The following is a 285,218-nucleotide window of genomic DNA, read 5'->3' on the forward strand; positions in this document are numbered from 1 at the left end:
TGTTTTCTCTTTGTTTTCCACTATACAAAGTCTAATCTGGGACAGAAAAGATCCATTCTTTATAGGACATATTAGAGCACATACAGGATTGCCTGGAGCCCTTAGTTTGGGCAATGATTTAGCAGATAAAACTACACATGACATACATATTTTCTCTACACTAGAAGAAGCTACAAATTTTCATGAAAAATTCCATGTTAATGCTAATACTTTACAAAAGCGTTTTAAAATAACTAAGGAACAAGCCAGACATATAATAAAACAATGTCAAAATTGTGTGACCTTTTTACCACAAGTTAATCTTGGAGTCAATCCTAGAGGACTGATACCTAACCATATTTGGCAGATGGACGTCACACACTTGCCAGAATTTGGAAAATTAAAATATTTACATGTTACAGTTGATACCTCTTCTGGATTTTTGATGGGCTCCCTTCATGCCGGAGAAAAAACTAAAGATGTTATAGCTCATTGCTTACAAAATTTTGCCACTGTGGGTGTTCCTAAACAGTTAAAAACTGATAACGGTCCTGGCTATACCTCTACCTCTTTTAAACAATTTTGCTCATCATTTGGTATTACTCATATAACAGGAATTCCATACAATCCACAGGGACAAGGCATAGTTGAAAGAGCTCATCAAACTATTAAAACGTACTTATTAAAGCAAAAAGAGGGAATTGGAAAGGGGTATATATCCCCCAAAGATAAACTTAAAATAACGCTTTTTACTCTAAACTTTTTAAATTTGGATTCATCAGGACTTAGTGCTGCGGAAAGGCATATGTATCCAAAAAATGTGCATAAGCCTAAAGTTCTTTGGAAAAATATTCTAACAGGACAATGGAAAGGTCCTGACCCAGTGATTGTCTGGAGTCGGGGCTCTGTTTGCGTGTTTCCACAGGGAGAACAGCAGCAGATTTGGATTCCAGAAAGACTAACCAAAACGATTTCTACAGATCGAAAAGAAGATGATTTGACTCAAATCCATAACAGCTGATATCCAGAACTCCAGCTTGGCCATTCTTACATCTGCGACTGTGATTAACCAGGATGCTTTTTTCAATATCTATTTTATTATTGCATTTTTCCACATCATAAGGTTCTATTTTTATTTTTTGAGCTCATACAAACCTAGGTTAATGTTTTTTTTTGATCAGTTTTATTTTTTGACTGTGGAGTTTTTAAACATTGCAATGGAGATTTCACCTAGGTAAAGCTACAAGGCCTTTATTATTATCTTATGTGTTGTACGTTTGTTTGCACATTTGTGTTTTGTGTTGTATGTCTGTGTGTGCGTATGTCCATATTTCATATATGAGGAGCGCTCATGAGAAAATGGATCCGAATTATTTTTTTTTTTATTCACGTGATTTAAATGGCTTAATTTAAATTAGGTAAACAGCTGTTAAGGATTGTTTTTAAAGGTGTTTAACAGATCTGCTTGTTTACTAATTTAAATTAGGTAAACAGCTGTTAAGGATTGTTTTTAAAGGTGGTTAACAGATCTGCTTGTTTACTAATTTAAATCAGGTAAACAGCTGTTAAGGATTGTTTTTTAAGGAGGTTAACAGATCTGTTTGTTTACTTTCACCTTTCCTTTTCATTATATTTAATAATTCTTTTCAGGATAATGTCTTTTTAGCATCATTGCCAGAATTCCTATCTTCATCCCAATGAATATAACTCAACAAGTATGCTCAATCAAGGAGTCAACTTACTTTGGGAGGAAACGGACTTTGGGAGGAGACAGACAGATTGATAGATTCCTCCACTTTGAACTGCTTACAGAACTTGCCTAGACTATGTAACTATCGTTTGGTACAGCGAATTGTGGTAATGCTGGCATATCTTTGCTGATGGTGTCACCAGTGATCTTTGCTGATGGTGTCACCAATGATGCAATTTTTCCAAAGGAACTGTCAATTGGCTTGGTGTCGTGGCATTTCTGTATCCTCCTCCCTTCTGCTAGTGATGGTCTAAATTTGGGGGCCAATGGCTATATGCTGGACCGGTAGTCAGTGACGGGTATGATCCAGTTGCAGTGGTATCAACCTAAGACAGGAGGCTGACGCCTAAAGGTCAGTTTTCCAATGACGGGTAAGAACCATATGTTGAATTGGACAACCTAATAGGCACGGTACTTAAGCCACATTAACCTCACTCCCCCACTGGCACCAAGGCCAAATTTGGGGGCCAACAGAGGTGAGGCAAAGAACTTTACCCCCCCACTGGTGCATAGACCTATCCACAAGTATGGCTATATGCTGGACTGGTAGTCAGTGATGGGTATGATCCAGTTGCAGTGGTATCAACCTAAGACAGGAGGCTGACGCCTAAAGGTCAGTTTTCCAATGACGGGTAAGAACCATATGTTGAACTGGACAACCTACCAGGCACCGTCCTTAAGCCACATTACTTGTTGTTTAATTAATCAGAAGGGGGGAGATGCTGGGAGCCATCAGCCAAGTAGGTATGACAATTTCCTTGCCAGCTACTCCCATGCTGTCTAGTGGAAGGACTCTTGAAAGGTGACCTTGCTCAAGGACCAGGGCGGATCCGTGTTTAGGGTGTCCCCGGTTTAGCTTAATAGGAGATTAGGGTGTTTCCCCTTTAGAATAGGGCAGTTTAGCATAATAGGAGATTAGGGTGTTCCCCCTTTAGAATAGGGCGTATCCTGCTGCTGAGTTCCTCTTGAGTTCTTAGGGTCAGACAGTATATTTTGGGAGACAGAAGCCCAGGAGTAGTGGATTTGGGCAGAGTGTGAATTTGGGCAGAGAACGTGGATTCCCCCAGAACGTGTTTGTAGACGGCCGGTGTGAGTTGGGGAATAAAGAATTGCTGTTTGAATCTACAAGCTGTGTGGTGGCTCGTGATTTGTGCCCAGCCAGAGACTGCGGCACTTATGAATGGAACCTTCTAAATGAAGCCAGCACTGGTCGTGTGACAGAAGTGGCGCCCTGAAGTGAGGCTCTTGAGTTAAATTGACTAGGTTGAGTTAGGAAGCATGCTATAGAAATACAGAATTTGTGACATTTTTAGGGTCACGGAAGTACCAGGCAGTTTTTGGAGCGAAGGGATGTTAAAAAAATTTTAATAATGGGGAATTCGACTTCTATCTATAAAGACATGTATTTGACTATTTTAGAGACAATGATTATTCAGAAGGGAAAGCAAGTTAAGAAGACTCAGTTGCTACAATTCTTAAAGATTGTAAGTGAATTTTGCCCTTGGTTTTGTGACCAAGATTCACCAAATTTACATACATGGGACAAATTAGGAAGGAAATTACATAAAATTTGCCTTCCTAATGAATTACCTGGAAATTTTGAGAATGTTTAAAAGGTTTAGACTGCATTAGAGATGTCTTTTTGATTGTGGGGGGGGGCATAGTCTGTGGCCCCCTGAAGATCTATTGAAAGGTATTCAGAGAGCCATTAAGTCTATTCAAATGGAAAATTGCCTGAGGCTAAGGAAACCTCTTTTCCTCTAAGCCAGCTAAAAACAAAAAAGTTCCAGGGAAAATTCTATCCAATGAAGGTTATAAGCACCTCTCACCCAGCCAGGGAGGTAACTCAAATCACCTGCGAGGATGGCCTCCACATTTCATTCTTTCTCTCTCTCTCTCTTTTTTTTTCCTTCTGAAGGACAGTAACATGCACCCATCACCTATTTCCACAGTTATTGCTAGCCACCCTTCTGCAAGACTGGGTTGAGTGGTCTTACAGCCCAGGTGTCATAATCACCAGTCCTGTGGGTCAGGCATGTTGGGTTCTGCCCAAGCTGTTCTCACTGCCCTATCTAGGCTGACAAAGTCACTGGTGTTAGATATCTTAGTTAAGATATATCTTAAGGGACATCTGTGTTATTATAAAAACTGGAAACTCTGACATTTACAAGCCAAACAGAGGCCAAGTCCTCCCTGGCTAGGGATTGTGGCTCAGGGGTTAAGTGTCCCTGGATTTATCTATCTTGTTTCCCCCCCTTCCCAAAGTGCAGCATATAGAGATTTAAAGGTTTTTCCTTTGTCTTGTCACATCTCTAAAAATCCGTTTCATGTTGAGGACGCTGTGTTTTTCTTGGGTGGCTCTGTTATGCTTGAATTTGGGACCCCCAAAAGACCTCCAGAGACCTAGATCGATTAAGCAGCAAAGAGGTGTTTATTGCGAGCTAGCTCGGTCCTCTGCGCACACACAGATACTGGGTCAGGACCCCTTTAGCAACCCCCTTGCACTCATCAATGTACTCATAGAATGGTTTTGTGACATCGGGTAGCCCTAGAGCAGGTGCGGACAGCAATGCAGTCTTAATTTGATCGAAGGCTCTGCCCATCTCCACGGTCCACTGGAAGGACTGAGTTTCTTTCGTGCCTTTGTACAGAGGCCTGGCTAATTCAGGAAACCCAGGTATCCACAGCCTGCAAAAGCCGGCCGATCCCAGAAACTCCCTTATTTGCCTTGGAGTCCGTGGTACAGGGATTTTTAAAAACTCTCTTTCCTGGCCTGTGTTAGCCAGCATTGCCCGTCTTTTAACAGATACCCTAGGTATGTCACCTCAGACTTGCAGATTTGAGCTTTCTTGGCTGAGGCTCGGTAACCTAGGTCCCCCAGGGTCTGCAACAGGTCTCCGGTCCCTTTTAGGCACTCTTCTCTGGTCTGGGTTGCAACCAACAAATCATCTACATACTGTAAGAGAGTTAGCTCAGGGTGCTTCTCCCGGAACTCACCTAGGTCCTCATGGAGTGCTTCATCGAAGATAGTAGGAGAATTCTTGAAGCCTTGTGGGAGTCTGGTCCATGTTAGCTGTCCATTGATTCCTTTTTTCCTTGTCTGACCACTTGAAGGCAAATAGTTGTTTTGGGGGCCAGGGAAAGACTAAAGAAGGCATCTTTTAGATCTAGTACTGTATACCATTGCCTTTCAGGTAGCAGGGAGCTTAGGAGGGAATACGGGTTAGGGACACTGGGGTGAATTCCATCACCCTTTTGTTCACCTCCCTCAGGTCTTGGACCGGCCGGTAACCATTGGACTGAGGCTTCCGAACAGGCAGAAGTGGGGTATTCCAGGCTGACTGGCAAGACCTCAGGACCCCCGAATCTAACAATTGCCGAATATGGGGGGTTATTCCTGCTTGAGCTTCCACTGACATAGGGTATTGACGAACCCTAGCCGGGTCTGCTCTTGGCTTTAGTTCCACAAACACTGCTGTCCAGAGTTTGGCCAGACCCATACCTCCTGTTTCCGCCCATGCCTCTGGGTACTCCTTTAGCCAATAGTCTATATCCTGATTGCTGGGGACGGGTTGTTGGTACAGTCTATATTCATCCTCTAAGGTCACAGTCAGTACCTGAATTGGCTGCCTCTGACCATCAGAGACTGTAGTGCCTCCAGGTTGAAAGTGAATTTGAGCTCCAATTTTTGTGAGTAAGTCTCTTCCCAACAGTGGGTAAGAGCAGTCAGGGATAACTAAGAACGAGTGGGATACCCGGCCCACGCCTAGGCCCACTGTTCTTCAGGTAGTCCATGAACATTCGTTAATCCCTATAGCCCCCTGTACCCAAGAGTCTTTTTAGATAATTTTCCTTGCGGCTCCATAAATACAGAGTGTTGAGCTCCAGTGTCCACTAGGAACTCAATTGGAGTCCCCTCCACCTTAAGAGTTACCCTGGGCTCAGGGAGGGGAGCTGAACCCCGACGCCCCTAATCTTCCTCTGTGTTAGTCACCAGTGCTGGGGTGTGTCTAGGGGGATGGGGCCCCAGCCCCATTTTCTTTTACATAGGGCAATCCCTTGCCCAGTGGCCTGTCTCCTTGCAGCAGGCACACTGGTCTCTACGCAGTCGCGGGCGGATAGGTCTGCATTGCTCCTGCTCTTGGTCTCTGCCCCAGTTCCCTGAATTTGCCTCCTTTCCTTCCTTGTACTGCTGCTACCAACACCCTTGTCATTTCCTTGGTGGCTTTTATTTGCCTGTCCTCAGGAGCATCCCTATTACTATAGACTCTCTGTGCTGTTGCCAAGAGATCCTGAACACTCTTACCTTCTAAATTTTTTAGCTTTTGTAGTTTCCTTTTAATATCTGGAGCTGCCTGGTTAACAAAAGCCATTACTACTGCTGCCTGATTCTCCGGAGCCTCTGGATTCATCGGGGTGAATTGTCTAAAGGCTTCCATTAACCTTTCTAGGGAGCTAGCAGGCGACTCCTGTTTCCCTTGTAATACTGTATAAACTTTAGCCAAATTAGTTGGTTTTTCAGGCCGCAGTCCGGAGACCCACCATTAGAGTCTGGATAGACCCGGAGCCTCCCCTACCTTCTGCCGTGTTGTGGTCCCATTCAGCTATGGGCGGCCTACTCAAGGGAAAAGCAGCATTAATCAAGTCAGGATTGGCGGTAGATTGCCCATCATCTCCAGGGACCAGTTTCCTGGCCTCCATCTGGATTCTTTCCCTTTCTTCCATGGTGAAGAGGATGCAGAGCAGTTGTTAGCAATCATCCCAGGTAGGCTGGTGAGTCAACAGAACACTATCCAGGAGAGAGGTTAAACTCTTTGGTTGTCAGAGTAAGGGGGGGTTTGATTCTTCCAATTGTAGAGATCCCTAGTGGAGAAGGGCCAGTACTAAGTCTAGGGTTCCCGGCTCCGTCAGGGGGCCCTATCTCCCTCAGGGGCAAGACCACGGTGGTATCAGGAGATTGAGCATGGGACAGGGCATGTTGGGCTCGCCTCGGGTTCCCCCTGCTGGTCCTCCCAGTGCCCCATCTGCTCTTCTTGCTCATCCCCCCGCACCCCCCTCATCCGGACAGTTAGTGGGGTGCACATAGGGAGGGGGCTTGGATTCCGAGGATTCCGAGTGAAGTGGGTCGTCGCCCCCTTGGAGGACTGGATATAGGGGGGCTGACGGTCGGGTAGGTCCCGGGGTTTGTGGCCCATTTTGCCACAAAAATGTCGGCCACCTGTGCCACATATAAAAAGGGAGTTAGCCAATTAGGGGGTCCTCGAGTAAGTCCATCCACACTAAGATATAAGGAATCTGATCTGGATGTCCCTCTTTTTTCAGGCGAAAAATCACATTCTCTACTTGGAGGACTGCACTTTTGTCAAAGGTCCCCTCCTGTGGCCACCCTACACCAAAAGTGGGCCACTCGGCGGAACAAAGAGTAACTAGCTTTCTTTTCTTTATCTCTATTCCCAAATTACATTCTCTTTCCCTAACATCTGTAAAATGGTCAGTCAGTACAGTCCAAGGAGTAGCCTGAGTTGGTCCCATGTCTAGGTGAAAAGAGAAAACAGCTACAATTATTCACAAAATCAAAATTGTAACACAGACAGACAGACAGCAAATGCCTCACATTGACTGTGAGCACCCTGAGGCCATTTCAAAGAGGATTTCAGAAAGCAGAGTAGATCTTCCGCTGCCAGACTCCCCTGGTGGCTTACAGCCTGTAAGAATTCTGAGGGGGATTAGTTCCCTTGCCAGGGTGTTGGGGTGGAGGCAGACAGGACAATACAAACACAGATAACATAAAATTCGAAGCGCGGCCACAGAATTCACAGTGCGTCGTGGATTGCTACCCAGAAAGTAAAAGCAGAGGCGTATGGAAGATCCGTCAGCTACAAAATACTCAATACTTCACAAAATACTTTACTAAAAGCAATCCACTCAGAACCCAAAAAGGGGCTGGGGACGTCTCCCACAAACCCCATCGGCTGCCCTTCGGTGCGTCCACCTGGACCTTTTGCCAACCATACAACACAGAACCAGAACCTGCAGCCAACCAGAGTACAGAAACTTACAGATCCACAATGCCTTTACTTACCTGCTGGGTTTTCATCACCTCTCGATCGGGGTGTCTGGGTAGGCTTATTAGGGGGATCCTGGACAAGCCCCCATATGTTATGCTCGAATTTGGGACCCCCAAAAGACCACCAGAGACCCAGATCAATGTAAGCAGCAAAGAGGTGTTTATTGTGAGCTAGCTCGGTCTTCTCTACACACACACCAACTGGTGATGCTGAGAGGCCCCAAGCACAGAATTCGCAGTAGTTTTATACATTCTTTGGAGAAGGCAGGGATCCCCACATACATCATAGCATCTCTTAGCAAATCATCACACACCGCGGGAAAATCAAATAACAATTCTAAAACATGATTAGTGTGTCAAGTGGCGGGAAAGAATCTGGAAAGAATTATTGGTTAGTTCAAGGGGTGGATACACTTAAAATTGATTGGTTTAAACTGTGAGCATGTTGCAAGGGGGGTACATGCCAAGCTGCAGGGCTTCTAGTTTAGATATTGGTCACCACACCTAGGTGGGGGCCATCTGGAATTTCAGATATTTCGATATCTTGGCCTATCTTAGGCGATCACCATCTGCAGCTTTCCAGGGAACTGTTTCCACAGAGCTTTTCTGGGGTATTTTCCTGACTTTAGGACTGCAGTAGGTCAGGGGTTAAGTTTCAGAGCAAAATGAGGTCCCAAGTAGAATGAGGTTGCTTAGGTCTTTCAGCTCTCACACGTGTATGAAGTAGGATGTCAGTAAACTTCGGTTGTTCTCTTGTAGGACACCCTTCTCTCCTTTCTCCCGTTTCTTCCTTCTTTTCCTCCCTCTCTTCCTTTCTTTCAGCAGGAGTCTGTTCCCACTAAGGACCTATGGAGGCTGAAGAAACCCCACACAGACGACTGGCAGAGAGATCAGTCAAAGCAGGTGGGACTCAAGAGCAAAGGTTTTCACGATGCGCCTGCCATAGTTTGGGAAGGACGTTTCGGGGGTCGCAACATTTGACAAGAAACTTCTGTGCCGCAAAAGGACTCTGAGAACTGGGGGGGGGGGGGGGGCGTGACTAGGCCGGGATGCAACAGGTGGCGCCCCAGTGCCACTGTGGATGGGTCTGCTCCTGCATCCCTGTCCCTATCACTGGTCACCGAGGGCAGAGGTGGGAGTTGGCGGCCCGCCCCTTCCTGGAGTAGGTCTCTGCTGCAAGTGTCCTGAAGTGCCCCCCTTCCTGTGCGGGGGAGGCCTGGACTCCGTGATGCGCCCACCTGTGCAGTCATCACAGTGCAGGTTCCTCCCGCTGCATCACGAGTGGGCGAGCTGCGCAGTGATAAACCCCAAAGCCCTGTCCAGGCACCCTGTTTCGGTCCCCAAGTCTCGCAGGCATCTTCCCCGCGTGGGAAGCTTGGGATGGCATTTTCCCTGCAAAGCAAAGGAACACCCATCGCGAGTCCACCCGCTTCAGCGCGAGTCTCCAAGTAGGTGCGACCCGCTGCTTTGCAGAGGAGGAAGCGGTGGGGCCTCTGGGCACTTTTCAGCCTCAGCATTTGGCACTGAAGCCCTGGGCATTGCTCTTGCTTCGTCTGTGTGGAAAAGCCCTGACCGACCCCACCTTGACCTGCAGGGCGCCCCACCAGCGAGATTCTGAGGGCTGATCGCAAGCAGGTGACCACAGTGTGTCCTGGGACTTGTTCGACGCTGAGAACCGGCCCTGCGCTCCAGGACAGCTGGGATAGGAAAACAGGCTGCTTCAGGCCTCAGGCTGTGCAACTGACCAGGCCACCACCCGCCCCACCACCTGCCGCGCTGCCCTTCCTCAGACCTGGTTGTCTGGTCCAGGGAAGCTCCTCCATGAGCCATGCCAACTGGGGGAGGAGCCCTGAGAAGACATCCTTCCCAAACCAAAATTAAACCACAGCGAGTACCATGGTTTCTGGGTTGCCCATGGATCACCGGTCATTTGGTGTGGGGAGGCTATACTTTAGGACGTGAACATAGGTGAGGACAGGACCCAAATTCTGTAGAACTGTGGCCTTGAGCCAGGGTTTGGTCTAAGATCCTGATCACCTGACATCCTCACTGGTGTCCAGTGAGGTGGCTGCTCCTACACCCGCTGTGCAGATGAAACTGGCTCAGAGAAGTGGAGGCGCTCACCTCTGCTGGCAGGAGGACCCTTTCCTGGTGCCCCTTCCTGCTTCCAGCATGAAGACCTGGACCTGGGCTCTCTGCACTTGTTGGAGACTCCTACCCCTCCTTCCCCTCAGTTCCCATCACCATCTGCTCCAGACACCAAGTAATCCCATCCTACCCTTTCCACCACAGGACATCTAGGACTCCCTGGCAGTGTTGTGTGTGGAAAATTTTAACCTGGATTTTTGCCGCAGTCTGGCTGGGCACAAATCACGAGCCACTGAAGCAGGAACAAACTTTATTTCTGAACTCCACCAGCACACTCCACACACGCTCCCCGGGAACTCTCCGGAACGCCATGTGGCTCCTCCAGGAACTACCAACTGGAAATCCCCCCTCCGGCACTTCCCCAACCAATGCGAACTCTTCAGGAATCCCAGCAAGAGCTCAACTGGAACTCAACGGGAACTCCTCGAGAACTTAAAAGTCATTATCTCAATGGCTTGCTGGCGTCACCTCTCAACCACTACTTCTGGCAAAAATGCTATGTGTCATCCCGACTCGGCTGTGGTCCTCAACAGATTTTTAAATTTAAATTTTTATTTTTTTGTGACGAGGGATTGAACCCAGGAGCTCGTAACTGCTGAGTCACATCCCCAGCTCTTTTCATTTTTTACTTTGACAGGGTCTCATTCAGTTCTGAGGGCCTCACTAAGATGCTGAGGCTGATTTTGAACCTGTGATCCTCCTGCCTCAGCTTCCCTGGCCACAGGACTGTGCCACTGCACCCAGTTTAACCTGCAGTTTGAAATTGAGATAAGCAAGGATGGGAAAAGATCGCTGGTGACCCCTTAGACTGGTCAAGGAAAAACGTATGCAGAAATGAAATGAGCCAAAGCGGCAATCTATTGAAATGACTCAGATGTAGCCAGCACAGGCCCTGGCTCACTACATGTCCTTAACAGATTTTGCTCCTTGAAGTGGTGGTACATATGGTTGCAGCTAGTTAGGGACACTGGAAGTGGTGAGTGCAAGAACTTAAAGGAAGGGGCAGATGGCCAGTGGGTGGAGGCAGGAGGATCATTGAGGCCAGCCTGGGAAACCCTGTTGCAAAATAAAGTGAGGTGGGGTGGGTATGTGGGCGGGGATAGTAACTGACTGTTTTTCTGGGTGGTGCTCCCCAAGGCCTTGAGCAGCCCTGGGCACTGAGCGCTTCTGTCTTTGGCAGATGTTCCCCCTTCCTCAGAAGGAATGCAGGGAGCCTGCCACCTGTCTGGGCTTGCCCTCCACCCAGGACATGGGCTGATATTGTCGGGGTGACGTGGAAGGAGAATACTCCAGAAGAGCAGAGCTGAAGCTGCCGGAGCTCTGTGGATGGTGATCCCATCGCCATGTTCTCCTCTGCCAGCTCCTGCCTGTCCTCCAGAGGCCGAGTCATCAAATGGTTCTGGGACTCGGCTGAGGAGGACTACTGGACCTACCACAGGGATGAGTATGATGAGGACAAGAACCCCAATGTGAGCAAAGCCCTTCCCGGGCCCAAGAGGGAACTGCGGGGTGGGTACCTTCCTTGAATGCTGGGCAGCACCCAGCTGGCACCTGTAGGGTAAAATCTCGGTCCACTGCCTCCAGGAGGTCTTCTGATGGAGGTCCTAGAGGCCCATAAGCAGGAGCCTATTATAGTGTCCTCCTATTTATTTAAGGTGACACGGACTTGTGAAGGAAGAGTTCAAGAGCTGTAGAGTGTTCCTGCGTGGATAGCCTGACAACTATTCACCTTGATTTTGTTTTCTTTTTGTGGGGCTGGGGTTAGGATCAAGCTCTCCCTCCTGCCAGGCAAGTGTTCAACCCCCGAGCTGTCCCCACCCCCAACCCTTCAACTCTGGAGCTAGGACAGAGCTGGGTTCAGTGCAGGATGGTTTCATTTCTTTCAATCTCTGCTCATCTCCAAAATGGGGTAATTATACCTGCTGCAGAAGAGTGGAGACTAAATGGGATTTATGATGAGATTAGCCCAGGGCTTGCTCTGGGGTACAGGAAATAAATGTTGCTGCTATTATATTGATATTATCTGCCCAATTATTATGAGGTATTACTAACCTGTTATTACTGTTAGTAATACCTGCACAGATCAGAGAGCTGCACAAATTACCCTTTAATAATCTTTATTTCTTCAGCAGCACCCAGGTACCAGCCGCTCTTGTAGGTGCTGGCATTTTTAACAGTGAGCAAGAAGAAAGTTTTTCTCTTGTGTGCATTTATGTTCTGGGTGGGAAGACAGTGAACAGACAAAAGCATCTCTATATAATATAAGGTTATAATAGCTGTAAAGAAAAATAAAGCAGGTGAGGTGGATAGAGAATAGTGGTAATGTTGCTATTCAATAAAAGTGGTCACAGAAAGCTACTTTAATGAGGTGACATTTGGACAGAAACCCGAAAAAAAAAAAAAAAAAGGGTGAGAGGTGGTATTAGCCATGAATTGCTGTAACAAATTCCTTCAAATCTCAGAAATTCAGGTAGGAAGAGTTTCAGTTCTGGAATCCTGGTGGGTGCCTCACAGTCAGGATCTTCTGTGGAGTTACCCTGAAGCTGGGGACTGTGGTGACATCTCCTGGGGGAGGGCCAGGGAGAGGGTGGGGAGGTGCCATTTCCAAGCTTACTCACCTGGTGACTGGAGGGCCTCATTTCCCTCCACAGGGGCTTTCCCGCCAGCCCACTTCCTACCTGGCAGCTGTTTTTCCAGGGCAAATGACCAGGAGAATGAGGCCAGGTGTTCCCAAGATGGAGGCCACGGACTCTGTATTACCCAGTCTCAGAAGTGGCATCCCATCACGTTCACATGTTTTATTTTGTTCATCAGAAATGAGTCGCTAGGTCCAGCCCACATTCGAGGGTGTGAAGAGCAGGAGGTGGGGATCCCTGGGAGCCACTGTAGAGGCTGCTCACCAAACAGCAGTGAGCCATGTTGTACCTGGGGAAGAGCCCAGGGGGGAACCATGCTGGATGATTCAAGGGACAGAAAGGGACCATTGGTCTGCAATGAAGCTGTGAGGTTTGAAGGTCATGAGGTGGTGTGGTCATAGGTCCCATGGGTGTCACGGGTCACAGCAATCCTTCTCATTTTGGATCAAGTGGGCAAGGAGGTGTTGCAGGGAGATGTGATATGGCCTGATTTCTGTTTTTAAGAGATGCCTTGGACTGTGCATGAGGCTGGACGATAGGTGAGGGAGTGGGGAAGACAGGAAGTGGAGAAGCTGGCGTGGTGATGGGGTTGGGCCAGGATCTCCGCAGTGGAGCTTGGCAGCGGGTGGACTGTGCGTGTATTTGGAAGGCAGAGCTGTCAGGGTTTGCAGGTGCATTGGCTGTTTGTCCCCCAGGGGGGGATCACGGCCTTTGAGGTGTCTTCATCTCTGCTCATTCCAGGTCTATTTTTTCATCTTTCCTTCTTCCTTTACTCCCTTTTGCTTCCCTTAATGCAAAGGTCAGTAGTCAGCTGGGGGGCGGGGAGGTGCGGGGCAGGGCAGAGGGCGGCCCTGTGTCTCTGGGGACTCTAAGGGAGAGCTTGGGCTAGGCCTCCCATCATTTGTCTCCTATGAGAATAAAGGCCTTCTGGGGTGGGGATCAGGTGTATGTAAAGGAACACCTGTGGGGAACACCTGTGGGGGAGGCCCACAAAGGACAGACACAGACACACAGGGAAGGTGCAGACACAGAAGGGTGGCAGACAAAGGGGTGCCTGCCCCTCTCTGCTGTCATCTTTAATTACCCCAAAAGTTACATATTACCCACCACCAATGACTACACTTTAGCCAGTGTTCCTTTTAATCCCAAGTGCTCAGATAAGGTCCAGGCTAATGCAGACACAGAGCCTCTGTCCTCAGAGATGTCACTGTGTAAACCAGGTGGTGCATCCGCATAAAGGAGCTCAGTGGGGAATTACTGGGCATTGAGTTGAGAGGTGCTTAACCACTGAGCCACATCCCTGGCCCCTTTTGGTATTTTATTCAGAGACAGGGTCTCACTGAGTTGCTTAGGGCCTCTCTAAGTTGCTGAGGCTGGTTATGAACATGCGATCCACCTGCCTCCGATTCCCGAGGTGCTGGGATCACAGGTGTGTGCCACTGCATGTCGCCGAGGCTCATTCTCCCTGACCTCCACCTGGTTTCTGATCCTGGAGAACAGAGTTCTCTGTGTACATTCTTTCATCCTGTAAACATGTGTGGATTCTGCTAAGCTCCTGAGAGATACTGTGACGTCCTGGGTGTGCATCTTTGGGGAGTTGGCCTGCAGCAGGGAGTGGAGCGTGGACTCTGTCCCCATGGCCTGGAGCAAACAGTGAGCAGTGCTCTAGAGGGTGACAGATTAGGAGCCAGGGAACCCAGAGAAGAAAAAGCCCTTCTAGGTGGGATTGGGGGCAGGCTTCCTGGAGGAGATGGCACTTGAGCAGAACTTTAGAAAGGGGAAGAGAGAGCCTGAGGCCAAGGGGGGCAGGGCTGGAGTGAGACCAGGAGGGGTGGCGGGAGGGCAGGGTGGCAGAGCTCCCCGTTTGCTGACGCTGTGGGCGCCTTTCGCGGGCACTCCTCTGCCATGCTCACATGGCCCCGTTCCTCTCCTCTCCAGGGCGTCATTAACTTGGGCATCAGTGAGAACAAACTCTGCTTTGACCTGCTGTCCAGGCGGGTGAGTCCAGGGGAAACCTTCTTTGGAACACTTGTCCCTAAAGGACCTGCTGTGGGCTCTTGGCCTGGCCAGGGAGTCAGGGGACCCAAGTTGCCTTGGGAACCACTCTCTGGGTGATCTAGGCCCATCACTTCCCTGTGATCCTGATTCTTCATCAGTTCAGGCTTTGCCCCTTTGGTCCCTCCTGCTGTGTTGGGTCCCTCACTCCAGGGGACTCAGTGCTGAACTTTTTTTTTTTCTTTGTACCAGGGATTGAACCCGGGGTGCTTAACCATTGAGCCACATCCCCAGCCCTTTTTATATTTTATTTAGAGACAAGGTCTCCCTGAGTTGCTTAGGACCTTGATGAGTTTCTGAGACTGGCCTTGAACTCTCAATCCTGCCTCAGGCTCCCAATTAGAGGCCTGTGCCACTGTGCCCTTCAGGGGAACCCAAAGTCCTGATTCGTGACTTTGGTAATTTCCATTACCAATTTCAAGCTCCAGGTGTGCCATCCTGGCTCAGCAGGATTGGAAGAGAGATATGGTGGCCCAAGCTCATTTGTATTCCCACCATATAGAACGTGACCCCAAGAGTGGGGTGGCAGCACAGCGCAGGACAAGCGGGAAGTGACTATGTTCACGTCCTCATTCCCTTGCTTTTATAATTCTTTGCTTGGTCTATATTAAATTAATTCTCAAAAGACTGTTTCTGAGCTGGAGTTGTGGCTCTGTGGTTTGACCCTTAGCACCACATAAAAATAAATAAAAGTATTGTGTCCATCTACAACTGAAAAAAAAAATGACTGATTCCAACATAGCTTTCAGATACCTGGAAATCTGGAAAGTTCCTGGATGTCATAATCCAGTTCCTTGAGCAGGGGGTCTCCAGTTGGAGCTTGGGTTTGTAGAGGCAGCAATGCTTCCCCAGAGGACAGCTTTCCAAAGGAGAAAAATCCAAGCCCCAGGGGTTGGGGTGTAGGGAGGGTCTTCAAAGCAGGTTTTCCCTAAAGCCAGCTCTTCCTGAGACAGCTCAGCACTGAAAAAAAATAGAAGCCGAGTCACATATGCAATTTGAAATTTTCTATTAAAAAGTTAAAAGAAAGCTTGGAAACATTAATTTTAATAATTTATTTCATTTACATCATGTAACTAAGACATGACCATTTCACCATGTAATCAATATAACAGCTGTCAAGATAGTTTACATACTTCCTCATAGTAAGTTTTCAGAATCCAGTGTCTCCATTTAGTCTCACCACGTATCAAGAGTTCAGAAGCCACAGTGGGCCATGGGGACCATGTTGGACCAGCTCTGAGGGATGCCAGGAGGAGGGAAATGGCTGGACACGTGGCTGATTCCCATTCCTCTGGTCCCACACCCAAGGACCCTGCGTTATTAGTCCTTCTTTGACATTTGGCCTGTGATGCCCTAGAGGCCTAACCCAGCACCTGGTCACAGAGGCGATGGTCCAGAAAATGCCACCTTTTCCACAGCGTGATACTAAGCCAAACCTGCCAGAGAACAGTGGCCCCAGTCCTTCTAGAAGTTGGAGCCAAGACTGAGGTGACAGCACCCTGCTCCCTCTCCTGGCATTGTCTGTGCAAGCCACAACTTTTTTTTTTTTTGGTGGCAATGTTGTAGGAAGAGCACTTGACCAGAGTCCAAATTTCTGGGTTTGGGTCTCAGCTCTGCCACTGAATGGCTGTGGGACCTTGGCAGAGTCACCTCACTTTTTTGATCCTCAGTCTCCTCATCTGCAAAATGGGCATGGGACAAGCTGGTGCTCTGGGGGTTTCTCTGGGACCTGCTGCCCTGTGGAAGCAGGAGGCAGTGGATCCCTCAGCCTGTCCCTCTCCTCTTTGTCCCCAGCTGACTCAGAGTGACATGCTGCGGGTGGAGCCGCCCCTGCTGCAGTACCCTGACTGGAGGGGGCACCTGTTGTAAGTACTGCTGTGGGACAGTGGATCTCAACATGGGCAGTTTTGCTCCCCCAGGGATGTTGGGCAAGGCCTGGACACAGGTTGGAGGGTCATAACTTGGAGGTGGAGATGCTCCTGGCCTTCAGTGGGTAGAGGCCAGAGCTGCTGTCAGACCTACTGTGCACAGGACAGCTTCCCCACCAAAGAATTGTCCAGCTCCAAATATCAGGCGTGGCAGGTGGAGAGAGCCTGCTGAAGGCCAAGGGCGGAGTTCTGGAGGCCTGGTGGTCCTGGGGTTCCCTGCCTGTCCCCTCCCGGCTCAGGAGCTCCCAGTTTGGTTTCCATGAACCTGGGTCTGACCTACAGGCAGGGCCTTTGGGTGAGGAGTCTGTTCTTCTTGTCAGTAGTTGATAGAAGCCAGATCCCATGTCTCTGTGAGGTGACTCTGCCAAGGTCCCACAGCCATTCAGTGGCAGAGCTGAGACCAAACCCAGAAATTTGGACTCAGGTTGAGTGCCCTTAATACAACATTGCCACCAAAAAAAAAAAAAAAAAAAAAAGAGGGGGAGGTGTGTGTGGCTTGCACAGACAGTGCCAGGAGAGGGAGCAGGGTGCTGTCACCTCAGTCTTGATCCCATGTTGGGGAGCTGGCTGGGCTTTTCCTGGCTGTAAGAGAGGAAGTAATGGACAACACTGATGCTTAGCTCTACTACCTGAGCAGACACCAAGGACCAGAGCAGAGGGGTTCAGTGGCCAAGGACTTGATCCCAAGACTGATTCTATAGCTCATGTTCTTAAACAGTGATTAGGATGGTGAGCCCTGGAGACAGGCCGCTGGGCTTGGGCTTTTGTTCTGTACTTACCAGGAAGTGGCTTGATTTCTTCAGACCTGTTCTGCTTTGTGCTGGGGATTGAATCCAGTAACCCTTTACAATTGAGCTACTTCCCCAGTCTTTTTAATATTTTATTCTGAGATAAGGTCTCACCAAATTGCTGATGATTTCACTAAATTGTTGAAGTTGGCCTTGAATTTCAGATCCTCATGCCTCAGCCTCCTGAGTTTCTGGGATTACAGTGGCTAAACCTGTTTCTTTGTCTGTAAAATGGTAATATTAATAATTATAGTGTTGTGTTCTCAAAATGACCTCAGGGTGTAGGATAAATGTAGAACTACAGGGAAAGAAAACTCAGCACATGTGGGAGGGTACCTGGGAGTGAGGACAGGTGCAGGGCATAATGCCCATGTGGGACATGAGGGGAAAACAATGGCAGGGGCCTGAGAATTCCCCGGAGGAGCTTTGGGGTGGTCAGTGGTTTGAGGACCTTCTGGTAAGCACGGCCTATCTGTCTGTCTGATCTCTAGCCTCTGGGAGGAAGTGGCTAAGTTCCTGTCTTACTACTGCAAGAGCCCAGCACCCCTCAAAGCAGAGAATGTGAGTATCCCCCTCCTCTGCTCTTTCCTTTTGCTCTGCTCCCACTTTTGGCTGGCCAAGGGCAAGGTGGATTGAGATCAGCCTATTTTTTTAAATATTTTTTTAGTAGTAGATGGACACAATACCTTTATATTTTCTTGTTGTTTATTTATTTATTTATTTTTAGGTGGCACTGGGGATAGAACCCAGTGCCTCACGCATGCTAGGCAAGCGCTCTACCATTGAGCCCCAGCCCCAGCCCAGCCGTCAATCTTGATTTGGTTCAAAACAGAATGAGCAATGCCTGCTCCCTTCTTGACCCCTGACCCTAGATGTGTTTTTAAAATTTTTAGGTTTTGGTATTGGGGATTGAACTCAGGGTGCTACATTTTTTATGTATTATTTTTATTTCGAGAGAGAGTCTTGCGAAGTTGCTTAGGGTCTCACTGAATTGCTGAGGCTGGCCTCAACTTATGATCTTCCTGCCTCAGCCCCCCATGTTGCTGGGATTGCAGACGTGCACCACTGCACTCAGCTGGCCCTAGATATTTAGAGTTGGGGTAGAATCTCTGCCCCACATTGTGCTCTGAGCCCTCTTGGCCTCCTCACCTTCAGGCGAGACCCTCTGAGTGACCAGCTCTGGGGTCTTGCTCAGGTGATGCAGAGCAGGGTCCCCTCAAATGACTTTGGCTGTAGGGGAGGAGGGGTTTTGTCTAGACAGAGCCCCAGGATGCTGAGGGGGAACCTGACTCTCTTCTGTGCTGAACTGGGACAGAGGTTATGGGTTTTCACTCCCTCTTGGAACTCCGTCATCCTGTCCCTTTATGTCACCCCCAGGTGGTTGTTCTGAATGGCTGTGCCTCTGTCTTCTCTGCTCTGGCCACGGTGCTGTGCGAGGTGGGGGGTAAGTGAACTCAGGGTCTGCTCTGAACTGGGGTCTACACGGGCAGGACCCCCAGTTGTCTGACCTCACGGGCTGCCCCAATGTGCTTAGAATAGAATACGGGAGGCCACTGAGGTCTCACATCAATGGCTTGAGGAGACTCCCAGGGCGTGGCCATACCAGGGGAGGGTAGAGGGAGCTGGCTCTGGGCTTTCTGCCTCCTCCTGTGACACCATGGCCCAGAGCAGGAGGAACAGGAGGAGGTTACCTGGTGCCACCTCTTTCACATCGGGGGAGGGGAGTGGGGGGAGCACTTCCCAGAAGGGTCTCCACAGAGCCCTCTGAACTGACCTACAATGACTGAAACCCATTCCCAGAGCAGTCCCTGGGCAAAGGGGAGGAGAGAGCCAGGGTTGGCTTACACTAAACTTAGTTTGTCCCCGACGGCTGGGGAAGGCCTGCCATCCCCTCGTGTCTTAGCAAGGAGGGACACTGGGATGACCATTGAGTAGGCAGCCAGCCAGGCCTGCTGCACAAGCCGTGGTCTTAAGACCTGGCCTTGGTCAGGGGTGTCTGTTGCCGGGGACAGAGGCCTGTTCACCATGGCTTAACCATTACTGGTAGTGGCCGTGGGTCTGTTGACCACGTACTACATTCCAGGCCTTGGCATAGGGCTCCACATCCATAATATCTCATTTAACCTCACAGTGTTCCAGGGAGGTTGTTTCTATGGCAAACCCTTCCTACAGGTGAGGAGCCTGAGGCCCAGAGGTTAAGGAACTGTCACAGAGAAAGAGATAGTCACCAGGAAGATCCCTGGTCAGAATATAATAGGCAATTGCCAACCCCTTCTAGAATAATCAAAGAAAGGGACCTTCCCAACAAAGGTTCAGCACAGTCCCCGGCATAGTAAGTGCTCAGCAATGTTCGTCATTAATTGCAAAAGATCTTGACTTATGGGTTTTCACCTTGACCATAGTGTGAAGGCGTGTACAGTCAGTGGGAGCTGTACTTCAGATTTTGAACTGTGGTCCTTGTCCTTGCTGGCGGTATGTGCTGCTGTATTTCCTGCTACTGTAGGCAGTGGAGTGAGCCCAGCTCCCAGGCAGCTACGAGATCCTGGACCCCCCACAGCCAGCCATGTGGCTAAGATGGGAGGTTTGGCAGGTCAGGTGGATTAAATGTACTTTTGACTTAATGACATTTTGGAATTATGTGAATTATCCGAACACAACCCCCATAAGTGGAGGAGCACCTGTATTAGGAAGGGGACCAATGTCAGTGGCCTGAGCTTTAGCGTTTTAGGAATTGAGCTGGAACGTGCTCCAGATGATCCTCCAGGATGCCCAGGGGTCGGGAATGTTCCAGCCAGAGGATGACAGGTCCTGCCTGTTCCTGTCCCCAGAGGCTTTCCTGATCCCCACCCCTTACTACGGAGGCATCACACAGCATATCTATCTCTATGGCAACGTCCGACTGGCCTATGTCTATCTGGACAGTGAGGTGAGAGTTCCTGTGTCCCAGGTGGGCCTGGGCCTTCCTCTGTCCAGGGGTTTCCAGGGTCTGAATTGTGGGTGGGCACAGGAGGAAGGCCATGCCGAGGGCTCTGGAGCTGCTGTGAAAAGGGCTTGGAGCCCTCCATTGCCACATGGCTGCCTCTGCCTGGGTCCTAGAGGGTCCCCTGCTCTAGGCTCTAAGATTCCTGGGGACCACATAGAATCCAAGGACCAGCCACCAAAATAAGGGTGTGGACAGGGGACAGAGACCTTAACATGGAAGCCCTGGGATCCTACCAGAAGACCTCTGTGGGCCTCTGCTGGAAACCTGAGAGCCATAAGAGGTGTCCCTGATGTGACTTGTGGAGTGGAGGACAGGAAGAGGAAGTGGCCCCACCTGTTTTCCAGGGACTGATCTGAGGCGATGGGGGGTGAGGGACCTGAGAACTCAGGGTTGGGGGTCCCTGAATTTGGCTGGAGACATTGGTGAGTCTTCTTCCAGGTCACTGGGCAGGACACACGCCCCTTCCAGCTCACGGTGGAGAAGCTGGAGACGGCCCTGCAAGGAGCTAAATCTGAGGTCTGCAGATGGAGTCCAACCAGGGCTGGGAGTGGGTGGGTCTGGACACAGCATGGACCCCTCTTCCCGTGGCTCATCTCCTGAGAGCTGGTTGGTGGCCATGCTGGGGACACATGGTAGTGTGGTAGCACAGAACCTGGAGGTTCTGCCCATTGGAACAAGACTCCTCATGCCTCTGTGTAGAGAATCAACCCGGGAGCTTCGTGGAACATGTCCCCCTCTCCCCACTGCCTCTGACTCGGCTTCTGGGGTCAAGTATGGAGCAGGGGGACTGTGGGTCAGTGAGTCTCCTGAGAGGTGGAGGGGGTGGTCCTGTTCACTTAGAGGGGATTGAAATGCAGAGGGCCCCCTTCTCTAGGGGCTCCTTTTAATCTGCTTTTCAACCATCTGCCTACTTGGGTGATTTTACCTTGGACCTCCGAGCGGTCACGTGTTCACTGTAGGAGAGTTGAGAGTTGAAACCCGTGCCCTTGAGTTTTGCAACTCAGGCCCTCTCCTGGCTCGTGGGCACATTCCCCTCTGTGCTCTGTGTTGGTTTTCTTTTCACAGTCAGCCCAGTGCTGCAGATGTCATTCTGTGTCCTACTGTGCTTCGTGTGGGTCCTGACCATGTCCCCAGGTCACTCACGTCCCTGGGAGCCACCAGGGATGAGCCCCATCTAGTGGGTCTGCCTGGCCTTGGGGAGGAGCTGAGGTCCCTGCCTGTGGATGGTTTCAGGGTGTCAAGGTCAAGGGCCTCATCCTCATCAACCCCCAGAATCCTCTGGGGGACATCTACTCCCCGGGAGAGCTGCAGGAGTTCCTGGGATTTGCCAAGAGGTGAGTCCCCCCCAGTAGCTCCTGGGCCCATCCAGGCTCTGAGGTGGGCTCTGCTGCAGGCCCTGCGCCCTCTCACCCCACTGCGGGCTTCTCCCTGGCAGCGCGACAATGAGAGGGTAGGGCTTTTCTGGATGCCATTTGTCTCTGTTCCATGTTATTTTTAAAATTAAGCTCTTTGTTGTTGTGGTGGTGGTGCTAGGGATTGAACCCAGGGCCTTACACATGCTAGGCAAGTGCTCCACCACTGAGCTTCGTTCCAGCCCTTTTCAAAGTTTTATTTTGAGACAGGGTCTGGCCAAGTTGCCCAGGTGGACCTTGAACTTGCCTCCTCCTGTCTCAGCCTCCTGGGTGCTGGGATTACAGGGGTTGCCACATGATAGTAATGGCTTCACTCACTGCTCAGCCCAGCCCTTTGCTTACTGTTTCTTTTAATCCTCATAACGCCCCCCTAAGAAATAGACACTTCATGATCTGAGCCCTGGGAACCTCGGAGTGGACACATCAAGGGTTGGTCAGATTTGAATGTGGGTCCTTCTGCCTTGAGCCTCGTCCTTAAATGTTCCTCTCCAGGGAGGACCCCGAGGTCCAAGCTCTCCCTGACAGGGCTTCAAGCTCCTGTCCCCTTTGCTTTGTAAGTGTTGCTTCCTGGTTGAGAAAATAGGCAAAAGAAGGGAGTTCCTGGAGAAAAGGAGTCTGGACACCCTGGGTAGGCGGGTCCCTCTGGGCTGGGACACTCTGCTCCCTGGGAGCACATGTGGCTGACCTGTGGCCCAGCTCTCTCCCGCCCTCTCCTGGCGGCAGGCACTCGCTGCACGTGATCGTGGATGAAATCTACATGCTGTCAGTGTTCCAGGAGTCCCTGGAGTTCCACAGTGTCCTGAGCCTGCAAAGGTGAGGCTCCTGGGCTCAGCTGACCCGCCAGCCCCACTGGCCTCTCTGTGGCTGCACCCACAGGGTGTGACCTGGCCAGGGCAATGCTACTAACACCTAGCTGACCCAAGGGGTCCTCAGGCCCCCAAGAAGGTGGGTGGCTGGGCTGCATCTGTGGATTTGACATTGTTCTGTGGAGACCCTGAGACCTCCAACCCCGGGGCCCTAGGACTCCAGAGGGAAGATGGGAAACTGGCTCCCTGGCCGTTCCTTCTTGTCCAGTGGAACAGTATCTATGGGAGGTCTGCTCTGTGCCTGGCCCTGTGCTAGTGCTGGGGGACATCAGTGAACGACCAAGACCTTGGCCCTTCCCATGTAGAACCTTTGATAAACCCAAAACCCTAGCAGCACAACACCCAGGTAGTCATTTTGACCTCGGTGGTGGCAAGTGCTAAATGGAGAATTCTGGGGAGCTCTGGGATGACCTGCTGGGGTACCCCACTGGCTGGAGAGACTTGGGAGGTCTTTGAGGATGTGACACTTGAGCTGTATTCTAGATCAGAAGTTGGCAAATTTCTCCTCTAAGGGGCCAGATGGTACATAAAATTAAGGCTTTACAGGCCTCGTGGCCTCTCGCTCAACTCTGTCATGCACATTGTGTCAGCCAGTGAGCGTGGCTCTGTCCTGATGAAATGTTATTTAAGAAAACAGACACCAGGTAGGTTTTCCAGGCTGTTGTTTGCTAACCCTGCTCTAAAGGATGCACAGGAATTAGAGGTTCTGAGAGATGGAAACAGGGCCAGGACCCAGGACCCGATCTGTCCATCCATCTTCTCATTTGTTCGTGGAAATGGGCCTGGGCGCCCTGGTTCTGGCTGCCTCTGTTCCCACACTGTGCCCTCTGCAGGCTGCCCGACCCCCAGAGGACCCACGTACTGTGGGGCATGAGCAAGGTGAGTGTCTGGGTGGCTGCGGGGAGTCAGAGAGACGGGGGGCAGACAGGTGGGTGGAATCAGCTCGTGGAGGGTGGCCACGGCCTCGGCTGTCTCTTCTTGCAGGACTTCGGGATGTCTGGGCTCCACGTTGGCACGCTGTATACAGAAAACCAGGACGTGGCCACCGCTGTGGCTTCCCTCTGCCACTATCACGGCCTCAGTGGCCTGGTCCAGTACCAGGTGGCACAGCTGCTCCAGGACCGAGGTGACTGCCTGGATTTGGTGCCCTGAAAGGGAGAGGGGGAAAGGTTGTGGTCTGTCTGGGACCCACCAGGGATCAGTGGCTGTATTCTGCTGGCAGGGTCAGATAGCCAGGTCAGATGGCAAGGGACCCGTCATGGCCACCATTTACTGAGCCCTGCAGGTGCTCTTGCTGTGTCTCATTTGTAACTCCCTAGGACCCTAGAAGCTCAAAATCTTATATTTTCTTCATCATGAGGAAAAGAAGGACCACATACCCCACATCCACTGTAACATATAACATTGTTAAAAACACAGGCGACGTCACCGGCTGAGCAGAAGGCAGAGCAGCTGGAACTCTCATGCATTGCTGCTGGGGATTCAGATGGTTTAGCCACTTTGGAAGCCATTTGCCAATTTCTCATAAAAACACTGACCAAGCCACCCGGCAATCCCACCTCTAGATAGTGCACACACAAGCACCCAAAAACCCACATGGAAATTGAGCTGGAAACAATCCGGTTGTTCTTCCCTGAGTGAGTGGGTACAGACACCACCACATGGGCACATCTGCACCATGCAGTGCTTCTGCAATCAGATCCCTGACAGCACAGATTCGTCCTGGAGGTATTAGGCTGGTGAAGGAAGCTAGTCTCAATGGATTACATACCATAATGTTCCACTTCCTGGACATTTTGCAAAAGGCAAACTAGAGTGATGGAAGCAGATCAGGTTGTGGGGCAGAGGCCAACGTGGCTGTAAGTGGCATGAGGGTGTTTTCTGGAGTGAGGGAACCATTCCTAATCCTGCCTATGGTGGTAGGCACACGAATACATAGATGGGTGATCATCCATCAGTGCCTGGCTGAGATCTAGCCCTTGGTCTGTGTGGCTCCGAAGCCTCACTTTGTAACCAGGTACATCTTTCGTTTGCTCTGCATCCTGAGGGGCTTTGTGCTCTGGGCTTCTACTGGGCGTGTGGAGGCTGGAGCTGGAGCCCTCAGGGTTGAGGGGGGCCTTACAGGGCCCTGAATTCCTGCCCCTCCTGATCCTCCCTCCTCCTCACCCCATCAGCCAGCCTGAGGGGCTCCATGGTCTCATCAGCCGTGACCTTGTGCTCTTGAGACTAGCCTGGGAGAGAAGGCTGAGGGAAGACCTCTCTTTGGTTGCCCTTTCACTCAGACTGGATCAACCGCGTGTACCTGCCTGAAAACCTTGCCCGGCTCAAGGCTGCCCACACCTACGTCTCAGAGGAGCTCAGGGCCCTAGGGGTCCCCTTCCTGAGTCGTGGGGCAGGCTTCTTCATCTGGGTTGACCTGAGGAAGGTGAGCTGGGGTGCAGGCTGGCGGGGCTCAAGCCTCCTTCCAGCAGGTGAGAGGCCCTGGGGGTCTCCTCTGTATCCTGAGCCTCTACCCGCCCCTTTCCAGTACCTGCGCAAGGCCACCTTTGAGGAGGAGAGGCTGCTGTGGCGCCGTTTTCTGGACAATAAGGTGCTGCTGTCCTTCGGCAAGGTCTTTGAATGTAAAGAGCCCGGCTGGTTCCGCGTGGTCTTCTCAGACAGGCCCCAGCGGCTTCGCCTGGGTGAGCAGCTGCCTGTCCCCGCCGCTCGCAAGGGTTTGCTGGTCCCCACCTGTGCAGCACCAGCGCTCACAGCCCTCACTTCTCCTTCTCAGGGATGCAGAGGGTCCGGCAGGTGCTTGAGAGCAACCCCAAGTGACAGAGGAAGCCCCTCCCTGGCAGGCCCCGGAGCCCAGGGACCAGGGCAGATGAGCTGCTCAGTGTCTGGTCAGCAGCCACTGCCTCCGACCTGGACCATCTGGATCTGGGGCTGGCAAGACGGGCTGGACTTGCCCCGAGGACCTCTTTCCTGCCCGTCTGGGTGGCAGCAGGAGACTCCTTAAGCTGAGCTTCATCTTGACCATTGGTGTCCCCTATTAAACAACCTGGGACCAGCTAGACGTCTCTGTGTCTCTGTCGTGAGTCATTTGTGGAACAGGGGAGTGGAGAGGGCTCCTGGCCACCGCCCTCAGCTCCAGGAGGAGGGCAGAGCCGACAAGCCACCTGGACCTTCTTGGTGACGGCATCTGCATGCTTCTTTGTTGCCAGGAAAACAAGCCAGAGGAGCAGCGCACAGAGTATGCCAAGAAGGAAAAGGAAGTGACAGCCTGCTAGGGGGATGGGGCGAAGTCAGTCTGTTCAGATCTGAGCACATCAGGAACCTAGTAAGGTCTCAGCTGGGGACCAGTGGGCAGGACCCCAAGGTGGGAGTCAGGAGGGCCTTCTCAATGGGCATTGAAGTGGCCCCTCAGGATTGGGGACTCTCCTCCTACCTGGAAAGGAGCTGTCTTCTCCGATGTCCCCAAAGCAGAGTAGCCCAGCAATGGCTGTGGGGGAATTTTGGGACTGGAACCCAGAACCAAGGCTGCCAAGGCACTGGGCTGAGCAAGGATGGCCCCGCCTAGCTTTATGGACCAGAGGTTGCCTGCCCCACCTGCAGGTGTGCTTTAGTTGAGAGCCTAAATGTGCTTTCTGATCCTCAAGCTGTGTGCTGAGGACCTTCTCAGCTGCCCACAATCCTGCTTAGGAAAGCTGACTCAGCTGGGCACAGAGATGCTCGCCTGTCCTCCCTGCTACTCAGGAGGCTGAGGCAGGAGGATCTCTGAGCCCATGAGTTCAAGGTCAGACTAGGAAACAATGTAAGAGGCCACTTCAAAAAGACAAAGAAGAAAATGTGGACTCTGACTCTTAACTTCTTCTTTAAGACAACAGAAGTGAAACCAGTACTTCTATTCTCTAATCCATGTTATTTTTTAGTTTGTTTTCTCCCTCTGTTTGATCTGCCACTCATTCCCTCACTCATTCTTCTCCCCTGTCTTTCATGGAATACTGAAGGTGTGTAGACCCGACGCTGGGGGAATCACATGCCTCATTTCTGACTCCACTGCTGACCCCATTGTCCTCCATTTTCACAAATGGGACACTGAGTTTAAAGAGTCTGACCAATGGCTGAACTGTCCAGAGCTCCAGCCTCAGAGCCAGGTGCAGGCAGAGTTGGTTTGGTTTGCACTCTGTGCTCTTTCCAGGTACCAAACCCACTCCCAGCATCGGTTTATTTCTCTGTTCTCTCTTAGATATTTCCGGATTTTTAAATTATCTTCCTCTATTTTTTTGTAAATTATATATCCTGTTTCTTTTCCTTCTGGTTGTTAGCCTATATACTATAACACATATGTATAACTCACTAGTCTAAAATTGGTACCTTTACCCTTCTTCCAAAAACAAGAGCCTTAGAATACCAGTAATCTTTTGTAAACTATGATCCCTGGATATTTTTGTTGTCTATTTTGTTTTAGTATTTTTTTAGTTGTAGTTTGACCACAATACCTTTATTTTATGTATTTATTTTTATGTGGTGCTGAGCATCTTACCCTCACATGTGCTGGGCAGTCACTCTACTGCTGAGCCACAACACTAGCCTCTTTTGTTGTCTATTTTAATTCTGCCTTTTAACTGCAAAATCTTGCTTTACATTGGCTTGGATTTGTCACATATTCATTTCATACATCTAGGTCTTTTGTTTGGGGTCACTTTCCTTCTGTCTAGTGAGCGACACTTGAATATCCTTTGGTGGGGCTCTTAGCTTTTGCTTATCTGACATGTCTATACTTTACCTACTTTTTTTATTTTTTTACTTCATACTGGTAAAAAAAAAATCCAATAGGATAGAAATTATAAATATGTATGCTCTGCCACGCGACCAGCACACTAGCTTCATACTAGAGGTTCCAAACATAGTGGGATCAAAATAAAGACCCATAAAACTCAATTTACCTTTTTCTTGCCCAGCTCAGAGATGGCTTCTCCTGCCTCCTGCCTCCAGGCACCTGGCGGTAGTGAGGTTTCCACAAGAGACCAGCAGGAGAGAGGAAGAAGCACGCCAGAGAGTGGGCTCTTATTGGGGAACAATAAATTCAGAGGAAAATCCATCCAATGAAGGTCGAGGGGGACAGCATTCCAAGGTCAGGGTCAGTGATTGGTTTCCAGGTCAATGGTCAGTCACACCCCCACACGGACAAGCCCTTGCTCCTGGAAAGGGTGGGGAAGGCTATGAAGCAGCTGGTCTGAGCACCTCACACCCAGTCAGGGAGGTAGACCAATCACATGTGAGAACAGCTTCCCACAGTGTGCCCCAAACATGGGTGTGTGTAATTATAGAAAAAGACACTACTCCAATGGAAGCATCAGATAGACCCCAGTATAATAATTTGAGTGATTACAACACATCTCTATCACCATCAGATAGACCATGCAGACATAAACTCAGTAAAAACTCTTTAGACCTGAGAAATATTACAAATCAAATGGATTTAACAGACATCTATAGAATATTTCATCCAACAAGAACGGAATATACTTTCTTTTCAGTGATTCATGGAACATTCTGCAATATAGACCATATTCTAGTTTACAAAAAAATAGAAATATGAAAAAAAAATTTCCTTGCATCTTATCATAATGGAATGACATTAGAAATCAACAAAACAGCCAGGTGGGATGGGGCATGCCTGTAATCCCAGTGGTTAGGGCACTGAGGCAGAAGAATTGTGAGTACAAAGCCAGCCTCAGCAAAAGAGAGGACCTAAGCAACTCAATGAGACCCTGTCTCTAAATAAAATACAAAGTAGGGCTGGGGATGTGTACCAAAAAAAAAAAAAAAAAAAGAAATCAAAAAAACAAAATCCTACGAAACTATATAAACACAATGAAGATTGAACAATATGCCTTTTGAATGATGATGGGTAATAGAATAAATGAAAGGAGAAATTTAAAAATTCTTAGACTCAAATGAGAATAATTAAAGAATATATCAGAACCTTGGGGACACTATTAAGGCAATTGTAAGAGGAAAGTTCATCCTATGAGTACCTACAGGAAAAATCAGAAAGATCCCTAGTAAACGACCTAATGATGGAGCTCAAGTTCCTTGAAACAGAAGAATGAACCAATTCCAAAGCCAGTTGAAGGAATGATGTAATTAAGATCAGAGGTGAAATCAATGAACATAATAAAATATACAAAGGATCAATGAAACAAAGAATTGGAGTTTTGAAAGGTAAAGATTATTAATAAGTCCCTAGCCTAACTAAACAAAATAGAGAAGGCCCACATTTACAAAACTGTGATGTAAAAGGAGAAATCAATACATTCTCACAGAAATCCAGCATATCATTCAGGAATATTTTGAAAACTTACACTCTTATACATTATAAAAACCTCAAACAAATTGTGACATATCTGATTAATTAAATATTTCAAAACTGAGTCCAGAAGAGATGGAAAACCTAAACAGAAAAAAAAAAATGAGATAAAAGCACCAATAAAAAAATCCTTCCAGCAAAGTAAAGGGAAGCCCCGATGGATTCTCAGTGAATTCTACATACATTTAAAGAATAACATCAATACTCCTTAAATTATTCCATGAGAGAAATAAGTGGAATACTTCCAAATTCATTCTATGAAACCAATATTCACATTCACACCAAAACCTCATAATGATACATCAGGGAAAGAAAACTACAGCAAAATACCCCTCATGGACTTAAAGGAAAAAATACGAATAAAATATTAGCAAATCATGTTCAACAATACTTTACCACATAAAGAAGTTTATTTTGTTCCATAAACACAAGGATAGTTTAATAGAAACCAATCAGTGAACATAATTTATCCCATAAATAGACTGAAGGACACATATTACTTGCCTTAGTCATCTCAATAGAAGAGGAGAAGGCCTTGACAAAATTCTGCACCTGTTTATGATAAAAAAACAGGAAAAATCTAGGAAGAGAAAGAGCTTACCTCAAGATCAAAAAGGCTATTTAAGAAAAACCCAAAACCAACCTCATAATAAATGTGAAAAACTGAAAGCATTTCCCTTAAAATCTGGACAAGACAAGGATGTCCACTCCCACCAAACCTATTCAATACAAAGGTAGAAATTCTAGCCAGATCATTTTTGCAAGAGTAGTGAATTAAAGTATGAAGGCAAAATGCACACTATCTCCGTTTGCAGATGATATGATCCTGTATGTAGAAGATCCAAAAAACTCCATCAAAAGGCTGCTAGTGCTAATAAACAAATTTAGCAAAGCTGCAGGTTCCAAAATTAACCTACAAATAATGAATGGCCTTTCTATACACCAATAACTATTCTGCTGAGAAAGAAATTAGAAAAACAATTTCATTCACAATAGCCTCCAAAAATTACCTAGAAATGAATCCAACCAAGGATGTGAATGATCTCTACAATGAAAACTATAGAACATTGAAGAAAGTGATTGAAGACGACCTCAGAAATGAAGACACCGCTTGTTCATGGGTAGACAGAATGAGTATCATAATTAAAGTAGGTATACTGCCAAAAGCAATATGTAGATTCAATTAAATCCTCTTTCAAAATACCTATGATATTCTTGACAGAAATAGAAAAAACAGCTCTAAATTCATTTTAGGAAGAATAAAAGACCCAGAATAGACAAAGCAATCCAGGCCAAAAAGCAATGCTAGAGGTCTTGTGATACCTGACTCAAATTATTCTATACAGCTATAGTAATTTTTAAAAAGTGTATAGTATTGGGATAAAAACAGACACAGAGACCAGTGGTACAGAATTGAAGACACCAAGACAATTCCACACATCTACATTCATCTAATCCTTGACAAAGATACCAAAAACAGAGACTGGAGAAAAGATAGCCTTTTAAACAAATGATGCTGGGAAAACAGTTACCCATATGTAGGAGAATGGAGTTGAGCCTTGTCTCTCACCGGCACAGCAATCATCCTAAAATGGATTGAAAACCTAGTAGTTAGAACAGAAAGTATGCAACTCCTAGAAGAAAATATAAGGCTCACACTCCAGCATATAGGCGCAGAAGATGACTTTCTCTGTACATCCCTGAATCTCAAGAAATGATGCCAAGAATAAATAAATGGAATGGCATCAAATTTACAAACTTCTACACAACAAAGGAAACAATTAGGAATGTTAAAAGACAACCTATATAATGGAGTAAAATCTTTGCTAGCTATGCTTCTGACAGAGGATTAATATCTAGAATATATAAAGAGCTCAAAAAACACCCCAAAGTCAAATAACACCATTAATGATTGGGTAGACAAATTAGATAGACACTTCTGGAAAGAAGAAATACAGATGGCCAACATAAAAAGATGGAAAAATGTTCAACCTTATTAGCAGTTAGGGAAATGCACATCCTTAGAGTTCGTCAAGATTCTCCTTTTTAATACTTGACATTGAAGCAATTAGCAAATGGTTAACGCTGTTGACTCTACCTTCAAACTCTATGGGAATCACTTTCTCCTCATTAAAGAAGTCTCTAGACCAAACCACCATCATTCTTGTTCCCCTGGAATAAGTCTTCTCATCCACGCTTCTACATTGAGTTTTGGTCTCATATATTGTTCAGTTCAGGAGGCTGAGGGGGGCTTCGTGGCTGCAAATGGGCTAGGAAAAGTTGTCCAGGATGAATGCTCAGCACGCTGCCCTTGCCACTTACAGCCATCTACACCTGACTCTGAAAAAGAGCACCAACCACGAGCCTGTGCAGCCATGGGCCTCAGTGGCCGCTGAGCTGGCCGCCTGCTGCCCAGTGCTTCACCTATTTTTGAAAGATGGGTTCACGGGGTGCAGAATCCTAGATTGATAGTTACTTTATTTTCTTTTTTAAATTTATTTTTTTATTTAAAAAGAATTTTTTTTGTGGTTGTAAATGAACAGAATGCCTTTATTTTATTTGTTCATTTTTATGTGGTGCTGAGGATTGAACCCAGTGCATCACGAATATGCCAGGCAAGCGCTCTGCACTTGAGCTACAGCCCCAGCCCTTAATTTATTTTTTCTTCTAATTTATTCTATATGACAGCAGAATGCATTACAATTCATATTACACATGTAGAGCACAATTTTTCATATCTCTGGTTGTGTACAAAGTGTATTCACCCATTCGCGTCTTCATACATGTACTTAGGGTAATGATGTCCATCTCATGTCATCATCTTTTTTTACCCCCATACCCCCTCCCTTACCCTCCTACCCCTTTGCCTATGTAGAGTTTCACCAACCCTCCCATGTTCCCCCTCCCAACCCCACTATGAATCAGCTTCCTTATATCAGAGAAAACATTTGGCATTTGATTTTTGGGGGATTGGCTAACTTCCCTTAGAATTATGTTCTCCAGCTCCATCCATTTTCTTGCAAATGCTGTGATTTTATTCTCTTTTATTGCTGAATAATATTCCATTGTATATATATACCACATTTTCTTTACCCATTCATCTACTGAAGGGTATCTAGGTTGGTATCACAGTTTAGCTACTGCAAATTGTGCTGCTATAAACATTGATGTGGCTGTATCTCTGAAGTATGTTTTTAATTTCTTTGGGTATAGATGGAGGAGTAGGGTAGCTGGGTCAAATGCTGGTTCTATTCCCAGTTTTCCAAGGATTCTCTATACTGCTTTCCAGATCGGCTGCACCAATTTGCATTCACACAAGCAATGTATGAGTGTGACTTTTCCCCCATATCCTCACCAACACTTATTGTTGTTGTATTCTTGATAGCTGCCATTCTGACTGGAGTGAGATGAAATATTAGAATAGTTTTGATTTGCATTTCTCTAATTGCTAGATGTTGAGAGCCACAGCTGAAGGGGCCCCAGCAAACTTCCAGCTGCCAGCTGATGATTGGCTCACAGCGGCCCCAGCAAACTTCTAGCTGCCAGCTGATTGGCTCCTCTGTGGTGATGCTCATTGGGCTGTTTCCTTGCTATTACAAACCATGGAGCTGCTCATTGGGGGACTTTTTTTGGCTCTGCCCACTCGACCCAGCCAATGGGCCTCAAGAGCAGGAGGAGTGGGGGTGTTGAGAGGCTTGTGGCAAGCCAGTGGTGGCAGTTGGGCTCTGAGGGAATTCCTGAAGAGCTCGTGTGGTGCGGTGTGTGTGTTCTAAAAATAAAGTTAGTTTCTGCTTGATAAGTGGCTCGTGAATTGTGCCCAGCCAGACTGTGGTAGCTAGAGATGTTGAACATTTTTTTCACATATTTGTTGATTGCTTGCTTGTATATCATCTTCTGAGAGGTGTGTGTTCAGCTCATTGGCCCATTTATAGATGTTGTTATTTGGTTTTTTGGTGTTTAACATTTGGAGTTCTTTATATACCCTAGAGATCAGTGCTCTATCTAATGTGATATTGGTAAAAATTTTCTCCCAAGATATAGGCTCTCTATCACCTCACTGATTGCTTCTTTTGCTGAGAAGAAGCTTTTTAGTTTGAACCCATCCCATTTATTGATTCTTGATTTTAATTCTTGTGCTATAGGAGTCTTAATAAGGAAATTGGGGCCTAATCTGACATGATGGAGATTTGGGCCCACTTTTTCTTCCAATAGGCACAGTGTCTCTGGTTTAATTCCTATGTCCTTGAGTTGAGTTTTGTGCATGGTGAGACATAGGGGTTTAATCTCATTTTGTTGTATATGTATTTCCAGTTTTCCCAGCACCATTTGTTGAAGAGGCTATCTTTTCTCTAATGTATGTTTCTGGCACCTTTATCTATTATAAAAGAACTGTAATTATGTGGGATAGTCTCTGTGTCCTCTATTCTGTACCACTGGTCTATCAGTCTATTTTGGTGCCAATACCATGCTATTTTGTGACTATTGCTCTGTAGTATAGTTTAAGTTCTGATATAGTGATGCCACCTGCCTTACTCTTCTTGCTAAGGAGTGCTTTAGCTATTCTGGGTCTCTTATTTTTCCAGATGAATTTCATGACTGCTTTTTCTTTTTCTATGAGGAATGTCATTGGGATTTTGATTGGAACTGTATCACATCTGTATAGTGCTTTTGGTAGTATGGTCATTTTGCCAGTATTAATTCTGCCTATCCAAGAACAAGGGAGATATTTCCATCTTCTAAGGTCTTCTTTAATTTCTTTCTTTAGCATTCTGTAGTTTTCATTGTAGAGGTCTTTGACCTCTTTCATTAGGTAGATTCCCAAGTATTTTATTTTTGGGGGGTTCTATTGTAAATGGGGTAGTTCTCCTCATTCCCATTTCAGAGGAATTGTTACTGATATACATAAATTCATTTGACTTATGGGTGTTGATTTTGTATCCTGTTACTTTGCTGAATTCATTTACTAGTTCTAGAAGTTTTCTGGTGGAATTTTCTGGGTCTTCTAGGTATAGGATCATATTGTCGGCAGATAGTGCTAAATTGTGTTCTTCTTTTCCTATCCATATCGCTTCAATTTCTTTTTGTCTGTCTAGTTGCTGTGATCAGTATTTCAAGACCTATGTTAAATAGAAGTGGTGAAAGAGGGCATCCCAATCTTGTTCCAATTTTTAGAGGGAATGCTTTCAATTTTTCTCCATTTGGAATGATGTTGGCCTGGGGCCTAGCATAGATAGCTTTTATGATGTTGGGATAGGTTCCTATTATCTCTAGTTTTTCTAGTGTTTTGAATATGAAGCAGTGCTGTATTTTGTCAAATGTCTTTTCTGCATCTATTGAGATGATCATATGATTCTTATCTTTAAGTATCTTGATGTGAAGGATTATATGTATTGATTTCTGTATGTTGAACTAACCTTGCATCCATAGGATGAACCCCACTTGAACGTGGTGCACTATCTTTTCGATATGTTTTTGTATTTGATTTGCCAGAATTTTATTGAGAATTTTTGCATCTATGTTCATTCGAGATATTGTTCTGAAGTTTTCTTTCTTTGATGTGTCTTTGCCTGGTTTTGGAATCAGGGAGATATTGGCCTTATAGAATGAGTTTGGAAGTGTTTCCTCTTTTTCTAGTTCACAAAATAATTTGAAGAGTATACGTATTAGTTCTTTATAGATCTTGTAGAACTCAGCTGTGTATCCATCCTGCCCTGGGCTTTTCTTGGTTGGTAGGCTTCTGATGGCATCCTCTATTTCATCACTTGAAATTGACCTGTTTAAATTGTGTATATCATTCCAACTGATTTTGGGAAAATCATATAAGTCTAAAAATTTGTGGATGCCTTTGATATTCTCTATTTTATTGGAGTACACATTTCCAAAATAATTCTAATTTTTGTCTGTATTTCTGTAGTGTCTGTTGTGATACTTCCTTTTTCATCACGTATGTTAGTAATTTGACTTTTCTGTCTCTTTCTCTTTCTTAGCATGGCTAAGGGTCTGTCAATTTTATTTATTTTTTTCAAAGAACCAAATTTTGTTGTGTCAATTTTTTCAATTTTTTTTTCAATTTCATTGATTTCCACTCTGATTTCAATTATTTTCTGCCTTCTACTGTTTTCTACTGCTTTTCTTTTTCTAGACTTTGCAATGTAATGTTAGATCATTTATTTGTTGACTTTTTCTTCTTTTAAGGAATGAACTCCATGCAATGAACTTTCTTCTTAGAACTGCCTTCATAGTGTCTCAGAGATTTCAATATGTTATATCTGTATTCTCATTTGCCTGTAAGAATGTTTTAATCTCCTTGGTATCTTTTGGAACCCATTATTCATTCAGTAGCATATTATTTAGTCTCCAAGTATGGAGTAGTTTTTATTTTTTATTTTATCATTGATTTCTAATTTCATTCCATTGTGATCTGATAGAATGCAGGGTAGTATCTCTACTTTTTTGTTTTTGTTAAGTGTTGCTTTTTGGCATAATATATGGTCTATTTTAGAGAAGGATCTGAAAGAACGATGAAGGCTCATCTTCAGAGAAAATGCCCGTTTATTGAGGATCAGCTCTACTTATTTTTAGAGCTGGGGGTGGTTTTACAGTTGTGACAGTTTAACAGTTTAATGGTTTGACAGTTGGCATGGGGTGCTTTCTGTCTGGTGGGTAAGGATCATGTGAGCCAGGAGGGATAGTCTGATTGGTGGGTAAGGATCATGTGAGCCAGCAGGACTAGTCTGATTGGTGAGTAAGGATCATGTGAGCCAGCAGGGCTAGTCTGATTGGCTGGTAAGGATCATGTGAGCCAGCAGGGCTCACCATTGGATGGCTCTTCTTGGGGGATGGGGAAGTTAGTCTTTGTAGCCCAGGCGACTCCCAACAGGATCCATGTGCTGCTGAGAAGAAAGTGTATTCACTCACTGAAGGATGAAATATTCTATATATGTAAGTTTAGTATAAGTTATCAATTGTATTATTGAGTTCTCTATTTTCTCTGTTTAGCTTTTGTTTGGGAGATCAATCCAGTCATGAAAGAGGTGTGTTAACATCACCCAGAATTATTGTGTTGTGGTCAATATGACTCTTGAACTTGAGAAGAGTTTGTCTGATGAACATAGATGCTCCATATTGGGGGGTATATATATATATATTTTTATAATTGTTATGTCTTGTTGCTGTATGGTTCCCTTAAGCAGTAGGAAATGTCCTTCTTTATCCTTTTTGATTAACTTTAACTTAAAGTCTACTTTACTTGATATGAGGATGGAAACCCTGCTTGCTTCCGCAGTCCATGTGAGTGGTATGATTTTTCTCATCCTTTAACCTTTACTTTACTTATGTCTTTTCCTATGGGATGAGTCTCTGGGAGGCAGCATAATGTTGGGTCTTTTTTTTTTTTTTTTTTTTAATTCCAATCAGCTAGCCTATGTCTTTTGATTGGTGAGTTTAAGCCATTAACACTTAGGGATATTATTGACATGATTTTTATTCCCAGCCATTTGTGTTTATTTTTGTTTTCTAACTTGACTTGATTTCTCCTTTGATTAGATTTTCCTAAGTGTAATGCATCTCTGCTGATTTTCATTGTCATTTTGTTGTAGGGACAGACGAGGCAAGGCACCGAAGATAGCAGGAAACAGTTTTATTTGGCTGCAGCCAGGTTCAGAGGGCACAGCTTTTGCTGTAATCAATCAATGCCCTGAACCCTGAGTTCAGGTAGTTTCAGAGTTTTATACCCAGCATGTAAGGGGAGGGCTCAGAAGTTCACAGTCTGCTGAAGTCACATAAAGCAGCTTTTTTCTTTCACTGTTCTGGGCAAGTTAACCCTTCAAGGACAGCACCCCTTTCTTTCCTCCCCCTGCCAGCTGTTACCATGGAGCCCAATTGGAAACTTCTCTTATCTTAGAAATGTAGACATTTCTGTGAAGCCCCAGCTCAAGGCCAGAGGCCTTGTTTACACATTTCTACAAACTACTATACTGGATACATGTTTGTGAAAAACTAGCAAGGGGGTGTCCAGCACCTGGAATGATGATTTTTTTCCCACCAGTGGCCAAGTAAGACAGAGCAACATGACAATAGGGAGTTTATCTACATTGAACTCTTTTGCAGAGACTCTTTTGCTGACAGTCCTAAAATCAGCCATGGTGAGGTTTTCGGGAGAAGTCCAGTTAAGACTTTTCTGTGGAGAAAGGGGGTAACACTATAGTTTTTCACTTCCTCTTCATAGGCTATTTTCCAAGGATGTTCCGTAGTGCAGGTTTTCTACCTGTAAAATTTTTAACTTTTGCTTATCATAAAGGTTTTTTTCATCATCAAATCTAAAGTTTAATTTTGCTGGGTACAAGATTCTTGGTTGTCATCCATTTTCTTTCAAAGTTGGATATATGTTGTTCCAGAATCTTCTAGCTTTCAGGGTCTGGGTTGAAAGATCTGCACATAACCTAATTAGTCTCCCCCTATATGTAATCTGATTCCTTTCTCTCGTGGCTTTTAATATTCTTTATGTATTCTGTATGTTGGGCATTTTCAGTATAATGTGCCTTGGTGTGGTTCTGTTGTGCTTTTGTACATTTGGAGTCCTATAAGCCTCTTGAATTTGGTTTTCCACTTTATTCTTTATGTTTGGAAAATTTTGTGATATTGTTTCATTGAATAAGTTGTTCATTCCTTAGGTTTGGAATTCTATGCCTTCCTCTCTCCCAATAACTCTTAAATTTGGTCTTTTTATGCTATCCCATATTTCTTGAATGTTCTGCTCATGCTTTCTTACCATTTTCACTGTGTGGACTATATTCTTTTCAAGGTTATATATTTTGCCTTTATTGTCTGAGGTCCTGTCTTCCAAGTGGTCTAATCTGTTGGTGATGGTTTCAATTGAATTATTAATTTGGTTTATTGTTTCTTTCATTTTGAGGATTTCTGTTTGATTTTTCTTTAGAACCTCTATCTCCTTCTTGAAGTAATCTTTGGCTTCCTGTATTTGTTTAGGTAGCTCTTTTTCAAAGTGATCTTTTGCTGTCTGCATTTGCTTTCTAATATCATCCTTTAATTCACAGACCATTTTCATTATGTCCATCCTGAACACCGTCTCTGTCATTTCATCTGAGGTGCTGGCCATGGATTCTAATAATGTGGTATCTTGGCTTGTTTGGGGACTTTCTTCCCTTGTCCTTTCATGTTGCTCATATGTCTTCCTTTCTAGCTCTGTGGATTCAAGGCATTACCGTTTTTACCCTATAGGCTTGTAGTGCCCCTGTAGGGATCCAAAGCCTCTCCTTTGACGGGAAGGACAATGTTAACAGATCCCAATATAAACAATATGCCACCTAAAAACACATACTTGGGAATAGATGTTTAGAGTTTGATCACAATGTACAGAAATGGTGAATTCAATTATCATATACAATAAAATCAGTAGGTTTGAAAAAGGTTTACAGTTTCTGATGGTGGACAAAGAACCAGGGGTGAGGTGCAGAACCATATGCTGAGGAGGTAAGAGGTGAGGATATAGAGTTCTTATATCTTAGGAAGTGGGAAAGGGAAATCTAAGTAAGAAGGGTAGTAGCAGGCAACAGGAGAGGAAGTAATTTTAGGTTGACAAGTAACTGGGAAGACAGTAGAGTATGTGAAACAAACACCCATATATATTAAGAAAAATAAAAAGGTGAAAATAGTAAAAATTGGAGAAAAACAAAAAGAAAGAAAGAAAAAGTAATGAATGTACAACACAACTGTAATATACTACTCAGTCATCTCAGGCCTCAATATCCTAATCCATGCAAAGTACTTGGTTTCACATATGTTGGGGATGTGAGGGCAGAAGAATAGGGAGGGAGAAGAAAGAAAAAAAGAAAAAGATTCTCAAAGGAAGAAACAGGGATTGCTTTGGTTGGAGGTCAGTATCCTTCCTGATTCCCTTCTCATCTGGTAGGTGTGTTGCCTGTTGTTAGCTGGTGTCTCCGCGCTCAGGATGGTGGAGGTAACCAGGGAGGGAGGGTTGGTCCTGGGTGGAGGGCACCTGGAAGTGGGGTGTGGCACCCGCTGGTCCCCGAGGGGAGACTGCACCTCAGGGATCTCATTTTGGCCTGCTCTTATGATGTGAGCGCCTGGTCTTATCTCATTATCTCATTTCTAGTTGGCTCCCCCCAGCATCTGGCACCCTTTATTCATTCAACAAACACTGAGCGCTTACTGTGTGCCAGGCATTATGCAAGTTTAGGGTTATTAAAAGCCAGTAGAACAGGCTTTTAATAACCCTAAACTTGCGTGTGTAACACAGTTATTGATCACAGCATGTTCTCATTTAATGAAAGAACAGATGATTGATTTTAAACATGTATGTTTTGAAATACAGATAAATACAAAGAAGATCATGATGAAGAGCCCACAATTTCCCAGCCAAAATAACTAGTGTTGAACTATTATAAAAAGTAAAGCCAGTGTTCCCTGGGAAAATGGGAATGTATACCACTGGTGGTGGGTACTGCTCCCCACCCTTTCAGTTCTCCTAGGGTTGTATGTGTGCTAAATTTCCTATCATGGGGGCGAGGGTGTTGGGGGTGTGGATTTGGAGATCAGAGCCATCAGATGTGGGAAAGGAGGCTGTGGTGTGGGCTTCCCAGCTCTCCCATGCTGTCATTCCAGACTCTAGATCTGTGACAATCAGGCATTAAGTCCACACTATTCCTGAAATCACTTCTGCTTCTAGAAGCCTCCAATAGAGCTCCAGATCTCTCAATGAATAAGAGTAAGCTGTCAGTGACAACTTCCACCAGATGGCGCTAATGTGCAGCTGGGACCTAAGGATTTGGCTCCTGCAGCCAGAACCAGAACTCCCACCAGCCAGCAAACAGGCCCAGGGGTGTTGTTTTATGCATCTCTCAACAACATCGCTCTGTGTTTTGATTTGAATTTTTAGACTCTATTGACTGCCTCATGACAGGTTTTACTGCGCATTTATAAGGCTGGGTCACGTGAATATCCAGAAACAAAATGAAATCGCCTCCATTTCTGCCTCCACAGTTGCTGAAACTGCTCAGTTGGTTCTTAAATTTTTGGAAAAAAATTATTATTCCAATGTCTGTACATAAGCACCTGCTTACATATTTTATCTCTCCTGCTTTTGAATATACATATTTAACATAAAAATGATCATGCTGTTGTGTTAAAACGTATCCCGGCTACATTTCCTTACCCACATACTATCACATTATTTCATCTGATTCAAGTCCTATAGGTTATTTTAGTGATTTCCAATATTTTGCCATTGATACTATTGAGCATAGGGTATAGGATATTTGATATTTGCAGGATAGTGCCAAATTTCCCTCTAGGAAATTGTGCACACGCCACAGCACTGATCATACTCAAACATTTTCATCTTTGAAGGTTTTACTGATAGAACGTGCTGTGTAGTTCTTTGCGTGTGCATCTTCTCCAGCTGAGAACCTGGCTCACAGATCTCTGCACCTGTGGGGAAAAAGTCCCAGTGGTGCCCTGACCTGTGCTGTCCAGCAGAGGGCGCGGCCGACTTGCGACTGGAAGTGAGAAGCAGGTGAAGTTCCTTGTTCCTGAATGGGACCTTGTGCATGGGAGGCGAGCACTCTACCAACTCTCTATATCCCAGCCCCTGTGATATCACTGCAGCCTCCTTTGCAGAGTTTTAATGTGGATGCCACACTTGTATGAATAAGTCACAGCTACCTTCAGGTGTCACTGGCCAACCTGTGTATATGATGAGTGTCCATTTTCAAAGACAGGGGCACGAGTTGCCCCATGTTAGCTTAAACTCTACCTGTTTCCAAGTGCTTCTTAGGCCACTCCTCGTAGGACACCATATTTTCTGTCGATTCACTTCTATTCCATCTATAAATACCCAGTTACTCCAAGTTCTGGGTTAGAAAATTCTACGTAGATTCCTTTCTTGAATAATTATCCTTTATATCACTGTTAAGACTATCAGCATTTTCCAAACTCATCTATCACCATGCAAAACCTATGAGTATTTAGCAGCTGGGGGTAACAGGCACTGGGGCCTCTGCCTTGGCCCCTGGAACCTGTGCCCAGGAGCCACAAGCTGCCAAGTTCTATGTCCAACTCTCCTGAGGCTGCCACACTGGGGAAGCACAGCTGCATGGAGAGGACTCATCCAGGCACCCGACTGACAGTCCTGCTGAGCTCAGTGTGCAAGGCATCTCGGCCCAGGTGCCAGACATGTGAATGAGACGCTCAGTGATTCCTGTCTCCTGCGGTCAAGCCCCCCTCATGTCTCCAGTCTTCCTAGATGAGAAATCATAGAACATGAAACAGAGACAAGTCACCTCCCCCGTCCCCCCACCATATGCTGTCCTGTAACCATATTCAATCAAACATTTTTGCTATTAAGCTTTGAGGCAGTTTGTTATTCGGCAATCACATCCAAAACAGATTGTGGGTAGTGGAAGCCCCTCCCACTCCATACCTGAAAAGCTAGTGTCCTTGAGGAAAAAGCATGTCTGTTTATTCCATTTTATGCCAAATAACTGTTTAGTTTTTGAAGGATTAACACATGGCAGTGTAACACAAGGTCGCAGTTTTTATGCGGAGTGCATTTGTAGTTGGATTCTCTGCAAAATGTGATACAGTGTGTCTCCTTTTTCTATCACGAGAAGAAGGGTATTCCATGTACAGTGTTGAGATGGTTTAAAATAGTGGAAAATTTTAGACACAAATGTTCAGTAGATGAAAATCAGGTATTTGTATGCTCTGAGACAACAGAAATACAGAGTTGCAAATTATTGCACGTATCAGGCTCTGCTCTAGACACTTTACATCCTCCCATCCATTCATCGAACCAGCCTGCCAACCACTGAGAGCAGGGCAAAGGACAGGTAGCTGAGTATCAGAAACCAGGAAATAGTAGACAGCTCCTCCCCTTCAGCTGGGTGCTAAGACCTCCAGAGGACTGGAAGGACTGCGCTTTCCAACACAAGCCATCACTCCCTGGATGACTCTTCCTGCCTTTGGTTGCATCGGCCAGAGAAGAAAGGAATCCTAAAATCTACAAAGGGGCAAAACTCCCCCTGCTCAGATGGGCACTGGCTATGGGTCCCCTCCTCTCCAGGGGACTCTTTCTCTCTGTTCTGTCTCTTAAATAAAATTTACTTTTTACTCTTGCCTCAGTGATTCTCAAGTGTTTACTCTTTGAAACTGGGGGACCGAGGACATCCTAATTTTCAAGGCAGGTACCAGCTGGGGGCTCAGCCAGGATCTTCATGAAGGAAGCTCCTCTGCACCCCATATCTTCCTGGGGTACTCCTTTCATTGTGGGAGGCCATCCTCGCACGTGATTTGAGTTTCTCCCTGGGTGGGTGAGAGGCACTTAGAGATAGCTGTGTCAGAGCTTTCCCCACCCTTTCCAGGTCCCAGGGCTTGTCCACGCAGAGGCATGCCTGGCCACTGCCCCTAAGACCCAATCTTAGTCCCTGACCTTGGGATGCTGCCCCCCTTCACCTTCACTGGGTGGGATTTTCCCTGGAATTTTTTGTTCCCCAACAAAAGCCCACTCCCTGGCGTGTTCTCTCTCTCGCTAGTCTCTTCTGTAAACCTCGATACCGCATTAGGTGGCTGGAGGCAGGAGTAGGAGAAGCCGTCCTGGAGCTGGTATTAAAGGTAATTAGAGTCTTGTCTCTTTAATTTAAAACTCCCTAGCGTTTACTCATGAATCAAACCTAAATGAAGCCAGCACTGATCTGTGGCAGAAGTGGCCCTGTGAAGTGAGGCTCTTGAGTTAAATTGACTAGGTTGAGTTAGGAAGTGCGCTATAGAAATACAGAATTTGTGACATTTTTAGGGTCACGGAAATACCAGGCAGTTTTTGGAGAGAAGGGACTTTTAAAAAATTTTAATAATGGGGAATTCAACTTCTACTGATAAAGACATGTATTTGACTATTTTAGAGACAATAATTAATCAGAAGGGAAAGCAAGTTAAAAAGACTCAGTTGCTACAATTCTTAAAGGTTGTAGGTGCATTTTGCACTTGGTTTTGTGACCAAGATTCACCAAATTTACATATGGGACAAATTAGGAAGGAAATTAAATAAAATTTGCCTTCCTAATGAATTACCTGGAAACTCTGAGAATGTTCAAAAGGTTTAGACTGCATTAGAGACTGTCTTTTTGATGGGGGGGGGGGCATAGTCTGTGGCCCCCTGAAGATCTATTGAAAGGTATTCAGACAGCCATTAAGTTTATTCAAATGGAAAATTGCCTGAGGCTAAGGAAACCTCTTTTCCTCTAAGCCAGCTAAAAACAAAAAAGTTCCAAGGAAAATCCCATCCAATGAAGGTTAAGGGGGGCAACATCCCAGGGTCAGGGACTACAATTGGGTCTTCCAGGGAGTGGCCAGACAGCCTCTGCATGGACAAGCCCTAGGACCTGGAAAAGGGTGGGGAAAGCTCTGACACAGCTGTGACTAAGCACCTCTCACCCAGCCAGGGAGTAACTCAAATCACCTGCTAGGATGGCCTCCCACATTTCAGTCTCTCTCTCTCTCTCTCTCTTTTTTTTTTTTCCTGAAGGACAGTAATGTGCACCCATCACCTATTTCCACAGTTACTGCTAGCCACCCTTCTGCAAGACTGGGTTGAAAGGTCTCACAGCCCAGGTGTCCTAATCACCAGTCCTGCGTGTCAAGCATGTTGGGTTCTGCCCAAGCTGTTCTCACTGCCCTATCTAGGCTGACGAAGTCACATGGTGTTAGATATCTTAGTTAAGATATATCTTATGGGGACATCTGTGATATTATAAGAACTAGGTGTTGTGTTTACCTTCCTGGAAACTCTGACATTTACAAGCCAAACAGAGGCCAAGTCCTCCCTGGCTAGGGATTGTGGCTCAGGGGTTAAGTGTCCCTGGGTTTATCTATCTTGTTTTCCCCCTTCCCAAAGTGCAGCATATAGAGACTTAAAGGCTTTTCCTTTGTTTTGTCACATCTCTAAAAATCCGTTTCATGTTGAGGACGCTGTGTTTTTCTTGGGTGGCTCTGTTATGCTCGAATTTGGGACCCCCAAAAGACCACCAGAGACCAAGATCGATGTAAGCAGCAAAGAGGTGTTTATTGTGAGCTAGCTCGGTCTTCTCTACACACACACCAACTGGTGACGCTGAGAGGCCCCGAGCCCAGGGTTTGCAGTAGTTTTATACATTCTTTGGAGAAGGCAGGGATCCCCACATACATCACAGCATCTCTTAGCAAATCATCACACACCGTGGGAAAATCAAATAACAACTCTAAAACATGATTAGCGTGTCAAGTGGCGGGAAAGAATCTGGAAAGAATTATTGGTTAGTTCAAGGGGTTGACACACTTAAAATTGATTGGTTTAAACCATGAGCATGCCGCAAGGGGTGAATGTGCCAAGCTGCAGGGCTTCTAGTTTAGATATTGGTCACCACACCTAGGTGGGGGCCATCTGGAATTTCAGATATTTCAATATCTTGGCCTATCTTAGGCGATCACCATCTGCAGCTTTCCCGAGAACTGTTTCCACAGAGCTTTTCTGGGGTATTTTCCTAACTTAGGGACTGCAGTAGGTCAGGGGTTAAGTTTCAGAGCAAAATGAGGTCCCAAGTAGAATGAGGTTGCTTAGGTCTTTCAGCTCTCACACGTGTATGAAGTAGGATGTCAGTAAACTTCGGTTGTTCTCTTGTAGGACACCCTTCTCTCCTTTCTCCCGTTTCTTCCTTCTTTTCCTCCCTCTCTTCCTTTCTTTCAGCAGGAGTCTGTTCCCACTAAGGACCTATGGAGGCTGAAGAAACCCCACACAGACGACTGGCAGAGAGATCAGTCAAAGCAGGTGGGACTCAAGAGCAAAGGTTTTCACGATGCGCCTGCCATAGTTTGGGAAGGACGTTTCGGGGGTCGCAACATTTGCCAATAAACTTCTGTGCCGCCAAAGGACTCTGAGAACCGGGGGACTAAGCAGCGGGTGGCTCCCCAGTGCCAGTGTGGATGGGTCTGCTCCCGTGTCCCTGTCCCTGAATAGAAGTGGTGAGAGGTGGAGTTGGCGGCCCGCCCCTTCCTGGAGTAGGTCTTGGCTGCTGTGTCCTGAAGTGCCCCTCTTCCCGTGTGGGGGAGGCCTGGACTCCGTGATGCGCCCTCCTGTGCGGTCATCCCAGCGCAGGTCACACCTAGGGTTCCTCCCGCTTGCGTCACGAGTGGGCGAGCTGCGCGGTGATAAACCCCAAAGCTCTGTCCAGGCACCCTGTCTCGGTCCCCGAGTCCCGCAGCCGTCTTCCCCGCGCGGAAAGCTCGGGAGGGCGTTTTCCCCGCAAAGCAAAGGGACACCGATCGCGAGTCCGCCCCGCGCCACCGCCGGTCTCCAAGTAGGTGCGACCCGCCGCTTTGCAGAGGAGGACAAGGCGGGGCCCTGATGCAGTTTTCAGCCTCAGCGCTTGGCGCTGAAGCCCTGGGCACTGGCTTCCTCTGCCTGGAAAAGCCCCGGCCGCCCCCCGCCCTGCAGGGAGCCCCACCAGAGGGGTTCCGAGGGCTGATCCCGCGCGGGTGACCACAGTCTGTCCTGGGACTCTCTGGACGCGGAGAATCGGTTCTGCGCTCCAGGACTGCTGGGACAGGAAAACGGGAGGCCCCAGGCCCCAGGCTGTGCGGAGGATCCAGCTTCCATCCTCCACCCACAGCGATGCCCTTCCCAGACCTGGTTATCTGGTCTAGGGAAGCTCCTCCGTGAGCCGCGCCAATTGGGAGAGAAGACTTCACAAAGCAAAATTAAACCATGGAGGGCACCCTGGTTTCCAACGGATCACCCGTTGTTTGGTGTTGGGGGGCTTATGCTTTAGGACAGGACCATAGGCAAGGACTATTATATAAGGACCCATATTCTGTAGAACTGTGGCCTTGAGCCAGGGTTTGGTCTAAGATCCTGATCACCTGACATCCTCACTGGTGTCCAGTGAGGTGGCTGCTCCTACACCCGCTGTGCAGATGAAACTGGCTCAGAGAAGTGGAGGCGCTCACCTCTGCTGGCAGGAGGACCCTTTCCTGGTGCCCCTTCCTGCTTCCAGCATGAAGACCTGGACCTGGGCTCTCTGCACTTGTTGGAGACTCCTACCCCTCCTTCCCCTCAGTTCCCATCACCATCTGCTCCAGACACCAAGTAATCCCATCCTACCCTTTCCACCACAGGACATCTAGGACTCCCTGGCAGTGATGTGTGTGGAGAATTTTAACCAGGATGATGATGATGATGATGATGATGATGATGATGATTTTGTGAGGAGGGATTGAACCCAGGGGCTCGTAACCACTGAGTCACATCCCCAGCTCTTTTCATTTTTTACTTTGGGACAGGGTCTCATTAAGTTCTGAGGGCCTCACTAAGATGCTGAGGCTGATTTTGAACCTGTGATCCTCCTGCCTCAGCTTCCTGGGCCATTGGGATGACAGGACTGTGCCACTGCACCCAGTTTAACCTACAATTTTGAAATTGAGATAAGCAAGGATGGGAAAAGATCGCTGGTGACCCCTTAGGCTGGTCAAGGAAAAACGTATGCAGAAATGAAATGAGCCAAAGTGGCAATCTATTGAAATGACTCAGATGTAGCCAGCACAGGCCCTGGCTCACTACATGTCCTTAACAGATTTTGCTCCTTGAAGTGGTGGCACATATGGTTGCAGCTAGTTAGGGACACTGGAAGTGGTGAGTGCAAGAACTTAAAGGAAGGGGCAGATGGCCAGTGGGTGGAGGCAGGAGGATCATTGAGGCCAGCCTGGGAAACCCTGTTGCAAAATAAAGTGAGGTGGGGCTGGGATGAGCGGGGATGGTGACTGACTGTTTTTCTGGGTGGTGTTCCCCAAGGCCTTGAGCAGCCCTGGGCACTGAGCGCTTCTGTCTTTTGCAGATGTTCCCCCTTCCTCAGAAGGAATGCAGGGAGCCTGCCACCTGTCTGGGCTCGGCCTCCACCCAGGACATGGGCCGATACTGTCGGGGTGACGTGGAAGGAGAATGCTCCAGAAGAGCAGAGCTGAAGCTGCCGGAGCTCTGTGGAGTTGGTGATCCCATCGCCATGTTCTCCTCTGCCAGCTCCTGCCTGTCCTCCAGAGGCAGAGTCATCAAATGGTTCTGGGACTCGGCTGAGGAGGGCTACAGGACCTACCACATGGATGAGTATGATGAGGACAAGAACCCCAATGTGAGCGAAGCCCTTCCCGGGCCCAAGAGGGAACTGCGGGGTGGGTACCTTCCTTGAATGCTGGGCAGCACCCAGCTGGCACCTGTAGGGTAAAATCTCGGTCCTCTGCCTCCAGGAGGTCTTCTGACGGAGGTCCCAGAGGCCCACAAGCAGGGTTCTTTTATAGTGTCCTCCTATTTATTTAAGGGATATGGACTTGTGAAGGAAGAGTTCAAGAGCTGTAGAGTGTTCCTGCGTGGATAGCCTGACAACTATTCACCTTGATTTTGTTTTCTTTTTGTGGGGCTGGGGTTAGGATCAAGCTCTCCCTCCTGCCAGGCAAGTGTTCAACCCCTGAGCTGTCCCCACCCCCAACCCTTCAACTCTGGAGCTAGGACAGAGCTGGGTTCAGGATGGTTTTATTTCTTTCAATCTCTGCTCATCTCCAAAATGGGGTAATTATACCTGCTGCAGAAGAGTGGAAATTAAATGGGATTTATCATGGGATTAGCCCAGGGCTTGCTCTGGGGTACAGGAAATAAATGTTGCTGCTATTATATTGATATTATCTGCCCAATTATTATGAGGTATTACTAACCTGTTATTACTGTTAGTAATACCTGCACAGATCAGAGAGCTGAACAAATTACCCTTTAATAATCTTTATTTCTTCAGCAGCACCCAGGTACCAGCCGCTCTTGTAGGTGCTGGCATTTTTAACAGTGAGCAAGAACAAAGTTTTTCTCTTGTATGCATTTATGATCTGGGTGGGAAGACAATGAACAGACAAAAGCATCTCTGTATAATATAAGGTTATAATAGCAGTAGAGAAAAATGAAGCAGGTGAAATGGATAGAAATGGTGGTAATGTTGCTATTCAATAAAAGTGGTCACAGAAAGCTACTTTAATGAGGTGACATTTGGACAGAAACCTGGGGGGAAAAAAAAGGTGAGAAGTGGTATTAGCCATGAATTGCTATAACAAATTCCTTTAAATCTCAGAAATTCAGGTAGGAAGAGTTTCAGTTCTGGAATCCTGGTGGGTGCCTCACAGTCAGGATCTTCTGTGGAGTTGCCCTGAAGCTGGGGACTGTGGTGACATCTCCTGGGGGAGGGCCAGGGAGAGGGTGGGGAGGTGCCATTTCCAAGCTTACTCACCTGGTGACTGGAGGGTCTCATTTCCCTCCACAGGGGCTTTCCCACCAGCCCACTTCCTACCTGGCAGCTGCTTTTCCAGGGCAAATGACCAGGAGAATGAGGCCAGGTGTTCCCAAGATGGAGGCCACGGACTCTGTATTACCCAGTCTCAGAAGTGGCATCCCATCACGTTCACATGTTTTATTTTGTTCATCAGAAATGAGTCGCTAGGTCCAGCCCACATTCGAGGGTGTGAAGAGCAGGAGGTGGGGATCCCTGGGAGCCACTGTAGAGGCTGCTCACCAAACAGCAGTGAGCCATGTTGTACCTGGGGAAGAGCCCAGGGGGGAACCATGCTGGATGATTCAAGGGACAGAAAGGGACCATTGGTCTGCAATGAAGCTGTGAGGTTTGAAGGTCATGAGGTGGTGTGGTCATAGGTCCCATGGGTGTCACGGGTCACAGCAATCCTTCTCATTTTGGATCAAGTGGGCGAGGAGGTGTTGCAGGGAGATGCGATATGGCCTGATTTCTGTTTTTAAGAGATGCCTTGGACTGTGCATGAGGCTGGACGATAGGTGAGGGAGTGGGGAAGACAGGAAGTGGAGAAGCTGGCGTGGTGATGGGGTTGGGCCAGGATCTCCGCAGTGGAGCTTGGCAGCGGGTGGACTGTGCGTGTATTTGGAAGGCAGAGCTGTCAGGGTTTGCAGGTGCATTGGCTGTTTGTCCCCCAGGGGGGGATCACGGCCTTTGAGGTGTCTTCATCTCTGCTCATTCCAGGTCTATTTTTTCATCTTTCCTTCTTCCTTTACTCCCTTTTGCTTCCCTTAATGCAGAGGTCAGTAGTCAGCTGGGGGGCGGGGAGGTGCAGGGCAGGGCGGAGGGCGGCCCTGTGTCTCTGGGGACTCTAAGAGAGAGCTTGGGCTAGGCCTCCCATCATTTGTCTCCTATGAGAATAAAGGCCTTCTGGGGTGGGGATCAGGTGTTGTGTAAAGGAACACCTGTGGGGAACACCTGTGGGGGAGGCCCACAAAGGACAGACACAGACACACAGGGAAGGTGCAGACACAGAAGGGTGGCAGACAAAGGGGTGCCTGCCCCTCTCTGCTGTCATCTTTAATTACCCCAAAAGTTACATATTACCCACCACCAATGACTACACTTTAGCCAGTGTTCCTTTTAATCCCAAGTGCTGAGATAAGGTCCAGGCTAATGCAGACACAGAGCCTCTGTCCTCAGAGGATGTCACTGTGTAAACCAGGTGGTGCATCCGCATAAAGGAGCTCAGTGGGGAATTACTGGGCATTGAGTTGAGAGGTGCTTAACCACTGAGCCACATCCCTGGCCCCTTTTGGTATTTTATTCAGAGACAGGGTCTCACTGAGTTGCTTAGGGCCTCTCTAAGTTGCTGAGGCTGGTTATGAACATGCGATCCACCTGCCTCCGATTCCCGAGGTGCTGGGATCACAGGTGTGTGCCACTGCATGTCGCCGAGGCTCATTCTCCCTGACCTCCACCTGGTTTCTGATCCTGGAGAACAGAGTTCTCTGTGTACATTCTTTCATCCTGTAAACATGTGTGGATTCTGCTAAGCTCCTGAGATATACTGTAATGTCCTGGGTGTGCATCTGCCTTTGGGGAGTTGGCCTGCAGCAGGGAGTGGAGCGTGGACTCTGTCCCCATGGCCTGGAGCAAACAGTGAGCAGTGCTCTAGAGGGTGACAGATTAGGAGCCAGGGAACCCAGAGAAGAAAAAGCCCTTCTAGGTGGGATTGGGGGCAGGCTTCCTGGAGGAGATGGCACTTGAGCAGAACTTTAGAAACGGGAAGAGAGAGCCTGAGGCCAAGGGGGGCAGGGCTGGAGTGAGACCAGGAGGGGTGGCGGGAGGGCAGGGTGGCAGAGCTCCCAGTTTGCTGACGCTGTGGGCGCCTTTCGCGGGCACTCCTCTGCCATGCTCACATGGCCCCGTTCCTCTCCTCTCCAGGGCGTCATTAACTTGGGCATCAGTGAGAACAAACTCTGCTTTGACCTGCTGTCCAGGCGGGTGAGTCCAGGGGAAACCTTCTTTGGAACACTTGTCCCTAAAGGACCTGCTGTGGGCTCTTGGCCTGGCCAGGGAGTCAGGGGACCCAAGTTGCCTTGGGAACCACTCTCTGGGTGATCTAGGCCCATCACTTCCCTGAGATCCTGATTCTTCATCAGTTCAGGCTCTGCCCCTTTGGTCCCTCCTGCTGTGTTGGGTCCCTCACTCCAGGGGACTCAGTGCCCTGCTTTTTTTTTTTTTTTTTTTTGTACCAGGGATTGAACCCGGGGTGCTTAACCACTGAGCCACATCCCCAGCCCTTTTTATATTTTATGTAGAGGCAAGGTCTCGCTGAGTTGCTTAGGGCCTTGATGAGTTGCTGAGGCTGGCTTTGAATTCTCGAGATCCTCACGCCTCAGCCTCCCAATTACAGGCATGTGCCACCATGCCTTTCAGGGGAAACCAAAGCCCTAATTTGTGACTTTGCCAATTTCCATGATCAGTTTCAAGCTCCTGTGTGCCATCCCAGAACAGAGGGTTGGAAGAGAGACATGGTGGCCCAAGCTCATACATGTTCCCACCGTATGCACCATAGAAATCACTTTGAAAGTGGGGTGGTGGCACAGTGCGGGAAAGCAGGAAGTGACAATGTTCACATGCTCAATGCCTTACTTATAGAATACTTGACTAGGTTTTAAGTTTATATTAAATTAATTTTAAAAAATGACTGATTCCAACATATCTTGCAGCATTCTTGGAAATCTGGAAAGTTCCTGGATGTCATAATCCAGTTCCTTGAGCAGGGGGTCTCCAGTTGGAGCTTGGGTTTGTAGAGGCAGCAATGCTTCCCCAGAGGACAGCTTTCCAAAGGAGAAAAATCCAAGCCCCAGGGGTTGGGGTGTAGGGAGGGTCTTCAAAGCAGGTTTTCCCTAAAGCCAGCTCTTCCTGAGACAGCTCAGCACTGAAAAAAAATAGAAGCCGAGTCACATATGCAATTTGAAATTTTCTATTAAAAAGTTAAAAGAAAGCTTGGAAACATTAATTTTAATAATTTATTTCATTTACATCATGTAACTAAGACATGACCATTTCACCATGTAATCAATATAAGAGCTGTCAAGATAGTTTACATACTTCCTCATAGTAAGTTTTCAGAATCCAGTGTCTCCATTTAGACTCACCATGTATCAAGAGTTCAGAAGCCACAGTGGGCCATGGGGACCATGTTGGACCAGCTCTGAGGGATGCCAGGAGGAGTTAAATGGCTGGACACGTGGCTGATTCCCATTCCTCTGGTCCCACACCCAAGGACCCTGCGTTATTAGTCCTTCTTTGACATTTGGCCTGTGATGCCCTAGAGGCCTAACCCAGCACCTGGTCACAGAGGTGATGGTCCAGAAAATGCCACCTTTTCCACAGCGTGATACTAAGCCAAACCTGCCAGAGAACAGTGGCCCCAGTCCTTCTAGAAGTTGGAGCCAAGACTGAGGTGACAGCACCCTGCTCCCTCTCCTGGCACTGTCTGTGCAAGCCACAACTTTTTTTTTTTTTTTTTTTTTTTTTTGGTGGCAATGTTGTATGAAGAGCACTCGACCAGAGTCCAAATTTCTGGGTTTGGGTCTCAGCTCTGCCACTGAATGGCTGTGGTACCTTGGCAGAGTCACCTCACTTTTTTGATCCTCAGTCTCCTCATCTGCAAAATAGGCATGGGACAAGCTGCTGCTCTGGGGGTTTCTCTGGGACCTGCTGCCCTGTGGAAGCAGGAGGCAGTGGATCCCTCAGCCCGTCCCTCTCTCTTTGTCCCCAGCTGACTCAGAGTGACATGCTGCGGGTGGAGCCGCCCCTGCTGCAGTACCCTGACTGGAGGGGGCACCTGTTGTAAGTACTGCTGTGGGACAGTGGATCTCAACATGGGCGGTTTTGCTTCCCCAGGGATGTTGGGCAAGACCTGGACACAGGTTGGAGGGTCATAACTTGGAGGTGGAGATGCTCCTGGCCTTCAGTGGGTAGAGGCCAGAGCTGCTGTCAGACCTACTGTGCACAGGACAGCTTCCCCACCAAAGAATTGTCCAGCTCCAAATATCAGGCGTGGCAGGTGGAGAGAGCCTGCTGAAGGCCAAGGGCCGAGTCCTGGAGGCCTGGTGGTCCTGGGGTTCCCTGTCTGTCCCCTCCCGGCTCAGGAGCTCCCAGTTTGGTTTCCTTGAATCTGGGTCTGATGTACAGGCAGGGCCTTTGGGTGAGAAGTCTGTTCTTCTTCTCAGTAGTTAATAGAACCAGATCCCATGTCGGGGAGCTGGCTGGGCAACACTGATGCTTGGCTTTACTGCCTGAGCAGACACCAGGGACCAGAGGAGAGGGGTTCAGTGGCTGAGGACTTGATCCCAAGACTGATTCCAAAGCACATGTTCGTAAACACAGTGGTTAGGATGGTGAGCCCTGGAGACAGGCTCTAGCAAATGCCTTGATTCCTTCAGACCTGGTTTTTTTTTTTTTTTTTTTTTTTGGTGCTGGGGATTGAACCCAGGGAACCTTTACCATTGAGCTATATCCCCAGTCCTTTTTATGTTTTATTTTAGACAGGGTCTCACCAAATTGCTGAGGATCTCACTAAATTGCTGAAGCTGGCTTTGAATTTGAGATCCTCCTGCCTCAGCCTCCTGAGTTCCTGGGATTACAGTGGCTAAACCTGTTTCTTTATCTGTAATATGGAGATATTAATAGCAATAGTAATCACAGTGTAGCATTCTCAAAATAACATCTGTGTAGGATAAATATAGAACTACAGGGAAAGAAGACTCAGTGCATGTGGGAGGAGTTGGAGGGGCCTGGGAGTGGAGACATGTGCTGAGCATAATCCCTATGTGGGAAATGAGGGGAGAATAATGTCAGGGGATGAGAATTTCCCAGAGGAGCTTTGGGGTGTCCAGTGGTTTGAGGACCTTCTGGTAAGCATGGCCTATCTGTGTGTCTGATCTCTAGCCTCCGGGAGGAAGTGACTAAGTTCCTGTCTTACTACTGCAAGAGCCCAGCACCCCTCAAAGCAGAGAATGTGAGTATCCCCCTCCTCTGCTCTTTCCTGCCCTTTTTCTCTGCTCCCACTTTTGGCTGGCCAACGGCGAGGTGGGTTGGGATCAGCCTGTCAATCTTGATTTGTTTCACAGCAGAATGAGTGGGCTGGGATTGGGGCTCAGTGGTAGCACACTTGACTAGCATGTGTGAGGTACTGGGTTTGATTATCAGCACCACATATAAGTAAATAAATGAAAATAAGGTTCATCAACAGCAAAAAATATTTAAAACAAAAAAGAGAATGAGCAATGCCTGCTCTCTTCTTGACACCTGACCCTAGATGCATTTTTTTTTAATTTTTATTTTTTGGTATTGGGTACTAAACCCATGGGTGCTTTATCAAAGAGCAACATCTCCATCCTTCATTATTTATTATCTTTATTTTGAGACAGGGTCTTGCATATTGGCTTAGGGTCTCACTGAATTGCTGAGGCTGGCCTCAACTTATGATCTTCCTGCCTCAGCCCCCCATGTTGCTGGGATTGCAGACGTGCACCACTGCACTCAGCTGGCCCTAGATATTTAGAGTTGGGGTAGAATCTCTGCCCCACATTGTGCTCCGAGCCCTCTTGGCCTCCTCACCTTCAGGCGAGACCCTCTGAGTGACCAGCTCTGGGGTCTTGCTCAGGTGATGCAGAGCAGGGTCCCCTCAAATGACTTTGGCTGTAGGGGAGGAGGGGTTTTGTCTAGACAGAGCCCCAGGATGCTGAGGGGGAACCTGACTCTCTTCTGTGCTGAACTGGGACAGAGGTTATGGGTTTTCACTCCCTCTTGGAACTCCGTCATCCTGTCCCTTTATGTCACCCCCAGGTGGTTGTTCTGAATGGCTGTGCCTCTGTCTTCTCTGCTCTGGCCACGGTGCTGTGCGAGGTGGGGGGTAAGTGAACTCAGGGTCTGCTCTGAACTGGGGTCTACACGGGCAGGACCCCCAGTTGTCTGACCTCACGGGCTGCCCCAATGTGCTTAGAATAGAATACGGGAGGCCACTGAGGTCTTACATCAATGGCTTGAGGAGACTCCCAGGGCGTGGCCATACCAGGGGAGGGTAGAGGGAGCTGGCTCTGGGCTTTCTGCCTCCTCCTGTGACACCATGGCCCAGAGCAGGAGGAACAGGAGGATGTTACCTGGTGCCACCTCTTTCACATCGGGGGAGGGGAGTGGGGGGGAGCACTTCCCAGAAGGGTCTCCACAGAGCCCCTCTGAACTGACCTACAATGACTGAAACCCATTCCCAGAGCAGTCCCTGGACAAAGGGGAGGAGAGAGCCAGGGTTGGCTTACACTAAACTTAGTTTGTCCCCGACGGCTGGGGAAGGCCTGCCATCCCCTTGTGTCTTAGCAAGGAGGGACACTGGCCATTGAGTAGGCACCAGCCAGGCCTGCTGCACAAGCCGTGGTCTTCAGACCTGGCCTTGGTCAGGGGTGTCTGTTGCCGGGGACAGAGGCCTATTCACCATGGCTTAACCATTACTGGTAATGGCTGTGCGTCTATTGACCAGGTACTACATTCCAGGCCTTGGCATAAGGCTCCACAAATCCATAATATCTCATTTAACCTCACAGTGTTCCAGGGAGGTTGTTTCTATAGCAAACCCTTCCTACAGGTGAGGAGCCTGAGGCCCAGAGGTTAAGGAACTGTCACAGAGAAAGAGATAGTCACCAGGAAGATCCCTGGTCAGAATATAATAGGCAATTGCCAACCCCTTCTAGAATAATCAAAGAAAGGGACCTTCCCAACAAAAGTTCAGCACAGTCCCCGGCATAGTAAGTGCTCAGCAATGTTCGTCATTAATTGCAAAAGATCTTGACTTATGGGTTTTCACCTTGACCATAGTGTGAAGGCATGTACAGTCAGTGGGAGCTGTACTTCAGATTTTGAACTGTGGTCCTTGTCCTTGCTGGCAGTATGTGCTGCTGTATTTTCTGCTACTCTGGGCAGTGGAGTAAGCCCAGCTCCCAGGCAGCTACGAGATCCTGGACCCCCCACAGCCAGCCATGTGGCTAAGATGGGAGGTTTGGCAGGTCAGGTCGATTAAATGTACTTTTGACTTAATGACATTTTGGACTTAGGAGAATTATCCGAACAGAATCCCATCTGTATTAGGAAGGGAACCAATGTGAGTGGCCTGAGCTTTAGCGTTTTGGGAACTGAGCTGGAACGTGCTCCAGATGATCCTCCAGGATGACAGGTCCTGCCTGTTCCTGTCCCCAGAGGCTTTCCTGATCCCCACCCCTTACTATGAAGGCATCACAAGGCATGTGTATCTCTATGGAAACATCCGACTGGCCTATGTCTATCTGGACAGTGAGGTGAGAGTTCCTGCATCCTGGGTGGGCCTGGGCCTTCCCCTGGCCAGGGGTTTCCAGGGTCTGAATTGTGGGTGGGCACAGGAGGAAGGCCATGCCGAGGGCTCTGGAACTGCTGTGAAAAGGGCTTGGAGCCCTCCATTGCCACATGGCTGCCTCTGCCTGGGTCCTGGAGGGTCCCCTGCTCTAGGCTCTAAGATTCCTAGGGTCTACATAGAAGCCAAGGACCAGCCACCAAAATAAGGGTGTGGACAGGGGACAGAGACCTTAACATGGAAGCCCTGGGATCCTACCAGAAGACCTCTGTGGGCCTCTGCTGGAAACCTGAGAGCCATAAGAGGTGTCCCTGATGTGACTTGTGGAGTGGAGGACAGGAAGAGGAAGTGGCCCCACCTGTTTTCCAGGGACTGATCTGAGGCGATGGGGGGTGAGGGACCTGAAAACTCAGGGTTGGGGGGTCCCTGAATTTGGCTGGGGACGTTGGTGGGTCTTCTTCCAGGTCACTGGGCAGGACACACGCCCCTTCCAGCTCACGGTGGAGAAGCTGGAGACGGCCCTGCAAGGAGCTAAATCTGAGGTCTGCAGATGGAGTCCAACCAGGGCTGGGAGTGGGTGGGTCTGGACACAGCATGGACCCCTCTTCCCGTGGCTCATCTCCTGAGAGCTGGTTGGTGGCCATGCTGGGGACACATGGGTAGTGTGGTAGCACAGAACCTGGAGGTTCTGCCCATTGGAACAAGACTCCTCATGCCTCTGTGTAGAGAATCAACCCGGGAGCTTCGTGGAACATGTCCCCCTCTCCCCACTGCCTCTGACTCGGCTTCTGGGGTCAAGTATGGAGCAGGGGGACTGTGGGTTAGTGAGTCTCCTGAGAGGTGGAGGGGGTGGTCCTGTTCACTTAGAGGGGATTGAAATGCAGAGGGCCCCCTTCTCTTGGGGCTCCATTTAATCTGCTTTTCAACCATCTGCCTACTTGGGTGATTTTACCTTGGACCTCCGAGCGGTCACGTGTTCACTGTAGGAGAGTTGAGAGTTGAAACCCGTGCCCTTGAGTTTTGCAACACAGGCCCTCTCCTGGCTCGTGGGCACATTCCCCTCTGTGCTCTGTGTTGGTTTTCTTTTCACAGTCAGCCCAGTGCTGCAGATGTCATTCTGTGTCCTACTGTGCTTCGTGTGGGTCCTGACCATGTCCCCAGGTCACTCACGTCCCTGGGAGCCACCAGGGATGAGCCCCATCTAGTGGGTCTGCCTGGCCTTGGGGAGGAGCTGAGGTCCCTGCCTGTGGATGGTTTCAGGGTGTCAAGGTCAAGGGCCTCATCCTCATCAACCCCCAGAATCCTCTGGGGGACATCTACTCCCCGGGAGAGCTGCAGGAGTTCCTGGGATTTGCCAAGAGGTGAGTCCCCCCCAGTAGCTCCTGGGCCCATCCAGGCTCTGAGGTGGGCTCTGCCGCAGGCCCTGCGCCCTCTCCCCACCGCGGGCTTCTACCTGCCTTGGCCTTTCCCTGGCAGCGCGGGAATGAGAGGGTAGGGCTTTGCTGGATGACATTTCTCTCTGTTCCATTTTATTTTTAAAATTAAGCTTTTTGTTGTTATGGTGGTGATAGGGATTGAACCCAGGGCCTTACACATGCTAGGCAAGTGCTCCACCACTGAGCTTCATTCCAGCCCTTTTCAAAGTTTTATTTTGAGACAGGGTCTGGCCAAGTTGCCCAGGTGGACCTTGAACTTGCCTCTTCCTGTCTCAGCCTCCTGGGTGCTGGGATTACAGGGGTTGCCACATGATAGTAATGGCTTCACTCACTGCTCAGCCCAGCCCTTTGCTTACTGTTTCTTTTAACCTCAGAATGACCCCATAAGAAACAGACACTTGGGGCTGGGGTTGTGGCTCAGGGGTAGAGCCCTCGCCTCGCACATGAGAGACCCTGGGTTCGATCCTCAGCACCATATAAAAATAAATAAATAAAATAAAGATTTTTGTGTCCATGTATAACTTAAATATATTTAAAAAAAAAAAGAAATAGACACTTCATGATCTGAGCCCTGGGAGCCTTGGAGTGGACACGTCAAGGGTTGGCCCAGATTTGAATGTGGGTCCTTCTGCCTTGAGCCTCGTCCTTAAATGTTACTCTCCAGGGAGGACCCCGAGGTCCAAGCTCTCCCTGACAGTGCTTCAAGCTCCTGTCCCCTTTGCTTTGTAAGTGCTGCTTCCTGGTTGAGAAAATAGGCAAAAGAAGGGAGTTCCTGGAGAAAAGGAGTCTGGACACCCTGGGTAGGCGGGTCCCTCTGGGCTGGGACACTCTGCTCCCTGGGAGCACATGTGGCTGTAACCTGTGGCCCGGCTCTCTCCCGCCCTCTCCTGGCGGCAGGCACTCGCTGCACGTGATCGTGGATGAAATCTACATGCTGTCAGTGTTCCAGGAGTCCCTGGAGTTCCGCAGTGTCCTGAGCCTGCAAAGGTGAGGCTCCTGGGCTCAGCTGACCTGCCAGCCCCACTGGCCTCTCTGTGGCTGCGCCCACAGGGTGTGACCTGGCCAGGGCAATGCTACTAACACCTAGCTGACCCAAGGGGTCCTCAGGCCCCCAAGAAGGTGGGTGGCTGGGCTGCATCCTTGGATTTGAGATTGTTCTGTGGAGACCCTGAGACCTCCAACCCCGGGGCCCTAGGACTCCATAGGGAAGATGGGAAACTGGCTCCCTGGCCATTCCTTCTTGTCCAGTGGAGCTGCGGATTCTCCTCCCTCCCTCTCTCCCTCCCTCTCTCCTTCTTCCTTCCTCTCATTCATGGAGCAAATAAGCGCTTTGGGCTATTTAAATTAGTGGCCTTATCCATTAGATTGAGTCTGAGCACAGAATTTATAAACAAGATACCTTTGACACACTTGGACCAGATCGTCTGCGAAGTCTGTAATCTGACCCTGAGGCAGGATGACAGTTCCTGATGTTCCTACCGACTTTTTAGCCCTGCTGTGGCCTTTCTGTCACTTGTCTCTCAAAAGCACTGTGAGGACGATGGCATGTGGAGTGTGACTCCCATTCATTTTATGCATTAGGAGAGTGAGACACAGAGAAAATACAGACTTGCCCATGAGCCTTGGGTAGACATGGGAACAGTATCTATGGGAGGTCTGCTCTGTGCCTGGCCCTGTGCTAGTGCTGGGGGACATCAGTGAGCGACCAAGACCTTGGCCCTTCCCATGTAGAACCTTTGATAAACCCAAAACCCTAGCAGCACAACACCCAGGTAGTCATTTTGACCTGGTGGTGGCAAGTGCTAAATGGAGAATTCTGGGGAGCTCTGGGATGACCTGCAGGGGTACCCACTGGCTGGAGAGAGTTGGGAGGTCTTTGAGGAAGTGACACTTGAGCTGTATTCTAGATCAGAAGTTGGCAAATTTCTCCTCTAAGGGGCCAGATGGTACATAAATTTAAGGCTTTACAGGCCTCGTGGCCTCTCGCTCAACTCTGTCATGCACATTGTGTCAGCCAGTGAGCGTGGCTCTGTCCTGATGAAATGTTATTTAAGAAAACAGACACCAGGTAGGTTTTCCAGGCTGTTGTTTGCTAACCCTGCTCTAAAGGATGCACAGGAATTGGTGGTCCTGAGAGATGGAAACAGGGCCAGGACCCAGGACCAGATCCGTCCATCCATCTCCTCATTTGTTCATGGAACTGGGCCTGGGCGCCCTGGTTCTGGCTGCCTCTGTTCCCACACTGTGCCCTCTGCAGGCTGCCCGACCCCCAGAGGACCCACGTACTGTGGGGCATGAGCAAGGTGAGTGTCTGGGTGGCTGCGGGGAGTCAGAGAGACGGGGGCAGACAGGTGGGTGGAATCAGCTCGTGGAGGGTGGCCACGGCCTCGGCTGTCTCCTGTTGCAGGACTTCGGGATGTCCGGGCTCCGCTTTGGCACGCTGTATACAGAAAACCAGGAAGTGGCCACCGCTGTGGCTTCCCTCTGTCGCTATCACGGCCTCAGTGGCCTGGTCCAGTACCAGGTGGCACAGCTGCTCCAGGACCGAGGTGACTGCCTGGGTTTGGTGCCCTGAAAGAAGCGGGAGGGTTATGGTCTGTCTGGGACCTGCCCGGGATCAGGGGTGCTTCTCCTATGAGAAGGTATTAGGGGGGTGTTTAAGAGTGTCGGCTCTGGGTCTGCATTGGGTCCAGACTGCTCTGTCTCTTTCTGGCTGTGTGTCATATTATGTGATCTCCATGAGCCTCAGTTTCCTCATCTGTAGAGCAGGGATCATAATGGTGCCTGTCTTGTAGGGTGAGTGTGATACTTGGTCCAGGTGAACTTGTGGTGTGCACCTGTTTCCTAGCTACTTGGGAGGCTAAGGCAGGAGATTGCTGGAATCCTGCAGTTTGAGGCCAGGCAAATAGTGAGACTGTCTTAAGAAGAAAAAGAAAGAATGTAAAATGTGAACTCATTATTGTTAGCTCTGAGCACTTAAAGAAGAGAGTGGAAACTGCTAAGAAGAAGTTGTTAGTAGTGGAAATCCCTCTCCCTCTGTGACTGTATCCTGCTTGCATGTTCAGAAAGCCAGGTCAGATGACAAAGGGACCTGTCATGGCCACCATTTACTGAGCCCTGCAGGTGCTCTTGCTGTATCACATTTATCCCTCCCCAGGACCTTAGGAAGCTCAAATTCTTATATTTTCCTCATCATTTTGCAGATGAGGAAAACAAGGACCAGATACCCCACCTCCACTGTAACATGTAACAGAGTTAAAAATAGAGGCAACGTCTCCTGCTGACCAGGGGCAGAGCAGCTGGAATTCTCATGCATTGCTGCCCGGAATTCAGATGGTTCAGCCAGTTTGGAAAGCCCTTTCGCAGCTGCAGGTTGCTCATGACTAAAACACTCAGGGTCACTCATGAGAACTGGGCTTACTGGGCTGCGTGAAATAACCACACAGGAGACAGAAATACCTTTTTCTATTGGGGGTGCTGTGATGGCTCCTCTGATCTTAAGGGGGGAGAGAGGGGGAGAGAGAGAGAGAGAGAGAGAGAGAGAGAGAGAGAGAGAGAGAACCCTAATGTGCTGACTCCTTTTATTGAGGAGAAGTTATTCAAATGGGGCAAGGGGTCAGATTTCAGGGGCTGAGTATAGCTTCATGATGTCCACTGTCAGCAGGTTGACTGACACCTGGGTAGGCCACACCCAAGTGCAGAGTAAGAAGGGGACATACAAAGGGGGTTTCCATGGAACATTCTATCCCAAACAGGGCAAAGGGGTAATATCACAAAGGAACAGGTGAACGTAGCTCCATCCATGGGGCTGTAGGAAAGCACGCCCATGCACGAAGACACATTTGCTTGACCCTGAAGATTGGGCTACCATCTGTGGTTACCTAGGCAACCAGATCACAAGGTGACCCACAATGCCTCACCAATCAGAAGGGGAGACAAATGCTGGTCATGTACTAAGTTGGCATCTCACAGGCAGTTTCTTATAAAAACACTGACCACACCACCCAGCAATCCCACCTCTAGATAGTGCACACACATGCACGCAAAAACCCACATGGAAATTGAGCTGGAAACAATCTGGATGTTCTTCCGTGAATGAGTGCTTCATCCACGCCATGCAGTGCTTCTGCAATCAGATCCCCGACAGCACAGATTCGTCCTGGAGGTATTAGGCTGGTGAAGGAAGCTAGTCTCAATGGATTACAAACCATAACGTTCCACTTCCTGGACATTTTGCAAAAGGCAAACTAGGGTGATGGGTGCAGATCAGGTTGTGGGGCAGAGGCCAATGAGGGTGTTTTCTGGAATTAGGGAACTATTCCTAATCCTGCCTAAGGTGGTAGGTATACAAACACATAGATGGGTGATCATCCACAGAGCTGCACACCCCTCAAAAAGAGGTCAATAAAAATGTGAGGATCAGAGAGATGAATTTGTCAAAGGTCCCCCTCTTGTCATTGCCCAGATGGGATCTGGCCCTTGGTCTGTGTGGCTCCAAAGCCTCACTTTGTAACCAGGTACATCTTTGGTTTGCTCTGCATCCTGAGGGGCTTTGTGCTCTGGGCTCCTACTGGGCCTGTGGAGGCTGGAGCTGGAGGCCTCAGGGTTGAGGGGGGCCTTACAGGGACCCCTGAATTCCCGCCCTCCTGATCCTCCCTGTCAGACTGGATCAACCGTGTGTACCTGCCTGAAAACCTTGCCCGGCTCAAGGCTGCCCACACCTACGTCTCAGAGGAGCTCAGGGCCCTGGGGATCCCCTTCCTGAGTCGTGGGGCAGGTCTCTTCATCTGGGTTGACCTGAGGAAGGTGAGCTGGGGTGCAGGCTGGCGGGGCTCAAGCCTCCTTCCAGCAGGTGACAGGCCCTGGGGGTCTCCTCTGTGTCCTGAGCCTCTACCCGCCCCTTTCCAGTACCTGCGCAAGGCCACCTTTGAGGAGGAGACGCTGCTGTGGCGCCGTTTTCTGGACAATAAGGTGCTGCTGTCCTTCGGCAAGGCTTTTGAGTGTAAAGAACCTGGCTGGTTCCGAGTGGTCTTCTCAGACAGGCCCCAGCGGCTTCGCCTGGGTGAGCAGCTGCCTGTCCCTGCCCCTTGCAAGGGTTTGCTGGTCCCCACCTGTGCAGTACCAGCGCTCACAACCCCTCACTTCTCCTTCTCAGGGATGCAAAGGGTCCGGCAGGTGCTTGAGAGCAACCCCAAGTGACAGAGGAAGCCCCTCCCTGGCAGGCCCCGGAGCCCAGCGACCAGGGCAGATGAGCTGCTCAGTGTCTGGTCAGCAGCCACTGCCTCCGACCTGGACCATCTGGATCTGGGGCTGCAAGACGGGCTGGACTTGCCCTGAGGACCTCTTTCCTGCCCATCTGGGTGGCACCTGGAGACTCCTTAAGCTGAGCTTCATCTTGGCCATTGCTGTCCCCTATTAAACAACCTGGGACCCGCTAGACGTCTCTGTGTCTCTGTCGTGAGTCATTTGTGGAACAGGGGAGTGGAGAGGGCTCCTGGCCACCGCCCTCAGCTCCAGGAGGAGGGCAGAGCCGACAAGCTACCTGGACCTTCTTGGTGATGGCATCTGCATGCTTCTTTGTTGCCAGGGAAACAAGCCAGAGGAGCAGTGCACAGAGTACGCCAAGAAGGAAAAGGAAGTGACAGCCTGCTAGGGGGATGGGGCGAAGTCAGTCTGTTCAGATCTGAGCATATCAGGAACCTAGTAAGGTCTCAGCTGGGGACCAGTGGGCAGGACCCCAAGGTGGGAGTCAGGAGGGCCTTCTCAATGGGCATTGAAGTGGCCTCTCAGGATTGGGCACTGGAAAGTAGCTGGTTTCTCTGATGTCCCCAAAGCAGAGAGCCTAGCAATGGCTATGGGGGAATTTGGGGACTGGAACCCAGAACCGAGGCTGCCCTGGGGCTGGGCTGGCCCCGTCTGGCTAAGTGGACCAGAGGTTGCCTGCCCCACCTGCAGGTGTGCTTTAGTTGGGAGCCTAAATGTGCTTTCTGAGCCTCAAGCTGTGTGCTGAGGAGCTTCTCAGCTGCCCACAATCCTGCTTAGGAAAGCTGACTCAGCTGGGCACAGAGATGCTCGCCTGTCCTCCCTGCTACTCAGGAGGCTGAGGCAGGAGGATCTCTGAGCCCATGAGTTCAAGGTCAGACTAGGAAACAATGTAAGAGGCCACTTCAAAAAGACAAAGAAGAAAATGTGGACTCTGACTCTTAACTTCTTCTTTAAGACAACAGAAGTGAAACCAGTACTTCTATTCTCTAATCCATGTTATTTTTTAGTTTGTTTTCTCCCTCTGTTTGATCTGCCACTCATTCCCTCACTCATTCTTCTCCCCTGTCTTTCATGGAATACTGAAGGTGTGTAGACCCGACGCTGGGGGAATCACATGCCTCATTTCTGACTCCACTGCTGACCCCATTGTCCTCCATTTTCACAAATGGGACACTGAGTTTAAAGAGCGTGACCGATGGCTGAACTGTCCAGAGCTCCAGCCTCAGAGCCAGGTGCAGGCAGAGTTGGTTTGGGTTGCGCTCTGTGCTCTTTCCAGGTACCAAACCCACTCCCAGCATCGGTTTATTTCTCTGTTCTCTCTTAGATATTTCCAGATTTTTAAATTATCTTCTTCTACTTTTTTTTGTAAATTGTATTGTTAGAGTCTGTAAACAAGTCTGGATGGCGCCTGGCAAAATGCCAGAGGGAATAATTTATGAAGTAAGGCCAGCGAGCCATTAAGTGTGGAGATTCCTTATTGGTTAACTGCTGTATCTAGTTTATGCTAATTAAGATAGGCTGTGTGGAATGTATATATACCGCTCCTGTCCTACAATAAATGGCTCCCACTCCTGCTGTATCAACGTACACAAGTTGTTCGTCACCCCCACCCCCACCCCCGGCTATTTTGCTGCAGCCGGACTGCGGCATTGTATACTCTGTTTTTTTCCTTCTGGTTTTTATCCTATATATTATAACACATACGTATAACTCACTAGTCTAAAATTAGTCTCTTTACTTTTCTCCCAAAGATAAGAGCCTTAGGATACCAATAATCCCTTATAAACTATAATCCCTGGCTATTTTTGTTGTCCCTTTTAATTCTGCCTTCTTTACTGAAAAATCTTGGTTTATATAGGCAATGTTTGCTTTGATTTGTCACATACTCGTTTCATACATGTAAGTCTTCCATTTGGGGTCACTTTCCTTCTGTCTGGAGTATAACACTTGAATATCCTTTGGTGGGGCTCTTAGGATTTGCTTCTCTGACATGTCTATACTTTACCTCTTTTTGAGAGAGAGTTTTACTGGGTATAAAATCCTAGGTTCGTAGTTACTTTCTGACTTCTGAGATTCCTATGGAGTCTGTCAGACCGTGGCTCCTTCAAAGGACATCTGTCCCCTGTCTCCCAGTGCCTTTAGAAGATATGCCCTGTCACTGATTCTATACAGTATCACTATTGCATGTTGAGATAGATTTATTTTGATGTATCTTTTTTTTTAAGAGAGAGAGAGAGAGAGAGAGAGAGAGAGAATTTTTTAATATTTATTTTTTAGTTTTCGGTGGACACAACACCTTTATTTTTATGTGGTGCTGAGGATAGAACCCAGCGCCCAGCTCATACCAGGCAAGCGCGCTACCACTTGAACCACATCCCCAGCCCCTATTTTGATGTATCTTATTCTAGATATACTCAGATGCTTGCCTTTGTAGCTTTCATCAGCTCTGCAAGCTCCCCAGCCTTTACTGTCTCACCAGATATCGCTTCTGCCCGCCTCTCCCACTTTTCTCCCTCTGGACCTGCTCCTGTTCATAGGAGAGACTGGCCTGCTGCCTGCATGCCTGTTTATTTATTTATTTTTCTTATTTTTCTTCTTCCTAAGTTTCTGTGCTACATTCTGGGTAACTTCTTTTGGTCTTTCTTTCAGTTATTTCAGAATACATTTTTAGCTATATCTAACTTGTTTTGATTTATTTGAGTTTTAAATTTTAGCAGAGATGTAATTTTGTTTATTGAGGTTCTAAACATTATTCTATTTTCTATTTTTAAACTATTTTTTGTTTTTAAGACAGAATAAACATAATTGTTTGGTATTTCATATAGATCCATCTTTCTGTATCTGCAGAGTCTAATTCCAGGTCCCACTGTGGATAGGAAAATCTGCAGATGCTCAAATCCCTTACAAAAAATGGCAGAGTCTTTGCATGTAACTTACAGACCTCCCTCTGTACGTTAAATAGTCTCTATGTTCCTTATAATACCCAATGCAATGAAAATGCCATCTAAATAGTGGCTATGCTGCATTGTTGGAGAATAATGCTCAGGAGATAATAATAATATCCAGGAATAAATCTATGCCTGTAGCTTCCAATATCCCAGCTTCTATTCCTTCTCCCCTCGAGTCACCTGCATGATTTGTAGTCCTAGAAATGTCACTCTGCTGTTCTCACCACGCTGGGCTGTAGAAGACTTGCTGTTTCTGACTGCTTCTCCTTGAGACATGCCCCTTTTTCATGATTTTTTCCTTCTTGGAATGCCCTTTTCACCTCTTGACTTGGCAGAATCCTAAATGTGTCTGAGACAAGCAAAGATACCCCTTCTGACTGAAATCATTTTAGATCTTTCCAATTGGATGCACTCTCCTTCTGTTTTCAAAACTGTGGCATTGGTTTCTGTTCTCTGATGGCACTTTCCACTCTCTGCTCTGAGTAATCTCCCTTGTGTGTTGGTCTCATTTCTAGTTGACTCCTCCCAGCACCTGGCACCCTTTATTCATTCAACAAACACTGAGCGCTTACTGTGTGCCAGGCACTATGCAAGTTTAGGGTTATTAAAAGCCAGTAGAACAGGCAGGGTTCCTCAGAGGGCGTGTATAACACAGTTATTGATCACAGCATGTTCTCGTTTAATGAAAGAACAGATGATTGATTTTAAACATGTATGTTTTGAAATACAGATAAATACAAAGAAGATCATGATGAAGAGCCCACAATCTCCCAGCCAAAATAACTAGTGTTGAACTATTATAAAAAGTAAAGCCAGTGTTCCCTGGGAAAATGGGAATGTATACCACTGGTGGTGGGTACTGCTCCCCACCCTTTCAGTTCTCCTAGGGTTGTATGTGTGCTAAATTTCCTATCATGGGGGCGAGGATTTTGGGGGTGTGGATTTGGAGATCAGAGCCATCAGATGTGGGAAAGGAGGGTGTGGTGTGGGCTTCCCAGCTCTCCCATGCTGTCATTCCAGTCTCTAGATCTGTGACAAGCAGGCATTAAGTCCACACTATTCCTGAAATCACTTCTGCTGCTGGAAGCCTCAATAGAGCTCCAGATCTCTCAATGAATAAGAGTAAGCTGTCAGTGACAACTTCCACCAGATGGCGCTAAGGTGCAGCTGGAACCTAAGGATTTGGCTTCTGCAGCTAGAACCAGAACTCCCACCAGGCAGCAAACAGGCCCAGTGGTGTTGTTTCATGCATCTCTCAATAACATCGCTCTGTGTTTTTATTTGTGATTTCAGATTTTATTGACTTCCTTGTAACAGGTTTTACTGTGCATTTATAAGGCTGGGTCAAATGAATAATCAAGAAATAAAATGAAAACGACTGTATTTCTGCCTACACAATTGCTGAAACTGTTCAGTTGTTTCTTAAATTCCTTGGAGAAAAAATTATTATTCAAATATCTGAAAATAAGCAACTGCTTACATATTTTATCTCTTCTATTTTTGCATATACATATTTAACCTAAAAATGATTATACCTGTTGTTTGGACCATGCTGTTGTATTAAGATGTATCCTGGCAATATTTTCTTACCCACACACTATCACATTATTTCATCCAAATCATGTCCTATAGGTTATTTTTGTTCCTTCCAATATTTTGCTATTGATAAATATTGAGAATAGTGTCCAGGATATTTGATATTTGCAGGATAGTTTCCTCCAGGAAATTTTGCACACTCCACAGCACTGATTATACTCAAAGATTATCATCTTTGACGGTTTTTACAGATGGAGTGTGGTGTCTACTTCTTTGTGTGTGCATCTTCTCCAGCTGAGAACCAGGCTCAGAGACCTTGGAGCCTGTTGGGAAGAAGCCCCGGCGGTGCCCTGACTCCTCCTGTCCAGCAGAGGGCGCGGCCCGGCCGCTCCCGCATGCGCAGTGAGCGGTGTGTCAGACGCCGGGGAGCCTAGCAGCCGGCGCGGTCTTCCCAGCTGGCTCGCGCAGACCTGGCCCTGGCGGCGGCCCCCACCTCCCCGCCTTCGGACCCGGGCGGCCGTGGCCCGCGCCCAGCGGCATGAGCCGGTGACCGAGCGCGAGGTCGAGCGGAAGGCAGCCGTGGCTGAGGTGAGCGCGGCGCGCAGGGGCCTGGCCCCGGGGTGGACGCGCGGGCAGCCAAGGCCCGGGGAAGGCCACCCCGAAACGACTTCCCTCAGTGGAGACGCTAGGATTTTGGCACCCGCTTCCGGGCTGCGCCTATGCCGCTGGCCTCCCCACCGGTCCCCCTCGCGCACTGCCCCCGCCCGCCCTCTCTTTGCTCCCGCACCCCTCCGGCTCCTGGCTCCCGGCTGCCGCCCCTCCCATGCCGAGGCCTTGCGCCCCTGGGTGCGCCCAGCGCACTGCTGCGGCTCCTGGGCAGGGCTTGCACCCCGCGGAGGGTGGCCAAGGGCGTGCTGGCCCAGGGCGTCGCCTGGAGGCTCAGAGGCCTTTGGGGCTTTGTACCGGTGGTGGGAGCAGATCTCGGAATAGTGTGGAGACTCCCCCAGTAGTTGCTTGGGGAAGCGCTCCTCCAGGAGGGTCCTGTGCTTGTTTGCCCAGAGATAGAAATATATCTAACTTTTCTTGTGAGTTAATTGTCCTAAATACTTCAGCTGGCCTGGGTTTATATGTTTCAGAGCTCAAAGTCTATTCATGGTGATAAAATATATGATTCCATTTCTATCACTCTGCCCTTTCCCAGACGTAAGCCTCCTGGTTGCGTGTGCGGGTGTGAATGGACAGTGGGCTCTAGAGCTAGACGCCTGCTGTGTTTGGAATTCTAACTTTGACATTTTCTAGTTTTGTCATATTGGACAAGTACTTGCCTTTATGTACTTTCTCCATCTGTAAAATAAGGGCAGTATTAGTTTGTCACCCAGCAGTGTTATGAAGATTAAGTAAATTAACACTAATAAAGTGCTTGAAACAGACCCTGGCATGTAGTAAGTGCTCAGTATAGTTACTGGTTATTTAGTGGTATTGATTGTATTAATTACATTATCATTTCCACAATTAAAAGGCACAGTTTTTTTAAATTGGAAACCATTTTTAGAGGCAGTTAGCCATAGTGTAATTGTAAAGAATCATCAGGCAAGGCAATGAATTGTGGATTTTCCTGCTTTTGCTCATATTTGGTTCCTTTGTTTTTTGGAGCAGATTGATTAATTTCTAGTGTGGCAGTGGTCCTGGAAGGCTGTTTGGGCTTCTCTAAAAAGGTTAAAAAGACAAGAAATTGCGATTGAAAACGTTGGTCTCAGCTGGGTGTGGTGGTACATGCATATAATCCCAGCAACTCAGGAAGTTTGCAAGTTCAAGTTCGAGGCCTTGCACCCCTCAGCAATTTAGTGAGGCCCTAAGCAATTTAATGAGACCCTGTCTCAAAAATAAAAAAGGCTGGGGTGGGGGAGGAGGGGATGTGAATCAGTGGTAAAGTGCCCCTGGGTTAAATACCTGGTACCAAAAATAAAATTAAATAAAAATAAAAATGGATAAAAGGATTGAATATGATCTGAAGCACAGAAGAAATGCTATTCAGGCAAATTTTTGGAATAAATAATTCCAGGAACAGAAAATGCATCTCATCTTGACAGTAGCTTGGGGTTAAAAGACTTTTCCAGTGACTCATTGCCCAGAAGATTCAGCTATCCAGAAGATTCCAGTGTTTTGCAGGGATGCATTTGATGTTTTTAAAGGAGGGTGAAGTTTGCAGAGCTTTGAGATTCCTTTTTTGATCCAGATTGCCGTTATATGGAACAAACATTCATTTGCAAAAGTTTCCTTTCTTTCTGTCCCCTTCTGGGCCTGTGACTTCTTGCTGGTTCTGAGCGTCCTCTTGGAATGGAAAGATGACAACTCATTTCCTTGGTGATGGTTTTAGAGATATCCATCTTCCTGTACTTCAGCATGTAAAAACTCCTGTGAAAGTTGGTTCTGTATGTTATAGAGGTGCAGCTGGGATGCCCCGAGTCAGGAACATCAGTGGTGCAATCTAGGCAGGAAGTTTTACATAAGGGAGGCAGTTCAGCACAAGTTTGTGAGGGCAGGTGCAGGGATCAGGGATGTTCTTTGGATGTGTTTATGTGTGGTGGGTAGGGGGAGAGGAGGTGTTTAAGGGTGGGTACAGAAAATTCAGAGTCTGTGAAATAGCTAGCCTTTTTCTCCCTTTTGGAAATTTTTTCCAATTCAGCAAAGACAAAAATTAGAAGCCCTCACCATGTAATAACTCGAACCTGTGTGCCAATGGAACTGAGGAGGAGAGATTTGTTCATGTGTTCTGGACTTGGTATTAGCTGGGGGATACTGAGCAAGACTCACTGCAAGAAAACCACAACCAGTAAAGGAGACAGACTTGCAAGTATGTAACTAAGATAACACTGGAAGTGCTGTAATGGAATATGCAGAAGGTAGGTGGCTTCTCAGAGATGGTCTCCAGCTCCCCGGCTTTCATGTCTCACCCCCCATTTCTTTTATCACAAATGCTTATTCTGCCCCAGGTGTTTGCCATAGCCTAAGCTTTTATTCTTCAGAGGCTGATGCAGACTCTTGAGCATTTGCTTAACTGTGAAGGATACTCAGGAGCCGGGAGGAGTGTGCATCTAAGGCTGGGCTTTGGTGGGGAATGCCCTGGCTTCCAGTGCATCTGAGGTATGTTCTGCTTGAATCTGCAGGGGTTCCTAGGTAGGCTCAGCTCTGTTTGCCTGGCTCAGTATGGTGACCAGCTCAGTCGGGTATCTTGAAGGCTTTCTGTTCTTCCCTGATACTCCTCCTTATTCCCTCACTCTGGCTGTCTGAATCCACCTACGTGGGCAAGCCATTCAGGTCCAAGATGTTTTTCTTAGTTTGGCAGACCACAGACTAAGGCAGTGGCTCCAGAAAGCAGGCCCTGAGAAGAGTACTCTGAAACTGAACCCTTCACCCTCAGGTGGCAGCAAGGACCCCTTTATCAGTGCAGTGAGAGGCTGGCAACCCCTGGTGCTCTCTAGTATCACAACTGTAAGACTCTCAGGATGGAAGTTGGGAGGAGATCCAGGTAGGAGGCAAAGCAGCGGCCAACACGGTACTCTAGCACTGAGGGTGTGTGGCCAGCAGTGGTTGTGAGGATGGAGGGGTTGGCTGGCTCCTGTTGGATCCATTAGAAGCCTTGGGTTAAGAGAATGCTGGGCTCAAGTCAGCCAGATGTCAACCCCGTGCAGCGTAAAAGACAGGAGTCTCTGCAGCCCTCTCTCCTGCAGCTGGAGGACAGACTGAGGTCAGGCCCAGAACTGAATCGTGATTGTGGCAGAACTGCAAAGGAGGCTGAAGGCGCAGCTCTCACTGGTCACCTCTCCTACAGCAGGGCCTGTGAGAGGGGAGAAGCACCAGGATGGAGAGACTGGGTGGAGGTGCTGAGAACGGTGAACTCCTGCTCTGCCTTAGACCCGGGGCCAGCAGAGCTCCTGCCCTTCGTGGCAGAGGAGAGCAGCCTCTCCTAGCTTGGCAAGGGCAGAGCCCTCACTGAGGTATCCGCTTCAGGACCAATGCTTGTCCTCCTCAAGATCTCCCTCCCTCTGATCTCAAATGACCCTAACAGGTAGGCCTGTAGGCCCTGGCTGGCCCTGGCTAATGTGGACCAGTAGGTACCTGGGGAATGTGTGGAGCAAATCTTCTACAAGTGGGGGGAGGAGAGAGAGTCTGTTACCATGGGAGTGTTGTCTCATGATCAGGGTTTAAGGACCTAGCAGGACAACTGCTTGAGGCCTGCATAAGACAGTGATGTGTACTAGTGGTTCCCACCTGGCGCGGTTTTGCCTCCTCTGGGAGGTTTGGCGGTGCCGTAATGGGCAGCAAGGCTGGACTCACAGCCTGGCAGGCTGTCTTGATCCATTGTGCTGCTAAGAGAGCATGGTGCTCCTGAGGGCAGTGTAGGTGAGCAGCCAGTTAGGGTATTGCCTGATTGTTTAGCCTGGCAAGGGCTGGCAAGTAGAAGCTGAGATAGAAAGATCACCATCCCTCACCTGGTGTTCTGACGTGAGCCAGAGCTCAGACCCATGTCCCAGGGACTAAGGGGGAGGCTAGGTCTCTCTGAAAAAGGACCTTGTAACATCCCTGCCAAGTGTAGACCAGCACCCCCACCCTTCTGCAAGGGAACTGCAGCTCTTTAACAGGACAACTGTAGAGGGGGGAAAGGATAATGTCCAGACCTTTAGAGGGCTGTGCAGTACAGAGTCGGAGCTGATCCTAGGACCAGACAACCCCTAGCAAGAGTGGATGGGAGCTGCAGGTAAACGCTGTAGCTTCCCAGCCTCCTAAGGGCCAGCATGGAGTCCATGTGGTCGTCAGAAGGCCCTTAGCTACCTCTACCCACAGCAGTAACCAGCTACTGGCTTTCCCTTGCTCCCCATCTCTCTCCTTGTTTCCTCATTCTGGCTTTCAGAGATCACTTTCCAAGCAAATAACGACTTGCATGCCTTACCCTGGCTTTGTCTCTTTCTCTGCTGAACTTGAATTTGAGAACCTTCTGCCTCCATCTCCTGAGAAGTGCAGACTATAGGCGTGCACCACAGGCACCACTGTAGCCAGCTTTATTTTTTGAAAAAGCGTTTAAATAATAATAATAATAATTATCATTATTATTTTGGGTTTGTTGTGATGTATCTTTTTTATAGTTCATAAAAACTAGTAAAACTTGTGTGTGGATAGTTTTTTTTTTTTTTTTTTTTTTTTTTTTTTTTGGGTACTGGGGATTAAACTCATGAGCACTCAACCACTGAACCACGTCCCCAGCCCTATTTTGTATTTTATTTAGAGGCAGGGTCTCGCTGAGTTGCTTAGGTCCTTGCTAAGTTGCTGAGGTTGGCTTTGAACTTGCAATCTTCCTGCCTCAGCCTCCCAAGCTGCTGGGAATTTTTTTTTTTTCCTTTTTGGTGTTTTATTTCACCAAATGACTTATTTGTGCTAAATGAATGGAAATACTTTCCTCTATTCTTCTATACTTACTTTCTTTTCCTCTAAGCAATAGTATTTTGTGGCCATTTTGCTAAGAAAGTCCTATAATGTCCCTTTCAAATAGTATTTTCTAATAGTATTTTGCACTTTTAAGATACTTATTCAGGCTCTTAGGAGAGCACAAAGAATGGAAAGGGAAACCACATTGGTTCTCTTACAATCCCATTGCCTCCTACAGCAGACATCAAAGAGCACATCAGCCATGGAAACCACTGGTGGGCTGGACACTTATGGGCTCATGTTAGAGGGGCCAGCTTCCGGAGATCAATATTAAGGATAAAGGAAAGAATCACATCTTATAGGAAAGAATTATCCATCCCATGTATGTGGAGAAGATACAGCCGTCTGATTGGTTACTTTAGGCTACCCGGTTTACAAGAGACGTGGGTGTGGATTTAGATTGAAAATAGCTTATAAAAAGCGTATCTGTAGAAAGCTCTATTAAAGGATAGGATAATATCCATACCTGTTGAGGCTGTTGAGTTAGGGTCTGAGCTGATACTAGTACCAGGCAACCCCTAGCCAAGAGTGAATAGGAGTTGTAGGTAAATGCCCTAACTACGTCTGGGGACACACACACACACACCTGCTCTGTGTGTGGTAGACACTGATTCATCCAACTTCCCACTCTACACTGAAAGTTAGATTTTCAAAGGCCTGAGTTTTAGTGCTAAATTCTTGGTACATTTAGTAAACAACATTATAATTGGAGGTAGGTTCATGGAAATACAAAAAAGACATCCCTTTTTGTTTTATAAACCTAAAAACCAGGAAAATGAAACTCTGAGACTAACCAAAAGTTTCACACTTTTGCTGTATTACTGAGTACATACAGCGAATGCTCCAGCAGGGAATGAGTGTGCAGTAGATTCAAGGAGAACACTGATGGACGGTCATGGGGTTAGTGTGGTGAGCCACAACAGTGGCTGTGCTTCAGCCAATATTTATAACAGGAGCTGGGAGTACTAGACAACCTGTCAGATCCACATATGCCAGGGAAGCAAGCCTTTGGAATTGAATAGATTGGCTTTGATGGACATGTCCCAGCTTGAAATTCAGACAAAGCATGTACATAAGGATCCTTTTACTGTTCCCTTAATCCAGTTTCACTATATGTAAAAATAGCATTTTTCAAACTGGGTGCTACAACTGATCTTATATGTTAGGGCCCAGATTTATTAAAAAAAAAAAAAAGCAATAGTATAGCAGAATAGGAAAGTAGAGGATTCATTGCATGTGTTTCCTGTGTGCTAGGGTTAAATGCCATTTTATGAAACTCATTATAATACACACATGTCTGTGTTGGGTGACAATATTCAATGTACTTCATGCTCCAGGTTTTAGGTAAAAAAAAAAAAAAGATTGAAAACTACCGTGTTGTTTAATATTAGGAAAGGTTTCAGACATGATTGCACAAAATAAGCACCTGAGGAGCTTGCTGAGTGACTGATTCTATGACCTGATTTTAGACTATTAAGAACAAGCTCCAGTTGTGGGCCAAGGAATCTGCTTTAACATACTCCCTGTGATTCTCACCCTTGGGATGTTTGGGAGCCACTGATTGGTGTGTGAGTGGCCCTTGTGAGCTCCTTGGGAATTTTTGCATGAGGGCCAGTAGAGATCATCTCCTGGCATGCATTTGTCCCCACCTCTCAGAGCTTTCTCTAGGAGGGACACACAGAGTTGCAGGGAAGTCATATCATAGGGTAGGCCTGGAGGTGGTGGGGCCTAGGGACAGACTGGGAGTGTCCTGCTGGTTGTTAGAATGACAGATGTGAAATAACTCTATGCTCATATTTCTATTATAGAATAAGTTAGCAAGTCGGGTGTAGTGGTGCATGCTTGTAACCCCAATGACCGCGGGAGGCTCAGATAGGAGGATCGCAAGTTTAAGGCCCGCTCAGCAATTTAGTGAGGACCTAAGCAACTTTTGTTACTCTGACTCAAAATGAAAAATAAAAGGGACTAGGGGTGTAGCTCAGTGGTTAAGCATCTTTGGGTTCAATTCCCAGTACCCCCACTCCCGCCACTAATCAGCATATGTTGAATGGCTATTGCTTTTCCCCCAATTATGAGAATTGTTAAGCTTAAAATTCATGAACACATGTACACTAGCCCATGTCAAGCTAATTCCTTGATATGTTCCAAATCATGGTCTCAAGAGAGATCAAGTTGAAATCATTCATGACTTTCCAGCGCCTTTTACTCAAAAAGCTAACGATGATTACTGTCATCAAGACTGGGCTGTCCTTAGCCAGGGGCCATGAAGCACTAGTGCTGTGTGGGCTGTGCAGGGAGAGCTCCATTTGTCCTGAGCAAAGTGAGAGTCTGAGCTTCTCAGTGACTTCCTTTTACAGTCAGCTGTCTCACAGATCAGTGAGTGGAGTGGGACCCTTGTGTAGACTGGGCTTTGACACGCGGAATGCCAAAGTGGCTTGTCAAAGTCAGTGGTAAGTCAATGACATGATGTAGTCACTCTGTAGGCTCTGCTCTCCACACAGCATCTAGGCGTCACAGCATCTAGGGAGTGGGCTTGGTGAGGAGCTTGGGTTGTGGTCTGCAGGGAGCTCCACATTTTCAGCTGAGGATGAAACGTCTTTCTTTATGTCTCAGCCCACGATGCTTGTTGGCTGTTCTGGTATTTACCTACTGCTGTGTAGGAAACCACTCCAAAACTTAGTGACTTAAAACAACTGCCACCAGCTCATGTCCCCTGCTTCCGCAGTCAACACAGAGCTCCCCAGTGGTGGCTACTCTGCTCTGCAGGATTGCCGCAGTCTGGCTGGGCACAAAATCACGAGCCACTCACAGCTTTGTAGATTCAAACAGTTCTTTATTCCCGAACTCACACCGGCACTCTACACACGTTCTCTGGAAATCCACGTTCTGGGGGAAAATCCCAAATACTCTCTGAATCCCGGGAAAACTCAACTCCTGGGGGAACTACAGGAGCAGGCACACCTGAGGCAGCAGGATACGCCCTATTCCCAGCAGTGTACACCTTAAATCTGGAACCGCCCTAAACCCAAGGAGAGCCCTAAACCCTGATCCGCCCTAAACCCGGATCCGCCCTGGTCCTTGAGCAAGGTCACCTTACATGCAATGTCACTGCAAAATGTCCAAGGCAAGTCCATTTCCACGAGTCCTTCCTCTAAGCAACATGGGGTATGCTGGCAAGGAAATTGTCATACCTACTTGGCTAATGGCTCTCAGCACAGGATTTCAGCTGGATTCACCTGAGGGCACTTGGGAGCTCAGCTTCCTCCTAGGCTTCCTCCTAGCATGACTGCTGGAAGAGCTTAAGGGGCCAAAAGCAGAGGCGTGGGGTCTCTGAAGGCCTGGGCTCAAGTCTCAAGTGTCACTTCTATCACCTTGTTATGCTCAGAGAAAATCATAATTAGCCCAGTTTCTGCGGGGAGGGGTCTAGGTTCTACCTTTTGATTGCAAAAGTGTCACACACATTTGTGCACCAGAGGAGTGTTCACCTGTGCCTTTGGAGAGGGGTCCACTGCACTTTTTCCCTCTCTCCTCCCTCTTCCTCTCCCTCCCAGGATCTTCCCTGGCCTGCTTGTTCATTTAGTCCTTCTTCCATCTAAATATGCCCACTCTAACCTTCATTATCAAACATCAACATATATTTTGTTTAAAGACTAAAGATCTTCTCTGATACCCTTTGTGCTTTTCCAGTGCTTCCAAATGGTGTTTTCACATCTGTGTAGGAAACCACCCCAAAACTTAGTGACATAAAACTATGTTACAGTTTTTTCCTCTTAAACAAGGACGTCATTTGCCACACTAAGTGCTTGATTTTTCTTGTTTCTCTCCCTGGTGACCAGGAGTGTGAGGAAGAGGCTGTCTGTGTCATTATGTGTGCGTCGGTCAAGTACAATATCCGGGGTCCTGCCCTCATCCCAAGAATGAAGACCAAGCACCGAATCTACTACATCACCCTCTTCTCCATTGTCCTCCTGGGCCTCATTGCCACGGGCATGTTTCAGTTCTGGCCCCACTCCATCGAGTCCTCAAATGACTGGAGCGTGGAGAAGCGTAGTGTGCGTGATGTGCCAGTGGTCAGGCTGCCAGCCGAGAGTCCCATCCCTGAGCGAGGGGACCTCAGTTGCAGAATGCATACATGTTTCGATGTCTACCGCTGTGGCTTCAACCCAAAGAACAAAATCAAGGTGTATATCTACTCTCTGAAGAAGTACGTGGACGACCTTGGTGTCCCGGTCAGCAACACCATCTCCCGAGAGTATAATGAACTGCTCACGGCCATCTCAGACAGTGACTACTACACTGATGACATCAACCGGGCCTGCCTGTTTGTGCCCTCCATTGACGTGCTCAACCAGAACACACTCCGCATCAAGGAGACAGCGCAGGCACTGGCCCAGCTCTCCAGGTACCACGCTTAGAGGGCCAATGCCTGGGATAGGAGTGCTTCTCCTTCCGAGCTGGCCTCCCTGTGCTGTCTTCTCTAGGAGCGGGCAGTAAGCAGTGGGCAGTGGGCCGGTGGCGGGAGGGTGAGGCAGTCCTCATCTCCAGGGCCGCTGCCATTGTTCCCAGCTTCGTAGAGTTTGCAAACCAAGGACGGTTCTTCTTCCCATGCTTTTCCTTAAAAAATGTAAATACACTGCCCCCTGCCTGTCCCAAGAACTGACAGAGCACACATTTATGTTAAGTAGTCTGAAAATACAGATAAGCAAAAGAAGAATGTAAGATTAATTCTATAATTCTGCCTCTAAGAGGTAGTCATAATCAATATTTTGATGTTACTTTTCAGTCATTGTTTTGTATAAAAAATATACACGTGCATGTACATCTTTAATTTTTTTTGTCAAGATCCTCACACAAGACATGTTTTTGTTTGCTTTATTTCCCTTAATATATCTAGTAAACATATTTCCAAATAATTTCATGTTCTTGTATTATATAATTTTAAATATTGCATGATACTCCCTCTTATTTTTTTATTTTGTTGGTATCAAGGATTGAACTCAGGGGCACTTAACCACTGAGCTACATCCCCATCCTTTTTAAATATTTTATTTTGAGACAGTGTCTTGCTGGGTTGCTTAGGGCCTTGCAAAGTTGCTGAGGCTGGTTTTGAACTTGAGATCCTCTTGTTTCAGCCTCCCAGACCACTGGGATTACAGGCGTGCACCACCGTGCCTAGCTTACTTGTGCTAAGTGTAGATTTCCACAAATGACAACGCCAGCCTCTGACAAGTCGAGAACACAGCTGGCCTCAGGCTGTTCTCAGGCGCTTTAAATTTTAACAAAATGGTGCACATTTTTAGTTTTTAGTTTTTCATTGGGAGAAATGGTTCTTAAGTGGACACACGTGAAGTACACGTCCACCTGTTTTTCCTTCCACGGATTCAGACTAGTGCCTTACGCACTGTTGGGACTTGTGGGAATCTGCTTTGCTCACTTGGGACATGCTGGCTCTCTGGTGGCTGCCTGTTTCTTCAGGATTGTCATGGAATTCTCTTCCACATTTCATTTCTAAACAGGTGGGATCGAGGTACAAATCACCTGTTGTTCAACATGCTGCCTGGAGGTCCCCCAGATTATAACACGGCCCTGGATGTCCCCAGAGACAGGTAGGCATGTTTGGGGCTGTCCCAGAGATGGGTTTCAAATGCAAGATCCTTTTATTCCTGTAAGATTGTGTTCCTGAGCCTGCTGGGACATTCTTTGTAATCAAAATTGTTTATTAAACTAGAAATTTGTCCTATGCACTTTTCTCCTCAAGACATAGAGGATGCTGGGGACAGCCAGTTAGAGCTCATGTCTGAGCATAGCCTCTAAAAAGCTGTCTGTTCTTAGTTTGGGTCATGCTTTCTGATTGGAGCACCTCAACTCCCAAGGCAGGTTGAGGACTGAATGCGTCAGATCTCCCTGAATTTGGCAAATGCTCCCTCCCAGTCTGGTGGGCGAGGAGGGCGTGGATGAATAAAGTGATGCTTGAGGTATGTGATGTGGGGTGATGTGGGGTCTCTGTCAGTAGATTTCTTCCCCTCTTTCCTTCCCTCCCTGCATTTATTTTCCTCTTTCTCCCCCACCACCTTCTTGCTCCCTTCTTTTCTTCCTTTCTGGTAAAACTCCCCAAACAGGCAGATGTCATGACTTAAGATTGTGACTTTGATCTCACTCATGATATTTGCCTGCCCTCTCATGTGCTGACTGAATCACTTTGACCCGAGGCTCTTAGAAGGCTCCAGAAGGTGCTGCGTACACCTTCTTCAGGGCTTTGAGGAGAGCAGCAAGCCTGGACCCCAGACGAGTGCGCTGGGCAGTGTTTGAGGTATAGATTGTTGAAGTTCACTGTCTTGTTGGGCTGATGTTGAGCAAGGCTGGGAATAGCCTGAGCCAGCCTTGTTCTTGGCTTGACAGAGGCTGACCTTGTCATTTGTGGAAATCTACATTTAGCACTACTTTGCCTCAGAAGATTGTTTTCTCTAAGTGAGTTTTTCAAGTCAGCTTTGAGTTTCTATCTGGAAATATAGATATCACTGGAAGAGGCCTTGCCCCAGACTCCTCCTTCACTTTGGTGTAGAAACCATTTTGGACGGCAGAGGGCAGTGTAGTCACACACAGGGCCTCCTGGTGGGCTCTGCCCAGTGAGATGCGCTGGCTCCTTAGTGGATTTGGTTGTCCTGGGAAAGGGAGATAGATTCTTCTGAGGACAGAGAAGGGAAGGGAAAGAGCTGTGGGGAGTGCAGTGTCTTCCCTTCCTCCTCTGGCTTTCTTTCCTGAAGGTAAATTTCTATGTGGGACATTTCACATTTTGGTGTGCATCTGCATGGGAGGTGGATTTTATTTTTATGAAGTGCACATGTTAAATGGGGTTTCATTTCTCTGTGGAGAGTGTCAAGTAGACAGGAGAAGTTTGTATTCCTGCTAGTACTAAGGTGTCAGGGAGAGGGAAGGTCATGTTCTTTTCTCTCTGTGTGATTATGAGTGATTGTAGTGTAGCCAGCGACACGTCAGCATGGGGCCTGCTGTGCCCTGCAGTGGGGTATTTCATTCTGAAACTGGGGTGGCATCTGTGGGGCGAGGAATAGTAGATTTGTTTGTTAATTTTTCTTATCCTTTGTCTTTGCTCCTGGACTCAGAGGAGGCAAAAGCCATGAGTGTAGAATGGTTTTATCAGGGGCTGCATGTCAGTTGTTCATAAATTAGATGACAGAGTAGATTGCTTTAAGATATCCTAAAGTCTACTGTGGTGGTATGACTTCTTAAAAGTCATTTTACTCAGGGAAATACAAGGACCGGGACTGAAGGGAAATATGTACTCAGCAAATATGTCTTTTGTGCTCTTTTTAAAAAAATATTTATTTATTTGTTCTTATCAGTTTTACATGACAGCAGAATGCTCTTAGATTCACAATAGTCTCAAAAAAAAAAAAAAAAAACCCAAAACAAACTTGGAATCAATTTAACAAAAGAGGTGAAAGACCTCTACAAGGAAAACTACAGAACACTAAAGAAAGAAATTGAAAAGACCTTAGAAGATGGAAAGCTCTCCCATGCCCTTGGAAAGGCAGAATAAATATTGTCAGCATGGCCATACTGCCCAAAGCACTATTCAGATTCAATGCAATACCAATTAAAATCCCAATGTCACTCCTTACAGAAATAGAAAAAGCAATCATGAAATTCATTTGGAAAAATAAAAGACCCAGAATAGCCAGAGCAATCCTTAGCAAGAAGAGTGAAGCAGGAGGCATCACAATACCAGATCGTTTGTGCTTCTTAAATCTGTTTCTATTTCTCTTTTGATCTTTGAAAATCAGACACATGATACAAGTATACTTTCTCTGCACCAGAGTAGAGTGGTGTGCAGTGTATAAAGAGTAAAATGTTTTCACTTTTGGAAGATACTCATTGTTAAATGTTGTGTATTTTTCTAGTCTTTTTCTATTAGACACAAATACATGCATACCCATTTTAACTTAGGTGGGACCTCCACTGATGTTAGTTTGGCTGAATACATTCTGTAATAGTGCTACTCCTTGGGTTTTTATTATCCTTTCTTTGCAGTATCTCTTACAAGTGTCTGTACTCTCATGTGGGTATATATGTATTTATTTGAACTTGTTCTGAAAACTTTCAAACCTGTACAAGAGAAGAGAGTAGGTCAGTGGACCCCACAGCCCACTGTCAGCCCCACCAGCTCTGTTGGAGGCCAGTTGCATCTGTGCTCTGCCCCCTCCTCCAGGGTATCCCAGTCAAATCCCAGACATTTCATCATTACCTCTGCAGATGTTTCCATATTAATCTATGTACGATGTGGGCTTTTAAAAAAACAACTAAAATATGATTATTTTTCCTATTATTAACAGTACTTCACTATCATCAAGTAAACACCAAATAACTAGCCATTGTTCAAATTCATTTGTCTCATGATATTTTTTTATAGTTTGACTCAGTAAATAAATAAGAATGACCAAGGTTAGCCTTTGTGTTGCAAAACTGAAGCTTTGTATTTGAGCGGTTTGTGAGTCTGATTATGTGTGTGGCTTGAAGGCCAGCAGAGGATGACCCTGCAAGCTTGCTTTGTTGAGGTGAGGTGGACTCTCTGTAGCAGGAGAACTATGAGGAGTTTGTGCCAGACTGCAGCTGGCCAGATGAGAGATGGAGGCTGTGGGAGAAAGGCTCAGTGACAGAGGAGATGTCCTAGAGTGGGGAGCCCTGGAAAGTGCGAAGACTCTTGGACTGACAGAGTGCTCGGCCTGCCATGAGCCTGATCATCACACTAAGACTTTTTTAACCACAAGTCTTCTATTCGATCTCTTGTAGCTTTAGGCTGATCCAAGGCTTTTGAACTGATTTCTGATTTGGGAATCCATAATGGGAAAACAGAAAGTGCTGCTCAGAATTCTAAGTCAATGTAAAACATGTGTTCTGTAAAGCAAGGGTGCTTACAATGTTTTCTCCATTATAACACCATGGAGAGCTCGGCGGAGGAGACTGTGACTTAGATCTCAGGCTTGTCAGTAGCAAGACTGGGCGAGGCGAGTTGACTAACTGCAGGCGGGCTTTCTGAGATCACAGAGATCACATGTGTGTGATCTGTGACAAAAGGCATGCTTCAGACTGAATGCTGTCCTGCTGCCACTTCATGACGCCTGCCTTATTCCCCCAGAACAGAGTAACAAGTTGGTGGTCGAGGGACGGAGTAATAGAGCTTCCTCCCTACATGCACTCACAGCCAATTCGCCCACACCCTGCCTTACCTGGGCCACCTGGTGCCTGTCTCTCGGAGCCCTGTCTGCTTCTCTGCACAGAGGCCATGGCCACGTGGAGTCTGCTTGCCATCATGGCCATGGAACCCACCCAAGTTCATGTTGGATGGATTCGAGGCTGCATGCTAATCAGGAAAAATCAGACCGTATGTTGGTACTCAGGGTAGTCATTACAGTTTAGAGAGTAGACTGGCAGCTGGAGAAGTTTTTATCCTGCACATTACCTCACTCACCAGTTCTTGGTTTCATAAAGCTTAAACAAACACAGTGGGATTTCTAGGGGTGGTTTGAAAATCTTTGAATTTAAACTGGTCATGTTAGAAGGGAATGTAGGTTGTCATCAGGGCAGGGCAGGGATTGGTAGCAATCAATATTGCAAAAAATGTGGTTTCTCGGTTCAGACATTTTGGCTTAGACGCTGTAGTATGTGCAACTGGCAAAACTGCCCCAGAAAGTGATTTCGATGAGTTTGGGGCCCCTGGGACAGAATAACAATAAAAGTTGGTGTGATATACACCTGTTTCCTTTCTCTGATGAAGTGTCATTGTACTACTTGCTGGTTTCAATTAAAAAAATGTGGTCACTGTTTTCTAATTAAGGAGAATAATAGCTAGTGCAGGCCAACTGCAGGAGAAGCACTGAAGGCCTGATTCTGGATTCTGCTTCCTGAACAGGGAATTGGGTTAATAAGACTGAGTGGCTGGAAGGGACAATGTGAGCTGGCAGAGGCTACATGATTGGCATGTGGCTCTGAAATGACAGAGGAAAGTGCTATGCAGGCCAAGGCTGAGGAGAGGCTGGGGTATATGTGATATGAGTCGTGAGACTTTCCAGCCACCTCTGCTTTCCTTGCCATTTTCTCCCACGATTCCAGGCAGAGGGGTGGGAAATGTCCCAGCTAGTCTTCCTGAGCAGACCTGTTGCTGTAAATGTGTTTAAGAATAAAGTAGGACTTTGGGGAGGGAGAGGGGAGTAGAACCTGAATGAGGTGGCAGAGGGGTTATTCATAGTGTCCCCTGGGGTATGATGTATTTTAAAAAATGGAAAGTAAGAAAGAGTTTTGGGCCTGGGGGAAAGTTGGTGATTCAGGAATAGGATGCAGCTGGAGTCCAGGAGATGCGACATGAGTGTGGAACATTGAGCACAGTGTCTTAGAGAGCTGTGCCTCTGTCACGTCAGCTGCTGTTGAACATTAAGACTCAGTCATTGTTGTCCCTGTCACAGAGCTTATCGAATGAAGGCCTTATTTCTTTCTCATTGTTCGATGAACCTTGCTTTCAGGGCATTGTTGGCTGGCGGTGGCTTTTCTACGTGGACTTACCGGCAAGGCTATGATGTCAGCATTCCTGTCTATAGTCCCTTGTCAGCTGAGGTGGATCTTCCAGAGAAAGGACCAGGGTAAGTGCCTCCTGTGCACATCCAGTGTGCCGTCACAGAGTCTGGGGGACACTGCAGCTTAGCCTGGGGGTTTCCCAGCAATCGCGGCATTGCTTTGAGGTCACAGTCTTGAGTGTGCCCTCGGCCCCAGCCACCCCAAGATTGTCCATCCTTGGTCTTTCACTATCTCGGTCAACTCCCGGGCTGTCTTCCAGGCTTCCCAAACCAGGACTCTGCCACATCCCTAACTCCTTCCTTCCCTTTACTGATCCAAAATAACAACATGTCCTTTGACTTTGTATCCAAAACATGCCTCAGAGCTCTCTATCCCTCCTCCCCTCTGCCCACAGCAGGCTGCTGTCACCGCCCTGTGGGCTCCTGAATGGACCCTGTTTGGCATCCCTGACTCCAGCTTGCTGCGCTGCGGCCTGGTCCTTGGCCCCACACTCCTGGAAGGACAGGGCCACCTCCCTGGCGTGTCTGTCAGGGTTCTCTACCATCTGACCACTCCTTCTCGAGCCTTTTCTCTGAGAACATTTTTTTCCTTTTATGTTCTTAGTATGGGCTTTGCTCTCCCAAGTTTTTCTGGGCTGCAAGTACACTCAATTGCCTGGAAATCTTTTTCCTCATCAGTCTGGTGTCCTGCTCGTGCTTTAGGTTTCACCTCGAAACCACTGGTCACGGGCCAGGTGGGTGCACTCTGTTCACCTGGATGGCTCCTCTGCATTACGCTCCCATGGCAACCAGCCCTTCTCGAAGGTGCTTGGTGTGCTCTGGCATCTGACTTGCTCAAAACCTGTCTTCTCAAGACTTTGGATTGTGTCCGTGCAGTGGAACAGAGGCTGGGCCTGTGTTTCAGCTGCTGCAGTGTGTCTGGCACGTATAGCTGGCTCATACTTAATATGTGGAATCAGTGGAAGGGTCCACAGCAGGGATGTGGCGGGCCTTTGTCTAACTTTTTAGCTGTAGTCTCTTTAAATGTTGTGTTATTGGGCTGCAGTTGTGGCTCAGCAGTAGTAGAGCACTTGCCTGCAGATGTGAGGCCCTGGGTTCGATCCTCAGCACCACATAAAAATAAATAATAAAAAAAAATGTTGTGTTATTGCATCATGAGAACTCCGTGAGCTTTAAACAATGCGAATGAAAACTCCTTTTTAAGTGCCAACATACAAAGGTGACTGAAATTACAAACCTGAAGATATCATACCAGGTGAGATTTAAAAACCCATTCACAGAAGCTGAGTGTGATGGCACACACCTGTAATCCCAGCTGTCTGAGAGGCTGAGGCAGAAGGATCATAAGTCGGAGGTCAGCCTAGTCAATTTACCAAGACCCTATCTCAGAATAAAATAAAAATGGCAGCTGGGGGGAGGTAGAGCTTAATGGTAGGGCATGTTGGGATCAATCCCCAGTACTGCAAAAAACAAACACAAAACTCATGCTTGGTGGTAGAAATGGGTCTTAAGGGAATAGTTTGCTTGGAAAGCATTAGAACCATCCTCTGAGCATCCCAGGTTTCCCCTTATCAACCTTCATGGGTTGAGAAGTACAAGAAAGCTTCTCGGGATAGAAAGTAGCTCTCCTCCATGTGTGTTTTACTGGGGGACCTGGAACCAAAGTCTAAAACTTAGGGGGGGCAAATGTTGTTATTTAGTTAGTGCACAAATCCCAGATCAGCTGGAGACATTTTTTCCTTGTCCTTCAGCAAGTACAAAGAGAGACTGAGTTGTTCATGAACTTGTCTTAGATCATCTTCCTGAATTTTTTTTTTCCTTGAAATAGACTCCTACAGTTGATGTAATTTGTTTTTATTATTTTTGAATTGAGGTTAATTTGTATAGTATAAATTCATTGTTTTAAAATTATAATTCAGTGGTTTTTAATATACATACAAAGTTGTGCAACTGTTAGTACTACTATTTAATTTAAGAACATTTTCATTACTCCAGAAATAAAATAAAATAAAATCCATACCTGCTTGTAGTCACTTCTAATCCCTGCCCCAGGAATAACCATTCTTCTCTTCTGTCTCTGTGTGTCTGACTACCCTGGATATTTTCTTTAGATGTGTACAATATCACATGCAATATTGTCTTTTCTTATCACAAAGTTTTCAGGGTTTATCCATATTGTAACATGGAATCAGCATGTCATTTCTTTTTTGGCAGAATAGTATTTCATCATTTAGACACATATACCACATTTTCTTTATCATTTGATGTATCATTTTGTATTAGTTTATGGAAATTGGAGTTATTTTCACTTTTTAGCTATTATGAGTAATGTTGCTATGAACATTTATATATGGGTTTTTAGGTAAACCTGTTTTCAGTTCTGTCAGATATTTACTTAGGAGTGGAATTGCTGGGCTTTGTGGTAACTCAACATTTTAACTTTTTGAGGAACTGCCGGACCATTTCCCATGGTGGCTGTACCATTTTACATCCAGTTGACAGTGTATAAAGGTTCCAGTTTTCCACACCTGTGCCAACACTTGTTATTGTCTGCATTGATTCTAGCCATCCTACTGGATATGAAGTAGTACCTCATTGCGGTTTTGATTTGCATTTCCCTAATGATTAATAATGTCAAGCACCTTTTCATGTGCTTATTGGATATTTATATAACTGCTTTGGAGAAATATCTATTCAGATTATTTGCCGTATATATCTCCTAATATATATGTATTGGTGGTACTGGGGATTGAACCCAGAGCCTCATGTGGGCTAAGCTGCATTCATATTCTACCACTAAGCTGCATCCAGCTTCAGTTGCCAATTTTAAAATTCAGTAGTCATCTTATAGAGCTCTGAGAGTTTTATATATTCTAGACACTAGACCTTTATTGAATCTGTGATTTGCAAATATTTTCTCCCATTCTGTAGGTTGCTTTTCACTTTGTTGATAGTGTCCTTTGAGGCACAAAAGTTCTTACTTTGATGGAGTCCCACTTATTTATTTCTCCTTTTGCTGCTCATACTTTTAGTGTAATATTAATGTTTAGGAAACTTGCCTGATCCAGGGTTGTAAAAATTTACACTTATATTTTCTTCTAAGAATTTTAATTTTTCAGCTTCTACATTTATGGTTGTGATTTCTTTCAAGTTAATTTTTGTATGTGGTATGAGGTAGGAGTCTGACTCCATTATTTTGCTTGTAAATAATCTTGTCATCTTAGCATCACTTGTTGAAAGGAGTATTTTCTTATTGAATGGTCTTGGTATTCTTGTTGACAGTCAACTGTATGTAGATATATGCTTTATTTCTGGATTCTTGGTCTATATGTCAATTCTAATGCCACTACCACACTGGCTTGATTACTGTAGCTTTGTATTTAGTTTTGAAATAGGTAAATGTGAGTCCTAAACTTTTTTTACTTTTTAAAGGTTTTTCTGGTCAAGGTCTCTTGCTTTTTAATTATTTTTGTTATACTGTAACTTGAATAAGAACAAACAAAAAATAATCTAAACTCCTTGTGCTTATACATCTATAAAACTAAGACAAAGTTACAAATTAAATATTAACATATTTACAAAACTTATAGCATTCACATTAACACAATTTAATGCAATAGATGAGTTTTTCTTTGAAATGAAGTTGCGTCTTTTAAGGTGAATATGGCATTGGCAGTGGTCTCATGGGGGTTAGCAAGCCTGTGTCTTTGTATGCCGAGTGTCAGTGTACCTTTTACTGCATGCTTTCTATTTGAACCCCTAGGAAGCTTACCTTTATATAACTTATTGTTATATATTGTGACATCATTTATCTTCATCTGATATGTGATATGTGATTCATATTTTTCACAACATTTAATTTTGAACATTTTTGTGTGAACATAATGGTTACCCATCACCTAGATCCTACTAAAATTTGCATTTTGCTATAATTGCTTTGTATGATTTACATTTTAAGTTTTTCCCTCTTCTCATTGGCTCATTAAATACAACAGTTTCTCTGTTGCTATAACTGAGTACCATACACAGAGTAGTTTATAAAGAATAAAACTTTATATGACTTATTGTTTTGATGGTTGGGAAATTCATCATTGGACTGCTGCATCTGGTCAGGTTCTTCTTGCTCATGGGGACTGTTGAGTCCCAGGGTAGCGCAGGGCACTGCGTGGCAATACAGAACATCCCTGCTCAGGCCTCTTCTCCTCTACTTCTCAGGAAGCCACAGCCCCGTTGGATTAGGGCCCCACCCTGATGACCTCAGGAACCTAGTTACCCTCCAGAGGGTAACTCATCTCCAAATACCCTCCAGAGGGTAACTCATCTCCAAATACCATGGTCAAATCAAGTTCCCATGTTCTTAACTCCACAGTAGGGATTAAATTTCAACATGAGTTTTGGTAGAAATATTTAAACCATCATTAAATGTGAGCAAAAATATGCCTATTCTAAATTTTTGATTGCCATCAAAATGAAAATACTAAGATAATTCTTATGGGGAATTTATAGATTTGTAGACTAGAGAAACTGATACAGTTCAGTACTCTGTTTTGAAGCTTAATTTCTGTACGTTGAGAAAGGGTGGTCTGCATGGGCAGCCGGGGCCCTCTGTAGCTTTGTAGTTAGTTTTGAAAAAGGTAAATGTGAGTCCTAAAACTTTTTTACTTTTTTAAGATTTTCCTGGTCAAGGTCTCTTGCAAGTTTCTGACTTGTGCCAGGGATCTTAATTTGGCATGTTTTTATAGCACGAATATGAACAACTATTGTAAATAGAAAAGTTACTCCTCTGACTGATGCTTCTGTGAGCATTTACTAAATTAGTTATGTGATTAAACAAAAAAAAAATTACCCTTTTTCCCTTTTTTTCCTGGAGTTCTGGAAATTATTTAATTCAGTTCATGGCGAAGCTTTATGGAAGGCCTATTTGAACCAACTCTTGGGCTCAACAAGGTGAAGGAAGTTAGCTTGTTCCCCAGGGGACATTTGGCAGTGTATAGACAGTTTTGATTGTCACCACTGAGGAGCGTGTATGCCAAGGGACCCTGAGGCCCCCGTTTCCATGACTTGTTAGGGGACCTGGCAACTCGGTGCATAGCTCTGCTGGTGGCGTGGGTGCTCTCTGCTGCAGGGGTGAAACTCAGACCCCCAGCAGGAAGCAGGTGGTCAGCACGAACCATCTGCTTTGCACGGTTTGCTCGTCGAGAGCCTCTCACCAGTTCAGAGGATGATGGGGACCTTCCCCGAATCCAGGTTCCCAGAAGCAGGTCAAGGTGCCAGTCTTAGAAGCAAGTCTTTCAAAGGACAGAAACTAGACTTGTGACATTGGCTCTTTTGCACAGCCCCCCATCCCCCCAGAGCAAGTGAGTGCCAGCGTTGGTGTGGTACGGCTGAGAAACCCCAGAGAGGCAGTGGGCATGAGGATCGGTCTGTTGGGGGCTCGGCTGCCTCTGGCCTGCCTTAGGTACAGCTTTCTTGAGACCGCTTATTCTGTTTGCTGCTGTAATCCAGCTCTGTTCTATTGGTTTAGAACTCTTAATTCCCTCCAGATTTAATCCAGGGAAGAAAACGCTGAGAAGATTTAGTCAAAACAAAAAGGAGAACAGACCACTTGGAGCAATAAAGATCATTTTCAAATAATTAATGTCAGAGACTTAAACTGTTATATTGGTGGTATTTTCCTAGTAATTTGAACTCTAGTTTATATGTATAGATATACTGAATTTAAGATCTTTAACTAGATCACTGAAGGTTTCAGTTAGTGTGTAAAGTTCTGTGGTTCAGTCGCTGGGTAAGGAACCCAGTGCAGTGTCAGTGGTGGGCTGTGTGTGTGTGTGTGGGGGGGCTCATGGGCACCACCCTCCACTGTGGCCCAGGGCTGGGTCTCAGCAGCCTGGCTGGGCTCTGCTCTCTGGCCTGTGTCCAGTCTGGCAGCAGAGGCACTGCTTTCATAGAGAACCCCTGTCTCCCAAACAAAGGACAACCACAGAGGTAAAGACACATCTTCTAGGAACCTGGGCCAGGGCAGGGTGGCTTTGCTGCCCTACGTGAGAGTTGCTTTCTGAGGGAATTCCCACACCTCCTGAGGCTTCAGGAGGGGTGAGGGGAGGGAGGGCTGTTTTTGTTTTTATTTTAAATCTCTCCCAGTAGTTTTTCAATGGGAAGCCAAGGATTGTTGCTATTGATAGCTTCTTCTCACAGCTGTGTTGGCCCCAGCTGGAATTCTTGTCATTTTCCTGCTAAAAGGAACTAAATTGGGAGTTTACCTCCATTACTATTGAGGGCAACTTCAAGTTCTCAGCATGATTTTACTTAAATTTAGATATCAGGCTGCTGGGAGGAAACATGAAAGGCGTAGCTAGTAATTTTAGTCTTTGAAAGAAAAACAAATCCACCTTTAAATTTCATTTGCTTAAAACCAAAATGAGCATACCCCCTCAAGCTGCCTGTCGGGTCAGGGAGGGCCAGCAGGCGGGCAGCAGGGGAACACGGTCAGCCTCTTGTTCACATTTGTACGTCCATGTGGGAGACAGAGCCCGGTGGAGTGGGGATCCCGTGCTCCTGGTAACAGCGTCTGGAATGGAACTTTGTTTCTTAACAGTGAAATCTAACTCTGCGTCTGTCTCCTCAAGAGTTGCTTTGGGCAGTGCACATGGACATCTCTGTGTTCCGGAATCTGTGTAGATGGATCTTTGTGTCTGTGCATCTGAAAGTCGTGCATTCGTGTCGGCACCGCCAGTTCTGTCCAGCACTGCAAGGCCTTTTGGTCTTCTCTGTTTGCATATTGGTTGTTCCCTTCTCCGGCTCCCGTCATCCTCAGTTTATGGGGACTGATGGACCTTTCCGTGTCTTTCCATGTTTGTACATAATCAGGCGTTGCTGCCACCGCTCCACGTTGCACAAGTCTTCCTCACCTGCCCAGACTCTCCTGTGCTGCACTTCACTGCTGTCCCCCCACCCCGGTCCACCTTCCTCATGCTTCTCAGTTCTAGCTCTGGAGTGATGCTACCATTGCTGTCATCCTTCTGCCACCTGGGCACTTTTGCAGCCTGCCCAGGCTTTGGCACTGTCTGGGCTGCCCACCTGCCCTCCTAACCACATCCCTCACTGGGTGGCCACCACAGCTACCCCATTGCCAGTCCCCAGTGCAGAAGGCCTGCTCTCCCTTCTTGGGCTCTGATGCCCTGTGCCAGGCCATGCACTGGTCTCCAGTAAGTAGAAGCTCCCGCCTCACTCTGGCTTCAACATTCCAGGTGCGCTGTCTGCTTCACCATCCCTGCCATGCAGAAAAGGGACCAGTCTGTACAACTAACACAAGCTTTCTCCCTGATGAGCCTTCCAGAGCTTTCTTCTCTCCACCTTATCCTCCATCCTTTGGATCTCAGCCCACCTAGGACAGCTCTGTCAAGTACAACTTTCTGCGAAGAAAGATGGCCTGCATTTGTGTTTTCAGTTCGCCACCAGCCACACATGGCTGTCGAGCACTGGAAATACAGCTAGAGTGCCTGAGGAACTGGATTTTAAATTTTATTTTATTTTCATTAAGCCTAAGTGGCTGCCTATAGCTGATTTCTCCTAGACAGTGAAGTTCTAGCAAATCTGCTGTCCCTGTTCTGTCCTAACTGTAATGTGGGAAATGCCCTTTTGCTCTTAGTTCAGCTGAACAAAGAAATTGTCAAAAGAGAGAGTCTGGGGGGTCACAGAGCTGGCTGTGGAGGATGCCGTGCCCCTCTCTGGGCTTATTTAGTGGCTCTGCCTGGTCGGCAGGTGTTCACCTTCCTTACCTATTACTTGGTGCCCCCTGCCCTGGAGCTTCATGCTCTAGGAAGGAAACTGACCTCCTCACCTGGAGAGGGTCTCTTCTTTGGCTGTGGGTTTCTATGGTAAGGCTCTCCTCAGCTGGAGGCTCCAAATAAATATAAGAAATTAAGGGGAGAAAAGCAAGCAAGCAAAATGGAGATGAGTTCACAACCCGCAGGCTTTTGGTTCTTCCTGAAGCATGGTGTCATCCCGGCTTGCCTGATGGTGCTGCCCATGACACGCAGAGCCCTGGTGTTTCTCTGGGCCTGAGCCGTTTGGACTAGATGTAAGCGATGCTGCTTGCGGGTCCCGCGGTGTTTCATTTCTTCTTGGACCTGCTGTATATGTGTCTTCTCTTTGGTGGTGATTTCTGGTAGTTCCCCTTCATGCCCCGGACTTTGGCACTGTCTGGGCTGCCCACCTACCTTCCAGGAAGTAATTACTTTCCATCTTCTCCCCCAAATCTTTCCCTTGACTTCAGACTTACTAACTTACTTTGTGTTCACTGTTATTTATTTATTTGAGGTTCAGTCCTACCTTTTGCCCAGGCTGGCTTTGAGCTCCTGGTTTCAAGTGATCTTCCTGACTCAGCCTCCTGACTAGCTGGAACAACAGTTGTGTGCCACTGAGCCTGGCTTTTATGTTCATATTTTTGTCTCTTATGGAGATCTACATAGCATTAGACTCTTAGAAATCCTTTTTGCCCTCCATTTTCTTTTAGGCATCGTTGGACACCCATGCTTTGGGAATATAGATTTTTCTGCTTCTAATTTTCAGCTTCCATTACTGTCCTTGTGGCCTTAACATTGGGGATTATTTCCTTGGAGCCTCTGCCTGGTGTAGGGATGCCCTTCCACTGTGCTGCCCATAGAGTAGAATCCCCCGCCTCCCTGTTTGAAGAATGCAGCCAACTCTCAGTTTCTTTTCAGAGTCGAGAGTCAGATTTAACTAATGATAACATTTTGACGTTCTTTCCAAATAACCGGTCAGTCAGCTTCTGTGTCTCTGCACACAAATGTATTCATAGCGTGGGTTCCAGGCATGTACTCATAGAGTGCTGTCTAGGCTTGGCATATAATGAGCACTTCCTTACAGCACTGAGAACTTTCCCAAGTAAAACTTTTATGATTACATATTGTTTCAGAATGTGAACAAATAATACCTTATCTTCTTCCAGTATGTAATATTTTAAATATTCAGTAATGCCACAGAGTATAATTTCCAAAAGACAAAAATCAGTGAATATCAAGACTGGTAAGCCAGCACTTGTTGCTGTGAGTTGAATATCAAAGTTTGTTTAACCTTGACTGACATACCAACTGCAGGTTTCCAGTCACCTTCTCTTCTCTTTGTAGTCCTCGGCGATACTTCCTCCTGTCCTCTCAGATGGCTGTCCATCCCGAGTACAGAGAGGACCTAGACGCTCTGCAGGCCAAACATGGAGGGTCGGTGTTGGTGCTGGATAAGTGCAGCAACCTTTCAGAGGGCGCCCTTTCTGTCCGCAAGCGCTGCCACAAGCACCAGGTCTTCGATTACCCGCAGGTGCTGCAGGTGAGTGTCGTTCATGACCTCTGTTGGGCTCAGGAGAGGTCACTTCCCGGGGCTGCAGCTGATCCTAGCAAACAGAAGTTGTTTGTTTTCCACATGCAACTAGGAACATTACCCAAAGGGAGAAGAAAATGGAGTATTGCTCTTTGCCATGAACTTAGACCTCCAGGTGCCGGGGTGTCTGGTGTACTGTGTTCATAGGAAGCTTGGTCTGTGAGAGTTCAGGCTCCTTTCAGATACTCACTGTATTTCACCAGTGCAGATCTGGTAGATGTACAGGAAGCCACATGGACAAAGCAGGCAGGTGCGTTTGCTCATACCTCTGTGCTCCTGGGCCATCTAGAGACATCCTTCTTTAAGGTGGCAACTTGCTTTGCTGACCCTACTAGCCCACAAGACTGCAGTCAGCTTTCCCTGGGAGTGCAGGGTTTTGGGGGTTGTTTTCATTTTGGTTTTGGTGTTTACTTCAGTCGTGTGTACCTCCACAGACAAAGCAAACCATCCCTTTAGGGGTGTCTTAGAGGTGAGTGTTTAGCATCCAAGGGCACAGGGGCTGGGGAAGGAGAATATGAGCCTCGTTCATGTAAATATTCAAAATTCAGAATTGTTCAGGAGAAATATCAAGGAGCTAGTGTGATTTTTTTTTTTTTTTTTAAATCTCCCAAGAGCAGGCCCATGCTGAGATTGTTAAAATACTTTCTCTCAAGAAACGTGGCCTCTTCCTCTGGAATGTCTGACTGATAACAGTGGTGATGTGAACAGGAGTAGTTTAGGAACCTTGTCTAGACAGGAGAAGTGGTTATCACACTTGTGTCCACATGTGGGCGCCACTCCGGTGGCGAGCCTTCCACCTGCAGCTCCAGGTGCTGCGGTCTTGCTCCATCTCCCTCTCTCCCCAGGGGGGTTTGGGATTTTGAGTTTCTTCCCTTCTTTCGTTTCTGAACTTTTCTTTTCTCTAGAGATTAGATGATGTTTTACTTTTCAACATTTTTTTTTTTCTCTGAAGAGGTACAACCTGGGAGAAACTGAGTGTTCGGGAAGGAATCGTTCCTTATTCTGGTCCCCAGCTGTCTTTCCTCTGTTCCTCTCTCATTTTCCCAAGCACTCCCACAGTGGGGAGGCATTTAAGGGAGGGAGTGAAGAAGAGATTTTTTTTTTTGACATCTTTCTTTCGTTGGGTTCATTGTTTCTAGACTAAATGGGTCTGTCTTCATGTCTTTTCAAAGGCATTGCATTCCTAATTGAATGTCTTCTGCTTGCAGACACTGCTAGAAGCCCCGGGAGTAGGAAGATGAGTGGCAATTCAATCTCTCCCTTTAGGGGCTCCTCTAGAGGGCCCTGTGTTCCCCGGCAAGAGGGGTGTGGTAAGCGATGTAAGCGGTGTCAGCAGTGGCCCTGGCGTGCTCACGCAGCCCACCAGTGCTAAGGGAAGCTAGGCTGCAGGAGCCCATGAGGTGGCCTGTGCCGAGGAAGACTTTGGTTGGCTTTGAACCCATGCAGAACACCAGTTCAGATGTCATTTAAATGACACTGCAGAGTGGCAACATGAAGGTTCACAGCCAGTTAAGCTTGTCAGTGTTGGATATGTGTGAACTATGGTCTTGGTCTTTTCTGAATCTAGGTGCCTCGGTGTCGCTTGGTTTTACACCTTGAAGGGGCTCATGGTGCGAGGGATGGCAAGGCTGGTTGGTAATCCCTACTCTCTGCTTGTGCTCTTGCAGGAGGCTACTTTCTGTGTGGTCCTTCGTGGTGCTCGGCTGGGCCAGGCCGTATTGAGTGACGTGCTGCAGGCTGGCTGTGTCCCCGTAGTCATTGCCGACTCCTATGTTCTGCCTTTCTCTGAAGTTCTGGACTGGAAGAGGTGGGTATTCCCGTCTCATCAACTTTAGCTGGTGGGTCTGCAAGCAGTAGAAATCAACAGCCCCTTGGTGACTGTAATGTGTACCTAGGCTGGAGAACGACAGGGTGAGCATCCGTAATCTGAAAATGCAAAATCAGATATGCTCCAAAATTGGAAATTTTCTGAGCACTGTCATATGCCACCAGTGGAAAATTCCACTTCATATGATAGGTCCCTGTCAAAATGCAGGTGTACTGTGCAGTTACCTTCAGTTCATGCATGTAGGTTGTATATGAGGCCTAAATGAATTTCTTGTTCAGTCATGGGTCCTGTCCCCAAGATGTCTCATTGTGTATGCAAATATTCTAAAATCTGAAAACATTCAAAATGTTAAGCACCTGGTCTAGTTTTTTGAATAAGGGATGGCCCACCTGTATTCCTTTGGTCTGTTCTGTTGTATTTTCCATCTGGAGACTTAGCACATTGGCTTAGAGCAGTTCATAGACTGAGGCCTCTGGACCAAATTTACAGGATGGCTATTTCTGTAAGTAAAATTTGATTGAAACTATTGTCATGTTACTTGAGTGATTGCACAGAGACTGTGCAGCTTACCAAACTTGAAATATTTACTATTTGGCCCTTTCCACAAAGCAGTTCCCAGCTTCTAGCCCAGAGCAGTAGTTTCAGCTGATAGGGGAGTAGGCTCACCTGAGAGGAGGAGTTGTTGTTGTTGTTATTTTATGGCACTGGGGGTTGAGCCCAGGACCTTATGCATGCTAAGCAATCTCTCTTCCATGAACTACATCCTCCCTATTTGAGATAGGGTCTTGCTAAGTTGCCCAGGATGGCCTCAAACTTGTGATTCTCTAGCCTCAGCCTCCCAAGTCACTGGGATTACAGGTGTGTGCCACCACTTCTGGGCCTATCCTTGGGGATTCTGAATTTTAAAACCACCCTTAACCTGATTTGTAGCCTCCACAGACTGCCATGGCTACAGAATTTCTGTTGAATTTGTACAATGTACTGGCAGGTGTTGGAGAGCCTCTGCCTGGGGGTATACTTAGAAACATCCCCAGGGATAAGTGCAACCGGGATCCTGCCTTGTGCTGTTCCTGGACTTGCCCACTGTTCTCAGCTTTATTTCCCTGAGACTTTGGTGATTTGTGTTGCAAACTGATTCCTTAGATGTGTCCCTCTCAGTCCTGCCCTTGCCTCAGATGCTTGACTGCTGTCTTTATTTCATGGCTTTTTTAATATTTATCCAAGTCTCATCTCCATAGGTATTTGAACAATTTAAATAGCACTATTTAATTCCTTTAGTTATTCATCCCATATTTATTGAAAGCCTATTGTGAATAACACAGTTTCTGCTTCTGAGGAGACAAGGACCTGGGGGTGGGGTGGGGTGGGAAGACAAACCATTGATTAAGGTTGAATATCCCTTGAGCATTCCTTATCCAAAATGCTAGGCACCCGAAGTGTTTCAGGTTTTAGTACACTGGCATACACATAACAAGATATCTTGGGGAAGAGACCCAGATCTAAACATGAAATTCATTGAGTTTTTTGTTTGTTTGTTTGTTTTGGTATGGGGGATTGAGCTCAGGGGCACTTGATCACTGAGCCCCATCCCCAGCCCTATTTTGTATTTGATTTAGAGACAGGGGCTCACTGAGTTGCTTAGCGCCTTGCTTTTTTGCTGAGGGTAGCTTTGAACTTTCCATCCTCCTGCCTCAGCCTCCGGAGCTGCTGGGATCACAGGTGTGCTCCACTGCACCTGGCTCACTGATGTTTTATAATCTACCTTATGGCCTGAAGGAAATGTCATACATGATTTTGTGTATGAAACAGTTTCACAGTGTGGAATTTTCTACTTGTGGCATCATGTTGGCACTCCAGAGTTTTCAGATTTTGGACTTTTGTATGAAGGATGTGCAACCTGCCCAGCTTTCTGTGATGAATGCCATGGCAGATGTACGCACAGGGGCTGTGAAAACCCAGAAAAGGGAAGAATGTGAGGTTATTCACTATATTGTAGACAAGTGATGGGCTACTTCTAGCATTTAACTGCCTATGAAAACATTTATTGAGCACCTTTTATTTGCCAGGCATTGTTAGGAACATGGATTCCAGAATGTGCAAGGTCAAACATTTGCTCCCAGAAGCTCATGGTTTTTAGTAGTGGAAGACAGACAACTATGCCAGCAATTACCAAAACTGTGACATGACATAGCCCTGGTAGGACGGGATGCTAGAAAAGTGAAAAGGAGGTAGCCATTGTTGGCGGTGGGTCAGTGAGGGCTTCTCAGAGCTGATGATTTGAGCTGGGCATAAACGCCCATTTCTATGAGAATAGACCTGCTTGGGTAGTTGTGATTATGCATAAGTGGTGGAAAGGCCCAGGTTCAAGTCAGATAACCAACTCTGTTACTGGCTAGCATGTGACTGTAGTAAATTGTTTACTCTTTTTTGAGCCTCAGTTGTCCCATCTGTATAGTAGAAATGGTTGACATGTTTAATAATTGCTTATCACACAGTTACTGCTAGGCAACCTACCAGGTGCTTGGGCCGTGCTGGTGAGTGGAGCAGGCAGCTTCCCTCCTCATGGACTAGCCCAGTGGGCAGAAATGGGTTAGATTTTAATTAATTTACACAAGCGAAACTCTACTCAACGTCCTGCAGGCGGTCGTGGAGTCCTTCCTTCCCCTGTCACCGTGACTGATCTGTGAGCATGGCCCCGCCTTTCTCTCACCAGCTCTCCCCTGTCCGCATACCTTGCCAGCTTCTGCAGGGGTCCTGGAGGGCTCCCTGCTCCTGAGCTTGCTTCCTGTAGTTTGTTCTGACACTGTGGACCGCACAGTCCTGTGGGAGCATAATCACGCTTGCCAGGCCTTTGCTTAACACCTCCTGATGGGTTTCCATTTGACAGTACCCTGTCCTTATTTGCTTTGCTGACAGTACCCTGTCCTTATTTGCTTGGCTGTGACCTCCCTCTCGTCTCTCCTTGGCTCCTGGTGTTCTCCATCCTGTTTACTCTGCTCCGGCCGTAGCGGCTTGCTTGCTTGCTGTTCTGGGAACATAACTGACGTGCTACTTCCTGCTTAGTCCTGCCTGGAGCATTCTTCCCTTGGCATTCCCGTGGCCTGCTTACCACCTCTCCTTCCTTGACTGATTTGTCCCATTGTGTTCCCAGTGTCCAGCACATAGTAGGTCCTCTATAAATAAATGCTGAATAAGTGAGTGGATTTTCATAGACAGCTTAAGGGGGAAGGCAATACAGTTAATGCAGGGAGCACAAAGGAGAGTGGAAAGTAGTGTGTCTGGGAGGTGGGATTCACATGCACAAGCCCCGTGGTAGGGCAGAGTGTGGTGTGAAGTGACTGAGAGAATACCAGTGTGACCGGGGCCCACGGTGGGGTGGAGGGAGGAATGAGAGCTGCTGAGAGCTCCCCGGAGAAGGCTGGTCAGGAGGAGGGATGGGGAGAGGACCTCCCTGTCTGGATGTGGCTGAAGCAGGCTCGGGTGTTGTTTCTGCTCAATGAATGAAACAAGAATGAAACAAGACTTTCTGTAAGAGAGCTTTCCACGGAGGGTGATGTGTGCACACTGCTTCTCTGTTGTGTCCAGAGCATCTGTGGTGGTTCCCGAAGAAAAGATGTCAGATGTGTACAGCATTCTGCAGAGCATCCCACAAAGACAGATTGAGGAAATGCAGAGACAGGTGAGAGGCCAAAGCCAACAGCCCCGTGGGGAGGTGGCAGGGTGGGGAAGACATGCTGGACGCGGTTCTTGGACACAGGGACAGCAGTCAAATGCCAGAGTGGGGTTTGTCTCTTCCCTGTGTCAGCTCACCAAACCTAAATGATAGGAGAGCAGGGCCGGGCGAGTTGTGTCAAGTAAGGTTCAAAATGGTAACTGTCCTGTTGTGGTTCAGGGAAGAAGGTTCACAGTCACAGCAGGTGATGCTGCTCATGACTGAGACAGGGAGTCTGGCCGCTCCAGGCAGTGCTTCTGCGTGGCTGTGACATGACCTCGCTTCCTGGGTCAGCGGCCTTGGTGACAATGCTCCCTTCTGCCTGGTGGAGCATTCGCCCTTCTCCGCCTCTCTCTCCAGACTTTTCCTTGGGCGTCTCTGACTGCCTCAAGGACTCCTCTGGACTGCCCGGTGAATCCTCCTGGTCTTTCCTTCTCTTGGAGTAAATCTTTCTGGGATTAGAAATTTAAAAATCTATCCCCAAATTGGTAATATATTTGTTTTTTTCTGTTTCCTTTTTTTAAAAAAACATCTATTTTTTTTTATATCTATATTTATTTTTATGTGGTGCTGAGGATCGAACCCAGTGCCTCACATGTGCGAGGTGGGCGCTGTACCACTGAGCTACAGCCCCAGCTCTGTTTCCTTTTTTAAAAATATATTTTTAAAACCTTTTTATTGTTGTCACATCTCTGCAGGAGACGGGCAGGAGAAGAGCCTGGAGTGCTCTGGGCACGCATCCTTGGGTTCAGCTTGGCTCCCCCATCCCCTTGTTCAGCTTGGCTCCACTCCCTTGGGGGCCTGCAGTTACCCTGGCCAGAAAAGGGGCCAGGCTTCTTTCTGAGTGAGGGGGATAGTCACCTGCTGTGCCCTGAGGAGGCTCTGGGTTGCAGTGCTGCACTGTTGGCAGGCTGCCCTGCCCCCCTGGGCCTGGATGTTGGTGACCACTCCTCCCTCCCTCAGCTCCCACTCTTGTTGCTTTGGTCTCATCTCCCATTCTTTTACATAGGACCACACAGCATGGAGGGAGAATGTAGTGGAACAAATCTGCTCATTTGATGGCTGGGAAGCCGGAGGTGCGGAGAGGGAGGGTGGGGGGGAAGGGACCAGGTCCCTTTTATAGTACACCCAACAACCTGGAGACCTCTCACTAGGATCTGCCTCTTAAAGGTCCCACCACCCCTAGTACCACCTCTGGGAGTCAAGCCCTCTATACATGGGCCCTGGGACATTTATCCAAAGTACAGAAATACCAAACTTCCTTTCACACAGCAATTAAGTCTGAAGGTTTTTAGATTGTCTGTGTTGAATGCCAGCTCTGCTGGATGCAAACTGTGTGCTCTTGGGCAAGGATCTACCTACTCTGAGCCTCAGAAACCTCATCTGTGAAACATTTTGGCTTTTTTTTTTTTTTTTTTTTATACCAAGGATTGAACTCAGAGACACTTGGGCATTGAGCCACATCCCCAGACCTATTTTGTATTTTATTTAGAGGTAGGATCTCACTGAGTTGCTTAGGGCCTTACTAAGGTGCTGAGGCTGGTTTGAACTCTCAGTCCTCCTGCCTCAGCCTCCTAAGCCTCTTGGATTACTGGTGATGCCACTGTGCGCAGCCTACATGTTGGCATGATTGGATTGGAAAACAAATCAGAAGTCGATGAGCTTCCCTGCTGGCTGTGTCACAGTGTGCTCATGTTTACTTTAAGTTTTTGGGCTTTCCCCTGTTGCTTAACTACTGACCTCATTAGGATTATAAAATCACTTTTGAGATCTCTAGATTTTTATTCTGAACCTGTGGTTCTTAAAACTGATGTAGAGGAGAAGCATCAGGGTGTTTGTACTCCTTGTGTTACGTTTTTGTGGCATCTGTATTTATGAACAAAACTAATTATAGAATCAAATGCTGAATCATATTCCATAAGAAGAAACTGGAGAGGTAAAATTGAGCAGTTCCTATACATTTACCTCTCTTCCCCACCACCCTACCAGTCCTTCTGGTTGAGAAAGAGTCATTGATTTTCAGACCAGCTCACCGAATACAGTTGTTCTGCAGGAACTAGGGGCCTGTGGCCAGCCCCCGGTCATTTTAGTGGTGGGCTCACAGTCATGAACTGATGAGATGGAATGAATGCAATGATTAAAAACAGGGTGCTGTACGCTCTGTGGGTTCCAAGAGACACACTTGGAGTCAGAGGACTTGGGCTGGAGCCCTGGCTCTGTCCCTATTAATTGCATGACCATGGTAAGTCACCCATGCTGCTAGGCTCTCATTTTCTTATTTATGAAATGAAGGGCTTGGCTAAATTATCCCTCATGTTCCTTGGAGCTATTTAAGAACTCCATGAAACTCCTGTCTTAGCAAGACCGTTGCTCTCCCTGACAATGAACAGCTCAGTAGTCATCTCTTCTCCCCCAAATACCTCTGTTAACAAGGGGTAGTTACTTCTCTGGTGGCAGACACCCTGCGCTATGCCATCTTACACAGGAGGGCTTCCCGGGCCCTCTTTCCTGGTGCTGCTGACTGTCCACAGTTCTCCATTGGTGCCCTGTTGATTTGCTTCCCTTTCTCTAGTGTTCTGTGATCCAAGACTGACCTCTTTTCCCTTCCAACCCTACATTCCTAGACTGCACTGATAACAGCTACCTGTGAGATGATCTGGTTGAAGTAATTCCCAGTTAGGTATCAAGGATGACTGGGTTCAAGTGCTTCTAGATATCAATAGCATCTTCCCCTCTCCCAAGCTGTGACAGCTAAAAATGTCTCTAGACATTGCCAGAAGTCCCCCTTGGGGTGAGGGGAACAAAATTCCTTTAATTGAAAACCACTATACTATTGAAAATGTGTCACCTGTAAGATCAGAGAGTGCATTGGTCAGCTTTGTGTCACTGCAGTGGAGTGCCTGAGCAATTACCTTATCAAGAGAAAGGGCTTATTTAGCTCACAGTTTGGAGGTTCAGATCCAAGATCTGGCAGCCCCCTGGTGTGGCCTCTGATGAGGGCAGTAGATGGCAATGGCAGAAGCACTTGGAGTGAGTGGTCACTCCACTAGTCAGGAAGCAGAGAAAGAGAGGATGGGTCAGGGTCTATGAGCCCCTTTGAGGGCACACTCCCAGTGATTTCCCTCCCATGAGGCTCCGCAGCATCTCCCGTGCTGCTTGTCCTGAGACCTTTCCCTATGGACCTTTAGGGGATTACAGCAAAGAGAGTGAAGGTTCTTTTTGTTCTGTAACAAAATATGCTCTTTCTAAACTATGCTTGTCATTTTGCCTTCTGTTTTCCTTCCATCTGTTTAACTTGACCTTGGCAGGAGTAAGTAAAAAAATAGTCTCCACCTGATTCTGAAAAACTGCTGCATCTTAGGGAGTTCTCTTAAGGAAGGACAGATTTGGGCCGTCTTGTAAGACAGGCATGAACCTTTTGGGGCACCCGAGGCTGATAGCTTAATGCTCCTAGGTGATTGCCAGAATGAACTGAGGCTGAGGAAGCAGGCCCTAAGGGAGCTGCATGGACAGCTGTCACCAGCAGAGGTCTCCATCCACTTTTAGGTGACTCATTTCAGTGTTTGAGTCTTTCCAAGAAGTCCCAAATGCCCTGAGCTGCTATTCTTCATAGGAGTGTCAACCTCTTTGCTGCTCAGTGAAGAAGAAACAGTGTTCAGCTCGGGTTTGTACTCCCTGGATGAGAGAGAGAATGAGTTTCTGAATTGATCCAGAATTGTGGGGTGGGATCTTGGTGAGAAAGGTGTTGCAGCAACAGTCTGCACCTTCAAGTTTGGGGTCAGAAAGGCTGCAGTCGCCTGGTGGATACATGGCCCAGGTCCTTACTGCGCTGGGGAGTTCGGTTGTTAAGGGAGAAGAACATTCTTCCTGACAAGGAAAAGAGTTAAATTTCCTCTTGACCTTAGCTGTGGTCGTGCAGCTCCCTGAGGATAAACATGAGGCTGGAGCTGCGAGCTCAGCGAGTGCTGTAGTTAGGTGAGCAGGTTTGGAGGAAAGGGCAACAGAGAAGAGTGTGTCTGGGAAACACTCCCACAGGCCACCAGCCAGCAGTGTCCACACACAGGCACTGGACAGCCTTGGGGGGCTCACGAGGGTTTTGAGGTGAGTTAAACAGTTCCTTAAATCATTAGAGGATAGTAGTTATAACAATGTGAAGCTGAATTATTGGTTGCCCTTTATGAGCTAACTGGCTAGCCTAGCCAATTGATTTTTTGAAGGCCATGTTTTCATGGGGAGTATGGGTGATGGTAACGAATCTGTGATTCTACCCACAATGAGGACTAGTCATCTGGAGGATATGGTACGCGCTCAGAGAAGGTTGACAGGATGACATGAGCTTTCTGCAGCATGTCAGGGGCTGAAGTGGGAGGAGGAGTCAGCTAACTTCAGGACAGATGGACTAGAAGTAGCATCTGAGCAGGCTTAGGATGAGGCACTTTCTTACTCTGGAAGGCAGGAGGAGGTGTGCAAATAAACATTTCTCTATAGTCAAATGGCACGTACTTATCCCAGGCCCCTTGATCTGCCAGAAAAGGCAGACAAGCGAGGGTCTTGGCAGGCTGGAGGGACTCGGGCTGTATAGTTAGGAATGTCTGTGAGGTGGGAGGGAGGTGTAAGTGGATCCCCAGTTTATCTGTTGAGCAGAGTTTCCAAACATTCTTTTATTGGTCAGTGGCTCCACCAGCAGTGACCTCTCCCCTCAGCCACACTAGGAGGTGGAAGTCAGGAGCCTGCCTTGCCTTTGAACTCTTCTTTGTACTCAATTGGCTGGGAGCCTTTGAGGTGGCAGAAACATTCAGCATCTTCTCTCCTCTCCAACCTTCACACACGGGTAAGTTAAAAGGCCAGTTTCCCTTCAGCCTGTGACCCTGCCCCATCCCGCAGACCTTCAGGTTTTCCTGCTAAATGTACCAGCTATTTGTGCTGCAGAGATACTGTGGACTGCTTAGGAAAAAGTCAAAACACTCTTTTTAACAAAATAAATCCAGGTGTGTGGAGCCTTCCCTACCAATGCCTCTCCCAGTAGTGAGCTCTAGCTGTGATCTGGGCACCACATGCGGGTGCTTTGTTTGTAGAAGAGCCCTTACCTGGGGGCTCCCATTTTATCTTATTTACACACAATCTTAACGCATTGGATTATGATATTTGGTTTCCAGAGTCATCATAGTTTAGAAGCCACAAATCTGAAGGGGGAAAAAAAGGGGGACTACAAGCTAGGGTCTCTGCGATGCCAGTCTGGCAGCCTCCTGACGGAAGCACAGGCAGTTTCTCAGGGTTCACTGTGTCCTGGGCGTATCGTCAGAAGATGGCAGAATCCCTGGATTCATAGGAGTGCACATTTGTTTGGTTTTCATAGTTTGACTTCTGACCTCCAAACAAGCCTTGCCATCAATCTGAACATTGAAGTCTCTATTTATTCCTCCCACAGTTGTTGCTAATGGGCATCCTAATCTTTTAGCTAAGGTTTAATTTTGTTTAGCATATATATTTTTAAAATGTTGGATCTTATATAATGTGCTTTGTAAAAATTTCAGTATAGACTGTTGAAGTTTTTTTTTTAATTTTTTTTTCAAGTTGTCAATGGGTCTTTATTTATACATATGTGGTGCTGAGAATCGAACCTTGTGCTTCACACATGCCAGGCAAGTGCTCTACCACTGAGCTACAACCCCAGCCCTGAAGTTTTTCTTTTTAAGAAGTGTTCTATGATTCGCTTCAAGGTATAAACCCTCCCGTGTCTGGAAACCTTGGCAGCCTAGACCCTGTATTGTCTGCGGGTTCCAGTGCTGTGGGCTCAACTATCCCGTCCCTGACAGTTACACAGCAGTCTGTGTCCATTTCTCCTTCATTCCCCACCCCCAACACAAGTGTAGTTTACAGAGCAGACTTTCAACAGAAGAGTGAGATAGGCCGTTAGAAGAGTAATCAGAATTTTTTATGTGAAGACACTGAGGATAAAGAGACTTGAAGTAATCCTCCCAGGACCACACGCATGTGAGGACAGGCGGGAAGACACCCCGCTCTGCTACCCACAGCTGTTTAGACCGCAGCGGAGCTGGACCTGGACTGCGGGTGAGGTTGGGCTGAACTCCCAATAATTCAAGCTGACTGCTTATTGACTAGTCTTCTCCCAAAAGCGGTTGCTTGAGACAGTTAAGGATGGACACATCTCTGGAAATATATTCGGGGGAATGTGGGAAAGGTTTCACTTCTAATTTCTAGGATTATAATGTCTGTCATTCATCCCGCCCAGCTATGAAATCGAGAATTTTTTTTTTAATATACATAAACTAGATTCTCAGGGCTTTAAAAAAATGCCAATGATTCCTTTCCAGCCCCTATGTGCCACTCCAAGCTGTGTTTCCCAGTCTCTTTCATCAGGCTGGGGTGTAGCTCAGTGGTAGGTGTGTGCTTACCACGCCGAGGCTGGGGTCAGCCCTGGTTTGCAAAAAAAAAAAAAAAAAAGTAGAGCTACTGCATTGCTTCTCCCTTAAACAGAGCTGGCCGACCAGTCCCTGGTGTTCTTCCTGTAAAGTGAACAGGCACTGTGGTTCCCACACAGAGCAAGGCCCTTTGGCCCCTGAGAGAGCCTAGGTGGATGGAAGCATTTCTGGAGTCTCTCAGATTTCCTAAGGTTCTTTTCAGTAGCACTGAGAACTGTGTGTTTGGATTTTCCTGTGTGTATTATTTGGAACTCTTAAGGAAGAGCATTTTCATGTCTGTATGAGTTTAACTTTCTTTTTTCCAACTTTGGTATTAAGAACTTTGTTGGAAAAAGACTTTTACCAAGTATCTGATGGGAAGCCAAGAAAAGCATTTTAATAGAACTGTCTCAAATTTATAGTGCACTGGGGTCTGTAAATAAATTTTCCTGTCTTTAAGGTTTGGACTGATTTGCAGTTGTTTTGTATAGCTTCTGAGATTTAAATCCTCACAGTCCAGATGGAGAGACCATACAGCTGCCCTCCCTGGCAGCCTGGGTAGATCTTGTCTGTGGCAAATGGAAGGAAGTAGTGCGTGGGACTCCGTCTCTACTGGGTGGCTTTTCTTGCTGTAACATCATTTTCAGTTGATCTGGTAACTTTTCCTAGAACAGCTCAACTTAAGCATTCTCTAAATTTACAAGAACAAGGATCCTTAATTTCATACTGCAAAGAAATCAAATAAATATGTTTTAAGCATCTGTTTTGTTCATAATATTGTGTTGGCATATTGAGGAGATTAAAAGAAACCCAGGCGTGGATCCTGTCTTTAGAAAGGCCTGCAGGTCACAGGTGAGAGGGCATTCAGCAGGGTGCAGATGACGAGTCCAGGAGTGCTGCATGCTCAACTGGGCTGAGGGGTGTTAGGAGCGACCTCTGGATGAGGGGAGTCAGGAGGTCGGGGAGTCTTGAGGACTGAGTAGTCTGTGGGAGGAAGGGAGGCTGATCTCTGAGGCTGCTGGCCTCCACCTGAGGACACCTCTGTGGCAGAGGTGAGTGGGTAAGAAGTGCTGGGTGGGGCAGACCTGGTATGGGGAGGACTGAGAATAACAGCAATAGGGAACTTTTAGAGAATTGGAAAGAAGTGAAGTAGCAAGTGGAGAAAAATGAAAAGATATGTGAAGAAAGTAGGGAGGCTGTGTAATAGAAGAGATTTAGAAAAAAAGAAATCAAACCTTAGAAATTATGCAACTCATCCCTCCTTTATCACAAATGACCAGAAAGCCCTAGAGTCCCAGAGGTGTGGAGGACACATCAATCGCTAGGGCCGAGGCTGAGCTGGAAACTTGTCCTCCTGGTTCCAAGTCTAGTGGTTTTTTTGGCGGGTGAGAGGCATGGTGTACTGTCGGGTCTTCCACACTCCAGGTAATGATTCATTGATAGACTATGAGGGCAATTCAGTGCATCATGACTGGTGTTTTACTATCATGATAGGAAAACTGTCAGAAAGCAGTTTTACATAGTTAAGGGTAAATATTTCCTGAAACCTTTGTTTCAGGTTGAGTTGTCATAGAAAACGTATCTCTGTGTTTCTAACTGTGAGTCTCAGTCCAAAAAGTTGAGAAGGATGGTAGTAGAAGGCATGTGGGCCTTTGAGTTGGAGAGGCCTGAATTGGTCTCCGTCTGTTTGCCAGCTTTATCAGTAGGGCAAGCTTTCCCAGGCTCCAGTTTTCCCATCTAAACTCGTTGATTGGCCTGGTCCTTGGTCCAGGCCGGCAGGCAGGCATTTGGGAGAGCTCCCTGGGTCTGCATTTGAATTTTGGAGGAAGGCTCCTAGTAAGGAGTGTGGTCTTGAGGAACCACAGCAAGTTACCGACACTGATGTTTAATGCATTTGCTTTTGGGCTTGGAAACTTGAAACAAAATTTTGTCCTGTGAATTGGGGTGTTCTTTTTACATCTTGGCGTGGAAAGCAGTTCACCCCTATGTTTTTCTATTAGGATCAGAATGGCTTATGGGGGGGAAATCAGTGATTCCCTAGCTCGCCTATTGTTTTAATCCAGTGGTACATTAGGATAAGGTATTACTACACTTTTCCCTCTGTCCAGTGAAAAAAATTTTATCCTGTGTCTTTTTCCCCTTCATCTAATTTGTTCTTTGCCATATTATGATTTTATTCATCTTTTTTTTAAAATAAAAAATTAGAAACAAAATGAGCTTGTAGAGGAAAATTAAAAAAAAAAAAGAGTTGATATCTGGTTGATGAACAGCTGAAGACCTAGAATCTAGAGAGCATGAACTATAAATAAGGGGACATTTTGTGGGGCTCTGAGAGGACTGCTCAGATACCTTAGAAACACAGCTGCTCACAGCCCGTTGGAAGGAGAAGGTTCTGGTGGGATTCTCAGGCTGTACTCTGTGACTCCCCTTCTCTTCTCTTTGCTACTTCAGCTTCCCTTCCCCCACCCTTTTCTCACCAGCTCCATCCCATATTTAAAGTCCCACCAGAGAGCAGAGAGGAGCCCCAGCCCCCAGATGATTCAGGCCAGGGGCTAAAACACTCCCATAAATCTGTGGCTCATTTTAGTGCCACGTTAAAACAGTGTGAGCGGCTGGTTTCCGTGGCCCCTGCCCTCTTTCTTTATGAGCTTCTTTGGCTCTTCTCTATAAAGAGGCCCTGTGGAGTCATTTGAAAGTTCTTATCAGTTTGCTGACAGCTATATGGGCCATTCTGCTGAGTTCAGGAGCTCAGGCGGGTGTGTGAAACTTCTGATATTAAAATTGAAGAAAAATGCCAGGCAGAAGGGACCTGGTGGTGGAGCAGCAGTCTGGAGGGGAAAGTCTAGCCAGGTAATTAACCTCTGTGGGTCCTGACCCTGCCGGCAGTGTCGGCAGGGCCGGCAGTCAGGGCTGGCCAGAGAGGGTTTCCATGGGCTTTGGTTCCCGTCCCACGATTAGAAAGTGCCACTCCCCTGTGGTCTGTGCTTCTGGGCCTCTGCGTGTGAGGTTGGCAACCCCAGGGGGTTAGGGTGGCCAGGTTGGCAGTCTCATTGGCTAGATCTTTGGAGGCAGGTTCTTGCCAGCTCCGGCCTGTCTATGTTCACAGCGTCGCTCTTGTTGGATTTGAAGGGACTCATGCCCTCTGCCATGCTGCCCCTTTTAAAGCGGATTGGTAATCCTCCCCGGGTTCTTCCTGGAGACCGAGTCCCCTGCAAAGGTCATCCTGCCGTGCTGGGCCTCCTGCCTTCTCCCTGCCAGGGAAGGGGCTGGAGGCCGCCCCTCCCTCTCCCCTGCCACTTTCTTTCTTAGCTGGAAAACTTTTGCAGCGGCAGCCGAGGGAAGGAAAAACCATTACCTGGACTGTGGCCAGCGGCTTGATGGGAGCTTCAAAATCTTTGGCATCTCCTGCCCAGAATGTTTTTCCAGGCATTTCACAAAGATCATCCTTACTCTCCACCTTCCAGCTCTCCAGCCTCGATTTCCAGAGAGTGAGGGGAGGGCGCACGTGCCCTTAGAAAGTGCTTGGTGTCTTCCTGCTTCTCTTCTGACTAGCTTTAGGAAGGGGTTGGTAGTGATAAGCCAAGTCCTATGGACTTTTTTTTTTTTTTTTTTTTAAACTACTCCCATTCCTTTTTGGCATAAATATGTTATTTTCCCCTTTTCAAGTAGTTTTGGAAGTGAGCAATTTTCCAAGCGTGTTCAATTTAAAACAGTCATGTAACTTGAGGTTGAGGTAAAAGCAAGGACTTTTGGTAGTATGTTAGTCAAACATAGAGCTGTTAATCTAGGATTATCATTGAGCAATCAAAAAATAATTTTATTACTCACAGCAAACAATAAAAATAGTGATTCATTTTATTACTCGCACAGCTCCTGTAGGGAGAGTAATTAGGCACAGAAACCAAATGAGCGGCAAAGCAAAACCAAGTGCCCCGAACTCCAAAGTGGGAGGGTTACTTTTTCATCCTTTCCTGTGATTAAATGGATACCCTGCAGTTAGTTCAGAAGTTTAATTTAGGGCCCCGAGCTGGGTGTAATCACAGTATAATTTTAATGTGCTAAATAACTTAGATGTGTGGGAAGTTATCGTAAGTGGACAGCCACGGGCATTCTTCAGCACACAGCCCTCTCCAGGGGCTAGGGTGGATGGAATGGCCACCATTTCCTTCTTGGACATTGGTTAGAGAACTGTCCCTAATCAGTGGGTTAACCATGGTGGATCCCTTGTAATGACCCCCCAACATGGGGTCTGGCTTCAGGAAATGGCCTCTCTAATAAAGGTGTTAAATATTAATTTTCAGAGGCTGTGGCTATGGCCTAGCATGTGTGAGGCACTGGGTTCAATTCTTAGCACCACATATAAATAAGTAAATAAAATAAAAATCCATCAATAACTAATAAAAATATTTTTAAAAAATATTAATTTTCAGTCTGTATAAGAAATCTCTGGCTCTTTGGGGCTTGTGTCCCACAGGGTGAGACTGTTTGCCAAGCAGTTCTGAGAAGCAGGGGTCATTGCAGGAAATGCCTCGTAGGTTTTGTATGCATCACATACCTACTTAGAAAAATATCTAGGTTTACAAAAGAATGACTTATAAACAATCAGTGTTGATATGTTTGGTAGAGAATTCACTTTTTTCAAGCTGATTCATGATATAACCCATTCTGTTTATTTGCATGACTTAGTATGCTGATGCCGTGACAGGCTGTGAGTATCAAAATTATTTTTGGCAGGGTGTAATTGTAGTTTGTAACAACAGAGTTCTCTCACTCTCGCTGCTGGTCTTGGGAATGTGACAGCAGTCACATTTGTGTATTTCATTGTCTTCATTTGAGGTCTGTTAATACTGAGTCAGGCCAGATTGCTAGAAATTAGCTCCACGTAACCATTTCTGGCAATATAGTTCTCTCTCCTGAACACTTGGAGGCCAGTTTGTTATATTTAAATGTGTACTCACCGCCCTTTCTGATTAAGACTTTAGTAGTAGGAAAACACTTTATCTTTCGGATTCTGTTGCTTTTTATGGAAAGGAGCAAGTGGTGTCTTTTCAAATGTTTGAAGTCTGTGTGTGTGTTGAAGGGATTTTAAGTTTCAGGTTAATTCTTTCAGGCCTTCATGGTCTTAAATACATATCACTTATACTTTAGAAAGACCTTCGAGGTTTTCCTTTTGGTTATAAGTTGCTGATGAAGTTTGGGTGCAGCAGTGTGGCACCCTGGCATTTGATGGAAATGAGAAGCCCACAGCTGGTGACACACTGAAGGGGCTGAGGCACATCCTCCTGTGGCCATGCAAAGCATGGGGAACAGCGGCCAACGGCACTCCCTTCAGCTTAGAATAGCCTCGAATCTTCCCGACTCTGCCGCGTAACTGCTAGGGGTTTTGTAAGTGACGTGGCTACAAGCACACTCTTTGGAAGGTTTTAGATTGGAAGCTATAGAAGAGGAAAATTGCCACTGTCTAATCAGCTACTGAAGTGATTTCTGAGATGAGGCGGTAGGCTGGAGTGGGGTCGGGACCTGAGGGACCAACTCTGCATCCCCCTCCCACTCCGCAGGGCTGCCTGTGCTGTGGTTGGGTGTGGCTCTCTGGAGGCCTGGCACAGTGGACCAGCCAGCCCTGCTAAAGGCACATGACATCTTCAGGTGGGAAGAGCAGGCATAGAAAGTGAGCAGCACAGATAGGGCTCAGCTGTCTCCATGTTCTAGTCCAGGGAAGTGCTCCGCAACCCTCAGTGAGAGCAGTCCTGGAGGACTCGCGTGCCTCTGGTCCAGTGGAGAAGTAGCACATGGCATTGGAGCCACATGAGTCTCAGATTTATTATTTTCTGGGAGTGAGTGGTGATGGTGGAAGGGCTGCCTGGCAGCCTAACTGCTGATTTAGAATTTCATGCCAAAAAAAGAGAAGAAACTGCCAAAAGTGTCTCCTTGCCACACAGGAAGAGGAACTGAGTTGAGAACCTCGCCCCGACCTGGCTGTCACCATGGTAGCTTAGGGGACGAAGAGAGCTTTCGGGTTCTGCCCTGAGTTCCTTCTGGTGTTGGTGTGCGCCTGTTTTCAGTAGAAGGGACAGGCCTTTCAAGTGGGCCTGGTTGGAGTAAGGCTTGTTTTATATTCGCCTTTTCTAATCAAACAGCCGCATGCTTGCTTTCTCCTGGTTTTAGCATAGCAAACATGGGAAGTCTCACCCCAGGCAGATTCCTTTACGGTTGGTGGACCCAAGTGGTGCTCTTATTTATTTGTTTTTGATGACACATCTTGATTAAAGGTTTCCAATCCACATTTCAGCTCTTCCATGGAAGCAGCCGTCAGAGAGAGCTGGTCATTTGTTAATCCCTTGAGAGGCTCCCTGATCTGGCCTAGGGAACAGTGGTATTTGGAGGTGGGATGACTCAGAAAACTGGGCACAGTGGAATGAGTCTCTAGTCTCTTTGCCGAGAAGGTTGGCCAAACAAATTTTATTGGTCAGTGGCTCCTGCTTTAGTAACCTTTCACCCCGTGGCTCTTGGAGGTGCGAGCAGAGGCCTCTTTGCCTTTGAACTCCTCACGGCTCCGCCTCCTCAAAGGCTCCCAGGCAGGGGCTTGTGTTTTGCTTGGGACCTCGCCTCCCAGCAGGGTCTCAGTGGTTGGGAAAACTGATCCACCCTGAGAACACTGACATATTTGAAGGTGATACCCCTGAGACTTGCAACCTATGGCTTTCTATTTCAGGAGCTGTCTGTCACATGTCAAGAAACATGACTCGGGCTTCCCCGTTTTCCTCTCTGCCCTTCTTGTCTCCCCTAGGATGGGAGGTCACAGCACTGGGGCGTTTCCTGAGCATTCACAGCGCCCTCTTTTACCTCTCGTCCTTTCACCCTTCTTCTGACCTGCCCCAGGTGCCATTTATCTTGAAAGATTTTTTTTAAGAGGGCAAAAGCATGCAAGTCCTGAGCCATCTTTTGTGTCTGGGAGCATAATTAATGGTGAGGATGCCCAGGGAAGGTGTTATGGACCGTCCATGTTCAGTCCCACTACCTTCAGATCAGACAGGCCTGGTGTCAGACAGCCCAGCTGCACTCTACAGTGCCTCTGTTTCCATTCCAGTGCAGGGAAAACGGGCTCTTACAAGAGGACTTAGAAGTAACGTGGATTACTCTCCCACATCTGCTGGGTTCTTGCCTGAGGAGCAGGAGCCAAAGCTCACCCAGGGACTGTGGACGTTAGATGACTTCAGCATAGCTTCTTTGGCAAGAAGTCAACTTCTCATTCTGAAAACATTGACAGAAAATTCCTCTTCTGCTCATGATGCCTTTAGCTTTGACAAGGAATTAATGATCTCTGTTGAGATCCTTTGCTTTTCTAGAATTCAAATATGATGCTCTTAGAGATAGCATGATCTTTAGAAGGAAAGGCTATCTGGCCGGGTCTTTTTCTGCTTCAGAGAAATGGTTAAATATGTTGCAGGTGCCCAGGTATCAAAAGAGCTAGGTCTGATTTTGCCACTATCTTGTTCCATGTCATATTGTCCTGTGTGTGGTCACGAGCTCACACCTCCCACTTGGCAGGGGCAGGGGATAATTAGTGTTTCTGTTCACTACCCTGCAAGAACTGCAGTGGGCGCTCCCTTGGGAAATCTGGTCAGGCACCTGCTGTTCTCCATCTTACAGAAGGGAAACATAACCTCAGAGGCTGAGTAGGTGGCCTGAGGGATTGGGAAAACTTAGTGGCGTGTGATTAAAAAGCATGAAGTTTATTTATGAAGCTCTATTTTTCTTTGTTTAAAGCACCTTTGAAACTATTATAATCATCTGAAATATTTATAAGATGCCTACTTTGGTAAGAACACTACATTTTTCAGAGTTGTATAAGCTGTGGCCCTGGTTCTCAAGCAGTCTTAAAGGGGGCAAACATAATATTCGTTAATGTCTGTATTTGTTTGCTAGGGCTGCTGTAAAAGAACATCACAAACACCAGAAATATATTTCTCAAGAGATGGCAGCCCAAGTCTAAGATCAAGGTGCTGATGGGTTGGATTCTCTGAGGCCTCCTCCTGGCTCCCTGTTGACTGCCTCCTGCTGCCTCTTCATGTGCTGTCCCTCTGAGCTCATGTACCTCTTTGTGTCTCAATTCCCTTTTCTCATAAGGACATGGATTGCAAAGGGGTCACCATAACAACCTCATTGTAACTCAGTCACCTCTTTAAAGGTTCTTTCTCCAATACAATCATATTTTAAGTCACTATGGGTTGAAGCTTCAACATTCAACTTTGGACACAGTCCAGCTCATGCTGATGTCTACATCAGGTACAAGTGACAAAGCCAAAGTGGTTGATTAGTGGCACAGTTAAGAAAGGATTGCATCCCTCACTTTGGAGCCTGCTCCTGAAGTGTGTTTTCCTACCCCTCCTCGGCTCCTTACTGAGGAGAAACTGTAGTAATAGTGTAAAGGCCAAAATGGGGACAGGAGCTGGGGAAGAGTCATGGTTTAAACATCACACTGTTCATGCAAACACCAAGAACTGGCCTACTGGGCCAAAATCAGAATTTGTGAGCCCACTCTGCCTGGATGTTACCCAGTTAGGTAACACTTATGTCAAGGTCCCTAATCGTAGCAGGATGGTGAGTCTATTATTAAAAAGTTTGTTAACTTTTACTGGTAAAAGTTCAGGTTTAGGTTTTCTTCTTTTTTTTTACAGTATCAATGAAATGATTCTTGGAGGTAAATTTTTTTTTTTTTAATTAAAATTTTGGGGTTGTGGCTCAGTGGTAGAGCACTTGCCCAGCATGTGTGAGGCACTGGGTTTGATTCTCCGCACCAAATATAAATAAATAAATAAAATAAAGGCCCAACAACAACTAAAAATATATTTTAGAAAAGTTGATTATTACAGTTTATGTTCTAATTCCAGAAATGGAAGATTGGAGGCATAGTACGTATACTAGATTGAGAGTTTTAGGCCTTTTACAAATGGTTGAGAACTTAGAAAGACTTGATAACACAGAAAACCTTATAGTAGAAGTGATTCTTCACTCTTGAGTCTGTGTTGCTCAAGATGGTTGTTTGGCAGCGTGTGCAGGAGAGGAGGACCCCTATCCTGAGGAGACTGCTAATTACCCGGTGACACACTTGCCTTGCCCAGATACACCAGCTGAATGACCCACCCCAACACATCCTTGCCCATCCCAGCCCTTGGAGTCAGCTGGTGTAGTGGTGAATTATAATAAAAAAGAAATCTTTGGGACAGTGTTATTTAATACTTTCCTTTTTTAGTGTCAGAATTCAGTGCCCCTTGGCCTAGCTAAGTCATGGCCTTTCCTGCCTCATCTGTATCTTTTTTAGAGCGTTGGATTCTACTTGACCGATAGCCAGGGCACAGTTATTTAAAAGGCTAAGGAGACAGTGGTTTCTAAGTTCCTCTTCTGTGAAACATGTAAATATCCCCTGCTGAGGTGTTGGCTGTCGACCCATTAGTAAAGCTCACTGGCTGCCCTCTCTCAACAAGAAGGCATCAGATGCACTGAGTCCTGAGTTGGGGGTATCTGTTTTTTATTGACTGTTTTTTATTTCCCCTCTCATACTCTGCATTGTTTTTTCGGTAGCAAGATTGTTGACATCATTGGGGCATTTGACATTCTGGTTTTGGACCTGAGAGACGGGAGTTATCTTTAAGGAAGTAATTTCTTTTATCTGAGTGTAACCCACTACTTTTCAGGTAATGTGGGTTCTCCCTGTCTCCCCTCCAAAGAAAGTCACTTTCAAGGGAATGACTTGTGCTTCACCAGGCTTGGAGAAGGCACGTCAGAACGCCAGGGGTGGGCACGAGAGGCAGAGGGGTGACAGTCAGTGTGTCTATCACCCTGTCCTCCTCAAGCTTCTTAGGGTGTAACTTGGGTTCTTGGAGTAACAGGTCACTTGCCTTCAAATATCTCGATTTCATCATCTGTTTTTATATTTTTTGGTAAGGACTAGCTCCCACATGCACTAGAATAGCCATGGAAAAGAGACCAAGGGTGAAAGTGGGTATTATGTTGCTTAAATATTGAAGAAACTTCTTGGTTATGGTCATTCTTAGAAGTGTCCTCATTGCCACTCAAGATAGACTTACAGCAGTTCTTTCACCGTTGTGGGTCAGATGTTAAATATCTCTCTTAAATTAGCTCTGAGGACATGGGTTCAGGGCTGGAAGAGAGGCTTCTGGAGCAGCTGAGCTTGTTGGGGTGTTAGGAGTCTGGCTGTCACTGCATGTACCCTGGGTGAGCTCTGCAGGCTTTGGCACAATATGTGCTTCAGCCCCCGAGTTAATAGGAACAGGGAACCTCCATGCACCTGTCAGTGGCTCAATTTTCTTGTCATAAAGAAGGGATAATTCCCTTGGGTTGTAAGGCTTAAATAAATTAATACAGGTGAAGCACTTAAAATAGTGCCTGCTGTGTAGGAAGTGCCTCCTCTGGTCAGGAGATACTTACTGAACTCCTGCTTTATGCTTGGTACAGCTCTGAGAGCTGGGGTGCACCAGCGAACAAATGGGCAGAGATCTCTGCATGGAACATGCATTTCTTGGGGGAATACATGTAATATGCCAAAGAGCATCACCTATATCTGGGGTCATCGATGTTGGATGCCCATCACCTGTGAGCATAGATCTGCTCTTCTACTCTGGGGCATTTGTCCTGACACTGAGATGTGTGTCTTGGGGATGGTTTATGGGCTGCTTGCCTGTGCCTTCTCTTTCTGTTTTCCCTCTAATTGCAGTGTTAGACTGGGAGTGCCCGTACTGCATTTGCCTCTCTGTCTCGTGTTCTAGTTCTTTCTCTGTTGAGAACTAGGGGTTTAAACTCTTCATAGGAATCAGCCATGTAAACTGCCATCTAAACTTGTAAAGAGCTTGTGAATATGTATTGATGCTTGAAAAAACACCTCGTCTCATTAAAAACTCTTGTGAACTTTGAGCACAGTTGTGCCCTTAGAAATTATTGCCCTGGGTTTCAGCATTTAGGTTTCCCTTGCGTTCTGTAATTGTTAAGGAGTATGCGTCGTGGCTCTGCACTGTGGTGGAACTAGCTGCCTGTTAATTCTGTAATCACTGCCCCCACCACTCCAAGTATAAATACTGAGCCTGGAGATGAATAGAAGGAGTACTTTGCTTCCAAATGGACAACATGTGCTTATATATGGACCTTTGGGGATTTTCCAGGCAGCTCTACTTGGGAATAGGATTTGAGTACTGATCCATGTACTTTATTGTTTTTCTAACCTTTGAGTGACTCATAGTTTGGGATGTAAAGTAAGATCTAGAATGCCTAGAAATTAAGGTACACAGAGGGAAACCATAGTGTGCTTCATATGGGATTAGGACTGCTGCTAGTGTTGAACGTTCTTCAGGAATTCTCTGGAGAATGCTCAGGAGAAGTGGCCTGGATGACAATGTGAAACCCCTTTTATTTCAGCGCCAGGAAGATGGGATTGACCTGGGGGAGGTTAAGAGATGGTTAATAAAAAATGCTAGGAGTGGAGAAATTTAATATAGAGGAGCGAGTTCTGTGTAGCCAACCTAGAGCAAGGGTTGTGAGCAAGCTCTCAAGGTCCTGAGGAGGGCGAGGAGGACAGGGTCCATTTGTATGCCAGTTTCTGTTTGTTAGTGTTCATGACCTACCTACATGCCAACTGGGTAGAAGCTATTTTAAAAAGACAGGCTGGGCACGCTTTGGCACACAGCTGTAATGCCAGTGGCTCAGGAGGCTGAGGCAGGAGGATCACGAGTTCAAAGCCAGCCTCTGCAGAAGCGAGGCACTAAGCAACTCAGTTGTCGCTAAATAAAATACAAAACAGGGCTGAGGATGGGGCTCAGTGGTCAAGTGTCCCTGAGTTCAGTCCTCAGTACCCCACCCCATGGGAGAAAAAAAAAAAAGACAGTAGCAGTAACCATCCACTGTGGATTCTAAATTCAGATATATTTTTAGAAGGAAATGTAGGACAGGAAAACTGAGATTAAATTCTAGGAGAAACTAATTCCTAGCAAGAACTACTGGCTGTGTATGGAACCCAGAAGAGGACCTAGTGTTCCCCAAGGTGTACAGCCTTAGATCTTGCCCTGGGCAGTGGCTGCTTGAAAATGGTTTTCAGCTGTTTCCAGGAGCAACAGGGCTTAAAATAGAGTCTCCACTGGTTCGGCCAAGTCTAGTCCTGCTCTGCAGCTACTGGAAAAAACTAGCTGTGACATTGAGGGTGGAGTTTTGCCTCCTTAATTCATTCCAATTTTCTGAGACTCCAGGGCCTTGCTCCAGAGGAAGGTTAGGGTTCCAGTGTGGAGAAGCTGGGAGAACGTGGGAGCTGCCCCCAGCTGGGGTGTTCACAGAGATTTCTTGAATCATTGCCTGTAGGTGGGAGCTGGTAAATTTTGATTGGTGTTATAAACCTGCAGTCAGATTTTGATCTATCTGGAAAGAAAATTTTGTTCCCCAGTAAGATAGCAGTAGGGCAGAGAATAGTTACTGACCATTGTGAAAAATTGTGTCAGATGGAGTAGAAGAGAAGAACCTCAGGATACTTTTTAAGGAGGAGATGAATATTGAAGTACAAATAGAGGTGTTTTTAAAAAAAATTAATGCATTTTATTTTTTAGAGCAGCTTTAGGTTCACAACAAAATGCAACAGAAAGTAGAATGTTCCCATATAGCCCCTGGCCCTACAGGTGCACAGCCTCCCCCCAGTAACATCCCACATGCCACAGTGATACGTTTCTGACAGCTCGTGCACCAATGCTGACAGATCATGTCCCCCAAGTCCATAAAGTTCACATCACCCTCTTGGTGCTGTGCATTCTGTGGGTTTGGACACGTACCTAGTGACGGTCTCCACCAGCACAGTACCACGTGCAGCGGTCTCTCGCTCTCAGAATCCTGTGTTCTGCCTGGTCGTCACTCTCCTGTCATCCCTGGCAGTCACTGATCTTTGTACTGTCTCCGGAGTCTGCCTTTTCCTGAAACCTTATGGTGGAATCCCGGTGTGTGGCTTTTCCGATTGGCAGCTGTAATTTAGCAGTATGTGTTTACATTTCTTCTGGGTCTTTTCCTGGCTTCACAGCTCATTTCTTTCCAGCCCTGAGTAATGTTCTACTGCCTGCAGGTACCACAGTCTACCGGTTCGCCCTCAGAAGAGCAAACTGGTTGCTTCCAGGTTTGGGTTATTGTGAATAAAGCTGCTATAAACAACTGTGCACAGGTTTCTGCATGGATCTAAGTTTTTAGTGCTTTTGGGTGAATAGCAAGGAGCATAGTTACTGGGTTGAGTGGTTAAGAGGTGTTTACTTTTGTAAGAACCGGCCAGGCTGTCTTCCTAGGGGTCTGTGCTGCTCTGCATTCCCTCAGGGAGTGAATGACAGTGCTTGTTGCTCCACATCCTCACCAGCATTTGGTATTGCCAGAGTCATGGATTTTGGCCATTTTAAAAATTGTGGCTTTTTTCTTTTGTTTTGTTTTTAGTTGTAGATGGACACAATACCTTTATTGTATTTATTTATATGTGATGCTAAGGATTGAACCCATTGCCTCATGCGTGTTAAGCAAGCGCTGTACCACTGAGCTACAGCCCCATCCTGGATTTTAGCCATTGTAATTTGTACATATTGTGTTGAATTTGTAATTCCTTAATCCATATGTTCAGCATCTTTTCATATGCTAATGTCCCATCTGTATAGCTTCTTTGGTAAGTTTTCTATCCAGGTTGTTTGCTAATTTTTAAAATCTGGTGTTTCATCTTCTTATCGTTGAGTTTTATGAATTATTTCGAATAGCTGTCCTTTATCAGATATGCCTTTTGCAAATATTTTCTCCCAGTCTGTTACTTGTCTTTTTTAAAAAAAATGTATCTGTACTGAACATGTATGGACTTTTTAGTTCTCGTTCCTAAATGATACAGAATAATGACTCTTCACACAGCATTTACATTGTATTGGTATTATGAGGGACCTAGAGACGATTTGCAGTGGACAAGAGGTTGTATGTAGGTTGTAAGTGAATGCTGTTCTTCTTCCTTAGCACATCATTTTTAAAGTCATTGCCCTATAGTTTGCACTGCACATTTATAGCTAATCCAGGTCCGTTTTCAAACAATGGTGCCCCTTCCCAGGTGCCTGTGAGGGCAGGACGCTCCTGTCCTTCCCTTCTCTCCTGCATCAGCACAACAGTCCTGTCAGTTCACAGGAGCTCAGGTGTGTGGACGCACGCGAGCTCACATGACCAAGAGGTGTGTGGACACACGTGAGCACACGTGTGACCAAGTGCATTGTGGCTGTGATTATCTCGAACAGCTGTTAAAAATTTAAAAACTGCTTATAATCTGACCTTTGATTATTCTTGTTTCTGATCTATATCATTTTCCTTCTCTTTGGAGAACTTTTTGTTGACATCTTTTGCAAAGTGAGACTGCTGGTGACAAACTCCCTCATTTTTGTTTGTTTGATATACCTTTTGCAAATATTTATTTTTCCTTTACTTTTGAAGGATAAGGATAATTTTGCAGGATAAAGAATTCTTAGATTGTTTATTATTTTCATTTCAATTTTAAATTGAATATTTTGCTCTATTTTCTTCTTGCTTACATGGTTTTAGAAAAAAGATGTAATTCTTTTTTTTTTTTTTTTTTTCTTTTGCGGAGCTGGGGACCCACCCAGGGCCTCACATGTGAGGCAGGCACTCCACCATGGAGCCACAGCCCAGCCCTGGCATTATTCTTGTCTTTGCTCCTCAGTAGGTAGGGTGCCTTTTTCTTTTCTGGCTTCTTTTTTTAAAATATTTTTTTAGTTGTAGATGACACAATATCTTTATTTTTGTCTATTTTATGTGGTGCTGAGGTACAAACCCAGGGCCCCACATGTGTGAGGCAGGTGCTGCACCACGGAGCCACGACCCCAGCCCCTTTTCTGGCTTCTTTTGAGATACTACTCTTTGATTTCCTGCTGTTTGATTATGATACACTTAGGTGTAGTTTGTTTTGGGGTTTTGTTTTGTTTGCATTTTTTCTGTTTGTTCTGTGAGCTTCCTGCATCTGTGAGCTGGTGTCTGACGTTAATTTAGGGAGGTTCCCAGTCACAGTTGCTTCAGATATTGTTGCTGTTCCCTCCACTGCTGCTCCTTCCCACAGTGCAGCCGTTACAGGCAGGATATGCTTGTTCCAGGGGCTTGGATATTCTGTTCTGTCCCCTCTCCCTACTTTTTTTTCCCTCTTCCCTTTGCAGTTTTGAAGTTTCTCTCGTATCTCCTCCAGCTCAGAGATGCTGTCTTAGCAGGTCTGTGAATGAGCCATCGGAGCCTTCCTCACTCTGCAGGATCCGACCTCAGTGTCCCTTTTCTGTTCTTTCTGAGACTGTCGAGTCTCTGCTGACGTCATCCATTTGTTTTTGCATGTTGTCCGCTTTTTTTTTTTTCTTTTTTACTAGCACCTTCAGCGTGTTACAGTTATTTTAAATTCCTGTTCTGATAATCCCAGCTTCCCTCCTGTGTGTGATTTTGGGTTGGATGCTTCTTCAGTCTCTTCAAATTGTGTTGGCTTTTGAGAGTCCTTTATTCTTTTGTTGCAGTCTGAAGGAAGTAAGCTGGTTGTGAGGAACTCTGGTAGGCAGGCGTGGGAGGGGTGTGTTCTTTGTGCCCCTGGGGCAGGTCTCAGTGTTTTGGTGAACTTGTCACCCCATCGGTGAAGTTCAGGAATGCTCCTAGTTGCCCATCCCTGGGGGGGCAGGGGCACTCATGAGTACAGGGGCCACAGATGGGTATTTCTGCAAGAAAGATAGGCTTCAAAAAAAAGCCCAGGGTTAGGGTCTGGTAAAACATTTCTCTTGCGGCAGGCCTTGTTGAGTAAAGAATGCTCTGCAGAGTTTGAAAATGACCTTGTCCCCCACCAGCCCCTTGCCATAGCACCAGGGTTTTTTTTCTGATAGTTATTGTGAAAACCTGATTGAGTTCCTGGTTATAAAACTCACAAAGCATTGTCATCCCCCATGCCTGCGTTCCCTTGGGTGTTTTTTTTGTTTTGTTTTGTTTTGTTTTAATTATTGGACTTGTCCATGCTGAGCCTATAGTGCTTTGTCCATCCAGTTCAGGTTTTCTGGTTCCCACAGGAGGTTTCTGCCCCAGTAAGTCATGATTCTCTGTCTTTACTGTCTGTCCAGTTTGGGGGGCAGTGTGTTGCTCTGTGACCTCAGTCGTGTGAAGGGTCTGAGAAGAACTCTTATTTTTGAGGTTGTTCACCTTTTTACTTGTGTTAAAATAGTGGTGACCTTGAAACTCCTTAGATGCTGGATTGGAGACCAGTGTCCCTCAGGGTTTAGTCAATGGAAGAGGGGAAGAGAGCTTTGTAGCAGAAGGGGTACCATGAAGAAAGCAATGGTCACAAGTTTGGGGGCCTGTGAGCTGTGCAAAGGGACTTCCACAGACTAGCAGGAACATGGTGGAAACAGGAGGCCATAGTCAGGGCAGGCTGTGTGGAACAGATCCTGGAGGATGTTGACCGTCAGGCAGAGGAGACGAGTCTAGGAGTACTCGGAGGTGAGTAGAGACAATAGTTTGTTTGGAGAGTCTTTGAATTTCAGGTGTGGAAGAGTTCTTAAGGATCGTGTGGTCCTATCTCAGTTTTCAGATATGGACACTGAGATTCTGAAATGCTAAGTGACTTGTCAACATTTTTATAACTAATTCATGGCAGAACCCAAATTAGGGTCAGATTAGAGTCAGATCTATCCTGTTCTTATCCTCTTTCCACTACCATGTTAAAGGTAATGTCACAGACAAGAGTGGCAGTTGCAGTCATCCTGCAACTGATGCTCAATTACGTAGCCAACTATCCTAGTTTTCCTGGGACTCATGCTGCATCTGTACATATCGGAGCCATTTAATCTTCCTTGAATAGACGGGGCCTTTCTTACTCACTTAGAACATGTGGTGTTCGTAATGATACTCCTTGATGAAGTGTTTGAGAAACATGTTCTGTGTAATTAAGGACATTCAGAGAAATCTGTGCTGGTGAAAAGCCTTAATAGGTTCACCCAACCTGGTTATACGTCTGGCTGCAATTCTGGGTTTGCTCTTCAGAACAGGATTTTGACAGGACCGTGATGAAAAGAACATGTACTTTAGGGTTAGACAAGATACCTGTGAGTTATGGGTCTGTCTGTTACAAGCTTTGGCCAGGAGTGAGTCACTGTTAATCTTTCAGAGCCTGGCTTTCTTATATTTAAAGTGGAGCTGTATCAACTATAGGATCATTATGAAGGTCAAGTAAAATATGTGTATCCTGTATTTAACTGATTCTAAGACCCATATATTTTCTCATTTAAAAATTTCAAATATCAGGATTGTGTTACAGTTGATACAGTTTTAGCATTGTGCTGTATTTTAATTGAAAACTTTTTCTTAGTATTATATAAAATAATGATGTGTCTTCTAATCAGTGGTGTCAAGCAGCTATGCCATATTAACATAGATGCAAAAGGCCTAAAAAAAATAATACAGAGGATGTAAAAAGGGACATAATGTATCATTACTACATGAACCAGGAATTCAAGGCTGGTTAACATTCAGCAAAAATCAATGCAGATTACTACATTAACAACATAAGGGGAAAACCCATCTTATAAATGTAGGAAAATCACTTGATAAAGTTTATCAGCAATTATTGAGAAAACGTCTCAGCTAAAAGAGGATTAGAAAGGAACTTCTGCAATTTGATGAAGTATATTTACAAAAATGTTACAGCTAGCACTATACATAATGGTGAAACACTGAACACTTTTCTCAGAGATCGGGATCTTGTATTTAGTAGTGTACTAGGGGAAAAAAAAAGAGAAAGAAAAACCACAAAAAATTAGAAGAGAAAAAGTCAGACTTTCCATCTGAAGATGATGTGATTATGTACTCAAAAAAGTTGAAGAAGTCTGCAAACACTACTGAACCAATATGTGAATACACATATAGCACAATTGCAGGATACAAACTGTTCAACTTTAAAGAAAATTCAGATTTTTATTTTGTTCAGTGTTTTCTTGTTGTGAAATGGTTTATGGGATTTTTTTGACCTTCTGTAACTTAACAGAAGTGGAATATTGCTATTGATTTTATTAAGTAAATTTTTTAATCACTCACTTCCTTGATTCTAGGATTACTTTGCGTATTGTTAGCTGATTCTGTGGAGTTTTCCAGTTAATCATATCACCAGCAAAATTGATTGATTGCTTTTGTATTTCAGGAAATGAAGTCCATACTATGGTCTTCACATATGAGGACAGTATCAGGAGGAGATTTAACTGACTATAAAAGAAATCTCTATTAGCCATGGCTTAAGGAAATACGGGTCTGTCTGTCTCACCTTGAGAGCAGCCTGGAGGTGGGTAGTCCAGGGCAGGTGTGGTGACTGATCAATGACATTAGGGAACCTGGCTTTTTCTATTTCTGCTCTGTCACCTTCATGTTGGTCCTTGTCTCAGTCACAGTGCACCTGCTTCACCTGCAGCCAGCCACATCTGCCTTCTTGGCAGACAGAAGTAAGGGCAAGGGAAAGAAGGAAGAGGCTGACTGCTTGTTTAGGAATGCTCACACATCCAGAGAGGACACCTCACTGACCAGTGTCGTATCACATTGTCACCCATCACTCAAGGAGAGCTGGGAATTTAGTATTTTAAATGGATTTTGTTAGCAAAGATAAAGGAGGTAATAGATGATTAATGGAGACCACTAATAGTCTATACCAGGACTGTAGGAGACCTGGGCCGCGAGAACGAACTCTGCTGCCAACGTGTGTGTGTGTGTGTGTGTGTGTGTGTGTGTGTGTGTGTGTGTAAAGTCTCACGGCTTCAGCTGGGATGTAAGGGTTTTTGTTTAATTTATGTAAAACAATCATCTGTAGCTGACTACTTCCTTATTAGCTTTCATAGATTTTGATAGATTTTTCAGCTGATTCTTTAGAGTTCTATTCATAGCCAAAAATGCTTGGATTTATTTTCATATTCCTTTTTTTCTGTTTTCATATTCATTTATTACTTCTAATTTTCTTAAATTTGTTTCATTCTTTTCCATACTATCAAATTGGACATTTACTTATATTTCTCTACAGTAATTCTATGCAGATAACTGAGTAAAGTTAAAGAATGGAACTAGAAGGAATTTCAGAAGTATTTGAGGGCTCAGATTTCATCTCTGAGATTTTAAACCTAAAAAGTGGCTATAGGGCTGGAGTTGTAGCTCAGTGGTTAAGCACTTGTCTAGTATGCCTAGGCACTATGTTCCATCCTCAGCACCACATAAAAATAAGAAGACATTGTGTCCATATACAACTAAAAACAACAACAACAAAGAACTCTAAAGAGTGGCTGTATATTTTTCTCTTAAACAGATGAGATATGTTATAGACTTCAACTTAACGTTTAAGGCAAATGTCAGATTTTTTAATTTGAGCAAAGTTGTTATAAGAAAACATTTCCATTTTTCCCCTAGCCACATTCCCTATAGAGTTCAGGATTTTAGTAGGATGCCATATTGTATGTGTATAAGAAGGTTAAAAATTGTAATGTTCAATGAATACAGATTCAGAATTTTTAATCCTTTCAAAGTATACTGAAAATGGTATGCTGGATTCTTTGATACTCCTTCCTCCAGGAGGTGGAGCTTTACTACCTCCTCATCCATGTGAACTGACCACAGTGACTTGCTTCTAAGGACTAGCATGTGGCATGGGCTCAAGAGTAACTTTACAGTGGCAGATCCCACTGTGACCCTTTGAGCAGGGTCAACATCACTAGTAAGTCATGTGGACAGCACGCGTCCCTGACACCACGGGAAGAGAAGGGTACATTACCTCTGACCTATACTCCGAAATCCATGTCATCAATATCACAAGAGAAAACAACAGACAACCCCAAATGGAGAAACATCCCATAAAATTCCTGACCAGTGCTCTGCATCAGTGTCAATCAAGGTCTTGAAGGACAAGGAGAGGCTAAGAAACGGTCAATGACAAATAATCACTGTGGAGTCCTGGATTCTCGAACAGTTAAAGGACCTTAGAAGAAAACTGGGGAAATCTGGAGAAGAAAAAGTAGTTACAAGAACTGTACCAGCGTTAACCTTTTACTTGCGACCCTCACATCACGGTGATATGAGACATCAACAGTAGGGCAAGCTGGCTGAGGGGTGTTTGGGAACTCTGTACCACTGCTGCGGCCGTTCTTTCAATCTAAAACTATTGCAAAATGTTGAAAGGAAAGCAGTTACAACTTTACATGACAGAAAAAAAAATAGTTACACCTATCAAAAAGTTATAAGAGGAACTCTGCTACTCTTGTGTGAATCAGAGGCTGTGGCCTTGTAAATTCCAGTGAGTGTCAAACATGTGAGTTCCTAAAGTACTGTGTTCAAGTTAGAGGCGAAGTTGAGGGGCTGGGAAAACTGTACCAGGTGATGGAAGTGTGGAGGCTTCAGGTGAATCAAAGGCTTTAGGGAGGGTGCAGGTGGAGGGAGCAGGTAAATAGCTCCAGAAATAGAAAGTGAATCAAAAGTGCTCCCACAAGACTTTCTAATATAGCAAAATTAACAAAATAAATATTTTCTTAAAGAAAAAGCTGGTATTCTGATAGAGCCCAGGTACATTAATCTTTCTTGCTTCAGAAATCCCTTTTTATTTTTAGGAAGGTGAATTCTGCTTGTAGCTTGTTCTGGAGTCCCTGAGTAAAGCTGCACCCATGTCCCTGAACTCCCTTTACAGACCACCTGCAGCGGAAGTGCCTGTGAGGGGCTTTGTTGTTGTTCCCTCTCTGATTTGAAGTAAGCTGTCATGTGACTCTCATGTCCATGACAATGGAGCAGCAAAAGAAGGAACAACTAAAAAGGTCTTAGTATAGTGATTCTCCACTAGAAGTAAGGATGCTGGATTATCAGTTGACCTCACCCTGGAGTTTTTCCCACTGTCAGATAAAGATTATTAGAGGCCAGCCCTGGGGCCTCTGGTCTGTTGTAAGGCTGTGGGGAAGGGCGGCAGGTGGGCTCCCTTCTCCTGTACCCTCACTTTACGATTGGTGGTGAGGAGAGAAGCGGCGGTGAAGCCTTGGAATGCCTGGGAGGCTTGGAGCTATACAAAAGGAAGGGAGATATGGGGCCCCTGGTACACATGTTTGGAAAGGCTTAGAAGCCTTTTGGAGGTTTTCAGGTTCACCCTTAAACACAGCTTTGAAAAATAAATCCATGAAGCGTGGAAATATTTTCCAGTTCTTCACCTGAAATAAATGGTCTGTCAGCGTTGGTGTGTTAAGAGAAAGTTTCCTGTACTGCAGCTTTCTTGAATCTCCTGCTTGCTCAGAGGGAGACAGTACTTCGGCATTTTTAACAGTGCAGCATTCTGAACTTCTGGAGGGAGAGGCGAAAGCTTTATTAAATCTCTGAGGTTCTTGAATCTCTTTAATTTTGGAAAAGCCTTAGCAGCTGTCCTTTAAATATATCTGTTGCCTTGTTTCCACCCCCCTTTCTCTTCTCTTCTGGGCTCCCAACTATAAGTATTTAGGGTGTTTGATATTCTCATACAGTCCTAGGATACTCTGTTTGGTTTTTGCCTTTAGTTTTATTTTATTTAATTGGCATATGTTAATCATGCATATGAATGTGTTTCGATACAGATGATTGTGTAATGATCAAATCACACACCTGAATTATCACCTCAAACAAATGACTGAATTATCTACTATCTCAAACATTTATCATTTCTTTATAATGAGAACATTCAAATCCTCACTTCTAGCTATTCTGAAGTATAGAATATGTTAGCTGTGGTCACCTTGCTTCAATGGAATACCCGAACTAACTCCTCCCAACTCTGACTTCCTACCCATTGACCCACCTCTGTCTGTGCACTCCTCCCCTCCCCCACAGTCTTTGGTGACCACTGTTCTACTCTTTTCTTCTGTGAGATCGCTTTTTTACATTCACATATGAGTGAGATCGTGTAGTATTCGCCTGGCTTTTTCACTTAACATAGTGTCCTCCAGGTCATTCATATTGTCTCAAATGACAGGATTTCATTATTTTTTTTTATCTGTTTAGTATTCCCTTGTGTATATATACCATAGTTCTAAACCACATTTGTCTGTTGATGATGGACACGTAGGTTGAATGCCTGAATTCCACGACTTGGCTACTGTGAACCAGGCTGCAGTGAGCACGGGAGTTCTGGTATCCTTTGGACATGCTGATTTCCTTTCCTCTGGATATGTACCCAGTTTTGGGATTCCATTTTTAATTTTTGGGAGGATCCCTATAGTATTGTCCGTATTGACTGTACTAATTTACAGTCCCAACAGAGTGTTAGAATTTCCCTTTTCTACATCCTTACTACCATATTTATTTGGTGGTGAGAGGAGGGTGTACTGGGGATTGAACCCAGAGGTGCTTCATCACTGAGCCACATCCCCAGAGGCTTTTTATTTTTTATTTTGAGACAGGATCTCACTGAGTTGCTTAGGGCCTCACTACGTTGCTGAGACTGGCTTTGAACTTGAGATCCTCCTGCCTCAGCCTCCTGAGCTGCCAGGATTACAGGTGTGTACCTCTGTGCCGGCCATTTTTTGTCTTTTTGGTAATAGCCATTCTAACAGTGTGAGGCGATATCTCATCAGAGTCTCAGTTTGCATTTCCCTGATAATTAGTGATGTTGAACTTTTTTCATAAACCTGTTGGCCATTTGTACGCACTTTTCTTTTTTTCCTCCCAGTGCTGGGGATCAAATCAAACTCAGAATCTCACACCCGCTATGCAAGGGCTGTACAACTACCATTTGTCCAGTCGAGTCTTCTGCCCATTTTTAAACTGAATTATTTGAGGTTTTTTGCCACAGTCTTCAGTTCTTTATATAACCTGGGTATTGTCCCCTTATCAGATGCATAGGTGGCAAATGTCTTCTTCCGTTCTGTGGTTATCTCTTCACTGTGTTGGTGACTCCCTTCACTGTGCAGAAGTCTTTAGATTGATATAATCTCATTTGTCTGTTTTGCTTTGATTGTTTGTGCTTTTGAAGTCTTATCCAAAAATGTCATGAAATATTTCCCCTGTGTTTTTTCCTCATAGTTGCACGTTTTTAAATTACTGCTTTAATCCATTTTTCTGTATGATGAAAGATAGGGATCCAGTTTCCTTCTTTTGCATGAGGATATCCTGTTTTCCCAGCATCATTAATTGAAGAGGCTGTCCACTTTTCGTGTGTGGTATTGATATCTTTGCTGAAATCTGTTGGCTATAAATGCATGGACTCATTTCTGGACAGTCTGGTCTGTTGCATGGACCCATGTGTTGATACCATGCTATTTTGATCACTGCAGTTTTTTTTTTGTTGTTGTTGTTGTTTATTTTTTTAGTTGTAGTTGAACACAGTATCTTTATTTTATTTATTTTTATGTGGTGCTGAGGATTGAACCCAGCACCTTGCATGTGCTAGGCGAGCACTCTACTGCTAAGCCACACCCCCAGCCCCATCACTACAGTTTTGTAGAGTGTTTTGAAGTAGATATTGTGTCTCCTCCACTTTTTTTTTTTTTTTTTGCTCAAGGGTGCTTTGGCTATTTTGGGTCTACTGTGATTTTATATGAATTTTAGGGGTTTTTCCCCCCTATTTCTGTGGTCATTAGTATTTTGAAAGATATTGCATTGAATCTGTATATCTATTTTATTTTACTCTTTTTTCCTACAAATTTCTGTTTCAGTTTGGATAATTGCCATTGTTCTGTTCAAGTTCACGCTTTCTTTCCTCTTCTGTGTTGAGGGTACTCACAAGCCTGTTGAAGTAATTCTTTATTTGTGATATTATGTTTTTCACTTTTCATTTGACTACTGTGTTTCCCATCTCTTGAAAATTCTCATTTGCTTATGCAGTTTTCTGCCTTTCACTATTAATTAGAGTCATTTTAAAGTTCCTCTAATATCCAACATCTTGATCATTTTGGGGTCTAGTTCTGTTGGCGGCTGTATTTGATGACAGAGGGTTGCTTTCTTGCTTTTGTTTCTGATAAATTTGGTTGAATCATGGACATTGTATGAGAAAACAAAAGAGTCTAAGGTACATATGTTCAGAAATGGGCCAACTTCTCAGGCCATTCGTGTGGAAGGCTGGCTCAGCCTACTCAGAAACACGGCAAGTGGGTTTGGGCGCTTTGCACACCACAGATGTCAGATGGATGGTGGCCAGCTGCTGCCGCCTTGTGCGTCCACACCCCTGCGTTTCCAAATGCTCACCTGGCCCTCAGCTTCCACTGCAGGCGCTATCTTTCTCCACACTCCTGCCCCCTCCGCAGTGATGGACTGAACTATTGCTTGCCCTTGGTGCTTGGCACACAGTGGGACAGTGGGATTCTTGGTTCTCTGGTCCAGCCTCTATCCTGGGCCTTTGTGCTAGAGCCTCCAGGAAGGTGCCTTCTCAATGCTTCTGCTCCTTCCTCTGGCAGCTTGTACCACCTTTCATCTTTGGGGGGTCTTGGGCTGGCAGTTTCCTGCCTTGCTGTGTCAGTGCAGGATCCTGACCCGGGCTGGTGTTCCTGCTCATCCCTCTTGGCAGGTGGCAATTGCTCCCCCCCACTCGACACCTGGTCTACCTTTGCCTGGCATTGGAGGGAGGGTGTCCTGCCCCTCAACCCTGAAGGTAAGTTGCCTTCTTGCAAGGCATGTGATGGGGCGGGGGTTCCCTGATACCACCTCCCCTGCCGCGGGGTGGAAGGCTCTACCGACTGATGTTCAGCTGCCTGCTCTTTAACTGGGTGCTGTGCTAATGCTGAATTCCGGAGTGAGCAAGTGAGCGGATCAGAGGTATTCCCGCTCAGGTTCCCAGAGGGGACTATCCACTTCCTTGGCATCTTCGTGTCAAGCTAGAAGGCACGTGTCATTGACTGCTACACCTTCAGCGTGAAGCGCTGGCCCACCCCTCTGTGTGTGCTTGCTGTTTCTGAGTCTCATCTGACTACTTGGGCTTCCCCACTGTCCTCAGGAATTGGGATTCATACCAGCTCCCCTCTTCCCTCCATCCTTCTCACTCTGGACATGCTGCAAGTGTTGAATGTATTGTCACTAAGTTCGAGAGACCCCACGGCTCAGGCTGGGTGTGTCAGGGAGCTGTCGTCCGCTGGTCGCTAGTCCTGCACCAGCTGAGGAGAGGCTCTGCAGACTTCCTCAGTGAGTCTCCACAGCTCCTGATATGCTGCGGCTCCACCCAACAGCTGCAGAGGACACCGCCAGGCTTAGGAGCATGAACTGTGCACGGTGCTCCCTCACATGGGTCCCTTCTACCTTAGCACTGTCTCCTCTCAAATGCTTGTCACTCAAATCTCATTGGGTTTTCATTCCTAAAAATTAAGATACTAATCTCATTTAATTGATATTCAGACTGAAATCATGGTTTCACTTTGGAGTTCCTGTTTGGTATGATAGTTTTAAGCCAGTCAGTCCCTGCCCTCTAGGCACTTCTCTGTTGGAAGGCCTTCTGCTGTGAGTCTGCATGTTTGAAAACCACAGTGCTGACTGTTTAACCAAGAAAGGTTAAAGGCCTTGTTCCAGGTCATGTGCTGTGACCTGCTCATGTGTGACAAACACTTTAGCTGAGTAGCCGCCTGGTCTTCCAGTGGCTGGGAAGGTGCATAGCTGTGGAACAGCCCTCACTTACACTTTTTAGACAGATAGAAATCTGGTCGTGTTTTGGGGGGACCGGGGAGCATAGTCATTCTTTGCTCCGTGAGAACAGAGGTGCTGTGGCACAGTGCCAGCATAGCTGAAGACTCGACTCCTTCCTCTCAGTGGTCAAGTAGCTGACACGGGCCCTGCAGGGCCTGTGAATTATCACGCCTTTTGAGTACTTTAAGGTGTCACAGTGCTCCTGCAGAAACAATTAGGCCCGAGAAACTCACTTACGCTCAGGCTGAGACATTTGAGCTGTGATTGTTGGCAGCACCTGCTTCCTTTCCATGTGATTTGCCATTTGTGGACAGGGAGATGATTTGAGACATCTTGAATTAAAAGCTGTGTTCCACAATTGTACCTTTGGCTGGTATTCTGGGTAGATCTGCTACCAATTCTCTGTTTTCTGTTAATCCCCAAAGCTGCTCTGCAGTGGATCACCTGGGGGCATAAAACTTTGGGGATGCTTGGGTGTGGCTTAATTGAATCCAATTTAAATTATTTTAAAAATACGATAATGGACCCAATTGAGTAGAAAGGAAGACAAGAATTCAGGATATATGTGTGTTTATGCATGGGCTCAGGCTTGTTATGAGGTTTTACACTGCTTGGAAAAGATCATTTCCTTAAATCTCCCCTGTGTTGGTACTCCTCATACTCCAGAATGGGGTGGGAAGAGGTTGGAATTGAGAGTTAGGAATCATGGGTTAGAATTTTGATTCTGCCACTTAACAGCTTTGTATCTAGTTTCCTCACATATAAGATGAAGCTTGAGTCTGCCCCAAATAAGTAACAAGATGGCTATAAAGAGTAGATGAGATCATGGGTATAAAAGTTTACGCTTTGCAGCAGGTAAGCTCTAACATTTGCAAGGATATTAGTTTTAAAAAGACAGAAAGGCCAGTTTTTATGCTCAAGGAACTCATGATCTAGCTGAAAAGAGAAGAGTGACCATCTGAAAACCACAGAGGGCAATTTTCAAAGGAAGCCATTCTCAAGCAGCCTGTGGTAGGACCTACCTGAATGGAAAAGCTCTCAGTGCTGAGGCTTTCCGAGGAAGGAAGATGGTATTTGAGGGGACCAGTTATCTCTGTCACAGATGAGATAGATTCTCTCAAGTCTCATGAAATGTAAACATTTTGCTTGTTGGTTGATGGGAAAGAAGCAGCAACGTTAACTAAAGTAGGAACACCGTTGCAGTGATAAGGGCTTCTCCAGGTGGCAATGCAAGACAGCCAGCTGTGCCCAGATGGCAGCTGCAGGACAGCGGCAATAAGCCAGATGCTCTTGGCTCAGTCTGCACTTCAGCTTTTCCTTGGACAGGAGATCCTTGTTGTGATGCTTTGCCTCCTCCTTATTAAAAGAACAGCACTCACATAACTCAGAAGATAGCATTGGTGCTTGACTCATGGTAGAACACTCACCAAAGAAAAAGAACTCAAACTGGCAGGTTTAATTAGGAAATGTCTCTTTCCTGCACCTCTTTTGGCTGACCTTCCCATTCCCCAGCTTAAATTTTCACATGTCCATGCCCTTGCATAAGTTAGCCTCTGGTTTCAGTGGAATTAAAGACGTGACTGAAGCTGGACAGCTCGTTTAGACCAGCATCCTGCTTCTATTCGGGACTGAGATGGACCTCTGCTTGGTAAGAACTGTCTTCTTTCAGAAGGCTGTATTGGTCCACAGCAGAACAGCTGATAATGGAGTAACATGCTTGTCAAAAATAGAGAACAAAGCTGTGCTTTTCAGAATAGACGAAGCACTGTTCGGAGGCACTGGAGATAGCCTGTGCAGTTGTGGGCTTGAGGGAGCCAGAGTATGGAATTACAGCAGCAGGCACCAGTGCCTTGGGGCTTAGTGGTCTCAATTAGGGGCTACCAAAGTATCTGGGATTTCAGGGACAAAAATCCAAGAGAAGACAGAACCTCAAGGGAAGAAAGCCGAAACATGTGCATGCAGCCTTCCCTCCAGGTGTTTGCTACTTCCCAAGTACATATGACCTGAGAGAGACCCAGGAGCCCTGTAGAAAGTGGCAGCTGGGAGCTAATGAACAGTGCAGGTAATCCAGCATCCATGCAGAGCACTGTGAGATAAGGTTGGTGTTCAAGGCCTGACAAGGGAGAGGTGTCGTGGTAAATACCCTGGCCTTCAGGTGGAAGCCCAGGAGGGTCACACATTTGGAGTAAAGGAGAGCTAGAATAAGCTAACTGTGACGTGGCTGGAAACTGCCTCTGAGGGCATTAAAGGGCTCTCACTGTGTTCTCTGGGCCTGCCATGAAAATATGCCAGATTTTAGGAGGAAAATAGCCCAGGTCATCCAAAACCTCTATAGTTGTTCAAGAGCATGCCTGACATCCAATAAAGAATTAAAACATGGGACTCGGGTTGTGGCTCAAGTGGTAGAGCGCTCGCCTGGCATGCATGAGGCACTGGGTTCAATCCTCAGCACCACATAAAAGAAAATAAAGATATTGTGTCCACCTAAAACTAAAAAATAAATATTAAAAAAAAGAATTAAAAACATGCTAGAAGTTGAAATCAGATGACAAAACTGAAGAGAAAAAACAGACAGTAGAAAGATACCAACAAGTGATTCAGATATTGAAGTTATTAGTCATTAACTGACTGTGTTCAAGAACATAGAAGAAGAAAATATGAATAAGATATAAGATCTACTTTAAAAAGGTCTGGCTTGGGGTGTAACTTGGCTCTGGGTTTGATCTCTGCCCCCCTCAAAAAGGTCAAGTAGAATTGAAAAATACAGGATTTGAAGTTAAGAATTCAAGATGTGAGGTTATTAGCAGGTTGGACACCAAAGAGAAGGTAAAATTTTTTTTGAATTAGAAGGAAAGTTAGAAAACACCCAGATGGAAACAAAGAGAAGAGAATAAGAGACATGTGGACACAGTAAAAACACTGTGAACTATGTTTCACACATGTGTACTTGAAGTCCCAGAAGAAGAGAGAGTGAATGAAACAGTATTTAAAGATTATTTGCAGAGAGTTTTCTAAAATCAATGAAAAACACTGAAACACAATTCTCAGGAAAAATTCCAAAAACCGCATCTAGGCACATCTTAGTTGAACTATATAAGCCAAAGACAGAGAAAAGCTTAATTGTAGTCAGCAGGAAGGCATATTACCTTCAAAGGTACCTTAGTCAACCTCAGTATCAGTAAAAATGTGTGTTAAGCCAGAAGACAGTGGAGTTATATCTTGAAAGTTATATCTTGAAAGACAATGAGTGTCTAACTAGAATTCTTTACCCAACAAAAATATCCTTCCAAATTTAATTGGATTTTAAAAAAGTTTTTAAACCTGTAAAAACTGAGAGAATTTGTCACCAGCTGATCTGCAGCAAAGGAAATAACAAAATAAGATCTTGAGGTAACAGGAAGGTAATTTGAGATGGAAGCTTATATGCATGAAGAAAAGAAATGGAAATATATGATAAGTATGAATTTACTTTTGACAACAATAATAAGGTTTTGTAGGATTTAAAATATGTGAGTAAAAAATATTTGACATTGATACAGAAGATGGAAGAGAGTTTTTGCATTGTTTGGTAAGCTGTAAAATTGCTTATTTAAGATATAATAAAAAAGTATCATTAATCTAACTTAAGATATAATAAAATACATTAACGATACTTTGTTAGGATAGCTACTAAAAGAATCATGAAAGACTAAATAACCAGCAAATTAATAAATAAGAAAAATATGGAGTAATTTTATATATATATGTGTGTGTGTGTGTGTGTGTGTATTTAGTTAGTTTTAAAGGTGAGAAAAGAAAAATGAAGGAACAAAGAATAGAAGAGCAAATAAATGGAGTGATCAGACACTTAAACCCAGTCATATCAATACAGGCTATATGTAATTAGAAGCTAAAAATGATTGGAGAGGATAAAATATTAAAAACCAATTACATGAGGACTGCCTCACCAACCACCTGACCCATGCCAGAGCTCAGGCCCTGCCCCAGGACCACCCTACCAACCAGCAGACCCATGCTGGAGCACAGGCCTAGCCCACCTCCATCTTGGGAGACTGCAGCCATCACTGTAGCCCTCCCCACGCAGTATCCTCCACCTTGGGACAATAAATGGGGCCTGGAGGCAGCTACATCTCTGAACAGGCAGCCCAGCCTTTCAGCCCCATCTCTGAAAGTGGTTGCATCCATCTTGGGACACCCCCACTGCTATCTTGAGTTACCTCCGCTATTGCCACCACCACCTTTAGTTGCAGTAGCATTTATGGTGGGACACCAGCCAGGGTCTAGAAGCCCAACGCCAAGGTGAGGTACAGGTCATCTGCAGGGACACTATAAGATAGGGTAGAAACTGAAAACCTCAGATCCTCACTGCAAGAAAGGAAGACACATACACAACATGAAAAAACAAGGGAAGAAAGTGCCCGAAACAAACCAAGATAATACAATGTTAGAATCCATTGACAGCACAGTTGATGAAATGTCAGAGAAGGAATTTAGAATGTACATAATTAAAATGATCTCCGAATTAAAGAATGACACAAGTGAGCAAATACAAGCAAAAATTGATCACTCCAACAAAGAGATAAGGGAGTAAATTCAGGTAACCATTGATCACACCAACAAAGAGACAAGAGAGCAAATACAGGTAGCAAAAGATTACTTCAAGAAAGAGATAGATTCTGAAAAAAAAAATCAGAAATCCTTGAAATGAAGGAAACAATAAATGAAATAAAAAACTCAATAGAAAGCATCACCAACAGAGTAGATCACTTGGAAGACAGAATGTTAGATAATGAAGACAAAATATACAATCTGGAAAATAAAGTTGACCACACAGTGAAGATGGTAAGAAAACATGAATAGAACATCCAAGAATTATGGGATAGCATTAAAATCTAAGTTTTATCAGGATAGAGGAAGGAGATTCAAATCAAAGGAATGCACAATCCCTTCAATGAAATAATATCAGAAAATTTCCCAAACATGAAAAATAAATTGGAAAATCAAATATAAACTGTAAGATACAGAAATCCCTCATATCATGCTCAAAAAATTAAAATTAATTTAAAAAAATCAAATACAAGAAACAGGATACCAAATGTACAAAATTACAATAGATATACTTCAAGGCACATTATAATGAAAATGCCTAGCATACAGAATAAGGATAGAATCTTAAAGGCCACAAGAGAAAGAAATTAGATCACATATAGGGGGAGACTAGTTCAGATCTCAGCAGATTTTTCAATCCAGACCCTCAAAGCCAGGTGATCGTGGACCAACATATACCAAGCTCTGAAAGAAAATGGATGCGGACCAAGAATCTTATAGCCAGCAAAATTAAGCTTCATATTTGATGACAAAGTTGAAACCTTTCATGATAAACAAAAGTTAAAAGAATTTACAGTGAGAAAGCCTGAACTACAGGGCATTTTCAGCAATATTCCCAGAGGAGGAAATGAAAAACAACAATGAAAATCAGTAAAGGGAGGAACTACACTAATGGAAAGGCGAATCCAGGGAGAAACCAAGTCAAGTTAAATACCATAAATAAACAAAAATGGCAGGGAATACAAATCATGTCTCAATAATAACCCTGAATGTTAATGGCCTAAGCTCACCAATCAAAAGACTAGCAGATTGGATCAAAAAAAAAAAAAAAAAGACCCAACAATATGCTGCCTCCAAGAGATTCATCTCATAGGAAAAGACATCCGCAGACCGAAGGTAAAGGTTTGGGAAAAATCATACCACTCACATGGACTGTGGAAGCAAGCAGGGTTTCCATCCTAATATCAAATAAAGTAGAATTCAGGCTAAAGTTAATCAAAAGGGATAAAGAAGGACATTACATACTGCTCAAGGGAACCAAACACCAACAAGACTTAACAATTATAAATATATATGCCCCAAACATTGGAGCATCTACATTCATCAAACAAACTCTTCTCAACTTCAAGAGTCAAATAGACCACAACACAATAATTCTGGGTGATTTAACACACCTCTCTCACCACTGGATAGATCTTCCAAACAAAACTAAACTATAGAACTCAATAATACAATCAATAATTTGGACTTAACAGACATATATAGACTCTTCCATTCATTAACAAACGAATATACTTTCTTCTCAACAGCACATGGTTCCTTTTCCAAAATAATCTATATGTTATGCCACAAAGCAACTCTTGGCAAATACAAAAAAAAAAAAAAAAAAAAAAAAATAGAGGTACTACTCTGCATTCTGACCATAAGGAATTGAATTAGAAATCACTGATAAAATAAAAAATAGAAGCTACTCCAACACCTGGAGACTAAACAATACACTGTTAAATTATGCATGGGTAACAGAAGACATCAGGAAGGAGATAAAAAAAAAATCTTAGAGGTAAATCAGAACACCGATATAACTTATCAAAATCTGTGGGATATTATGAATGCAGTACTAACAGGAAAGTTTATTGCATTAAGCTCATTCATTAAAAGAAAAAAAAGTCAACAAATAAATAACCTGACATTACATCTCAAAGCCCTAGGAAAAAAAGAACAAACCAACATCAAAAGTAGTAGAAGACAGTAAATAATTAAAGTCAGGGCAGACATCAATGAAATTGAAACAAAAGAAACAATTCAAAAATTAACAAAAGAAAAAGCTTGTTCTTTGAAAAAATAAATAAAATTGACAAACCCTTAGCCACCCTAATGAAAAGAAAGAAAGAGAAAACTCAAATTACTAAAATTTATGATGAAAAAGGAAAGATCACGATAGACACTATTGAAATACAGACGACAATTAGAAACTATTTGAAAATCTATACTCCAGTAAAATAGAAAACCTGAAAGATATCGAGAAATTTCTAGAGACATATGATCAACCCAAACTCAGTCAAGAGGACAAATACAATTTAAACAGATCAATTTCAAACAAGGAAATAGAAGATGCCATCAAAAGCCTACCAACCAAGAAAAGCCCAACAAGACCAGATGGATTCATAGCTGAGTTCTACAAGACCTACAAAGAAGAATCAATACCTAATTCTCAAATTATTCCATAGAGAAAAGGAGGGAACCCTTCCAAACTCATTCTATGAAGCTAGTATCATCCGAATACCAAAACCAGGCAGATACATCAAGGAAAGAAAATTTTAGACCAATGTCCCTGATGAACATTGATGCAAAAATTCTCAATAAAATTCTGGTAAATCACATACAAAAACATATTTTAAAAGCAGTACACCATGATCAAGTGGGGTTCATTCCAGGGATGCAAGGTTGGTTCTAAATATGGAAATTAATAAATATAATTCATCACATCAATAGAATTAAAGATAAGAATTGTATGATTATATCAATTGATACAGAGAAAGCATTTGACAAAATACAGCACCCTTTCATATTCAAAACACTGGGAAAACTAGGGATAGTAGAAACATGCTTCAATATTGTAAAAGCTAACTATGCTAAACCCAAGGCCAGTATCATTCTAAATGGAAGAAAATTGGAAGCATTCCCTGTAAAAACTGGAACAAGTCTGGGATGCCCTCTTTCACCACTTCTGTTCAACACAGTCCTTGAAACTCTAGCCACAAAGTTAAAAGAAATGAAGTGTCAGAGAAGGAGTTCAGAACATACATAATTAAAATGATCTGCAAATTAAAGATTGACCTAAGTAAGCAAATTCAGGCAAGAATTGATCAGCAATTAGACCAAAGAAAGTGATACAAAAGGAAAAAAAGAACTCACACTTATCATTATTTGCTGATGATGTGATTCTGTACTTAGAGGATCCAAAAAATTCCATCAGAAAACGTCTAGAATTAATAAATGAATCCAGCAAAGTAGCAGGATATAAAATCAATATCCATAAATCAAGTGTATTTCTATACATCAGTGATGAATCCTGAAAGAGAAATTTGGAAAACTACCCCATTGCCTCAGGAAAAAAAAAAAAAAGTGAGAATCGACAAGAAAGGTGAAAGACCTCTACAATGAGAACTACAGAACACTAAAGAAAGAAATTGAAGAAAACCTTAGAAGATGAAAAGACCTCTCATGCTCCTGGATAGGCAAAATTAATATTGTCAAAATGGCCATACTACCCTAAGTGCTATACAGATTCAATGTGATTCTAATTAAAATTCCAATGTCATTCCTTACCGAAATAGAAAAAGCAATCATGAAATTTATTTGGAAAAATAAGAGACCCAGAGTAGCCAAAATAATCCTTAGTAAGAAGAGTGAAGTAGGAGGTATCACAATACCAGACCTTAAACTATACTACAAAGCTATAGTAACAAAAGTGGCATGCTATTGGCACCACAATAGACTAATGGTACAGAATAGAAGACACAGAGAAAAACCTTTTATCTCATACTAGACAAGGGTGCCAAAAACATATATTGGAGAAAACATAGCCTCTTCAACAAATGGTGCTGAGAGAACTGGAAATCCATATACAGCAAAATGAAACTAAACCCCTATCTCTCACCATGCACAAAATTCAACTCTAAGTAGATCAAGGACCTAGGAATTAGACCAGAGACCATCCACTTAATAGAGGAAAAGTAGGCTCAAATCTTCATCATGTCAGATTAGGCTCAGACTTCCTTAACAAGACTCCTTCTTCTTTCACAAGAAATAAAATCAAGGATTAATAAATGGGATGAACTCAAACTAAAAAGCTTCTTCTCAGGAAAAGAAACAATCAATTTGGAAGCAAATTTTTGCCACATGCATGTCAGATAAAGCATTAATCTCCAGGATATATAAAGAACTCAAAAAACTTAACACCAAAAAAACAAAGAACCCAATCAATAAATGGGCTAAGGAGCTGAACAGATACTTCTCAGAAGAAGATATATATTTGATCAACAAATATATGAGGAAATGTTCAGTATCTCTAGTAATTAGAGAAATGCAAATCAAAACTACTCTAGGATTTCATCTCACGCCAGTCAGAAGGCAGTTATCAAGAATAGAGACAACAATAAATGTTGTCCAGATGTTGGGGAGGAAGGCACACTCATACACTGCTGGTGGTACTGCAAATTGGTGCAACCAATCTGGAAAGCAGTATGGAGATTCCTTAGAAAACTTGGAATGGAATCACCATTTGACCCAGCTATCCCACTCCTTGGTCTATACCCAAAGAACTTAAAGTCAGCATACTATAGTAACACAGCCACATCAATGTGTATAGTAGCTCAGTTCACAATAGCTAAAATGAGGAAGCAACCTAGATGCCCTTCAATAGATGAATGGATAAAGAAACTGTGGTATATATACACAATGGAATATTACTCCACATTTAAAGAGAATAAAATGATAGCATTTGCAGGTATTTGGATGGAGTTGGAGAATATCATGCTAAGCAAAATGAGCCAATCCAAAAAATCAAAGGCCGAACATTCTTTCTAATAAATGGATGCTGATCCATAAGGCAGGGGGCGGGGTGGTTGGGAAAAATGGAGGAACTTTGATGAGGCAAAGGGTAGGGAAGTGGGGTGGGGGCAGGTGAGATGGTGGAATGAGATGGACATCATTACCCTAGGCACATGTATGACTGCACATATGGTGCAACACTACATCATGTACAATCAGAGAAATGAAAAGTTGTGCTCCATTTGTGTACAATGAATCAAAATGCATTCTGTCATATGTACCTAATTAAATTAATAAATGTTTTAAAAATCTGAAAAAAAAAAAACCCCAAACTTTTTACAAGATACAAGCTTGGGACAAACTTTGAGTGCACAAAATTTGAAAGTAAAATTTTGGAAAAATTATACCTATATGTGCATATACACATGGGGGGCTCTTCTGCTCTTCTGGAGGTGCTGGAATGTTCTCTTACTCAGTAGTAGTTGCAGGATTATGTACTTATGAAAAAATTCCTTGGTCTGTTACATTTGAAACTTTTGCAGTTTACAGTATGTATATCTAAAAAAAAAAGACAAAATGGACTTGATATAACACATTAGTATTTTCATCAGCACTGTTTGTCTTATATCTAAATTGACTCCAATGTGTATTGCATTCTCTTCTGACTGCATTTGGTGAACGCACCCACTGATGGAGCTGGCTTGCACAGCAAGGAGCATTTCCCTAGGCACCCCCATCTTGGGAATAAAGGAATCACCTAGACCAGCACCTAGTCCAGCACCTAGTTCCCCACTGTCTGGCTTGCTCACTTATAGCACTGCTGTTTTCTTTCTAGGCACGGTGGTTCTGGGAAGCATACTTCCAGTCGATTAAGGCCATTGCCCTGGCTACTCTCCAGATTATCAATGACCGGATCTACCCATATGCGGCTATCTCCTATGAAGAGTGGAATGACCCTCCTGCTGTGGTGAGTGCGTTCAGTGCTGTCCCACCATGTGAGACATGGTCAAGCTGTCAGGGTGGGAGAAAGGAAAAGGAACTATAGTTGTAAAGGTTACTTAAATTCTGTCCTTCTAATGTCCTTCTGAGATGAGAGAGTGCTTTTTAAACGTGGGGACTGAATTAATTCTGAACCGCTGACAAAATAAGAAATGGGGAAGCAGCAGCTCCAGTTTTTTCTCAGTGTGCTTAGTAAGACAGTCTGTTTATTTATGGTCTAGATAAGTGGGGAGGTGTGGGTCTTGGAAATCAAAGACTTCCTGATGATTTTTGCAGTCCTAGTGCTAAGAACTCTTGAAAAAGTTCTGGAAGCAACTCAATAATAAGCTTGTGTTTAGAGCCTCCTCTCCCCACCGCGCGGCGTGCTCTGCGTGTGTTATTTCAGTTGACATTCCGACCCCTGGGAGGAAACCAGTGAGCGAGTGCCATGCCGATGCTGCAGCCCTTTGCATTGCCACAGTGCTTGCTGTGCCTTCCAGAGAGAGAGGGCACAGTCAGAGGCTGTCCTCGGGGCTCCTCCTTGCCTACAGGTCTCTAGGCACTTGTGCTGTGGGGAGTTGCCTTGCTTGTCCCGAGTTGGCCTTTAGCTAGAGCTGCAGGCTGCTGCCTGCTGTCTTAACACAGGACCTGCTTTTCTGTTCCCTTCCCTGCCCCGTCTGTCCATCCTTCCTTCTTTCGTCCAGCCCTTTTTGAGTGGGGACTAGGTTTTAGGCACTCTACGAGGCAGTACTGTCCTTGGAGACACTCTCTGCCATTTCGGAAGCTAGTGAGGGAAGCTCCGTGTGTAAGTCCTGTACTGGGGTGGACCGCAGGGGCACAGGGCAAGTGTCGCACCTCCTGGGACGCCCCTTAAGGGGGTGAGGACATATGCTTGTGGCAGAAATAACAGTGAGTACCTTTTGCCTGATGAGGTGGCATTTCCTTCTTTCCATCCCTTCCTTGAATCTGTTTCCAAAGGTGACCTTTCACAATGTTTCCCTTCGTAATTAAGCACAATTACATATTAAAAATGCAAATAGTATTATGCTATATTTTTTTTTTTGCACCTGCCTTTTTTATATTAAGGACAGATGGTAGAGTCGCTTCCATTTCACTCTGTAGAGGTGTTTGGGGGTGTCTGTATGCCACTCTCTTGTTTGGGGTACCTATGTGATACATCTATTATTGGCAGACATTTAGACTGTTTTCTTTTTTCTACTTTCTAACAGTAGCTATAATACAAGGGACATTCTTTCTTACCTTTGCATGTGAATATGTGAATATGTCTACAAAATTAATTCCATCTGATAAATTGCTTAAAGAAAACACATTTTTGAATGTTGATAGATAGTAACCAATTGCTCTTTCAAAAGCCTGTAGTTTCCATAGGGAGCATTTTGGGTGTTCTGGTTCTCCATGCCTCAGTAACCCTGAGTTCTTTAACTTTTGCTTATCTACTTACGTGAAAACCAACCTTTCATGTGTATTTTTCAAGTGGAAGGTCAATACCTTTATCAGGTTCCCCCAAATAATCCCATTTGTGTTTTGGTTGATATTGAATTTTTAGGTTGTTTTAGGCAGTACTCCTGGTACTTAGAAAGTGTCATGGACAAAGGAGAGAAGGAGCCATGAGCATTGTGTAAGGTCTTACTACATGGAAGATTTATCTTTCTAGTTGTATATTTAAAGGTTTTATTGTTATAGGTTGTTCACAAGTCCTGATTAATTTTTTCTTTAAAAAACACATTTTTTTCTTAAATTTTTAATCTTGTGTTCTGATAAAGGAAAACTTTCTGACTTGATAGTTTCTGCATGGTTACCATTTGTGTAAAGACACATTTTGGTTTTTGTTTATCAATCTTGTAACTGTGCTTTTCCTGAATTCTATAGGTATTTCACTTTTTTAAGGTGATTTTCTTAAATTTTTTTAGATAAATAGTTATATCTACAATTGCTAATTTTTCTTCTTTCGATATTTGCACTGTTTTTCTTTTATCTAATCACATCAACTAGTCCTTGAAGAACAGTGGTAAACAATGATCTGAAGAGAAGGGCAGACCCTGTCCAGAGAGAGGGAGAAAGTTTGATTCCATCCAGAAGGAACCACAAACTCAAAGGTGCAGGGAAATAATGGAACGTGTGGGTTGGGTGACTTCAAGGAGCCCGCATGGCAGGAGGCAGGATGTCCTGAGGGGTAGAGGCTGGGCTTGGAGAGGAGCAGATCGTGGGACACGAGGTGTCTGCATGAGGGTTTATAGTGCTTTCTGTGGACTGTGGTCACTGTGGCTTCTGAAATAGGGTGTGCCATAGTACGCATGCACAGGGACCAGCCTGCGTGTGACAGCCGTGTGGAAAGGGACCGTGCACAACAGTGGAGGCAAGGTTGGAGGCAAAGGACTGCTCCAGGGACCCAGGAGAGAACTGAGCGAGGACAGCTAGAGCCGCCTCTGGGTGGCTGACTGCTCTGACTGGCGAGAGAGGGAGAAGTGGAGGAAGACAGAGATATATTGTGTAGTTTATCCAGAGAGGGAACTTGGACATGGTGAGGGGACGTTAGGATCCAGACTCCATCTCATGGCAAGGCCTCCCCAGGCTGGCCGTCATCTTCCTCTCCAGAACTCTCTCCCTGTTCTCTTTTAGCTTCTAGATTTCTGGCAGCACAGTGCTTCCTTCCTTCTGTGGATACCCCGTAGTGCTTTCCTTCTCTGCATCTTTGTGACGTCGATCCTCCATAGCACGCCTTCCTCCACCACTGACCCTACACGTCCACATCTTAAAGCGTCTCCCAGGGCCTGCTCTTACACGTCTTCCTTCTCCACCTTCTCCTTGTAACTCTTAGAGCACATTATCTCTTTCTTTCCTGAAAGTTGTAAGCTTTTCTAGGACATTTCTAATTTACCTTGGTATTCATCATAATACCTATGATAATTTAATTCAGATTAGCCCTATGATATATAAAAGGGGGAAGGAAGGATGGAGAGAGGGAGAAAGGGAGGCAGGGATCAGGATCCCAGATATAAGCCAACCAACAATTGTTCACAGGCCAACGTGATATCCGTTATTTTATTTGACCCTCATCCTGCTGGAAAAGTAGGTAAAGTGATGCTGTTTCTCATCTGTGAAATGGTCATGGTGAGACTGACTCAATGTGTCTGATGACTTGTCCAGGGTCACATAATTATCAGGTTGTGTAACTGAGAACCAGGTCTTCTACCTGGCCTGTGGGGTTCTGTGGGAGCCATTAAGCCTCCTCTGGGCCGTTCCCAGCATATGTGCAAGTTTAAGCCAAAGAGTATCGCGTGTGTTCCTCTGCAGGAGAACTCACAGGTGGTGGTCATGACTCAGAAAGTGTGAAGTAGTGGGACTTTATCCTGGGCTTTTCTCTAGAGCATCAAGAGAAGTTTAATAAGAATAAATGGTTGGAATTTTAGTTTTCTTTATAAGAACATGGACTAGGAGAAAATATAAAATTTTCAAGTTTTTAAATAGGTGTTTTAGTTGAGGACAGAATGGTTAAAGTGGGGGCTAGGGTTGTAGCTCACTGGCAGAGCACTTGCCTAGCATGTTCAAGGCCTGAGTTCTATCCTCAGTGCCTCAGAAATGGGCAGGGCCGGTGTCTAAGTGCTGAGCTGTCAACATGGGAAAAAACATGAGCATAAAAAGCAAAAGCTTTATGTATAACTAGGAGAGCTATTATGTATATTTTTCTTTAACTCTTTCTTAAATGGTCCTTTTTAGGAGACTTTAGTGTCTGACATGCCCCAGGAGCTTAGGTGATAAGACCTGATTTAAAGCAGTGGCCTTACATTTCTGTATCTTCAGAGAAGCAGTGAACAGGAGGCCTGAGTGCTGGTGATTTATAGTTAATTCCCCCCCTTAGAAACATTTGACCAACTCTAGATGGGACTACTCTGAGCCCAGTCTGCAGGGGAGTCTCTTCCGAGATTCCATCAAATTTACAGTGTCAGGCACCCAAGGTGGGAGAAGGTGTGGATCATGGTCAGTAAATCAAGGAATGGCCTGTGCCTCTCAGAGATGTGCTGTCGGAGTCTGCCCGGAGCTGAGAGTCTTCTGTCGGCCAGATGCAGCTGCCTTAACTTCATGTGAGAACGGCCTTGGTGTGAGGATGACAAATCAGTGTGGTGTGGCCTTCAGAGGACTTCTGTCACCAAGTGCTTTGTGGTTCTTATCTGTAAAATGAGGCCGATTACATGAGCCACACTAGGCCACACCCTCAGAACATGATGGCATTGGCTGCATTCGTTCTCGACCATAGCCTGGAAGCCGTGGGTCTGTGTGGATTGGAGGCTTGGCCCTGGGTCTTGAATGGTCTCTCGGGAAGGGTTTCTCACCACTGTCGAGCTTCATCTCCACAGAAGGATGCGTGTTTTTATTGTTAATTTTCTTAGCTCCTAACATCTAGGCTGCCTGTATTTTTTACCTTCTGTTTCTCTGTCGTCTAATCTTTCTTTCCTTTTCGCACCTATCAGCAAAGCTTGGTTATCATTCTTCACAGTCTACTTCGGCTTTGCTTCTGTGGTGCCATTTCTGGCCTTGCAGAGGCCTTGGCAGGCCTTTGTCCTTGAATCTGGGGCTAACCAGGATAGCTGGATCTTTCCTCAGTCGCCCTCCTTCACCTTACCTTTGCTCCGCCAGATACAAGGAGATATATAGACATACACGTTAAACTGAGAATGTTCGAATTTCTGGCATGTGCCACTAAAACAATATATTCTCAGTGACAATTTTTAAAAATCAAACGTAATGTAGCCTTAGATTATGTAGTGAAGTATTTCCTGTGTTATTTGTCTACAGTATGAATTTGCAGCCCATATTATCAATATTTTTATTTTCTCTACTCTTTTGATAGGACCTTGGGTTTCTTTCAAGTTTTTTATCATAAGTAATCCAAATGAAGATACACCCCATTTTTCTGTTGTGCATTTGCCATACCAGACCTGAACCAGAAAGGGGAGGTTGGAAATGTCCTCATTGATGAGGAATTCAGAGAAGTGACTTGAAACAGGTTACTGTACCCATCATGAGTGAGCTTGTTCCAGTGGAATCCAGCCAGTGTGACACCTTGACTGCCATAGTCTGGATCAGGGCTGGGGAGTGGCGGAACCCTCACCTGGCATGTGTGGGGCACTGGGTTCCTGCCTCATCACCACATTAAAAATAAATAAATAAAGGTATTGGGTCCACAACTGAAAATATATTTTTAAAAACGCCTCAGATGACAACTGCATATTCATGTGGACCTCTTTGAGCCTCAGCTCAAGTCCAGTTTTTGAAGAGGGAAAGGTCAAGGGATCGGCTAGGTGAGAGTTACACAGAGCATTTGATGGGCAAGTCCTGTCCATAATATCAGAATCAGAGTTGGGGGAAGAATGTGGGAGAGCTTTTGGGGGCTCTTGTAACAGCTCTCAAGTGTTAGTGTACATTAGAATCTCCTGAAAGACTTGTTAAGGTGCAGAGCCCTGCCATTTCACCCCAAGATTCACATTAGCTGTGTCCAGGGTGGAAGTCTAGAATTTGCATTTCTAGCAAGTTCCCAAGTCTTGGGTGCTGATGCTGGCTAATCTGGGAACCATATTTTGATGTGGGATGATTTATTGTCTATATCCTAATTCACTGATGAGAGAGGGCTTACTTTCGTTCTTTCTCTCTTTCTCTCTTTCCCTTTCCCTCTTTCCGCCTCCCTATCCCCCATCCATTTCCTCTTCTTGACCCCAGGGCACCTATGGGAAGCATCCAGAGATTAGGTTCAGGCTGCATCTATTTCAACTACTTGAAGAATCCAGGGCTGCCTGTGCTTAGACGTCCAGACAGCGGCCCTCGCTCATGAGGGTTGTGATTGTACAAACAGCTGAAAATATCACTCAGCTCTGAATACTAACGAGCAATAGATCATCTGCCAGCTGAGGAAGTGCCAGCTCAGATGTATGAAGCAGAACTCTGAAGTTGAAAAGGTACCAGGTTAACTGTCTGTTAGCTCAGCTCAGCGCCCTTGAGCTTCCAGGCTGTGGAATGTTTCTCTGGAATTCGGAGCGTCCAGTGCCCCCAGGAGGCCTTCTTGACATATTCTCAGACCCTTCTTCTTCTTGCTGCCTAGACGTGATAAAACTATGTATGGAATTTAGGAATTTTTGCTTGAATTTTAGATAACTTTAAGGTTTTTGAAATCTTATTGTTTTTAGAGACATCATATTTATTGGATTCCATTGCACAAGTGGTCCAGGACACTACCCTAAATTCTAGACCCTTCCATGAGGGCCATTTACTCCTGTGGAAACAAGCTAGACAGCCATGGGTGATCAGCAGTCAGGGAATAAGGAAAGCTGAGCTGGGTCTATAGTGGGAGCGTTGGCTGATTCTGGTCAGATACAAAATGGAAAAAACTGGGTCACAAGCCAGGTCTGGGTGGAGCATGTATAAGGAATATGAAAGGACAAACTTGGGGATGTTGCTATGATGATCCTGTCAGTCAAATCCTTTGTACGAGTTTCTAGGCCCTTCCCAGTAGAGACAGGCTAATATGCCTGGTTAGGGTATTTGTATCTGTACGGCCACCCAGCAGTGATGCTGGATGAGTTGTCACACCTCCTGTCCTTGGATGTGGTCCTGTCTCCATTGTTTACTTGTAGTCCATTTTTGCGGCTCTGGCTTTCCTGGGTCAAACCCCTGCTTCCTGACACCCCATGGCTTGTGGATAGGCAGCAGGTGGAGTAGTTCTTAGAGCATGTGGGAGCTTGGTCTCCCAGCAGGGTCATCGAGAACACACTCACAGTTTTGGCATAGGCGTCCTTCGTGCACCAGCTCTCACTTATTAGCACATCCGTTCCCTTCCTATGGTTTTAGGAGCCACTGTGGTTCTCCCTTGAGGTCTGCTTAGGTGATTTACACACAAGCCACCAAGAAAACACAGTGGTTAAGTGTTCTAACCTTAGAATGCCTGGAGAGGAGAGGATCTCAGCCCAGGGCCAGAGGTGATGGAAGGAATGTAAGCAGGCATCAGATACTGAGCCACAGGGATTTATTTGGGAAGCAAGGAATACACACTCGAGGGGGAGCACAGGCTGTCTTAAGAGGGAGATGTGCTTTTGGGATTGGGGACTTTTAAAGGAAACTTGTTGAGGGGTGGGTATGGTAAGGTGTGTGGGGATGACATTGGTCACAAGACAGTTGGTGGTGTCTGGCCACCTCAGGATCCTTGGGGTGATGTCGTCTCCGTTGTCTATCGATATGTCACATTGGGTAAGTACCCATTAGGATGGGTTTCAAATTTCCCTGGGTTCAATCTAGTCTAAAAATGTGTACATCAGGGGCCAATTTTCCTAAGTGGGTGAATTTCCAGTAACATTGAGATTGTGGATGAAGATTTGCAGATTCCCAGGATGAGGGAGCCCCAGGCCTGGCAGAGAACTAACTGGCGGGGGGGAGAGGCCCAAGGAGCTGGCCTGAAGCCCCTGGAGTGAAGGTGCAGTCACCTCGGCCTTGCTGCGTCTCCTTCATACCTGTTTTTATTTCTTTTAGCCTGCCTCGAGGAAATGAATCTCCAGTCCTAATATTCTATCCTTTTACATGTCTCTAGATCAGTAATATTTGAGTGTGATTTTCCAAAAAATGGGTCATTATAGCTATAGATGAGAAAAATTTTCACATTGTTTTTATTAGAGGTTGATGATTCTTGGCTTTTTTGGCTTCCCCCTTTTTTCTCAGCAATATTGCTTTTATGTTTTAAAAATTAGTATGGCTTAACACATGTATTCAAACAGTCAAAGTATAGAATAAAAATTAGGGTCTGTTCCCAGGGGCAGGTGCTTTTAACTCAGCTTTCTGCTATTGATTTTTCCATTTCCCCACAGAATATGTACAGTGCAGTCTTTTCACTTTTTACTGAGTGTCGCCTGGCTCCTTCCAAGTGAGCAGCTTTTCCTGTTCTCTCCCCTTCACCTGCACAATGCTCTCCTCCCATCTTGCTGTTGGCTGTATCATCATTTTTCAGTATACATATTGTGTGCATTATTAGGACTATATAAATATTATTTTCAACTAAACCAAGTCCTAATGATTAAATTTCCTTTCATTTTTTTGCTCCAGATCAAAAAGAAATTTTTATGATTATTAAAGCATATTAATTATGCAGATCAATGGACTTCATTATGACATTTCCATACATGTATATGTTGTGTTTTGGTCCTGACCCCCTCCCTCCTCTTCTCTCTGGCCCTTCTCTGTCTCCCCTCCCCTTCCCCTTTCTTAATGGTCTTTCTTCTGTTTTTGGGTCACCTGTTGTTGTTGTTTCCACATGTGAGAGAAAGTGTGATATTTGACTTTCTATATCCAGCTTATTTCATTTAACATGAAACTCCATTTCCATCCATTTTCCTGTAAATGACATAATTTCACTCTTATTTACTGCTGAATAATACTTTATTGTGTATGTGTACACACACGTAGACACACACAGACACACCAGCTTTCTTTGTCCACTCATCGGTTGATGGGACCTTGGATGATTCCATTTCTTGGCCATTGTGAATGGTGCTGCCATAAACATGGGTATTCGGGTATCTCTCTTATATGCTGATTTCATCACCAGGAGTGATGTAGCTGAATCATATGTGAGTTGGGTGTGTGGTTTTGTTTGTTTGTTTGACCTCCATTCAGCGTTCCATGGTGGCTGGTGGGAATTTGCCATTTACAGTTCCACCAGCACTATGTAAGGATTCCTTTTTCTCCACATCCTCCCAGCATTTGTTACTTTTGTTGTTGATGATAACCATTCTGACTGGGGTGAGGTGATACTCAGTGTGATTTTTGTTTTCATATCCCGGGTGGCTGGAGATGTTGAACATTTTTTCATATATTTATTGGCCATTTGTACTTCTTTTCAGAAGTGCCTGTTCGGGCCATTTGCCCATTTTTGATTAGATCACTTGCTGTTTTGCTGTAGGTCGTCTCTTCCCTATTGATTGTTTCCTTTGCTGTGCAGAAGCTTTTTAATTTGATGTAATCCCATCTGTCAATTCTTGTTTCTGTTTCCTGAGCTGATTGTCCTATTCTGGAAGTCATCGTCTCCATTATCTTGACGTGTTTCCCCTGTGTTTTCTTCTAGGGGTTTCAAATGTTCAGGTTTTACATTGAGGTCTTTGATCTATTTTGAGTTGATTTTTGTACAGAGTAAAAGATAGGGAGTCTAATTCTAACCTTCCCACATGTGGATATCCAGTTTTCCCAGCACCGACCGTTTGTTGAAGAGGTTATCTTTTCCTTGCTGTATGTTTTTAGTACCTTTGTCAAGAAATTAGTTGGTTGTTAATACATTTATTCCTGGGTCTAGTGTCCTTTCTTGTATGATGTTTTATTTCCAGGGATTTAATAGTTGCCTTTTTTCTTTTCTATGGTTCTTTCACTAATTAATTTTTGCTAAATGCTCAGATAAAATAGAAAAATGATCCAGCACAAATAAATCACAGGTTTCTTCTTTCCTTTCCCTTCCCTTCCTTCTCCCCTGCCCAGCCCTCTGCCTTTCTTCCTGGAACCATCTCTCCTCTGGTCCTCTGGGTCTCCTGCACCGTTTGGGCTGGTCACTCTCCAGGTCTCTTGCACAGTGTTCATCCTGACCCTCAGTTGGCCCAGATTCCAGGGACCCCTTGTTTCTCTCTGCTTTATTAAATTCCTTGTTTCCAAATTCCAACAACTTTTTTTGGCTGATTTTTTTCCAGTAGTTTCCCAAGAAAGGGACTATGGGAGATAAATTTTCTGTGTCCTTACATGTCTGAAAATGTTTTTATTCTGTTTTATATTTGATTAATAGGTTGACTAGTGTAGAATTCTGGTTTAGGTAGATTTAATTCACAGTTTTAGAAATATTTCTGTAATGTCTTTTTGGGGGTGAGGGGGCGGTGGGTACCAGGCTTTGAACTCAGGCGCACTTAACCACTGAGCCACACCCACATCCCTATTTTGTATTTTATTTAGAGACAAGATCTCACTGAGTTGTTTAGCACCTCTCTTTTGCTGAGGCTGGCTTTAAACTCATAATCCTCCTGCTTCAGCCTCCGAACTGCTGGGATTACAGGCATGAACCACCGTGCCCAGCTTAATGTCTTCTTAACCTTTCCATTTTATTATTGAGACATGGAATGTCAGTTCTGATTCCTGGTCTTATATATGACCTTATTTTCCTCTTGGCAAATTGTGTTCTGAAATTTTATGATGATATATGCCCTGGGGTGAGTAGTTTTTGCTAAGAGTACTAATGTAGGCCTTTATAAAATGTAAATTCATGTCTTTCACTTCCAAGAAATTTTCTTCTTTTATTTCTTTATTTTCTTCTGCTGTTACACAGATGATGCATGTACTAGATTGATCCTTATTTTTCTTGTCTTATTATCTCTTATTTTTTTTGTTCTAATTTTCCAGACCTTTTTTTCCCTTGGTGTTGTCTTTTAACCTTTCTTGAAATTTTGTTCACTTGTAACACGTAAGAGGGTTTTTGAAATTTCTAGTTAATCTCTTTATAGCTTCTATTCTTGTTTTAAGGAGGCAGTATTTTCTCTCTCTTTAGATATTATTGTGGTATTGTTTTTATTTTTCTTGAGCTCCTTTTGTTGTTCCCTTTAATTCCCTTTCCAATATTTTGGTTGTTACTTTTTTACTGGAAGCTTCCTTCAGATACCTGGTGATTGCTGGAGCTCTTCTTATTTGAAAGCAGGCTCTGAGGGCCTGTAGGGAGTTCAGTGCTGGGCTAGTCTTCCCGACGGATGGCCTTTACTTAGGCTGGGAAGTTGGGGACTGGTTGTTTGTCCAAATGTTGGTGTTTTTAGGTTGTTTCTTTTGGACAAATTCCTTGATCCAGAGAATCATCTTTCTGCCCTTGGGAGGGGGAGGATGGCTAAGTCTGGACTACAAGGATCTAGGGAGCTGGATGAGGAAAGAGACAGTTCTCATCTTTCATTTCACAGATTCTTCATCGACTGTTCGGTGTGATGCCTCACCCAGCCTTGCATGCCTGGAGTCTGGGAGTCTGGAATTTCTCTAAGTTATTTCCCCAGAGTATAAACCTCTCTTCTTCTGCAAAGGTTGGGTCAAGAGTCGGCCTGTCAGTGCATGTCGAGTTTAAAGAGTCTTGGGGCCAACTGTACCTCCAATTCCTGAGTCTTGTTATTATCCTTGAAAGGTTTAGCTGACTTGCTTACTCTATTTATTTGTATTTGCTTTGCTATGTAGTTTATTGTTTTTCTGTCTGTATTTCACTTGTTTAAACAAAGTTTCCCTTTTATTTATTTAAGACAGGGTCTTGCTATGTTGCCTACCTGAATCTCAAACTCCTGGGCTCAATTGATTCTCCTGCTTCAACCTCCTGAGTGCGGGAACTATGTGCATGTGCTATCATGTCCAACTGAAAATCTGTTTTTGTTTGTTTGTTTGTTTGTTTTTTGTTTTTGGTGTCCTGGTGATTGAACCTAGGGCCTTCGCATGGCAAATAAATGCTCTATCCCAGCCCTGTGTTTTTAATTTTAATTCTTTATTTTTACATAGTTCAGAATTAAAGTTCAAAAATGGTATGGAGTGTTTCTGTACACCCCTCATCCAGATTCCTCCATTGTTAATAATTCATCACAGTTGCTTTATCCTTTTTCTTATGTGTGTGTTTCTGAACATTTTAGAAGTTGCAGAGGTAATGCACTGTCACACCTAAAACGTTCTCAATACAGAAGTACGATACAGTTATCAAAAGCATCAGGAAGTAGTATTGAGTTGTAGCTCAGTGGTAGAGTGCTTGCCTAGCATGTGAGAGGAAGCCCTGGGTTCAACCCCCAGTAGTGCAGCGGTGGTAGGGGGAGGTAAAAAAAATAAAGAGGTAAACATTGACACATAGTATTATTATTTAACTATAGACATTATTTAGATTTTGTCAGTTAGCCTAGTGATGTTCATTATAGCAAAAGAAAATCTTAGCCCATGCATTACATTAAATTGTATTTTCAGCCTTCTGTAGAACAGTTTCTCAGACTTTCTTTGCCTTGCATGATATTGACATTTTTAAAAAAGAACATGTTAGTTATTTTGCAAAATGTCCCTCAATTTGAATTTATCTGATGCTTTTGCCCAATTTGATTCAAATTATACATTGTGGGCAGGAGTATCAAAAAAGTAATGAATTCTTGGGGTATCATTTAGGAGGGTGGTGATGTGAATTTGTTCCAATGCTGATAATGATAACTTGAGTCACAAGTTTCTTCTGGGTTTCTGCAATGTCCATGTGCCATTCCCTATCTTCAGGTATCTCGTGAGGAAGGAGTTTGAGATTGTGCCAATAATCTGTTCCTCTTCAGACCTTCATCCCCTGACTTTAGCATTTCTTGAAGACTCTTGCCTGAATTGTTACAGTGGCTGCCAGTTAGTGATTTTCTTCTTATGTTCCGTCCACTTTGGAGTGATGTTTCTTCTTTAACCTGAGGATTTTACCTTTAATTCGTTTGGGAAAATTCTCATTTCCTCTGTGAATATTCGTGTCTGATTCTCACTCCTCTCTTCTCTGGAATCCTATTGAATTTGTGTTAGATTCTCCCGTTGTCTCCTGGCCTTTTGTTTTGTCAGCTTCACTTTGCTGTTTCTTGGATTTTCTTCGTTTTCTTTTCCCTCTACTGCTGGATGATATTTTTCACATCCATTTTCCTCTTTCCTTCAGCTGTGACTAACATGTTTTTACCCATCTGTAGTGATTTAAATTTCAGAGTTTGTAAAGTTTGTCTGGTTCTACAAATCTGTCTCCCTGGCCTTTATTCCTACTGTCTTTTTCCCTCCTTATGTTTTTGATTCCTTCTTTATATTTTTAATCATTTGGGACATTTACTTTATATTCTCTGATTATTTTCTGAGTTCCGTGTCAGATCTCATCTTGTCATTCATCTTCTGCCTGTTGCTTTCGCTGTGTTGTTTCTCGATAGGTTTTATGATTTGAGAACGTGAGTTCATCTTCCCTGAGGTTCTGTGGAGATCTTTACAGCCTGGGGTAAAGGGATATTTCCCAGGGGAATTATTTGTTCACTCTTTTTTTTTTTTTTTGCTTCTTCTAGGCATTCCAGAGGTACCACAGAGATAAATCACTTTCCACCATTAATTTCTCAGTTGGTATTTTCATTCTACACAGAGTTCATTAAAGCCCAGACATGTATGAAAACTAACTTCTGTTAAAGTTACTAAGAGGAACCTTCCAGCCCCATCAGTACCCCAAGCTCAGGTTCAGAAAGGAAAGTGAGTTATGCTGCTTCCACATACTAGTTTCAGGCCAGCCTCTGATGGCGCAGGTCTTCAAGAGGTCTAATTTATGGTTGGGCACAATGGTGTATACCTATAATCTCAGCAACTCAGGAGGCTGAGGCAGGAGGATCACAAGTTCAAGGCCAGCCTCAGCAACTTAACAGTACCCTAAATAACTTGATAAGACCTTGTCTCAAAAAAAAAAGTAATAAAAGTACTGGGGACTTAGTGGTAAAACCCCCATCCACCCCCCGGGTTCAATCCCCAGTATTAAAAAGAAAAAAAAGTTCTAGCTTATGTGTAAGTCTCACCTTGCTCTTCTAGGGCTCAAAGCCCTGTCTGCCCTGCCAGCATCATCAGGCCCAGCAGCCACGCACCCCCCACCCCATGCCTCCAGCCCACCAGTCCTACCGGTCAGCTCATCTAGTTTTCTCTTCGGTTTTGGTCCCAGGGGCTTACCTTTTTTCATGGCCTCACCTTTTTTCATGGCCTCGGCCATATATTCAAAAGGATTTTATTTATACTCCATCCTGCATTTCTGTGTGTTCTAGAATTATCTTCTAGAACTTTTTAATGCTGGTCGGTAGTGGTGTCCTTGCCTATCCTTTGGCCCTGAGGGTCAGGCCTGCTTTTCAGAGAGAAGCAGGGTGACCATGGCAGACAAAACAGGAGGTCTTGTTAGAATTCCAGGGAAATTGAGATTAAGAAACGACCACATCATGGGGATCCTCCTTCCTACTCTGTAGCTTTAATGATGGTGCCTGTGCCCTTATCAGCTGAACACTGAACAAATACGTTGATTTTCTTGGTCATGGCTGTGTTGGTGTTTTGAGTGTGGGCGTCCTAGGCTGTAATTCAATCATTCCCAAGAGTTCCTGTTTACCAAGCCCGAGAAGCCAACCAGCTGCCAACATACATTTTTACACCCTCTCCCGAGAATGAGCTCCTCTTTCAAACTGTGTGTTTTCAAATCATGGGGTGGTCAGGTGAAAGTGTGAATCTGTTTACCTCTCGTGTAAAGTAGCAGTGTAAGCCGTCGTTAATACTCTTGGACACTTTGGTTCTGGATTATAGATCAGCCTTGTTTGTTTGACTCAAACAAGTTACCAGATTTTTTGTTGAGACATTTCTTTCAGATGTTTTCAGTATACTTATGAAGTAACAGATCAAGGGAAATGGCTGCCTGTTTGAAGACCGTATTCTAAAAATAATCCAAATCTTTTGCACTGTCAAACAGCTGAACCATTATTTTTAATATATCAAATTGTAAACCAATAAAATCAATGGTGTGGCATCTTAGCCAATATCTTAAGTAATCATACCATAGATATATTTAGTGAAATTTATTACTTGCAGACTGATATAACTCATGAATTATTAAAAGGATCAACATATGGAGCTCTCTCTTTCTTCATTTCAAATTCTTTTAATATGGCTTATGTTGAGCCATTTAACTGGCTTCTGTCCATCCCACTGATGGAGGCCATAGCCAGATGAGGCTCTTATAAATGTCTGGCTTCCTTTCCAAGCAAGAGGAGGATGAAATGTCAACTTTTTCCTCTACTACCTGAAAAGCAATCAGCGGCCACCCTTCCTGCTCTTCTTGACAGCAGTTTGGCATTAGAGAAGAAGGGTGGGCATTTAGCCAAATGCGAATTTCAGTGCTATATAAAGAAAAAATTGAAGTAGCTAAAACTTGCATAATAACAGGAATTTTCGGGAGGCACTCAGATGGGTTTAACCTGGAGCCTGCAGCAAGCTGACTACAGCCCAGACACTTCTGAACTGCAGGTTTTAGGCCCCTCTTTCCTGGCGATGATCTGAGTGACTCGAGGTCTCTCACTGACTCTTAGTGCAACAGTTTGCCCATCTGTCGTGCTGGGTTTAGGGCTGACGATAGTAGCCCCAGTAGAATAGCATAACAGTTGGTGACCAATGACCGACTGGGGTCAAGGGCACTGAGTAGGACATTTTAGAATAAAACCTGAGTTCAAAAGCATTTATTAGTTTGACCTTGTGAGGTTTTTTTTCCCCCAATATTTATTTTTTAGTTGTAGTTGGATACAATACCTTTACTTTATTTATTTTTATGTGGGGCTGAGGATCGAACCCAGGTCCTTACACGTGCTAGGTGAGCGCTCCACCACTGAGCCACAGCCATAGCCCTTTGAAGGTGCAGGTTTTTTTATCTTTATGAAATCCATTATCCTTGCCTATAAAATGGGATTAATGTTTATTTCATAGAACTCTTATGAAAAATTAATAATATAGTCTATGGGGAAGAATCTTAAAAAGTAAAGTCTTGTGAATGATAAGGCCACTAATACACCGGTCCTTTGGTGTGTATGTGAGGTTGGACCCGGGACCCTCATGTATACTAACACCCACTTACACTCAGGTTCCTTTTATAAAATGGCATGGTGTTTGCACATAACCTGTGCGTACACTCCATGTACTTTAAATCACCTCTAGATTACTCCTAACCCTCATCCCACCTAGCACTGTGTGAATGGTTGTTATACTGGGATTGTTTAGGAAATGATGGCAAGGAAAAAATGTCTGTATGTGTTCATACAGATGCAATTTTTAAAAATATTTTTAAACCCTAGTTGGTTGAATCTTTGGATGCAGAACCCTCTGATACAGAGGGCTAACTAGGATTGCTTAGTCATATGGAAACGTAAACTTAGAATTGGATGGGCTCCTGGAGAGGAAGATTTTGAGATTTGCAGCAGGGTGTTGTTTGTACCCAGATCGGCGCTCTTACACCTTTTCTGTTGTCTGATCCTCGTGGCCCCAACAGCAGCATTCTGTGAACCCCATGCTTATAGATTAAGGAAGTGATCCATATTTATTTCAAGACCCACCTTATCCCCTCATTTTTTCGGTTAGGAAATGGAGGTCTGAAGGAGTGTGGCAGCTTATCTGATGTGCACATTCTCTGCCCATCGTTTCATCTATTATAATGTACTCCTGAATTTCCATAACAGTTGTGTTTATCGTATGTATAAACTTGGCTCCCAAATTAAATAGGAAAGACAGTGGCACATAATTGGATTTACCGAGTAAATACAGGAAGACTTCTGACCAGGCTTTATGATGCGCTAGATAGACTAAGTGGCCCTCCCAGGTGGACAGCTGAGTTGCTGAAGGAAGTGCTGTGAGGTGGCTTTCCCTGTTGTGACCTGGCTTGAGAGTGAGCTGTGTGCTGGCCCCTGAAACAAGGTGAGGCTGGCCATCCCGGGGAGCGGGAGACACAGCCACTTTCACTATGGAAATCTTTGCAGCTCTGGGTGATGTGCGGCTTTGCCCCGTCGCTGGGTCAGGTTGGAGATGGGGAGTGGGATTGGTCACTTGGGACCTGCCCAGGCTGGGAAGTCTCACAAGAGCTTCCTGAACAAAGCCAGGACTCAGAAGGTCTGTGCCTTCAGTGAGAGGATAAAGCGCACCTGTCTGGAGAACTGCAGCCCCAGCCAACCGTGGTCGCCAGTTCACACCACAGATGTGGTCTCAGCAGGGAGTTTGGTGGAGGCAGGCCCTGTGTTGCTGGGAACTGGCAGAAGCAGACACAGACCCTGCCTTGAGGAACCCACTTTCAGTCCATGAGGGTCCAGAGAAAACAAGTAGCCCATGTCAAAACCACAAAGCCAGGAAGAAATAAGGCCACACCCTACGTGAGAACCACTGGAGACACAGGCTGGAAGGACTTCCAATTGTTAGATATCCGATTCAGTTATTAGAACAAAGAAAGAATAGATGGAAAATGTGGAGAAGGAAAGTGACCTGGAGGTCAGAGGGATAAGGTCCCACATTGTCTAATCAGAGTTACAGAAGGAAAAGAAGAGGAAGAAGCATTTCTGAAAGAATAGCTGAGAATTTTTCAGAATTGTTAGTAACACCAAGCCATGGACCCGGGAAGATCTACAAACTCAGCAGAATAAGCAAAGTGAAGGCACAGCCCGGTGGCCATGGTGAACTGCAGCACAACAATGGACACACGGAGCTTAAGAGCATGTGAAGGAAAAGGGATGAGAGTAGGGACGTTTGACCCACTCTGATGACCCCAAAGTCCATCTTTATGGTTCAGTATCTTTGCATATCAGAGTCAATGCCTGTCACTCCAGTGCACCAAATGTCCACCGCACCTTATAGAAAGCTCATTTGTGAACAGCTAACTGTAAACAGGTTGCAGAAATTGAGAGTTGATGACCTGCTGTCTTTCTTGGTTGTCTGAAACCTAAGAGGACTTCTAGCCTTTGCTTTTCTTCATCTTCCATGTGTCTTTTTCATGTGTAAGCTGGGAGTTTGGTATGATTTAGTATGATTCCTATTTTTCAGAATAACCATTATTGTTGGGGAGTGAACTGAATTAAAGACATGAGGCAGCAGGTAGACCTCACTCTTGATCTTTTCTCTTGAGTTAAGAGATTCTTGTTGAAGACATCCTGAGGTCTGTGACTCTCTGGTTTCCCCACTCAGCCCACACCCAAGAGAGTCCCATGGGTAATTGGGGCTGTGGAGGCTTAATGGTTAAGTCAGCACCGGCCACATTACTGATTGCCCCTTTCAAATCTCCCAGTAGCCATTAACATAAATATCATCTCGCCACTTGGACAAGGGACACCACCCTTAAGCGTCAGTGATACGGTGCTGGTGATTAACCCCCTCGTTGCTGTTTGCTTCAGAGGCCTTGGGTATATCCACTGATGGGAAGTCTTTTTGAACTTAGAGGAGAAATGAAGGGGTTAACTCCTTTTGGTTTTGCCCTTTGACCACTTCAGGATGAGAGGCATGATGAAATACTTTTCAAAGTCTTCAGTGGAAACACATCATGCATAATTGGAGCAAAAAAGAATAAATCAAAGCTTTTTCCCCTTTTAGTCTGGTAATTCATAATTGAAACCACATTGAGGTAAGGGTTGGTAACTTCAAAACAGCCAAGAAAAGTGCCCTTTCTATCAAGGTAGGAATAGGTAAGGCTGCTCATTACCAGGCTCAAAGCTTCTGTGCAACAGGCCCCTTCTCTCTCTCTCCCTTTCTTCTCTGACTTCTCGTTCTTTCAGGCAAAATACCTCCATTCAAATCAAATAAGAGTTGACTCAGATGTCTGCCGAAAGCTGCTAGTTTCATAGGAAGCTGTGTACAACCAACTGCCCCCCACCAACAGTGACCAGTGGTAGTGAGATGCTGAACCACCTGTGTTTTACTTGGTGCCTCCTGTGCTGGAGCTTGGCTGGGGTTGGCTGAGTGCATCTGTCCTAGGCAGGACAGGTAGTTGTCATCACTCGTGACTGCAGTCCGCACCTAGCTCTAGCAAGAGATTCAGAAGCCAGCACAAGCCATTCCTGTGCACTGTGCTTCCTGTTTTCTGTAGCCAGGACGGCTGTGGTCAGGCTCATGTAGGGCTGCTGGGACCTTTCAGCTGTGAGAAGGTGAAACAAGACCGCAGTGGGGCCGAGAGCTGCTTCTGGGTCGGATTGCTGGAGGTGCAGCTGATTGCCCAGAGTTTGGGTCTCTTTCTGAAGGGGAAACTCTTCTCCTGAGGGTTGACTTCTAAGCTTAGTCTCCTGAGGACTTTCTTTCAAGACATCCTGAAACCTGAGCCACCAACTCCCTCTTGCTGGTTTGGAAAGCACCAGAGCTTTCCAGAAAGTGAAGGAAAGAACTTCCCGACTGTGGCCTTGTGACCTGATCCTTGTTGAGGCTGTTAGGGTTACTTTGATGTGACTGCAATTTAGCAATGCATGATTTCTTATTGGAGCTTCTATAATTAATATGCATCGTCTGCCTGAGAAGTGGAGGTGGGAGGGTGGGCCAAAGATGAGCAAGGCAGAGGCCCGCGCACGGTCACGTAACACAACCACTGCTTCAGTTTTCTCCTTCCATCCTTGAGCAGCTCCCTGGAGTCTGTGTGGAAATTGCATTGAAGCAGGACTCCGAGATGCTGCTCCGGTGGCCGGGCCTTGCCTCTTCCCAGGCCTCTGTTGCCAGGTGCCTGTTTCCGTGCCCCTCTGGCCACAGTGGAGGTTTAATCAGGCATCAGTTAATTGCCAGCATTGTTTGCCTTTTCCCTGGCAGAAGTCAGAGTCTTGAGTAAATTACGGAGGTTTAAATTTGCCTGGTTTCCTGCAGAAAGTGGGGTCAAGAGGTCCCAGACTGTAGACACTCTCTGTGGCCGGCCAGCAGGGGGTCAGTTCTGAAGGGTATTTTGGAGGTGACTAAATGTCGTTTTTTAAATGTCCCTCTCCAGTAGGATTTTTCTCTGGGGGTTGGTTTGTTGACCTTCCCCAGTGGAGTGGAGCCTCCATGAAGGCGTGCACCCCAATTAAAGCAGCCTTTCCCCACTGAGTTCCTAGGGCAAATGGGATTATGTCTGAGGAGGGGAAAAGCAATTGGCACCGAAGCCTCATCACGGATCGGCATTTCCTACTTAAGATCTTTTGAATTAGAACATAAAGGTAGCTGTGCTAATTTATCAGTAAAATAATACTTAGAAAAGTTTCAAAAGAAAGAATAAAGCTAATTGTGTAACTTTTTAAAAGTTTCTGCCACACAGGGCTCCTCACGGTATGTCTTCAGCTGCCTAAGTCCCCTGGTCTCTGCTCCCCTGCTCGTTGGGACTGACCCTGTTGGACCTGTGGCTTCCTGCGTGTCTCTTTGAGCACCCTGTTCAGTGCGCCAGCATCTTGGGCCCGTCTGCTCCTTCAGCTCCTGCAGACGCTCAGGGCTGCCTGTCTCCCGCGATAGCTGGAGGTTGTACGGGCCTCTGTGCTTCCATCTGGGGATGCCCTGTACCTTGCTATTCTGCTTAGAATTCTGCACTGTGATTTGCCTTTTCACCTGTCTGTCTTCCCCACCCGAATATGAGTATTTTGAGAGGAAGAAATTAGTTCCTCTTTTCATTTTAACGTCATCCCAGGCTTAAACTCTACTGTCAGGAAGAGACAACTAAATGAATGAACGTGGGGAGTGCTGATGCCCGTGTAATAGCAGGCAGGCAGGAGGAGCCCACGTTGGGATGAGCAGGGAGAGGGTTGGGTTTGGTTTCAGCCTGCACTCACGGCCTCTGTGCTGAGCTCTTTGCTAGGTGTTTGGGTGCGTAGTCTCATTTAGTCATCGTTACTTAGGGATGTGGGTACTGTGGTCCCATTTTATAGATAAGGTACTGATGCTGCTCACAAAAGTAACTTCACAAAAAGAGTAAATGGAGGGGCTGAGGATGTGGCTCAAGCGGTAGCGTGCTCGCCTGGCATGCCTGCGGCCCGGGTTCGATCCTCAGCACCACATACAAAACAAAGATGTTGTGTCCGCCAATAATTAAAAAATAAATATTAAAATTCTCTCTCTCTCTCTCTCTCTCCCCCTCTGTCACTCTTTCTTAAAAAAAAAGAGTAAATGGAAAGAAAGGCCCAGATGAAAGCCCTCATCAAACATCCCTATAAAATTCCATGCTTTAGGGGCTGGGGTTGTGGCTCAGCAGTAGAACACTCGCCTAGCATGTGTGAGGCCCTCATTTTGATCCTCAGCACTGCATAAAAATAAATAAAATATGGGACTGGGGATGTGGCTCAAGCGGTAGCCCGCTCGCCTGGCATGCGTGCGGCCCAGGTTCGATCCTCAGCACCATATACAAACAAGGATGTTGTGTCCGCCGAAAACTAAAAAATAAATATTAAAAAAAAAAATTCTCTCTCCCCTCTCTCTCTCTCTCTCTCTCTCTCTCTCTCTCTCTCTCTCAAAATAAATAAATAAATAAATAAATAAATAAAGTAATTGTGTCCAACCACAACTAAAAATAAATAATTTTTTAAAAAATTCTATGCTTCAGCTTCTTGGTAAATGCAATAAAATGAACCAAGTTGGGAAACATTTCAAAGCATCCCTCATTTGAGTGTGGGCCCCTGATCCTATATATACTTAAGGAGCAGACAGAACATAACCTGGACCCTCTGGGACCCACTAATTTTTTTTCAGCAAATTTTTGAGTAGCGGTAGGTACTGTGCTTGGTACTGTGTGTTATGGCTCTTGCTAAAGCAGGCCTTTAAAGCATGTGAAGTAACAACCGAGGAGGAATGATTTCCTCTAGAACTCTGGTGCTCAAGGGCTCTCAGGTGGCTTAGGTGAGACATGAAGAGAGCAAAGCCCGGAGAGAGGGTTACTCACGCGTGATCAGCGCTGGCTGCTGTTTTTCCGCTGTTGTATGTGTGGGGTGTGTTATGTGTACTGCGTCGTCTCGCCTAGGAGGTGATGGTGGTGGTGGTAGAGTTTTATAGGCAGAAAATCTGAGGCACAGGAGAGCCATGCACTTCGCTGGGTCATGGCTGGTGAGCGGAAGAACCTGACTGGGACCACTGATTCCCACGTTGCCCCAGACACAAAGGCTCCCTTTGGAACTGTTTGCATTTGTGCTGGCCATGTGTCCCCCAGCTGAGCACTGGGCAGCTCTTAGTGAATACCTGCACCGTGGCTCCTCTGCTGCCCCCCCCCCCCCCCCGCACGTCCATGTCATTCTGTGTTCATGGGACATCGTGGGCGGGATGTCAGTGCTGTCGTGCCCCTGTGCTATCTCCCTGGTGTGCTGCCTTCTCCAGTTCTCAAGCCCTACCTGGGGGGCAGGTGGGTGGTGTGGAAAAGTTAGACAGCAGGAAAAGCCACTGTCCACTTCCCTGCCCGGCATCCCTTCCTGTCCTCCCCCTTCCCTAACAACCCACTTCCCAAATGGAGCCGGCAGATTCACCACAAGACCAGACCCATTGTCTTCTGGAGGCACTGGGCAGAACTGGGACGTCTTTCCAGGGACTCCTTGGTTTCTATTCTGGGGCATTCCTTTTCAGAAACCAAATTCCGCCCCTCTCAGGGAACTTTCTTTTCTCTGAGTGTCACGATGGTATTTAGGTGTGTTGGTTTCTCCTCCCTTCTCCCCTAGAACAGACCGCATTTTGTTGGAGCTGTAATAGTTTTCCCTCTGTATCAGTGGTGTATTTACCTTTCTAAATGTATGTGCTCACTTTGTCAGAGTGTCATATATTTGGAGTGTTTATGTACTCTGGGAAGTAGTATTTGGGTGGGTTCTTGCTTATTGGTCCATTTGATAACAGGATTCAGAATTTTCAGGAATTTTGTCCAGAGAGGAGCTAGGAGAGGTGGAGCTGGCGTTCCCCACACTTCCCCTTCTGAAGTCTGTGCAGTAGCAGCGCGATCTCTGTATTCTGCAGGTTGGTAAAGGAGTACGGGTGGGGAGTGCAGGGAGGGCCACCCAGCTGGTGTTTTGGAGTCCGGTGGCTTGGGCTGTTGTCCTCGTTCCATGACTTCCGGGTCACACAGCCTTGACTACTCTCCACTATTCTTACTCCTACAGTTCCATCACCTGTAAAAGGAAGCTACCACCATAACTGTCTTGAGCCTTGTTGTGGGTCTTAGTTGAGCTAATGCATGTCAAGCATAGTGCCTCACACTTAGTAAATGCTCAGTAAATCTTGACTGTTTCAGTATCACACATTAGGTTATCTTATGCACATCTTTAAAAATACTTTTAGTCTCTTTTCCGTTTAAAATGGTATCCATCAAGTGTAGAGCAGGGAGTATCATATCAGGAAGGCCAGGGGTGGGTTGAGGATGGTAATGGCAGGTAGACATGAACCATCCTTTGGGAATTAATTGCAGCCTAAATGTGGAGCTACTTACTGAATTCAGTTTCCATAAAAGTCGGGAAGATATGAAGAATAAGACTCAGGTAGAAAATTGAAAAGGGTTCCTAGGAATGTAGTCAGATGCTAGGGCATAAATACAAAAATCTAGGGTCTTCCTGAGCCATTACCAGTGTGTAACATCATGGGAACAAGGTTGCACTGGGGAGATAACCTTTCTATTGGGTCTCTTGGTTGTGAGAGCCAATCATGGCATCCTGTGGGCATTTCAGCCTTAATGTGCTGATTACATCAGGACTCCAGGAATCCCCCTCGTCTCCTGTAGTCCCTCCCACTTGCAACCCATGTGCTTGTGTACATCTCCTGCCCCGCACTGCTCCGTCTGGCAAGCAGCTGTAGTCAGAGACTGGGGATGGGTGTCCGTTCATGGTATGGATGCATGGATAGGGGACTTGGGAATCCAGAGTGTAGAAGGCTTCAGGGAAGTGTAAGAATGACAGGGAGCACCTTTCTGCTCTCCTGGTGGAGAGGGAGTTGGTCCTGAGCTTTAAACATGCTAACCTGATCGTGAGATGATCAGTGCCATTGCGTTATATGCTTACACAGGTTTAAAATGGAAGATCAAGTTGTGTGTATTACCGGTTTCAAAAAACCAATAGGCCAGAACCCTTATAGTCTTTAAATAGGTGGACTGTATAGTTCATGAACTATATCCCAATAAAGCTGTCAAAAAGTATAAGAACATTTTAATAAGCTTTTCCTGTTTAGTATTAGTACAAAGGTTTTTTTTTTTTTTTTTGCTTACATTGCTATGTTTAGATAATTTAATGTTTTATTGGTAGGAGAGAGATTGGATTTCTTTCATTCCTTTTTAAATTTTATTTTGAAAAAATTTCGGACTTAGAAGTTTGAGAATTGTTCAGTGAACTCATGCCTGCCACCAAGAGCCACGCACCGTGAGCAGCGCCTTAGTTCCCTGTGCAGCAGTGTGTGCCCTGAGGTGCCCTGAGGTGGTGATGGTTCTGGGTGCTGTGTCTGCCTCTGTCCCTTTTGTTGGCCCCACTGTGCTCTCCGCCATCTGAAGTCCTCGCCTCTTCCGTCTTGCGCACTGATGCTACTCCGTTTCTTTGGTAGAGCCGTTTCCTCCCTCCCTGGTGTGTTCTTTTCCTGTTAAGTGGATGCTGGACCTCCTGGATTTTCTCCCCTGCTCTCTCCTATTCCTCAGCTATCTTCTTGGTCCCTGGAATGCAGTAAATTGTCTTCATCTCAGAATCCTGCCCATTTAAAGAAACTTTAAACTATCATGTTTTTCATATCCAAGAGTTCTTTCCGTCTTTGATAGATCCTTTTAAATAAAAATAGCAATTTATTCTTAGATTAAAAAAAAGTATTTATCTCCCCAAAGATATAACTTGCTATTAGTTGATTTTAATTTCCTTCTGCTGCCTCGGGGTCTGTTTGCTCTGAGTGCCTTTTTTCTTTGCTCCTTTGGTTTCTGTCACTCCCACCGAAGATGCTCTTGAGATATCTGTGATGCTAGAATCTGTTCATGATGAAGAGGGGGACACTAAAAGCTGAGATGAGTACTCTGTGTGGCCCACCCATGGCTGGAGGGTGTCGCCAGCAGACGGTGTGCCAGGCTGGCTGCATGGCTTCAGGGCTTGGGAACTGAAGGGGAGGAAGGCTGCAGGCTCCCCACTCGGCGGGTGGGCTGTGACCCGTGTGTGCCTCAGCTGTGCCTGTGTTCCAAGTCTGGAGCGTCAGTCTCCTCAGGGAGCATAGCTGGGCTGTGGCAAAGAGTGACGCTCTGGCTGCGTCTGGTAAGGGCAGGCTTGTGGTTCTGGGTCTCCAGCTGCTTCTGGTAGAGGTTTCTGAGCACTCCTGAGGTCACCCTGCCACTCCTCCACCTCACGAGGCACCGGGCGACCTGGCGAGCTTACCTCCTGAGCCTCCCATGGCACCCCTTCCCAGGTCCCCTCTGGCCCTTGGGCCCTTCTCCAGCCCTCTGTGTGCATCAGCTGCCATGCTGCTGATTTGGGGCGGAAGGAGGCAGGTGTGTGTTGTGACCTGTCATGTCTAACTCAGTCTCTTCTCTGCTCCCTTTTCGCTGGTCTAGAGCCCAGGTTAATCCAGGGAACTCCACGCAGGCTGTGCGGGGGTGGGGGGGGCACTGAACGGCCGCGCGGCTCTTGCCATGGTGGTGGTGAAAGCAGTCAGCTGCACGGCTGGGTTTGCCTCCTGCTGCAGCGCCTTCCCTGACCTTCTGACCTGTCCTTTTGCAGAAGTGGGGCAGTGTGAGCAACCCGCTCTTCCTCCCGCTGATCCCGCCACAGTCGCAGGGGTTCACCGCCATTGTCCTCACCTACGACCGGGTCGAGAGCCTCTTTCGCGTCATCACCGAGGTGTCCAAGGTGCCCAGTCTGTCCAAGCTGCTGGTCGTCTGGAATAATCAGAATAAAAATCCCCCAGAAGGTAAGAAGAGTGAGGAAGATGCATTTAGGAGGCCCTGCCTGGGGCATTGGCCAACTCTCTGCTGAATGGACTGTGGATGACCAAGTAATGCCAGTTAGTTTGAAATGAATCTCTCCCTTTGCCAATAACAGTGTCATCTGTGAGGCAGCATGACCCCGCTTCTCTCTTCCCCATCGTCTCGTTCCTTTCTAAGGTGGCCTGTTTAACTCCAAGCCCTGGCATGCTCTGTAGCCACACGTGTTTGAGGGCTGAGGGGCCATAGGATCAAAGGCGACCAGCCCTGGGAAACAGATCTCAGCCCCCGGCCATCCCAGCTGATTTGTTTACATGGAAACTCAGTTTAAGAGGCATCAGTCTTCTCCTTCCTTATCTCAGCTCTGATGCCGTGCTGTCCTTCAAAACCCACTGAGGAGGATGGCCTCCCTTCCACAGGGAAGGCAAGCAGGCCGTGGAGGCTGGGACTCACCTCCTAAAGGGAGCTCGAACTGCACGCTGCCACCGGGTCCTCCTTAGTCACTCTGGCCCTCCCTCGCCTTGGCCACCGAGTAATCTGCTGGCTGGCAGCTAGGATTGCAGACTGTTTGATTAATTGGATTTGTTTTTAATTCGGGATGCATAGAGTACGTTCCACCTGCATTTGGTTTCTCATTCAGTCTGTCTATTACTGATCCTAATCCCAGGGACTTCAAAGCTCCTGCCATTTATAGCCTATTAAAGCCAGGAAGTTTCTGATGGATTAGAGCAAGGAATGAGTTTGAAGTTTGTAATGTGCACCACTGTCACCGATAAGGTCTAGTTTATTGCCTGACAGTAGTATCTGTGCTTTTTATGACTAGTCCTTTTAATTGGTTATAGTGAAGTCAGGAGAGTTGACCCTAGAAACTTCCAGTAGTAGATCTGTAGTCTAGGCCAGAATGAGACCATATTTCTGTCTCTGTTTGGCAAATCAGAATTTGCTCAATAAAATTCTTTAGTGTGTCCTGAGACATTTGAAAAATTGTACTTCATGAAATTTTTGTTTTCTGAAAGAATCATCTGCTCTCTTTAGTAAGTTCACAGAGTGCCAGGATGAGTGAATCAAATGCCTATTCTGACGAGAGTCCTATAATGTACCTGAAGCATAGCTGCTTTTATCATTACTATTATTGCTGACCAGCTTTCTGGTCCGGGGTTTTTTCTTTGCCGCCTCACTGCAGCATGGTCAGTTTTCTGGGTTTTGCTGTGTTTGGCTTCTAATAAAGAAGAAGGAAAGGGATAGGTGGAAAGGAAGGCGCTGGCGTCACCTAAGGAGGGAGGAAGAGCCAGCGGGGCAGAGATCAAGGAGCCCCAGAGGATCTGTGTGGCGGGCAGGGTGGGCAGGGCCCTGCACAGGCGGCCTTTCCCAGGGAGGTGGGTCGGACCTCTGCTTTGCTTGTCGGGCCCTTGATGGGTCGTGTGCACTGTGGAGGGAATGTCCCTGTCACTGTGTTCATTCTCATGCATTTGCGCCTCCAGCTTAGCCCACAGCCCTCCTGCAGGGAAGGTGGAGCAGGATCTGGAGCAGAGGCCAGGGACACACTGGTGACGGCCCATTCCAGAACACCTGTGTGTTCTCAAACACCGCTGCGTGCTCTGTAACACGTGCAGTTATCACTTGCCAATCAGAAATGAAACTAAAAAAATGCCAAGGAGCCTTCTTATACCCCTGCTTATCAGCCACTTTGGGCATAAAGTGAACTCACCATTGTGAGTTGGAGTCACTCTTTGGGGCAGGTGTGGGAAAGGAGGAACCTTTTTCTTATGTCCTAGCCCAGGCTTGTGCGCTGGCATGGCTAAAGGCAGAGTGTGGGCCAGCTTTGGAGCTGGGTGTTCAGTTTTAATTTTTGGTAGAGCCTACTAAAGCGTAGTGGTTAATTTTATGACCAAGAGTTTAGTTTATTTTTTAAATATTTTGGCTCTAGGGAGGAAAGAGAACCCTTAACTGATGAGGCCCTCATTTTGACACATGTTGATGGACTGGCTGTTTTCTGACGGTGGTTTTCGGGTCGGGGCTCTGGCTCTCGCAGTGCAACTGTTGGGGGAAGAAGAACCACGCTGATCTTTTTTGGGTGTGTTCAGTTGGTCAAGGGGCCGTCAGCTCTGGTCCTCCTGCCAGCAAACGCATCTGATGTTCCAAATGTACCATTAGTGACATGTATGTGTGTGTGTGTGTGTGTGTGTGTGTGTGTGTGTATATATATATAAAAGGCTTTGAAATTTTAGAGGTGAAAGTGATGTTTTTCACTTTCTCTACATTTACTAAAATAAATATTGTGGTTCACGCGTCTGCTGCTGGGAGGGCTGGTGCAGGCGGCAGTCTGCGCCCTCCCACTTTTTTTCCTGGATCCAACCAAGTACTTTTTTCTTTTAGTTACAGTTAACTCTAAATGGCTAGGTTTGAAGTTTAAGTAAATATTGAAGAGTAGGCAATAGAACTCTCTAGTGAGCTTTCATCACAGCAGTTTTGAGCTCTGTCAATATAAAGGCAGGCTCCTGCTTTTCCCTCCCAGCTCCTCAGTTGCCGAGCCTGGTAAAGGTTGAGTTCGTCTGCCCGGGCCCAGCCTTTGTCCAGAGGAAGCTGTAGCACTGTACACTTCAGAAAGGGGAACTCAGCCTGTAGTCTTAATTATAGGTTTATAATAATAAAATAATAAAACAGTTATAAGTTTGAATTGACATTAAGGGACCCCCAGCTTCAGATGTGACCCTCACAGTCCTTAGTGGGCAGGGTGGGCGCTGTCAGGATGGTCAACCCAACGGGGCAGCAGGAGCCAAAGCAGCAGCTACCTTCCGTTGAGCTGCATTCAGGGTCCTGGGCACCAACTTTACACTGAGCAACTTGGGGACTTCTGAAGCAGGCTAAAGGGTTTTTGTGTGGAGATAATCAAATATTTTACTTTGTGTATATGACAGTGGTTGGCAAGATAGGCTTGGGGTCATCTTCAGCCAACCTGAATGTACTGCAGTACTTTTGTCAAGTTACAGAGAATTCCTCTCTCACATCTCTCTCAGCATCCAACAGGGAGAAAACTGTTTATTAATATACTTTCAAAAAGACCTGTGTCTGCCAGGTGTGATGGCACACACCTGTAACCCCAGCTGCGGAGGAGGCTGGGGCAGGAGGATTGCAAGTTCAAGGCTGCTTCAGCAACTTACTGAGACCCTGTCTCTAAATAAAAATATAAAAAGAGCTGGGGGTATAGCTCAGTGATTAAAGCACCCCTAGGTTCAATCCCTGGTACCAAAAAAAAAAAAAAGGGTCCTTGACACAAGGAGTTCTTTTTCTCCCATGAGCTGGGCCAAAGCTCATACTGTGAAACTAACAGGTCACCTGTCTCAGCTGTTTTTCTTTCAGAAATTCAGCAGTGCCTTTGAAGAAGCATTTTTTAAGTTACTTTATGTGAATAAAAGGTGACACTTGTAAAGGTTTGCCTGCTGTAGTTCCACAGGATGAGATATGAGATGCAAGGGCCTGCTGTTGCATTTAGAGTTTGAAGGAGTTAGGCCTCATCTAGGCTCTGCAACAGAGCAGAGCCTGGGGATTTCCAGCTTGACACTTGTTTCCTTCTGTGTCCTGTCTGGACCTCTTTAAGGTATCAGCAGAGAAGTGGAGTTCCTAGGGCTTCCCAGCCTCCCCCTCTGCAGATGGTGATAGAGCAGTGTTGTGGCTGGTCAGCACACACTGCTCTACCCAGGAAGGAGGCTGCGCTGGGATGAGTGGAGAGGACTTTGTACATGTTACCTCCAGTCCTTATGACAAGCCTGTGAGGAAGCTGTCATTATCCCCATTTTATATAAATAAGGAAGTGAAACTCAGTCAGTGATCTGTCTGAATCAAAAGCAGCAAGGGGCAGAGACAGAAGTTAGCATGGGTCTCTCTCAGTCGGAAGGTCCTGCCCTTTGTGCTGAGCCCACTGCATCCTTTTAGATGACCATTTCAGTGCAGGAAAACCCTGGCTCTCATCTGTCTTCTCTCTGATTTGGGATCATATAGAGGAACTAGCTTCTTGTTAGTGCTCACAGAGAGACAGAGGATCAATCTATTCAGTACTAATGGGGAGAGAAGTCTTTTCCCTTTTCACAAATCTGCCTTGCAATTCTCTTCACCCTCTGTAGTCCCAGTCCTAATTTGTAAAAAAGGTAAACTTTGCAGAATTAAAATTTCCTGTCAGAGTCATAGTATTAAAGGCATGGCTGCCCACTTGTCCCTGACCTCCATAGGGGAACACTGAAGCCTGGGAGACTTGTAGTTCCCTGTCATGGAAAAAGGGAAGAGTCCAGGAAGCTGGGAGTTCCCTTTAGAATCTGTTAGATGGTGGTCCTTGGACACTTGGCCACTGAAATGGAGGCTCCTTCTGTGGAAGCTGTCCGCTCCGCAGACCTAGCCTACGAGTGAGGAGTCGTCACGTTTCTAACACAGCCGTGATTCATTCTGCATTTCCATCTGTGCCCCATATCATCCCCCTGGCTTTCATCACTCTCTAAAACTTCCCATCAAAGACTTCACAGGAGCAAGTCAGCTCCCTGGGGACGTTGTCTCAAGTAATTCTTTGGATACATGTAGCTGGAGAGCGTGGAAGTGCCTATCGGGCCAGCATGCCATCCACGCCCTGCGCGAGAGCCCACCGTCCAGCATGGGGGCTTGTTTCTGCCCCCCCAGAGCAGCAGACCTGTTCTCTACCCATGGGGGAAAGGAGCTGTTGGTTACCTTGGGGAAGTGACATGGCAGAGGTTCTGTGTCACTTAGTTTTGTGAGCACATGAGACGCTCTGAGTTCTGGGGCAGGGGTTCTGCTTATCTAAACATGGACATGGGTAGCATGAGCTTGGCCACCACTACACCAGGCTCGAGAAACCCTCTGGTTCTGGCAGCAGACACAGACTTTCAAGGGAAACATAGCTGACCTCGGGCGGGTGTCTGCCACGCGCCAGGAGCTGTGCGGCTGAGCACCTGTGGTCCCGCTCAGTTGGTGGTGCAAAGGGGGTCGCCAGTCCTGCCCCACAGTCGAAGAAGCAGGCTCAACGTGGTGGACCTGTCTGGGTTGTCCAGCTGGCTAACGGGAGGCCTAGGCTGTTGCACGACTGTGTTCTTGCTGCGTTTGCTGCTGTTCTCTGGAGTCCTGGGCCCACAGAGCTATTTTCTTTAGTCCTTCACCTGATGTCAACTAGAAATCTAACCAAAGTTCACACATTTCAGGCAAAAGGATGCCTTGTGTTGCTGAAGTCATTTCAGTCCATCTGAAGACAGTTTGCCACATCAGGAAACTCTTGCCCCGTAACTCACCTAGTGAAAGTTAGGGTTCATAACTGTGGAGACCATGGGGGAAAATTCCCTGTCATCTGCACTACAGTCAAGGTTCCGTTTGAAGACAGAAACCACACAGTGATTTGAATAGGAAAATTTTAATATAAATAGTGATAAACATACAACAAGATTTGTCTACTAACCTGATAAAGAGAACTCTAAAGGTCATAGGAAGCTACATACACATATGGTTACACTACTGGAGGGACTACACCAGGGGCAGCCAGAGGAATGAGGAGTTATGCTGCATTTATGGACAATATGTAAAAACGCAATCTACTGTCATGTATAACTAATTAGAACAAATAAAAAATTTAAAAAAAAAAAGATTATAGAAAGTGACCCTCGGAGCCCAGTCCCCCACTGAGGTTCCACTGTGTTGGGAAGAGCAGAGTGGGGCCCAGTGCCTGGGGAAGCTTGCTCAGTGCCCAGACTAAGACTGAAAGCAGGAAACCAGCCCTGCTCAGACTCCCACGGAACCCCACGGCAGCTCAGACGTGGAAAAGGTGCAGCAGAAAAGCCCCTTCCTCCTGCGTGTGAAGTGCTTTGAGCTTCTCGGTCACTTTGAAGGGCATGAAGGAATTCTGAAACCAAAACGTTTGAGAACCAGCGGTCTAGAATGTAGGGCTGTCACCTTCAGCTGGAGAGTGTAACTCATGGTTTAAAGGATCTGGGAATAGTAGTGTGTGTTGGGGATTTTATTTATCTGAGGTAAGAAGTGAGATGCAGTCAAGGAGGATACCTGCTGATGAGGGTGGTTGGACCTTCCGAGTTCTGCTCCAGATGGGGGGAAGCAGGGAACTGCGCTGGACTCATTGTTCATTAGCTGTGTATTACCAGACAAGTTCCTTAACCTCTCTGAGTCATATAAATACTACATTATAAATAATTTCTGCCTCTTGGGATTGTCAGGAGAGTTGAATGACAGTAAAGGATCTGGCACGTATCACTTAAGTAGTCAAGGCCCCCATCTCTGCTTATTTAATTATATGAGAAGAAGGGACTTGCTTGAGATGCATAGTTGATGCAGAACACAAGTCTGGTCTCTCATTTATCCCAGAGATACTTACTGATGATGTGCTGGGAATGAAGCTAGAGGTGGCCACTTACTGTGACAGCAATCCATTGCCCTGTTTCTTTGGTCTCAGGTTCAGCCCTTTCCCAAACACACTTTTTTGGAATTGACCACTTTTTTAGGTTCTTTGCTGTAGGCTTTTTTGAAATTCCCCAGGGCCTGCCCCTTCACAGCCCCCTCAGGACCGTAGCAGGGCCGCAGCAGTGCCCTGGACAGTGATGCTATGGGGCTCACAGGTCAGGGTTCTGCCTGCAGTCAGCTGGGCTGCCTCTTCCCCTGGCCTTCCCTGTCTCCTTCAATGTGGTGACTTGGGAGTGGACACAGGCATCTTGGGGCCTCATGACCCACAAAAATTAGATATTCCCCTTGATTACATAATGCGTTTTTTGAAAGTAGTGTGCCACCGGGCCTTCCTGTTCTTGACAGATGTTATGTGAACAGTGAACTGCCTCCCCGAGGAACCCCAGGTCTGTGGACATTGCTACTGTAACAGAGAAAGATTAACTTCATGTTCTGCTAAATGCCGCATTCAAAAGCAAAAACCTATGATTGAATTGCTCCAGTCATTTCAAAGTAGAATGGGAAAAAAATGAGAGGCAAGACATGGGTTGGTATTTCTTCATTATACAAGAAAATCCCATATAGCTGGACCTGGAAATTGGATATTTACCCTGTGAATTGGTTGTGATGAGAAACCAAACCTAGTGAGTCGGGGAGGAAGGAATGAAGTGCTAGGCCTTGGTCCAGTGCTATGTGCTCTTGGGCCAGAGGGTCTGGCTGGTCTGGCTGGTCTGGGACCAGCTGGTCTGGGACCAGCCTGGAGGGCTCTGGGAGCCCAGTGTGCTAGCTAAAAGCACTGGGCTTCCTGGCATAGCTTCAGGCAGGTTCTGAGCGGGGCGTAGGGACCAGGAGGTGTGTTGCAGAGTCTTTGCCGGAGGCGGTGGAGTTCTGATACTAAAGCGAGGTACTGAGCCCCTCTCCTTCTGTCTTCATGACCTCGGTCCAGTCATGTCACTTCTCTGCCTCTCAGTTGTGAGCTGGAGCCAATGAACTTGTCTTCGTTAAGGCAGTGTTATAATTAGTAGTGTTGTAAGGATGCAGAGAGGGTAGAAATACGTGCATGTGTGTCTGTTTCCCACTATGACAAGGACACACGTGTGAGACACCCCCTCCCGAGTCCTCGTGCCTTTGCTCATGGTGGGGGGCTAGAGATGTCAGCAGTTTCTTCCAAGTGCTGACGTCCTTGCCGCCTTATCTCCTCATTAAAGGCTAGACAGTAGTCAAGACCTTGTTTTATTTTTCTTCTAGATTCTCTCTGGCCGAAAATCCGGGTTCCATTAAAAGTTGTGAGGACCGCCGAGAACAAGCTGAGTAACCGCTTCTTCCCTTACGATGAGATCGAGACCGAGGCTGTGCTGGCCATCGATGACGACATCATCATGCTGACCTCTGACGAGCTGCAGTTTGGTTATGAGGTGAGCAGCTTTTAAACAAGATGGGAACAGGCTTTCTATTTACAGCTGTTTCCTTGTCTTTCCAGAAAAAAGCATTATATTTCATTCTCCAGGGTCATGATTTCTAAAATCTCCCAATGGAGTTTAAACACTAGCCATGAGAATGTGGATTAGGAAACTGATCTTTAAAACCTCAGGGAAAACTCAATTCCAAAATGACAACTGGGCCCTCCTGTGATTGGGAACTCCCAGGGAGAGTCCCAGGGGACATTTTCAAAGGGCGTCCATAGCATTTAACAAGCACCTAATTGATGTCTCCTCCAACAGCATTTCCCTTGACTGGGCAGCTGGGCACCGCAACAGTAAAACGAACTCAGTTAGCTAAGACGCCATGACGCTGACAAACAGAAAACAGACCCTGCTGGTGGCTGGCGCTCTGAGCTCTCAGTGGAGGGGTCGGCCGCCTGTCTTCAGGGAGAAATGCTCCCCATCCCTGCGTACTCCTGCGGCTGATGGATTACGCTGGGTTCAGGGGTTAAGTATGGAGACCAGCAAAGGTCTCCCCAGGGGAAAGTGCCAGAGCCCAGGCCTGGTGAGAAGCAATCCAGTTGACGAGACCTGTCAGGGAGGATGTGTGCAGCCTGACGGCGACAGAGGCCTGCGCGGCAGGGGCCACCACAGTGTCAGCGCCAGCACAGTGGAGAGTGAAATCAATGAGGTTCAGCTGGCACAGGGGAAAGTGCTGAGATCTGTCCTCTGGGATCACCCTGTCTTTGGGAGAGGGGAGCCATCTTCTTTAGTTTACTCAGGATTTGTTGAATTTGGAGTTCTCAAGGATTCATGAAATTGTGTTACACAAAGCCATATTTACTACATATGTTTAATATAGAAATTTATTTTAAAATCTTTAAATCAAAGGTGGGTTTTATGAGCAAGAATAAGGAATCCCAACACCACCAAAATCAAAAATTAAAAACTTAAGTTTTCCCAGTTTTTTTTTTTTAAATATAGCACCATTTGAGTGAAGAAAAAAAAATTGATAGTTGTGTAGTACTGTGAGCACTGCAGAATTGACTAGGGAAAGGCGTGAAGAGTAGAATAGCCATTAAAACATCTTCTTGGATTTATTTTCATTCATAGGAGATGACCTGTACATCATTACATCCAGAGTATTGGTGTACTGTGGTTCCCATTTTTTTAATTTATTCTGATTTGTTATACATGATGGCAGAATGCAATTCATTTTATATTATACATATAGAACACAATTTTTTAAGACACTCATTGCACACAAAGTAATTTCACACCATTCGTGTCTTATACATGTATTTAGGGTAATGATGTCTAAATCATTCCACCATCACTCCTACCCCCTTGCCCCCTCCTTTTCCCTCCCTCCCCTTTGCTCTATCTAAAGTTCCTCCATTCCTCCCATGCTCCCCCGCAATCGCCATTATGAGTCAGCATCCTCATATCAAAGAAAACATTTGGCCTTTGGTTTTTGGGGATTGGCTTGCTTCACTTAGCATTATATTCTCCAACTTCATCCATTTACCTTCAAATGCCATGATTTTATTCTCTTTAATGCTGAGTAATATTCCATTGTGTATACATACCAAAGTTTCCCTATATATTCATTACTGAAGGGCATTTGGATTGGTTCCACAATTTAGCTATTGTGAATTGTGCCGCTATAAACATTGATGTAGCTGTATCCCTGAAGTATGCTGTTTTTGAATCCTATGGGTATGAAGCAAGGAGTGGGATAGCTGGGTCAAATAGTGGTCCCATTCCAGGTTTTCTAAGGAATCTCCATACTGCTTTCCAGATTGGCTGCACCAATTTGCAGTCCCACCAGCAACGTATGAGTGTGTCTTTTTTCCCACATCCTCGCCAACACTTATTGTTGTTTGTACTCTTGATAGCTGCCATTCTGACTGGAGTGAGTTGAAATCTTAGAATGGTTTTGATTTGCATTTCTCTTATTGCTAGAGATGATGAACATTTTTTCATATGTTTGCTGATTGATTGTATACCATCTTCCAAGAAGTGTCTATTCAGTTCCTTAGCCCATTTATTGATTGAGTTATTTGTTCTTTTGGTGTTAAGGTTTTTGAATGCTTTATATACCCTAGAGATTAGTGCTCTATCTGATGTGCTTGTGGTAAAGATTTGCTCCCATTCTGTAGGCTCTCTATTCACCTCACTGATTGTTTCTTTTGCTGAGAAGAAGCTTTGTAGTTTGAATCCATCCCATTTATTGATTCTTGGTTTTAATTCTTGCGCTACAGGAATCTTATAAAGTAAGTTGGGGCCTAATCTGACATGATGGAGATTTGGGCCTACTTTTTCTTCCATTAACTTGCCTACTTATTTTCTCTAGTCAACTCATGGGAAAAAAGACTAATTTTTTCTGCCAGTATTCTCTCTCTTTGTTGCATGTAATGGCTTCAGACAGTACCTGTGTTTATTTTCATGGCAAAAGTGAGGTGGAAAAGGAACGTTCAGAAAGATGTAGCCAAGATGGACAGAGTGCTGCCTATCTGGAATTTGCAGTTAGTCTAAAGAAGTCTAATAAAGAAAGATGGGTGAAATGCATTCCTGAGGTTTCTTTCAACCTTGAGTTGAAACCTTGAGATCTCAGGAATATTGACACCTGGGACCTTTTTCAACCGTGAGCTTGTTCCTGCAGGAAAGGGTTAGATGAGAGGAGTCTCACCACTGTCCTCTGATGCCTGGGTGGATTCCACATCACCTCTGAGGAGTTAGCATATCCTAGAGGAGTGAGATCAGGAAGCTGCCTCATCTCCTCCATAGGCCTTCTTCAGATGCTGGGTAAGGAGCACTCTCATAGCTACCTTCTGCATACACGACTACCTGTATTCCTATCACTTAGTGTCCTTAGCTTACCCACACTGCCTTCATTCTTTCTGCAAATGAAAAATACAAAGAAGGTGTGTTTTTCTCATTCTGTGATCGGACTAAACAAGGGCACAATGGTGTACACTGTGATCCCTGTAACTCGGGAGGCTAAGACAGGAGGATTACAAGTTTAAGGCCAGCCTCAGCAACTTAGGCCCCAAGCAACTTAGTGAAATGCTATCTCAAGAAATAAAAAGGACAGGGGATATAACTTAGTGCTAAAGTCCCCTGGGTTCAATCCCTAGTACCAAAACAAAACAAAATGAAAAATATTAGATATTTTGCCTGAAATTTTATAGCCAGTAAGTGGAAGAGTTATAATTTAAATCAAAGTTTAAACCAAGCTGAATTGAAATTTGACTGGAGTTTGTGCTATCTGTCTTCAAATGTTTACCCTGAACAACATCTGCCAGAGACCACTGGTTCTCCAAGGTAGCACTTAGAGCCCCCAGCAGGTTGCTGTCTATCACTAAATGATTCTGAAGTTAAGGCAAACAGATTTCAGACACCCCTGCCATTGATGCTTTTTAGGGTCATTATCCTAGTACTTCTGTGTAGTAAGTAATGTTATGGCTACCTTAGGATACCCCTTGACCAAATTTCTTCCTCGTTGCTGTGCAGTTTATGACCATGGACAAGTTATTTAATCTCTGTGTTTTAGTTTACTCTTACATAAAACGGCAGTGACAGCAGCTACTTGCAAGGTTATCCTGTGCATCGGTTAAGGTGACATAAGGGCCTTCCTACCACGTGGAAAATACTCCACAAGTACCTGGGGAACAGAAGGTGGCGTGCCAGACAGCTGCCTTCTGCCTACCACCACCGTTCCCTTCCTGATGCTCTGACTTTCATTACTCTGTTCATGAATCTGCTGTGATTCATGAGAGAGACTGCTGTTTTCATTATTTAGAAGAGGGTTCTTCTCATAAGATGACAGACTCCTAAGTCCTCTTTTTTACAGCCAAAGTTTGGGATTAATTTTCATCTAGGAATTGGGAGCAGGCTCCCCTGAGTAAGTAGATCGATCCATCAATCAATCACTTAATAACAATTTGCATCCTAGGGGAGTTCCATTAGAACCCACACCACTCCTTTATGGCACTTACAAATAGATGCAGTCTCTTAGGATTGTGTGTTGTTAAGTTCCGCTCATTATTCCACCCTCAGTTAGAGGTTCTCATCCCAGAGATGCTTTCAGAGTCCCCACTCCACATTAGGTTCCTAGCACTCTGTACCTCCTTCTCAGGAAAGCATTAATTGTGAACTATGTTATTTAGTGTCTGCTTTTTCTTCTGGAGCGAAAGTGCCATTCGACAGGATCCATGGTTGTCTTGTTCATGACTGTATCCTCCATGCCTGACTCAGTTCCTTGCATTCCACAGTTACTCCGTAATATTTGATGAATGAATAATCTCCCATTATCAGCATGAATGTAAAAGATGTGAAACAAATGACCTGCATGACCTTCTTCTTTATGGTGATTCATAATCTAGACAAAACCATTTTGTAAAACAGCTTAAAGTTTAAAATTTTAAATATCTTTATTAGTCTATTTTTATTGTTATATCAAAAATCCCTGAGGCTGGGCACCTTTATTTTTAAAAAGATGTTTATTTTATAGTTTCAGGAGACTCAAGGGCAAGGCAGCAGCATTGGCTTGTCTGGCGAGAACCTCAAGGCAGATGATGTCACAATGGCAGGAGAGTATGTGGAAGAAAGATCACATCTCAAAATAGAAAGCCAGAGAGCAATTCAGGGGTCAGCCTCTCTCTTATAATAGCTCATTCTCAGGAGAGCACAGGGGACCCATGAGAGCTACCTTAATTACCCTTCTAACAGTAGCACTCACAATGACATGAGAACCTTCCTCTGGGCCCCATCTGTTAGAGACTCTGCATCACCAAACTGAGGATCATCCTGTCACACATGAACCCTCTGGGAAAAACCATATCTAGAGCATAGCAGTATCTACCATCTGACCCATTCTTCCTACGGGGTTTTCCCTAGAGGAAGAAGAACATACCTCTACACACAAATACTTGTACACTAATATTCATAGCAGCTTTTATTTGTGATGTCCAAAAACTGGAAGAAGAAAATCCCCAGTGTCTGTCAGTAGTTCAGTGGGTAAATAAAAAGTGATACAGCTATCCATGCAGTGGAATACAGCTCAGCAGTAAATTGGAATGAGCTGTTAATACACGCATCATGAATATTTTTCAAAATAATTATTCTGAGTTAATGAAGCAAGATGAAAAAGAGAATGAACTTGGTGATTCCATATATATATGTAATGGTAGAAATTCAACATGGTGACAGAAAGAAAGTGGTTGACTAGAGAAAGGGTGGAGACGTTCAGACTGTAAAGAGTAGGTGGAAAAATAACAAAGGGGCCTAAGAAGAGAGGAAGTAAATATGTTAATTTTCTTAATTGGGGTGATGGCTTTACTGACATGTTAAAATATCAGATTATACACTTGTAATGTTCATTTATCATATGTCAACTATATTACCAAAAGTCTGTAACAGAAAAAAAATCAATTACAGTCTTGCAGTGAAAAAAAATTAAATATTTAAAAATTTTAACAAGACATGTGTCAGATAAGTCTAGTGAGACTCAGATGGTGCTGAAAGAAGCTGCAGAACAGGCTCACGATGGGAGGGCGTGCTGTGCCAGGGATCCTGGGCTTACTGTCACCAAGAGGCAGCTCTTCACACCTCGTTCTGAGGGTTCAGAGCAGTCCCCACCAGAGCCCCCAAAAGCTTTGAAAAGCTTTGGTTACTGTCGTGAGATTGGCAAGCTAGCTCTGCAAGGGAAAAAGACAAGGCTGCAGGACTTCTGCCTAATGTGAAGCCTTTCTCTAAGCTACAGAGGTCAAGACACTGTGGTGTCCGTGTGACTTCAGACACAGGTCAGTGAAAGAGAAATAGACCACACACACACACACACATACACACACGCACACACACACCATCAGTTCACGTTCAGCAAAGAAGCCGACTCAGTTCAGTGTTGAGAAGACAATCTTTTCATTGAATGAATGGTGCTGCAACAATTTAACAGTCATATGTTTAAAAAAATTTTTGAGAGCTGGGCATGTAGCTCAGTGATAGACTATTTGCCTAGCTTGTGTGAGGCCCTGGGTTCTATCTCCAGCACCACTACGCCCCCCAAAAAAATTTTGACCCTTGCCTCTTACCATATTGCAGAAATTTAACACAAGATAGATATTGGATCCTAGTTCCAAATGTAAGAACTAATATAAAACTAATTGAAGCCTGTCACAGTGGCACAGACCTGTAATGCCAAGGACTTGCAGGGGATGAGGCAGGAGGATCTCAAGTTCAAGGTTAGCTTGAACAACTCAGTGAGTCCCTGACTCCAAAAAAAAAAAAAAAAAAAAAAAAAAAAGGACTGGGATGTAGCTCAATGGTAGAATGCCCCTGGGTTCCAGTAGTATAATAAATAAATTAATAAGTTAATTGCAGAAAACAGGAGAAAATTTTAGTGTACTTATGCAGTGATTCTTAAATCAGAGACAAGTTATGACATAAAAAAGGTTAAGTTGAATTTAATAAAAATCAATACCACTTGGAAAAAAGACTTCTAAGAAAACAAAAGAACAAGTCATAGACTGAGAAAAGTATTTAAATATATAAAGAGCTCTCAAAACTCAGGAAAAGAAGATGAAGAGTAACAAAAGCAAAAATAGATGATGAATTGCATCAAATTAAAAAGCTTCTTTATAGTAAAGGAGTCAGTGAGCAGAATGAAAGACAGCATTATTCATCATAGTAGCCAAGATATGAAATCATCCAAAGTGTCTATCAACTGATGAATAAAGAAAATGGACATATATATACAATGTGTACTATTGGGCCTTAATAAATAAAAATCTGTCAATTGAAGTAACATGGATGAATCTAGAGGATGGTTATATTGTGTGAAATAAGCATGGTAACTAATCTATGTTCCAGAACTGTGCCACACAGCTGAAACAGTGCTCAGGAAAGAAATTTATAGCATTAAATACTTGTGTTAGAAAAAAAAAGGTCTATAATCAGTGGCCAAAAGTTCATTCTATCTTTAGGAAACTAAGGAAAAATTGATAAACTAAACTCAAAACAAGTAGAAGAAAAGAAATCATAAAGGTAAGTGCTAGTATCAGTGAAGTAGAATACAGACCAACAGAGAAGATTAACAGGTCCACAGATTGGCTCTTGGAAAAGATGAACAAAATGGATCAACTGGCTGGACCCTTAAAGAGAGAAAGATAAGCCAAGTGCTCATTATGAGGAATACAGAGGAATTAAAGGAGTATTGTCATTACAGTCTCACAGGAATTAAAACAGTACTATGAAAATTTATATGCTTTGGAAGACTTCTGTGTAAATTGCAATTTTCACAAAACTCAACAGAACATATGGGTAATCTTTTGTTAAAGAATTTGGGTTATTAGAAATTTCCCACTAAGAAAATTCTAGGCCCAGATGGCTTTACTGGTGATTTCTTGAGGAAAGTATAAAAGTTCAGCAGGAAGAAAAACATGGGGATGATTAGCTTGCTGAGTTTTACTTAGGGATAAGGCCACCCACAAGCTACTTGGAGCTCACAAGTGACTTGTCAAACACATATCACCCGTTCAGTGAGTGGCATAGTATGATCAGAACTCCTTTCCTGCTGTTCTCATTATGCCATGCCACCTAAGAAGACTTCATATAAACTGTTCCGGTCCTTACCTCTGTGCCATTCAGAAACATTTGTTAATTCTTCTCCTTGGTAACGATAAAAATATCTGAGCACTTTCTTTCAGATTCTTAGTCACAAATAAGAATTCTGTATTTCAGGAAAACAGAATCCATATTAGCTGTTTCAACTGAATAAATTTAATATATGAAGTTCTCTGATACACAGATGTCAGAGCTAAAAGAACAAAAAGATGAAAGTATATAGAGTTGATGACTCCAAGAAACATCTGTGGCCCACAGGACTGGAGGAACAGGAGATGCTGGGTCATTAGGACCTAGAAGCTTGGAGTAGGTGTGTCCAGGACTAGACTCCTGAGGGGGGGGCCACTGGCTGGCTCTTGCCAGTACTTTTGAGGGGGCAAGAAGAGGTTGATTCTGGGAGTGTTGAGAGGGAGGTCAGAGCCACCTGCAGCTGCGGGGTGAATGATACACTGTCAGAAAAAGAAGGTCTGTTTATTTCCCTAGTTTCCTATCTCTCACTACTGCCTCCTATGACAGAATCTAACAGGAAACCACCTAGTAAAGGTAAAATGTAATGTGTACAGTCTCAGCCTCAGCATCACAAAGCAGAATTTAGAAAGGGGGAAGGAGAGGTGGGCTTCAGGACAACAGATTAACAACCAGCACAGTCTGCCTCTTCCATTATTGAGCATATTCACCCATCCTTCTGCACTCTTTAAATATGAGGTATCCCCAAAAGCTCCTGTGTTAACGCAGGATGGGAAAAGATTAGATTAGGAGATCTCTAACCTACTCAGTGGAGTGATCCATTTGTTGAATTAATAATTCAAAAGGACTACTGTACTGGGTGATGACTGGAGGCAGAGGGGACATTGTGGAAGAAAGTTAAGTCCAGGGGGACATATTCTTGGGGGTTATATCTTATTCCCCTGACTCCTCCCTCACTCTGTTTCCTGGCCACCATGAGCTTCAAGCCCTTCTACCATAATGTTCTATCACACCTTGTACCTGCAGCTACAGAGTAGGCCAACCATAGACATAAACCTTCTGAAACCATGAGACCGAAATGAACTTTTGCTCCTTTAATCTGTAGTTTCCAGGTGGTGACAGCAATAAAAATCTAACTAACACAGAAATTGGTACCAGAAGTGGGGTCATTATTGTGCCTAACCTGACTGTGTGGTTTAGAAGCCTTTGGAACTAACTGGTGTATGGGAAGATTGGGGAAAATGATGAAGATGCAGGCTGGAGAAACCTCAGAATATTATTCCAATATTATTCCAATATTCAGTCTTCCCATACACCAGTTCCAAAGGCTTCTAAACCACACAGTTAGGTTAGGCACAATAATGACCCCACTTTAATGGGCAATTCTGGTGGGATCTCAGAGGAGCAGAATGTTGACAGGAAGGTGGAGAGTAAAGGCGTTGCTCATGAGGTTTCAGTGTGGAATAAGGCCTCTATTTGAGGCCTCATTTGTGTTACATTCTGACAAAGAAGTTGTCTCCGTTTTGTTCATGTTACATTGTGGTAAAGGAGTTGTTTCCATTTTGTCCATTTAAAGGTGGTGAACTAATTAATCTGTGGAGGAAGTTCAGTGGAGCACAACATTGAGGTGGTTGCGCGGTACTGCTGACAGCATTTACTGAGGTTTACTCTGAGAATTGGGATTTAAAAAATTAAAGCAGAGCATTTTTGAAACCTGCAGTTTGGTCAGAAGAGTGCACATAATTTGGGAACAAGGAAATTGTGGCTGCTGAAGAGATTACTACCGCTAAAGAGAAGCTAAGTGCTTTGCACAGAGACAGTAGGGGAAAATGCTTTGAGGGCATCTCAGTAATCAGCAAGACCACACCCATGGCAGGCTCAAGGGTGCAGATGTGAAAGTTCATTTGAGACCTTGGGTACATCTTCTTCCACAGGGGTAACTAGAAAGCTATTCTTCCAGCACTCAGAGGCCACTATAGCCATGGTCCCTGGGGTCTCAACTGCTGCTCAGGCTGGTGGTAGACCTTGACGTCATCATGTGGTGCTGATTCTGCAGGAATGCTGGATGCTAGAGTCAGGGCTTCACAGAGACTTCCACCAAGAGATCAGAGGCAGGTCTGGGTGGCTGGGCAGAATGTAATAGGATTGAGTTCCTGTGGGCAGGTCCTGAGAGGATGATGCACGGAGATGTGAGAAGGAAGCCAAGACTGTAGTGGGACCTGCGAGATTAAGAGATATCAGTGATGTGCGTCATCTGCTGAAGAAAGCTGCTGCCAGTGGACGGAGCCAGGCTGAGAGAGGCCATGTGGCTGCAACCAGCAAGCAACTTTCTTCCACCATTATGAAGACATAATGGTTGAAAACTTCCACAGTTTAGCAAAAGACATAGACTCAAGACACAAACTCAAGAGCTTTCATAACAGCAACTTTATGCTTCCATTTGTTTTAAAAAGGTCTCTGTAAGAGCCAGGTGTGGTGGCTCACACCTGTAGTCCCAGGGAGAAAATTTTTGTAAGCAAAACCACAAACAGCCACAGAATAAGTTGTATACATCTATATAAATTATGTAAGGAAAGGCATCAGTTGTGGCAGTACTGTTGGGTTTTTTTTGTTGTTGTTTTTTTTGAGAAAACAGAAAAATCTTATTGCTTTGCTAGCAAAGGAGAAACAAAGGGGACTCCTGTCCCAAAGGCTATGATTCTGCCCATCAGCAGGAATAGGGGACTTTTAAAGAGGTGATTCAAAGGACACATTCCACGTTCTGTTGAGTTGTAATTCATTTGTTAATTTGGGAGGTAGTCATTTCTGAGCACTTCTGTGGCAGTACTTCTTATTTCAAATAGTAATCAATCGGAGGGCTGGGCTGTGGCTCAGTGGTGGAGAGCTTGCCTAGCATGTGGGAGGCACTGGGTTCGATCCTCAGCACCACATATAAATAAATGAAAAAATGAGGGTCCATCAACAACTTTTTAAATATTTTTATTTTAAAAAAATAGTAATTGGAAAGGAAGAGGAGAGGGAGAATCCCTTATATATGTGGATATTAAGGCATAAGGAGGAAGGAGGTCTGGCCATCGCGGCCTTCTTGGCGTCTTTAGCGTTTTGCGGATCTTGGCTGCTATTTAAAACTTGTCTTCTCCCCCACCCACCGCTGCTTCTGCCCTCCCTTCTCAGCCAGCACTTCGCAGCCTTCCTGCTGACTCGTCTCCTAAATACCTCCAGTACCCTTCAGATCATTTCTTATTTTGTCATTTTTGATAGATTGTGTTTTTCAGGAATCTGTTCATTTTATGCGAATTGAAGATGTATTTGGAGAAAATTTTTGTAATATTATGTTATTGTTTAGGATTTGGAATGATGTGCTTTTTTTTAATTATTCCCAACATTGGTAATTTTTGTTTTTTTTTCTTTCTTTTTCTTGGTGAGTCTTATTAGAGGTTTATCAATGTCACAGTCTTTTTGAGGAAGCAACTTTTGATCTTGTTGGTTTTCCTCTTGTATATTTGTGTTTGTATTTAATTACTAGTCTTTGCTTGACTGATTTCATTCTCTACTTTGATAACTTTAGTTGCTGTTACTTTTCTAGCTTTTTGACTTGATAGCTTAAACATTATTTTAATATTTATTTTTCTAAAACATACATTTAAATTTCTCTTTAATTGCTAATTTAGGTTAAAAATCTCAAATTTCCATGTGTCATGTTTCTATTATCCTTAAGTTCAAGGTATTTGTTATTTTCATTCTATTATCTTCTTTGACCCATGACTTTTGTCAAATTTTTAAGTTATATTTTTCTTATTGGTTTCTGGTTTGATTCTTGTGATCAGAAAATATACTAATAGTTTATTATTTTTAAGTTTGTTGAGACTATCTTACCCAGTAAAGGTCTGTTTTGGTAAAAGGTCTATATGGTAACTCTACATGTACCTAAACAGAGGGCTCCTTCCGCACTTGGGGATGTGATGTTCTTCCCAGGTCAACTGGGTAAGGGAAGGCACCCCAACACTTTTAATTTGAACATAACCAAAACACCCGCTTCTTGTTCTTCCATGAAACAAGAACCCACATTTCTTCTGTGTTTTCTGTAACCTGTATCATATTTGTAATTGTTAAATTAATTATCTTAGTTTGTTAAAAAATGCTTAAGTACAGTATTTGCTATGTAAGAATCAAAGAAAACATGCAGCAACCCTTTTCTACTGTAGCTCCAGAGAAAATTTAGAGAAATGCAGAGAGATAGAGGAATCTCTCCTTAGGGACTTTTTGATAAAGGAAAAGACAGCCATCCTCTGGCATCTAGAGTAGTTTTACTAGTTGTGCCTGGAGACAGAAGAACAGAGCAAGTGAGTTCCTGAGACCCCTTCTAGAAGATCAGAAGTACTGGCAAGATGCAGGAGGTGAAGTTCCATGCGGAAGGGCCCCAGCCTGCTACAAACAGAGCGTCAAATTCCTCCTCTTTCCTGTGAAGCGTAGAGATTGCATGTGTAGGACCCGCAGCATACTAGAAGGGAGGGCTGGGGTGGATATTGGTGGTAGAGCGCTCATCTGACACACACAGGCCCTGGGTTCACCACCCAGCACTGCAGTAAAACAGCACACCAAACAAAGTTGGAGAGAGATGCAGGAGTCGCCTTAATGGAAGAGACCAGAGCAAATTAGGGTGAGCCAGAGCCTATTTTGCTCAAGATTCTGACGATGCCTCTACCGAGGCATGATAGAAACTCAGGCTGAGAGTTTTACATTTTTCACAAATGTGAGGGCATTCTGAGGCAGTGCTTGCAAAGGGTTGGAAGGATTGATTTACAGAGTCTATTTTGTTTTATTTTTTGTTACTAGAGATTGAACCCAGGGGTGCTTAACCCCTGTGCCATATCCCCAGCCCTTTTTATGTTTTATTTTGAGACTTGAGCTTAGGATCTCACTAAGTTGCCGAGGCTGGCTTCAAACTTGGCAACCTCCTGCCTCAGCCTCCCAAGTTGCTGGGACTACAGGTGTGAGCCACCAAACCTGGCTCTTACAGAAACCTTTTAAAACAACAAGCTCCATGATGTGTTTAAGGGACACAGAGCAGAGTTACAGGCCAGCTCACAGATCCCACCCTTAAAGCTGCACGGAAGAAATTTAGGCCTAATGAAGAGGTAAGAGATGCAAGAAAAATGATGGGGACAATCTAACTGGAATACCAGCTGGAAGTTGATAGTCAACTCCAGCATTCCTTTCCAGAGGTTGTTAAGCCACACAGTGCTTCCTGCCTTTGTCAGACCTTAACACAAATAGGTGAGGTTGGTACTGCACCCAGGGGAGCAGATGAGGCTGCTTGCACTGGGTGACTACCCTTGCCTCATTGCAGATTGAATGAGAGGATCAGTTCTGTAGGCCACCTGGCTGATACCTGTTCATAGAACCCCACTTGGAAAGCTCTGTTTAAAAGAAACACAGGGTCAGAATGTGAAGGGACCTTAGAGGTCAGCCTATCTTCATCTTCATTGCTGAGGACACAGATGCAAAGAGGCTAAGTTAGTTACTTAAGGTGTTAATGTTCACTGAGTCCAACCCTAAGGCACACCATAGCTTGGGAGTGAAGGGCCAGACCACTTTTTCCTTCCAGTGTCTATGACCTGAGCACACAGGCATTTGGACCAGGGCTGGGTATCATTATTTATATACTTGGAAGAAAACTCAGGAGTTATTTGCCTGTTTAGATGGGGTCATGTTCCCTGTTGGAAGGCAGAAGACCTTGGGAATTATCCCATCCCCTCTCCAACCCTAAAGTCAGGAGCTCGGAATGATCTTCCCTGGCCCTGTGTGTTTCTGACTTGTTTGACAAGCTCTAGTGAGCTACCAGATGTGGAAATTCTTTTCAGCCTGGGATAATTTATTTATCTGTTTATGTACTTTACCAGGAAAGTATCTATTGAGTTCTTGATACTCATTTTCGAGGGACTCCTAAGGGAACAGTAGCAGTGTATAATGTTACTCGAATGTTTGATTTTTTTTTTCCAAGTCTGTCTGCTTTTATTTCAGACCTAAAGAGCTAGGAAATAAAAAGCAACTTATTTCTACTCCCCTCCCCCACCTCTGAGAGACAGTTTAAAACATGTGGTAGAAAATGAGCCATGGAGACTTGGCTGAATGCATGAACCTGTGAATTTATTTTTCCTTTCATACTTTGATCCACATTTCCAACCATAAAAAATTATTAGTAGCACTTAAGTGTTGGACATTTTTCACCTGAGAGATGTGAAAAGCTCTTGGCTAGTAATACTGGTTATAAAGTCAGGACTCAGTATGGGAGCGGGAGTCCACAGGAGCAGCTGTGTGTGTTGTTAGGCACGAAACACAGAGGCTCTTCTCTTTATGGCCTGGCATCCCATAGGTGGTAGAGGTTGGTGAAACCTCTTGGATGCTAATAAATTGTGAGAATTTGTATTATTTTATTCACAACTGCCCAAAGTAATGGCAATTATATTCTCTCAAAGGATCATGGGAAGCAGCAAAATAGCTGGAATACCCCATTATTTTCACAAGGATATGAAACCACCTTTGAGTGGCTTTCCTGATGTTGGAAAGTGCGAATGAGCTTGGCCATCGGATGTGACTGTTGTGACTAGGAAGGGTGTTTGGGTTGACAAGGGAGGCTAGTTGGTGAGGCAGTAGAGGTAGGCTCTGAGCCCAGATGCAGAGTCTGCAGGGGGTACATGAGCGGGATGAGGCCACAGGACAAATTCACAATGACCGAGACCAGTTAGAAGGAGTGGGAAACCTGGAGACTTGGTGTTAAAGCAGATCCAGGGAACTGAGAGGAGCCACCTCCCCAGACCCGTCGGCCGACGGGAGCGCTCCAGGGCTGACTCTGCAGCATTTACATGGTCAGCACAGTCAGTGGTGTGTCCAGGGAGGGGGGCAAGAGGACATTGTGTGGTTCCAAATATTCTCCCCCTTTTCTCTTCTTATGAGAAGGCTGGAAGATGGAAACAACCTAAACTAGAACATGATTTTGTAAGAACTTTCAGAGGGAGCAGAGAGCTTTCAAAAAGAGCAAGCTCTCTGTGTGGTCTATGGGTCCGTCCTGAGCCTTCTGCCAAGGAGGGTGCCATAGTTACCAGGTCTGGGAACAAATAAATGTGAAACAAGTCTTGAACTCATTTCCCACAGGCTCCTGGCCATGGACCTTCTGTTAGGGAATTAACTGCTCAACCCCCCACTTTCACACCCCAAGTCCTACATCTGGAAAGGTGCCAGGCTTCTAGGAGTCAGGAGGGTCTCTGCAAAGAGGGTCCCTGTGTTTGTGATGGCCCCGCCCATCTCTCCCTGTGAGGCCTCTGGCGCAGGCTCACCAGTGCATCTGAGACCCTGAGGAACCACACACAGGGTGGCGACACCCAGGGCAGTGGTCCTCAGGAAAGAGCTACTCGCCTTTGCCCAGGCTTCCTGCGTCACATAGCGAGACTGATGAAAAGGGACCCTATACCCAAGAACAGGGCCTGTGCCTGCAGAGGCTGGACGCCCTGGTCATCGGGAGCACTTCAGGCTTCAGGGAGAAGCAGCACCACCCCAGCCAGCTCAGCTGGTTGAGCCCTCTCCGGCCTGGCCTGGGAGTGAGGGGGCAGGTTGGAGCTCAGGGCCTTCCTTCTCTTCCTGGGTGATGGGCTGTCGCTGCAGGAGCCAGCAGCACCACATGCCTCCTGGGGCCAGGTTGGTTCTGCATGTGTCGTCAGACCTTGCTGCAGCAGTCCCCATCAGCCCTGTGCGGGGTTTGACTCTAGAGCTTTACAGTGTAGATGGATCCATTTTACCAAAAGTGAGCTTTTATAAAACTAGAAATACTCGGGCATCGTGGTTTGCCCTCTTTGTTAAGTATCTGAAGTTAACGGCTGTGAGCTCTCTCAGTCCGAAGGTCTGTTTGAGTGAATGGCGGTTCCCCGAGTCCCCTTCCTGAGTCTGGACATGACATCGTACAGTACTGAAAAGGGCATCTGTCTGTCTCTTACTTCTGATTTCGATTTTCTAAAGTACCCAGAGAGTTGCCATTGCAGAGACTCTTGTCCTTAGAAGAGACAGTGGCCAGGGGCTCATTTCTGCAATGTCCCCACCTGTGAGACAGGGAGCACTTCCTGAAGAAGACGCAGGAAGCGTGGGCAAAGGCAAGTCGCTCTTCCCTGGAGAACCACTGCCCTCGTGTTGCCATGCCACTCCCGCTCCCCGGGTGCAGCTTGTGGAGCTGAATGACCTGTGCTGGGTGTCCCATCTTCAGCTCGCGTTGATTTACACCCCGAGACCCACGGCCGGGGAGGGGCAGCCGCGTGTGCCCCACCGCGGCAGGAGTGCTGCTGACAGAAGATCCCGAGTCGGGCCAGAAGCCTCAGAGGTGCTGAGAGAAGCTGCAGTGAGTTTGACCTCTTGGAGCCATTCGAAAGCACCCCGGCCACCGGAGAGCAAGTCAAACAAATATTAAGGGAAGGAAATGGAATATGTATGCTGAACACTGAAATAACATCTGACCGTTTCAGAAGGCACCCAGTTGGGAATTGCAGTGAGTGGCACTTTTTTCTTCCCCACTGAGCAAATTAAAACAGCAAGTTCAGAATTTGTTGACATAGCCATTAATGAAACATCACACATGAAACTGGCGGACCCTTGTCCCAAAGAGGAGGGCATGCACGTCAGCTCTGGTCCTCATCTAAGGCGCCTCCTCGCAGATTCCCAGCCGAGCCAGGCGGGTTGGCCATAGAGGGTTTCCCGTGGGAGCCAGCACTGTGCCAGCGGGGCTGCGACAAGGAGCTCTCAACTGCTGCACCCCGACCCTCTGTGGCCACCCCTGGCCTCACCACCTTCCTGTCCCCCACACCATCAGGGCCCCGTGGCTTTTGTGCCTCAAGAAGCAATGCTCAGGTTATTTTAAAGAGGCATCAGTTCCCTGGATGGTTATATGTGTGCTTTCCCTCTTCTTGCCAGAAAGGAGATGTCTGCAGAGATATTCCAACCCTGAGAGGATCCACATGTTTGAGAGTTATTGTTCCAAAGCTGCCTGTTGTCTCTTTGGGATTGATTACCAAGAACTTCGGCTGTTACAGAATTTGGCCTGTCGTTTCAGGGCATGGGGGATTTATCTTCGTGGACTACTTATCTGCCCTGATTGTGATAGAGATGCTTAACGGAGGTGCGTGGGCAGGACGCGGGAGAAGGCCAGGGAGACAAAAGCCACAGCAGCTCCGGGGCCCTGAACTGCCCAGCTCCCTCAGGAGGGCAGTGCCTATAGCCTTGAGAGGACAGCCGTGTCATCCATTGCAAGATGGCACTACTGCTGCAACCACCTGAGCTGGCGGCGGTTGGTGATTGCCGTCGCTCTGTATGGAGTGGGTCTGCACTGGGGAGGAATAAGAGGGAAGAAAACTTCTAAAGGCTCAGAGCAGACCTGACCTTAGAGATGTCACAACTGTGAAATGAGTCTCTAGAAAGCAAGATGAACTGGCCAGTGTGATATTTATGCTCACCTCTCAGATCATATTTATTTCTTGGTGCTTGAAATTGGTGCCTGGGGTTCACATCAATCATGAGTGCAGTGTACTGCGCTGTCCGTTGGCTGGTTTAGATCAGGACTTGGCAGCCTTTACAAGTAGTATTTCTAGGTTCCCAATTGGTCTTTGGGTCGAGCTGAAGATTTGAGGGTTAAGTGGAGGTCACAATCATATGTTGACACCTTGCTCTGGAGAAGGAAGGAAGAGGCCACCTTCTCACAGCCAGGGCCACCAGTCACGTCCACAGCAGAGAACTGGGCTTGACTGAAAAGCTCAGCTGTAGTCTGCTCCTTGCAACAGGGATGGTGCCTGCCTCATTTGCTGCTCTGTGCCTGAAGCTGGTTGGCACATAGCAGAGGCGCTGTGAACCCTGAGTGAGTGAGTTCAAGGTGTGGACTTGGAATTTATTTGTCAGTATACTGTGAGTAAATTACAAGGAATTGCTCAAAGTTTGATGACCCCATATTCTGTAATCATGGAAGTCTGGTCTTATACTCCTAGCTCACCAGACAGCAAAGGTAATCTTGTTCTGATCACTCACCTGGTTGGGAGCAGTGAGGATCTCAGTCCTAACTTTGTAACTGAACTTTCTTTTTCTTTCTTCCTTTAAAACCCGCGTAGCTCTCTTCCTGTTGCTGCTGCCCACCTGGCCCTTCCTGCCCTCTGCCTCCACTTGGCCTTTCCCCTGACCCCCACTTTCTGTTCTTTCCTTGTTTCCTATGCCACTGGCTTTTCTAAATTGCTAGCCCCTGGTTAGGGGGCATGCTTTAATGTTTTACCCACTCCCTGAACCACAAGACACTTATTTTGAGATAACTGTGAATTCACATGCAGTTATAAGAAACAGTACAGCAGTCCTATGCAGCTCGAGACACTTTTAGGGCTTTTGTGTCCTAAACGTAATTGGGAAAGCTGGTTTTAAATGAAAGGTACAAATGCAGTTCAGTGGAGGAAGGATAGCCTTTTCAGCAAATGTGCTAGAAAATTGGAAATGCATATGCAAAAGTTCGACCTAAACCTTACACCCTGTACAAAAATTAGCTGAAAGGAAGTCAGTCTTAAATGTAGAACAGAAAACCATAAAGCCTTTAGAAAAAAAAAAAAAAAGGATAAAATCTTCAAGGTCTGGGAGTAGGTGGAGAGTTCTTAAAACATGATCCATAAAAGGAGAAATTGATAAATTGGACCTCTTTTGCAAAAGACCTTCAAAGAGGATGAAAAAAAAAAACCTGCATACTGGGAGAAAATATTTGCAAACCACATATCCAACAAGGGACTAAATATCTAGAATATGTAAGGAACTCTCTGAACAGTCCAGTTGGAAAATGGGCCAAGCATATGAACAGACTTGTCACTGAAGAGGATATACAGATGGCGGATAAGCCCACGAAAGATGTTGAGTGCTTTAAGCCAGCAGGAAAATACAAAATCAAACCGCAGTGAGATCACTACACACCTATCACAATGGCTAAAATAAAAAATAATGACAACAGCAAATGTTGGTGAGGACACAGAGAAACCAGAGCCCTCCCTCCTGCATTGCTGCGGAGCATGTGAAGTGGTCCAGCCACTCGGGAAGTCAGTTGGGTGGTTTCTTGTACAACTGAGCATACAGCTACCTCAGGACCCAGAAGTTGCACACTTGGGCATTATCCCAGAGGAATGGAAATTTATGCTCACACAAAAACTTACATGTGAATGTTTGTACCAGCTTTATTTGTAACCACCAAAACCATTTCTCAGCTCAGATGTCCTTGAGCGGTGGAGTGGTTAAACAAACTGTGGTGAGTGCATACCATTGAACACTACTTATAGTGAAGGGACATAGACATCAGATACATAACACAGCTTGGCTGCATCTCCAGAGAACTGTGCTGAGTGGAAAAAAGCCATTCCCAAAAGGTGACATACTCCATGGTTCTCTTTCCAACCCTCATGAAATGACACGATTGTTGACATGAGGGGTTGCCAGGGGTTGGGGTGGTAGTTGTGTTCTAAAAGATCTGCAGAGGGCTCGTTGTAGTGGCACACACTTATAATCCCTACAACTTGGGAGGCTGAGGCAGGAGGATCGCAACTTTAGGGCCAGCCTCAGCAACTTAGCAAGGCCCTAAGCAACTTGACAAGACCCTGTCTGAAAATAAAAAATGAAAAAAGGACTGGGGCTCAATAAAAGTGCCTGAGATCAATTCCCAGTACCAAAAGAATGGCTTGATAGGGGGACCTCTGTGCTGGTGGAGAGACCTTTGCACCTGGGTTGACTCCAGGTTGATAGCATCCTAGAATTCTGTGAGTTGTTACCCTGGGGAGACTGGGTAAAAGAGACATAGGACTGTTGCATTATTCCTTAGAACTGCATGTTATCTCAAAATAAGATGTTTCATTAAAAGAATAATAGGAGCTCAATAAGCATCTGCATAAATGAATTAATAAAATAGTAATACTCAAGTCTCTTCATACCTAAACAGTGACTTTAGCTGGCTATTGGATTGTCTTTCTAGAACTTGTTATTAGCTTTAATTTTGGGGCCAGGATACCAGGGATTGAACTCAGGGGCACTCAACCACGGAGCCACATCCCCAGCCCTATTTTGTGTTTTATTTAGAGACAGGGTCTCAACCAAGTTGCCTAGTGCCTCACCATTGCTGAGGCTGGCTTTAAACTGTCAATTCTCCTACTTCAGCCTCCAGAGCCAGTGGGATGACAGGCGTGCCCCACTGTGCCCAGCCAGGCTTAATGTTTTGAAGACGGGGGAATATCTCTGGATTTTTTTTTTTTTTAATGCTATGGAGAATATCAGTTGTGACAGTTCAGGCTTTATTCTAGCTTTGCAGGTTTCACAAGCTACCCAAAGTCATCATTTGGAAATAGGTGGAATATGAATTAGTAATTTGAAAGCATCTTTCTGCTGCTTGGTCCTCCACCAAGAGGTTCTGAGGTGTAGTAAGCACACAGGTTGGGCACCAGGACACACAACCTCGTGAACTGTTTCGGAACCTCTGTCGTCTCGGGACTGCAGTGTTTGTGGTCAGTGTTCTTCTTGTCTCGGAACCCGAGGAACCCGAGGAACCCGAGGGGCCTGGCCAGTTTAGGGTAGCATCCCTGACATAGTGACAAGTTGCTGGGGCAGCTGCTTCCAAGAGGAGAATCAACTTCCTCCTTGCCAGACACAACTGGTACCTTCATCTCTGTCATTTAAACTGAACCTCAACAAAATCAACTGGAAATTTCAAAGCAGTTTCTGCTCGCTGAGCAGGACTTAGGAGAAGAGCAACTTAGCTCCCTGTCGCTGTTTCTCCTTTAACTTCACCAAACAGTCTCCTGAGAGCAGACTTCGAAATAGCACCACCCACCCTGGAGCTGAGGTTATGGAAATAAAAATGATGTGGCGTGTAGGGGGCCTTAAGGAGCACCAAATCAGCAAAACCTTGACCTGCGCCTGACCCGTCTCTTCTCCTCCCGCCCCGTCACACGCACCTCCTCCTGTTGTCTCCTGAGAGATTCATAGCCTCATGAAGAAGAGTGGTTGGGTTTCATCTTTCACTCAGCTGCTGTGGGCTTGCTTTTCCTTCCCTGCCCCAGAGCCTCCCAGATTCCAAGGGTCCAGAGGCTTTCTGATGTCACGCAGCAACGCACCAGCAGGCCACACAGCTGATGGGAGTTGCTTCTCTTAATGGTATGAGCATGTGGCTTTTTTTGCTAAATGGGAACCGTGTTCACAAGGAGCCTTCGGCTTTAGAGCTTGGGGCTTTAGAGCAAGGGACACAGGGTTTATCATTCAACCTTTTCTTTGGAGCCCAGGGCCTTACATATGCTAACGCCCTCTCCCACTGAGTCACATCTTCAGCGGCGCAGAGGGTCTTGTCTTGTTCTCCGGCCTGTCTTGCTGCCCCACGTTTCTCAACCTGGTTGTTCCGGGGGCAGTGTGACTCCTACACCCAATCTGCCACTGGCACCACAGAGCGGAAGCCCCTGGCGCTGAACATGCGGTACCTTGCTCTAACCTCTTCCTTTTACAGGTGAGAGACCAGACTCCAGGAGGTGAGATCCTCTTAGAGTCAAGGTGGGGTGGAGTCAGGTCTTCGTGGGCAGGACTGGACAGGGTTAGGTCCAGTTCAGGCCGACCTGGCGGCCTACCTAGCACAGCATCTCCCCTCCAGGCCTCAGTCTTTGTGTCTCTGCAGGGAGGAACCGGACTGAGTGGTCTCTGGCTCCGAGAGGGCCTGGGCGGGGCCGGCAGCTCACCCTGCACGCATGTGCCTTCTGTTGCTGTCCACAGAGGGCCATGGTCAGACCACCTGGCAAGCTGGTGCAGCTGCAAGGACAAGGCAAGTGTCTCAAGGCCAGTTCTCCAGGAGTGTCTTCCCAACAGTGGTGGCCCCTGGAAGATGTCCTCATGCACATTCCTCTGTCAAGTGGCCCAGCCCAGTCTGCCCTTTGGGCCTCATTGATGCCTCTGACCTCAAGAAAGAACTTGAAAGGACTGGGCATCGTGCGCCCAGCACCAGGCTTTCCCTGCAGCTGCGCTGAGCCAGCAGGGCCGCTGTCAGGCCCCAGAAGCCTCCCTGTGTTACTGGATTTCCTGTTTGGCTTATTCGAAGCAGAACCCTGCTCCGAGTCAAGAAAGCCTCGCAGGCAGACTGAAGCGCCCCGCAGGTAGATCTCAAAACAGTACAGTTCGCACATGTATTTATCAAAATTAGGGAACTCGGGGTGACAGCTCCTGGGCTCCCCTGCTCTAGTGTCTCACATCAGCATTCATTAATTGGGTCCCAGTGTGAACCAAGGTTCTTGAACTTTCTGCAGAGCACCCCTTGATGAAAGCCTCCACCTTCCAGTGTACTACTGAGCATGCGCTGAGAACCAAGCCAGCCAGCCCCCATCCGCTGCCTTTTCAGGAAATTCCAAGTGTGAAAGGTGAGCTTTGTTCCCAGAGGGCTGAGGGCAAATCTTATAACCAACTCTGCTGTGGAAACCAGCTTGGAATTGGAAGCCAGCCAGACACCCTTCCCCATCTGGGCAGCTCACAGGACGCGGAGCTCAAGGGAAGAGGCTCCTCGTGCAGAGCCATGTGCACGCTTTGGGTTCCTTGCGCCTCTGCCTTGGTGGACCCACGCATGTGACCCCGGGGGCTGAGCCACACGGATGGTCAGGGGCTGACAAAACAACATCGCTGCCAGGGGCACACCTTGGGTCTGGTGGTCCGTTTCCCCTGCCACTCCTCAGCCCATCTCTTGGCTCAAGAGTCCTGACCCTTTGCCATCCCTCCCACCTGGCAGAGTCTCCCTGAGGGACAGTACCTTTGAAAGTATGATGACTGCAGGGGCCGCTGCAGAGGGGCTGACTCCCTGGTGCTGACCAGTGGTTTCATGACTGCACGTCCCAGATGGACACCACCTGCTGCTGCGCCTTCCCCTCCCCAGCCTATGTCTGGAGCTCACTGTGGTCTGCACACACCCCGTTTAAGATGCAGCTCCAGGTGGCTCTGTGAGGACCGTGTGTCATGTACCCTCATGTGCACGGCAGTTGACAAGGTCAGTGATGCAGGCCAGGCGACCTAGAGACCCACGGCTTGAAACACATAGGTGATGGCCTAGCTCCGCAGGAACAGGTCATCAGGAGGAAAATGAGGACTCTAGCACTAAAAGCACAGTAGTGGCCTCCTAACCCAGCCCCTAGTGTCACCGGTGGCAGGATGAAGGCAGGCGCCTTGAGGAGACCAGCACACAGCTCGTCCCTGGCAGAGTGCGTCCTGGGCTGCTTTCCCATGTTCCCTGTGCGCTTTCCATAGGATGTGAGGGTCAGATGGGGCGGCCTCCTGAGGGCTTTCAACTGGGAGAAGACCTTGGCTTGATCCTGTAGTAGTGGGAAGCCACAGAAGACTTCAGGGGTTGGGGGCAGGGTGTTTTATTTATTATAAAAGAACTTCAGAAAGGCCAAGTAAGCACAGCTAGAAGCCTAGAAAGGCGAAAATTCCCTGATCAGATAAGAAGTGTTTGGGGCCAAGATTATAAAAGTTAGAATGGAAAGAACTAGTGGCGGGTGTTCCCTGGTTATGATCTGCTTCTGAACAGAGGTGTGGGACAGCCCCAAAGTGAGGTCTGTCCAAATTATCGCTGCGCCCCTAAGTGAGGCCTAGAATCTGCCCTAACAGGCGGCGTCTGGCTTCCAGGGCATATGTGACTAAACACGGCGAGGACATTGCGGCTGGAGGACTGAGCGGTCCAGCTGGCGAGTCCCTGAGGGCCGTGATGTGAACTGTGGTGCCAACACTGCAGGGACACACGCAGCTCCCCAGGGCCCGTGTTGCCATGGCAGGAGGCTGGCCCCAGAGCATCCCAGGGTAGGAGGAAAGGCGGGCGGGTGTGGAGCGGGGCTTGCCCTCTGCCTGGGAGGAGTGCTCCTGGGCACATGACGGGAGCTGCGCTAGGCTGGCCGGCACAGAGGGCCCTTCCCCTCTGCTTCCCTCCATTGTGATCCTGGAGTCGGCGGCAGGGTTATGGATGAGGTGACGAGGATGGTGTCCTGATTGGATCCAGCTGCCTGGAGTGAGCCAAGGGCAGAGGCCCGCGGGAGGAACCGCACAGGCTCCCCAGGAATCTGAACCTCAGGACACCTCTGATGCCGCTGCGAGTGCTGGAGTGTGGCACTCTGTAACCCAGCGTCGCCACATTAAGTCCCTCTGCAGAGAAGTCAGCCAACAGTGAGAGTCCCTCACTGCAGTCTGACTGCGTGTGACCCTAAGGCTGAGCAGTGGTGACGATGGTGGTGAGGCATAAGGATGGTAGCGGCACCCGGGGGCGAGGGTAAAGAGGAGGCTTCACGGAGATGACCTGAGCTTCTTGTGCATGGAGCGTAGGCTGCGCTGCCTTCAGGGAGCAGAACCTGACGGGTGTGCCACCCATGCCCCCACCCTGCCCTCCCAGGGTCAGTCACGTGACCTGGGCCCTCGGAGGCCCCATGGTGAGCGTGGCATGGTGTGCATGGAGCACCGGGTGCGATGCCCGGGAAGGGCTGGCAGGGCCTTCAGGGGAGTCCCCGGCCCAGCAGCGGTCACGGCTCGCATAACTCTGCTGCTGCTCTGGGCTCTATAAAACTCTAGCAGTATCATATTATTTTAATCTGCTGAAATACAAACCCGGAGTGGAGGGAAGGCGGCAGTGCACACATCTGAGGAAATGTCTGACAAGGGTTCATTTGTCTGCAGCTATTAGGACGATGCCTGTGGCCGATTAACTCTGCTGGTTACCACCCGGCGTTAATGAGGCTGCAGCCGAGAGCCCAGAGGTGAACTGCTTTCTCACCAGCCGGACCATGCCCAAGGACCCCAGTCAGACAGCTCGTAAACAGGGACAGGGTCAGCGGGGGCGGTGGGGGGGGGACTGGGCAGAGACAGTGTAATGACTCAGCAAGTGTCCCTCCCACTCCTGGAAGAGCGCTCAGAGATGCACAGCCGCCTGAGGACTGCTGTGTTCCTCACAGCCCACCACGAACCGCCGCAGGGTCCTGAGCTAGGAGAGCTGAAGAGGGGAGGGTGTCTTCTCTGCTCTGGGCTCCTTACCTGCTCACCTGCTGCGTGCTCAGCAGGTGTGCGGAGATGGTCACACGCAGGGCAGTTCTTTGTGCTTGGAATACGTCAGCAAATAAAGACAGTCTGTCCTGGTCCAGTGTGACTCCTCCCTGAGGAAAGTGGAAGGCCTGTGCTTCATGAATATGGAAGTAACTGCCAAGAATGAAAGTTCCGTAAAGCAAAGCAAAGGCTTGAAAACGGGGGGTGTAGTGGGCGTTTGGTTGTGGGTGGTTTGGGCCTTGGATGCGAAAGCCCAAGAAGCCCCTTGGGGTAGTTGGCAGTGGTGATCTGACCGATGAGAGGGAGCCAGCCTTTTTCTTTTTCCTTCGATACTGGGGATTGAACCCAGGAGCGCTGTACCACTGAGCCACATCCCCAGCCCCTTTTTTATTTTGAGACAGTGTCTCACTAAATTGCTGAGGCTGGCCTCAAATTTGTGATCCTCCTGCTTCGGCCTCCAGAGTAGCCTGGAATACTGGTGTGCACCACTGTGCCTGGCTAGAAACCAGGCTTTTGAAAAGCAGGGAGAGCCTTCCAGACAGAAGAAGTAGCCAGTGCAGAGGGCTTGGGGTCTAGTCATGATGGCAGAGCAGAGAGACCTGGTGTGTGGGAGAACATGGTGAGAGAGCACAGGAAGGGTGCAGTAGCAAGGCATTTCTTGTCTTCGTTTGAGGGTGGGACATTTCTTAAAGATTTTCAGAGATATGTTGAATTGTGTCCCTTTCACTTCAGAATGTGACTTTATTTGAAAATAGTGACTTCTCAGATGTCACCAAGTTAAAATGAGGTCCAGGGCGGGCCCCAACCTAGTGTGCCTGGTGTCACTGGGGAAGCTGGCCGCATGGTAACAGGGCTGGAGTGTTGGGGTGCAAGCCTGGGGTGCCAGGGCGGCAGGGCGGGCTCCGCAGGAACCTGGCTTGTGTGGCACCTGGAGTTTAGCTTCTCTTCTCCTGGTGTTCCAAGCCCCGCGGGTGTGCTTCTTTGCTTCCACAGCCCCAGGAAGCTAAGAAAAAGGAAGAGAGGTACCACGCACTGTCTCTGCCTCCAGAGTGGCAGTCGGGAAGCCACCAGTTACTCTGGCTTGAGACCCTGTGGCTTCCATAAATATATATGTAAATATACAATGAAAATAATTATAAAAAATAAAATAGAGACCACTGGTCGGATCGCTCTGTGCTGAGCACCTTAACGTTCGCTTAGATGTGGGTGGTCTTTCTAGAGGTGTGTGCACGCCAGGGTCTGGAAGGGCAGGAGTGGCAACCAGGGGACAAGGTAGAAAGAAAACTGTCACAGGGTCCAAGGGAGAAATGGTGGTGGTTGGAGCTCCAGGGTGTGGTTGGGGATGGTAAGAGGTGGTCAGAGTAGAGTAGCAGGACTTGCCCATGGCCTGGGAGGGAGGCTGGGAGGGCAAAGGCCGATGCCAGCACCTGGGCTGGAGCAGTGGGCTGGACCATTGACTGAGGTAGCGACATGGGGGTGACCGGTCAGGGACGTGAGATTCAGAGTGTATTTTAGACATGGTAGGGAGGGGGTGCCTGTTTGTCCAGGCAGAGGTGCTCATTAGGGGTTGTTTAGCTCAGGAGTGTCCTGGCTAGGCATAAAGTTAGAGGTCGTCAGATTAGAGTTGGTATTTAAGGAGATGAAAACTAGACACAGTTCCTTAAAGAAAGAGATGGAGAAGAAAACAGGGCCTGGGCTTGGACCCTCAGGAGCCTCATTACTTAGAATTCTGCTCCAGGTTGCGAAACCAGCAGAGGAGAGTGAAAAGAGGCACAGGACGGCCAGCTAATGTCAAGGCTCACTCACGAATGGCCCTTCTCTCTCTTAAAGGTTACACTATTGTACATAATCACACGGGGGGTGGGGGAAGGTATGGCAGTGCCTCATCCCCAGTGTGTGAAGTTGTGTGTGAGCCAACAAGACGGCACCCAGGCCCTCCCCCAATGGAGAAGCCACGGTGTGTTCTCAGTGGGCTACGGAGTATGGAGTCAGACAAATCCTGTACACTTTAGGCTTCTATTAGGATGTAAGAATGAAGGTGTGTTCAGGAAAAATAGATGCTTTTTAAAAGAAGACTTTGGAACTTTTCATAATCACCAATTTAACACGAATCAGGGCAGTTGAGTTTCAGAGTTCCATTTATTCTTCATTTGTGTATTCATTAAAAATGGCCACATGTGGTGGCACACACCTATAATCCCAGTGACTTGGGAGGCTGAGGCAAGAGGATCACAAGTTCAAGACCAACCTCAGCAACTTAAAGAGGCCCTTTCTCACAATAAAAAGGGAAAGAATCCAGGCGTGGTGTCTCACACCTGTAATCCTAGCAGTTTGGGAGGCAGAGGTAAGAGGATTGCAAGTTCAAAGCCAGCCTCAGCAAAAGTGAGGTGCTAAGCAACTCAGTGAGGCCCTGCCTCTAAATAAAATACAAAATAGGGCTGAGGAGGTGGCTCAGTGGTTGAGTGTCCCCAGGTTCAATCCCTGGTACTCCCCAACAAAGAAAGGAAAAGAAGTGGGATGTAACTTATCGGTAGAGCTCTGGAGAAGCTCTGGATTCAATCCCTAGTACCACCAAAAAAAAAAAAACTATTTCATTATTCACGTGTTGGCTAAACTCAGTAAGCTCTTCTTTCGCATCACTTGAAATTTCCAAGCATATCAAGAAGTTTGGAGGAAATCAGAATCAACCGCTATCTTTGAAATTTGGTAGAAGGACGGGCACCTGTTAAGACTGACTGCCTTCCGAAGCCCACTCTGCCCTTCTTAGTTGGTGAAGACTCAGCCCTCGGGAGGCTGCTGCCACCCACTGGGTAACTGCACTGAGCGGCTTTCTCCTGAAGGGGAATTGATGTGACGTGATGCGCTTCCATCCCTAGGTCTGGCGGGAATTTCCTGACCGGCTGGTGGGCTACCCGGGTCGTCTGCATCTCTGGGACCATGAGATGAATAAATGGAAGTACGAGTCGGAGTGGACGAACGAGGTCTCCATGGTGCTCACTGGGGCAGCTTTTTATCACAAGGTGAGCGGGCGCAGGCTGGGGTCACTGGGTCCCCTCTGACAAAACTGAGGAATGACACCTGTTGTATTTGTCCCAATGGATTTTTTCATACCTGCTGCTGGGTTTAGGGAAAGTATCCTACTGAGAGGACTTAGAAAAGCCATGTTGTGTGATATTCCTTTTAAAATAAGTTTATTATTTTTTTAACTATACAAACAATACATGCTCCTATACAAAGTACTAAGATTTATAACACTATAATGAGTAACAGTCACCCTAATTATGTCACCTCGAGAGCAGCACTCTTGTCACTGGATGTGTTTCAGCTTGCCTTTTATTTACTTATCCATGCACACTGCATTAGCTTCCATCACTGAGACAAAATGCCTGAGAAAAACAACTCTGAGAAGGAAAGATGGATGTGGCCCATGGTTTAGAGGTTTTAGTCCACATGGGCTAGTTCCATTGCTCAGGCTTTGGGCCTGAGGCATGGCAGAAGGGTGAGGTGGAGGAAAGCAGCTCACTGGTGGCAGCCAGGAAATGGAGAGAGGGAGGGAGAGAGTGGACAAGATGGTCCCTTCAGGGCACACCCCAACCTGCTTCTCCCGATGGGCCCCCTCCTCCTGCAGTTTTCACCACCTCCCAATAATGCCTTAGTGGGCTAATCCACTGATGGGCTCAGAGCTCTCAGGATCCTGTCACCCCCAGAGCTTCCCCTCCAAACACTGCTGCATGGGAACAGGCTTCAGCATGCCTTCTTCTTTTCTTCCCACCTGACAGTATTTTAATTACCTGTATACCTACAAAATGCCTGGGGACATCAAGAACTGGGTTGATGCGCACATGAACTGTGAAGATATAGCCATGAACTTCCTGGTGGCGAATGTCACGGGGAAGGCTGTCATCAAGGTAAGAGGTCCTGCACCCACTTGCTGTGCTTTCTTGGGCAAGTCGCCACCCACCAAGCCTGAGAGGTGCTTGTAGCTATAAGACTGTGGCCCTGGGGCACAGATACTTGCACAGTGACCAGGCTGTGTGGTCCTAACATTCCCAGCTTTTGAAAGTATGTTGCCCGCATTAAAAACTGAGAATATATAAAGATCCTCTGAGGGAGTCTTGTACATGACAAAACTATTTATGCCTAAAACTCAGACTTTGCTCAAAGCAGAACCTAGATATGTAGAGGAAGCCCCCTTCTCTGTGTGGGTGGGATCACCGTGACCTTTCTTCTTCCTGGATTATACCAGAAGTGGGCAGCGCAGACTCCCCTCAGAGTCTGCCTGGAGAGCCCAGATTCCACAGGAGCTCATGCTGGAATCTTGGGGTGGCATTTCCATCTATTGCACATGATTAAGCGAGGAGCCCGTGAAAGAGGACAAGTCGCCATCTTCCCCCAGGGCCTCCATGTCCCCCAGCTCTCTAAATGACTCAGTGAACAGCCAACTGCAAGAGAAATTAAAGAAAGTGAATTTCCACCCCTAACTTTGTTTTCCATGCTGTTGGCTGTGGCTGCTAGCTCTGGACAGGTGTCTTGCCCCTAAGCCTCGCCCTGGCTAGCTGGCCTTCTTGCGCTCCTGTCCTTCCCTCAGTTTGATGGAAGTGTAAGGTTTGGGAAAGTGGAGGGGCAGTCAGGGAAAAGGATTCAGGGGGGAGGGACGATTGGAATTTTTTTCGTGACTAAAGGGAACTGCAAAATAAGCTGTGTCTTCCAGAGTACAGTGCTGCTCCTAGCATCTGCCATTAGCTGAGAGAAGGAGAAAGAGTGCCTGTTGGAACTGAGGTTATGGTGAAAGTTATGGGAAGCTGTATTTCATCGCCCGTGTGGCTGCAAGAACAAACGGTGTTTATACAAGGACCTTGGCAGTGAGAAAACAGTCATTAAACAGGAATTAAGGAGCTTGTCATCACCACTTCTTCCCAGTTATAGAAGGCAAAAGCCCTCCAAGCCTCTTTTATTGGGCCCTTGTGAGTTCTGTTGGCTGAGCCAGCCCGAGCTGAGCGGAGGAAGGGTGAGGTGTGCGTGTGCGTGCGCAGCATCTCCGCTTACAGCCGGAAGTGTGCAGAGTGGTGTCTCAGCTTGACTTTTAGAGTCCGTGGCACTGAAGCCAGGTATGTTTTATGCTCCTCTGTCAGGTGACCCCACGAAAGAAGTTCAAGTGTCCTGAGTGCACGGCCATTGACGGGCTTTCTCTAGACCAGACACACATGGTGGAGAGGTGAGTGAGCCTCAAGCAAGTCTGCCCCAGCCCTGATCCCCATTTCCTGCCCTGGGCCTGTTTATGGGACTTTGTTGGAGATATAAGGACAGCAGCTGGTAGCCATAGTCACCTCCTTGGCACGGTGGGAATTGGGTTAGTTCAAGCCCAGGTCACCCAAAGAATTAATTTGGAATGCTACTCACTCAATTTGTAATGGCTGGAAGGGTCTTAAAAATATAGCTGGCCCTAAGCTCCAGAAGCCAGATTCTCCATGTGGCCTAAGCAGTTAACTGTCTACAGTCACTGAGTGGAAGCTAGTTAATTCCAAGGAAATACTGGATTGTTTCTCAGGGTAGCATCTCCATGTCATAGTAGAAGCTTGACTAGAAAGAATTAAGCCAAGCCCACCAGAGACAGATTACCTTTGCTGATGTTACCAAAACACCTGCCAAGAGCAGGATCCAGAGCCAGGGCAGCTGTGAAGGAGTCCCTTTGTTTCTGTTCCTCCCATTACTCTACAAGCACACGCCTGTGTGGGACGTGATCCTGGACGTGAAGACACCAGCAGTGGGAAATGTGTCTTTCCCTCAGACCCTCAGAACCTTACACTAGACCTGACATTCCCACTGTGCCCCCAAAGTCCCCAAGCTTCACAGTGCCTGAATCAGATCTCAATCTTCCCAAAGGCAGCTCCTTACTCGTGGCAGCTGGCTTTGCCGTGTTAGGGCACTATTGTCAAGGGACCAAAATGCACTTAGAGAATGTTCTAGTGACCTTTTGGAATGAGATACCTGGCTTGAATTCCCACAGATCTTACGCGCATCTGCTTGCAGAATTGCATATTTCTGAAAACCGTGAGCCACAATAGATCCCTCAAGCTGTAGGATTTTGTGGTACAGGTTTTCCCTTAGCTTTTGATGTTTTTATAATGCTTTACTCGTTCTGATTTTCCAAATAATCTCCTTATCCTATCATCTGTGACTTACCTAGATGAAATTACCCTTACCAATTGTTGGCGTGAGATAGTACATTATTGTGTTTGGGGATTATCGTCACTGGTAATCTAAGTGTCACAGGTAAGGGTCATGACATTAAGAGCCAGCCGTAGCCCAATTGGAAAAGGCCCCATTAGTGGTTCTTCTGGAGCACGTGAAGTTGCTTTGGAAACCATCTATTCTCTGTTTGAGGAGATTCAGCACATTAAGCCCAGTGGTGATTGGGTTAGATGGTGGGGACACAAGGGAAGGAAGTGACGGGAGGAGGGTTGACCTGACGATGGCCTTGAAGCTCATGCTGAGGCTCCTCAGCTCTTCCCTGCACCCTGAGGCCACAACAAATGCCAAGAGGCTTAAAAGACAAAGTGAGAAAGGCACCGAGAGCAAGTCCAGTTCAGTGCGCACTCAGGTCCCTGAGCAGAGGAACAGCCGGTGACGCCTGCTCTCTAGAAGACACCTGGGAAAGCACAGGCCTATCCAGACACACAGGCCATCGTGATCCCAGATGACCTGTGATAAGTGCCCTGAGGGAGGCTCAGAGGGTCGACTCCTTGCTGGGTTAATGATTCAGAGTAGCTTTGTAAAGGAGGTGACACCTGATGGAGACCTTCAAAAATCTCTAGGATCCCAATCAATGGAACTGGGCAAGGTAAGGAGAGGGGCCAAGGATGCCTGATCCACAAGTTCAAGTTCATTTGGCAGGCATGGTGAAGTTCCATTTGGCCAGAGCCAGAATTCTGGCCTGTTGGTGTCGAGTGCAAGGCCCTTTGAACCATCACTCAAGGAGCTCAGAATTTTCCTTCAGGCTCTGGTAACTCTGTAAGTCACCCAGGGCTTGTTGGGGGTTTTTGTTTGTTTGTTTGTTTTACTCAGAGATTGAATTCAGGAGTACTTAACCCCTGAGCCATATCCCCAGCCCATTTTATTTTTTATTTTGAGACAAGGTCTCACTAAGTTGATCAGGGCCTCCTAAATTGCTGAGGCTGGCCTTGATCCAGCTATCCAGCTATCCTCCTGCCTTAGACTCCTGAGTTGCCGAGATTGCCACTATGGCTGTTTTTTGTTGTTTTTTTTTTTTCACCCAGGGTTTTTGATCTGTTGACTAACTTGATCAAAGAATGGCTTTGAAGCTGGGTATGGTGGCACACACCTATAATCCCAGCAACTCCTGAAGAAGAAAGGACTCAAATTCAAGGCCAGCCTGGGTAACTTAGCAAGACCTGTCTCAAAATAAAGAGCTGGGGGTGTGGCTCAGTGGAAAAAGACTTCCTGGATTCAATGCCTAGTACCACAAAAAAAAAAAAAAAAATTTGCTTTGAGATTAATTTGTAAGTAGTGTCTAAGATGGGATGAAAAATGATAAAATTGTAGAAAGAAGACAAGTTGTTAGAAACCTTGAACTAATCTGAATGTGGAAAGAAAGTTAACAAATTAACTCTCAAGAAAAGGAAGAGGTGCCCGAATGTGGTTTCCAAATGTACAGGTATGGAGAGGGTACAGACAAGGAGTCAGCAGATTACTTAGATTTGGAGTAAAAAAAGGTGCAGTACCTTTAACAGTGTGCACAGTGTAGTGGAGGAAAGGGGCACTGTTAGGGCACACTAGAGGGTTAGCCTGGGTGAAATTGGAGAATAAGGAGGGCGATTCTGAGGCCTTGCCCTCTGTGTGGAGATCTAGAACAGTGACCAGGCAGTTAGAAACATGGAAACAGACTGCAGAAAGGTGTTTGAACTGAGTCTGTCTTCTGCTCAGGAACCACAGCCGACTAAAGAAAAGCCAAGACAGACTCTGGGATATCCTCACATTTAGGAGACCGAAGGCGTAACTGGAAACAAGCAGCAGCTGTCAGAGAGGCCTGCAGGCAGGCGGTGCCAAAACAAGGAGGGAGCAAGGGTCGCGCAGAGCAGGTCTTGGCACAGGGTGGTTATTGGTGACCTTAAAAAATACTGTCAGAGAGTGATGCAGACAAGGCTCAGAGCCTGAGCTGGTGAGAGAGGAGTTAGGCAGGGAGGCGATGCTTTTGAGAGATTTAATAGGGAGTAGACAAATAAATCAGCAAAATGTTTTGTGGTTACAGATTGAGGCCCTGGGCCAATCGTGGTGGTGCACACCTGTAATCCCAGCAACTCGGGAGGCTGAGGCAGGAGGATTCCAAGTTCAGGGACAGCCTCAGCAATTTATTGAGCTGTCTCATAGTAAAAAAATAAAAAGGGCTGGGGATGTAATTCAGTGGTAAAGTATCCCTGGGCTCAAAAATCCAGCACCCCTCAAAAAATAGATTGAGGCACTGGATTATTAATAAGGTACTGAGGACTACGGTATAGCTCAGTGGTAGCGTTGCCAGCCTAGGATGCCTGAGCCCCTGGGTTCAATATCCAGCACCAAAAAAAAAAACAAACAAAAAAAAAAACATTCATATTGGGAGAGAGAAAGACATGATTTAAGCCATCTTGGGTAGCCTAGGAGCGAGAGTTACAACTGCAGAATTGTTCACTTGTTTTAGTTTTAATATTTCCCTTTGCAGAATACACATTTACACAAACCAGCAGAAGTGGTAGCACTTACCAGCCTCTGACCTTATATTTGGGCGCCTGGATCTGAAATCTCAGTTGTGTAGGAGAGTAGTTTTTTACTACCCAGCATCTATTTCCAGAATCAACTATCTCTTCAAGAATCAGAAGAATTTATAGTGGTTCATTTGCCTAGTAACTTTACCACGAGCAGGTTTACTCGGCAGACAGAAAGCATTCATTTAAGAAAACATAGTATTTTGATTCAGATCAATCTTTGTTCAGAGTGTGAGCTTGTCACTCATTAGATTGGCTTATCTTATCTGAATTTCAATCTCTTTGTCTATTGAGATGGGGATGTTAATATGTACCAAATCCCAGGGCCCATTCCCAGGTTCAGCAAATATTTATGAGCATCTTAGTACCCGGCAGTATGTCAGGCGCTGGGATAGAGCTCCTGTAGCCCAGGGCCTGGCAGTGTGAGTTTCCACCCCATTTCCCTGCACTGGTCCTGAAGGCTCCTGGTCACTCTAGGTGATGGGATGTGCTTTAGGAAAAGCCCGTGGACCTTTCCTCCCGGACACTGCAGCACTGCCCAGCCAGAGACTGGCAGTTCTGAGCGAGCACACTTGATGGGAAAGCAGCAGGAAACCAGGGTAACCCAACCTCCCCACCCCAGTCACTCAGCCAGGCTCGCCTGCCTGCTGTTCCCTGCCCCAAACCTCCTGGATGGAAAGCAGCCGGCTGGGGAAGGGCCTGTACCCGCCCCCCTGTGCCAGGCTGTGTGCAAGGAGGAAGCGCCTTCAGAGCGGGGTTAGCCAGGGTATCTGGCAGCGGTTCAGGCTGGCCTGAGCCCCAGGGCATATCGCCACGGCCCATGCACTGCTGGAAGATCTGGTTACAGAGGACACCTTGCTGTTAATACTCTCCCTGGGCCATAAAGTGCCACCCTCAGCCAAGAGCCAGGGGTATCCATGCTGGGCGCGGCCAGGCTGGGCTGGCCAGAGCCTGTGTGCGCAGCACCTGGAAACTGGAAGAATCTTTCCTGTTTACAGACAGAAGTACTGTCAGAAAGTAAAACCTGTAGAGATTTGACTTGGTTGGCCACTGCTTTGACCCTGTGGTTTGAAGAGAGGGAAACTATTGTCCAGCGCTTGAACCACATCACCTAGAGTCTTCACTCTCCCCAGCAATTCTTCCCTGGGTCTGGATGCTACCTGCCCCCCACCTCCCGAGTCTCAGGAAGGAAACTCAGATACTAGCAAGTTATGGTGGAGTCTGATGCCAAGAGCCAGGTTCTGCCCAGTTCTACCACTTTCTAGCTCTGGGTCCTTGGGCAAGTTACTTAGCCTTATTTTCTTAATCCATCACCTTAGGATAATATAAACCCAGTCCCTGGGCAAGGGAGAGGGATGGGGAGGGATACTTTAAGGAATCTAGAGATATCTATGGCCAGGAGTAGACTCTCAACTGACTCTTAACTTCCAGCTCCTTCCTTTGGACCCTGGAATTACACTAGTAGATACATTTGTATGAGATCATAATTAAGACTTTAGCCTCAGGAGCCAGAATGCCTGGGTTTGGCTCATGGCTCTTCTAGGTTTTTGGACCTGTCGACATGTTACTTAGCTTCTCCATGTCTCAGTCTCCCCCAGGGAAAATGGGAACGAGAGGCCATCACACCCCTGTTACGAGGAGAACTGGAAGCACTGTTAGCCTGGCAAGTTATTTAACAGTGCAGATGACGAATCCAGCTACTTGTGGTGTCAGTGGGCATGAGGGCACGTTAGCTGAAAGCTCCAAGTGAAATGGTTCAGATGTTTCAGAAACATAATGACAAGGGGAAAAAACAGTAACAGCAATCTTCTTTATTAATGGTTTCCTTCTGAAGCCAAGCTCATCCATGCAAACTTGTTGATTAAAATAACAGGAAGCCAGGTTTTCGGTTGTACCTCTCTAAGGACAAAGAGATTGTGCCAAGTCCGCCTGGTGGGCAGTTGGCCAGTTCCTGCTGCAGCTCTCCAGAGCCGAGGACCTGCCACCTGATGCCATCCCTGAGGTCCCCTGACTGCAGACACGGCTTCCCCAAGCCTGGCTCCACTCCAGTCTGGTGCTGACCTTGCTTCTTGCCCAGCCGCCACACTCAGTTGACCTGATTGACCTGCATCGTCCCTAAAATACGCCTGGCCCAGTCCTCTCTGAGGGTTGCTGACCAGCTCCAGGCGGGGTTGGAGCTAGGAGATGCCTCTCCTCCAGCACCTCCAGCACCTCCAGCAGGAGCTGTTGTCCCAAGTTGGCAAGGGTGACTAAAATCACACAAATTAGGCAAGCAGACCCGTGTGAGCTCCGCTTGTCAGAGGAGCTTGTGCAGGTGCCTGGTGCTTCCTGGAGATGGCCACGTGCAGGCCCTGCATGAGTGCTGCTCAATGAACCAAGTGTTCCTTGTTTGAAATTGAGGTTCGCTGCCCATCTTCCCTCGCTGCCCACTGCCACATGGGTAAGACCCTTCTCCTGCCCTTTAAACTTTACTAAGCCGAGCTCAGATCCAAGTCGCTTTCCTTCCCACCCTCCTTAGCTGGCAGAGATGGGGTTAAGGTCTGTTGGCAGCTAATCCACCTGGGTCTGAGGCCTGCCAGTGCTGAGCTGGAAGAATGACTGGAATTTGAGGGGGAGGGGGAGAGATCCTGACCTGTAGAACAGCCTCCAACCGCATCCTTTCACTTTCTCCCCCCCCCCAACTGAACCTGGACCCCCAGCTCCTCCTTGATCCCTACCTCTCCATCTTCCCCTGAGCCTGGCTGCAGGCTGAGTTTCTCTTGTTGATGGGAACACGATGTATTTTGCTGTCACCTCTCAGTCTCTCAAACATTTACCTTCCCCACCCCCTTTGCCCCGCTCCCACAGGTCCGAGTGCATCAACAAGTTTGCTTCTGTCTTTGGAACGATGCCCCTCAAGGTGGTGGAGCACCGGGCTGACCCTGTGCTATACAAGGACGACTTTCCTGAGAAGCTGAAGAGCTTCCCCAACATCGGCAGCCTGTGAGGTGTGCCACTGGGGCCGGGCAGAGCTGCTCCCAGCCGTACTGTGGGGCAGAGAGGTGGGGTGACAGACTGGGCTCCGCGCACCCACTCCCACCTTCTCAAGATCAGAAGCCAGAGGCTCCCAAGCCCGGAGCCCTGCAGCCACACCTGGGTCCTTCTGGCCTCCAGGGTTCTCTTCACAACAAGTGGGAAGGAGTCTTGGTGGCACATGGACTTGGCTCCAGCACGTTCAGTTGTAGGTGTGCAGTCGGCCGACAGGCCATGGGACTGCACAGTGGAGGAGCCAGCCAGCCCTGAGACCGTGTCAGAGGTGCCCCTCACTTCAGTCATTGCCCACCAGCGAGTCGTGGAGGAACAGCCAAGCCCTGGATTTGGTGCCAACCCAGACTTCTTCATGGGTTGGTCTGGTCCTGGGCCCTGGGGCTCCAGGCGCAGGCAGAGGAAGAACGCTGACTGAGGTCCTATCAGTTCCATGAACTACTCTTTGGTGCAGCTTTTATATGATTAAAATTATTGTTTACTCCTTTTTTTTTTTATGTCTTAAGTGCTGACTCTTGGTGATCTGGGACCCATCCTTCTTTCGTGCACTTGCCTCGGCCTCTGGCCTGATGACAGTCTGGGAGGACTCACCAGGAGGGGCCCTGGTCATGAGTGACCTAAGAACAGGGGCTCAGAGGCCTCCACAGGCCCCTCACTCCCAGTCAGCGGCCGTCCATACCACCTCAGCATGCTGGGCCACCAAGAGTGCCCTCTCGTGCCGTGGAGTACCATGTGGTAAAAGCTGAAGGGGGTGTGACCCCCACCCCAAGGGGATGCCAGAATTTCCCTCTTCTCTTGGTGTAAACGTGACATGGGCCAGGGAGGCTCTGGCCAACGTTAAATTCTGCTGTAACAACCACTATGCAACAGTTGCTGGTACATTTAAATCATTAAATTTCAGCATTTAGTAATACTGCACATGTGTGAATTATACCTCTTTAAGCCCAGTTGATGAACAAATCTACTCTGGCAAATGTTAAATGTTATGGATTCGAAACAGATTTATCTGGCTCTAATATTAAGATTAGCCACAGTTTGGGCTTCAGCCATAACATATGTCCCCAGAACACAGAATACATAACAATTTGCTTAGAATGTGGATATAATTACAGAAAGCCAGCCAGTTGTGTGCCAGTCGGAGCCCCTCTCACACCACCCATTGTTCTGTTGAGTGACAAGAAGGTGAGCAGGGACAACCCTGTAGTCTAAGGGTCACTTCACCTGTCACCCACAGCCTGGGAGCCAGAGGACAGTTTCAGAAGAGCAGAACCCTAAGTGGAAAGCCCAGGAGCCCTCCCGTTTGGTGTTCAGGAGAGGGACCCTGGAGCTGCTGCCAGGAGGGCGGGCGTGCTCTGTCCCTCGGTTCATTTTGCAGATGTGGACGTGGGACCTTGGTTTGCTCGGCGTCTTAGAGCTGCAGACGCGGGTCCCTGATGAGCTTTTTGTCTAGGATGATGTGCACCAGTTGTAGGGACGTGGGAAGGCCTCTCACTCTCGTTTTCAAAACCCTGGGGCTGGTGTGATACAAAGCCAGAGAAAGGGATTTCTGTTGTCACCAGGTCCCAGGGCTGGCAGTCAGTGAGCCCCTCTAACTTTCTAGGGGGTTGCTAGCTTGTCCCAAGACGTGGGGCATGTGTGGGGAGCCTCCATTGAAGTCCCCACTGAAAGCCGAGAGCTGTGTTCATGGTGGGTGGGTGTGACTTTGTCCTTAGCCAAAGGTCCAGATAGTTCTGTCCTTTTGCTCCTCACTGAATGAACTATCTTGGTGGTTGGTGTCTTACCCAGTTCTTTTTCCCATAGGTTCATGGGTTTGGGGTGTTTTTCAGCCCTTCTTGGCCCTTTGATTTTGAAATAGGAACTCTTTCATCTGGGTTGATTGGGTGCCTCGGGGAGCTGTGTGACTTTATCACCTTTGTGGGAGCCATTGGACTCCAAGGACATCAGTCACTTAGCTGGGTACAGCAATGCATGTCTGCAATCCCAGCCACTCAGGAGGCTGACACAGGAGGATCATAGTTCAAAACCAGCCTCCACAAATTAGAGAGGCCCTAAGGAACTCAGCGAGATTCTTTCTCAAAATAAAAATGGCTGGGGATGTGGCTTGGTGGTAAAGTACCCCACTATTTCCAGAAGTATTGGGGTTAGATCTTGCAACAGAGCAATTTCTACCACATCTTGGGCTCTCAAAGCAAACCTCCAACATTCTACCTACTAACGGACCGAGAGCAGAATCCCATAGAAATGCAGGACAGGGCTCCAGCAAGCGGTCAGCATTAGAGGTTCCAAGGGCCATGGGCCTGCATGCCCTCGTGAGTGTGCTCCTGAGCTGCCAACCAGCAAGCCTCACCCGAAGCTTAGGTTGGGACATCTGCCCCTCGGATGCCACGGAGCCTGCTTCAGAAGCAGAACAATATGCTAATTAAAATGTCATGTTCTGGCCTACAGCAGACAACAGCTGGTTTTAGATTAAGAAATCTTTTTTAAAGAAGTTGTGTCCTCCTGGCCTATAGAGACAGCAAACTGGCCCTGACCCAAATGTGTGCACTGGGCCATTGCCTTGGGCCCTGGGGACCTCATGGGATGGGCCCGCTTGGAACTTCAGGGCTGGAAATACTATCTGTTTTTTCTGATTAACATTAGACAGTTGTTAATGTTTTTATCTCATGTATTTCACCATGTCTCACATGTGTTTAAGCCAAAACCTCCTTCTCTGTGAAAATTAAAGAGGGAAATAGCAGCTTTGTTCTCTGGATCTCTGGTTCCTTCCTGCCAGTGACGCTCTCCTGTCGTCTCTCTCTGCTCACCGCCACCAAGTTCAGAAGTAACCACTTGGCTTCTCGGCCGAAGCCTTGTCTACTTCAACTGGGCTTTGAACCATGGGTCTCAGGGCCTGGCTCCTCTGCTGCCCACACAAAGGTGACCCTCCAAGATCCCCTTTTTCGATCATAGACTGAAGGAGTCGCCAATAACCCTCCAGTCCCAGCTTCCACCCGCCATGATGGCCTCTGAGTGGCCTCACCACGGGGAAGAGCGGGCTCCATGTGAAGGTGACTTGGGGTTAGAATCCAAGAACCCCTGATGGTTTCCTACGCAGAAGGAAGAAGAGGACGAAGCAGAGATGCTGGGCGGGGGTGGCTGGGTTCTGGTGAGGCTCCCCTGGCTCTGCAGGCACGAGCCTGGGACCTGGGGGAGAGACTCTGGCCATAGAGGTCTCGCCAGCACCCACCCTGGGCCCAGCGAAAGCAGTGTTTTGGGAGGTGCCCCTTTTTCCTTCCCCTTGGCCCAGGCGGTCTTGTGTTGCAGTAAGAGAAGCCACAACAGGCTGCTCCCCAGGCAGCCCTGGCACAGAGAGGCAGGGACAGAGAGTGCCAGGCTCACCGTGGCTGGCAGCAGGGGAGACGCTGAGGGGGAGCGTGGCCCCTCTCCCTGCCCCAGGCCTCCTTCCTTCTCAAGACACAGTGAAGACACCGGCGTCCGTCCGTGTCTGCCTTTCTGCTTCCCCAGATGGGCCACGTTTCGAGGGTCCAGCTTCCTCCTTCTGCTCTAGACTGGTTGGACCCGGGAGCCGTCTTGTCTGCGCCTCTCAGGAACTGCACACGGGCAGGCACAGAGCCTGCGTCTCCCACCAAAGCACTCAGCCACCAAGGAGAGGGAGCTTCCCGCTTACTGACAGCTGCAAATCCTGTCACCAGCTGCCACACCCGAGGACAACTCCAGAGGCTGAGGCCCGACCAGGAGAGGCAGCAGAGTGGTTCTTCAGTTGCCCTGTGTGCTGGCCCTCAAGGCCGCGGTGGCCGCAGGTGTTCATGAACTCAGGGCCGTAACCCCTCTGTGGGCTGCCCTAACTGTAAACAGGACTCCCGACCCCTCTTCTCCAGCCTCTGGAGGATGCAGGGTGGAGGCTTCTCCTCGTACCTTCCCTTGCGTTGTACCCAGGCCCGTCCTGCAGTTTGAGGGAACCCACTCCTGTGCCTCAGTTTCCCCAACCAGATATTAGAAATAGCAGGAGCCCTGAGACCCGGCTGGTGAGAGCGGACATGTCTCCGGTCTGTTCCCCTCACACCAGGCCTTCCACCAGACGTACCTGGGGATGCTGGAGCCAGCCCTCTCTGGCCACTGTTTCTGCTTCCCCTGTTGCCAGAGAGCCTGGGGTCTGGATCCTGTCTGGCCCCGTCAGGGTGGATTACCAAATGAGTGGTTCTTGTGCCCCAGTCCCTTTCCTGTGCTATAAATAAGCCCATGTTTATTTTCTTGTGTTATTGAAATGAGCACTTGTGATTTGGGCCTCTTTTGACGAGTCGAGAGAGCGTCCATCCGGTGCCTGCTGAGGGCCCTGCATGGCTGGCTGCTGTCTGAAGCTATTTGGAGTCCTCTCCCTGTGTTTTGGATGTGGCTTAATTTCAATAGAGAGGGCTGCATGCAGCCCTGTATCTGCTGATTTTCAGGTTTCAGCTTTCTGCCAGCCTCACTGCCTGCTTAGAAGTCAAGCTGTGTTTCTCATTAAGGGGATAACAGCCACAATTGAGGTAATTAACGAAAATTGTGCATTGGTGGCAGCAGCTCCTATAGGATTTCCAATGGTCTTTCTCTGGTAGATCCTGCGGGGCTCACCTTCATCTCCTCCCCCTGCCGACCCTGAGCCAAGTACCCTGTCCCAGTTTTCTGGATGGAGTCCCAGTAATTTCTCTCCTAACAAACAGCCTTGTTCTTGTCACCAGTTTGGTTAGGCATCTTGACAACATGGCCGAGTGAGGATTCCGTTAACTCCATCTTCTCCGGTGTGTGGAGGATTCCAGGGATCGTCTCTCTTTTTTCATAGTGTTGTACCCTTGTCCTTCTCTGGGAGTTACAAGGATGAATCCATTAATGTGAATCCCTCGTTGTCCATTAGCATCATGTCATCTGTATCATCTCAGTGGAGGAGACCTGGGACAGTGCTGGGACAGACAGGAAATGGCTGGGGACTAGGAGATGTTCTAAGTGAGGACCTCCACAGACGACTTTGGCTTCTTCGGGCTTTAGCAATACACCAAGAGCATCCCAGGAGACCGTGAGGAGGACACAGCCTTGTTTAGGTGGAACTTGAGCTAAAGACCATTATCTACTTCTCAGGACAGATTAGCCTGGTAAATCACTCAAAGATAGACTTTCACAGACACACCCTGAACCCACAGTGTACTAATGAAGGAATTGCATCTAACAATACGATTTGATTAATTTTTAGAGAAGGGACCAGGAGAAAGTAAATTTTTACTCACATAAAAATTTCTAAGCCATTCATTGCTAAAGATTAAAAAGAAAAAGCTGATATGATGGGTCCATGCAATCAATAAATATTTATTAAGCATTTGTTATATGTGAGATGGTTCATGAGGGTGCTGCATTGAACAAAGCAGAGTACTACTGTCATCAAGCTTGTGTTCTAAGAAGACAAACAAGAGAAGGAAGTGAGCCAGGTGTGGTGGTTTACACCTGTAATCCCAGCTACTCAGGAGGCTGAGACAGGAGGATCACAAGTTGGAGGCCAGCCTCAGCAACTTAGCAAGATCCTTTCTTAAAGGGGGACTGGGGCTGAGGATGTAGCCAAATGGTAGAGCACTCCTGGGTTCAATCCTGAGTACCACACACACACACATAAAGTAAATTAATTTAATTTCAAGTGTCAACAAATGCTATAAAGAAAATAGAGCAGACTTATGCACAGGTAATGGCTTGGACATGAAGCCTTTAGATAGGTTGACCAAGGTGATATTTAGCATATATCTCAATGTTGAGGAGTGAACCCTGAGGATATAGACAGAGGGAAGTGTTGGACACAGCCCCTCAGGCAGGACAGGCTCAGCTCGAGCCCCTGTGTGGCTGCCTGGTACAGGAGAACATGCAAGATGATGCGGGAGGCCGTGCAGGCCAAACTGTCAGGACACCCAGCCACAAGGGCTTTAGATTCTTGAATTTTGAGTGTGATGGAAAGACTGGAAGGTCTTAAACAGAGGAGTGACATTCTATGACATTTTTAAAAAGGTGACTTTAGCTATTGTGTGGAGAACAAGCTGTGGGGAGCAAGAGAGAAAGAAAAGAACTCGGGTGTCACTTAGGGAAACCAAGAAGAGATCACTGCAGTGAGACTGGGCTGGTAGCAGCACAAGTGACGAGAAGTTATTTGGGAGGGGGCCTGTTAGATAATTGATGGACATAAATGAAAACAGTGGAGGGCTCACAGATGACTCCTAGGTTGTCCTGAGGAAGCCAGGGTCACCGTCACTGGAACATGGCGGACTGACAGGAGGAGGGAAGGGGAGCACTGGGGACTCACAGGCTCTACCTCACCGTGTCGGACGTCGGAGGAGCCACTCAAACAGGAGGAAAAATAGGACTGAAAATACAGAGGGAGCTGGAACCTTAGGACTAGATGGGATCACCCAGGGTCAGGTAGAGAAAAGGACTGTGACCCGAGCACAAGGCCACTGACCTCTTGTAGGTAGAGAAGAAAGAGGAGGGGACAAAGGAGACAGTGGAGTGGCCAGTGAGGGGAAGGTGTCTGTGACACAGAATGTGACAAATTAAAAATGCATATTGTAAACACTAAATCAACCACTAAAAATATTTTTAAGATGTGTAGTTTTTAAGGCAATAATGGAGATGGAATACCAAAAATATGCTCGATTTAAAAGAAGTCAGGAGCCAGGCATGATGGCTCAGACCTGTAATCTCAGCAGCTCAGGAGGCCGAGGCAGGAGGATCAAAAGTTCAAAGCCAGCCTCCACAACTTAGCGAGGCCCTAAAGGACCTAAGCAACTTAGCAAGAACCTGTCTTAAAATAAAAAAAAAATAAAAGTGGTTAAGTGCCCCTGATCCCAATCCTTGGTACCAAAACAGAAAAAAGAAAGAAAGATGAAAGAGTAAACAAAGAGCAAATGGGACTAATAGAAACAAATAACAAGATAATAGACTTAACGCATTAAATGTAAATGGCCTAACACTGTGATTAAAGGACAGAGATTATCACTGTGCTGTGGTTTGAATGTGTTCCTCAGAGGTGTGTCTACTAAAACCTCAATTTCCAGTGCAGTGGTGTTGGGATTTGGGGCTTACCAGGAGGCGTTTAGGTCATGAGGGTTCACACTCATGAATGGATTGTTGCTGTTCTCGTGGGAGTGAGTTCTCACAAGAATGGGTTGCTTAAAAAGCCAACTTTGGCTTCCTTGGCTCGCCTGCACTCTTCCATGTCATAGAGCAGTAAGATGGTCCTCACCAGAAGCCAAGCAGAGCCAGCACCATGCTCTTCGATTTCCTAGCCTCCAGAACCACGAGCTGCATACAGTCCTATTCTTTATGAATTACTAAGTCAGTGGTAGCAAACAAAACTAAGACTCAGTTGAACAGAAAAGCATTTATGCACTGTACCAAGAAAATAAGACGCATTTAAGTTAAAAAATAAAAGGGTAGAAAAAGGTCTACTATGCAAAACTTAATTACAAGAAAGTGGCACTGACTATATTTCCAGAGAGAAAATGAAACATTTTATAGTGATAAAGGGGAATATTCATCAAGAACACAGAACAAGAGACAGTTCATTAATGCATCAATATATTGAATAACAGTGCTTCAAAATATATAAAGCAAAAACAACTAAAAGAAAAATAGAAAAATCTATAATTATATACAGATATCTCAAAATTCTTAGTAGAACAAGTTGATAGAAAAACTCAGAAAAATATAGATGATCTGAATAATGTTATCAACCACCCTGGCCTAACTGACAGTTATGGGACATTTTGTCCACCATAACCTTCTTCTCAAAGGCACCTGCAACATTCATCATAAATGTGTTGCTTCAAAAGTGAATCTCAATAATTTTATCAGAATTAACAACATAAAAAAATCCTCTGACAGTGGAATTAAATCAGAAATCCCCAATAGTTGGAAATTAAGTAACATTTCCAAAAAATTTATGTAGTAGGGCTATGGATGTAGCTTAGTGGTAGAGTACCTGCCTAGTGTACACGAGACCCTGGATATGATCCCCAGAGCAAAAAAAAAAAGTTAAAAAAATTTTTTTAAATGCATGGATTAGAGGCTGGGGTCGTGGCTGTAGCTCAGCGGTAGAGCGCTCGCCTAGCATGTAGAAGGTGCTGGGATGGATCCTTAGCACCACCTAAAAATAAATAAAATAAAGGCATTGTGTCCAATTACAACTTTAAAAAATATTTGAAAAATGCATGGATTAATGAAGACACAAAGGAAATTAGAAAAATAGTCTGAACTGGGTGAAAATTCAAAGTATCAAAATGTGTGGGAAGAGGATTAAGATGGGGACTTACAGCTTGAAGAGCTGAAATCAGAAAAAAAGAAAAGTCTAAAATGACCTAAGCTTCTACATTAATAACCCAGAAAAAGAAGAGCAAATTAACCAAAGTAAGTAAAATGAAAGAATCAAAAGCAGAATTAAAGAGACAGAAAGTGGAAAAATAATGAAGAAAATCAATTAACCCAAAAAAAGTCAGTCAGTGCTCAAGCCCATCCATGGAAATTCGAGTAAGATACAAATCACCAGTATCAAGAACCACAGAGCAGAGGGTAGCACATCACTGTGGTCCGAATGTTTGTGTCCCCCCAAAGTTTGTATGTTGAAACAATCCCCAGTGCAGAGGTGTGGCAGCTGGGGTACCCGGGAGGGGACTGAGGCATAGGATCAGTGCCTTTATAAAGAGGCCCCGGACAGCTCGTTTGTCCCTTGCCCCAGTGAGGACCCATGAAGGTGCTGTTCATGAGGAGCTGGCCCTTACCAGACACCCATCTGCTGGCACCTTGACCTCGGACTCCCCAACATACAGAAACGTGAGAGTAAATTCCTATTGTTTATAAATTACCTCGGCTAAGGTGTTTGTTATAACGGCCTACGCAAACCAACAAATAAGGATAACTTCATACGAATAAATTCTGCAACATGGACACAACCCATGAAAGACATAAGTTGACCTAACCGCATGAGTGAAAAATAGAAAATCGGAACAGCCCTGTATCTGTCAAAGACATCCCCATTTCAAACACCCTAGGGAAAGTTCCAAGTCCACATGGCCAATTCTACCAGACAATTGAGGAAGATATGATATCAATCTTAGCAAGCTGTCTTCAGAAACTGGAAAGGGAGGAAATAGGTACTGACTCATTTTAAATGGCACTATCGCCCTAATACCAAAGGCAGACAAGAACATTACTAGAAAACTACAGAACAATGGCCACACACACACAATCCTTAACAAAACATTAGCAGATTGAATCCAGCCACATAAGAAAAGATACAACATGACTAAAGAATACAAAGTTGCTCTAAGACTCAAAATTCAATATAATCCACAATAGAATAAAAGATGATGAACTTGACAGAGGAAGAAAAAGCATTTGACAGAAATCCACACCCATTTGTCATTTAAAAATACACACAGAGAGAAAAGGCACATCTGCACGAGGACTTGACACAGGCTCCCTGCAGCTTTACTCTTAGGAGCCAAAAACCGGAAGTAAATGTTGAAGGACAGATGAATGGGTAACAAATCTCAAAACCGTGGATACAAGCTAGCAATAAAAATAATGAACTACTAAGACACAAAACATGGATGAGTTTCCTAAATAGCGAAGCAGAAGCAGCATGAATGTGTGAAGTTCTAGAATATTCCAAACCCATCTAGAGGGACCGGGCGGATCAGCGGTTGCAGGGCTGGGGACTGGCTGGGAGGGGGCACCGGGAGCATCCTGGGGTGAAGGGAGTGCTCTGTATTCTGACCGTGGTAACTGGGCACATGCATCTATGTTGTTCAGATTCTTCCGATTCTATAAAACTCGAGTGTTTTATGGGACATAAATTATACCTTTATAAAGTTGGTCAAAAGAAAGCTGACCCTGGAAAACTGTCATCTTCCACAGTCCCTTGGATTTGTGGTGGACGTTATCCCTTCCCTCCTTCCCCTGGAAGTCTGCGAAGGACCTGGGTTCTCTGATTGCAAGACGTTTCCCCGGTGTCTCCTGTAGTGCCCTCCCGGTGGGACGCACAGTGCCAGCTCCCCAGCTGACAGTGGTCAAGGGCTCGCCCTGGGAGAGACACTGCCCAGTGCTGTAGATCAGTGGCGAGGAGGACCTGGTCTGCCTTTGCAGAATGTGGGATCCATGCACACGGGAGAACTCATCACTTACGTCTGCCACGGAGCGTGGTGTGTGCGGAGGGGGTCACACATGTTCCCTGCTGGGGAAGGAGGAGGGCTCCATCTGACTCCACGTTCACAGTGGGTCCTGCAGTTAGAGGGAGGAGATGGACGGAGTGGACAGGGATGTGCGGGAAGCCTGGGGCAGGCATTTGGACCAGAGGAGTCGAAAGAAGGTAAGATAGGAGAGTGTCCGGGGTTTCGGGAGCACCGAGTCCAGGCTGGGGACTAGGAAGGAGGAGGCTGGATAGGGTTGGGGCTGAAGCAGGGTTCTCCATTCAGACAGAACCAATAGGACACCCACAGCTATGTGAGAGGGCGCTGTGGTTTGGATGTGAGGTGTCCCCCAAAAGCTCACATGTGAGACTGCCAGAGGGTTCAGAGGGGACATGATGGGGCTGAGACAGCCTTAACCTATCAGTGAACTAGTCCCAGATGGGTTAGCTGAGTGGTTACTGAAGGCAGGCGGGGTGTGGCGGGAGGAGGGGGCACCGGGGACGTGGCTTTGAGGTATATCTGTACCTGGCAAGAGGAGCTCTCGTCTGTCCTGGTCTTCATGTGAGCCTCTTCCCTTCACATACTCCTCCGCCGTGTCCTGCCTCACCTGGAGCCCTGAGGAACGGAGCCAGCGGTCTCTGGACTGAGACCTCTGAAGCCCTGAGCCCTCAAATAAACTTTCTTCCTCTTCAGTTGTTCTGGTCGGGTCCTGTTAGTCACAGCAGCGAAAAAGCTGCCCCTGTGGGGCAGGGGAAGCTGGAGCCCCTGGGGTGCCTGTGGCCTCACGGTCCAAATCCCAAACCTCAGAAACAGGGAAGCCGATCGTGTAGTGTTCTGAGGTCCAAGACCTGAGAGCCCTGGGGAGTGGGAGTGCTAGAGAGAGCCCAGTCTCAAAGCCAGGGAGTATCAAGTTCCATGTCCAAGGCCAGGAGGAGGAGCACGTCCAGGAGACAGCCGAAATCCTCTGGCCTCCCTCTCCAGGCCTCCAGCAGACTGGATGGTGTCCACCCACACGAGGGCTGGCCCTCTGCACTCAGCACCGAGTCACACCCTGTCTCCTCCAGAAACACCCTCAGACTCACCCGGAAGCCATGCTTTCTCAGTTCTAGGTACCCCAGGATACGGACAAGTGGACACCCAGGTTTATCATCACGAAAGTGAAGTTAAAGAGGTGGGAATCCTGCATCAGGACTGGTGATGGGGTGGAGCGGGGAGAGACTGGGAGTGGGATGTAACCTAGAGCAGCAGCCTAGAAAGTGACATGGCGGAGCAGTCGCCAGGCCGATCTGGGAAGTTTGTGGGACGGTTTGAGAACCTTTGGGATACAGAGACGGGAAGAGCAGCCACTTGTCCACTGCTGTTCCCTTCCCTCATCCCCGTAGCACACACCAGCCACTCACAGACTGAAGCCTTACCCCTCAGTGTCACGGTGTTTGGAGGTAATAAAAGTTAGTGAGGTCATCTTTAATTTGGTAGGACTGGTGTCCTAAGAAGAGGAGGGGACACCGAAGCCATGTCTCTCCATGTGCATGCACAGAGAAAGGGCCACATGAGGACACAGAGAGAAGGACCTACACACACCTACAAGCCAGAAGAGAGGCCTCACCAGAAACCAATCTTCCAGCTCCATGATCACGGACCTCCAGCCTCCAGAAACTGTGAGAACATAAGGCTCTGTTTTTCAAGCCACACAGTGTGTGATATTTTGTTACCGCAGCCCACAGAGACTAATACACTGCTCAGCAGCCCCTCACCACCCTGCCTACCACCCAGCCAGTCCCACAGACATGGTGTCAGGATTCCCCATGCTTCATGGAATGTGACACGCCTTGTGAGACCGTCAGCCTTGGACACCCAGCCCTCAGCCACCTGCAGGGACGTCAGCCCCGCCGCCCCTCCCCACCCATGGGGTGCATTTTTGCCTCCTTAAATATTCCAACTCTCAGACTTCATAACTGCCTTGTGAGATGAACAGGAAACTGTCATCTTCACCTTACAGACAGAAAATTGTCCCTGAAAGCCTTTTAGTGGCTTGCTTGAGACAGCAGAGCTAGCAAGTTGCAGTCAGTTCTTTTAAACAGTCCCGTCCCTGCGTCTCCAAGCAGGCTCCTGGCCCGTGCATCGCCAACTTTCAACCTGACCAGTAAATCTCCATTTCCACCCAAACCCACCCAGAGAGGAGGGGTGGGCTGCCCCCGTGTCCCTCAGGTTCTTATCCTGGTCCCTGATCCTCCCGACTCCGTTCTCATTCTCCCTCTGCCCATAACACAGCCTGACCCCACGGTCAAAGCAACTGACAGCCCTCCTTGAAGAGCCTGGAAATGGCAGAGGTGCATTGTGGGTGGAGGAGAGGAGGGATGGAGGGGGCTTGTGATGCAAACAAAAAAGACACCCAGCAGCTGTGGCAAGAAGCGCGTCCCCACGGGCTTGGGGCGAGCCCAGGCAGACCCGTTAGGGCAACACCTTAACACATGGCGCGCACATGGCCATAAACCGAAGCTCCTTGCGGGAGTTCGCCCTTCCTCGAGCCTGTTGGTCTGCGATGAGCTAGGAAAAAAAAGAAAGAAAAAAGAATCTGTTTGGAATCACACAGAATTCCTGGGAAAATTTCAAGTCTCACACTGCATTGTCTCTGGCTCCGGCCTGTATCTTCCCGCTTGCCGTTAGCGCTATTTTGGGAAACTGGCTATTTGTGGGGCCTATTGTTCCTTAGCTGCTGAGCAGGCAAGTGAGGACCAGGAAGGAGAAGCACTCCACTCCCTGCTGTCCCGCGGACCAGCCCCCTCACAGGCCCAGAGGATGGCGATGTCTCTTAGATCAAGGCTGGGGGTGCCCGGAGCGGTGGCCACCAGCAGGCTCTTCTGGGGAGGAGTTCTCCGCAGGCTGCCCTGAGGCCCAGGCTGAGTGAGCAGGAGGTAGGACACACGGATGGCCCAGGGGGGACTGGGAGAACTCAGATCTGAGCTCCAGGTCAAGTGGAGACAGGCTCTAAGAGGAGCGCTGTTGGAAGCAGGCCCTCTCGCGCCATCTTGGGGGGCTGGCCTGTGCTGGCCCAAGGAACACTAAATACAGAGGCCAGGCTGCCCACCAAGGCCGTGGCTCATCACGAGAGCGCGTGAACCCTGGAGGAGCACAGTCCAGCGGAGCCCAGTTCTCTCCAGGCCCATCTCGGGGCTCGTCTCCTCCAGCCCTCCCTGAGGGGGCCCTGAGCCTCCCCTGCGCTCACAACCCAGCACCTCGAGGTTTCTCTGTTCAGTCAGGACTTCTCGGAGGCCCTCCCCTGTGGACACAGGAGGCACAGGGGGACTGGGCAGGTCACAGATAACACCTGCATCCTGTCCTGAGGCCATTACAGATGGCTCTGGGGAAGCTGGGCGGGAGCCTGGGGGCTGCTGTCAGTTGAAGGCACCCCACAGGGTCCGCAGCAGCCTGCCGTGGAGGAGGGGGACAGGTGAAGTCCAGTGATGTGGAGCGAGAGGGCCACACGGCTCCAGAACCATGAGCTGCGCTGGGTGGCCAGACCGTGAGGGGCTGAGCCTGAGTCAACAGTCAGAGGGGGCCAGCGGCCATGTCCTCCTGAGGCTGCAGTCACCCTCCGCCTCTGGTTCCACAGCCACAGACTCAACCAACTGAGGGGCGAAGAAACCTGCAGCCCTACTAAGCATGGGCTTTGGTTCTTGTGATTCCCTGACAACGTGGCAGTTACTGTCCCCACAGTGCTTCCATGTGCCCGGCCACCGAGCTCCTCCAGAGATGGTCTCAAGTGCATGTGGGAGGGCCATGTGGCTGTGGGCACCATTTTGTCATAAGGGCCTGGTGTCCTTGCATGTAGGTGTCCACAGGGGTTCTGGAACCCGTCCCTCATGGATGCCAGGGAAGCAATGGTTTTGTGAGTGTCCAAGTGGAACCTGACCCTGAGCCCTAATATGTGACAGCTGTCATCTTTATTAAACAAGTTTCCAGGCCCACCTGAAACCCAGCGGCTGCAGTGAATATGAATGTACTCCCCACAGGGACCAAATCTAAGGTGCGGCTCCAAGAAGAACGTTAGCTGGAAGGAGAGGCTGAGGAGGGGTTTCCTGTGGCACTCGCAGCTGGGAAGTCCTGGTCCTTCTGTCACCATGCCACATCAACTTATAAAAGACCCTGCACGTAGATAAGCTACTAAACCTGCTCAAGTTGGGGAACAAGACAGGGGCAGGGCCATTCCACCTTCAGGTGGGGGAACTGAGAGTTGGCTAGTTTGGTTTAAAACAAAAACCGGCTCCCTGCCTCACAGAGAGAGGCCAACTGCCCCTCCGAGTCACTTGGTGCAGGAGCCGCAGCAGGAACTGGGTCCTTCTCTGCTTCATCTTTTTTCTTTAGAGCCTGATTTTAAAAACTCCATTCCTACAGGAAAGTCCCCTCTGCCACAAAGTCGCAGGGCCCGGCTGGGGCCTGCCACTCCAGGAGGCCTGACTGTCCTCTTGGTGCCTAGCAGCAGGACCTCCAAGCCCTGGCTCCTCTCCTGCTTCCAGAACAAGCGTGGAAACAGTGGCACCGTGTCATCCGGGACACAGAGTGCTGCTCAGGGGACCTTCCAGGCGTGTTCTGCGCTGCGCGCACCCGAGACGCCCCGGAGGGGGGTCAGAAGCTGCCGCCAAGACCCCTTCCGCTGCCTGAGAGGTGCCCCTGCCCCCGCAAGCTGTGCAAGGGAGGAGGGGGTCGCAGACCCTCGCGGGCCACGTACCCCTTTGTGCAGGAGCATCAGCCGCCACCTGTTGTTAATCTAGCCTGGTAATCCATTCTGCACTGTGTCAGCAGTTCAAAAGGGCACTGTTAGTATTTTTTGCCGACTTCAATTAATGTGAGATTTCAGAGGCTCCTCTGATCACATTTCATCTGTCACAAGTCAGGAACAAAACACAGATTCCAGTTGAGAGGAGGAAGGAGAAGGAGTTTATTGCAAACAACAACATCCAAACAGTCTGGGCTGTGCCCAACAAGGGGGTGCTGGGCGCATCCGGCTGTCCCCACTCTGTGGTGCCCCTCACCTCAGCCTCTAAGTCCCCTTCTCGCCCAGTTCCTCCCCTCCCCAGAATATGTAAGTGCAATAACTTACTTTAAAAGGCAAGAACACTTCTTTTAATATTTGCTATAATGTAGATACATGTGGTATAGGCAGTGAAACTTTATGGAACGGACCTCATTTTTTTTTTTACATTTTTCTGAATTTTAATGTATTTTTAATATATATTCTTAATATTCCACCCCAGGCCATTAAGCTACAGGAAAAGTTGCATTTATACGGGGTTAAAATATCTTACAATGAGAACAGTAAGTACTGGTTGAGGCTCTGGTTCTTTTAGCACTCGGCTCTCCCCAACCACGGCAAACAGATCAGACGCTGAAAACCGTCCTTCAAAATCAGTAGTATCAAGACCTAGCTCTGTGTGAGAGTGGGGGGCACAGACAGGACCGGGAGGGCAGGAAAGTCGGGTTCAATGCCATCGATATTGTCCAGTGGGGGCACCTTTCCTCCCTGCAGCATCCCTAATCCATGAAGCGGGGTCCATGTGACTTTTGGAAGTGGGGCATTTGTCCTCTTCTTTCAATTGTAGGATCGTGGTTTATTATCCTGGGGGCCAGTTCGCCACCATCCTCCCCCAGCCGGGCCTGTCTGCCTTTGCGCCTGGTGGTCAGGGCCCTCCAACAGATCGGAACCGGGGGCCACCGATGTCTCTCAGAGAGGGTCTCCCCAGGTGCAGCCCGAGTGAGCGCCGCAACGCAGGACGCATGGTGGTTCTCCTGGAAGTGTTCCTTGTCTCTCCGGCCAAATTGGGGAAGTGGGGCACTGGAGCTGGGTCCAGCGTGGTCACAGAGGCATGTGCGGAGGACGCCCTCAGCTCTTGTGCTCCTGCCCCCAGCCGTGTCTTTGAACTAACCCGGCCGCCATGCTTCCCAAAGCTGGAGCATGGTTGAGAGAGCAGAGAATCAAGTACAGTTAAAAGAACTCAAGGGGAGGTTTGAAAGCCCACGTCCTGGAAGTGCCACGTCACCCCTCTCGGCACCCCAGCTCTCTGGCCCAGGCCCTGGAGGAAGGGCCCAGGGTGGTAGCAGCACCTCAGGAGGAGCCTCGGAGGACGAGCCACGCGCCCTGCTGGGGAGGCTGCCCGAGCAGCTGCCACCTACCTGTGACTTCATCTCTAAGTGGCCGTCTCTATGGAGACGTTGGGCAATAGCCAAAGGACATCCTCCCCTCTCCCAGCGGAGTGGCTTAGCAGCGAACCCTGGAGCAGGTAGAGCTCCCCTGGCCCTCCTGCAGGAGACGCGGCTCCTGAGGAAGCCAGTGCCCAGTCTGCCAGCCGGCTTGGCACCTCGGGGCCGCTGCGGGGACCCTGCGGGGACCCAGCTGGGAAAGGGCCAGTCCCCGCAGTTCTCTCCTGGAGAACTCGGCTGCCCAGGAGATGCAGTGGGGCATCAGGGAGCTCCACATGGCCCTGGCCACCTGGCTCCAGGGCCCTCTCTTTCACGTGGTCCCAGTTACTTCTCCACTTAGGCCCGGGTCACTCTTCTCTGGGTGCAAGGACCATAGTGACTGAGGGTGTCTGGACTTCCTCTCCACCCAGAGGCTGTGGGGTCTTAGAGTGGTTAGATGGACTCTGGAGGGCCGGGACAGGCTCACGGGACAGCCCTGGGGGAGATGCACAGGGCCACTGCCCACCCGCATGTTTACTCATCGACACTTCCTGGCTGCGGCGGAGGGCAGGCGGCCATAGCCACAGAGCCTCTTCCTAATAGGGGCTTTTTCTTCTTCGGGGTTGAAGTTTGCCTGGCTCGGATCTAGCTTGGCCAAAAAGCAGACACAAGAGGACTGAATGCCAGAGGCCCTTTCTGGAAGAATCCACCAAGAGTCCTGTTCCCCTGCTCCTGGTACCCATTCTCTCCCAGGGGAGAAAACAGCTGTGGTGGAACGTACTCCCATGGCCCTCCCCAGCCACCAGAGCACTAAGAAGGAGCAGGGGACCACCCCAGCCATGAGCTGTCCTCTCCTGAGCAAGATTCTGGGGAGAAGGAGTTATTTCCGTGGACCTCAGAACTGAGAAAGGATCCCGAGAGTCACTCCAAGATCCCCCAACACTTGAAACTCCGAAAGCCAAGGCTCGAGGAACATTTCACGCACTGTCCCAGACCCTGGTCACCTCTCCAAGGTGAAGGGACAGCTGTGGTTTAGAGTGGTCTGACTCTTCCCAGGGGAAACCCAAGCCAGATCCTCCCCTGGGTCTGGAGCAGGCGGGGACACAGGGGAAGAGACTGCCACCCTCCCTGCACCTCAGAGAAGGTGGCAGCCCTGGGGCTCTTGCTCCCATGCCCAGTCCCGCCCAGCCCCACCGGGCTCATGCTGCCTCGGACCCTGGCCTGGTGGCCGGCCCTCCTTGTTGACAGGTAGCAAGCACAAAGACTCAGGCTTTTCCCAGGGAGGGTGTGACCGCCTCAGGGACCTGCCTCAGGCACGGTCACTGTGACACAAGCTCCGGAGGACTGCCACCAAGCCCTGGCTGTGGGGGGGGGCAAGTCAGGCAGACAGGGAGCCCCCTTCCTGCAGGCAGGAAGCCTGGCTTCAGGAGGGCTCCTGCCACGTGAAGTGCCACCTGCCAGGGAAGGTTCTGGACAGGTGCGCTCCTGCAGCAGAGGGCGTGGTTAGTCTGAGGATGGAAGGTCACTTGCCTGGAGGTCCAGCAGAGAGAGCCACCGTGGGCCTAAAACCTAGCTTACTGTTCCGGGTTGTAGGTCCTTCCACTCCAGGACCCTGCTGAGCAGCCCCGTGAGTGACCAGGGCAAGGTGAGGAAAGGACGAGCACCAGATCCTCCTGCGGGGCCCTAGGGAGGGGCAGCACTGACCGGTGGGGAGTGGAACAGCCCAGGACCCTCACTGTGATGATGGCCATCCGGCAGCACAGAGGAAGGGCTGCAGAGCCCCTGCCCCACCCGGCGCTTCCCCGTGCCCTACCTTCCTCCCTCCAGCACCATGGGGACCCCTGGGTCTACTCCTCAGCCCCCCAGACCTGACTCTCCCCTGCAGTGTCCACCAGAGGCAGCTTGTCCCTTGCGGAGGCTGGCATGCATCTCCCCTGGCCAGGCCAGGCCACCCCCTGGCGGCCGGTGATGCTGGATGGCAGCAGGGTCCTTCCATCCCCTTCCCATCCCCAGGGGTGGCCAGCGCGGGTGGATCCTGGGTCTTGAAGTGGGGTTCCGTGTGCGTTCAGGGAGGGGAAGGGCCAGCAGGTGGGGGCAGGAGCCAACTCTGCAGGGTGGCCTCAAATGCACAACCATCGGCCTGGTGACCAGTGGACCCCACAGAAAAGGGAAGAGTGGACAAGCCCCGGCCGACGCTCTGGTCTGGAGGGGACTTAGTTGGATTCCAGGTCACTCTGGGCAGGGAGCAGGAGGAGAGGGCCTTCCGTTTACAATGGACGCCAAGCTGCAAAACGTGGCCCCTGGCTTCCTCGCTGCCTTGGTGGGGCGCAGAGGGCCACCTCAGGGCCGGGCGGGCTGGCCTGCTGCCCCTCCCTCCCAGCAGTCCGCAGGGCCTCAGACTCGGGGTGGCTGAAAGTGCTGAGGGTCAGGCCCCTGGGCCAGGCCAGGTTCCTAGGTGGGAGGCTGGGGGCCTGGAAAGCTTGGGCGGAGCCAGGGCCCCGAGGTGGGGGAGGGCACGGGGCCGGACGGGAGGGGCCCTGTCATGTGGCCCAGGAGATGGCCGCACTGTGCTCCTTGGCCTTCATGCGCAGCGCCGCGATGCTCGAGGTCTTGCGGTCCGGCTCGCCATTGAGCTCATAGCCGTTGAGGCCCGGGCTGAGGCCGGCCGCTCCGAACAGGCTGCCCATGTGCGTCTGGCCCACGTGGCTGCCAGCCCCAGAGACACTCAGGAAGTCGGTGACACCGCTGGCCCCAGAGCCAGGGGGATGGGCGTGAGGGGACATGCAGGCAGGCACCGGGTCACAGGGGACCACACAGGCCGGCACCGGCGAGGCAGCCCCATTGTTGCTGATCCAGGACGGGTTCTGAATCTGGAGAGAGCGCAGGAGAGGAGTCAGGGCTGGCTGGAGGGTCCCTCCAGCCACCTCTCCTCCTCATGGTCCCAGGTCACAAAGGACCCATGCTGGAGCGTCTAACCTTGAGGGACACCAGCTGCCCTGTGGGTGGGGGGGTGTGCTTTGGCTCTCAGCAGAAGCTCTAAGGTGGTCAGCGGAAGGCTGAGCTGATTTCAGCAACTGCGTCAGTCACCTCTGACCCTCCCGCAGGCCTAGGAGGTGAGCTGACCTGGGCTCAGAGTGCCTGGCGTCAGGAACGCAGGCTCTGGGCTCCCCAGCTGTGGCGGAGGCAGAGGCCTAAGCCAACCCAGGCTGGGAGGGGCAGCCTCAGGTGTGGACAGACAGGGCCACGGCTGGATGTCCCCGAGCCCGGGGAGGGGTGTGAGCTGGACACCTCATCTCCCATCAGCACACTGTGACCCCCCCAGTCCCACTCGCGTGTCCACCTTCCCCTGGCCTCTAAGCGTTTTCCAGGAAGCAGATCTGGGGTGCGGAGGACCAGCTTTGAGGAGCGGGCTGTGCGCCCCGCAGCCACACGCTTGCATTCTTGCTGGCCTCAGCAGGCTTCGGCTGGCCTGCCCTCTCCCTCCTGTGGACACACTGCGGGGAGCTGGACCCGGATCCCACAGGGTGTTCGAAGGACATCAAGGAGTGCCTGCAGAGTAGCCATGCTGCCCCGCCCTGTGTGCCCAGGAAGTGGGCTGGTTGGTCCCCGTCGGAGAAGCAATCTGGGCCTGGGGCTTGGGGGGCTGCAGGTGAGAGATGAGCAGCGCCCGTGTGGGCTTCCCCCTCCAGCCCCGAGCGCAGATGGCAGCGATCAAGCCCAACAGCCAGGGCTGGAGCTTCCTCCTCCCAGGACAGTGGGAGGCTGGGTTAGGGCGGGAGGGCGGTGAGAGGGGGAAGAAAGAATGCAGAGGGGCCCCGGCAGGTGGTGCCCACAGGAGACACAGCATTCCTCAGCCTCACTCCAGGCCTGACCCCTGCCCCCGCCCCATGAATCCTGGGCTGTGGCAGGAGGTGTGGAGCTGGACAGGTGGGAGCCGGAGATCAGCGGCCAGCAGAACACAGGGAGGAGGAAAGGGTCTTAGGAGCACCTGTGCCACGGCTGGCTGGGAGACGGGGCTGGGGATGGGGCGAGACTTGGGGCTGAGCTGGAGGCCTGCAGGAGGGAAGAGCCCTCTGCCAGACAGGTGGAGGGTGTCAGGAGTGGACTCGGCCAAAAATACATCAGTGCAAGTGTCCTGGGTGCCTAGCTTCACTAGAAATGCTTCTGGTCCCTTGTCACCTCACTGAGGACTCTGCGGACCCTGGCTCAGGTCTGGCTCACAGACATCCAGGAAGGCGGCTTGGGAGTGTCAGGGGCAAAGGGGTCATGGGCCTGGAGGGCCAAGTCCATGCCCAGCAAGCTCCTCTGGGAAGCTATAACCCCAAGGTGCCTTGGCATCATCTAGGTTTGACCTATGGAAGCCTGACAAGGGGACGGAGGCAGAGTCTTTCATCTTGCCCCATTTACAGGGAAGAACCTGAGGCTGGAGAGCTGGGGACCTCAAGAAATGGGCAGGACGTGGGCCTGGGAAGGACTGTGGTCCCGGCGCTCAGAGTCCCATGGGGGTCCCAGCCTGGCCATAAGCCCTCCAGATTTTAGAAGCCCCTTTGCTAGGGATGCTCTGAAGACAGCTGAGGCCTGGAGGCCCCTGGCCTTCCACTTGCCTTAGTCCCTCTGCCCGTAGAAAGAGTGGCCAATGAAGCAGAGGAGAAGCCGCTCTCACGCCCCCACCTCCCCTCCCCGAAGCCAGCCACTCGTGATGACACCAGGCAGAAACAGCTCTGGGCGCCACACAGCAGACAAATTGGCATACACCTGGGAGGGGACTGAAGGCAAGCTAGAGCCCGAGTGCCACCCCAGGCCCCAGGCTCTCCCCAAGGGCACCCCCCTCACCAGGGCCTGGTGAGGCCTCACCTGCGCGTAGTTCTCAGCCCGGGTGAGGAGGGGCAGCTCGTAGGCCGTGGAGAAGTGGGTCCGCACCTGCTGCATCTGCCCAAAGCGCTCCCTCTTCCTCCACTTGGCCCTCCGGTTCTGGAACCAGACCTGCAGGACAGGAGTGCCGCAGCGTCAGGCCCACCCGGAGCCCCAGTCCTAGGGCAGTGTTCCCCAAGCCGCACCTGTCGCAGGGCATGTGTTGGGCTCACAGAACCACAGATGAACTGCCTCCGTGTGTCCTCCAGAGCTCATGATCTAGAAACATCTTCCCTGAGCCAGGAACCCCATTTGTCTACGCTCTAGAGCAGGCCAATGTCACACACAGGAAACGAGTCCCGGTCATCTTAGCAGTCACCTAACCAGCCCCTACAAGGGTGCTGCCGGCTCTGCAGTGCGCCAGGCTTCCTGGGAGAACAGCTAAAGGCCTCACACACCCCTCTAGAACTCCCTTCCAGAAAGACAGAGTTTGGGCGAAGCTCTCCACAAAGCCCGCGGCTCCCAGGCGCCGTCGGCCCAGATCCAGCTCCCGCCTCCCTGCTGCCTCGGGGCTGGGAACGGTCTCCCAGCTCAGAAGTTGCCCGTGTTACTATAGGTGAGGCCCTGGGGGTACGGGGGTCCTGTGGGAAGCTGTCGGGAGGCCCCTGGGAGACAGCACTGGGCCTGGAAAGAGGGAAGCCCTGACCTGAGCCGAGGACAGCGAGACATGTCCAGGAGGCCTGAGGAGGCCAGTCTGGGGGACGTGGTGGAAGGGGAGGCGCAGAGCTAGGGTCGCATTGTGGGGGCCTCAATGCCAAGGGAGGGCTCTGTCCTCCATGCCATCCACGGTGGCCATTGCGAAATCTGTGCCGAGGGGCCTGGCTGGAGGAGAGGCCCTGGCTAGGTGCATGGGCTGGTGCTGGGACTGAGCGGCCGGTCCTGTTCCGCGGCGGGAGCCTTTCTGGCAGGCCGAGCGCCTTCTCCAGGCTCATGGCCAAGGGCTCACCTTGGGGCTGGCTACCTCTGGCCTTGACTGTGATGGAGGAGTCGGGGGACAGAGGAGGGAGAGGGAGCGAGGGGAGGACTCGGCTTCTGGCCGGGTGGCTTCAGGCCTGGGCGCTCCCCCAAGGGAGCTGTCTGCCAGCCTGCTGCGCCCTGCCAGCCGGCACTTCACAGGCTCAGATGCAAGAGGGCTGCCCCGCAGTGCACCGCCAGAGGGACAGGAACATGGCCTCGCCAAGCTCTCCCAGCCCTGGCCTCCCAGGAACCTGGCTTTCATGAGGGACCAGGTGGACACCCTCCCCACCCACTGGGACGGAGGCGGCTGCGGCCCTAGAGCTGCCTCTCCAACCCTCTGCTGGGAGCCCCGGAGCTTCCCAGGAACCACTGAGGGGCTCCCCTGGCGCTACCTGGCTGCCCAGGGTCTAATGTGGTGGCACCCAGCAGGGCCTACCTGGCCACCTGCTCGGCTCCTCCCTCTGTGGAGCAGGACCTGTCAGTGTGGCCAGGACAGTGTCCCTGAGAGCACAGGGCCCACAGGAGCCTGCAGTCAGCCCTAGCGGGTTCCTGGCCCTCCTCGCTGCCTCCTGCTCGTGGAGGAGTCACTGAGGGGGGATGTGTGTCTTGGTTAGTGGGGGCAGGGCAGGGCGCAGGATGGCGCTTCCTGCTCCAGAGCACTTCCCCTTCCTAATCCCACGTCCACGTGTGTGCTCCCGAGAGCGTCCGCGCGCGTGCACACACACGCACACGCACACACAGCACCCTTCCTGTGACCTCCCCGAAGACCAGCCCCCTCCTGGGCTTGGGGTCTCAGGCCTGGCCCTGGAGCCCCCGGGGCCTCTCTTCCTCCTGGAGCCTGGGTCCAGGCCCAGGCCGCCCACTGGGAGCCAGGGGCACGCGGGTCTCCTCTCAGCGATGCTGAAACGGGATCCCCTTTATCAGTGGCTGGGTGGGGGCGGGGCAGGATGGGAGAATGAATCAGAGGAGCTTGTTTTCATTTCATGTTTAATTTCCTGCAGGCTGAGCTCAGCCTTTCCGCTGCTTCCTCAGCCTCCCAGGGTTTTCTGGGGAGAGCTGGGGGAGGGGACCCTCCGGAGCATGGAGATCTATGGCTCTTTCTTTCCATGGGGGGGTGGGGGTGGGGGGGCAGAGGCAGGGGCCCTTTATGGCGCTGCCTCCCCTGGTGTCTCTGGGCTCGGGTCCCCTGGGCCTTGGGAATGTGGGGGAGGGTGGTGTCACCGCGGGCCCTGGAATGGAGGAAGCATAGGAGGGTGTGGAGGGAAGAGGGTGTCTGGTGTCTGGCAAAGGGGTCCACAGTCGCCCGGGGTGGAGTGTGGGGCCTTGGGGGCCGAGAGCCGGGGAGGGGTGGGGCGAGGCCCAGGGTTTTTCTGAGGACTAAGGCAGGGCTGGTGGGAGGGGGCGTTGTGTGGGGGCAGGGCCCGGGAGCAGGCCTGGCCCCTCCTCAGTGCTCCTTGACCCCAGGTGAGGCCAGATCAAGGCTACCCCAGGTTGGCAGGCGGGCTCCACGTCCTACCATGCCCTGGGCGGTGAGGGGCCTCTGGCCTCGGGGCTCACCTTCTCCCCTGGCCTGCAGCTGGGCCTCTGCCTCACAGGCCTGTCCCCTCTGGGCAGCAGACAGGCGGAGAGCCCACCGTGCTCCGAGTCACTCTCCCATCCTGATCGTCGCGCCCAGGACCACCCGGGGCTGGCCCACTCAGCACGGGCCTCTCCCAAGGACCAGGCTGTGCAGGGACCAACTGTCTTGGCGGAGGCCTGGTAACCGCAGCCCATCTGGGGCCAGGGCGGGTGGCTGGGGCGGGGAGGCTCCTCTTATTGTCTTCAGACACACCAGCTGCGGAGACTGGAATCCCAGACAGCAGAGAGAGGCCCTCCAGCCCCTGGAGCAGGGCCAGGCCCAGCTTCTTCCCAGGAAAAGTCCATCCTGGGACCCTGAGGCCCTCTTCCCACCGCCACGCCACGCCACGCCACGCCACGCCAGGCACCGGCTCACCACCAGCTGAGAGGGGCTGCAGAGGAGGCCTGGGGTTCCATCACAGCCCCAGGGCCCTCCAGGCTCAGAGTGCAGCCCAGAGGTCTGACGCACATGGCGATCCCACCCACCCTGCTGCCTGTGCACAAAGAAGAGCCTCAGAACAATCTGGCTTGAGTCCTGGGACAGCAAAGTCAAGGAACCCAGGACGAGAAGGCGGGAGTGCCACTGGGTCACTCTTCACCTTAGACCCTCTCTTCCCGCCTCTGTGTCTTCCTTCTCTATCAAATAAGAAGGTCAAGGGATCCTTTCCAGAACCACCATTCGGTATCCCATCATCTTCCCGTTAGAGGGTAAGCTAGGCCACATCAGACTTTCTCTTTCTGCTTTGGCTGCCAGGAAGCTCACAATTCTTGCTTAATGCCAACTGTGAGCCTTAGCCAAGGTATTTGAGATAATTACCTCCTGTTTCAGGACACCATTCTTTATCTTAGATCAAAGTGAGAAATCTTTAACTGTTCGACTCTGTTCTGAAAGGAGGCCTATGTATGTGTATGCAGGAAGAATATTCCATCTGCAGTGTACGGCGGTGGCTAAAACATGCTCTGTGAGCCCAGGGTGTCTCTGTGCCTCCTGGGGAATGGGCTGTCCTTCTTTAGGAAGCCCAGGTGCAACACACACGCACACGCACACGCAGGCACACACGTGCTGAAGTGAAGGAGAGCTGGCTGAACCCACCCCACAGCACCTGTGGGGCCTCCTGACAGGGGCGTCCTCTCACCTACCCAAGCAGCTGTCCCCAGTCCATCAGCTGCAGCTGAGGCCGGGTTCTGGGTGGGGCTCCTACCACAGCCATGCAGGTGAGGGCTCTGAGAGGCAGCAAAGCCCAGGCCACCTGCCCCCCATTCACATAGGCTCCACCACGTGACACCAGAGTCACTCGGAGTGGCCGCAGCCTGGGGAGCACAGCTCCATTGGTACCTGCTGGACATTGTGCATGGAAAGTCTCTGGTCTAGATCTCCGATGCCTTCCTTGGCCTGATCCTACAGCACGTGGTTGGCGTCGGGAGCTCTCACGAGCCTTAGAGCCACCCTGCTAAAGATTCTCCCATGGCCCAGTGCCTGGGGCCTGTGGAGGGGCACAGGGGTCTCGGGGGTCCATACAGCTGGGCGGCACTGGGCTGCACTGATTAAAGAGAAAGATCCTCTTTGCACTCGGGCTGCTGATTTTTCTCACCCTCTGGAGGGGAAAATCGCCATGTGACAATTGTGTCTGCCATAGTTAAAGTGGTGCAGGGATGGAATTCAGGGGCACTGTACCACTGAGCCACAGCCCAGTCCTTTTGATTTTATTTATTCATTCATTTGTTTGTCTTGTTTTGAGACAGGGTCTTGCTAAGCTGCTTAGGGTCTCACTAAATTGCTGAGGTTGGCCTCAAACTTGGGATCTTCCTGCCTCAGCCTCCTGAATTGCTGGGATTACAGACGCGTGCCACCGCACCAGGCTCGCGCCTGCGTTTTCTAACATGCTCTGGCTGGGGAAACAGCCTGTGTGTGAGATTTATTTTGTGTTACACCAAAGCTCGAACTACAGCCCGCGATTTTCGCCACTTGTTTGAGGCTATTGAGAGCACTTCACTTTTAGGTCTTTCTTTGCCATGACCTCACGCGGGGAAGGGGACACATCTCTTCTCAGAGGCCGATTGCTCTGCAGATGTCTGGATCTTGCCCCCGTGGCTCTGAGTTCAACCTGGCCCCGTTGGTGGGGACGCAGATGACCAAGTAAGAGATTCAGGTTCTAGGGGAGGAGCTTAAATGAATCGCTTAAGCCGCTCATCAGTTCTGTAAAGATCAAGTGGACGGTGGGGCAGGGCGGCCTGGTGTGGCGGGGCGGCCTGGTGTGGCGTGTGTGTGAGGCCGAGGTGGCTGGGTTGTGTGGAATGTGTTGGTCTAGTTGTGTGGCGGAGCTGTGTTGTGTGGGCTGGTGGGGTTTCTGGAGCTGGGCGGTGGCGGGGCCTACTGCATGGCCATGAGGGCCGGGGACACTCAGAGAGGTGTGTGGCCTTGGGACCTGTCAGAGGCAGGAGGAGGCAGCCACCCAGGCGTGGGGAAGACCTGGGCTGTTCTCTGCTTCTGCCGTGGGTTGCCGTGGACGCCTGTGTTTCCCAGGCCTCCCAGAGCTGGGGTGGCCACCCTGCTCCTTCTCATAGGGATCTGGGCTCCAGGCAGCGGGCTCCTACCCCTCCGCTGCGGCCCTGCTTCTTTTGCCCCCTCCACAGCAGAGGGGCCTGTACTGACGTGGCTGGGCACACGGTGCCGGCGAGCCCCAGCCTCTGAGGGGTGGCCTCTGGGCACAGGAGGCCATGGCCCCAGCCCCTGCTCAGGGCCCCGCCCGGGGCCCCACTGACCTGCACGCGCGCCTCGGTGAGGTCCGTCCTCATGGCCAGCTGCTCCCGCGCGTACACGTCGGGGTAGTGGGTCTTCTGGAAGACCTTCTCCAGCTCCTCCAGCTGGTAGCTGGTGAAGGTGGTGCGGTTCCGCCGCTTCTTGCCCTTGTTGCTCTCTGAGTCCGCCTTCTCCAGCGGGCTGGGGAGGTCGGAGCTGGCCCGGTCCTGGGGCCCCTTGACCCCAGCCTCCTTCACACTGAGGTAGCTGCTGTCCATGCCCACGGCGTCAGAGTCGGGGGGCAACTCTGGCTCCCCCAGGGAGCTCTCTTTGGCTGAGGGAGAGGAAACGAGGTCAGACAGTGGCCGAGTCAAGCCGGAGGGGAGGGGAGCTGTCCCCGCAGTCCCCCTCTCACAGGAGACGCGGGTTCTAACCTCCGCTCACCATTGACGTGCCCTGAGGCCTTGAGCAAGCCCCTCCCTCCTGAAGCCCAGTGTCACCTGGCTCTGAGCTGGCCCATCTGGCCTGTGGCGTGACTCCCCCTCCTCCCCTGGAGGGATCCCTGGGCGGGACACCATGGGCATGGAGGGTCAGGCCGGTGCCCTAGCCTCCGGGGGAGTGGAACCCAGCAGCCATGTCTGGCCCCTGGGCTTTGCGGGCACCAGGAGAGGCGTCACCAGGGCAGCCTGGTCTCATCTGAGGTTCAAAGACGTTATGGAGCGTCTGCCCCGGACGTCAGTCCCCGGACGTCAGTGCTGCGGTCCAATGCCCTTACCCCGCCCCAGCCTCACCACCTGCCCACAGGGCCTTTCTTCCTTGGGAGTGGACACAACTGAGACACGGGCCTCTCTTCCTTTCCAAGCCATGTCCTGCTCGCTGTGACTGAGGCTGTCCAGCATCATCCACCAGAGGCCAACCTCTGGGCCTGGGGGACTGAACACAGCTGGGAGCCTCCGCCTGGTGACCCAGGGGGTCTCCCGTGGCCAATCCCCAGAAGCTCAGGGCCGGGTGGAGCTGGGCCAAGCCCTGCAGGTCAAGGATGAGGAGACGGAGGCCGGGCTGGGGCAGGGGGCAGCGGGGAGTACAGAGAGCAGCAGTCCACATCCAGGGGCCTGGTCATGTCCCAGGGGGCACAGTTGCCTCGTGGCAGGGTGTAGGGTGTGGGCCCTGGGGCCAGGGTTCGAATCCCACACCTGCAACTCCAGCCCTGTGCTCCCGACAACCTCCATGCCTCGGCCTCCCCCTCTGTAAATGGGTCTTCCCCACGGTGGCCGTGAGAACCGAGGGGCTCTCAGCACAGGGCTGGCCACTCGGGCTCTTGCCGTGGTCGATTCCCGTTGCTGGTCTGGACTTGCAAGCCCACTGTCCCAGTTGGCACCAGAGGACCGCAGCCCTGTGAAGTCCTGGGAGGAGCAGACCCAGGGCACAGGGGCCTGCACAAATTCCCTGGGGGACAGAGATGGGGCGTCTGGGCAGGTGGGCGAGAGGCCCGCTCTAGCCACAGTCCCCTGTCTTGGGGCAAGCGAACCGGCTGAGTGCCACAATGTGCACAGCTGATCAGACGCGCGTGAGGGGCGCATCTGAAACTCCACGTGCGCCTGCTCAGATGATTGGCACACGCACGCGCTGTGGGGATGAGCAGCGCCCTGCGACCCTCAAGTCACGCTCTCCTTCTGCAGTGGGCGTCCCAGGTCCACTCCCCCCGTCCCCGAGGGCGAGGTGTCACTCACTCTCAGTCCTGGCTCTGGGTGCAGCGGGGCAGCCGAGAGGGACATTTTACCTCTGTCCCCTGCTGTCTCCGTGGCATTGAGGAAAATCGGGCAGAGGTGACTGCCCAGAGTAGGTCTGGGGACAGTTTCGGAGGCCATGCCTGGCCCCATATAGAAACCACGGGGATGGTGAGGGCCTGGAGCATCACACATGACACCCTGTGAGCCCAGGCACACCAGCTGACCACGGACCGGTGACAGCATCATGTAAACTGCAGCTGGCAGCGGGGCTGGGAGCTTTCAGCACAGATATCTATCTTCTTGGCAGACAAATAAATTTTATGTTTTGGGTTTTTTTTAAGGAAAGAAATCCCACCCAGCCTCACCAAAAATAAACATCTCCGTTATGCAACTTCCTGAGGCCAGACGGGGGGGGGCGGGGTGGCCCCCGTCCCTCCTGCCCTCCTGCTGCTCCCAGGCCCCAGCCTGTAACCCCAGGGACCCCCGCAGTCTTCTCTGGATCAACCTGGGATGGCGACCACCCCACACAGTGGGGGCTGTGGCCAGGCAGGGCAGCTCCGTCTCAGAGAAGCCAGGGCGCGTGGGACCAACCCCAACCCCGGTTTAACCTGAGGGAGACCCAGGCTGGACAGCGGGTGGGACCTGCCCGGGTCATCCGCAGGCACCCCCTCTCAGCCCAGGACGGCCTGCTTTCTACCCTGTGGGCCCCATTCCCAGGGAGGCCGGGAGAGGAGAAGGAATGCAGGGCCTCAGGGATCCTGGGGACCTGCTCTGGCCGTCCTGGGGGCTGAGGGAATGGGCACAGCCTGAGAAGCCCCGCAGGGAGCTGGCTCTTGATGCAGAAGGTCCACCTCCACAGTGAGAAACAAGGACCCAGCTTTGCCCATCTCTGGCTCCCCACTGAGGCCAGGTGAGTGGGAGAGCAGGGGCCACGCACGAAGACCCCCAGCCTAGGGCCATCCTGCCTGTGACTTCAGAGGGTGCCTTCGACTCTGGGGGTCTCATCTTTACGTCAGCGGGCAGACCCACGCGGAGAGCGAAGGACCAGCAGGGGTGGCTGGCCCTGCTGCAGCCCGCGGGGCGCCTCCTGCCTGGTTCACCATGGGGTGGGGGGGCAGGGGCCTGGGCGGAGGGACAGGAGGATTCCCGGAGGCTGAGGCTTCTGGCTTCTGGAGGAAGATGGAAGAAATCCCTCCACACTGGAGCTTTTGAGTACTAGTCACTCGCTTAAATCCTGAGGCTGAGTCTCCAGTTTACACGGTAAAGAAAAGCTCCTCCACATTCTGCAGCCCCCCACCTGCTCCGTCGACAAGCCACGGCTCTCCCGATGCGGGGCCTCAGATCCCAAGCTGGGGGCTTCCACCTCGGCCTCCGCCACCGCAGCATCGCCACAGGTGCTGTCCCTCAGCTCGGGTGACGGGGGCTGTCTGACCCCAGGACAGGTGGACCTCGTGCCCTCAGAACCGCCCGTCTCCGAGGCCTGCAGTCTGCTCGTTGCTCCTGGTCCTTCCCAACAGCCACGTGGATGCGGTTGCCCCTCCGCAGGCTGCCCTCCTCCGGGCTCCTGTTTTTCATGTGGCTCTGAGCCCAGGGAGGCCATTTGAGACAGGTGCATGATGGGGACGAGGTGGGCAGCATGCTGGGCCCCAACAGGAAGCCAGCAGGTTGCTCTCAATTAAATAATCTGGAGGGTCTGGCTGGACAACCAGCCTGGGCCTGGCGCTGCTCAGAATCCAGCCTCACTGCCCTCAGGATGGCCACTGAGAACAGAGACCCTGCCACTCAGGCCCGGTTACTCCTGACCAGAGACCACTGGCCTCTTGGCCCGCCATGACCCCTGCCTGGAACACCCCTCTTTTCCAGTTGAACTCCAACATCCAATGATGCCCCCACTCCTCCTCCTCCAGGAAGCCCTCCCGGAATGCACAGCCCCTGTCCCCAGCTCACCTCTCCAGTGACTGCCTATGCTTGCTGACTAGTGTCTAACCCAGCCTCACTGTCCAGCTCTGTCTACAGAATAACAGTTCCTTGAGGACACAGCCATCTTGTTCATCTGTCCCTTCTCTGCCCAGGGCTTTAGTGTAGGGTGGGGCAGCAGCAGAGTTGCAGTGAGAGGCTGCCTAACAATCAATGAACGATTTCTAACAAGAAACCTTACCAGGCTCTTGCTCTGCCCAGCTGTCTTTGTGCACCCACTGTGTGCTGGCCCCCTATAGCACATGCGCAGAAAGTATTAACCTCGCAAATGAAGGAATCAGTTCATCCTGCTACATGGAGAGAATAAAGCAGACCAGACACGTTAAAAAGAGGCATGAAGAAATGCATGTCACTGTCCAGGGTTCATAGCCTGTGGCAGATGACTGAGGGACAGCGGGAAGAAGAAGGACCAACACAGGTCTCCGGGGGACATGAGCAGGAAAGGAGAAGGGCCAGGGAGGAAGGAGAAGCAGGAGGTGGAGTCCCAGCAAGGTGTGGTGGTGCACGCCTAGAATCCCAGCAGCCTGGGAGGCTGAGGCAGGAGGATCACAGGGTCGAAGTCAGCCTCAGCAACTTAGTGAGGTGCTAAGCACTCAGTGAGATCCCAACTCTAAATAAAATATTAAAAAGGGCTGGGGATGTGGCTCAGTGGTGGACTGCTCCTGTTCAACCTCAGATACCAAAAAAAAAAAAAAAAGAGAGAGAGAGAGAGAGAGAGAGAGAGTGAGAGAGAGTGTCCGGAGTCCCGGGGGAGGCAGCACCCTGCAGTGGAGGGAAGCACCCAGGGCACTCGCTTGCCCAGCTGCCAGGGAGCCTTCTCCAGGCCCAGGCCCTGCACAGGAGCAGGCTAAACAGTACCAGGGCCCGCCTGGGTCCAAGGCACTATCCATGGGCTGCCTTCTTGGGACCCTGGGCAGCAGCCTCACATGGACCCCAGACCTGCTGGCCACTGTGCCCAGGGCTGGGAGGGGCCTGGTGGGGCTCTTCCCAGGTGGTGGGGCCAGGCAATGTAACCCCAGTGGGCAGCTTCCCCAGTGTGAGTCTGGAAAAAGCTCCTGACTGCTGAGAGGAATCAAGTCAGGGCGCATGGGTGACCCCAAATGCGAGGCCTGCCAGGCACATACCCGGGTGGCCTCACGTTAACTCGGTGGACCCCTCTGATGAGCATGTGCCCAGCTCTCACTGTTCCCCAGGAGCCGCAGGCGGGGCCTCCCTCCTCGGGCTCCTCTGGGGACACCCAGGCCCACACCACCGAGCCCCCTGTTTCCAGGCCACCTGGCCCTGGCTGGTGGGTTACAGCTCGATGGAGGAGCGTCCCCCTCCCCTTAGCCACACCGGCTCGTCTTTGTTCAACCCAACATCATTCAATCTAGGGAGCCCTTTTGTTAGGGTGCGTTTCTACAGTCGTTTGGCGAGTTGGGGGTGCTAGGAGTTCTAGTGGCATTTTTCTTGAATGTGCACCCCAGGTCGTGAGGTGCAGGAAAGAAGGGCCAGGGAGGAAGGAGAAGCGGGAGGTGGAGTCTGCTGTCGGGGTGGGTGTGGGGACACAGGTGCTCTGCTGGCACATGGGTCTGTGGAGTGTGCTCGGGGCCGGGGTCTAGCCTGGGCACAGGAGTGGTGCCTTGCGCGTGCGCAGTTGTGTGTGGGCGTGGTCAAGGGCTACCTGCACAGGCCTGGGCGGGCGGGGGAGAGGGGTGGCATGGCGTGTGCGGCTGCGCACTGGCCGTGCCGGGCCAGGGTTACCGGGTCCGAGTAATTTTATCCCCCTTGGTTTTGCTCACATCTGTTTCCCCTCCAAACACCTGCCTTGTGGGGGACACGCCGCTCCCCGCTGTTCTGGGCTGGAAGCCCCGTGGCCAGGCCAGCCGCTCGGAAGGTGACACCACACCTGTCACCAACCCCCACCCCACCAAAGCCCTAAGGAAAGTCAGGCACCAGAGGAGGCTGCGGGGATACAAGGACCAAAGGGAATGAGGTGTCCCGGCGCAAGGACACCAGGGAAACGAGGAATGGAGCTGGAGTCTAATTAGGACGCATTTTTTTAGCATAGTAATAAATAAAGGTGGGAAGACTATTTGAATCTCCAGAGAAGATACACAGGTGGCGAGCAGGTGTGGAAACGGAGTCCACGTCGTTATCCACTGTGGAAAGCCCAGGGAGACCTCCTGCAGCCGACCGTGGAAACAGGGAAACCTGTGCCCTAAGTCAGAGAGTGCGGCCACCTGGGACCTCAGACCCGCAGCGGGGAAAACAGTCTGCAGAATTCAGCCGACACAACCCGCAGTCCCACTCCCCGGCCTCCATCCTAGAGTAATGAAGCCCCAGCGCAGCTTTGTTCATGGTCACCCCAAACGGAAACGCACAAGTGCCACCGTGGGGATCTGGAATGGCCCCGAAACCATGTGTGACAGTTTGGTCCTCAGCTTGGTACTTTTGGAAAGTGGTAGAACCTTTCTTTTTTTTTTTAATTTCCATGTTTTTGTTGGTGCATCATAGTTGTACATGGTGGCGTCTGTTGTTACGTGTCTCACACGCACACAACCTAACCTATAACTTGGCCAGTGACATTCCCAGTATTTCCCCCTTTCCTCCTCTCCTCCCTCTTCCTTGTCTCCTTCCTCTACTCCACTGATCCCCCTCCATATTCATGGGACCCCCCACCACATATCTTTTTCCTCTCTAGTTTCCACAAGAGAGAGCACATAAGACCCTTGACTTTCTGAGTTTGGCTTATTTTATTTAACACAATGGTCTCAAGTTCCATCCATTTTCCTGCAAAATAATGACACAATTTCATTCTTTTTATGGTTGAGTAGAACATCACTGTGTTTCTAAACCACATTTTCTTTATCCCCTCATCTGTTGGTGGACCCTAGGCTGGTTCCATAGTTTGGCTGCTATAAACAAGGGTATGCGTAAGTCACTGTGGCACGATGACCTTAATTCTTGAGAATAAATACCAAGGAGTGGTACAGCTGGGTCATATGGTGCTTCTGTGCCCAGTCTTTTGAGGAAACGCCGTACTGATTTCCATAGTTGTACCCATTTACAGTCCCACCAACAGGGCACAGTGCTCCTTTTTCGCCACACCCTCTCCAGCATTTATTATTGTGTTCTTCATGACTGCCATTCTGACTGGTGTGAGATGAAATCTTAGTGTAGTTTTGATTTGCACTGGAAAGTGGTAGAGCCTTTAAGAGGTGGGGATAGTGGAGGTCATAGGTCACTGGTGTCATACCCTTGAATGGGATTGTGGGATGCCAGTTTCCTCTGGCTCTTTATTTTCCAGTTGCCATGAAGTGAGAATGTCCCTCTGCTTCATGCTCCTGCCATGATGCTCAGCCTCACAACAGGCCCAAGGCAACAGGGTGGCCAATTGATCATAGACTGAAACCTTTAAAACTGAGCCAAAATTAACTTTTCCTCTTTTTAGGTTGATAATCTCAGGTATTTTGTTATAGTAACAGAAAGCTGACTAATACACCAAGTGTCCTTAAGCAGGTGAATGGATAAGCAGGCTGTGGAACATACATGTGTGGAATACTACTCAGAAAGAAAAGGAACCAACTACTGACACAAAGACACAGATGAACCTCAGAAGCAGCATTCTGGTTTATAAAAGACCCAGTTTCAAGGTTTACATAACATATGACTCCACTTAGTTACATAACATTCTAGTAAAAGCAGAATTACAAGTACAGAAAGCAGATCCCTGATGGCCAAGGGTTAAGAGTGAAGGTTGGTCTCCCCAGGGGTCCCACTGGGGTGATGGAACTATTCTGGACCCATGGTATTCTGTATCTTGATTGTGGTGGTGAGCACATAAATCTACCAACGTTATTGTTCGGTTTTTAAAAATGTAACTAAAAGTATGAAATCATGTTCAAATATATGAAGGAAAAACTAAATAAAATGTTTATATGCCTTCACCAGAAATCCCACATCTAGGAATTTATCCTGAAGAATTGATTCATTATGGGCGTAAAGAATTAATAGAGAAATTTCATCATGGGTCCTTTTAGTATATAAACACCTGACGTCAGCTGAAGTAGGCAGCAGTAGGAACGGCTAAATACAGCAGGACCTTCCCATAAGTGGAAGACCTTTCCGGATATTCTCTATTCTGCACGTTTCTTTCTTGGTATTAACGTGACTCACTGTGCATTTCCTTGGGCTCTTTGTCTGTTCTCCCTCCCTCCCACGACAGGGGGTCTGGGTGGATGTGCCCTCCTTCCCTCTGTCTGATCTCAGCATGGAGCTGACCTTACCCTACGGCTCTGAAGTGCTGGAGAGATGCTTGGCTCCTGTTAAGTGAATCTCATTCTGACAAGAAAGTGGGGAGGATGTGGAGTAGCCGTCCTTAGAAAATACTAGAAGTTTCCAGAAATAGGAATATGGGTCAACTTTGCCCCCACTCCCGCCTTATACTCTGGTCTGAATTTGTTTTCTGCTTGTTCTTCTGAGAACAGGTTTGGCCATGACCTGAAGGTGCTACCAGAGTCCCTGGGGCTGGGGCCTGTGCTGATTGGTGCTGGGCTCTGTGACGAGGGACCAGGGAGTAAGCCAGGACCAGTGGGTGGAGGGAGGTCAGGGCAGCTGTGGAGAAAGGCCCCTTTTGGGGTGGGGTGGCCACTGTCCTCACAGAGTGGGCACTGGTGGCTCTGGGCTCGGGTTCAAGTCCAGACAACCTGCCGGCTCCTCCTCCTTCAGGCTCAGCACAGCCAGGGGGAGGGCGACTTCCTGATCTTGCTGCCTCCCGCGGGGAGGCCCTGTTAGGAGGCCAAGGACAATACACTTCCAAACAGACAGCGAACACTTTATTCTTTTTTTAAATATAAGAATATGCCCGAGATTGCAGGGAAAACACTTTAAAATGATTTATTCTGTATGTGACACTCATAGTCACTGGAGATTCCTGGATTTATTGTCATTTGTTTGCTTTTTCCTAAAATTGTCAGCCCCACAAATCAGGCCCACTTCTGCATCCAGGGCCCTGCAGGGGAGGCCGGCCCCTCCTGCCTCCGCCCAGCTCCCCTCCCCCTGCCTCCCCCCAGCTCCCCACACTCCCCCCTGGCCCCCTGCACTGCAGGAAGCCTCAGGCCTCCACAGATCTGTAGCCACCTACCTCCTGCCAGGTACGTCCTTCTCCCCTTGTGTGTGACTAGCTACTGTCCTTCTCCTTCACTCTCACTTTCGTGGCTTTAATTTCTTTTCCACTACAAGTAGCAATCTGTGTTCTATAAGAAAGTTTTAAAAAATCAAGACAAGCCAAGAGAAGCCAGGCACAAGGCGCACACCTGTGATCCCACCCGCTACGGAGGCCGAGGCAGGAGAATCGTAAGTTTGAGGCCAGCCACAGCAATTTAGCAAGACCCTGTCTCAAAACAAAACATAAAAAGGAATAGGGATGTAGCTTGGGGGTAAAATGCCCCTAGATTCGGCCCCTAGCAGCACACACACATACACAGGACAAGCCAAGAAAAGAAATCAATCTCTCTCTCTCTCTCTCTCTCTCACACACACACACACACACACACACACACACACAACACATTTTTGTGAAAGTTCCTTTTAAGCTAACACTGTTCCACCATAGGAAGCAACTATTTTATTATCCACTCAGTCCTCTACTGACCACGAGGAATCAGAACAAGCCTGTGACGGACGTCCGTGTGGTTGATCTCTGTTCAGTCCTGGACATGGCCTGAGAAGCAGCTCTAAGAACCAGAACTCGCGAGTTGAGCCGTGGGCCCCTCGTCAGACCCACTACCCTACAGAGGTGCGCCCACGTCCTCAGCTACCCACACTGCGTCCTCCCTCTTCAGGGCCAGTACCAGGCCTTACGGTGTTTTCTAAATGTTGGCAACTGTGACATCTCATCTTAGTCTGTGCTTATTTATCATCACTATGGCAAGAGCTTTTAGTTTTTGTATTTCCTCTCCTGTGCCAAGGGTCACCCTGCTTCTTCCCTGACCCCAGGGCCAGGCTCACCTCCAAACACTGAACTCCCTGCTCTCTGGCGCTGGCTGGGGGCCTGGGCCTGGCGTGAGCAGGTGCTGGGGACACAGCCAGAGAATTAGGGTAAGCGACTGAGCACGCCTGCCTGGGAGCACAGTCCCTGGGTCCCCTTCTGCCCGTGGTAGCACGGGGCCAGCCCTCGTGCCCTGCTGAAGGGGGCAAGGACACCTACAGGAGAGGACGCTAGGCCCCAGGGCTGGGCTCCAGACCCAGGAGGGCCTTGGTCTGCAGCCCATGCCTGTTGGGGGGGCTCCTGCATGGGAGTGGGAAAGGACCTGAACCACAGGCCACAGGGGGGCCATGAAGGCCTGGAGGTGACCCTGGGCACACCTCTTGGCCTGTTTCCTCCTCAGTTCAATAGTAGGGGGAAGAAAGGGCTAGGGAGGGGCACAGCTGCAGGAAGCCAGACCTGGGGAGCAGCACTGTGCTGGCTGCCCACCCACAGGCTGGTTCCCTGGCCCCTGCCTTAGGGTTCTAGGACCCAAGTCCCCACCTGGCAAGACCGAGCTGCAGTGGCTCACAGTGGCCACCAGGAGGCACTGCAGTTCTAACAAAGTGTTCCCAGGTGAGGTTCCCAGAGGTCTGGTGGGGGATCCAGGTCCTACCTGGAAGGATGTGCCAGCCAGAAGCTCTTCAGCCCTCTACACCTCTGCACTATCCCAGGTCCACGAGGGACACAGAGAGATGTCCTCTCCAGGCCCTGGCCTCCCCTGGTTCTCAGGGGCTCCTTTCAGCACCCTCACATCTCCCTCAGGGTGGCCTCGTTGTTCAGTTGGGCAGCCGGAGGCTCTGAGAGACCCTCACCCTGTGTCAATGTCAGCTGAGTGACTGGCCTGAGACGACCCCTTCCTGGAGACCCTGGGGACTTCTGGGCCTCCAGTGGCCCTGGTGCACAGTAGGTGTTCAGGCAATGCAAGCACTCCCTGAGACACCCCCCTGGTGGTGGCCTGTGGCTTTCCATGTGGCCAGGAGGAAGGGAGGAGAGTCCGGAGGAACCTCTAGACTCCTCTCAGGTGCCTCTGGATTGGCCCCACCTGTCCCATCTTCACGGCGGCCCTGGTGAAACAACCTACTGTGTGAGACCAATGTCCTTGACCACAGGATCCCCAGCCCACGGCTGTGTCCTGTTTTAGAACCAACACGATCAGGCGACACGACTGTACCTTTGAGCTCTTTGCAATGGTGTGTTTGCAACTTAGTCTTCAGTCGTTCAGAAAAACAGAGCTCCTCCCTGGGTGCAGACACCCTCAACATACGTGAACATTCGCCCGCAGAGAGGCCGTGAGGTGCAGGGAGCGCAAATAGGGAGAAACGTCACCACGTGCGGAATCAGCGCGAGGGGCTCCTGGGGTTTGTTGGACTCAACTGATGACTTTTCCCAAAGTGAAATCAGATCAAAGTAGAAAGTTTTTAAATAGCGTTTGTGAGCCAGTGGCAGGAACCCCCTTACCCAGGCCTTGTGCTCACTGGGACGCGCTGGGCTGGCTGGGCCACCGCGCCCAGGGCCACCGCGCCCAGGGCCACCGTGCACAGGGCCACCGAGCACAGGGCCACGTGCACGGGCCGACACTTGTAGTCGGATTCCCAAGCCTGAGGCCTGCTCTGGGCACACCTGCGCCCCCAGCCCTCGCAAAGCCCTCCCTTCAGTTCGGCTCAGACCTGGTGACCGCAGCGGCTCGTTAGCCAAGGCCGAGCGGCTGGCGGAACTTAAAAGTAAAAAAGTCCTTTGATTTTGAGTTCCCTGTCATTTCAGTTCTTCTAACTTGTCAGAACGAGGCAGGTGTCCTCGTACCCCATAAAGTGCTGGAGCGGTGCCTCGGGCTCAGCCTGCCCAGGCGCCCATGGCCTGCTCCGTCCTCATCCTGCCCAGAATTCCTCTCCCGCCCTGTGCCCTGCCTCATTCAGTCACTCTCCAAGGTCCCCCTAGGAGCCATGGCCTGGTGGAGGGGACAGAGGTGTAACCAGCACTGTCAAGTGCTGTGGGGTCCCAGGGCAGGAGCGCAGTGCCCCCCTGGACCCAGGGCACAGGATGAGCCGGTGCCCGATTCCGGTTGAAAAAGTCAGAAGAGGCTCTTGCACTCAGTGTCCAAACCAAGGAGGACCCCGCTCGGTGGCCCACGCCCGGCATCCCAGCAGCTGAGGAGGCAGAGGCAGGAGGATGGTGAGTTCAAAGCCAGCCTCAGCAACTCGGCTCTCCAAGTAAAACACAAACAGGGCTGGGGATGGGGCTCAGTGACCAAGTGCCCCTGAGTTCAAACCTGGTACCAAAACAAAGCCACCCAGGAGACGAGGCAAGGCTTGTGGCTTTTGATGGTAAAAGAATACACCACGCCCAGCCCCAGACGGTGCAGGTCCTGAGTGACCAGTGAGAGGCCACAGCCGGGCTGGGGAGGGGGCTTCTCTCCAGCCAGAGCCGATGACAATAACAGTGTCGTCCTTGGAACGTGTGCCCATCCACCCTCCATATTATTTGGCCCCCGCAGGCCCATGAGGCCAGTAGGGTTCACCCCCAATCCTCAATGGAGAACCCAAGGCCGTTCTCCAGAACGACGTCCCCGATCGGGAGCAGCAGGGGCTGGGATTTGAACCTGTCCTGCCCCCGGCTCTCCAGGGGGTGGAGTGACCTCTTTCACGTGTAGACAGCCCTTGGAGGGACCAAGGGAGGTCCCCCCTGTCCCAGGGGACACAGTGGAGCCACAGGAACAATTTCTGTCTCAGTGGATGGATGCTGACTGAGCACCAGGGTCCCCAGGAGAAGCCCAAAGAACAGACACACAGACCACCTTCCGGAGCCGTGGGTGGGCAGGTCTGGTCCCCGCAGGGGACTGTCCACCCTGCTAGCTGCTGTTCTGGGGCAGTGGGACCTGTCCCAGCTCCCCATGGCTCAAGGTGGCCCTGGTCTTGAGACACGAGCTCTGTCTCCATCTTGTGTGGCTGGACAAGAACCCGGCACCTACAGGGAGGGACGCTGGCTGGGCCACCACCCAAGAAGCAAAAAAGCCTCCTGCCCTGTTCTGTCACCCCAACGGTAAGCCCCGCCCCCAGGCTTAGGGACCACCCTGGGCCACCTCCTCCCCCTCCAGGCAGGACGAGGACCCCACGGTCCCACAGCCTGGCAGAGGCAGGACTGGGACTAAACCCCCGTGTCCCCCTCCAGCCTTACGGCCTGCGTGTCCATTGTCCCCTCCACTGCCACCCGACTGGGGAGTCAGAGCAGGGCCCTAAGCATCCCTCCCCTAATCCAACCCGAGTTGCCCCTGATAGGAAAAGAGCCTGCATCCCGTTACCTCTTGGGGACACTGGGATGTCACTTTCCGTCCCAGGTCAGGCGGGACAGAGGGTCTTGTGTCCTGGGCAAGGTGAGCTGAAGGCTGGGCAGTGTGGGGAGCGGGAGGGCCTGGGTGGGCCTGGCTCTGCCCCTCGCTGGCTCCTGTCCTTCATCTGTCACTCCCACAACACTTCTAGAGCCCACCACAGGCTGGCCAGCCAGGCGGTGGGGACAGAGCTCAGGGACACAGCGCTCCCTTCCACACCGGCCTCGGTCAGCAGATAGTGGCTGGACGCAGAGAGCAGAGCAGAGCAGGAATCCAGGCCCAGCCTCGGGCTGGGGCTGTGTTCCCAGGGATGTCCCCAGTGGGGAGGCCACTGTGTGGGGGGGCCGTCCCCTCTCTGCTCAGTCTGCACTTCACACAGGAAGTGGGCAGACTCAGGGAGATGACCCAGCTGCTCCCACGCCACCATGTGGCTCTGCCACCACGGGGCATCCTTGGGCAGGTGACCTGGCCTTTGGGTGCCTCGGCCTCCTCATCTGTGGAGTAAGGCTGGGAACTTCCTGGGTGGCTGCAGGTGAGCGAAGCAGAGGACCTGGACGCCCACCCCTGTTCAGCTTCCCGGCAAGAGGCGCCTCGCGGGCCTGAGTGTGACTGTCATCTGGGGACAAGTTGGGCTGGCAGTAAGAGTGACGGCAGAGTCACCTGCCCGCAGGGTCCCCCACCCTGGGCCCTTCCCCGCACAGTCGCTCTTCAGTTCCAGTTTCTCCAGCTCCATCAACCTCTGTCCAAAATAGATCCCGGGGTCCCCTCCAAATCAGGGGACTTCATCTACATAACAAAGACTGCAAACCACCGTCAGAGTCAGATGCCAAATGTCAATTTCTTCTGTCATCTATGCTTTAATAATTTTTTTTGGGGGGGGAATACTGAGGATTGAACCCGGATATGCTCTACCCCTGAGCTATATCCCAGCTCCCCTCCCTTTTTTGAAACAGTGTCTCACGGAGTTGCTGAGGCTGGCCTCAGGCTTGTGATCCTCCTGCCTCAGCCTCCCAAGTAGCTGGGATTGCAGGAGTGCCCCACTCTATCCGGCATACTTCAATAACTTTTAATAAAGTGGAATCCTGGCAGCCTCCACCATTGGACAGCACCCTAACCAAAGGCAGGAAGCTCTGTACCCGTCACCTTGCCCAGAGTCTAGCTCCCAGCCTCCCCCTGCTGAGCTGTGAGTCTCAAATTCCTGGATTTCTCAGGCTACAGGAGTTCCATGTCTTCCTGGAAGGGACTTGTCTGTCTCCCCGACACCAGGGTTTTCTGTCTCAAACGTGTTCCTTCTAAGCTAAAGAACCATTTGCAGCCTGGGACAGAGGGAGGACTTTTCCCCCTTGGACAAGAACGGGGAAGGTAAGCTGAGTTCATCTCAAGGCTGCTACTTAACCTGCTGAAGCTGATGAGGTAAGGACAGAGAAGATCATCTATTTTTACTTTCAAAGAAATCCCACATTGATGATTATCAAACGGTTAGGAATCCAACACCCACAAAGGCTGAGCACACCTAAGCTTTGGCTAGCGTTTCTGTGTACACGGCTGGACTTGGAGCAGGTGGGTGCCGAGGGTTCTGCCCACCACACAGAGTAAGTACATGCTGTGGTTGGGATGGTCCGTATCCCCGCAGGCCCATGTGTTAAGGGCCTTGCCCCCAGGGTGGCACCATTGGGGGGTGGTGGGGACTTCAGGAGGTGGGACCTGGTGGGGGGTCCTTAGGCACTGCAGGTGTGCTCTCTAAGGGAACGGTAGGACCTCTGTCCCTTCCCCTGTCTGGTTGCTGGCTTGCAGTGAAGTGGTTTTGCTGTACCATGTACTCCTGCCCTGATGTGCTGCCCTACCCCAGGCCCAAAACAATGGTGCTAATCAATCATGGACTGAGACCTCCCAAACTGTGAGCCCAAATAGATTTCTTGTCTTTATACGTTAATTATCTCAGGTATTTTGTTATAGGTATGGAAAGCTGGTCAACATACTTTCACTGACTCCTGCTCTCTCAGATCACAAAATAATCCCTATCAGTCTCTGTTTAAATCGCATCAGGTGTGGCTTCTACCAAGAGTTTCCTCCATAGTGGATGTGAGAAAAGTCCATTCTTTTCAACCTGTTGGGCTTCTCTGGGAGTGAATCTGAAGCAGTAAAGATGCACTTGGTGTAGCATAAAACTAGGTTCTGAAGGGCTGCATCCTGTGGGACTTGGATAAAGCAAGGGTCAGGCATGTGTCAGGTAAAGTTTCTCTAACCAGCTCTCATCCCTGGCCTAGGGGCGGATGCCAAGCAACCCCTGGGCCACACCAGCTTCCTCTAGTCTAGAAAGCAGAGATCCAGGCAGCTCCTCCTTCCTCACCCGGCAGCTTCTCTCCCTGGGCTGGGCTGGCCAGCTTCTGAGTACGGCTCTGGAGGGATGAGGGAGCTCAGGTCGGGCAGAGGGACATGTGGCCATTGCTCAGGGGTCGATGGAAGGTGCTGTGGCCCACGTGCTGGGCTGAAGGGGCAGAGGCATGGAGAAGGCAGAGCCCCTTTGGCTCCAGCGGATCTGAGTTCACGTCACTGCAGGACACTTGGGGAGGTTCTGCCTACTCTGAGCCTCATCTCCTTCATCTGTAAACTGGGGGTATAATGTCTCCCAAGACCTTTGAGTGGAGGATCCTCATGCCGGTCTGGCCCATGGGGGCAGTTCTTAAGGACAAGTGGGGAAGCTGGGCCCCCGGGGGCTGCAGAAGCTCCTGACTTTCCTGATTCTCCTGCAGAGACGAGCACCACCCTTGGGACCTGGAGGTCTGAAGCTCTGAATCAAAGGGACCCAGAGCACGGACATTCCAAAGGGAGGGGAGAAAGGAGTGCCCAGCTCAGGGTGCACTGCACAAGGTGCAGCAAGCCAGGGAGATGTGAGCTGTGGGCGGGAGGGGACCAGGCTCCCCAATCCTGCCTGTCCCTGGGCTCAGCAGACAGCCAGGCGCCACCTGACATCGCTCATTTATATTTCAAAAGACTTTGTCAGGCGTACGTGTAGGTTCAGTAATGCTATGTGCCCTTTCTAACCCTTGGCATCTGAGTCAATTAGAACTGCCCACCAAGGTTTCTGGCCAGCCTGACGTAGTGAGGGTTCCAGAAAAATCTTATCAAAAAGAACAGTGGGGCTGGGGATGTGGCTCAAGTGGTAGCTCGCTCGCCTGGCATGCGTGCAGCCCGGGTTCGATCCTCAGCACCACATACAAACAAAGATGTTGTGTCCACAGATAACTAAAAAATAAATATTAAAAATTTTATCTGTCTCTCTCTCTCTCTCTCTCTCTCTCTCTCCTCCCTCCCTCTCTCACTCTCTCTTAAAAAAAAAAAAAAAAAAGAACAGTAGACGTTCCTGGGGTCACCACTCTGAGCCAGGCTCTGTCCTAAGTTCTGCACGCATTTCGCCTATTCAAGCCCTACAATGTTCCTAAAGGTCGATATTATTTTAATCCCCATTTCACAGATAAGAAAACTGAGGCACAGAGGTCAACTCACTGTTTGCCAAGGCCACTAGGCTATTCAGGCTGAAATCTGCTTCCAGGGCCTTGGCTGCAAGGGCTTCCCGGAGAGGAAGCCTCAGAGCTGCAGACGGCCGAGCAGAACAGTGCTTCTATGATTCCCCAGAACACTGGAAACGGTGCCTGTGGGGTCCCTGGCTGGGAGGCCAGGCTCCAGCAGGGCCCTGTTTAATTACCTGGGCTGGGGGACCCTAAGGTGAAGGAGCACGTGACAGCTGCTTCTCTGCAGTCCCCTCCCCTGTGGCCCACCTGCTCGGTCCCTGGAGTCCTCGACCCTGCTGCTCTCTGGATGACCAGGACAGGGAAACTGGAGAGCCACGTGGAAGGATGTAGGTGAAGCCTTATCTTCTCCATGTGCAAAAATCAACTCAAATGGATCAAAGATGCCTGAGTGTTAAAACCATAAAGCTATCAGGAGAGGACACGCGGGGATGTTCACAACGTGGACGTTACCAGCGATTCCTTGGCCGTGACAGCAGGAGTACAGGAAACCAAGGGAGGACATCGAGACACTGGGCTTTACCCAAACTTAAAACTTTTGTATAAATCAAAGGACATAATTCAGAGAGGGGAAGGCCTACCCAGAAAAGAAGCCTACCCCAAAAGATAAAATGTTCACAAACCTCATATCTGATAAGGGATTACTACCCAGAATACATAAAGAATTCCTACAACTCAACCAAAAAAAAAATCAAACAATTTCAAAAGTGGGCGAGGTTTTGAGCAGACATTTCTTCAGATAAAGTCACACAAATGACCAATAAGAGATGCAATGGCCGGTACCAAAGGAGACTGCTGGATGATTCCGCTTCAAGGAGGTAGTGCTGAAGGAGCTCATCAGAGACAGAAGGCAGAGCCGAGGTCACCAGGGGCTGCAGAGCAGGAGGGGACAGTGGACACTGTTGAGTGGACACAGTTTTGGTTGGGGATGATGAAAAAATTCTGGAAACAGAGATGACGGTTACATGGCATTGTTTGTGTCCTCCATGCCCCTGAATTGTGTGTTTAAAATGTTAAAATGGCAGAATGAAGAGAGAGTGGAACCATGGCACTTGCAGGTAAATGGATGGAGCTGGAGAACATTATGTAAGTGACGTAAGCCAGTCCCCAAACCAAATACGAATGTTTTCTCTGATACGAGGATGCTGATCCATAATGGGTACGGGTCAGGGGCGCATGGGAGGAAACTTCAGATAGAGCAAAGGGGGGGAGGGGAGGAGGGGGCGGGGGTGGGAAAGACGTGGGATGACACGGACCGTCACCCTAAGTACAGCAGGAAGACCCGAATGGCGGCACTCTACTTTGTGAACAACCAGAGACATGAACTGCTCTCTAGGTGTCCGAGGAACTGACGCATTCTGCTCTCCTATAGAACAAATTAGAACAAATAAATGAATTTTTAAAATTTGTTAAAATGGCAAATTTTATGTCATAAATGTCTGACCACAATTTTTTTTTAAATCATCCCTAATTAAGATATTTTAAACCTGTTTCTCGAGGCTATACTGAGCAGCAGTGACCAGGACCCGACAGGGACTTCCCTCCCCTGCCCCTCAGTTCCTCCAGAGGTTTCCCAAAGCCTGACCCCCTCAGCAGGTGAGTGGCCCTGGCCACTCCTCCAGTCCTGCCCAGCTGCTGGCTGCCTTGCTGGCCTACTCTGCGAGCTTGGTCCCTGCTCCTGCCTTCCCTTGCTTTGTGTTCTGTCCAGAGGGCCATTTCTGGCTCCTTAAACTGAAGACCTCCCAGGCCCACTCTGAGTGGCTTTGCTCAGGAAGCTGCAGGCCACTGGCTGCCCTCCGGGGAGTCCCACCCACAAGGCTCATGGCCACCGAGCACGGGGCAGCGGGCCTGTGGGCAGACAGAGGCCTCTCCCAGGTGCCTCCCGCAGCCTTGCTGGTGCCAACCGCCTCACTGGTGAGGAGGCGGCGGCCACCTCTGTCTCTGTGCATGCCATCCCCCAAGGGCCTGCTCACTGTGACAGTGGCTGCCACCCCGAGGGCTGACCACACGCTGGCTCAGGTCTCAAGGTGTCAGTGGCTTCCTCTAGTGTCACCCTCCCTCAGCCAGGCCCGGGGACAGCCCTGTCACTCTCCATCTGCAGTGAGGGGCCTGTCACTGAGCGGCCAAGGTCAAGGTCCTGCAGTTTCAAGTGCTGGGTGGGGTGTCGCGCCCAGGGAGCCCCTCCTTGATGTGTGCCCCGTATCAGCTCCTCTGAGCCTCGGCCGGGTCTGTAGCATGGGACGCAGTTCCCACGGCATGTCCTGCTGGGAAACTCAAGGGACCCTTGGTGCTCAGGTGCCCACAACAGCCCGTGCTGGGGCGGGGGATGGGGAGAGAAGGGAGGGTGCTGGGGAGGGCCACCTTGAGCAGGTGGGCCCAGCTAGGAACCGGTGGGCCGGGGCTGTGGCTGCATCCCTTGTGGGGAGTCTCAGAATCCCTGGGCGGGGGCAAGAGTGGAGGGGGACCTCAGCACTTCTCAGATGGTCCTGCAGAGGACAGCAAGAGGGAACAGGGGCTCTAGATGGGCTGCCACCAGGAAGGAGCTGAAACTGGCCACAGGCAAGACACGAAGACACGGGGCCAGTGCGTCTGGGGGAGAGCCCACCTGGCCGCAGCTGGCCCGGGGGTTGTGGTCGCTGGGTACCAGGCCTGTGGCTTCTGAAGTGAGACCAGGGAAGTCCAGGGAAGGGGCTGCTCTCCCACTGCCAGGGTAGGAAAGCACTAAGGCCTGGGCAAAGCAGGGCCGCCCAAGACCTCGTGTCCCCATGCCACAGGGTCCCCATGGGAACTCATCATTCTCCACCAGGCACAAGAGGACAGACTGCAAGTCAGTTGTCACCAGGTCTCCACTTACAGAAAGGGGGAGGGAAGATTCCCAGTGATCCCAGATGCTCAGTCCGTCCGTCCATCCACCCACCACTCAGCATGGCTTGAGCCAGGCCCTGCTCCAGCCCTGGGGGAAGAGTCGGAAACCTGACGGACTCAGCCCCCAGCCGCTGCTCTCCCAGGGCAAGGTGCGTTTCCCCACTGCTTTGCCCCACAGACGTTCCTCAGGGCCACCGACCCGACCAGAGGTTCACGCAGAGGCCCTCATGCTGGCCCTGTGCCCAGTCCTGCACCCACTCTCACCTGGCCCAGGTGAAGCAGCCACCCCAAGGTCAGAACCAAGTCTAGAGCTACAACCTCCTGGGTGTCAGGTCCGACCTTGAGCCACGTCCCCAGAGTGTCCCCCAGATGTGATGGGGGTCAGGTTTGAAAGACCCCCATCTTTCATCTTCAGATCATCTGGGAGAGGATTGGGGTGACTTTCAAGTCTAATTAGGATCGTCCTAAAAAAAATGGTACTTTTTAGGCTTCTGGAATCTTTGGACACGAGAACGTGCCGCTTCCTTCCTCCCTGGGCCACCTTGGGAAAGCCACTCGTCCTGTCTCAGCTTTCACCTGTGAAATCAGGATGATGACCTTATCCATCCTGTGGGGTCGTGGTGGGAACAAAAGAACCGGCACACGAGAACCCCGACGCTCGGGCGGGCGCGCTTAGGGGACTGGGGCCACCACAAGGTCAAGCAGCACCAGAAGTTCCGTCCCAGCAGCCCGAATCCCTCTGACCCCATTATTGTCCCTGCCCTACAGAGGGGCAAACTAAGGCATGGAGCCAGGTGAGACATGGGGTGCTGAACCACCGAGCCACATCCCAACCCTTTGTAATATTTTATTGAGAGACAGGGTCTCGCTGAGTTGCTTAGGACCTCGCTAAGTCGTGAGGATGGCCTTAAACTCATGATCCTCCTGCCTCAGCCTCCTGAGCAGCTGGGATTCCAGGCGTGGGCCACCACGCCTTACCCTCCTGCAGGTTGGTCCAGCCATTTCATTTTCCTGGCACAGTGACTTGGGCAGAGTGATGGGGTCCTCCTCTGGAGGATCTTGGGGGACCCATCCATTCGCCTCCCTTAGATCCTTGGGCTCAGGCCTGGAATATCACAGAAACCCAAGGCCTCAGAAACCATCAGCGGTCATTCAGGGGTACCATGGAAGGGAAGATTGGGGTCCCCAGGGGACCTGTGCAGCAGACACGGGTGCATGTGTCTGCCCTGGCCAAGGGTCAGCTCCCTTCTTGAGCTGGGATATGAACTAGATATGAAGGCACACAGGGGCCCAGACCAGGGCCAGGTGGAGCCCTGGACATCAGGAAGGTTCACACCCTGGAGGGCCCCCAGGGTCCCCATCCTTACTCTAACCTGATCAGGGGCTGGGGCGTGGCTCAGTGGTAGAGCACTTGTCTGGCACACGCAAGGCCCTGTTGGATCCCCAGCGTCTGTGCACACGCGCGCGCACACACACGCAAATAAACTAAATAGATAAAACCTCACCAGAACCCCACCACCGCCATTTGCAATACCCAAACACCCTCAAAGGGAGCACATGGGTGGGGACCAGAGGGCTTGGCAGGCAGGATGTTCCCGCACCTCTGGGCACACGGGAGACCTCACGCCGTGCTCACACTCTCTCACACTCCTCCCTCATAGGCAGGACAGGCTCGAACAGTCCCCTGGGCAAATGAGGACACTGCGTGTCCCTAGAGAGGTAAACAGTGGCTGTGCTAAAGGAAAATCAAGACTTGCCCCCAGATCTGCAGAGGAAGGGTGGGGAGAGGAGGGGAGGGGGACAGAGCTCTGGGCCACCGCCCAGCTTCCTTTCACTCCAGAGCCCTCTCCTACTGGGGGACGGTCCCCTACCTGGAAATCTGGTCTAGGGGGTGGGAGGTGGTTTCTAATGAGCCGGAAAACCCTGGGCCTCTGGCCTGCCCTGTGCTGCACGGCTGGGGGCCGACCCCCTCTGCTGGACCGTGCTGGGGGCTTCCTCCATCCCACGCCCCACCCTGGGCAGGGGGTGTGAGGTTACTTGTCTGTCTCTGCCCTTGGACCTTGAGCACAGGCTGTGTCCAGCGCTTCCCAGAATCCCCCACAAGGCTTGGCACAGGGACAGGCCAAGTTGGGTGAGCCATGAGTAAGTGGAATCAGGCTTCTCGGTCCCCCGGACTGTGAAACAGGACGTTCCAGCCAGCACAGGACCGTTGTCTCTTCCCACATTGAGTGGGAGTCCCCCAGCAGGACACCACCGTGGGCTATTGTGTGAGCATGTTGGGGTGCCAGGGTTCCTGGGTGCCACCAAGATCCCCAGCACCAGGCAGACACGCTTCCGTGGAAAGGGGGAAGCCAGTCCACCGCCTCAGGCACCCCCTGCTCTGCGGTCCCAGGTCCCACGGTGGCAGGCTCGCACGTGGGATGGTCCCTGCAAACCCACCAGGAACCCACGGGGCCTCTCTCTCTCTCATTGCTCCCCTAGTCCCCAGGAGCTGGCCCTGTGTCTGACTCGAGTGTGGCCCTTCTGGAGGCTGCAGTGAGGAAGGGGAACAGCTGTCCCCAACCCCTCCAGCCTCCCCACCACCAGCAGGAGGAGAACTTGGCAGGGACTCCACAGGAACTCCACTAACCTGGCTGTGGGGCTCCGTATCTCCTTGGGCCTCAGTTTGCTCATCCACTAAATGGGGTCTGCAGTGGTGTTTCTTCCAACGAACCACAAAGGACAGTCGGCACCCACCAGAGTGGGGAGGTGGTGGCAAGCCTCTCTGCAGGGCAGGTGGGCTGGATGGACCATATCTGTGGGCCTTAGGAGGACACTGGGCTTGCTGGGGACTGGCCATTCACTGAGTCAGCTGCCCCTCTGAGCCACAACCAGCTCCTAGTGTCACCGGCTCCCTGGGAGCAACTTTGGAGGGGGATATGTCACATTGGCACAGGGAGGCCTTTAGGGCCACACATAGGTGCTCACCATGTATGAAGCTCAAGTACTGCAGCACACAGACTGGGGACAGGGCACTGGGGACACGCACCTCTTTCACACAGGAGTGCACATGAATTAGAATGTCCACTCACAGACTCCAAATGAAACGCCAGGTCTTCATTCATCCTTTCAGCCATTAAACATTTGATAAGCTCTACTGTATACACCAGGGAGGACACTAGCTCTAGCACAGGGGACAGCCTTCCGTTTGTTCATGGAGGAGAAGGTCTGCCCATAGTAGGTGCTCAGTGAACATGGAGATATGGAAGGTATAGAAAGGAAGATAGGAAGCAGTCTCTGCCCCAGAGCCAGGACCAGAGCCCTGGCTTGAGTCACGTGAGCATGAGAACACAGGTACCTCACACCTCTCCACGCTTACACCCCAGTCCTGAGTGTGAACCTGCCCTCAACACCATCTGCCAGGACTTCCAGTCCCACTTTGGGTCCTGGGACCCCTGCCCACTTGGACCCTTTCTGCTTCTAGGGAAGTCTCTTCTGCCACCCCCATCAGTCATGATCTCTCCCAGACAGAAAACGTACGTGGGAGTGGGGAGGGAGGAGAGAGGGGATGAAGGTGGGCCCAGCCAGTACCAGGGCAGAACCCCCAGGAGGCCTTTGGACATCATCCGAACTCCAGAATTCCCTAGAGCTAAAACTCAGAGCGGGAAGCCCAGCGGACTTCTCCAAGGCCATGCAGGGCACAGGGACGGGAGAGCTGAGACCCACAACTCTCACAGCTGAGGCACTGTGCTCCTGCTCCGCCCTGGTGACAAGTGGAACTTCAGCCCAAACCCTCCACCGGCTCCATCCTTCCCAGTCACCGCCCTTGGAGTGCTCCCTCCCAGAACCGGCTGTTCACCCTGACCTGAGGTCCGAGGTCCAATTCTCTAGGAAGTGCTTGCGGCGACACCCACGCTCTGTGGCCACCAGCTCAGGGTGAGACTCTTCTCCAAGAGAATGCGCTTTACGGGTCCATGGACCACAGGCTCCTCTCTCTCCCAAGCCGGCACCCTGGCACCCGGCCCTGGCAGCCTTTCGGTACCAAGGTTGGTACCAAGGTTGGTGCCAGCGTGGTTTCAGCAAAGGCAGGTACCTTGTCAGGCAGTGGCGCCTCTTATCCAGATGAGACTCTATCTCCCAGAGAACTCCCCATCAGAAGCTTACCCCGGGCGCCACGGAGCTCGGCGGTGACCCTGCCAGCTGTCCCTGGAATCAGAAACTGCAGCCGCGGTCGCCCAGCACAGCCACCCCCCACAAGCCACCCGCTCCCCAGAGCCTCTCTGGGCGGGATTCTTTCCCTCTGAGCCCAGCCCCAGCTCCTCGGCCACTCTCGTCCTTGGTGCTGGCTGGAGGGGGTGAGGTGGAGAGGATGGTCCTTGCTAAGGTGACAGAGTGCACTGGGAACAGGGAGGATGAATCGGAAGTGACTGCGGTCCCTCAACATCTTCCTGCACACCATGAAGGTTTCTAGAGCACCGCTGAATTTTTGTTAGCCCATCTAGGGATGCCACAGCTGCCCCCAGGCTAGTCCGCCCCTCTACTGGATGAAGGGAGCATCTCAAAGGGGGCTGGGGTGACGCCCGTTTTCACACCATAGCTGAGAGGTGCTCACTCAGGGTCCATCTCTGGAAGGGAGACCCCAGGCCAGGAGTATCTCTGATCTCAAAGAAACCTCAGATACTGGGGGCTTGCCTCTGGGGTGAGGGGTCTCCTCCTTTCCCCCCAAAGGGCCCTGTTTGGAAAAGTGCCTTTTACTTGTCTAGCGGAGCCGTGGCCGAAGCTGCCGATGGCCCTCAGCGCCTAAGCAAGGGGGCGCCGCTGACCTCCGCTCTGGATTCCCAGGACGGTATCTTAGTTGGGTGCCAGCGGCTGCGATTTCCCAATCTGATGACCCTCTTTCTGTGCTCTGTGTGGGGAGCGCAAAGTTGCCTAGAGATGTCTGGAGAACCCGGCTGCGGCAGGCGCACGTGGCCAGGTGGCGCCGGGCAGGCGATGTCCGGACCCAGGCTGGCGCTCACCGCCCCACCCCAAACCGAGTCTGGGCCTACGTTCGCCTTCCGGAGCAAGGGCTTTTCGGGGGACACTGAAGCTGGGAGGCAGAGGGCTCTGTCCCTTCAAGCGCTCGGTCTTCTCTCAGCGCTCGCGCCTCGGTTCACCCGACTCGCCCAGCGGAGCTAGAGCGCGGCCTCCGGTCTCCGGGTCCCATCCCCGTGGAGCCGCCGCGGCTTCAGGCAGCTCTACCCTCCTCTCCCTGCCGGCTGCCTCGGTCCCCGGGTTCCAGAGGTCAGCGAAGAAGCCAGAACCTCGGACAAATGCGGCATCCCGCAGCCGCAGATGCGTTTCCATTTCGTAGCAACTTGCCACCGAAACAAAGGCGCGCGCGCAAAGCCCGGAGAAGAAAGGGGCTTAGGCCCGGTAAAGGTGAGTGCGCCCGGCTGCCCTCCAAAGCGCAGTCCTTGGGGACCTCGGCCAGGTTTTAGGTGTGACGTTAGAACTTGTTTTCCCACCGCGGCTCGAACTGCAACGGCGAGGGCCGGCTCGCGGCTCCGGACGGCCGGGCAGCCCCGCCGGGGCCTGGAGAAGGATGGAAGTTCGAGGTTGGAACCTCGGATTAGACTCAACTGCGCAAACGCCCGGGCTCACGAGGTCACCCTCCTCCAGGACACTATCACGCGGAACAAGATCAGCTCCCGAGGCTCCGAAGACCCTCCGGAGTGTTTCTTAACCTGCGTTTTTCCCTCAAAACGTGTCTACACACAATGCTTCTCATCTCGATCCACGTGGTAGTGACACGGATGTCCACGTCCCTGAGAATTCTTCAGACTTTCCCTGCAGGCGCTTGTGCTTCGCTAAACGTAAATTATAATAAAGAAGAAATTGTGCAGGTCGATGGTTTAAAAGGATGCTAGACTTTTAATCCAAGCCTTCCGTTTGCCTGGTTAAAAGCCCGCGTGTTGAGGCGGGGTTGTTTGTGCAGGCTGGTGGCCATGGAAATTAACAAAGTAAAAATTAAAAGCATCTTCCTTCTCCCTAACAGCCGCCCGGGGGTCGCTGCCCTCGGGATCAGTTTTCCCCGGCTCTTTGCACAATCACCGGCCGCTCCTTTTGCTTTTGCCCGCCTGGTTTCTCCCAGTAGCTTTTGGATTTCTCAGATACAAAAAATCCCGGCTCTTGGCTAAATTCAGTACGACCCCATCGGAGTTCACCCGTTTCGTGGTGCGTGGATCCTATCACCAATACTCCCCGCATCTAGACGCGTTTAAACACTGCATCTAATTCGAAAAATCAGGACGCGCCCTCGGCGGCGCCCCAGGGCTCGGCCCGGCCGCTGGCTCCCCGCACCTCGGCGCTGAGGGCTCTGCCTTCGGGGACCGGCGGCTGTGGAGGGAGCAATTTGCTCGCAACGAAAACCTGCGTGCACCGAACCGAAAGCGAAAGAGAAGGAGGTGGCACGGCAGCTCCCCGCGTCCGGGACGCACCGGCAAGGCCTGCCACGCCGGCGGAGGCTCCGCGAGTCCAGCCAAGGGTTTGGGGACCAGGCGCCCCAGGTCCCGTCCCGGGGACAAGGAGGCTCTTCGCGCCGCGCAGAATCGTCTCTACTCTGGCCCGTCTCCCGGGGCTCTCGCGGCCCCCCAGAGTGGGACCCGGACTCGGCGAGGCCCAAGCGCCATCAGGGCGCCTGACGGGTCGGCGGTGCCGCACGCGAGGACTCTGGGGCTCTTTCGTAAAAACGCGAATGTCCTGCACTCTGCAAAGTGCAGAGCCCCCTTGATCATGGCCCTTTTGGAACTGACGGAGAAACCGAGGTTGAAGACGGCGTAGGGACGCCTGAAATCGGCGGGGCTTCTGTCACCTCCTCGGTGGACCACTCGGAGCAGCCGGGCCGGCCGCGGAGACTTCCGGACCCTGCGTCCCTCGGCTGCGCCCGGGTACGGCTTCCAGGCCTCGCGGGGTGCCCTGAACGCGGGCCACTGTACCTGAAGCGGAGGCTTCGGAGTCTTCCCTTCAACTGGAACTGCTCTAGGGACGACGCCCAGAACCGGGAGAGTTCTGGGTTCTCCACAGTCCGTGGTGGGGAAGCGGATCAGCGGGACCAGGCCTAATGCCAAGGCTGTTTCCAGGCCCTTTCCCAAGCTCTTGGGAACATCTCAGGATTTTTTTCTCCCTTGAACTTCATTCCCCGCTTTTGAGAACACTTTCATAACCGTGGTAGAGGACGGGTGTCCATGTGCGCCTAAGTTTCCCTGCGTGGTGACAGATTGGAGACCCTTCTCCTCGCTACCTCTGTGAAGGGCAGAGGCCTTTAAACTGCCTTTAACGCCTCAGTTTCCCCTCCTTCCACACAAGGTGCCTAATCCCTTTCCTACAAAAGATGAGAAACCTCCTGGTCAGAGAAACTCAGTTGCTAAGTGGGGTGTTGGGGTGGGGGGACAGAGTTGGCTGGGTGGCCTGCACTGTGCCTCCATCTTAGGTAGCGGGGGCTTGGGGGCCTACAGGAGTTGGTGCTGTCTTTCCTTCCAATCTGTAGTTTACCACTTTGCTAGAGCAGCGTCGGCGGGGGCTTGCTCTCTCCTCAGAACTGGGCACTCCAAACAGCACAGAGACCCCGGGGAATGCAGGAGGGGGCTCCCAGAGGGACCGGTTGTGACCCATGAAGCCTTTTCTATTACTGCCCCATGGTACTGTGAGGAAAGGGGAGTGTGGTGGGGTTACTTGCTCTCAGGTCACACTGTGGTCAGGGGCAGTCCCAGGTCAAATGGCTGGCCCTTTCCCTCAGCCCCATGCCTAATGCAAGTAGAAGGGCCAGCCTGGCAAGGGGGGCCCAGCAGGTCACAGAGAGGCACAGAGCCCTCTCCCCTTTCTTTCTGGAACCCCTGGCCCCTTCTCACCAGGAGTCTGGGAGTTGCTGAGCTCTTCTCTTGCCTAATATCTTGGCCCCCTCAGAGGTCTCCTGGGTGGGTTTCTTTCAAATATGAAAAAGCAAGTACCCCGGAGAGGAACCCTGTGAGTCCCCTGGCTCTGCACAGTCAGCCTCCACGGATCCCCTCTGGGACCTGGCAGGGCCTGGGCCCCTGGGGCAGGCAGGCAGGTGCCTGTTGGACAAGGCCAGGAGTGCCCTTGGCCTGTGTGTGGAAGAAGCCCCTGGAGGAGCTGTGGGTGGCTGGGAGCTAAGTGCCTGATCTCAGAGGTGGAAAGGAAAGGCAGAGGAAGTGGGGAAAGGCTACCAGATCTTTCTAAATCTGCTTAGTCCTGCCCTGTGGGTTTGGGAGTGTGTGGTTTGTTTGAGGCCACATGAGTGTGAGGACTTGACCCTTAAAGAACTGTGTGTGTGTGTGTGTGTGTGTGTGTGTGTGTGTGTGCAGAATGAAGTGTAGACCTGTGTATGACTATCGGAACATCTGTGTGTCCGTGCCCACCTCGGAGCTTGTTCTCAGCCTGGGAGACAGCAAGTTTGCATATGAGAAAGTGTTTGCCTTGGGCTGTTTTCCTAAGGTTATTCTGGTCACCACGGCCTCCATGTCCCACCTCTGTCCCCAGGCCTACTGCCTCTACAGCCCGCCTGGATTAGGGCCATCGTCCAGTCAGGGATCAGCTCCTCTACACAGGGGCCCGCTGGAAGGCCAAGGCCAGGCTGGTGGTGGTGGAGGTGGTGGTGTACTCTGAAGAAGGCACCTCCTCCCTTCAGTTTCTCTCCCTTCTAGTTTGGGGGTCCCCCATCCCTATTCTGCGGAGGAAGACAAGGCCAAGGCTCTCCGACTGTTCTGGTTTCAAAGCCCCTGGACGGCTCTCTCCCGGGCCCTGGTGGCTGTGCTCTGGGGGCCCAGGCCTGCGTCCTGACGCCGCTGTTCAAGGGGGCTTAGAGGTCATTTAGGCCAGCTCCCCGGGGTTCCTTGCGGGCCTACACCAGGACCTAGATTCTTCCCTCTTCCCACAGTCCTACACCATCTGGGGCTCCGTGGCTTCCTGCCTTCCCGCCGGGTCCATCCTAAACCATTGTTTGGAGCCCAGCCGCCTCCAAAGATCGCCGAGGGAGAAGCGCCCAAGAACTCTGGCCCGCCGCCGTCCTCGCAGCGAGCAGCGCTCCCGACCCGGGCTCGGGTTTTCTGGGAGCCCACAGTCTCTGGATCCGCTCTCACGTGGCGATGCTGTGCGGCGGCTCCCAGTGCGCCCTCGGCCGACTGCGCTCCGGCTCCCCGCAGGCCCCCCCGCACCTGCCACGCTCTTACCTGCGGCGCCGCGCGAGGAGCCCGAGCTGGCGAGGAGCGGGACCTCCGCAGCCCAGGAGCCCCGGACCCGAGCGCTGCGCCGCGATTCCTTCCAGCCGCGCGCCCTGTGCCAGGACGAAGCAATCCGCTTCCGATCCGGCCCCGCCGGCAGCGCACAACGAGCGGTTTGGGAACCGGCGGAGAGACCGGGAAAAACCAACCCCCCGGGCGAGTTTAATAACCAAATCGCTGCGCGACCTAGGCCGGGGGTACGCAGGAGGCAGAACCGATCCCGCGGCCCCCTCGATGCGGTCGGTCCCCATTTTCCAACCCAGAATCACCTACCGCTCGCCCGCGCCTCCGCTGCCCACAAACTTCTGCCTTCCGCAAGCTACGTGGATCTCGGGGGTGGCGAAGCCAAGGACCCCCGGGCCCCAGCCCCAGGTGACCGGCGTGTGCACTCACCGTAGCAGGGGACCTGCAAGGCCGCGTTGTGGCCGCTGCTGCCTTCCTGAAGTTTGAGGCTGCCGTCCGGGGGTGTCTTGCAGGCGCCTCGCTGCAAATAAAGATGCGGCTGCTGCGCGGGCGGCTGCGGCTGGGGCGGCTGCGCGGGCGGCTGGGGCTGCGGGGTCTGAGGCTGAGGCTGGAACTTGTTAAAGGAGCCCCGCGCCCCGGCGCCACTCTCCAGGGGTGCCGCCAGGTCCTGCTGCCCGGCGCCGTAGCGGGCCCGGTTCTTGGCGTCCCCAAATCCCTGCCCTTTAGCAGCGGCAGACAGGAAAGTTGTGCCGAACTTATCGCCGGGGAATCCCCTAAAAGGCGACGAGCCCTCCCGGTTCTGCGACACCGGGCTGTAGTAGGCGTCCATGGCAGCGGCCGGCGACTCGCAGTAAGAGACGCAAGTCTCAGCATTCATGCCTGGCTTGCGCGGGCGACGGGCGGGGGCGCCGGCGAGGGCGCGAGGACGCCACCGCGCGCCTTGGCCGGGAGTTTGGAGAGGCGAGGAGGCGGTGGCTGTGCACTCCGCGCCCGGCCTGCTCGCTGTCTCCCTCCTCCCCCTCCACGCCTCTCTCGCTCTCTCTCTCCTTCCTCTCTCTCTCTCTCTCTCTCTCTCTCTCTCTCTCTCTCTCTCTCCTTTCTCCCTCACCACAGCTGGCCCAGGGAAAGAACGGAGAGCTGTAAAAAGATTCAGATGTTTCGGAAAGTTGACCAGATCTCCCAAACCCTCTTAAGGTTTTTGAGGCAGAAAAAAAAAAAAAAGTGATTTTTTTCCCTGACTTGCTCCTTCCTGCTCCCCTCCTTCTTCCCCTCCTCCTCGCTCCCTATTCTCCTACCACCCGCTCGGCCCCCTTCTTTCCTCTTTTGTGAAGATGCTACTAATTCTCTAGTGGGAACCAAGCTGGAGGCGCCCTAGGGCTTTTGGATTTCAGGCTGGAATGGGAGGACAAGGTGCCAATTCGCAGTTCAGCATGGGAGCCCTGGGGATCCCCTTACCTTCCCATCTCTGCCTAGAATGGGGGAATGCAAATTTTGGTGACAGGTTTAAAAAAAAAAAACTAACGAATTTTGACATTCACAATCAGATGGGCAGCCGCTGGCCGGTGAGTGAGTGCACGAGTGGTTTGGACCCTTGGCTCCAACTTGGCACACAGCTGCCCACAGGCTGCTGGTACCTCTTCCTAGGTTTCCATCCTGCCTCCACACTCTGTTTCCCCACGAGGTTAACTCACACTCCTGGGCACCCTGCACTGGCTCCTAACCATTCTCCTGCCCTGTGAAGGCGCTGGCGGGTGCTGCAGGGTCTGTGCTCATTCAACCACTGGAGGGACCCTCGGCCTGGCCGGCTTCAGAAGCTTTAGAGCCGCACTCTCCTCTTCCTTCCCCGGGGCCATCACCTCTGTGGGTGCGCAGCCGAGGTTTCTGGCGGTCTGAGTTAATAATAAAGATTCTGGAGACCTGCTAGCTTTGCCCAACTGTTGCTCTGTCACTGGGGCTGAGGGGCAGGTGGCCTCTTCTTTCTCTGGCCTCTTCATCCTCCGTTGTGAAGCTTCGGGCTTGGATTTGGTGGGTTGTGGTTTTCCTACCAGCTCCTCCCAGAGCCTGCACACACCGAGGGAAAAGAACTCGCGGAGACCCTTCCTTCCATGTGGCTCATCATGGATCGCACCTCACCACAATTTGAGTGATAGAGCCTGGGGTCCCCGGTTTTCCAATACACCAACTGAGGTTCAGAGAGGTCACCAGTAGGGGTCACACAGTGAGAAGTAGCAGCACCCATCTTGAAACCCATGCAGAAGTTAGACCTGCTCCCTATGCTGACAGCCGCGCCCCAAAGAGATGAACAGAACTCCTGCTCAAATGGAAGGAAACCAGGGGTCCTAAACTGCAAGGGAGATCCCTGGATGGGAGAGGGACCTCAAGAGAGGGGTGGGGGAGGGGCAGGTGAAAGGACAGAGGGCCTGATACTCTAGACCCCAGCGGGTGTGTGCGCGCGCAGGGGGGGGGTGTCCAGCATCTACATGCAACCTCATCTGGGCTAATTCTCACCTCACCCCGACCTTTGGTACCTCTGGTTCTTGCTCACCGGATCTCACATCTGGTTTCCATTGCCAGTCTACCTTGAAGCACTTGTTATTGAAGATGTTCTTCAACCCAAGCCAGGGGTGCCTGGGCTCTTCCCCTGCAGCTGTCAGGAACCCTGTCTCTCTGACCAGCAGGCCCAAGCCATACAAGGACCTTGTATTATTTAGGCATCTATTTTGCCAGAAGTCACCTGGATTAGGCCACACAGGGGTCACATACCCATTTTGCGTATGGGTAGACTGAGTTTTAAAGACACCAAATTATCTTCCAATCTGAGATAGTAAAAAAAAAAGTGGGCAAACCTACCATGATTCCAAATACTCCTGTCCAATCAAAGTTTCTTTCAGTTCCTAGAAGCTGGCTCCTGGACTTGGAATGATCCACACCAACCCTGTGCTTTTGGTCTGACTTGGGGTTTGGGGTCCTCTCCGTTGGTGTTGATGCTAACCTTTGCCTCCTCTCCATTTCAGACCTGTGGTTTTCCAGTTGCCTGAACATGCGCACATCCCAGTCCTGTTAGTGGTTCCTTCAGGGCAGCCCTTTTAGGTGTCTGGTGCCCACAAATATCTGTAGAATCAAATGTTAATGCTGGGCTTGCGCAACCCTCACCCCTCGGTTTCTCCCAGCCTTCCAGCTCGGTTCCAAGAGTCTTGGGTTTCCTCTCGCCAAAGACAATGAGTTGCCACTCACCTCTTCTTCCAAAATCAAGTGTCAAAAAGTAATAGCTGGCAGACCCCTCCTGGGCCTGTGCCCCAGTCAGAACAGCAAGTTCTTTCCAAGCGGGAGCCAGGGCTGCCTTGTCCCCCGCAGGGCTTGGCACCACGCAGGTGCTCATCAAATGTGTGTCGAATGAATGAATGAAAACGTCTGAGGTTCCTAGAAGCTTAGAGACTTATTTTTTTTTGTCAAGGAGTTGCAGTCAGGCAGGCCATCCCAGGCTCCAGGAGCCAACTGCAGGCACGGGGGTGGGGGTGGGGTGTGGGGGGGTGGCCTCCCTTCCCCTTTCTCACCCTGTTTTATTCTAGAAATGAAGCAGAGGATGCAGAGCCCAGGCCAGGCACAGCTGCCATTATGCAATATTCCCAGTCTCCCCTGGGCCAAGTGCACTCAAGCCAATAATCTCCTGCATCCCAGGAAGTTTCTGGGCTGCCTCTTACCATCTCCACAGCCTGGGCTCTAATGGCCTGTTTACTGCTGCTCCTTATTCAAGTTTTCTGGCCCCTGCAGGATTCCGTCCCTGGGCACTAGGGGCACTCATTCAATGCCTGCCGTCAGTCTCTCCCGTTGAGCCAGGGCCCTTTAACCTTGGGTGATCATCTTGCACCCTCCATATTGTTCCTTACAGATGGCCTGAGAAGGAATGAGCATGTCCCTGCCTACAGGTGAGGAAGGGCTGCAGGTTTGCCTGTCTGTGTGATGACATTCCAGGTGGCTCCTTTGAAACCTTCACACACACTTCCACTGTCCCCACCTCCTGGCTCCCTTCCCACTCGCCTTCCTGGGAGAGAGCTAGGCGTCCTGTCTGTGTTCAATCACCGTCCTCCACGCAGCCAGCGTACCTCTTGCCCTAGCTGAATGCCTAGCCACTGCTACCCAGTCCCTCAGCAAGGTGCAGGGCACACCTTCTGGCTGGTGGACAGCACCAAACTTGGCTCTGGCCTGCCCTCTGCTCCCCAGGTGTGGTATTTCTCCCTGCAGCTAAGGCCCGCTCCGGCATGCTACCTGCCTCCCATAGGGTCCCTTGACGCACCATCTGCATGCCCTTCCTTCACTTTGTCAGAATTCAGAGACCTGGGGGCTGTGGAGCCTCTGCTGCAGGTCCTGCCCCACCGTCACCTGGCATGTGGATCCTTAGCTGCCCTCTTCTCCCTGTCACTCTCCCAGTCAGCCCTAAGGAAGTAGTTTCTTCCTCCCCAGGATGGAGACTGCAGATATGGGGGGGAGTGGCAAAGAAAAATCTTGTGGCTCCTCAGTCCCGGGGCTTTCCTTCACCCCCCTTCTCTGTCACTTTGGCCCACTCCTCCGAAGCAGCTATTGTCGTCTGACATTAGATCCTGCCTTCCTGGATTAATTTGCTTTATGGTCCCTTTTTTGCAAGGGTGCAAGAACATGGCCGCTCTGTCTTGGTGCTGGGTGCCGCACTTGGCATGTGGCGCTGCTCAGAAAATCACTGCTGAGAGGGAGACTGAACAGAGGGGCAGCGGAGGGAAGCACTCCCAGGTCGGGAGAATTACCTCCTGGGTTCAGGGCTCCAGCTTTTGAGGCAGAACCTAGGGATGGCAACTGAGATGGACGGAGGGTCCCCGTGGGGAGTAAGGCGGAGCAGCCCTCATTCCCTTCAGAGGGAAGGACACTTCAAAGCCACCCCCTAGGTAGGGCCCGGCCCCCCAATTCCTAGGGCACTCCTGTCAGAATATGGTAGAACTTTGGAGAAGCACTCTAGCCCTGGCCTGGCCACCCCTGACCTTGTAGGTGACTGTCCCACACCTCCTGGACTTCTACGGGGAGCAAAACGGACACCGTTGTGTAAGTCACAGTGGAAGTTGGCAAGTGACAGGAAGCCAAAAGACTGGGCAGAAGTTTGGGGTGGCTGAAATATTTTAGACACTGGGTGGGGGGTGGGGAGTGGAGATAAAGCCCTGAGCAGGGACCTTATAATTTCTTTATTTTTCCCTCCCTGCCTTCCTTCCTTCTTCCTTCCTTCCAGAACTAATCTGTCTGCGGACCCCTGTACGCTCTGGAAATCACAGCATACTAACAGGAAATCACGGCATAACAGCAGCCACATCTCGGCAACTGCTTCAGGCCAGCTCTTCCACACTGGGACCTTTGCAGTCCTCACGGTAGCCTTGTGGTGGTACTATTATTCCCATTTTACAAGGTTAGAAAACGGAGCACTGAAGAATGGAACACGCAATCACCATGGACTTGGAATTTGAACTTGGCATTGGAGCCCAGGCTCCTCGCCACTGCGCGTTCTCCCATCTCCAAAGTCAAACCCTGCGAGGGGACAGGAGGGTGGAAAGGTCCCTCGCCCTCCCTGGCCTGTGCGGAGGAGGAACCCCCCAGGAACCTGGGAGAGACGCGAGAGAAGGGAGTCCGCGAGAAGGGGACTTGGAGCGCTCACCAACCCCGTGGCCAGCTGGACCCTCAAGCCCTCCCAGGCGCATAGGTGGAGGTTTCTTCGGAGTTATCCCCAGACCCTGGCCGAGGGGCACAGCACCTTCCAGCTCTCAACTCCCTCCCTGCCTGCCCTGGTCGCTGGGACGAGGGAGGCTGGGAGGGAGACGTGGCCCCAGGGGCCGAGGTCGCTGAGGCACTTTGGGAGAGGACTGGCCCGGGGCTGGCCTGCTCGGCTGCCCTTCCCACTGGGACCGCACCCTGCGGTTCTCTGGAACCCTGCTGGCGAAGGCTGGGGACTCAGCGCAGAGAGGTCTTAGCATCCCTCTCCCTGCCATCGCATTTTGGCACCCAGGGGCACAGGAAGCCCGCACTCACCGGCACAACTGCATAGCACGAGCTCCCGAGGTGCTTCATAAAGGAGATGTTCCAGAGAGTTCCAGCTGCCCGAAAGCTGTTCGGTTTGGAGAGTTTAGGAAGCCCCAATCAGGAGCTGTGGTTTCAAAAAACGTCCAACCTCAGCGGCTCCACATCCCTGAGACCCACAACTTTGCTCCCCTAGAATTGCTTTTGGGATCTGCCTCCCGCCTTCGAGGCATGGTGCCCCTGGCACCTTTCCTAGTAGCTGGGGTTCCAATCTGAATATGGCAGCCCAGGTGCCCAGGAGAGCCCAGAAGGCCTTCCTGCTCCCCACCTCCTGCCTCCTCCCTGCAAGGGCAAGGCCAGGCCAGCAGAGCAGGGACAGGGGCTCAGAGGCCTGAGCAGGCGGAACTGGGGTCCGGGAATCCCCCCAAAACCAGGCAGGAAAGCTTGAGAGATGAGGTCTCTGCTCTTCTCTGCGGACACCTTAATTCTTGTTGACCCTCACAGGAAAGTTGGTGGACTCACGTCGGCTGTGGGGTCCCAGTCTGTGCACCCCAGTTAGAATGTGAAGACTTCAGATAATTTAAATATGCAAACAATCCCCCAAAGTCATTGGCCAACCCCACCACAGGGGGTTAGACTGGAGCCCTCCTGGGGCTCCCAGGTTCCTCTCTTGGAAAGGGGTCCGCTAAGGCTTTAAAAAAATGTGCAAAAGATGGGGGTGGGGTGCACATAGCCAGAGTAGAGCCTCCACCATGTAAAGGATGGGATCTTTGGGCAAAAAAGAGGTCTCAGTGTCCTGTGACACTCGCCAGGGGCTGCGTCTGCCTTGGCTCAGACTTAGGCCCAGGGAAGCAGATAGGAGCCCCTTTTCAGCAGGGGTTGGGGGGAGAGGAGACCCGAGAAATCCAGGGGAAGGAGTATCCTCGTCCTGTTGGTGTGTGCCTGTCTCTGTGGGAGGGGTCAGAACTTCGCAGTCACTTGTACCTGGCCTGGGACTATCCCCCTCACAGTCTGGGGGTCTCTTCTGAGCCCGGTGGCACTGCTTTCTGGTAAGGGTGACCCTAAGATCTCACAACCAGAAAAACCAAGGGGAGCTGAGGAGAGGCAGAGGTTTCCAGGGGGCAGGAGAGAGCTGGCTCCTTGGATTTTTCTGGCTAAGGGTCTTTGAGCTCTGCCCTGGTTCATCCTCCCCCCTCCCCCACTCTTCTTCTGCCCTCCAATCCCAAAGCATGGGTTGTGCCACCTTAAGGGGCTAAGGACCTCACTGGGCTCCCCTTCCAGAGAAAGCATGGTCCTTAATTCCCTTTGTCTCCTCCCCACACCAGGGCCCTCAGCCTGAGTCCTGAGTCCTTGACCTCTAAGGTATCATTTATCAATCTGCTTGCGCCTGTCCCCTGAACCAAGACCTGGCGCGTGGCCGGTGGTGGCAGCATGGACTCCAGCTCCAAACCTCATCCTGCCCCAGTGTGATCCTCATGGGTGCTGGAGGGGAGCTTCTAGGACCTTGCTCGGCTGAGGGGTCTGTGACAATGGGGAGACCTCTGGGGAGGGAAGCACTAAATGCTGTGACAGTCATTCATTGCACTAGTGGCAAAGAGCCCAGCCCCGGGTCAGGCTGCTTACAGGCCCCACTATCTAGTGTCAGCAGAGAGGCTGCTCCTTGGGCCTCAGTTTCCTCTCCTGTATAATGGGCACAATAATAGAACTCGCCTCCTAGGATAGCTGCAAGTATAAAATAGGATCATCCTCAAGATAATTTTTTACCAACAGCAACAATCCCATCCTTTACATAGTGGAGGTTCTGCTATTTTAGATATTAGGGCCCAACCTCAAAATGGTCAGCTGGGGTTCCTGCCTCTCCAGTGCTGGAAAAACGGGTTGTATTCACCCTCCTCTGCTGCCCACAGTTCCATCCTGGGTCAAAGTCCTTTCAAAGCAAAGAGGGGTGAAGAGGCCAGAGAAATGAATGGCCCCACAGACCTGCCCTACCCGCCTGCTGGTGCACAGGGAGGTAGACATGCATGTTGGCGTGGGGGGGGCACAGCTGTCCTCCACTTTACCCCATCCTACACTCTAAGAGGCGCCTTCACATCCGCTGGTTCTTTGTAAGCTCATTACTGCCTCGTGGAAGAGTCTGTCTCTCACAGCTGGGGAAACCAGTGCAGAAAGGCACCGCCCCTAGCAAGAAGTCACCCTGCAGGCAAGAGGTCAGACTGACCCTCAGGCTCAGGGCGCCAGGCTCCCAGACTTGGTGTGGTTGTCCCAGCAGCCACAGCGCAGGGCCTCACGGGAGCGGGCGGGCTGTGGCTCAGCACCCCCTGCCTGCAGCCCTTCCTCCACAGCCTGCCTTCCCAGGCCGGGGTTCCGCCCCAGCACCTGTCATAGAAGGCAGCCTAGCACTCAATCTGATCTCCCTAATCCTGAGGCTTGTGACTGGCAGGGAGGAGGGCTGGGGTTGGGGAGGGCACCGCCCAAGTGGAATGCTCAGGAGAAGTACTTGGGAACCCCAGGCACTGGAAACGGGAGACCAGCAACCACCAACAGCTCCTGGCGCACAAGGCTTGGCACATAATAGATGCTTAGGAAGCGGTGGGGATGATCATATTCTTAATGCCGTCTGCTCTCACTAGCTGACCCCGTGCACAGCCGATTCCTTCCATCCAACCAGGAGTAACTGAGAATCCCGAGGCCTCAGCTCCACTCTCTCCCACCCAGCCTGCGCTCTTTCCCTCCCCAGGGCGCACTGCCGGCGGATCCGATCCGCATTCTCCCAGCATGACCGGAAGGGGCCCAGAGCACGCAGCTGGGAGCAAACTGAGGACACTTTCTCTTTTCGTGGACCCGTTTGTCCAGCGCTGGGGAGGGGCGGGGGAAGGCAAAGCCTCAGACTGTAGATCTAAGGACAGAAGCGCAACGCAGCGGAGCGTCACCATCCTCTACCGCTCCAGCCTGCGCTCGCACACGGCTCCGAAAACCGGCTCGAACCGAAACGCCGGGCAAAACCAAAAAGATCGTTGATGAGATAAAAGTCAAATCTACAGTCTCACATTTTGCTAGGGCCACTCCCGGGGACAGAGGCAAGGCCAGGGGCGCCAGGTCGCAGAGGTCCCAGGGCAGGTGGAGCCTTTGCTGAGCTGGATGGTTCGCCCATCAGACTAGCCCGCGCACCCACCGCCCGCAGCGCGCGCTCCCGGGTTCTCGGGATCGTGGAAACCGAAGGAGGCAGGGCCAGGCCCCTGGAGGGCCGCTGCCCGACAACCCCCGGGAAATGCAGCCCCTGGGAGGAGGAAGGAGCTTCGGCTGGAACGCGGCTGCGGCTGCGCAGTGACTCGCGTGGGGCCTGGGGACACGGAGCTGCTTCTCAGCCGATTTCCCGCAGCAGCTCGGCCAAGGGGCGGTGGCGGGGGGGTACGGGAAGCCTCTCGCTGCTTTCTCTAAATTGATGTAGTTCAGGGTCTGCGTCGGGGTTTTCGAGGTGTCGTGGGAAAAGCGCGCGGGCTGAGGGCCAGGCAGAGCGCGACTCCTACGCGCCATGTCGGGGCGCCACGGGGCCAGTCACTTCGCTGTGTGCCTGGTTTCCTCATCTGAGGAATGGAGGTGTCACTCCTATCCCCCCCTGAGGGTTGTGAGGATCGCTATTCTTATTCTCGTTTGGAAAGGTGGCAGATGGCGGGCTTGGGGCAGCTACCCTGCGTTCCAGTGGCCTTCATAGTAAGTGGTGGCCAGGTTTCCTGGTTCCTCTTCCTGTGGGTCCAGTCGGGCTGTGCCATGTGATCTTGATGGCTCCTCAGCCCCAAATTGGCCAACTGAGCCTTTTCAGGATTTTTGTCTTAAAATAGTTCGCAGATCCCGTCCTTTCCCTTGTCAAGCTCAGGGGCAGGTTTCAGTTTACTGGGAATGAAAAGGGGAGCAAGGTGAGGTTTACCGCACCAGGGGGACAATCTTGCCTCCCTCACCACCTTTTAATGTACATGAAACTCAGGTAACATCCACGGACCAGACCGCGCTAAAGCTAACACTTGAGCACCGCGCAGTACCTTCTCAGTATGGTGCAGCCACCACCTAAGCCTCTCTGTCGCTGGGCTGCAGGGCAGACAGCCTGGACCCCCGGCTGCGTGCCTTTGAGAGCTGTTTCCCAAGTTGACCTCAGAGGATACAGAGCGGGAGTCTAGGAGGTGAGGTGGGGCTTACCCAGGTCCCACAGAGTAAGTGCCAGGGACAAAGGGCAGGAAGCAGGAGGAAATAGAGAGAGAGACCTGAGGATTTGGGTGACACAGCCCTCCAAGGCACAGGTCCCTCCCTCTGCTGGAGAGAGGACAGTACCCATGGGTGCCCCTTAGATTCCCCCCAGGAACCATTTCTGTGATTATTGGATGAACCTTCTTTTAGGAAAGATGCAAATAGACGCTGTAAGAGTTTTCTTAGCAAATGACCACACACGGAGGGGCTTACAGGAACCAGAACTTATCCCGTCACAGTTCTAGAGGCCAGAGAGACCTGGACTTGAGGCATCAGTGGGGACACCCCCTCCAGGGGCCCTTCCTTGCATTGTCCAGTGCCTGGTGACACCGGGGCTTTCCTGTGGCTCCTGCCTTCACCTTCACATGGCCTTCTCTGGGTGTCCCCTTTTCAGTCTCTGGTAAGGACACTGGTCATGGGATTAGGGCCCCTCTCAGTTAATTTCATTTTGAGATCCTTCATTAATCAAGCTTCAGATACCGTTTTTTTTTTCTAAATAATATTACAGATGTGGGGCTGGGGTTAGGACGTGGGCGTATCTTTTGGTGGGGGGACCTCCATCCAGTGCAGGACAGGTGCATGCTCCCGATTTCCCCGTGCAGTTGAAAGGGCCCTCGGACTGGACTGGAATCTCTGTTTTAACGCACCATGGAACCCTTTGAAATCACCGTTTGAAAGGTGGAGAGAAATACAGTGACCCCTGCTCTGAAGCCACATCCCCATGGTTCTTCTCTTTTAAGAAGGACACATGGTTAAAAGCAGAAAACGAGAAGCCACCATGATACCATCCACCATTTGGAGAAAGGGCATTTCAGAGAAGGCTTGAGACAGAAACTGGTTGCTTTTTTTTTTTCCCCCAAAGAAGCTGTTGAAAAATGCAGCATCAGCCAGAATCTAAATGGACCGACAGGAAATGTCACCCCACCTCAGACAAACTTCATAAGGGGCTGGGGGGGGCTGTACTGCTCAGAAAGACCTTTCAAGAAAATTGCAACTTTCTGCCAGACCCCGAGGGTATCCGGAAGTCACACAAAGATGTCCCACCCCTTTGTGGCTTCCTCTCTGGGGGGTGAGGGAGAATCCAATCTTTCTTCCCCAGGGAAGGGGAGAGGTGTGGAGGAGGGGCAGGACGGGGACAGGGAGGCGCAACTTCTTCCAGAGCCAAGGAACAGGGACCGCTCCAAAGATAGAAGTGACAGCTTCCTCAGTTGAGTCCCCGGGTCGCCACCTGTGTCCTTCCTGCCGATCGGATTTATAGAGTGTAACATTTTAATAAAAAACACACACACCTTCCCATTTGGGTGCATTAAGAGATTTTTTAACAAAACACTGTAATGTTGCTATAAATTTTTCTCCCAGCACCCTCACAAGTAATAACTCAGCTTTGGCATTTAGCATTTAATGTTTATTTTGATGGCTGCATTCCAGCCAGAGTGGGGGCTCCGGGTGGGGAGGAGCAGGGAGGAAAAGAAGGGGACTGTGCCTCCTCCTTCCGAGCCATTAACTGTGTGTTTTTAATAAAATCCCCACAAATTGGGGAGCCAAGGCTTGGAAAGGAAGGAGGGAAATGGTGGCACCTTATCAGGAGGCGGCAGCGGCCTCCGCCCTGGGAAGTGGCCGGGGTGAGGCACCCACGAGGTCCTGCAGATACGGGTCCCCAGAGGGCTCTTGGAATGTCTCCCCTGCCCACGCTGCCCATGCGCAGTCCGCCTCCCCTGCCCGCCTCTCCCGGCTCCAGCCGCATCTTCTAGCGGCTTTCCCACACCCAACCCCTCTGCAGCGAGGTGGCCCTGCCCCGACGGCAGTTATTCTCCCCTCTCTTCACCTCTTGGTGCTGAGCTGCGGTGGGCGCAGTTGGGAATGTTGAGTGAATGCACCAAGGAGGGAAGGAAGAGGCAGAACTGTCTAGAAGGTTCCATTTCCCTCTGTAGGAGCAGCTATTTTGTTAGTGCTTAGTGTCCTCTTTGAAAAAGGATTGGAATCGTTCAAAATCAGACAGAAACCAGCTCACCACACCTGCCCCTGACGGGTGCCATAGTCTTGTCTTAAGAGAGGTCATTGAGGTCATCCGATTCATTCCCCTGCCTCCGGGTAGATGGAAAGGTGGGATCTACTCCTAGCTGCCAACGCTGTGAGCACCACTTTCTGGAAGTGTTGGCTGAGGGCCCTGAGCCGCGATGGTTGGCCAAGCCTCAGTTTCCCCATCCCTTAGCTGAGACCCCCAGCACCCAGCCACCACCAGCGCCCCTTCCTGGGGACTGCCAGCCCTGCATGTCTCCCGGGGCCACTGATCCAAGCCTGGATTCTGGGGATGCCCTCTCCCCAAGGCTTGCTCCAATTATGAGCGGAGATAATGAGTGGAAAATATGCTATAAACTGCAGCGTGCCTCAGACGCAGGGATGGTGGTCGTGAGTGGCACGGGCGGGGGGCAGTCAGACTTTGGAGTCAGCATGACTTGGGCTCTGCCACTTACTGGCATGAGACCTCAGTTTTCTCCTGCATACAGTTGGGAACAACTGTAGTCATCGGGTCTGGGGTGGGTTGGGGGAGTTATTTGAGAAAGGTTGTGGGAATGAATGGGTTAGTGCTCCACTGTCACCGTGGAGGACAGCAGGAGACCCGGCTGTCCACCTGTCCCTCTGTCTTCCCTGGGCATGGTCTGCTGGTTGGTGGGGACTCCCCTCCCTCCCAATCTCCATCCTAATGTCTTTCCCCTAAGAAGAGGAACAGCCTTCCTCAAGCTGACTTAGTTTGCCTTCTCTGTGGAGGAAACCCATTCTTCCATTAGGAGTTCGAATCCTGCCTCTGCTACTCATTAGCTGTGCAACCTCAGGTGAGTTACTTAGCTTCTCTGGGCCTCTGTTTCTTCATGGATAAAGGTGGCTGATAATGCTGGCCCTGGTGCATTGTTGTGAGATTGAAGGTGACAATGGGAAGTCCTGATGCATGGTAGGCCCTCCTAAATGTTTTCCTTGTCCCTGTTTCCCCAAGTGTCTGAGGAGCAGAGCCTGTATCTGATGCCCCAGTGCCCGCCCTGGGTGGGTGGACTGGCAGGAAGCGCTCAGGGAGGCCACCCCACTCATCCTCGCTGCATGAGGACAATATGCATTTTCCCTTTTACAAGCTCTCAGTCTGGCCCGTGGCATTCTGAAGCTGAGATAAACAGTTCCAGGGCAAAGCCGGATCAGGGCCGGTCTTGGCTCCTTCTAAGTGTTTCTGGGGCTTTTGGGCAGGATCCCAGCCCCGCCCCGCAGCCCCTCTTGCTTTAATGGGTGCTGAGCACTTTACACCCCGTGAAACCTGCGGCAAATGGTCCTGGTCTCTGATGTGCGGTCCAGGCCGGCAGCGGGGCGCTGGCGCTCAGCCTCAGCCGGTCCTGCCCTCGGAAATGAAAGCCTGATGGGGCTGGGGGAGGAGCTGCGCGGAAGCTTCCAGAAGCAGCATGGCGGCCCAGGCAAGCCAGGCTTTTACCCGGCTGCGCCGTCCCTTGGACACCAAAGCGTGGCCTGTAAGACCAGCCGGGAAGGTCCCTGGCGCAGCCCGGCCTGACCGAGGGCGATCCCCACAGCGCTAAGACCAAGGGCACCACTGGCTGACCCTCCTCAGGAGCTGGCCCAATCCTGGCCTCGTCCCTAGGTTCCATTTCAGGGCCACCCAGGGCAAGGTCCTCTGTCCCCAGGGACCTGCAGGCTCCCACTTGGCTCTGATGTCCCAGAACAGCGCCAGCCGCCGTGGTCTGGTTTATCTGGGGTCCGCTGTCCGTCTCCCGATCCGTGCTCTGGCTCTGGGCCTGGAGAAGGGCTTGGGACCCAGTGGATGCTCAGAAAATCGTCATTTTTCCTCTGAATAATGGATACCTCCTGGTGGTCCCGTGGGAGGGTCGTGGTGCTCCTGGTTTACGGACCAGCGGCTGAAGCAGAGCAGGGCTGCGGGGCTTGACGAGGGCAGCCGTCAGCCAGGGCAGAGCTGGGACCCCAACGGGAGTCTGGTCTCCTGTTCCCCCCAGCACCTGGCCACCTGGCTTCCCTTACGGGGAATGTTCTGAGGCAGGAGGCCTCTCAGAACGGACACTGTGGCTGCCATGGTCGCATGCCTGGGGTCCACTCCTCAGGAGGAGTGCTCAAGACCTTGGGGCCAGCCGGGCAACATGGCAAGACCTCGTATCTTAAATTAAAAAACAAAAAGAAGACAAACAGTAAATAAAAATGGAAACATGCAGCCCTTCTTATGCCTGAAGAAGCATTTCCCAAACATTCGTTTCCGTGCTCTCACAATCTTATTTTCTTTAACCTCACAGCGCACCTTCATTTGACAGCATTTTATAATGAAGAGAGAAAGCTCAGAGAGGCTGGGCACTTGTCTAAAGTCACACAGCAAGGCAGAGACAGAGCTGGATTTATAGGTACGTTGCCTTCCGAGGAATTGGAGTGACTGTTTTGGGCTTACGCAGCCAGGAAGAGTATGGCAGATATCAGGCCAGGAAGACCCTGGGCAGAAGGAAGGTATGTGGGTTCGGTTGCCCCTAAGGGCCAGAATTTGGCAAGGCTGGCTTGAAGATCATTTTTTGAGGACATTTGCAAGATCCTCTGTGTGTGTGTGTGTGTGTGTGTGTGTGTGTGTGTATGTGTGTAAAATACTAAGGCAAAGTATACACACCCTCTCACACTTTCTCCCCAACCTTAATTTCCATTTGTTTGATCTTCCCGAATTTTGACAGAGTCTGTCCAATCCTGAAGGCCATCCTGGAGACAGTTTAGGAGAGTTGGCTGCGTTGACAGGAGGGCTGCGGAGCTCATGGGGGGAACAGGGCAGCCAGGGCAGGGCGGGGGCTGGAGGTTCTGCAGCCGGAGGGAAGGAGGCCTGGGGGCCGGAAGCAGCCCTCCTGGGGCTGGGGAGCTGAGGGCCGAGGACGGGGCCTTTTGAGGCGCTTCTCGGTGTCACAGGTCGAGAGTCCACAGGAACATTTTAATGGCATTTTAAGTGACTTCTGGATGGGGGCCGCTGTCTCTGGGAGGATGGCTCTGTGCCTCCAGAGGCTACAAGTTGGCCTGGCACTCAGTGGTTGGCTTGTGCACATGTGTGTTCTCTGCACATCTGCACGTGTCTGCACATGAGTGTGTTCCTGAGTATGCAGGAGGTTGCTCTAACAGAATCCAGCGTGTGCGTGTGTGCGTGTGTGCGTGTGTGTGTGTGCGTGTGCGTGTGGAGAGGTGCCAACAGCCTGTCCTTCCCCCTGCGCAGCCCACTGGGACAGCCTTCCCTCAGCGCGTTGGGATCAGGGACAAGGCCCCCAACTCCTCCTTTGGAGAACCAGCATTTATATATCGGTGGAGGAGGGTATGGGAGCACCAGGGAGAGAGGTATAGACTGGCCCTGCTTGGAATCCTTTGGCTTGGAGACAGACAGACAGCAGAGAAGGAGAGAGCCAGGCAAGGGGGTGATGAGCTTGGGTGGGAGTGTTCTGCTCACATACCGCTGTGCCTCCTTGGGCCAGCACCTTGGCCTCTCTGAGCCCAGCTCCCTTGGAGTTCCCAGGAGCTGGGCTGGTGGGTGGGAAAGTGCTCTGGGACTACTGAGATACCTGATGCTTGGGGCCTTGGCCTCTTCCTATGCCCCCCCTCCCCCCATCACACCATCCTTCCTGGCCTGGGCCCTTAGGGAACGTTGGGTCTGGCGTTCGGGACAGTGGGGTCACTTGTTACTTATCGGATCATCACAAAAACCCTCTCTCTCAATCTTAATGTTCACTGGTTTAATCTGTGAAGTTAACAAAGTCCGATTCCTAGGAGGCCAGCCGGCGTCCAGTGCCATAGACGGAGTGGACAATGGCTGATCATCACCCTTTTGGTGTCAGCTTTGAAAGTCTGCCCTGATGTCCCCTTGGATCCAACCCCTGCATCTCGCCCTGCACAGGCCAGAAGTCACAGCCCGTGTCCTGGTGCGGGTCTGCCTGGGGGCACAGAAGCGCCACTGTCCTGCCATGGCCCCGAGAGCCACAGGAGTGGAGGCCGGTGTGAGGCTGGCTCAGCGCCTCTGTCTACCCCTCGTCTGGTGGCCCCAGACCATGATACTCCATGGACGGCGAAGCTGGGGTCCCCTTTACTCCCTGGCCTCCCGGATGCACTTGCCAAGCTTGGCTGCTCGGTGGCGCTGACGGGCGGACCCTTGGAACCAGGTCCTGCCACATTCCCTCTCCCCCTGCCTGGCCTCCCTTCCCTCCGAGGCCCAGGAGCCAGGCCGTAAATCAGCGGCTCCCTGACCTCCCTATTAACCTCTCACACGGGCAGGCGGGAGGTGTGGGGCTCGGCCGCCGTAAATCACTCCGCCACGAATTTATGAGGCTCGCCCTGCTGCCCGCTCCTCCGCCCACGGGCCTTCAGGCCCTTCCAGAGACCAAGCCCAGGTCAAGGACAGGCCAGGTCCCCGCCAGGACACCCCGTTCTGCACTCTGCACTGTGACATACCTGAGCTACAAGGGGCTGCGGGGAGGTGGGACAGTCACCCTTCACCACCAGCCAGGACTCTGCTCCCCAGAGGCCACTGCCCGCTGCCTCCACTCATGACCCTTTGAAGACCAACAGATCCCAGACGGTGACACCCGCCAGCGTTGACGGGGCTTCTGCCATGGGCCGGGCTCTCAGCGTCCACTGGGGCCTCTGAACCATCACCCCATTTCACAGATGAGGAAAGGGGGGCCCAGGCCAGTGACAGGACAATGACAGATGATAAAAGTCACTTTCTCCTTCCCTCCAGACCGCAGCTGTAAAGGGGAAGGCCCACTCCAAGGCCCACGTCCAGGGCTCCCTGGGCGCAGGGCCGGGAGTCCCTGGGTCTCGACTCTGTCAACACTGTATCTAAGCTGCAAGAACAGTTCCACCTCCCGGGACAGCCTAGGAGCTAGAGTGCGTCTGCCCACTCCGTCCGGCTGCAGGTCCTTGCCAGGAATAACACCTTCATGTGACAGTGACAAGGAGGAGGGGGCTGGCTGACGGAGGGGTGCGCCTGGTATTGTGCTGGGCGTCCTCCGCGGGACTGGCCTGATTTCCTCCACTGCAGGAGGGTGATGCTATTCCTGTGCCCATTTCTCAGAAGAGAAAACAGAGGCTGAGAAGTTGAAGGTCACCCAGGTGGTAAAGGCCAGCCCCAGGGGTCAGGCCCCAGCCCAGCCACCTGCGTGGGGGGAATACTGATAATAAAAGTGGTGGTGCCCCAGATGACCAGAGCAACAGGTGTAGGATTGGCCCCTCTGCTGGCCAGCGGCTGACCCCGACAGGGGGACCCCAGGAGAGTCCTGTGGCTTCCCCGGGGGAGACACCTGCCTGGCTTTCACCCTGGGTGCTTTCCTTTGGTGGCAGAGAAGCTGGAGCTGCGGGCTGTCCCTGGGGGAGCTCAGGCGCACTTGGGGTCTCCCCACCTGTCACTCTGAACCCCGGGGCCCAGGAGTCCCCGGGCAGCTCCCTGGGCACAGTCCTGGGCAGTCCTGGCGTGGGGAGGAGCAGCCGGAAGGAGAAGGGGGCTGGTGGAGAGGGAGCGGCTTCCTGGGACCTGTGGGGCAGCACGCGGAGGCTAACGTGGTGGCAGAAGTCACAGAAGATGCCTCTGCCTCAGGGGCCACCAAGGTCTGGTGACTCTCCCTGTCCCCTCTCCCCAGTGGCTTGTGTTCCTCTCGGTCGCGTCTGACCTGGACATGGGGTGGGCGGCTCGAGGGCACCGCCGTGCCCGCACCTCGCCAGTGAGGCTCGGGTCTGGTCCCAATCCCAGCCACCTGCCGTGAGCAGCGTACGTCTCCTGGACTCGTGACCGTGACTTTGGAAACAGAGCTCCGCAGAGGGACTGGTTAGATGCCGTCCTGGGTCAGAGGGAGTGGAACCCGGTGGATGGCATCCTTCCAAGGAGAGGGAACAGAGGACCTGGACACGCAGAGGGGGGCCCTGTGGATGCATCAGGAGCCGAGGGGGGCCGTGGGTCCCAGCAAGTGCCAGAAGCGAGGCAGAGTGGCAGGGGTCTCTGCCCGGAGTCTCTGGGAGAGAACGTTGTCACCTTGGTGTGGTCACCTGGCTTCCAGTGGTTTAGGGCCAGGTGGTCTGTGGAGCTCTGTGAGGGCGGCCACAGGAAACCAACAAAGGGACCTCACCCCTTCTGTGCAGGAGGTCCCTGGGCCTCGGTGGCTCTCAGATCACAGGTGAGGATTCAGGCACATGATGTATCCTTGTCTGTCTCTCAGTGGGTTTGACCCCGGGAGGTTTAAACAGGTCACTCCTCAGGGTTGGAGACGGCCAGCCCCATTTGTTTTATGTTAATTTTAGAAACTCCAAGTTAGAACAATCAGGTTGACCGTCGATCATCTTGATGTCCATTTCTTAAGGGGGTCCCAAGTTGGGTCTTCAACATTCTGAAGGAGGAGAAAACAGGGGCTGTCTCTCCCTGTGGGCGCAGAGCACAGGTTTGCACCGCTCAGGGAGCAGTTCACCCGGGTGCCCGCTGGTGCCCGATGCCAGGTGGAAATGGAGTCACAGATGTGCACACACGTGAACGCCTGGCTGGCTGTGTAGAAAGCCGTGTGCGCTTGTCTCTCTGTACACTCGGTGCCCAGGTAGTCACGGACGCACAGCGTGAGTGCCCTCAACTCCCCCGCCAGTGTCCACCCAGCCCCACTGCCTAGGACAGGTGTGCAGATGTGGGCATGGGCAGAGGGAGGGTTGGTGCTTGTACGGGAACCACAGCCGCTTACAGCAGGAGCCAGGTGCTCGCTGAGGGGCGTGAGCAGAGCAGCTCCGCGTTCCCAGGTGGAGACAGGGAGCTGCAGGTGACAGGGCAGCCAGCCGACAGGGGAGGGCGGGGAAGGCAGCATGGGGTGGACCCCGGGGGGGAGGACGCCTCTGCCCCTCTGGTGCCAACAGGAGAGACTCGGGGTCAGCCACCTCCAGGTGGGTCTCACCCGGGCTGTCGGGGCTCTGGTGACTCGTCCACTTTTTGTTGCTGTGACCAGTACCACAGATTGGGGGACTACAAAGACCGAGGTTTATTTTACGCCAAAAGCTAGTCCAGGTGAAATAGGATTCTCTCCTGAGAGTCTTTGGGGAGAGAACGTTGTCCCTTGGCTTCCAGGACCAGGAGTACATGTCGGTTGTTTAAGCCATGCTGCCTGTGGACCGTGCGGCGGCCACAGGAAACCAACAGGGACTTCTCCCTTCTGAGCTGGAGGCTCCTGGGCTGGTCACTAGCCTCCCTCGCTCGGATGGCTTGTTCTGGAGGCCAGGAAGTCCAAGAGTCTGGACCTGGCATCTGCTGGCTTCTGGGCGGGCCCGTCCTGTGCATCTTAAGAGGAAGGCGGGGTTGCAGGAAGCTTGCCAGCTCCCGTCCACCCGCCCTCCTACAGCCACTAATGCCACCATGGGGGTCCCACCCTCATGACCTCATCTACTCTTCACGGTTCCAAAGGTCCCACCTCTAAATGCCCTTAGCACATGACCTTGAGGATCCTGCCCACACGTGGACCCTGGGGACACATCCCAACCACGGCATTCCTCTTGGTGAGGACAACCAGTGAAATAGCTTTCAGGAAGAGTGGCATCTGGTTCTTTGCCACCTGGTCCCTCTTCCCCCATCGCC

General features: G+C 48.9%; 3 protein-coding genes and 1 pseudogene across 4 annotated transcripts; 3 read left to right on the top strand and 1 right to left on the bottom strand.

Moving 5' to 3' along the window:
* Positions 1–11,287: 11,287 nt before the first annotated feature.
* LOC143641371 (1-aminocyclopropane-1-carboxylate synthase-like protein 1) lies at positions 11,288–25,586 on the top strand. The gene is given in 15 exon segments (XM_077108600.1): positions 11,288–11,413; positions 14,519–14,578; positions 16,430–16,500; positions 17,843–17,912; positions 18,729–18,795; positions 20,180–20,277; positions 20,773–20,850; positions 21,568–21,668; positions 22,470–22,559; positions 23,446–23,491; positions 23,597–23,738; positions 24,895–25,037; positions 25,140–25,293; positions 25,386–25,412; positions 25,415–25,586. Coding segments are annotated over 15 exon segments (1,341 nt in total). The 3' UTR covers positions 25,483–25,586.
* A 20,485-nt stretch (positions 25,587–46,071) lies between these two features.
* On the top strand, positions 46,072–62,547 carry LOC143392869 (1-aminocyclopropane-1-carboxylate synthase-like protein 1; annotated as a pseudogene). Its single transcript, XR_013155319.1, has 15 exons — positions 46,072–46,125; positions 46,871–47,161; positions 50,261–50,320; positions 52,107–52,177; positions 53,279–53,348; positions 54,179–54,245; positions 55,580–55,677; positions 56,174–56,251; positions 56,970–57,070; positions 58,043–58,132; positions 59,403–59,448; positions 59,553–59,694; positions 61,809–61,951; positions 62,054–62,207; positions 62,301–62,547. The product of XR_013155319.1 is annotated as a 1-aminocyclopropane-1-carboxylate synthase-like protein 1 (transcript).
* A 4,766-nt stretch (positions 62,548–67,313) lies between these two features.
* On the top strand, positions 67,314–210,573 carry Ext2 (exostosin glycosyltransferase 2). Its single transcript, XM_076847075.1, has 14 exons — positions 67,314–67,482; positions 76,215–76,780; positions 77,895–77,984; positions 82,914–83,030; positions 92,114–92,309; positions 94,028–94,167; positions 97,774–97,867; positions 140,204–140,335; positions 165,552–165,741; positions 173,447–173,613; positions 201,177–201,320; positions 202,080–202,208; positions 203,433–203,515; positions 209,907–210,573. The coding sequence occupies exons 2-14, from the start codon at positions 76,245–76,247 to the stop codon at positions 210,043–210,045; spliced, it is 2,157 nt and encodes a 718-aa protein (XP_076703190.1). The 5' UTR covers positions 67,314–67,482; positions 76,215–76,244; the 3' UTR covers positions 210,046–210,573.
* An 18,423-nt stretch (positions 210,574–228,996) lies between these two features.
* Positions 228,997–266,213, bottom strand: Alx4 (ALX homeobox 4). Its single transcript, XM_076844353.1, has 4 exons — positions 265,766–266,213; positions 236,705–237,015; positions 231,311–231,439; positions 228,997–229,326 (listed from the first exon to the last, which is right to left on the bottom strand). The coding sequence occupies exons 1-4, from the start codon at positions 266,211–266,213 to the stop codon at positions 228,997–228,999; spliced, it is 1,218 nt and encodes a 405-aa protein (XP_076700468.1).
* Between the last annotated feature and the right edge of the window lie 19,005 nt (positions 266,214–285,218).

This window comes from Callospermophilus lateralis, chromosome 2, assembly GCF_048772815.1.
Source record: "Callospermophilus lateralis isolate mCalLat2 chromosome 2, mCalLat2.hap1, whole genome shotgun sequence".
NCBI lineage: Eukaryota > Metazoa > Chordata > Mammalia > Rodentia > Sciuridae > Callospermophilus > Callospermophilus lateralis.

Bases quoted from the DNA above. Each gene is read 5' to 3' on its own strand.
- Ext2 (XM_076847075.1), top strand. From the start codon at position 76,245: ATGTGTGCGTCGGTCAAGTACAATATCCGGGGTCCTGCCCTCATCCCA. The intron at 76,781-77,894 runs GTACCACGCTTA...ATTTCTAAACAG, and splicing joins GCACTGGCCCAGCTCTCCAG to GTGGGATCGAGGTACAAATC. The intron at 202,209-203,432 runs GTAAGAGGTCCT...CTCCTCTGTCAG, and splicing joins CGGGGAAGGCTGTCATCAAG to GTGACCCCACGAAAGAAGTT.
- Alx4 (XM_076844353.1), bottom strand. From the start codon at position 266,213: ATGAATGCTGAGACTTGCGTCTCTTACTGCGAGTCGCCGGCCGCTGCC. The intron at 237,016-265,765 runs GTGAGTGCACAC...CCTCTCCCTCAG, and splicing joins CTTGCAGGTCCCCTGCTACG to CCAAAGAGAGCTCCCTGGGG. The intron at 231,440-236,704 runs GTCAGTGGGGCC...CCTGTCCTGCAG, and splicing joins TCACCGAGGCGCGCGTGCAG to GTCTGGTTCCAGAACCGGAG.